We start from the raw sequence: 258276 nt of genomic DNA, 5'->3' as shown, positions 1-258276 counted from the left end.
GAAGACTCCTCTCTCGCAATTTTTCCACGATCGGTGCAACCCTATATCGATCGCAAATATTCTTATTTTGAATGTGATCAAAACGTGTCACACCACTAGTCCAACGCAACATCTTCGTCTCCATTACCGCAAGGCGCCGTTCATTGTCTCTTATAGTCGGCCAACACTCAGAACCATAGAGAGCGACAGGACGAACGACATTGCGGTAAATTTTAGATTGGAGACATTCGTTGATACGTCGATCACAAAGAACACCAGTTGTGGAACGCCACTTAATCCAGGTTGCATTAATGTGTGACGCAATTTCATAATGCAGTTCTCCATTGGCTGATAGTGTTGAGCGGAGGTATTTAAATCGCTCGGTTTTGGGCAGATCACTGTCGCTAACAGTGATTGTGTCTGTTTCATGGGGATCGGTCGTCAAAAATGCAGTTTTATTTTAGATTCAATCTGAGACCGTTTCACCCCTACTTCTAACAACAAATTTAAAATTTGAATCAACTCACTACTACCTACCAAAAAGTCGATGGTCCTAAAAAGGGTAGTTGACACGCTTGACATACATAACTTCAATTCATCCACGAACCCAATAAGAAAACAATTGATTCCCTCGAACACTGTGAAACCCAGCCAAAAGACAGACGCATTTCAAAGCCTAATTTTGATCAGTATGTAATCCTCATCCTGTATAGAAATGTATTATCCTATTGCGTGATTATAAGAGGTTTTAATGAGTCCGAAACGGCAAACTCGCGCTTTTCTACGAAGATTCGATTTGTATAAGCCATAGTAGGTCATATCTTAGGGAATAGTAGATTGGAATGAAATTAACAAATTTGACTTTAGTTAATAATGGTTAGACTCTCTTCAAAATTTCCAGTCTTGTGCTTTATGAATTTGCAAAATTTTGTAATTGAAGAATAAGATTAAAGGGGGCTTCATTAAAATTAAAAATATTTGAATAAAGACCATATCTTGAGACCTAGATTTTCTAACCTCTTGATTTTTCCTAGAGTTTCTAATTGTTTTTTAAAATGAGCCCTGTCTCATTTCATATTTGTCCATTTTAACCCCTCATTTCCCCACTTTTTGACCTACTTCAAATGCGAGACCTAAGTCATAAATTATTTTTCGAGACCTTTAATTTGATACCCCAGTCGACTATATTCGGTGAAAAATATTTTGAACCCCTTTGCGCTCATACTTGAACAAAAATGGCTTGGAAGGGTCATGTAGAACAATAAACCAGTATGAATGAAGAGATAAGGCATGCGTTTATGGTACAGCAGCTCGGAATCGCAGTACAATCAGCCTTTGGAAGTGGGCAGGCTATTTAAAACCATCACATTGTTTCCTAGAACACCCATAAGAAAGCGCAGAAACTTGCATCCAGAGAAAAGCAATAAGCGTCGTAAGCCGTAGTGACGCAATCCGCACCCGAGCGTAGTGGGTGGCAAGAGGCTTCCCAGGATCGACAACCGGATCTATTTGGGAGAAGCAAATGAAACGATGAAATCTACTTCAATTTCTAGAGCGGTAAATATATGGGCCAAACCATCCCGAAATATTGGGAAACAGGAGTGGAGGTGATTCTGTCGCAGAAAAGTACTATTGAGCAGAACTTTGAGCTAGAAGAGTCATCCTTCATCTTGCTTTGGACTAACATTTTTGAGCCGCGAAATTTGTTAAAGATAAGCACAGCGTGCATCAAGCAACTAAAAAATTGGGGAGAGCCATGAGGACCCTGTAGGATAAATCGCGGGAGGAAAAAAAAAGAATTGGATGAAAGCCTTAAAATTACTCATTTGACGGTAACGCAATCAACTCTGGTAATACCCACAGATCAAAATGACTACACACAGGAGAAGCAAATCAAGTTTCTAAGGAGCATGTAAAGTAGCTAACTGGCCCGTGGCCCTTGTGGTTCATGTATTGGTGTATCGATTTCTCGATGACATCCGGCGCAGCTCTGAATGCACTACTCAATTTGCAGCCTCTGAATATATTTATTCAAAGCACCGCAATGAGAGCAACTCATAGACTAATTCGATTAGATCTATGAGGAAACAACGGATGTGGGGGCACAGAGCATTAAAAGAGTTACTGGAAGGACTAAATCCAGTTCTTACAATGCCTTCCGATTCTCGTGTCCCCATCCAACTTGGTTTGGTAGAAGATATGAAGTTACCCTGAAGTGTAGAGAGGACTGGATGAGACCCAGAGGAATGCGTGGCGGGATATACGGAAGTCTTCTACACCGATGGCTCCGAAACAGAAGAGCGTTCTGGACGCGGAGTCTACCTCTCGAATAAAAACGAGAAGTGGGCTTTTCCTTTGGAACAATATGCAACGTTTTTTCAAGCCGAAGTGTTTGCGATCCTAACGGTGGCAAACTGGGTGATTGACGAACGGTTGAAGGGCAGGCGCATCGTAATCTGCAGTGATAGCCAAGCTGCATTGAGAGCTTTGAGTAGTCCTTTGATCACCTCGAAAATCGTTCAGGAATGCAGAAACCGTTTGAACTCTATCTCTAGATTCAATACGGTGAAACTACTCTGGGTACCTGGTCACTGTGGCGTAGAGGAAAATGAAATCTCGGATGCTTTAGCCAAAAAAGGGTGCCGTGACCGGAATCAGCAATTGGAGTATCAGTAGCATTGGCTAAGTCTGCTTTGAAAAACTGAGAACAAGCTTCCCACAATGACAGTTGGCAGAGCCTAAATGCTGCTAGACACACCAAACTTTTCCTGCCAGAACCGAACATGCGCACCGCAAAGTTTATCCTATCGAAAAGCAGGATGACTTGTCGGTGTATTGTGGGCATTCTGACAGGCCATAATTCACTAGCTGGGCATATATTCAGAATAGGAATTACTCAAGATGTTGCGTGTCCCTCCTGTAATGAGGAATCGAAATCCACGGAGCATTTTCTATGTGAATGCCCCACCTATGGACGCATCAGGCATCAGATCTTTGGTGCCGATGTTCTACAGTTGCGACGGGGAGCATCATGTCCACATGTCATGTCCTGCGATACGTTAACGAATCAGGAATATTCCGTTAGACGGGGGTGACGAGTACAATGGGCCAACGCGGCCTGTGTGCTCAGAAGCTGTAGCTTCTCCCCCACCACACACACACATTGCTCTCGCCCGATATTATTACTCTGATTTGACTGAGGTACACATTCACAGCTAAGTCGACTGGTATACGACGTCAAATCATGATGCAAATCCCGCTGCCACCAATGAGATTTGAATCACGACCTTCCGTTCGACAGCCTTATGCTCTAACCACTCAACTATCCGGTTTACCGACTTGTTATACTTTAATGTCTTTTCACTAAGAGGATATAGTCAACATGCGTCTCTCTAAACTCCATATAAATTTATGCCACTCATAAGTAGGATATTATAGTTGCCATAGCTTTTATCTGGCCTCGCACATTGGTCAGGGAAAGCCTAGTCAGTCTTATCAATTCTCGCTATTATTAGTTTTTACCAGGATTTCTTCTCGGTATAATCCTTGCGTATGGTGTTATTATATAGTTTTACATCTAACTATCGGATCAAATGTTATTATATGCGGAAGGATGTAAAAATTTCATAATTTCTAGTTTCTGGTGTTATTTTTGATGCATCAGTGCAAACTTCTATTTAACATGAAAATGTTAACTTGATTAACGCATATCTTTTCTTGCCTTCATCCTTTTATCGGCATAGGTCTACATACTACATAAATAATAAGCTACCCTGAAATTTTTTCTTTTTTTTTTAAGATTTTTCACGAGGAAGAATTATGGCTGCAGATGAAAAATGATAGTTTTAATCTTTTATAACAAAAACACAATGAATGAATGAAGCTGAAATAATATATAACAAGTCGGGAAACCGGAAGCTGGACGCTTCAGGTACGAAAGGTTTTGTGTATTTCTTAATACGTAGCACGTAATATATGCATATGTCCAGTTTCGGGTGATATTGACATTGATAGTCTTCAATTTTCAAAGAAGCAACAACTTCGACGTATTATAAATTTGTTAGTAATAGTGCGATTGCCATCAAACTTGGTATGATCATGCTCTACATTATAGCCTACATCACTGCAGAATTTCGTGCTGCTAGGATGAATTTAAGGGGGGTTTCCGGCCAATTACAAAAAATTATAGTAATATACTATTATTAACTTTGTTTGAACAGATATCGGTATGAAAGGAGCCAAGGCACCATATACTGGCAGCCTCCTGATTTTTTTCAGATTTTTCGGTTGGGTAGTTTCTGAGAATGGCCCCCTTAAAGAAATGATCACTTTCAACCCCCCGCACACCCCACGTTTCCAAGAGATGTCAAAACTAAGACCGGCTTCGAAAAGTACTAATCGAGACCTTTAATTTGATACCCCACATGACTACATTTGATGAAAAAAAAGTTTACATCCCCCTTTTGCATGTATGGGGACCCCCCCTTAAATTCAACGTAAAAGGATGTAACTCACTGTATGTGTGAGCGTTCACAGTTCCCACCTTTCCACCAAATTTGGTGTCAATCGCTATAACCGTCTCCGAGAAAAATGCGTGTGACGGACAGACAGACAGACCACCAGCAGCGAATTCGACGGAAAAACGCATGTTGGGCCCTAAGAGTAGCAGCAGTGTAGTTACTGCTGAAGCCGAGGGTGACGCATTTACGAAGCTGGGATCGATGATTAATAATCTAATGGAGTACGTTAACCAACGCAATAATGTACACCACGCGATAAAGGATCAGGTGCGTTCTATTAGGGCAACATACTTCAAGGCCAAAGAGGACGTGAAAGCACGGGCAGAAGCAACAGTGCCGATAAGCCAACAAAAAGCGATGGTTGCCGTAGCAACCCAAACCACGCAGAAGACATCTCTTCCCAAAAAGCTCTTTGGCAAAGAACTCTTCCAAAGTGAAAAGGATATCTCGGAAATTCGGAACAAACGATTAAGAGACCCAAATGAAGAAGTGCTATCTCCCCAACGAACAGCAAAAAGAAAAAAGGAGAAACAGATGCCGGTGCAACCTGGGAATGACGGAAGATTATCTGGGCATACGGAAAAGGCCACTAACAGCGCCGAAGACACGTGGACTAAGGTAGGACCTAAGAAGAAGCTGCAAAAAAGAGCCAGGCCGGACGCGCTGATAATAACAAAAACCAGCGAGTTGACGTACGCGGAAATCCTACGCAAGGTTAAAGCAGATGCCTCCTTGACGGACCTGAGTGCAAATGTCACGCGGATAAGACGAACACAGAAAGGCGACCTGTTGTTCGAACTTAAAACCGGTGATGACGGAGGCGAAAACCTACGGAAGAAAATTGAAGCATCACTAGGTGAGACTGCGGCGGTCAAAATGAGTAAGGATTCGGTGGTGATCGAATGCAAGGATTTGGATGAAGTCACCACAAAATCTGAGATCGGCGAGGCCTTGCAAACCCAATTGGGATTACAATCAGTGAGCGAGTCTAATGTGCTACGACTTAGAAAAGCGTACGGTGACACGCAGATAGCGTCGATAAGTCTTCCTATTGAAGCAGCGAAAAAGGCGATTGCAGTGGGCAAAGTACGTATTGGATGGGTGGTCTGTCGGTTACGGGAACAGAGTCCAGTACATAAATGCTATAAGTGCTGGCAGGTTGGTCATATAGCGAAAGCTTGCACTAGCTCCCAAGACAGATCAAATCTGTGCCGCAAATGTGGAGAACAAGGCCATTTGGCAAAGGACTGCAACGGAATGCCCAAGTGCGTATTCTGTGTGGAAGCAAAAAGTAATGACAGCGCCCACATTGCAGGAAGCAGTAAATGCCCAGTGTTCAGAAAGGCGTTCATAAATAAAGCCAAATGAAGTTTATGCAACTCAATCTGAATCACTGTCGAGCGGCCCAAGACCTACTTTCCCAAAGCGTATTCGAGAACAACGTCGACGTTGCGATTGTATCTGAACAATACGAAAATCTGCATAGCGGAGTATGGATAGCAGACAAAACCAGTAAGGCGGCGATATGGAGCTACGGAAGCCAAGCTATAGTACATGCGAAAAGACATCCAGAAGACGGGTTCACCCGTGCCAAGATTGGAGGGATATATATCTATAGCTGCTACGCAGCACCGAGCGTCACATTAGAGGAATTCACGTCATTGCTGGAGAAACTATCCTTCAATGCAAGTCGCTACAACCCCAAAGTAATAGCCGGCGACTTCAACGCATGGGCAGAAGAATGGGGTAGCAGAGAAACCAACGCAAGAGGACGAATATTGCTGGAGACATTCTCGCGCTTGAACGTGGTACTTGCCAACTCTGGGGGAGCCAACACATTCCGGAGGGGAGAATTGCAATCGGTGGTAGACCTCACCTTCGTCAGTGATACCTTAATCAGACACTTGGAGTGGCGTGTCAGCGAGGAGTACACACACAACGATCATCAGGCTATCATCTTTCAAACCTCGCAAAGGAATAATTTGAAGCCATTAACACGAATAACGATGAGCTGGGTAACTAAGAAATTCGACGCAGAAATGTTCAAGGAGGTACTTCTGGAAGATACATTGCTATCGGGAAGCGCACAAAACAAAGTTTCACAGGTCGTGGAAAAATTGCAGCGGACATGCGATGCCGCTATGCCTCGACGTAGCACTTTCCGACGACGAAATCCTAATTTTTGGTGGAATTCCGAAATTGAGGAATGCCGGAAAAAGTGTCTCAAAGCTAGGAGACGCTCCCAGTGCAGAAGAAACCGACCTGAGTTCGACGAGCTACACGTGCAATATAAAAATGCGAGGAAAAAATTGCAAGTAGCTATCGCAAGGAGCAAATCCGAACATTTCAAGCGGATGTGTACTGAAGCTAAAAGGCGAGCGCTCCCCACCGATTACTTGCCCAGAGTTGTTGCAGAATATAGTGAACACTCTATTCCCAGTGGATCTGAATGGTACAAGTCTGCCTGCAGTACAGTTAAATCCCGACGAAGTTCCGATAGTGGAAAATGAGGAGGTTCTAGACGCCGCAAAAAGATTGATTGAAAAAAAGACTCCAGGACCGGATGGAATCCCTAACATTGCCCTGAAGGTAGCCGCCTGGACAGCACCAGGTATGTTTGCCCAAGTTTTCACGGCATGCCTTAGGGAAGGTGAATTCCCCGAGCAATGGAAGGTACAAAAGCTAATACTCATTCCGAAGGCAGGTAAACCATTGGGTGACCCCTCCTCATATAGGCCGATATGTCTGGTCAATACGATTGGCAAACTATTTGAACGAGTAATATATAACAGACTGCTCGCTGTTGCGGAAAAGGAAGGAGGCCTTTCCGACAAACAATTCGGATTTCGTAAGGCAAAATCAACTGTCGACGCAATCAGCATGCTGACTGGCTTGGCTCAGGCTACAATAGAAGAAGGAAAATGCTGTGCGGTAATAACCCTCGACGTAAAAAATGCGTTCAATAGTGCAAAATGGAAAAAAATCATCGAGGCACTCGAAAAGATATAAGCCCCGAAGTACATTGTACGCATTGTGGTCGAGTTTCTCCTTGGGAGAAGACTTTACGGCGACTCGGACGATGGGCTAAAAATATTCCCGACAACTTGCGGAGTGCCACAGGGTTCTGTCCTGGGTCCCTTGCTGTGGCTAGTTATGTACGATGGAGTGTTGACGCTACGCCTACCGGACAACGTGACAACTATTGGCTTCGCCGATGATATCGGAATAACGGTGGTCGCAAAGCACCAAGATGAGATCGAGATCTATGCAAATGAAGCGATATGGGAGATCAATTCCTGGTTGAGAAATTCTGGCCTTTCACTTGCCGAGCATAAAATAGAAGTAGTTCTCATTAGCAAGAGAAGAAGGAACACAACTGGGAAAATCAAAGTTGGCGGAAAAACAATTTACTCCCAACCATCGCTCAAATACTTGGGAGTAATTATTGACAGAAGACTCAACTTCAAAAGACACATTGAGTACGCCGCAACTAAAGCGTCTTCCATCGCTACAACGATCTCGAGGATACTACCGAACATTGGTGGGCCAAGACAAAGTCGACGTCTTCTGCTCTCCAGGGTAGTCAGCTCAGTGCTACTCTACGCAGCTCCAGTTTGGGCAACTGCTCTGAATAACAAAGTGAACTGCCGAAAATTGGGAATGGCGTATCGGTTAAGTGCACTCCGGGTATGCAGTGCATATCGGACAACATCAGGAGAAGCGGCATATGTACTAGCAGGGATGCTCCCCATAGAAATCTTGGCGAAGGAAAGTCGGCGACTCTACGACAACATATGCAGCTGGAGAGTCTAGCGCATTTCGACGGCAGCTGGCACGGTGGGAATCTATCGAACGGTGGCAACAGCGATGGGACGAGTCCCAAACTGGTCGTTGGACATACCGCATCATTCCGGATATTCGGAGATGGTTTGAACGAAACCATGGGGAATTAAGCTACGAGTTAACACAATTCTTGAGTGGACATGGAGGTTATCGTGCTTATTTACATCGATTTGGTCACGACGAATCACCATGCTGTCCAAGATGTGGTAACGTGGCTGAAAATGCGGAGCATGTCATATTTGATTGCCCCAGGTTCACCGCGCACCGAACAAGAATGGAAGCGGTCGCAGACAGGCGTTTAACACCCGAAAACATTGTGGAGTTTATGCTGGAGTCAACGGATGCCTGGAACCAGGTTGTAAGGGAACTGCAAGCTATTCACCAACCGCTTAGGCAGGAAGAACTACGACGAAAACAAGGAAGGGAGAGAACCATAATGAGCCGCAGTTAAAAGCTGATCCAGCCACGCGATGCAATACTTGATAGGAGTTCCGTGGGGAGAGTGGAATAAGAAGGAGGTGGTTTTAATGAGTAGAAGTCTCACATAACTGCGTGGCAGGAGCCAGCAGTAGGTTTTAAACCTTTCCACCTTCCAACGCCGAAAAAAAAAAAAAAAGACAGACAGACGGTAAACCGATTTTAATAAGGTTTTGTGTTTACACAAAACCTTAAAAACATACTAAGAAGGTGGAAACAGGAGGAATTCCGTTCGAGATTTTAGCTGCAAATGTCCTACTGAAAAGTTAATATTATGTAAATTGTAATTGATGTCCAGCAACCACTTTTCTACCAAACAATTCGATTATCAATGCAACTGTACTTCAGTTCCACTACCATCACACTTGATACTGTTCAAATAATAAACCTACAGCAGAGAGACAGCACAAAGATGAACATAAACATCCATGACCAACTAAGGTGCGAAACGGTGGTGACGAAATGAGGAGACTGACGCTTAACCACTCTGCCTAGCCTATTTTACTGAAGAGTACACATGTTAGGCTTTAATTTGAAGAAGAAGATATATGTATTCGATATGAGGTAAAATAATTAGTGAAAAAAATATCTATGAAGGTGTCACATAGTTGCGGGTTGATTAAGCCAGACCTTAAAATGACATTTAAAATCATAACCAAAACTAACATTGTACTAACAAGATGAGGACCATATTAGCTTAAATAAATTGTGACTCCTTTTAGTTCTTTGGTACAAACAGGTACAAATTCTACTATCATGAACACCACTCAAGGGTGTCCACAGGGTGAAGTACTATCGCCGCTGATGTGGAGTATGGTAGTGGATGAACTCCTGGACGTGTTAACTAATACTGGAATACAAGTCCAGGGCTACGCGGACGACATTGTTCTAATCTGTAGGGGCAAATATGAAGATATCCTATGTGATAGAATCCAAACTGGACTAAAGGTTACTAGTGCCTGGTGCAGGAAGGTGGGACTGCGGATCAACCCAACCAAAACCACCATAGTACCATTCACTAGGAGACGTAAACTTGATCACCTGAGAGCCATAACATTACATGATATGGAGGTGAAACGAGAAACAGAGGTCAAATATTTGGGAATCACGCTAGACCAAAAATTACTCTGGAAGACACATGTTGGAAATACTTGTCGAAAAGCCACGAGCGCTCTGATGACTTGCAGATCCATAGCAGGAAAAAAATAGGGTTGCAGCCCGAAGATACTACTTTGGATATATACTGCAATAGTAAGGCCAATGATTACCTATGGAGCGGTAATCTGGGCAGAAAGAACCGAACTCAGCACACAAGCCAGGGAATTACATAAGCTCCAAAGGCTGGCTTGCGTGTGTATCAGTGGGGCAATGAGGACATGTCCAACGGCATCCCTGGAGGTCCTTCTGGGATTAACCCCTCTCCATCTGCACATACAGATGCAGCCAAGGAGATCAATTTTCAGGATGGCCGGGAGTATGAGTGAGGCGGGGAGCTGCCTAAATCGAAAGAAGATTGATATCCTTTCTAGGCGGTATCGCGAATTACTGATACCGAGGGACAACATGACAACGAGGTTTCACTTCAATAAGAAGTTTGAAACACGTTGGAGTAACAAGGCAAACTGGGAGAACGTGGCTGCGACATACGGCTTAAACCAGCAACTGATTACTTGGTACACTGACGGATCCCTCACAGCAGAGGGAGCGGGTGCCGGTGTCATTGGTCCAAGGAAAATGTACTTTGAGCCAATGGGCAGGTACACTAGCATATTCCAGGCGGAAATTTACGCCATAGATAAATGTGCCTCCTTTAATCTGCAAAGGAACTACAGGGGGCAGAACATAGCTATTCTCACCGATAGCCAAGCAGCGATCAAGGCACTTAGGTCCAACCAGGTGAACTCTAAACTGATATGGGAATGCCTTGAGAGACTGAATACACTCGGCTCGTCCAACAAGGTCTGGATACTTTGGGTTCCAGGTCATGCTGGGTTGGAAGGCAATGAGGCAGCGGATGAACTAGCCAAGAAGGGAGCAGGGATGCCTTTACATGGGCTAGAACCCTTCTGTGGAATCGGAAACGGTTTCATGGCTATGAATCTATGGAACGAAGAGAAACGGTTGAGGGAACTATATTGGGCGGGCCTACCAGGGATGGAGCAGTCCAGGGTGCTTATTGGGGGATACGAACCCATGCGTACAAAGGATTGCTTAAACCTCACCAAAAAGAACGTCCGAATCATAGTGGGAATTCTCACTGGTCATTGTCGGCTGAACTATCACCTAGGGAAGCTAGGGATATCTACGGATACTGCCTGCAGGTTCTGTGAGGAGGAGGACAAAACCTCTATGCACGTCCTGGGACAGTGTCCGGCACTTGTGCAAAGTAGGTCGATGCATCTGGGAGAACACTTAATACCAGATGCAAAGCTGAAACTTCTGGAAGTGGGGAACATACTAAAGTTCCTAACGGTTACAGGCCTGCTTGAGATACTATGATCAACAGGTACACTATAACCAGTAAAAGGGGCACAATAGTTCTTCAAGGACGCGGTGCGACTTTCCCTTAACAGAATAAGAATAAGAATAATAATAGTTCTTTGGCAGTGTGTACTACTCATACACAAAATCTCGTTCATTTTTTCATTATAACGCAGGAATTCAAGCAGACGCAAATTACTTACTGCCATTAAAACTTGTCCATTATTCTTTAAAAGGAATTATAATATATTACACGTTATAGATCCAAACTGGTATGCTTGCTTCTAAGGCCTTGTATATAAATTAAATCCAATTGCACCGATCATCATCATTAATCAAGCTTCTAGCCAAAGCATTGGAAAATAGTTAGTTATACTGTATCAAGTTGGGATTGTTCAAAATAAAAAGCCAATTCACGAGGCATCTTACAGTCTTTTGCTAATATTAATGCGTCCCTTATTCGGCAAATTGAGGTTGCTGAGAAAGTCAATTCTGATCTATAAAGTTATTCTGATTAACTAATGGCAAAACCTAACCTTACCTTGGGGTATCGCCATCAGTACCTGAAGACGCACTGAAAACTACAAATCTCGGCTAATGACTGTTGGGCATTAGTTCAAGCTTTAAATGGCCACTTGTCGGCAGATAATGTCTAGTAAAATTGTAAACAATTCTAGGTCGCATTTTTTCCACGGAGTTATTGCAAATGTTTGTATGCTCAAGTGCTAATTGGATATCCTTCATATAACGACATTGTGCAGTGATTAATTTTTCGCTAAATACAGGGGAACGAGTGCATTAGCATCTTATTCCGGTAGTGTGACCTTCACTTCACTTCGAATTACATTCATACATTGGAAGAAAGTAATTCAAATGTTTTTGATAAAAGTTATTATGTATTCAAGAATATACGGAAATATGTTGCATTACTTTTCGTTTCAGATGCGTAGGCATGGAAAGAGAAAAACTTACACACCATGAAACTAGTCGTAATACAAGTGTAAGAACCTAGCAATTTACTATCTTCAAGTAAATTTACCCACACAATTTTAGGAGGCCTTCTTAGTGATGAAAATCCAGTTATAAAGTTTTTTTGTAATAAATATCCTTGAATCACCAAGGATGAAATTTACACCATCGTATCTGAGGTCTTACCAACAATTTCTAGACTTTGAAACCAACTTCTTCCTTTTCCCCTATATTATTATAAGGATGACCAAAGGCAAAAAGTTTCAATTGAAGTAAAACGTACATATCTAACATATTAACCCTGTAGTACTCCTGCAAATATTGGGAGTCTATTTTCGTACAATGCCCGAATAATTTAGTCGTGGGAGCAACAATCTTTCGCAACGGAAGGACTCCGTTCAAATTTCACTAGTTGCAAAGGGGTTCATGTCACATGCTAAATATCAAAGTCCAGTCCACTTAGCTGTGAATGAACACCTGAGTCAAATCGGGATGATAATCAATACTAGTAAACAGGGCTTCCATAGAGAGGACGATTGTAGGCTAAAAAAGACCGCACAATGATTGAGGGAGTAGAGCGTTAGCCTCTCGATCTCCTTGCTCTGGGATCGAATCTCAATCGTCATGGATGTGTTGTGTTCGACTTTGTGCTTGTCTTCGCTGCATTGAATGTGATGATAATGAAACTAAAGCGAAGTCTCATTGAAAACACAAAATTAATACACTTCAAAGTCAAATTTCAAACTATTATAGACTATTGAGCCGTCGATTATTTTCATCTTCTTGCCATGAAGTGAAGTGAAGGTGTTATTCAGAGAAACAGAAAGGCACACGAATACGAATTGCGAACTCTTGGCCCCGTTCGAGAGAAGAATCATCCGAAGAATTTTTCGCCCCCTACATGAGGATGGAGGATTCCCTAGCCTACATAACGACGAAATCTATGAGCGATGCCATGACCATCAGGTTGTGGATAAAATCCGGCTGAATAGGTTACGGTGGGCAGGTCACTTAATCCGTATGGATGAGGATGATCCAGCCCGGAAAGTCTATAAGGGTGTGGCGCGGCAGGAATTTATTTCAAATGTCGCGAATACCAGCAGACAGGCGCTCCACTCAGTTCAGACCTCGCTACAAGACTGAAGAACAGAGTAGGTGACGAGAAACGTCAGATGAAAAAAATAATAATAATAATAAGAACTCCGCCGAAGCCGGTCCCAAGCCCGGTTGTGAAACGAGGAGGGATGGATAGCTTCAGTCTGAATGGCTGTACGCCACCGCAGCGTCTCAGGGGGTAGGTGAGGAAAGTGCAGGAACTTTGCAGTCTTGCAGATTACTCACTAAGGAAGCTATCTACACACCTGGCAGCTAGGGATAAAATGCACCAAAAAAAATTGGAAGAAGGAGAAATTTAAGGTCCGGTACGGATAACCGGCGGGAGTCGTCTGACTTGGTGACTGGGTCGGGCTCTCGTAATTGACAGCACGGCGTCGAAACCGCTAGTCGTGGGGCGGTTCGACATCTAGGCGCCACGACGACCAGGAGCACAGCTCCGCCTGCTGCAGCTGTTTCGCCACAATCTGTGGCGACCACTTCAGCAGGTTCGCGTAGGAAGCGGATGAAATGGACTGAAGAAATCAACCTCTTCATCATCCGCTCCTACTACGAAATAACGGCGGGGGCGGGTACAACATCTTACCGCCCCTTGTTGCACCAGAGATTCGTCGAGCGTTTCCCGCAATTCGCGCACGTGACTGTGCAGCGAGTCGCAGACCAGTACCGCTTCATTACTCGCAGCGACACAATCCCGGCCACCATCAGGGAACGTGTTCGACTTGAAGTCATCGGGGAAACTGGTAACCGAGAGTCGATGGTGGCAGAGGCGGCGGCATCAACAACACCACGCCGCACTGCAGGCAACAGGTCCAGTACTCGCCGAAGCACTCTTCTCCACCGTCCAGCTGAGGTTTCCGCTGAGGTTCGGGACGAATTCCAAAGAGCGTGTATAAAATTCTCGGATATGGATCCTTTGCATAGACCAGGTATTCCCAGGCTCTATACATCTCCAGCAACTCCGGGAATTCTATCTCAAATCAATGATGAGATTGCGTCTCGACTGTGTGCTGATATGTCGCTGCTGCAACTACAATCACTTGTGTATTGTGGTGCAGTTGCGGCTATCAGATTGCACGGTCAGAAGATTCGCTTTCGCGTTATTGGTTTGAGTGACAAAAGAGATGGATGGAAAATTCGTCTGGAACATCGGCGGGACTCACTAAGGCAGGACATTGCTAGACTGATTCAAATCAGCACTGGCAATGCCAGCCGACAGGTGAGAAATAAAGTGCAGAGGGTTTACCGGAACTATGCCATCCCCTGTGAGACACCCGTAGTTGAAATTCTGGACACACTAAAACAGAAACTTTCTGTCATATGCAGTCGGTTACGACGGTATGGCGAAAGTTATTCCAGACGTGTCCAGAATGCAACATACACGAGGAACCAGCGGAGCTTTTTCAGATCTTTCAACGAATCCCAACAGAGCGCCCAGACAACACAGTTCTCGGTGACGGAAGCGAAAGAGTATTGGGGTGGACTTTGGGGGTTCCCTGCCCAGCATGCTGAGTGGATCACCGCCGAAGGCACCCGCTATGCCAATACACCTGACATGAATTTCCCGGATGTTACCGAAGAGGAAGTTCGACGAGCCATAAACATCTCGAAGAAATGGAGGGGCCCAGGTCTGGATCGGGTGCAGAATTTCTGGTATAAGAAATTTACCAGCGTACACAGTTGGTTGGCACGCAGTATAAATGAGATCATGAGTCGGCCGGAGGAATTTCCATCTTTCCTCACTGCGGGGATTACCTACCTTATCCCTAAGATGGACACGGTGCAGGACCCCGCAGACACAAGACCAATCACTTGCTTACCAACCCTCTACAAATTCATCACGTCCATTATTAGTGGAAGGATCAATGCGCACCTCGAGACCAACAACATTCTGTCCGAGGAGCAGAAGGGTCAAAGAAACCTCTTCAGTTGCTATATCGATTATGCCAAGACTTTTGATAGTGTTCCGCATACCTGGCTAATCGGCATCCTACGTCTGTATCGCATTGATCCGAAACTAATAAAGTTTTTGGCGACAGTCATGGAAGGGTGGCATACCACCTTATCGGTGCGTACATCTGAGGGTGCTAATACCTCAGAGCTCATCCGTATACGGAGGGGCATCTTCCAGGTGGATTCATTGAGTCCTCTTTGGTTTTGTATGGCACTGAACCCCCTTTCATGGCTACTAAATGATGCTAGAGGGCATGGTTTTGCAATAAAATATGGCCTACGTGCTAAGTGCGAACTGACACACTTGATATACCTAGATGACATCAAGTTGTATGCTGGTACTGACAACCATCTTAGAAGTCTGTTACGAATAATAGACATGTGATGGATGTTCGGATGGAGTTTGGATTAGACAAATGTCGAATCCAAGCCATCCGCAAAGGTCATCACGAGCCGCATGCCGGACATAGCATTGGTGGCCTCCACATCGAAGCTATGACCGAGATAGACTTCTACAAGTACCTAGGAATTCTGCAAGGAACCCATGCTCGAGTTGGTGATCTGAAGGAAGCTCTGCTGTCCGAATTCCTGCGACATGTAAAGCTGGTGCTGAAATCGCATCTCTCGGGGAAAAATAAAATAAGCGCGTTGAATGTATTCGCTATCCCTTCACTGGCTTATGCATTCGGAATATTGCCGTGGACGAAGACCGACCTGGAAAACGTCCAGCGGCGGATACGGACAACTATGTCCAAATTCCAAATGCATCACCCAAAGTCTGCCGTGGAGCGGATGAGCCTGCCTCGTGACATCGGAGGTAGGGACGTGGTTGACGTGGCGGCACAACATCATCGCCAAGTCGACTCGCTGCGCGCTTATTTTTACAGTAAAGAATAGGCGAGCCCCTTGCATGCGGCTGTCTGTAAGGCAGACTGTGGACTGACTCCACTTAACTTGAAGGATCGATCTTTCAATCCTCTGAGTGGGGTGAAGCCGGACCAGGAGCGGATCGAGGAATGGAAGTCGAAGGCAATGCACGGTAAACACGTGAATTGTCTTTGGCAGCCATTTGTCGATTTGCATCTGTTGAACAGATGGCTGTGTGCTGGGGAGCTCTTTGCTGAGACGGAGGGGTTCATGTGTGCCATTCAGGATGGCGTGGCCGCCACCCGAGCTTATAAAAAGCTCATCATGAAAGAACGGGTGGAGAGCGACCAGTGCAGAATGTGTGGTTCGGCGTTAGAGACGTTGGACCATCTTATTTCTGGCTGTACTGTTATGGCACCGGTGCAATACATCACCAGGCATAATGCTGTATGTAAGGTTATCCATCAAAACCTTGCATACAAGCATGGGCTGATTACGGGGACATGTCCGGTTTACCGATATGAGCCGCAAGCAGTACTTGATAGTTCTGCTTACAGCATGTATTGGGACCGGCAAGTTCTGACTGATCGCCATACCGCACAGAACAAGCCTGACGTACTGTTAGTTGACAAGACGGGTCGCTCCGCGTATATTATTGATGTTGCTATCCCCCATAATAGCAACATTGAACGGAAATACGTGGAGAAGAAGGTGAACTATGAGCCATTGGCTCGGGAAAAGAAAGAAATTGGGCGTCTCGAGCGGGTGGTTGTAGTTCCCATAATATTGTCAGCTACAGGTATTGTACCTAAATCCCTCACGGCTTCCCTTGATGTCCTGGGACTTTCGCACAGTCTGGTTCAAACCATGCAGAAGTACACCATTCTGCATACGTGCTCGATGTTGCGGGAAGTACTCGACGGATTCTCCCACTGACCTACCACCGGCCACCACCACCAGTGCCCCTTTAGTTTTTAAGTAGGTAGGATCGTCTGAGCCTAAATGCTTGGCACTTAGTACTAGTATTAGGTAAAATCCGGCATCTGCTGAGATTGTGATAACTCAGAAAAAAGACAGTTGGCAGTCATTGTGAAAAGAACGAGTTTTGTGCAGAAAGAAAATAGAAAATCAGTATAATTTCTAATATCCCGGATTTATAATAGGAGTACTTTATTTGAAATTGTGTACTGAACTGTGTTAAATATGAGAACTTTGTAAAATACAAAAAACATGCCAGAAAACTATTTCAAACGTACCTGGTTTGTTAATTTTACCTGGAATTCCGGACGAATTGTCTAGATATTAGTAAGTTTTCATTAAAGTGAAGGGATAAACATCGGTTCAACTTGGAAAAGAATACAAGCTCCTAAAAGGGCAATGTCCATGGTAGAAAAAGAAGACGAGGCAGATCCTGCTTGAGATGGACCGATGGCGTAGGTCAGGACGCCAGACAACTTTTAGGGATATCGAATTGGTGGACCTCGGCGCAAAACCGGGATGTCTGGAGTTCCTTATTAAGGCAGGCCTAGACCGGATACCGGTTGTTGCGCCGTTGATGATGATGATGACACTACGAAACTTTACTTTCACGGCTTTTACTACCCAAGGGTATCAAACCTAGGCAAGAGTATATCATCGCGGTGGTTCTGGCCTCCTGCCCTTATCATGATAAATTTGAGAGGTAGAGCTGGATTTCGGTGTGTTTCTCCGTAAGAGCCTATCTCTCAACGCTCAAAACGCTACATACGTTGACCATGCCCGATTATTCACTTAAATGTAATACTGACATTTTATCTCTTAAGATGCAGTAATTTCACGCGGAATACGCAATCTTGATATTTTACAACTTTGCTAATTATAGTAAGATTTCCTCCAAACTTTCCAGTACAGTGCGTATGATTTTAGGGCGGTTGCAGTAAATTTATAAACCATAGTAATCTACTGTTATTAACTCCACGTGAAAAGATATCGGGATGAAGAGTATTTTGAAGCCTATATGTCGTCTCGTCTACAATCATCACCATAAGTCATTTCCGTTTTGTTGATTGAGTAGTTTCTGAGAATAGGTCCTTGAAATGAGTCCATACATGAGGTCCATACTCCCTAATTGTCTTATTCAGAGAGCAACTGAAACTCTCAATCCTATATAATATCCCTTGGACAAATTTCATTTTTGAGATCGCTAGAAGCTTTTTAAGTTGGCTCCGGAATTTTACTAAGGCGCTCAATATAAAAACAACAAAACTAGACTAATTACACGATTTTATAAAAAGCGTGCATGATTTTCTCTCATTTTTTCCTCCCTACGGAATATATGGATGGATATGGATATATTTTTCCTATTTTTATAAAAGTAAACTTAGAAGAAAATTTTGTCAAAAAAGATTGGGAAATCAAACAAATATTTTTTTGAAAAATTTTTTGTCTAAACTCTAAATGACAAATTTCGTGAACATGATCCTTTTTGAGGTATTTTACATATAGTCTTTAATACAAACACATAATTTTCTTCCTCTAAAATTTTTATTCTCTGTAGATACGTAATTCGGGAGCCACTTCGACCCTTTGACCTTTCTATACATTTTTAAAGAATAACCAGATAGTTTTTAATTGAGGGCAGACTCGGTATATTTTTTATATATGTGGATATTTCCGGAGTATTTATCTCTTCTTCCGTGTTCTGCCCCTTACCTTAGCCTAGACCATTGCTCAAAACTGACAATTCTTTGCGACTGAGATCGGATATTTTGTTCACCACATAATTCGGTACTTTTGCTGTGCCAAACGAGCCTATTTTCTTCAACCACTTCGCATATGAATCCTCTACGTATGTTGTTTAACATTTATTCTGACGTTGGACGTTACCTGTTGCATCTTTCGCCAGTTTTGGGTACGTGTACCAACATAATCAGTGGAGCAACAGCCGGTATCCGGTTTGGGACTGCCTTAGAACTGCAGACATCCCATTCCCATTCGATATCCTTGAATGTAGTCTGACATCCTGGCCTACTCCATCACTCCATTTCACAGCAACTTATTGAGAAAGATTTTATCCACAACCAGGCGGTTGGATATCACTCATAAATTTTGCCGTTATGTAGACTACGGAATCGCTCATACCCCTGTAGGGGGTCCAAAAGTGCTTCGCAGGATTCTTCTCTTGAACGCAGCTAAAACATCGTAATTTTTCTTGCTAAGAACGCAAGTTTCAGAAAAAATAAGGCAAAATCGTTGTCTTGTACAATAAGAGCTTTGACTCTTTGGTAGCGAAACAGTTTGTGTAAGCTGAAATAAACCCTGTTCGCAACAGTGAGTCGATTTCATCGTTATATTGTTATCGTTACCGCTGAGCAGGATAGTGTCCCTCGCATTTACATCAACATTGAGGATCACTATTTCCAAGGCAAGGTTAAAAAGGATATATGAAAGCGCACTCCCTCGTCTTTCCATTGCTTGCCGGTGAAAGAAATAACTATCTCTTGCTGATACGGCTGAGTGGTATCTCCTTTTTATGTATACGACTGATAATTCCCCGTTGTCAGTCATCAACCAATGATTCGCAGTCCCATGCCTTAAACATCAGTTAATAGTTGTTGTTGTATTGTTGGCTGTCTTCATATTGAAAAGAGTAGGCTGACATTTGTAGAAAACGGATGTTTCTACAATACAAATTAATATTATTAATAAAAAAAACTTAAAATTTAAATTAAATTAAATTTTATCAATAATATAAATAATAATATAATATATTTAAAGTCTAATTTAAAACTCCGCCATGCTATTAACATAGTATGCTGGTCCCAAGCCCAGGTAAAGGAGGAGGGTTTGAGGCAACGTACTCTGTACTATCCTCAGTAAAACAAAAATAAAAATGCTGAGATCAGGGAAAGAGATAAATAGAGTATAGTTGGAGTTATTCTACTATGCTAAATCCTACCTGATCTCTCTTGGTGACAGGCCCCGCGACAGGTCGACCAAGAAAATGCATAGAATGTCGTTACAAACATGATGATCGGATTAAGTCACAGGCCTCGGAGAAATGCTAGGGCGTCCACCTCAGTCGACGCGGCAGGACGGGCCCCGGTCCTGTCGAGAAATGGGCAAGGGTTCTTGACGCATGGACGACGTCAGGACGTAAGCAAGTTAGTCCGCACACAACGAACAAAACAAATACGTGTCTGCACGCTAAATGTTGGTACCCTAACTGGAAAGACCGAGGAACTCGCAAGAGCCCTTCGGAAAAGGTGCATTGACATCTGCGCTCTGCAAGAAACCCGATGGTCTGGTTCCAAAAGCTGCGACATTGAACGCGAACGCGGTAAAAATGGCTACAAACTTCTCTATTTTGGTAACCCACACACTCTATATGGTGTTGGCATTGCCATCTCAGAGGGTTTCCGTGATGCCATTAAAGAAGTCGAACGATTTGATGATCGGCTGATGAAGCTCACCATTATATCAGCTGATCGCACTATTCACTTCTTCACCGCGTATGCACCACAGACAGGCCGACCTGATGCCGAGAAAGATGCCTTCTGGCAACTTCTCGATGAAAAGACTTGTCATGTGCCTGCTGACGATTACATAATCATTGCCGGCGACCTTAATGGTCATGTGGGTGAAAAGGCAGACGGTAACAGGTGCCATGGGGGAAAGGGGTTCGGAGCGCGCAACGAAGGTGGCGAGCGTATAATCGATTTTGCGGACACCCATGACCTTGTACTTATGAATACATGGTTCATCAAACGATTGTCTCATCTTCCCACATTTTATAGTGGGAACAATAAAACGCAAATCGACTATATTCTCATAAGACGTCAACATTTTACCACTGTCATTGATTGCAAAGTCGTTCCCTATGAGACCATCGCACCTCAACATCGGCCGTTGATTGCTGTCCTGCGAATTAAGCCACCGATAAAACGGCGTGAGGAACGCACTGGCCCGCCGCGCATTAAATGGTGGCGATTTGGTGAGAAGAACGAAGAAACGGTCTCACTCATACGATTGCCAACCATTACGAATGTGGAAGAATCATGGAACCAAATGAAAGACACGATCCACAAAGCGGCCTCTGCAACCCTCGGGGTCACCAAGCCGGGTAAGCGGTACATCAACCGAGATACTTGGCTTTGGAATGATGATGTTGAAATGAAGGTCCGTGAAAAGAAACGCCTCTACCACAAATTTCTCGACGATAAAACGCCTGCTAATTGGCAAATTTATAAGAATGCCAACCGGGAAGCAAAGAAAGCGGTCGCTGTCACCCGAGCGAACCATTTCAAAAATCTTTACGATAAACTGGACACTCGGGATGGCGAGAGAGATCTATACCGACTTGCTAAAAGCCGTGATGAACGCACACAGGATATCGAACACTTCTGTTGTGTTAATGACAAGAACGGTACTTTGCTTACTGATCGTCGAGCCGCGACGGATAGATGGCGAGAATACTTCGAGCAGATTTCAACTGAAGAATTTGCTCATCCTCCACTTCCACAATCATTGCCGACGTTTGGAGCAGTTCCACCAGTCAGCGCAACTGAAGTCGAGGAGGCAATAAAACAAATGAAATCGGGGAAAGCAACAGGACCTGACGACATCGCATCTGAGCTCTGGAAAGCAAAGAGCTGGGACCCAACACCGTGGCTGAGTGAATTCTTTAACCGGGTTATTCAGGAAGGAAGAACACCATCTGACTGGCAAGAAAGTACCACTGTTCCAATATGGAAAAAGAAAGGTAGTCCAGCAGAATGTTCAAATTACCGTCCGATCCGGTTACTTTCCCATACCATGAAGATTTTTGAACGCATTCTTGACAACCGTGTTCGCGAAATCGTTGAAATAACCGTGAATCAAGCCGGATTTGTCAAGAACTGCGGAACTACTGACGCAATACACGCTGCGCGGTTACTCATGGAGAAACACCGTGAGAAGTATCGCCCTCTTTACATTGCCTTTGTGGATCTAGAGAAAGCGTTTGACCGTGTACCACACGAACTCATCTGGTATGCTTTACGACAACACTTCGTGCCAGAAGAACTCGTGCGCTGGGTTCAATTGCTCTACCACGATCCAAAAAGTAAAGTTCGAAGTATGGCGGGTGTATCAAAACCGCTTCGCGTCTCTGTTGGAGTTCATCAAGGAAGCGCCCTCTCACCACTCCTCTTTGTCCTTGTTATGGACACCGTCACACGGGATATCCAACGTCCAGCGCCCTACACACTGCTTTATGCAGATGATGTTTTCCTAGCATCTGATAGCAAAAATGATCTCGAGCAACTTGTTCAAAAATGGAATGATCGCCTCATGCAACACGGTCTCAGATTGAATTTAAACAAAACTGAATTTTTGACGACCGATCCCCATGAAACAGGCACAATCACTGTCAGCGGCAGTGATCTGCCCAGATCTGAGCGATTTAAATACCTCGGGTCAACGCTATCAGCCAATGGAGAGCTGCGTTATGAAATTGCTTCACGCATTAACGCAACCTGGATGAAGTGGCGTTCCACAACTGGTGTCCTTTGTGATCGACGTATCAACGAACGTCTCAAATCTAAAATTTATCGCAATGTTGTCCGTCCAGTCGCTCTCTATGGTTCTGAGTGTTGGCCGACCATAAAAGACAATGAACGGCGTCTCGCGGTAATGGAGACGAAGATGCTACGTTGGACTAGTGGCGTCACACGTTTAGATCACATCCGAAATGAGGATATCCGCGATCGTTATGGCGTTGCACCGATCGTGGAAAAGTTGCGAGAGAGGCGTCTTCGATGGTATGGTCACGCAATTCGTGCAAACGAGAATTCACTTGCAAAGATTGGTCTGAACATCGAAGTCGATGGTAAACGACCAAAAGGCAGACCTAAGCAACGGTGGCTTGATACGCTGGATGGGGATTTGAAAGCCTCGAGATTGCACCCAGATCAGGCATTCGATAGAGCCAAATGGCGAAGCCGATCACGACGAGCCGACCCCGCTTGTGAACGGGACAAAGGCTGAAGAAAAAGAAAGATATTTAAAGTCTAATTTAAACTAGCTTACTTTTGATTGTTATTTAGGTTACTTTTTCTCGGATCGGACGTGGAATCCGCAACGAGGAGGATCCAGACCGCAAAAGAGCGAAAGTAAAAATAGCCAACCTTGAACAAAGAAATGGCGAGCTGGCGAAGACACTCGAAGATTTTAAAAATTAAATGTCAATATTGACAGAGAAAAAGAAAATTTACGGAACAGCAAACAACTGGGGATCTATCCATACTATCCGTATGGAGAACCTGGAAAACCATTATGCTGACGATACGAAAGACAGTGACAACAGGGGCGGTGGAAGAGGGTGGTAACCAGGCTGGTTTCAGTAGTGACAAGTTCGGCAATGGTAGCCTTGAAGAGAAAAAACTGGGGTATGTATCAAAAAAATTAAAAAGAAAAACAAAAATGACTACCGATGGAAAAAATAACGCAAGTAGGATTGAAAATTTAAACAAGTCGGGAAACCGGAAGCTAAACGCTTCAGGTACGAAAGGTTTTGTGTATTTCTTAGTACGTAGCACGTAATATATCCATATATGATATTATGTGAGAGTATCCACTTTCGGGTGATATTGACATTCATAGTCTTCAATTTTCAAAGAAGCAACAAATTTGAGGTATTATAACTTTGTTAGTAATAGTGCGATTTCCACCAAACTTGGTAAGATCATGCTCTATATTATAGCCTATATCACTGCAAAAGTTCATGGTACTACGATGAACTTAAGGGGGGTTTCTAACCAATTACAAAAAATTGTAGTAATATACTATTATTAACTTTATTTAAACAGATATCGGCATAGAAGGTATTTCGGAGCCCAGGCACCATATAGTGGCAGCCTCCTGATTTTTTTCAGATTTTTCGGTTTGGTAGTTTCTGAGAATGGCCCCCTTAAAGAAGTGATCACTTTCAACCTCCCGCGCTCCCCACCCTTCCAACGAATATCAAAGCTAAGATCGGCTTTGAAAAGTACTAATCCAGGCCTTTAATTTGATACCCCACATGACTATATTTGATGAAAAAAAATTTGCATGTATGGGGACCCCCCCTTAAATTCGACGTAAAAGGATGTAATTCACTGTATGCATGAGCGTTCACAGTTCCCAACTTTCTACCAAATTTGGTGTCAATCGCCATAACCGTCTCCGAGAAAAATGCGTGTGACGGACAGACAGACAGACAGACAGACAGACAGTAAACCGATTTTAATAAGGTTTTGTGTTTACACAAAACCTTAAATATGGTCCGACGGGGAGGGGGACCGAGATAAAGAAAAGGGGAAAGGGTGCCCCCTCCCCTCCAGGGGCCGAGAGAGTCCAAATCAAATGTAAAACAAGTCGGGAAACCGGAAGCTAGACGCTTCAGGTATGAAAGGTTTTGTGTATTTGTTTTATAAAATATGCATATATTATGTGAAAATAGCCACTTTCAAGTGATATTGACATTCATAGTCTTGAATTTGCAGAGGAGCGCAGATTTGACCTAGTATAACTTTGTTAGTAATAGTGCGATTCTCTCCAAATTTGGCAAGATCATGATCTATACTGTAGTCTACATTGCTGCAAAATTTTGTGATTCTAGGGTGAACTTAAGGGGGGTTTTCCTGTCAATTACTAAAAATTATAGTAATATACAATTATTAACTTTATTTGAACAGGTATCAATATGGAGGGTATTTCGGAGCCTAGGCACCATATAGTGGCAGCCCCCCGATTTTTTCCAGATTTTTCGGTTAGGTAGTTCCTGAGAACGGGTTCGTTAAAAAAATAAAAATAAAGAAGTCGGGAAACCGGAAGCTGGATGCTTCAGGTACGAAAGGTTTTGTGTATTTCTTAGTACGTAGCACGTAATATACCCATATATTATGTGAGAGTATCCACTTTTGAGGTGATATTGACGTTCATAGTCTTCAATTTTCAAAGAAGCAACAACTTCGACGTATTGTAAATTTGTTAGTAATAGTGCGATTTCCATCAAACTTGGTATGATCATGCTCTACATTATAGCCTATATCACTGCAGAATTTCGTGCCGCTAGAATGAATTTAAGGGGGGTTTCCAGCCAATTACAAAAAATTATAGTAATATACTATTATTAACTTTCTTTGAACAGATATCGGTATGAAAGGTATTTCGGAGCCAAGGCACCATACAGTGGCAGCCTCCTGATTTTTTTCAGATTTTTCGATTTGGTAGTTTCTGAGAATGGCCCCCTTAAAGAAATGATCACTTTCAACCCCCCGCACTCCCCACGTTTCCAAGAAATGTCAAAACTAAGACCGGCTTCGAAAAGTACCAATCGAGACCTTTAATTTGATACCCCACATGACTATATTTGATGAAAAAAATTTTACACCCCTCTTTTGCATGTATGGGGACCCCCCCTTAAATTCAACGTAAAAGGATGTAACTCACTGTATGTGTGGGCGTTCACGGTTCCCACCTTTCTACCAAATTTGGTGTCAATCGCTATAACCGTCTCCGAGAAAAATGCGTGTGACGGACAGACAGACAGACAGACAGACAGACGGACAGACAGACAGACAGACATCAACAGTCGACTGAGCTGGGCGAGCTTTAAAACGCTCCGCGTCTATTTGGTGTTTAATAACAATTTTGGAAGCAGTGAGCAAAACAAAAAACAAAAACAGTGAAAGTTGGTGAATAAGGTGAAAGTGACAAACAAAAGTGTATAATTATCTGAGTACTTTGCAAGAAATTCTTCTTCATTGACTCTTTAGTGATAATTTTTTCTCTTTGTTCATTTCATTTCCTTTGTTTGCCCTCTGTATTGAGCTAGATATTAATTAGCCGTTTACTAGAAGCTAGACGCTTCAGGTATGAAAGGTTTTGTGTATTTCTTTTATAAAGAGATTTGGGTGCGCATTTGTCCCAGTGGCATGTAGCATGTAAAATATGCATATATTATATGAAAATAGCCACTTTCAAGTGATATTGACATTCATAGTCTTGAATTTGCAGAGAAGCACAGATTTGACCTAGTATAACTTTGTTAGTAATAGTGCGATTTTCACCAAATTTGGCATGGTCTATACTGTAACCTACATTGCTGCAAAATTTTGTGATTCTAGGGTGAACTTAAGGGGGGTTTTCCTGTCAATTACTAAAAATTATAGTAATATACTATTATTAACTTTATTTGAGCAGGTATCGATATGGGGGGTATTTCGGAGCCTAGGCACCATATAGTGGCAGCCCCCTGATTTTTTCCAGATTTTTCGGTTTGGTAGTTCCTGAGAATGGGTTCGTTAAAAAAATGACCACTTTCAACCCCCCGCACTCCCCACCTTTTCAGCAAAAGTCAAAACTAATACCGGTTTCGAAAAGTACTAACCGAGACCTTTAATTTGATATCCCACATGACTATATTTGATGAAAAAAAAATTTACACCCCCCTTTTGCATGTATGGAGACCCCCCTTAAATTCCTCGTAAGTGAATGTAACTCACTATATGCGTGAGCGTTCACAGTTCCCACCTTTCTACCAAACTTTGTGTGAATCGCTATAACCGTCTCCGAGAAAAATGAGTGTGACGGACAGACAGACAGACAGACAGACAGACAGACAGACAGACAGACGGACAGACAGACAGACAGTAAACCGATTTTAATAAGGTTTTGTTTTACAAATAAAACCTTAAAAAGGAAACTGACGATAGTGATATACGTGGTGCGGTGCGAGCTTGTCTGCCCGTCGATCACGAGGACTCGGGTTCAAGCCCGCGTAAGGACGGCGCATTTTTTATCAACATTTTAAACCTGGAATTCTGTTCGTATAGCGTTGCGTATAACTTATTGGTACTCATTCACCAGAATTCCATTTCCACCCTGGGTTTGAATCCCACTAAAAACGAAATTTGAATTTTCTATTCGTCAAGAATTACAGCTTATTATCTTCACAAACACTATGGAATGCAGTGCTACGGTAGGTAACTTGCTTGATTTGTTTTGATTAGTAGATTATTTAAAAAAAATGGAAGGTGAACATAATCAACCCGGAGAAGAGACATCCGCCCGGACGTTGGATGTTAACACAACATCCAGCCTGGTCCCCACTAGTAAGGGCGTCGGCGAGAAGACGCCACTGGTAAATATTGGAGGTGACCCATTTAAGAGGAGCAGTAGAGTCATGCGATCCCCGGCAGCAAAGCCCGATAATGCTGACAAAATTAGCCAACGCGCCTCGATTAAGGATGCGGGTAGTCAGCCGGAGGCGATAACTAAGCTAGGGGCAATGATAAAAAACCTCATGGAGTATGTAAACGCTCGGCATAATGTCCATCACGCGATTAAAGACCAAGTGCGTGCTATTAGAGCTGCGTATCTTGAAGTACGAGAAGAACTAAAACAAAGTAGTGAAGGGAAGAAACAGGGAGAAACTGCAGCACTGCAGTCAACGCCTAGAGTGCTGCTTCCATCTAAGGGCAGCCCCTTCACTATTAAGGAAACTCCGGAGCTCCGTAAAAGACCGAGAGAGTCTAATGGGGAACCAGAATCTCCTCGACGTAGCCAAAAACGCAAAATGGAGAAAACGCCTCCACGGCAACTTCGAGAAAGACTACCAGAACCTACGGCGAAAGACGGTAACTCCAATCAAGGTTCCACTTGGACTAAGGTGGAAAAGAAGAAAAAGCTGCAGAAGAGAAGCAGGCCTGATGCGCTAATAATAACAAAAACAAGTGAGCTTACGTACGCTGATATTTTGCGCAAGGTCAAAACAGACGCCTCGTTAATGGAGCTAGGTGAAAGTGTGAACCGCATAAGGCGAACACAGAAGGGCGACCTATTGCTGGAATTCAAACCAGGCGAAAACAAGTCAGAAGACTTGCAGAAAAAAATCGAGTCGTCACTGGGTGAGGCAGCAGAAGTGAAGCTCAGTCAAAATCATGTGGTCATTGAGTGTAAAGACTTGGACGAGATCACAACGAAGGACGAAATTTGTCAAGCGCTACGATCCCAGTTGGGAATACAGTCGGTCCAGGAGCGAGATATTTTACGGCTGAGGAAGGCATATGGCGGCACACAAACTGCGTCCATAAGCCTAACACTTGAAGCGGCCAAAAGGGCTATCACAGCCAGTAAAGTTCGGATTGGCTGGGTCGTCTGCCGACTACGAGAGCAGATAACTCTAAAAAGATGCTTCAGGGGTTTGGAATTTGGGCACGTGGCGAAGAAATGTACTAGCGTTCACGATAGGTCCGACCTGTGTCGTAAATGCGGAAATAAAGGCCACATTGCAAAAGCCTGCGAAGAAAAACCCAATTGTCTGTTCTGCAGGCAAATAAACGACATTGACAGCGCCCATGTCACAGGCAGCAGCACATGTCCGGTGTATAGGAAGGCGATCAACACTATGCGCAAATGAGGTTCCTACAGCTAAACCTGAACCATTGCCAAGCGGCTCAGGACCTGCTCTCCCAGACGATATTCGAAAACAAAATCGACGTTGCTATTATCTGCAAGCAGTACAAAAACCTAGACAGTGGAGTATGGGTCGCGGATAAGAGCGGAAAGGCAGCGATATGGACATGGGGAAATCGGGCCATAGAAGGAACCACCAAGATCCTCGAGAATGGCTTCACTAGAGCAAAAATAGGCGGAATATCTATTTACAGCTGTTATGCGGCTCCAAGCCTTACGACAGAGGAGTTCCATTCTTTGGTGGAGAGGTTAGCAACAGACGCACAAAACCATAGTCCTAAGATAGTGGCTGGAGATTTCAACGCATGGGCTGAAGAATGGGGCAGCCGAGAAACGAACGCAAGAGGACGAATATTACTCGAAGCTCTTTCTCGTCTGAATCTTGTAGTGGCTAACACTGGATGCGTGAACACTTTCCGTAAGAGAGAAATGGGGTCCGTGATAGATGTGACTTTTGTTAGCGATGTTTTAGCTAAGGATCTGCAGTGGTATGTCAGTGACGAATATACACATAGCGACCACCAGGCCATCATTTTTGAAATCAGACATGGACAACGAATGAAACGGTCTCGGACAAGAGCTGAAAGATGGGCAGCTAATAGGTTTGACGAGGAGATTTTCGGAGAGGTTTTGCAGCAAAATACAGCGCTTGAAGGAAGCGCAGAAAATAAAGCTCTGCAGATTGGCGAGAAGTTGCGACGAGCATGTGACGCATCCATGCCAAGGTATGTTGTATCACAGAAGCGAGTTCCGAACTTTTGGTGGAATTCTGAAATCGGAGAATGCCGCAAGGCCTGCCTCAAGGCCAGAAGGCGCAGTCAGCGAAATAGAAACCGATCTGGATACGAGCAGTTACATGAAGAATATAAAAACGCTCGGAAGAAACTACATGTGGCCATCATGAAAAGTAAATGCGAACACTTTAAGCGACTGTGTAATGAAGCTGACACGAACCCCTGGGGTGGCGCTTATAAAACCGTAATATCGAAAGTTAAAGGCAAACGCTCCCCATCGATCTCTTCCCCTACTCTGCTTGATGAAATAGTAACGGATCTTTTCCCACAGAATGTGAGTACCGCTAACCTTCCCACTGTCGAGATAGACACCGCGGAAGTTCCCATGGTAAGCGAAAAGGAGGTCCTCGAAGCTGCGGATAAAATTGTTGGAAATAAATCACCTGGCTTGGATAGCATCCCCAATAAAGCTCTGAAGGCAGCAGTAAAAATAGCTCCAAATATGTTTGCCGAGGCGTTCACCACATGCCTTAAAGAAGGAGTATTTCCTACACAATGGAAGAAGCAGAAATTAATTCTAGTCCCCAAGCCAAACAAACCTTTGGGTGAAGCTTCGTCCTACAGGCCGATATGCCTTCTAAACAATACTGGCAAACTATTCGAACGAGTAATCTATAACAGATTAATTCGAATTGCCGAAAAGGATGGCGGTCTCTCCGAAAATCAGTTCGGTTTTCGAAAGGGGAGGTCTACAACGGATGCACTTGTCCTAGTAGCAAACACAGCTAAGACCGCACTTGACGAGGGCAAATGTTGTGCAGTGATTACACTTGATGTGAAGAATGCCTTCAATTCCGCTAGATGGAGCAAGATACTTGAGTCCCTAATTAACTTAGGCGTGGCGAAGTACCTGGTGCGTATTGTTGCCGACTTCCTAATCGATAGGACTCTATGCTGCGAATCAGATGAAGGAATGAAATCCTACCAAACGACATGCGGAGTTCCGCAAGGGTCTGTCCTAGGGCCACTCTTGTGGATTATTATGTATAACGGGGTACTGACCCTAGACCTTCCTACTGGTGTGGCCTCCATTGGTTTCGCGGACGATATTGGTGTGACGGTTGTTGCACGCCTTCTCGAGGAAGCCGAGCTCTATGCAAATGAAGCAGTCTATGAGATTAAATCCTGGTTAGAGAATGCTGGTCTACAGCTCGCAGAGCATAAGACGGAAGTAGTACTTATTACCAAGCGAAGAAAGTGCACTTCCATGAAGATCAAAGTTGGAATGCAAACAATTTATTCCAAGCCTGCACTTAAGTACTTAGGTGTAATGATTGACCAGAGGTTGAATTTCAGATTGCATGTGGAGGGTGCAGCAGCCAAGGCATACAACATCGGAGCGCTGGTTGCGAGAATGCTACCAAATATAGGTGGCCCAAGGCCGAGCCGTCGACTCCTTATTTCAAGGGTGGTCAGTTCGATCCTACTGTATGCAGCCCCAGTATGGGCAGATGCACTGGAAAATATAATAAATAAAAAAAAGATTGGAGCTGCGTATCGCATAAGTGTACTCCGAACATGTTGCGCTTACAGAACAATTTCTAATGAAGCAGCTTGCGTGATAGCAGGAATGATCCCGATTGAGATTCTGGCAAAAGAAATACAACGACTTTACGATCGAACGTACCTCACCGGAGAATCTCCTGCCCGACAGTTCGCACGAGCTGAAACTGTCGCGGAATGGCAAGAGAAGTGGGACGAGTCAGAAAAAGGCCGTTGGACTCACAAAATCATATGGGATATCCGGAAATGGATCGAGCGACCTCACGGCGAAGTAGGTTTCGACCTAACTCAATTCTTGAGCGGACACGGAGGCTATCGAGCATATCTGTACCGATTTGGGCGCGATGATTCGCCATATTGCCCACAGTGTGTAAACATTCCAGAGGACGCTGAACACGTCTTTTTTCACTGCCCCAGATTCGAAACCCAAAGGGCTACATTAGAAGCTACAACCGGGGAGCACTTTACACCCGAAAATATCATGGAGTTTATGGTGAAAGCCAAGGGGATATGGACCGAAGTTGAAAAAGTGATTACAGCCATCGGAAAGAAGCTTAGGCAGGAGGAAGTCATCCGAAAGAATGAACGCGAGAGGAACACGAATGTTGACATGAGCGCAGAATAAATTCTGATCCAGCCCCGCGACGTAATACCAAATGGGAGTCCCGCGGGGAGAGTGGAAGGAGAAGGAGGTGGTTTTAGTGGGTAAGAGTCTCACATAACCGTGTGGCAGGAGCCTGCGGTAGCTTTTGAAGCTTTCCACCTTCCATCTGAAAAAAAAAAAAAAAGACAGACAGACAGACAGACGGTAAACCGATTTTAATAAGGTTTTGTGTTTACACAAAACCTTAAAAATAGCGGATTTCAAGAAAGCACGGGTGGTCCTCGAGCGAGTGAAAGCTCCTCACTTCACCACACACCTCAAAGGAAGAGAATGTGCAAACCTTCCTTCTGAAAGGCGTGGATGAGGTGCTCAAAATGCTCCGGGAGACGGGAACTGAGGTCAAGTTCCTCTCAATGTCGCATTTTAGTACGAGGAGATCCGATTTGGAAAAACGAATTCTGCCGCACTTTCTCGTGCAGATAAGCCCGGAGAGCCGGGAAAGCGATCTGATCGGCATTAGGTCGCTTAAATACCAGGCAATTCGTTTTGAGCACCTGGTGAGTGGCGAAATAGCCCAGTGCCGAAGATGCCAATGCTATGGTCACTCGGCAGCGAACTGTCAAATAACCTTGCGATGTGTAAAATGCGGGAAAGGCCACGCCATGCCATATATATTTAGGAAGCCTGGTTTACCCGACGCTTTAACTGCGCTAGATCCGCTTTCGCTGATCAGTCTAAAATCTAGAAATGCAGTTATCTCAACAGTAAGATCAAGTTGGGATTGTTCTGTGCTAATATTCTTTCTGTGTTGCTATATGCGAGTAGCAAATGGAAAGTGAACTCCATTGTTGCTCAAAAGCGCCAAAATTTAGTCAATACCTATCTACGTCGTATCATTGCTGCGCTTGCTAATTATCTGGATAGAGAACTTTCTTCAAAGCATACCAGGTATTCATCATTTGAAACAAAATTGAATTGTCTTTTTTCCTTCATAAAAGTTATATTCACCCAAAATCATAGCATGGCATGCAATAAACCATTGCGATTTCCTAAACCACTTCCTCAAATATGATAAGCTCTAAAAATGCTCACCGGAAAATAGCAAAAAGTACCTTTCACAACTAACAATAAACTAGAAAATGATTGTTAAGTTACTTCAGCTAAATCACAAATTTTTTCATGAATACATCACGAAATTTTACGAGACCATGAATATCTGGAAATATATCTGGTTATCCAGCAAGCTCACATGAGATGATAAAACACATAAATTAAGACTTGCATGCGGAAGAACAAATTTAGACGCTTTTTAAGTTAACATTTGTTAATTCCATTCAAAAAAAGATTCTCCAGTCATTCTAGACAATACTCTTGTGAATTCCGGGTTACAGTTTTTGGTACGAAATAAATTTTGCAAATCACGTTTAAGTCCATAATTAGAAACTTTTGCTGCAAAATTCCTAAGTTAGCAACTTAAAAGAGATAAACGGGTTCTGAAGTAATTTTAACTGGCTTTAGTAAATTAAATTGAAGGAAACCAAAGTTCACAACTTGACGATCAATCCATCTTCTAATTATAAACACAAACAATTATGTTTGAAATGTTACATAAGCAAAATTGCATTTGAAGAGGTAATGGTTTTTGTACAAACTCTTTTTTGACTGGCGATTTAGTCTTTTTCAACTAACATAAAAATAACAGAAATCTTAAATGGTTCACCTCAACACTAGGCTGAATAAACTGTTTTTTTTCTAGTTCAAACCAAGTTGACGAATCTCAAGTGGCCTCAATGAAATCAATCTGGATACGAGAATGGACTCATGGATAGACGAAGCTGAGGACCCAAATGATCGTGCCACCGTGATACGCGAAAATCTAATTTTGCTTGACCTTGGCAATGGAACGATTGTCGGTTTGTTTTCCTCGGAGGCAGTCTTCAAGATCAACTAATTAAACCTTTTAATGTAAACTAATGTAGTGTAATGATACGAGTATGAATTGCTACATCATGTGTATATGTGTTTGGAACTTTTAACAACGGTAAATAAATGAACTTCACTTAAGCCGGATTCTAGAGTGATTGTCCAGCAGTTCACAGCTGGAAAAAATACTCTTGTCTTATATACGAGCCTTTAGTACAGTTTATTTTAGACCATTCGCTTTGATTTGACACTGACATTATGTAATGGTTTGGAAAGCAGCAAGTTCACACGAGAAAGAACTTTGACCTACTACAACTTTGTTAATAATAGTAGGATTTCTACAAATCTTTCTTGTATCGCGTTATATTGTACATAAATTTATTTAACAATTGAATTAAAAATTGTATTAAATAAAAAAGAAGAAAATGCGAAAATAAAATCTTCACCTATTCCCCCATTTAAGTATTCGTGATCGAACAAAGGGTAGTATAGGTCCCAGGGCGAAACGTGGATTGGTATCCACGATGGAGCATAAAACCTGGGAAATGCCTGCTGAACCAACACCAACAGCTCTACTACCAAACCCTATCTCCACCTCCACTTGGTTACCGCTGGGAGCTCTTTCTTAACGAAAAGCTGCAGACGGAGAAGGATGAAGGCGAGTCTCCCGCACCTAAAAACGGGACAAATTGTACCAACTGGTCCTCCAGGTTGGGGGTTGGGTAGGGCTGACAACCCTACGCGGAAAACAACTCGTTACGAAGCCACAACAGGAGCCTCGGACAGGACGGATTTTAAAACGACGGACCCGGCAACGAACACGGAATAAAGATTTGCGCATTTTCTCATGGAACGTGCGCTCCCTGTACAGAGATGAAGCTGACCAACAGCTAGCCGATACCCTGTCCCAATATAGGGCTGATATAACAGCGTTGCAAGAGATGCAATGGACAGGGACCGGTTTCCTGGAGAAGAGCCACTACACCATATATTATAGCGGTCATCCAGTAAACCATGTGCTCGGAGTAGGTTTCTTAGTCAGCCAAAAAATGAAACCTGCTGTTATCGGCTTTGAAAACATAAGCGAACGGCTATGCACTCTGCGCTTGCGAGGCAAGTTTAGAAATATAAGCCTCATTAACGTTCACGCCCCTACAGAGGAGACTGCAGAGTCGGAGAAGGATACCTTCTACGAGGCAGTAGAACGAACCCTCGAAGCCTGTCCCAGATATGATACCAAAATCATACTTGGGGATTTTAACAGCCTAGTAGGGAAGGAGCCCGTATTCAGGCGATACGTTGGCTTCCATAGCTTACACGAAAAAAACAAATGATAACGGACTGCGGACTATTCAATTAGCACGGTCACACGAAATGGTTGTTGGAAGTACCTGGTTTGCGCGGAAAGCGGTCCACAAACATACGTGGGCCTCTCCAGACGGGACCACTTTCAACCAAATTGACCACGTGTTGATCGAACGCCGCCACCTCTCAGACTTGATGAATGTCAGAACATATAGGGGGGCCAATATAGACTCGGATCACTATCTCGTTGGCATGGTGCTCCGAGCTCGAATAACAATACCACCTAGAATCCCCTCTGACAATCAGGTGAGAGTGAACACTGAAGCCATCCACAACACAACCCTCCGCGACACCTATAAGAGGGAAATGGATGCCGCAATAACCGCAGTCAACAGAGGACCTGGAGATGAAGCATCAACAAATGATCTTCACAATAACCTGAAGAACGTTATCATGGATACGGCCACAAACATACTTGGCGCCAGCCGCAAAAGGAGTCGGAAAGGCTGGTTTGACGATAAATGTAAGCTAGCTACGGAACGGAAGAATGTTGCATACCGAGTAATGTTGCATTCTCAAAGAACGCGGGCACGCGCAGAGACTTATCACGAACTCCGACGAGTGGAGAAGCGACTTCACAGACGGAAAAAGGAAGCCTGGGAGAACCAACAAGTCTATGAACTAGAAAAGTACAGGGAGCAACCGCACCAGGCGCGGAAGTTTTACCAACAAGTCAGCAGGATGAAGCCTTATACACCTCGATGCTCATCCTGCCGAGACAAAGAGGGAAATCTGATTTCCGACAGAATGGGCATATTAGAGCGATGGGTTGAGTACTTTGATAAGCTACTGAACAACCAGAACATCGGCGAGTTGGAGGTCCCGCCAGCTGAAGACGACGGACAAATACTGCCACCACCAAGTTTAGGAGAAACAGTCCGTGCAATTCATCGGCTAAAAAATCGTAAGTCGCCAAGAGCCGATGGAATTACAGCCGAATTGGTTAAATTTGGAGGCGACCAGTTACACCAAGTGGTTCATCAACTTGTGCTCAAGGTATGGGACAGCGAATCAATGCCTGACGATTGGCAACGAGGCATTATCTGTCTCATACATAAAAAAGGGAGATATCACACAGTACAGCAATTATAGAGGTATCACGTTACCGAGTACGATCTATAAGATATTCTCCGCTATCTTACTAGGCCGGATAGCCCTATACGCCCAGAACATCATTGGCCCATACCAAAGAGGCTTCACTATAGGCAAATCAGCAATAGATCAAATTTTCTCTCTGCGGCAGGCGATGGAAAAACTGTTGGAATATGGACAACAGTTGCACCATCTGTTCATCGACTTTAAAGCCGCCTATGATAGCATAGCCAGGGTAAAACTGTACACGACCATGAGAGAATTCGGTATCCCGACGAAATTAATAAGACTGACTAGGCTGACCCTGACCAATGTGCGAGGCCAGATAAAGGCAGCAGGATCACTCTCAAGACCATTCGACATCAACAACGGTCTACGACAAGGGGATGCGCTATCACGCGTCCTCTTTAACCTGGCCCTAGAGAAAGTGATCCGTGATGCTGAGGTAAATGCAAGAGGTACGATCCTCTTCAAGTCCACCCAACTACTGGCCTATGCTGACGATATCAACATCATGGGAAGAACCACCCGAGATGTACAAACTGCCTTCATCCAGAGCGATACCATGACCGTCCGGTTGTGGATAAAATCCGGCTCAATAGGTTACGGTGGGCGGGTCACTTAATCCGTATGGATGAGGATGATCCCACCCGGAAAGTCTATAAGGACAATATCTATGGTAGAAAAAGAAGACGAGGCAGACCCTGCCTAAGATGGAGCGATGGCGTGGGTCAGGACACCAGACAGCTTTTAGAGATATCGAATTGGTGGACCTCGGCGCAAAACCGGGATGTCTGGAGTTCCTTATTAAGGCAGGCCTAGACCGGATACCGGTTGTTGCGCCGTTGATGATGATAATGATGATCGAACAACCACCGTGTTATTCATCCACCCAATTTCCAGTAAGCAAAATTATTTCAGTAATTGGTAATGCAATTAAAATTAAACGACATAATATAATCCGGGCCTCAGAAAGAAATTCCAAATCCAGGGAGAACAAGTCGGGAACCGAAAACTGGGGACTGATAGGTTTTGTTAATTTTTTAGATAAGAATACTTGAGTACACGATGATTCCATTTATCATCCTTATTCTTCGGTGCTGATGTTGCCACCATATATTTTGTCTTGCCTTCATTAATGTGCAGCCCGAGATCTCGCGCCAATCGCCGCCTGCTCGATCTGGATGAAGGCAGTTTGTACGTCTCGGGTGGTTCTTCCCATGATGTCGATATCGTCAGCATAGGCCAGTAGTTGGGTGGACTTAAACAGGATTGTACCTCTTGCATTTACATCAGCATCACGGATCACTTTCTCTAGGGCCAGGTTAAAGAGGACGCATGATGTCGTAGACCGTTGTTGATGTCGAATGGTCTTGAGAGTGATCTTGCTGCTTTTATCTGGCCTCGCACATTGGTCAGGGTCAGCCTAGTCAGTCTTATTAATTTCGTCGGGATACCGAATTCTCTCATGGTCGTGTACAGTTTTACCCTGGCTATGCTATCATAGGCGGCTTTAAAGTCGATGAACAGATGGTGCAACTGTTGTCCATATTCCAACAGTTTTTCCATCGCTTGCCGCAGAGAGAAAATCTGATCTGTTGCTAATTTGCCTGGAGTGAAGCCTCTTTGGTATGGGCCAATGATGTTCTGGGCGTATAGGGCTATCCGGCCTAGTAAGATAGCGGAGAATATCTTATAGATCGTACTCGGTAACGTGATATCTCTATAATTACTGTACTGTGTGATATCTCCCTTTTTTATGTATGAGACAGATAATGCCTCGTTGCCAATCGTCAGGCATTGATTCGCTGTCCCATACCTTGGGCACAAGTTGATGAACCACTTGGTGTAACTGGTCGCCTCCAAATTTAACCAATTCGGCTGTAATTCCATCGGCTCTTGGCGACTTACGATTTTTTAGCCGATGAATTGCACGGACTGTTTCTCCTAAACTTGGTGGTGGCAGTATTTGTCCGTCGTCTTCAGTTGGCGGGACCTCCAACTCGCCGATGTCCTGGTTGTTCAGTAGCTCATCAAAGTACTCAACCCATCGCTCTAATATGCCCATTCTGTCGGAAATCAGATTATCGACTTTATTTGAAAGGATATCGGTATGGAGGGTATTTCGGAGCCTAGGCAACATATAGTGGCAGCTTCTTGGTTTTTGTTCAGATTTTTCGGTTAGGTAGTTTCTGAGAATGGGCCCGTTAAAGAAATGATTACTTTCGATCACCCGCACTCCCCAGCTTTCCAAACAATGTGAAAAATTAAGATCGGTTTCGGAAAGCACTAACCGAGAACTTTGATACTCTACATGACTATACTTTGTGAAAAAAATATACACCCCCTTTTGCATGTATAGGGACCTCCCCTTCGACGTTAAAGGATGTAACCCAGTCTATGCGTGAGAGTTTTCAGTTCCCACCTCTTCACCAAATTTCGTGTCAATCGCTATAATCATCTCCGAGAAAAATGTGTGTGACGGACGGACAGACAGGCAGATAGACAAAAAACCAATTTTAATAAGGTTTTAGTTTACACAAAACCTTAAAAATGAATGAAAGCGTCAGAGTCATTGGATTTTTTACTTTTTAGATTCTCAAATAATATTTAAAATCGCGGTTTGTATCCAACTTAAACCGGAACCAAAGTTGCTTGTCAAAGTGTGGCACTACTGAGCTAGCACAAGTATGTCACAATTAAAGAACTAAACCGCCAAGTTGTATGAATAATTAACACTGGTCAGAGAACAAAACCAAAATATACAAAAATAAAGCAGCTTGCTTACTCATCACCGTCAGTACCACAATTAATTGATTTTGGCATATTAAACCCATTGCACTACCCTTTGGTGAGGAGGTTCAGACGGTTTCATGACTGCTCCTCGTACGAGCTTTTGCAAATCTAAGGCTATCTCCAGGGACCATGCAGATTTTTAGAAAAAAATTTCCAGATATTTCTTCGTTTTAAAGGGCAAAACCAATATAAAATTTTCAAAAAAAAAAGTTTTGTTATTTATTGGCTTAAAAAATACTTTGAACTCTGAAGAATACGCCGCAGTAAGTGAAATTTCGAAAATAATTTTTCAATTAAATTTCGAGTTCCTCCTATAACGCCCCGAGGGGTTTCTCGATAACTATGGCACGCAACATAACTGCGACAATTTTTAGTGTTTTTACTTGAAAATTTAACCACATCTTCACAATAAAATTTCGAACAGAATGACGTAGGGAATTTTTAATAAGTTCTTTTCAACTATTTTTATTGAGCAACTTGTAGATGTTGATGCAGATTAAAACAATTTTTTTCTAGCTTTAAATTGAGACTTGTTATACTGCATGTTGCAGAGCACCTCAAATTCGACAATCTTCAGGAGAATTGCTGCAATGGTCTCAACTTTACATACATTTTTACAGCAATTTACTGCAATATGCTTAAATATTACCCAATAATCACTGTCATTTGTACTCCTCTACGGTCTTTTCCTCCTCGAAAAAAAAAAATATCAAAATATCCCCTTTTTCAGACCTTTACCTTTGAAAATTTAAATGTGATTATCAACAGTAAAAATTTAACTCACCATTAATCTGCTATACCTGGTCCATAGAGAGCACCCTCCGTTTCTTCAAAAAAGTCTTGTAAGGCCGATTGTTGCTCACTGGTTTCAATTCTGGCTCTTTTAGCGAGGTCAGTCGATCGTCGTTCGGACCGCCAATTTCGCGCGTCATTACGGCGGTCGACATAAACCTGACATATGTGACCAACTTGACATCTCATTGTCACTAGGATTGTGAGAATGCCATTGAATCCTTCATTTAAAATAATTACAGCCAAAAAAGTGGCATGCATTTAACGACTCATTGTTATTCCGGGTCCCTGCTCCTAAACATCTATTCAAGAGATCATCTCGTGACAAATCTTCGTAGATTGGTTTGATGACTGTTTGAACTTCTTCAGTCAAAGGTGCCTTCTCGTGGTGAAAACTATCCAGTTCTCCTTTAACTTCCGCTTTGCGCCATTTGCACCAACTGTCCTCGCCTGCTGGACAATTTTGATGCTGAGGATTTTCGTCTGTAGAACATTTATGGAATAAAGTTGTCCAAATTTCTTGCTTCATTCCTCCTATCGAATTTTTCCAGCCCCTTTTCCAACAATACCTTTGTGATTCTTCTTTGCATTTCTAAGCCGCATTCCCATTCTTTTCTCGACATATCCTACGCATTCATTTTTTACTACTACGTATATTTTATTATTTGTAGAAATTTGCAGAAATCCAATATACAATATACAACACTTGTCGCAATTGGAAAATCCATATTCATGCTTGCTAAAAGTTTCTTTGCTGATGTTGATGCGAAGACCTTTTTCTTCTCTGATAAGTATCGATTCCCATGAAATACTCGTTTTTTAGTGCGAGCATGACGTTAAACGTTAAAGCGATCTCCCTTCGTACGATCCATTTAAAAAAATCACTGAACACACAAACAGCACAATACTTACAACAAAATATAACTGAGTATAGCTTGAAAGCCTTTCAGTGCTTACTCTAGACTGGATTATCCTTTTTATTTCAAACAGCAAATAAGTTTAGACAATTGATTGGTTTTCCATCTTTTTATATTTATACCTGTGTTCGAATTTATAAGGCTCAGGTAAAAAACTAACAGGTAAAAAAAGATTCGATACTTTTTCTCGTCGAGTACTCTAGCCGCGGCTGCAAACTCCTTACCTGTTCAACCCTGTAATTTCTGAACGACTCGGAATATCGGAAAATCCCTTTGCCCACATATTCTCCACTATATATAGATACAATTCATGCAAAAAAAATCGATTTCTCCAACCCGACACACGGGATGACCCCCTTAATCCGTATGGATGAGGATGATCCCACCCGGAAAGTCTATAAGGGTAATATCTATGGTAGAAAAAGAAGACGAGGCAGACCCTGCCTAAGATGGAGCGATGGCGTAGGCCAGGACGCCAAACGGCTTTTAGGGATATCGAATTGGTGGACCTCGGCGCAAAACCGGGTTGTCTGGAGTTCCTTATTAAAGCAAGCCTAGACCGGATACCGGTTATTGCGCGTTAATGATGATGATGATGATAGCCTATAGACCTAGACCACAATCAATATGTATAGCTATGCAAAGCTATCGACAATGTTCAATTTTTGAATTTGGCTACCTTTTTGACGCGTGTGCACTGTGTGCGGGGATATTCATTAGTATGTTTAAATTTTGTAAATATGTACAGTTGGCTCAACATCAAGTTGAAGCTTCGGTGATGTAAATCATACTACAATGTAGAAGCTTTTAGCAGTTCTTGTAGCAAAGCACACGAGTTGTAGTAGTAGTATTCCAACTTTACGCGGTGCCCAATGCAATAGGAAACCTGGATAAATTAATCAGAAGGCGGTAGTGGCAGTGAATAGGTCACACATTAAGAAAAAAAACAATGTTTCTTTTACTAGACATGTTGGTCAGTAGGATTCGCTTTCCCAGAAAATCTAAACAATGACCAGATTTTTTTCTAGAAGAAAAATTGGAGAAAGTTGGAGCATTGAACCAGAAATGGCCAGCGACGGAAACGGACACTTACATGGTAAAGTAACTTAATATATATCTCCATTTTGCATGCACTACCAACTCACCACAACAATCAGACAAGATTGTCCAAATCAATAAAGTTATATCACATTTCTCAATATCCAATCAACATTTTCCGCCTTTATAAATTTTGGAGAGATAATATTAGCTGCCTTGGTGAAAAAGGAAACTGATCAATTATATGTAGTAACAGCGTTTGAATTCTAGAAATAAATTAGATGTAAAGAAAAGTTTCTGCACGTGGGACTAGATAACTTTCATTTCTATCTTGGTTATGATTGCCTTGGTCACATCAATCGTCCGACAAATTTCCGAGGTTTTAGCTTCAATTATAATCTTAATTCAATAGTAATTATCTTCAGAATGACATTTTTCAATTTGAATGCGAAAGGACTATGCAAATTATCATTAGCGCAAGCAAATGCTCTAGTTGATCGAACGTATCAACGGTTTTTAAGTTGCCAAGAAACCTTGTAATAAAGTTGAGTTTTAATTGCAACTTTACTCATTACTCTAAACGTATGCATGGTTCTGTTATTAAACTACAACCTATCTGATCCACTCCAATAGCATTTTCTGCGAATGAACCAGTCGAACGCCAAAGACCCCAAACAGGTTTTATGAATAATGAAAATTACGTTGCGAGGAAAAAGCGATTGAACCGTTTGAAAGATTCGCTTTTTATACCGTTCGTTCATTCATCATTGCTATAACCATAACTATAATATAGGCAGAGGTAAAGTAAAATATCTATTTTCCTTGCTTGTCAGAATGTTTAGATTGTAAATAGATACAACATTTGGCCTCCAAAGCTTCAACAAGTAAAAAGATTCGCAAACTTCCACTATTATCGATGCAAAATACTCATATAATTTCATTAAACAGTATTTGTTGATTCAATTACACAATAGTACGTACTTCACATCAAACCAATCCTAATTAATAGCAAATATCAAACAAAATAAATTAGTCACGTCCAAAAGTATAATCCAACTTCTAACTACAAATGGGACCAAAATTATTATCTCTGAAACAAGGAAAAAGGGGGTGGGTCGTTAAAATTCTCATTGCTACACAGGACCATTGTCCAGTAGTTAAATGTGAAAAACTGAGTTTTCCAGCTTTTTCAGGCAAATTTTTACTTTTCCCCAAGCAGTGTCATATTATCTCGAACATTCGAATGTAAGCTCTTCACATCTTACTGTCAAAAATTCATTGGTCTTGGAGCCATCTGCATCGGAACTTTAGCCGGAATAAGCCTTACAGACCTGAGTAAAACCAAAACCGAGAATAAACGTTGATAGCTTGATCAACAAGATAAATGAGGGCAAAAATAAACGGCACGATCTTATCGCCCCTCCTTGCACGAAATCCGCTTCTTCATCGGCAGGCTTTCATCCCCCACAGATAGCTGGGAAAAAACAGTTGAATGCTATGATTCCTCCTATTGATATTGTTGGGCACGGAGGGAATCCCAGTATTTGGGAGACTACCATCTCCAAGGACTTCCTGATAAGGAACTCAGGAAACTCCGATCACCAAGTTGTTCGTCAAACTCTTTGTCACATTAGAAACGAAGCAAGAGGGCTGAAGACTCTAGCCCGTGACTTGTCACTTTTGGCGCCTCCTTCGACAAACAACTCTTTGACCCAAACGACTTTCCACCATCAGATCCTTTTGCGCCTAACGAACAAACCATGCAACGCTGGCATATACTCCTGTTTAGACGAGCTGAAGGCTCATAAATCAAGCTCTCGTAGCCAGACTGTTTCAGCTCAAACGCCTACAAAACCAAAAAAATTCTTACGATACAATTAATCAAGACACTGTGGCAATCCAAGAGGTATGTGACGAATTCTCTCCCGGACGATATCCTGCAAGACATTTACTACAAAAACAACCCTGCGCAGGAGACTATTTAAAAATAGTACTACTTCCAAAAGAATGAGACCAATGATCTCGATTCTGTGAAGGGATCTTGACTCTGCATACTAATCACCTCCATAACCACCTCTCTCATATAGAGTTAAACTCAAACATTTCAGCAAAGCTCCCTCTTCCACTCTCCGCATGTTTGACCAAAAACCTTAAAGCTGAAGTCAATATGTCAATATGTCAATTAACTCTGTTGGATCTTCACTGTTCTACACTCAACCAACTTGCCAGAGAAGACCTTTCAGGAACCTTCTCTTTACAAACAGACTCACTGATTCAATAGCGCAAATCAACTTTATCAAACCCAATGGTTGCAATTTTCATCAAAATCCTGACCATCATCCTGAAAAAAAGTTCTACAACCATTAGTCCTTTTCTTCTCTCACTGATTGTTCACACCTACTCCTCCATGAGATAAAAATGTACACAACTCACACCGCTCTCTAAAAAACGAAAACCCTCAATGAGGCATTGATGGGTTGTGTGATAGCAACAATTTTATCCCAAATTTCCAGTTTGCCAACCAAACTAGTGTGATTCTCGCCCGATACACCGGCATATTTGAAAATAATTATGATATGAAGTACATTGCCAACCAGATCCATTATGATTCTTTCAAAACACCGCACATCGGCGTTGTTAGACAGGGGTCCTTCACATCCCAACTCCTTAATCGCCAAGTATAAGGGGATTGAAATCGAACACGAAACCCCACGCAAGAACCGATTCCTCCTCATTTCGCACAGCAGTGATAAGCGTAAAGGGTTCAAATGTTACGTAAGGGCATAAAATGACTCCCTCCTGGGCATTCGAGCCTGATCCTGTACCCGATAATCACTTGGTTTTATGCTTATAAACTCTAAAGAAAGACGAGTTTTGCGTTGAAATTTTTGCAGCGAATTCTTAAATAGCTAAATTAACGATTTATGCAATAAGGAAAATTCGACTCTAAAACCCTCCTAATGTCGTTCCCCCCTTAAGAGACAAGAAAAATGTTGCTGGGACAACAAAAATGCTGCTCTAGCGGTTCGGGGTTCTTTCATAAAAAAATTCGCTTACCAGGAATTCAAATTTCTCCATTCGGCTACGTGAATCCTTGTAATCCCACCCTTCAGAATAGATTTGACGCTACTGGCCCCTTAGCCACTATTATGAATCCAATCCTTGGCGTACGGATTTTGAGGAACTATCTGAGGAACCGCTCCCTGTTCTATGAAACGCTTGAGGGTCAAAGGTGGATGGAAGTCACGTCGGGGTAGCACAGGGATCCATCCTAGGGCCAGACCTCTGGAACGCTACCTATGACAGTCTGCTTAAACTCAACATGCCAGAAGAGTCGCGCCTGGTCGGCTACGCAGATGATGTCGCAGCGCTTGTTGCTGGACGCACTGTCGAACAGGCGCAAAGCAGACTCGGCATATTGATGCGACGGGTAAGCGGATGGATGACTACTCATGCTACTCATTCAACCTTGCACTGGAAAAAACCGAAGTAATCATCCTGACTAAAAAGAGAATTCCGACCCTGCGTCCCATATCGTTCGGCGAGTCGATCATCGAGTCAAAATCAATGGTGAAATACCTCGGGTTGACTCTTGACTCAAAGATGAGCTTTTCTGAGCAAATCCAAGCAGCAGCGAACAAGGCTGCGGCTGGAGTTTCGACGTTAAGTAGGCTAATGGCACACATTGGGGGTCCTACGTCTAGTAGACGACGTCTCCTGATGAGCTCAACGCAGTCTGTCCTGCTCTACGGCGCAGAGGTATGGGCTGGCGCTCTTAAAAAGGAAGTATATCGTAAACGCCACGCGCAAGTACAGAGACGGGGAGCTTTACGGGTGGCGTTTGGGTACCGCACAGTCTCTGAACCGGCCGTGACGGTGATCGCGGGGGTGATCCCCGTTGCCCTTCTTGCTAGGGAGCGTCAGGCCCTATACAAGCGCAAGGGAGATGAGCCAAGGGAGGTGGTTGCTCGCGAAGAACGGCAATACACTCTAGACGAGTGGCAGCTCTCTTGGCAAAATGAAACTAGAGGCAGATGGACTGCGCGGCTCATCGGCAACTTAGGTGCGCGGCTGAATCGGAAGCATGGTGAGACTGACTATTTCCTTACTCAATTTTTAAGTGAGCATGGAGGTTTTCAGTCTTACCTGCACAAGATTGGAAAGGCGCGTTCTCCGGATTGTGTGTTTTGCAATGGAGTTGTGGACGACGCCCACCACACTTTTTATTAAAATCGGTTTACCGTCTGTCTGTCTGTCCGTCACACGCATTTTTCTCGGAAACGGTTACAGCGATTGACACCAAATTTAGTAGAAAGATGGGAACTATGAACGCTCACGCATACAGTGAGTTACATCCTTTTACGTCGAATTTAAGGGGGGGTCCCCATCCATGTAAAAGGGGGGTGTACATTTTTTTTGCATCAAATATACTCATGTGGGGTATCAAATTAAAGGTCTCGGTTAGTACTTTTCGAAGCCGGTCTTAGTTTTGACATTTGTTGGAAAGGTTGGGAGTGCGGGGGGTTGAAAGTGACCATTCCTTTAAGGGGGCCATTCTCAGAAACTACCAAACCGAAAAATCTGAAAAAAATCAGGAGGCTACCACTATATGGTGCCTGGGCTCCGAAATACCTTCCATACTGATATCTGTACAAATAAAGTTAATAATAGTATATTACCATAATTTTTAGTAATTGGCTGCAAAACCCCCCTTAAGTTCATGTTAGCACCATGAAATTTCGCAATAATATAGGGTATAACATAGAGCATGATCTCACCAAGTTTGGTCGAAATAGCACTATTACTAACAAAGTTATAATACGTCAAAGTTGTCGCTTCCTTGCAAATTCAAGACTATGAATGTCAATATCATCCGAAAGTGAATATTCTCACATAATATATGCATTTATTACGTGCTACGTACTAAGAAATACACAAAACCTTTCGTACCTGAAGCGCCCACCTTCCGGTTTCCCGATTTGTTTTTCTTGTGGAAGGTGGGATGGGGTTCGTCAGCAGCTCTATTTAAACACAGGGGATCTCTCTCCAGACAACATTGTCGAAGAGATGCTGAGGACTGCTGACAGGTGGAACCGTGTTGCCCATTACGTTCGGGCCCTTCTCGTTGCTAAGAAGATAGAACTCGACCGATGGAGAAGCCGGATGGCAGGGGGTTCCTTGAACTGACAGTTCCCTTCTTCCTCTCCCCTCCCGTTGGTGAAAGGAATTCCCTGATTTGAAGGCTCCGTAAGGCGGGAGAGTTCGGGGACTAGCCCGAAGTAGTGTGACAAGCGGTTCCAGGCTAGCTCTCTGACGATGGGGAGGTGTTTAGTTGATAGTCCGATGTCGTACCGAATCGGGAGTCCAACACTCCAGCACTGTGTGTAAATGCTACCACCTACCATACCCCAAAAAAAAATCCTTGGCGTATACATCATCATAATTATCATCAACGGCGCAACAACCGATATCCGAACAAGGCCTGCCTCCAGACATCCCAGTTTTGCGCCAAGGTCCACCAATTCGATATCCGTACGCCATCGCTCCATCTTAGGCAGGGTCTGCCTCGTGTTCTTTTTCTACCGTAAATATTGCTCTTATAGACTTTCCGGGTGGGATCATCCTCATCCATACGGATTAAGTGACCCGCCCACAACCGGACGGTCATGGTATCGCTCATAGATTTCCTCATTATGTAGGCTACGGAATCGTCCATCCTCATGTAGGGGGCCAAAAATTCTTCGGAGGATTCTTCTCTCGAACGCGGTTAAGAGTTCGCAATTCTTCTTGCTAAGAACTCAAGGCTCCGAGGAATACATAAAGACTGGCAAGATCATTGCCTTGTACAGTAAGAGCGTTGACCCTATGGTGAGACGTTTCGAGCGGAACAGTTTTTGTAAGTTGAAACAGGCTCTGTTGGCTGACAACAACCGTGCGCGGATTTCATCATCGTAGCTGTTATCGGTTGTGATTTTCGACCCTAGATAGGAGAAATTATCAACGGTCGCAAAGTTGTAGTCTCCTATCCTTATTCTTTCCGTTTGACCAGTGCGGTTTGACGTTGTTGATTGGTTGGTTTTCGGTACTGACGTTGCCACCATATACTTTGTCTTGCCTTCATTGATGTGCAGCCCAAGATCTCGCGCCGCCTGCTCGATCTGGATGAAGGCAGGTAAGTCTAAAGGTCCATAAATAAATGTGATACAATAAAAAGAACCGATTTTTTAAAGATTACTACCTAAAGAAAGAGAATAAAGAGGAAAAACATGATCTGAACGTAAAGGGTCAAATACCAACAAACTTCAGATATCTCAAGTGATTTAAAACAAAAGGTTTCAATTTTTTACAATAATATATTTTTCTCACAAACATTTATATCATCGGCTGTTATTATTTGTTAATATAACTCTGTTTTAAAATTTGCTCCAAACTAGTCAAATTTCACTCGTGTTATTTTTTTTTTTTTGTCAAAAGGGGAAACCGTAGGTCCAGCACCCTAGCCTTCAACAGGCCCATTTTGCTACACATCCCCTTCAGACAATCGTTAACATCCATAGCATGGCCGGCATTTGAACCCGGGGCCTTTGCACCGCCTCACTCTTGCTTATTTAACACCGTGTCTTCTTCAGGGTTTTGATTTTTTTCTTTAATATCACAACAATTATCATATAGAATGGATTTTCATTTTTATCAATGTTTGGAATAGATGAAGGACTTGCTTTATCCACAGAATATAAATACAGTTAACCACATTTAGGACAATGTGTATAAGAGAGAAAAGTTATGGTATGTTGATTAACTATTTGAACTTGTTTTATGTTTGCAACGGAAATTTGATTAAATATAACATGCAGAAAGTATTTATTTCCACATATTTCTTCTTGTTTTGTTTGTTTGTTATCTATTATCTAGTAATTATTATCCATGAAACAGTCAGAATACATTTAAAAGGTCTGTTAGCATTATTGTTGTATTTAAATTTGAATTTACTGGTAAATTAGATGACACATTTGGAGATTAAGCAGGAAATGTTCTTTTAATTCAAAATTCGAAGTCTTATATAATATGTTCAAATTCACTTATAAAGTAAAATACATGAATTTTGTACAAAAGAGTAGCTTTGCACACCACTACTGCGAGGATGGTAAAATCATGCTTGTTAAACTTTATATTTCAGCACACTTATGACTCTTCATAATGCGAATGTGATTTTTGCGATCAAATTAAATGTTAGTAAATCCTGTCCCAATATGAAAACTATAGATGTTCACGCAGAAGTAAATTCTATTGCTTTTAGTCAACAATTCAGTTAGTCTATGAAGGAATTTACAGAATACTTTGAAATCTAGTCAATTGCAACGGAGCTAAAGTAAAAATTCAGACAAAAGAAGCCATTGACAATTCCAATACGTTTAAATTGCATAGGCGAGATTTCAAGATTCAGATTGACTTTAAGGAGGGACGATGGCTGTTCAAAAGATAATGATAAAAACGCTGTACCGAAAAAAGTATTTATTTAATCTTCTAAAACAACATGTTCTTTTGCTAAGTAACCCCCCTCAGTTGATATACACTTTCGCTGTCGTTCTTGCCACTTTTAAAATACAAGTTTCCGGTCGTCTTCTGCAAGCTCCTTTGATTGCGCCTCCACAGATTTTATCACTTCCTTCCTCCTTATTTGTTTCAAATTTTCCGAAATTTTACTTAAAATCCAGAGATAACGGAATGGGCTAGGTTCAGACTATTGTGTGCACGGGGTACACTCTTACAGATTTGTAGCGCCTCGACTGTTTAAGGTCGAAGGACTTCAAATTGATGCAAACATTTCTGGGATGGAAGGATATTATCATCATTACCTTATCGGGACTGCGGCCGTTTTAACTACCGGGAGCAAGTACTAAACAGGCGTTAGGAAGAAGGTCACATACGTTCAATCTATGAAGCGATTGTCTTGAAACTGCAGCAATAAATGACTAAAAGAATGCTGAACTGGCATGTACTGTTACCATCTCACCTAACTCAATGTCCCTCCTTGTGACCATTATCATTACTTTTTGAGCAGCCCTTGAAAATGGTGAGAAAAGATGTTGGCTGGAGGGGAAATACTGGAATTTCAGTGACCAGGAAAGTGGATGATCCGCCAAGGGATAATTCTGAAAACGGCAGATAAGGAACTTCAAGGTTCCTGAAAATTCAGAACTTCAATCTAGAAGAGGTAAAGGGACAAGCATGAAACAAGCTCAAACTTTCAAAGACGAAGAAAAGGAAGTACGCTTGGAAAGTACCAACGAAATAGTTAAAAACATTTAGGAAAGTACAAACAAGAAAAAATAAAGAATTGACTCAAAATCTTGTCAAATAATAAGAATATTCTAAATGTAGTTATAGAAATGAGAAGAAAAAAATTTATTTTGAATTGCCGAACAACATCACCACGAAGTCGGCTCGATACGGGCTTATTTTTATAGCAAGTGGCAGAGGAATCCCTTACGTGCCGCTGTTCGTAAGGCAGATTGCGGTCTATTTCCACTTGATCTGAAAAATTGATTTTTCAATCCTTTGAATGTTATGGAGTCGGACCAAAAACGGATCGATGATTAAAAGTCGAAGAGGATGCATGGTAAAAACGTGAATTGTTTCTGGCATCAAGGTTCATTTGTCAAATGGTGAATGGGTTCAGTTACACAAGGTAAAATTCCTAATTGCCTTTAACTCGGCAAAGGCCCCTGATCATCCTTGTCCATGTCTGGATCAAGTCGACTCACACCTCCCAATGGTAGCCCTGGATAACCATTAGACAACCCTCGTGTGGTGAGCAAACGTGAGTGGCGTCCCAGCGCACACTCTAATACAGAAACCGCTGAACCTGGCAAGAGGTATAAATTGCACCCACCCATATATAATGGAACAAAACAATGTAATATATACCCCAGGTGGCAGACCAGTTGTACTGGAAAATCCACCCTCTCTGGAGGTTGGTCCTAGGGATTCTGAGGAGGACATTTTATTGCATTTGTTCGACCCTTTTAGTAGGAGTTCGAGGGTTACAAGATAACTACCATCGATCAAAAACGCAACCCAAGTACCAAAAATATTATCACTAACATCAAAGAAGGAAATCCTAAAAATATAAAACCAGCTCGTAATGTAGCAAAAATACCTCACGAAATGAAAAATGAGAAACTGCGCGAAAAACTCAACAAGCTTACATTACAGCTTAGTTCGCAAATTGAAGAACTACAGCAAGAAAACGAAATCCGAAAAATTTCAATAATCAGGAAGCAAGGACTCGCACTGTTCATGCTTACGTTCGAAAATCGTGAAGATCCAAACAAAATTCACTACCTAGGAACTATCCTTAATATGAAGGACAAAATAGAAGCACTGAGAAAATTCAACGACCTAATACCACAGTACAGAAGATACCATGGTTTCAATCACACTCAAAGGTATTATAATCGAAATCCAAGCTGTGTGAAATGTGCTGGTGACCATGAATCTTCAAAATGTCCCAACAACAGACCTTCCCCGGCAAAATGTGTAAATTGTAAGGCCCAGCACCTAGCCAATTACAGAGGCTGTGAAGCAGTGAAAGAATTACAGAAGCTAAGACGTAAAGGACCATTGCCGTCAAAGTTGGCTGCTTCCGAAGAACAACAAACTGAGCCACGCAAAACCAACTGAACGCCTGTCGTTAGATCCGAGAAAAAAAGAAAAAGAGAATATTGCGAGCATTCTATTTTCTCGATGGTAAGGCAAGGTGCACTAACCAATGAAAATGACGATGATAATCAAATACTGAAAACTTGCTCATATTATGCAACACATCCCAGTCAACAAGGCAGAGGGGGAACTATAATCAGAAGCAGAAAATTGAAGATGAAAAAATGCAGGTTGCGACAATTGGTGTACAACTATTTAACAAAGTTTTGAAAATCTCCTCAATATACTGTCCGCCCCGTTCCGGTGTTAAAAAAGGTGATTTCGCTCGGCCCTTTCAGTTCATCATTGTGTTGATTTAAACGATGGAAAAACCCGAAGTTCGCGTCTTAATCAAACAGTTTTTTTAAAAAGAAAAAATACCATTCAAGCTGATAACTGGTTGAAGAAGTGTTAGCCAGAAAAGTGCCCGTCGAGAAAACCATTTGCCGATCGTATGCGAACTTTAAACATGGTCGAACATCTATCGAAGAGGCAGATCGCCCAATTGAGATAACTGCGCTTGAAAACATCCAAAAAGTCCTAAAAATCGTTATGTCCGATCGTAAAAATAGATTGGAGCACATCGGTCAGATCCTGAAGATATCAAAGGGCACTGTGTCCAAATTTGTACATGACAATTTGGATATGAAAAAGTTGGTTGCTCACGGTGGAGCAAAAACAACAGCGAGCAGAGCGCTGGTTAAGCGAGGTAGAAAGTTTTTTTTGCGTTGGTACATAACAATGGGTAAAACGTGGATTCATCATTACTCTCCGAAGTCAAAAAGAGACAGAAGTGCAAAAGGCGGCCAAAGCAGTCAGCAGTCAGCAGGCAAGATCATGTGGTCTGTCAAGGATGACATCCACGGAATTTTGCTTTTGGGCCTTCTTCCGAAGGGCCAGACGATCAACAATGACTACAGTATTGAATTATTGGATCGATTGGTTAACCCAATTAAACAGAAAAGGCCTCACATGGCAAAGAAGAAAAAGCTGTTTCACCAGCATAATGCCCCATCATCACAAGCCGATGAAAACTATGGGGAAATTGCTCCCAAGGTCCCAAATTTCATGATCTGGCCTCATTTGGCTTCTACTTTTACGCAGATCTTAAAAGGAAGCTCCAGGGAAAGAGATTCGGCTCCGATGGTGAAGTTATAGCCGCAACTGAGGCTAAATACACAATGTTTTAGAAGAAAGGCATCGCAAATTTAAAGAAACGCTGAAATGATTGCATGGTTATGGAAGGCAAGTATCTTGATGAATAAAGTCGAATATTACAAAAAGATGCGTTTTCATTGTTTAGTCTCGGAACTTAACGACCCATTATATTAATTATTAGAAAATATTTTAGAAGGCTCAGTAGCGGTGGTTTACAATTACATCAGGACAAATATCATCGGTAGCATCCCTTAGCAATGCAAAAAACTTTACAGGAGTTCATTCTTCATAGGAAAATATCCAGACAATTAATAAAACCCCTACCACAAACAATAAAAAATTCCAAAAGTTTTTCAGGCTTCTAAATGTTTGTCATTCAGTGGAACCCCTCCACAGATTTCTCGATAAAAATGCTATTTGGCAGTGCTTCAATGCATCAATGGGTATTTAATAACCTTAAGGGACTAATTACTACAAAAGTGTTTTAATTCATTTTGGCAATGTATTATTTGTATTATTTCTAGTGCGCTTCTTCCTATGGATTAGGCGATGTCCTTTCGCACCGTATGCCAGATAGTAGGTAGCGTCTAATTCATTCCAGAACCTCAACATCTAGATCAGAATCAAGAAACTACGCTCAGACAGATAAAAACGCCCCAACAACTATTAGAGGGGTTAATAAATTTCATGGTTTTCTTTATGGACGGAAATTTACGATAATGACTGATCATCACTACTCATAGAACAAACAATAATGAACCAACTACCAGGATCCTTTCTCCCAGAATGCTACGATGAACTGTATTCTGAAATGGTTACAACTTACAAATTCAACACTTCACTGTACTCTCCCAGCTGCAATAAAGTCGAAGAACCCGGAGTGCGTATTCTACCACTGTCCAAGATTGGTGGAAGAAAGGAAAAACCGAGATTAAACTCCAGGTAACTTGGTTGTACCAGAAAATCTGGCGCGGTGAATGCTTGTCAACCAGAATTAGCATACAATCAACTTCATGATCCGACTCACCCAATATTAATTAAGAAAAACGGAAGAGACAAGAAAAGGCCCATTACGAGCGGCGCAAATGGGGAAGAGAAGACCTAGCTAAAGTAAGCTAACTAACCATAACGGAGAGCGGTGGCTTTCTGGTTAAAAATAACATATAATGGCGATCTAGGCGTGTCTCCTGAAACACACCTTTAAAAAACACACACTCCTCTGCAGACCTGACGAGAGGAGGCCGGAAAGGAACGGAGAAGAGGGCGGAAAGGAACGGAGAGGAGAGATTACGCCAGGGCCCGGACTTTTATCGGGGGCCTGCAATACAAATTTCAATGAAAAAAGGGATAATATGTATCCCAGCATAATTTTAACCCGAGGCATATATAATTTCTGTGATTATTGGACCTCTGGCATCGTACATATTATAATAGAACAAATCGGAAAACCGGATGCTGGACGCTTCAGGAATGAAAGGTTTTGTGTGTTTCTTATCATATATAAAGACATTTGAGTGTACATTTGCGCCATTAGTACGTAGCACATAATATGTGCATATATTATGTGAGAGTAGCCACTTTCGTGTGATATTGACGTTTACAGCCTTGAAATTGCAAGGAAATGACAACCTTGACCTATTATAACTTTGTTAGTAATAGTGCGATTTCCACCAAACTTGGTAGGTATGTTATAACCTACATTACTGTTATACGTAGTAATAGGATGAACTTAAGGGGGCTTTTGCAACCAATTACAAAAAATTATAGTAGTATACAATTATTAACTTTATTTGAGAGGGTATCGGTATATTTCAAATTTTTTGGGTTGGGTAGTTTCAGAGAATAGGCCCGTTAAAGAAATGATCACTTTCAACCCCCCTCCCCCCCCCCCTGGTATCGGTATATTTCAAATTTTTTGGGTTGGGTAGTTTCAGAGAATAGGCCCGTTAAAGAAATGATCACTTTCAACCCCCGCACTCCCCACCTTTCCAACGAATATCAAAACTAAGACCGGCTTCAGAAAGCACTAACGGAAACCTTTCATTTGACACCCCACATGACTATATTTGGTGAAAAAAAATACACACCCCTTTTGCATGCATAGGGACCCCCCCCCCTAAATTCAACGTAAAAGGATGTAACTCACTGTGTGAGCGTTCACAGTTCTCACCTTTTCACAAAATGTTGTGCCAACCGCTATAACCGTCTCCGAGAAAAATGCGTGTGACGGACAGACAGGCAGACAATAAACCGATTTTAATAAGGTTTTGTTGGGGCAAAAGTTACATACATTTGGATGAAATCTTCCGTACATTGTGGTAAACCGTGCGTGTTTCGGTACCATTCGATATTTCTCCATTTATAACAATGAAATCAATATTTCTTATATCTTCAACCGAGTTTCTCTTAAAATATTTTCCATTTACTTCAGTTCTCAATCATCTCAATTTTAAGCTTCTTAGGACGTGTTTAGTATTTGTATCTCCATACAATAACCGTTCAGTTTTTTTATTGTATGAAAAATGTCAATTTGTCATGCAAAAAGCACCCAACATTATAACCAAATGTGTTTCCAATTTCTGATCGAGCGCTATAATACAGGAAACGTTTTCTAGTTCAATGCACGCTTTGTTTTCTGATTTCGTGGACTTTCCGAGACCAAGAAGATGGTACAAAAGTCGCTGCGATTTTTTTTTGTAAAAAAATTACTACACAAATACAACCTCATAATTTTGAAACATTCAATGCAATAATTCACTTTTAATGAATCATCAAAAATCACCTTTTTTGGCAATGACACCAATTGTGCCCTTAAAGTAAAAGCCAAGCTTTTCAACTTTTTAGAATAATGTATTCATCTCATAACTAATATTTATAATATTTATAACTACATATATCATTGGCTGTTATTATTAATATAATCCTGTCTACGATATAGCGAAATTTCACTCGTGCTTTTTCTGTTTTTAAGGCAGGCCCATTGTACTATCTATCCTCTTTACACAATCACAGTGGCCGGGATCGAACGAGCTCGAGATCGCCAAGCTAACGCCCCAACCACCTTAGCCTTCAGACCGTCTCATTTCTGCTTACTTTACATCATTTCTGCTTTTTGTTTTGTTTCTTCCGTTTTTAATATCACGACAGTTATCATATACATTTTCATTTTGATCAATGTTCACAGTAGATTTTATTAAGAACTTGCTTTTTTCCACAGAATATACATACAATTAACCACATTTAGGACAATCTTTGTAAGAGAGAAAATCTATGCTGATTAACTATTTTAATTTGTTTTGTTTGTATTGAAAGTTCCATTGAATATAACATGCACAAAATATGTAGTATGTAGCTCCATTTATTTCTTCTTGTTTTGTTTGTTTGTCATCTATTATCTAGTTATGTAGACATGTGAATTATTATCCATGAAACAGAATGGAATATATTTGAAAGATATTTGTTTGCGTTATTTTTATAAATGTATTTTGTATTTCCTAGTAAAGTAGATGACGCAGTCCGAGATTAGAACAGGAAATGTCCTTTACATTCAAACTTTGAGGTATTATTGAATTGAAATTCACTTATAAAATAAAATACATAAATTTTGTGCAAAAGTGAAATTTTGCACGCTGCAAGTGCAAGCATGGTAAAAACGACCCTTGTTCAAACTTTTTATTTTAGAACAGTTATAACCCTTCAAATAAAATAAATCAGGATCTAGCTGTAGAAGTGATGTTTGGGATAGAATTAAGTCCTTTTGACAGGAAAAGATGGGCTACACTTCCCATAATGAGCAGGACCATCATCAGACAACTTCTGCAACACTTTTTTATTTACAAAATATTATATTACATGTTCGGAGTTACTAAATCTCTTTGCCACCAATACTAATTACTCTCATTCAGATTGGAAAGGACCCCATCCAAATTACAACTTATTGACCCTCAGAGTGGATGAGCGTCCGGACCTTTTCTGATACCATAACATATGGGATAGATTTCAATCCTTAGTGCAGGAATAATGAAAAAGAAAAAAATGTGTTTTCCCTTCCTTAAATGATCACAAAAGGGAAATCATAACCTCGAATGAACCAAATGCGCTTTCCGCAAAATAAGAATTGCAAACAATGAAAAAAGAAAAAAACAATATGCACATCTTCTCATGGAACGTGAGCTCCCTGCATAAATTTCGTACGCAACAGCTAGTCGGTGCCCTGTCCTGACATTACCACAATGCAGGAAATACAATGGACAAAGAGAGGAATTTTAGAGGAGAGAAACTTCAATATCTATTACAGTTGCCATTCGAAACACCAAGAGCAGGTTTCTCAGTCAGCAGAAATATAATACCTTTCGTTATTGACTATGCACTCTGCATGTACGAGGCAAATTCCGTTATATCTTTCCCATCAACATTCATACCCCTATGGAAGAGTCTACTTTTGATGAAAAAAATGACTTGTTGAAAAAGGTAAATTAGCCCTCGACGCCTGTTCTTCATTTATGACATTAATTTGCACCTGGAGACTTTAACAGTAGCATAGGGAAGAGGCCGCATCCAGGTAATACGTTGACAACCAGGGCTTGCATGACACAACCAATGATAATAGATTGCAAACTGTCTGATTAGCAGCGTCACGAGAAATGATCGTTGAAATACCTGGTTTCCGAGGAAGAATATCCACAAAACGGCCTAACCGTGTGTTATTCGAACACCACCGCCTTCCGGACATAATGAATGTATATTGTGCCGAATCGTCATCTTGTTGACAGGATATGAGATTCCGAGTGAATAACTCTGAAATAAACAGCCCTGGGCTAAAAGAAAAAGAAAGCCTGTGAGAGGTTGCATCTGTCCTTCTCAGATGGCTGTATGGGCTGAAGGAACATTTCCTCTGCTATCATTATAAGGTTACGGAGTCTTACTTATGATAAATGGCAACAAGTTCTGGGGACATCAGCTCTGTGCCACAGTTGCGTGCTGAATCTGGTCCTTTTCAATTCTTACACGCTGTTCCTATACGTCGAAACCTTGAACAACACCAAGGAAAACACCCAGAATTGGTTTATTCGTCAGCAGCTCAAGATGTACATTCTTCTTCTTTTTCTTTAGCCTTTATTCCGTTCACAAGCGGGGTCGGCTCGTCGTGATCGGTTTCGCCACTTGGCTCTATCGAATGCCTGATCTGAGTGCAATCTCGAGGCTTTTAAATCCCCATCCAGCCTATCAAGCCACCGTTGTTTAGGCCTGCCTTTTGGTCGTTTATCATCGACTTCGATGTTCAGACCAATACCATCGAAGACGCCTCTCTCGCAACTTTTCCACGATCGATTGCGAGAGAGGCAATTGTGCTGCCTTGTAGTATTTCCCCAACCCTGAAACAAAAATAATTTCGCTTCGGCCTAGTTTGGGTTTGAATATACGGCGGATTTCACTTGGATATAATTCGCCTTCTAGTCGTGTTTGCGATTATACATAAAGGAGCGTTTACCACCTGTATCCTCTTTCAGTCACACTGCACCAGGGCAGAGGCAAGGCACCGTCTGATGGCTTGCCTCTGCCCTGTACGAAACCGTCACGAACTCTTTTCAAACACCACTGTCTTCTCGAGAAGACAGTCGGATTATTTAAAAGAAGTCAATCACTATCATGGACAAAGAAAATAACGACAAACTGGCGGTTTAACGAACAGGTCAAGTCTATTACGAATCAAGTCAAGAAGGCTGCGGGAGTTAACAATTTTGCGACTGAACTCAATTGGAGTCGGTATGAAGAATCTTTAAGACTCCACTATGTTTTTAATTAATTATGGCGAAATACCTTGAAAAAAAGATGGAATCAACATCATCAAAATCAATTCTATCGGCAGAACTGTTCGCCATCTGTCGGACCATCCAACTAACCAGAGAAAGAATATTAAGAATCGTCATCATCATAATTCACTTCCTACTATTAGAGCCCTTATCAACAAGACCCCTGCAAATTATCTACCTCTTCGGGCACACAATGAAATGAGAAAGGCCAAAGAGGTAGCCATACCGGCTTCGGTATGCGCCAGGTTCATTCGTCTTCCGGTTCAAGCCCTGGTTCTACAACCTCGTTTTAAGCTCAGCGGATGCAAAGACTGAACAGATTAGCTACAAATTACTGCAATAGCAAATCATATTTAAACAGGCCAGATATTGGACTACGACTGCTATGGGGTGAGGGAAACAAGTGACTACTTTATCTTCTTGTGCAAAAATTACACAAAACACAGGCCTAAGTATAACTGGTTGAAGAATGTGAATTCCTTGATGAACCACTTTTCCGAAAGTGACTGGAGGCTAAGATCAGACTCTAGCTTTTGGTCTTTCCTTTTCTGTTTTTCTTCTTGTATCGGAATAAACCTCATTTGTTTTCTCTTTGTCCGCTTTCTTTCAATCACCTACACATCATATTTACACAACAGCACGGTTTTTTGTTAGAACTCTCAATATTTTAGCACAAAAATATGCAAGAGGAGGCATCACCTTTCCTTGTTTGAATTCTACAAGCTTTTTATCGATACCGCTTGCATCATAGACAACAGCCTGCCCCTCGCTTTGACGGGAGCTATCGTAAGCCGTATCCGTGGACCATCGTTAGCTTGTCGGGATCCCGTAGTACAAGCTCCACACATTACACGCCTTTGCTTCATTTTTTCTTGGGCAATTTAGGACAATAGTTTGAACAAAACATTGAAAAGCTGCAAAGAGAGTGATATGCAAGTCGTGCGGAACGGCTGATTTCGAACTTAACTAAGAGACTGTTTCTGAACCCATAATTGATTCGTCAATGGTAACGGGGCACACTGTCACTTGGATGGGAGATCCTGCACGGACCACGGTCCACTGCTTTAGAATCCCCTAAAACCTTTGTGGCCGTGAATCACTGACAAAGATGACCTTCACTGTGACAATTAGATCCCTATTAACTTGGCAAATGGAGAAACTGTAACAAAATTCATTTGATTATGCAATGGGGGGAGCACACATAACCCTCATGGCCTTTTCTCCCTACGACCCTGATCACAGTAGGGTGAAGGATAAAGTTGTTACCAAATATTGTATCTAACTACTGTGAGAAACGTTCAAATACTTTAAAATGACCTTTTTAAACAAAAATTTTGATATCTGGTTATGATATCACCTGCAGTAGTTCATTTACTTCAAATATTTGATTTTTTAATCGTTTGTAAATGATAGAACCACAGCAAAGTCTTAGGTGTTTCCGATCATTTGCGTAGTTTTAGTGCATTTATGGTACATTTTGGGACGAAAAAGCGCGTGAAGCGGGACTAATTATGAAGTTGAAAGCCATGGTATTATCGCGAGACTTTTGACTAAATCAAAGTTTTGTGCACGCAAAAAGTTTCTTGAGACCCGCAAATCTTTAGCGACCACGAAAATCAGATAATTTTTAATTGTAGGCGAAATCCAACAAAGAGATGACGCAGAGGCATGTGACCGTTTTGAATTCTATCCAAGAGTCACCGAAATTGCGCCATTTTATTGAGCACCAATGTTGCGAAATGCCAACCAGTATTGCGGATTACCATAGGACGTAGATGCACAAATGGAATAAGGCAAAACGACTCCTCAAATTTACCATTCGAATTTTAACTTCTAATACCTAGACAGTCTGATCCGATGAAAGGAAAAGTTTTACTTTGATCGTTGACATAATTTTTCCAGTTATTGGCTCAAGGAGAGTTCCATCCTTTTTGCGGCGGAGGATCGCGCAATTTGGCAAGTCAACACTGGCGCATATTGATACCCGACTCAATTCCTAATGGCTATCTGGAAATTTGGCGCGTAAATTTTTCGTACGTAATTTCAAGCGATTAAACAAATTTTCACACGTGATAACATGGCAGTTCATACTCCTATGTCTACAAAAAATCGACTTCCCGGAAATAAAGCATTAGCCTTCAGGTTCCCCTGACAAAAATCCAATAGAAAATTTATTAGGCGTCATGATTTGGGAGATTTATGACGATTATTCCAATTTCAGTAGCGTTGAAAAGGTGAAAATGAGTGTCAAGGATAGAGACAAAATTGGATGAGGAAGAATGAAGAATCTTGTTTTCAGTATCCCATCAACTACGTTATCAAAAGCGGCGGAAAGCCAATTTAATATTGAAATGGTTTCCGTTGCTCTTTTCTATGTTAAAAGTAGATAGATAAATTTAATAACAGGCTTGCATTGTGTGTACGACCAACCAATTTCAATATCTCTACAAATGAAAGTGCAATTTTGCATAAAAATAATAGCGGTTCTATCATTTATTTACGCGATTTGTCCATTTGCAACATGACGATCGGTCCTGTGTACCTCTAGTCGAAACAATTTGCTGATATGCGAGTTAACCGTTCTTTTAACAGTACTTGCACTAGTGTCCGCTTTGCAGTTGAGTGCTTTTGTACCACATACCATATCAGAAGAGAACAAACACAAATTTTCTACCAAAAAACTTTGCAAAATCTTTCCAGACCCAACAAAAAATTCTCAAAAGTCCGAACTCTACACATCTTCAACGATTTCACGGTCAGGCGTTTGCTAAATTATCACATCGCGTTTGGGAAAGCGTTCCGAAGTAAACTGTAAATGCATTCATTTGATCCAAACCTATTGACAAACAGCACTTTCATCATTTCATTGATTGCAACACAAATCTGTACAAATACTTATCGAGTTTCAAAAGTTTTTATGAAGTGACAAAAGAGTGTTCAGCTGAAGAATCGTATTAAAACTAGCAAAAGCATCTTCGTTTGCTATGACTTATGGTTCAAAATTTAGCATATACTCTTTAAGAGGACCCGGCAAATCGAGTTTGTTAACGTTCTCTGCTAATTTCCTATTTAAATTTTCAAATATTGCAACACGACACAACTGCTTGAGACTTCTTGGCCTTTTATATAGCGCCGTGATAATTGAGATTAGTCCTTCAGTTTGTCTATTTGGTACTCGAGCTACGTAGAAATTGTGTAATGATTTTAAGCAATTGTACAATTGTTCGTGTTGCATCGAAAAATAGAAAAGGCAAATAATCCGCATATATGTGCGCTCTGGATCGGTAAGCAGAGATTCTTTCTTAGTTAATAATATAATATAGTAAAAAAGTATATATCTTGAATTCGTCCGAAATGAATTTCTAAATCCTCCAGGTCGTGCTGGACCAGGCCCAGCCATATTTTCACCGAAATTTGCTATTTCATTGGAAAATATTGCAGTACCTTGTGTTGTCTTACAGCTTAAAGCAATATTCGGATCGGCACCGTATTGTATGAGAGTCAGAGCCAATTCGTAAATGCATTGCACATCAGGAAATGTACGAACAGTCTGAACCATTTCAACGACCGCCTGCAGTATATGCAGATTTGATTGATTGCAATCTAATCCGTGTTGAAGGAGAAGCAGCAAAATATTTTTAATAAAGTCGAAATTTACACGTTTCACGCTTTCGCAATTCAACGTGAAGTTCTCGCTAACTGTGAAAACTAAAACATGCAGCGGTGTCAAAGTAGAGCGATATGCACAGTTCGGGTTCGCGCCATGTTGCAGCAAAATTCGTATGCAATTCAAATAGCAGACCTGAAACGTGCGTAATGAGAATGTATATTTAATTCAAATAGGACGATTTGACAAACCTACCTTCATTGAATGTGTGAAATGATGTAGTTGGTCTTTATTTATGAGAGGGACCAGACAAACCATTATTGGCACAGACCCGTCACGGCCAACTATGTTAGGATCACCTAAACAATGTAATATTATATCTTGAATCTTTTGAATAATTATTCAAACCTTACAGAACTCACCCTCCTCTTTGATCAGCATATTCAACATTTCGAAAGAAACCTCCCAATCGCGTACATGACGAAATATACATGCCAGAGCGCTATTTCCCGACTGATTTATAGAAGATTTTGCGCCGTTTTGTAGTAAAAAGCGAACCAGATGCAACGCATCCCATTTGGTCCATTTATCGTATCCAAACCTAATAACAGAAAAGAACGCTTCATGCTGTCTTTCCAAATTGCTTCAACATAAAAACCGAAAAACTCTTACAGCATGGAAGGCAAATCTTCCTCACCGTTTACTCTCTATATAGTAGCATTACGTAGAACAAATAAATCACAAAAATATTTGATCATACCTAGCCTCTTCCAGGGTGTACCGTACAATTAAAGCGTGCAGCGGTGTATTCCCTAAAGTGTCTGGTTCATTTATTAATTCCTTACAACCTTTATCTAATAAAACTCGTAAAGTATTTAATGTATCCTCCGCAGATTTCCTCGCTGCGATTATTACTGTGAAATAGTTGACCCATTAGCGATCAATACAATTCTTAATTTTCATTACAAACGAAACCAAGTATAAACGTCCACACACAAGCGAGCAAAGTAGACATATCTGCTCGCTTCAAAGCCAAACAAAAACAGAGAGTGAACTAAATTTTGCATTTCCTGTTTGAAGCAACTTATCCTTTTGGAAAAAAACAGTCATCATAGAATACAGAGGATTTTTACACATGCTCTTATTAGGAAACTCAACTGACTTTATGAAGAACTCAACCAACTCAAAGATTAAATAATCAAATAACAATCTCAGGATATTGAACCCATAACGAAACAACACTTTGAATCGAACATGCAAACCAACAACATCCATGTTGGACAATTATAACATACCAACATGTAACAGCGTCATCTGTTGAGTGCACGTTCGAACCGTTGTACTAGCACCATGCTGTATCAACAGATCTAGAAACCGACCATCATGCAAAACCGCCTGATGTATTGGATAATATTCGTCTTTAATTGTATTAATTTCATCTGAACGCGTTATAACTAATTGCTGAACACATTTCCAAGCACCACGTTCGCACGCTAAGTGTAGCAAAGGCTTCTTAGCACGAAAAGGAACCTATAAATACGCCCAATAAATACATTAATAACAACAGTAGAAAAACATTGAACTTACATTAAATAATCTTACCCACGGATCCTCCATTTTTTGTGATAATATGTTCAGGACATTTATCTGATCGCCATCGATCGCGTAGCAAACTGCATTTTGTAATTTCGTATAAAGTCGTTCATATACACCTACATCTTCCTGTGATCCGCGATATTTGCCACTCTCCTCGCAATTTGGACAATGTGGTCCTGGAAAGCACATTCGTGCTTCGGAATCGATACGGGCTCCATGCTTAAGAAGCAACTCAACACATTCCTCGTAGCCTTTAAGACATGCTATGTGAAGGGGCAGGGAGCAAGCACTACGATTCACATCAGGACGATGTCGCTGCAGTAACCAACGGGCCAAGTCCACATGATTTAGACCTACACTTTTTTGTAATATGTTGTAGCCAGATTCGTCATGTACTGCGAGAATATTTTCATTCTGAAAAAAAAACAAGTAGATTAGTCTAAGGACAATATACATAGGCAAACTATAATACAAAAGCTGAACCAAAAGGTAGGAAGGCGATACAACATTATAAGGCCTTGCTCTCTTCGCTCTGCAAAAAAACAGGCGCACAACTATGCAAATTGCACGTAGTTAGAAATATGATTAGACTTAACGAGAAAGGCAAAGGAGTGATTCTCTCGAACCGGGGGTTTCGTCGCGGACCCGCAAAAGAGACTAGCAAAGCCAGATAGAAATTTTGGTAATATTTCTGACCCAGATTTAGTCTGTGGTCTTGATCATGTATTTAAACTTCATGAAAGCATGCAAAAAGCTATTAATCAATTCATTCAATGCAGAAGTCGTGGGGATAAAGGGCTCATTACCAAGGAGGCTTTCAATTCATGATGTGTGAATACATAATAGCCACATTTCCGCTAATGCCAAAAATCTAAAACTGAGGTCGATAATAATTAGAAGGTAACAACTTAATTCGACCTCATTCTTTGATGAGTCGTTCAGGATTTGCACTATCAAACCACCTAAGAAACGATCATGTTAGCTGTAGTAGGTGTATGTATTATATATGCAGCTTTTCAGGTCTTATTTCAGTAGAGCTCAAGAACATGATTAGTAAAAACCCAGAATGCAATTCGCACAATTATACAAAATCATTGCCAATGAAAGTAATATAAATAATATTAATAATAATCATTGGCGCAACAATCTATATTGGATCAGAGCAGTTCATTCAAGACCGTAACGGTACACTATAGTACACTGTAGGAGGCATTGTGGTCAGCATTGCACTCGCCCGGGATTATTACCCTGATTTGACTCAGTTTCTCATTCACAACTGAATCGACTGGTATCCGACATCGAGTCACAATAACAAATCCCTCTGCCACCAGTGAGATTTAAACCGCGCCCTTCCGCTACGACACCCCAGCTTAGAGCTAAGCCCTCTAACCATTATGCTAGACACAAAACGGCTTAAGAAAAACCATAGGACTACGGTGCAGTGTAGAAGACAATGTGAGCAGCATTGCCTCTCCCGCCTTTGGTCACTGTCCTTGCACAGACCCAAATCGAGTTGAACTGCGCTTTACTCTAAATCCCTCGCTCAATCCCGACCACCAGTGCCTAAGAACCCCCCTGATGTCAAACATCCAATTACGATACAAATCCTTCTAGCACCAGCGAGATTTGAACTGCGACAATTCGCTACGACAGCCTAGCGCTCTAATCACTAAACCGCCCGGACATCGTAACGATAATTCATCATAAACCAGGCATTTTGTGTCTTAGTACCCTCTAACTTGTCATAATCTAGACACAACTTTGTTATATATCATTCAACATTTGGTGCCCATTCTCAGTAAATCTCAATCTGACCTATCTGCTATCTATCTAACCATGAAAGTATTCATACTGAATTCCCTCATAGTAAATGAGAGAGGGCGTTACCCGACTACTATTAGTTGGAAATACAGGAGATAATTCAAAATAAACAACCAGCTCCCACTGCGGTTGTCATAATCCTCTTTGCGGGGTATAACACATCAACCACACCTGCTGCCATTGTTGTCGGATTCTGGGAATCTACTTCAGTTCCCCCTAAACTCTCGGAAAAGCTTGCACTTTTCCCCCTTTTCCGCAGCTCGGTTTGGTTTCCTTTTTAAACTTACAATTAATCGTTAATTTTGTGTTTTTTATTTTGTACTTTGCCCACTGCTACTTTACACTCCATTTTTAGGGCTCTGTGTAAAACAAACCATCTGGGGTATCAAATGCAAGATTTTCGTTTCTCGAATCCCCAATAGTAACTTCCGCGGCAAATGCCAACATTTAACTTGTTTTCAAGATGTTTGAACACTTCACATTTTTGATTTGTTGTACTGAATTACTAGCTAGATCAAGCAGCGTATGATCCCAAGATCTACACAAAAATGTGAAGAAGGTATTCAAAAGCCTCGCTGGCATTGCATTCATCCATTTACTTTTTATTTTTGAAAGAACATTAATTTTTGCTTCAGCTCCTTTGCTTATTAATCCTCTAACAAAAAAAAATAACTCGTTTATACGAGTGTGTCGCAAATGTAAAAATATATATATATTTTTACATTTGCGACACACTTCGAAACGTTGTCTACGGGACATACTGACCTCAGGTGCTGAAATGAGCCGTATATAGACATTAGTGATATTAGAAGTTTCCTTTTTAATATGTGAATCGGGATATTATTTTATAAAGTAAAGTTTGTGGTAGTTTTTAGTAATTACATTTACACTAGAACCAAAAATTAACATCTTTGAAAAATAATTGAGAACGCTAGGTTAAGCGGAACTAAATGAAAAAATCATATCGTCGACAATAACTCGCTAATACCAAATTTTTGAATTGAATGTTTGCATGGCATGAGCTTCAAGCTACTATTTTTTTTGGCTTATCAAAGTAACTGTCTCTGCTGGGCCCGTACAATTTTAGGTTTTTTGCCTTGTATTTTTTCCCACGTAGATTGACCAATATAATGATTTGCCAGATGTTTGTACAACGGAGAAAGTTTGGATCCTTCGAGTAACAATAGTGCATGTGTAGTTCCCTAGCAACACAGAGAAAACATTAACTTGGAACAGCTTAAAGTTAAACTGAACTCCATTTTCTTCCCTAAAAACTGGCTTCTTGCTTTCCTTGACTTGGCTTAACTTATTTTCTACACTGACTAGGAAAAACAATTTTCGATGTCAAAAATTGTTTTTCGAAGTTATGATCAACACGATTCGCGATGGCGCGCATTCAACACGCAAGTGGTTCGCACCATTCACTACGTAGATATTCAAACTGTTCGACGCCCTCAACATTTCGCTCATTAATACAAATAGGAAGGGTGCGATGATCCGTCAGATTAGCAACTTTAATTGTTAGTATTTATCTTTAGTCAGATTCTCCTCGACTTCTTTCCCCAGAACCATTTGACCAAAGTCAGTGGCTCGGAGGAAGAGCAGACAAATGTCTTAAGCATAACGAAAGTATGGGCCCTTCCAAATCGCCTCACAAAAAAAGGCTAATAGCATCGATCTAAGATACATAATCGCTTTCTCGACATATCGCTTTAGCTAACATTGGCCTGTTTCATTGAAGTCGGTTGTCAAAAATTCTGTTTTCAGATTCAGTCGTAGACCACGGTGCTGAACAATCACCTCACTTGTGGACGAGTTACTTGAGATCAGCTGCGTAAAGCATTCCCGATAAAATCCCTACTGACCTTGTTGAACGTCTTCTTAAAATTGATGGAAAAAAGGTGGAGTGGAAATTTAAACCCCGCACACTGTGTCACAATGATTCGAAGCGTACTGGATATATCAAAAAGTTGGCGGAATGGAGATGAGAAAGCTGATTTATAGTTGTAAAAGTTGCTTTAGCTTCTACACACTTATTCCAACGCTTCTCTAATTCAAGGATTCCATCCCTGTAGTGATTTTCTGTAAAATACCCGTCTATAGCAGCTTCTACCTCTTCATTTGATCTTCTTTTTCTTCAGCCTTTGTCCCGTCCACAAGCGGGGTCGGCTCGTCGTGATCGGCTTCGCCATTTGGCTCTATCGAATGCCTGATCTGGGTGCAATCTCAAGGCTTTCAAATCCCCATCCAGCGTATCAAGCCACCGTTGCTTAGGTCTGCCTTTTGGTCGTTTACCATCGACTTCGATGTTCAGACCAATCTTTACAAGTGAATTCTCGTTTGCACGAATTGCGTGACCATACCATCGAAGACGCCTCTCTCGCAACTTTTTCACGATCGGTGCAACCCCATAACGATCGCGGATATCCTCATTTCGGATGTGATCTAAACGTGTGACGCCACTAGTCCAACGTAGCATCTTCGTCTCCATTACCGCAAGACGCCGTTCATTGTCTTTTATGGTCGGCCAACACTCAGAACCATAGAGAGCGACTGGACGGACGACATTGCGGTAAATTTTAGATTTGAGACGTTCGTTTATACGTCGATCACAAAGGATACCAGTTGTGGAACGCCACTTCATCCAGGTTGCGTTAATGCGTGAAGCAATTTCATAACGCAGTTCTCCATTGGCTGATAGCGTTGACCCGAGGTATTTAAATCGCTCAGTTCTGGGCAGATCACTGCCGTTGACAGTGATTGTGCCTGTTTCATGGGGATCGGTCGTCAAAAATTCAGTTTTGTTTAAATTCAATCTGAGACCGTGTTGCATGAGGCGATCATTCCATTTTTGAACAAGTTGCTCGAGATCATTTTTGCTATCAGATGCTAGGAAAACATCATCTGCATAAAGAAGTGTGTAGGGCGCTGGACGTTGGATATCCCGTGTGACGGTGTCCATAACAAGGACAAAGAGGAGAGGTGAGAGGGCACTTCCTTGATGAACTCCAACAGAGACACGAAGCGGTTTTGATACACCCGCCATACTTCGAACTTTACTTTTCGGATCGTGGTAGAGCAATTGAACCCAGCGCACGAGTTCTTCTGGCGCGAACTCATTTGATGAAAATCGATATCCACTTAAATTTTTTTTAAAATGTGGGATCTGGGAAAATTCTGCAGTTCGAAGCAGCTAAATATGTGGAATAGGGTAGGTGTTGCAACAATTCTAACTTTAATTCCGTGCTTTAGCTATGGTCTTGTGAGCTTTGTGAGGAGGTGCATTGTGTTAATGCGAAATTATTTTATTACTACTCTTCTGCAATTGAGGCTTTTTCTCATGAATTTTCATGTCCAACTGGTGCAAAAAGTTACGATAAATAATCTTAATTTATTTCTTTCTAGCCTCACAATACACTGTCGCTAACACTTTTTAGCTGACTACTGCTCACGAACTCGCTCGCTAATTATTAATATCATCTGCATTGTTGTTTCATTCAAATTAATTACAATCAAAAGTAATTGTCGAAAACGAATAGCACTGCCAAATTACAAATGGCGTAACCTGTCATTAGATGAACCTTGCCAAAGTGGAGCGAACTTCAATAATAATAATCGCATATTGGATCAGGGCCTTGAAGTGTGTTAGAGCACTTCATTCAAGACCGTAACGGTACACTACAGTAGGAGGCAATGTGGTCAGCATTGGGCTCGCCCGAGATTATTACCCTGACTTTACACAGGTACTCATTTACAGCTGAGTCGACTGGTATCCGGCATCTAGTCACGATAACAAATCCCTCTGCCACCAGTGAGATTTGAACCGCGACCTTCCGCTACGGCAGCACAACCCTCTAACCACTTGAGCCACCCGGAGCGAACTTTATCGACCTGAAATCTTCATTGTACACTGAAGCCACAGTAGATCTACTATAGGCAGTACCCTTACAAAAATGACCCCACTTGCAAATGTGCTTGGCGAAGCTTATCTGTACACATCAGAGACGCTAAACAAGGAAAAGGCATAATCTTCGTCAAATCGTATTGGTAAGAGGGAGATCGGTGAGCTTTTGCTATTCTGGTACTACGGCGTGCTCACCCATATAGCAAAAAATTGTTTCACGTATTCACTTATACATAAGCAAAAACTTGCCAATCTCACCAATACATTGGCAAGTCCGGGCGGTATGTCAAACACAGCGGATCGGGTTTTCGGTACATCTCGCTCATGCTCAAGGGCAAAACAATTTGAAATCGTGTGTACTCGCACTGATTTCCCCCCTTGAGGTGCAAGGGGGAGTGAGGTAGCTGTCTAGTATCTAACTGTGCTGAAGCTGCGTGCGAATCGAAGCTTGTCTCGTGCGCATTACACACACATCTTAATTGTATTTTCCGCAATAGGATGTTAAAATACGATCTAAACCCTAGTTCTAATATCGACGGTTAGATAGACTTCCGCGAACTTTTTGATATACCTAGTATTAACGCGGTCGATGGTAAACGACCAAAAGACAGGCCGAAACAACGGTGGCTTGATATGTGGAAGAGAATTTAAAAGTCTCGAGATTGCACCCAGATCAGGCATTCGATAGAGCTAAATGGCGAAGCCGATCACGACGAACCAACCCCGCTTGTAAACGGGACAAAGGCTGAAGGAAAAAGGAGAATGCGGTCGATATGGAAGATCTAGAGAGGAAATAAGCCATAAGCCGTAGGAAAGTTGTCGAACTGGTCTACTTCACTTGAGACGATTGATGGTAGCGATTTTTTTTGGAGGAGCAGTCCATATCCACATTTACCATAACTTGTCATTTCATTCACGAAAAATGAAACTTCCTCACATGTGGTGAGACCATCTCCACCTCTCCAACTCCACTCTTAGATAAGACGCCTATCATTAAAGTCCTTAACAAGACTACCGAAAGGCTCGTAGTTACCTGGAATGCGATACCGAAATCGTACTTAGTCCAGCTTCTGCTGCTTTGACCACTGGGTTGCGCCTCTCATACTTTGTTATGACATCAGGACTCTGGTATATTGCTTTTACTGCCACTTGCAGTGACCAAGAGAACTCTCAGCTCCCTATGTTTATTAATCCATCCCCACGTAGAACAAATCTTATGTGAGGAACGATCCCTATATAATTCCTTCTTTCATTGAAATTTCTATTGAGGGCCCCCGAAAACACTTCAAGTTCGGGAGGACCTACACCGTTGTGGTCACCAATATTCTACCGGGGATATTCAAGATTCCTTTGTCATTCAAGATTCATTGTGTCATGACAGATGGACGAGAGTTCATTCACGGAAATGGCTCGCGTCGAGTTTGGGTGATCGAAGCTATACCACCAGCAAATAAACACTGAGGAATCATACGAGCGAGAGTGAGTGAACATCCTCAGACCATAGCTTCTGTATTATTTACATTCGAAAACTTCATAGACTACTGCTGACTTCAATGTGCTCGAACTGGTTGGATGTTCATTGCAGATCAGTTGTAACCTAGCTGACTTAATGGCAGGTCAACTGCTCGGAAATCCACAGCTCACTTTGGTATTCAGATCACCAATCAGGATCAATCCTATCCTGAAATACTTACAATTGCTTATAGGAAGCTTCATTTGCATCTATATCGAAAACTCCTATTTGAATTTTTTTAACTGCCCCTACGATAACAAAATACATAACAACTTTGAAACAGAGTGTTCAATACAAACGAGACATTTCATTACTAGCACTTAACAACTCCTAACGCTTCACTGAGCTTCCTATGACTATACTTGATAGAAAGAACATGCTTCCTCGAAGTTACCTACCTTCGGTATTTGCAGGAGCAATCCCTCCAATGTGTGAATAGAGATTTTCGGATTGGCTCTTAAAATTTCAAATATAGTCTGTATATTGTCCTCGGTGGCCTTGGACACTCTATGCCCGTCCCGATTTGATAAGAGAGCACTGCCGGACCGAAATACTTGACTCACTGATGCCCCCATCTCGCCGTGCGTCCAATTTCACTCTCTCACTAATTTTTATCGCATATTTGTCCACACAAACTTTTCAGATAGGCAAACAACTCTATTGTGTTCCCGAATGTTCGCTCTGTAAACCACGAATTGCTAAGTTCCTTGCACTGACCACGAATATCCTTTTATGTTTACTGCGCTCGCTGTTGCGTTGCGGAAATTGCGAATTGAGTGCCTGCGTTATATCACTAGTTGACGCGTTCGCCTCCTCCGCCTGGCGAGATGGATACTTCTGTCTTCTAATCTGCAGCTGAGTGGCAAAAGAAGCAAATCGCATTACTCCCCTAAGCTCTGCATTTCACGGCCTTCTATCGATATTTTCTTATGTGCGCAATTGCATAAAGGCATATCATGCACGGGGTGAACGGTTCTATTCAATTCGCGACAGATCTACGGTCGTGCTAACAAAACACATTACTCCACAAATGCAATTGCTGAAGGCTGAAATATCACGAATTCTGGCTGCTTTGGGAGCCAATGATACCGAGACGCTTTCAGGCGATAATGACGTTATCGGAGCTGATGACGACGCGTATATTCCATGTCTTATTGCCAATTGCTGCTCATTGCAATTCTTATCGCCCCTTGTTGATATTCTGGACAAACAAAGCCACCTAAATCTTTTCGCGGTCTCGCAAACTGATGCCGTGATTGCAAAACGCCACAACTGCAACCGTATCAACGATTTAACATTGTCCACATCTATGCACTCCTCGCTCGATGCACACAGTTCCGCAATGAAAAATTTCCAATGCCAAACAAATCAATAAAAAATTGTTTACAATCTGGAAACTACTGTGCGCAAGTTTCCCCCACTGCCTGGTGCGATAGGACGTGCGGATTTATCGAGGATGGACGCCTGCCCCGAATCTAAATGCTGAGAAACCCTACACGAACGTATTTCGTTTCTCAGTAATTGTCGCGTACTTTAAATACTGCCCGCAATTTCTATTAATTACAAGATTAGGAGAAAATGACGACAAGAACTAGCCTCCTCCGTCTCACTTCTCCAAGCAGATCTATCCAAAACACTCGCAAGTCTCGAACAAAAACGTCAATTGACAGGGATAATGGTCAATTGGAATAAAAAGCCACTACTCCTCAAAGAGAACTACAGAAACTCAATTCGTAAAAAACTATTCGTTTCTTCACTTTAAATTCGGGTTTAGATGTATTTCTGGATCCGATAGCGCATCGTCACAAATGCAAAACAGTCAACACAAACTCCTAAAAATATTAACCGCTGTTTTCAATACCAGCTCCTCCAAATATTAACCGCTGTATTATAAATGCATTCGCCCGACGTCAAAATATTTCAATTATTTAAGCTGGCAAGATTTGGCTGCCAACTAACAGTCTTTTTTGACATTAAGGTGGATCTGCGTGTAGTCGCTGCGGCAAAGTTTTACATATCCACAGCGAAAACTAATTCAACAAAATGGTTAGTAAATGCATATGCACATTCTCCTATTTTCACTGCTCCCAAACTATAGTCCTTTTGGTTCTTTGCGGTCGGGTTACTCCTTATTTTCTACAAAAACTTTTCTAACCTTAAATATTTTCCATTTTGCAGAAACCGCTGATGCTTCAGGGACACGAGCGTTCTATAACGCAAATCAAATATAATCGCGACGGTGACCTGCTCTTTTCGGCCTCGAAGGATCAAAAGCCCAATGTGTGGTACTCGTTGAACGGCGAACGCCTGGGCACATACAATGGCCACAATGGAGCAGTTTGGTGTGTGGATGTTGACTGGACCTCGACCAAATTGATCACGGGCAGCGGTGACATGACAACCAAACTATGGGACGTGCAGCACGGAGTTCCACTTGCTTCTATCAAAACGGCCTCGTCGGTGCGTACCTGCAACTTCAGTTACTCGGGCAATCAGGCCGCGTACAGTACAGACAGGGCTATGGGGCAGAACTGTGAGATTTTCATCATTGACGTGCGAACAGTTGATGCTAGTTTGTCGCACCAAGACTCTACCCTGAGGATACCTGTTCTGCAATCGAAGGTGACTGCCATGCAATGGGGGACACTAGATGAAACTATCATCACAGGTTGGTAGCTCATAGAATTTACCGAGGAATTTAGCTTTACTGAAATACTAATTTCCCTTCTAGGACACGAAAACGGACAAATCACCCTCTGGGATTTGCGCACTGGCAAAGAAATCAATGCCGTCAACGATCACACCTCTCAAATAAATGACATGCAGCTTTCCAAGGATGGCACCATGTTCGTCACTGCATCAAAGGACACCACGGCCAAGCTCTTCGATTCCGATTCGCTAATGTGCTTGAAAACATACAAGACCGAACGACCAGTGAACTCCGCCTCGGTTAGTCCGATCCTGGATCATGTAGTGCTCGGTGGTGGACAGGACGCTATGGAAGTAACCACCACGTCGGCTCGTGCTGGAAAATTCGATTCGCTGTTCTTCCATTTGATCTACGAGGAAGAGTTCGCTCGTCTTAAGGGACATTTTGGCCCAATCAACAGTTTGTGTTTCCACCCCGACGGAAGAAGTTATGCAACGGGAGGTGAAGATGGTTTTGTTCGAGTTCAAGCTTTCGATAACTCATATTTTGAATACGTTTTCGAGTAAGGAGAAGGAGGACGTTGCGAATAAAGTATTTTGTAAAATAACTGGTGGACATTAAGTAAATTTTCTATTTAAAAATTGTTTATCCGAAACAGAAACAAGATCACTTGTGAACGCTTTCCCAAAAATGGGGAAGTGTAAATATTTTCCAAATTTGGAAATCAATAAATTCACCTTTCGGATACAATATGCATTTTTCCTATCTAGAAATTCACAGATTTTTTGGAAAAACGGTGTCTCGAGTCAAATATGGGCGGATCTTGGGATCAAAGAATAACTTTGAAATGGGCATTAAATGCCCAGGATACCCTATTTCAGGTTGTACAAGGTGGCGGTCTGGATGTCGAATGCAGGCATCTTGGATGCTAGCTGTCCAGAGAAACTGCTTGTTAAAATGAAGGCTCAGAATATGGGTTGTAATATCGCCAATTTTATTACATGCCAGTCATGTTTCTCTATTTTCTAATGCCGGCATTCTTCCCTTTTCCGTTACATATCGTGTATCAACTCCCTTCCCTCCTTTATAAATAAGATGACGAAACTGCCTAATGTGTGCCGCACTACTTGCAATGAAGCCTTCTTTTTTTTGTTGGCGCATGTAGCAATACTAAGCGGCTAAATTTGCGGCTGCTGTGTGGGCTACTTACCTTTGTTGCATTATCTAAGACATGGATTAGCAGATTTTGGCTTTTTATTTTGGACAATTAACTGGTCATTTGAGGGGGAGGGGGGACACGTTTCAGGCTTGATGCGGACAGGTTGGAAAAGTGAAGAGTGAGCGTGTGAATGCTCACCAGTGGTCAGAAAGCATATTGGGAGTTTTAAAAGCTACCTTGAATTGAATGCGTAACCCGCTGTTCCCCTTATCCCGGTCATCGTCGACAGGGAACTGCCGAGAGTCACAACATTTCATTCAGAGGCCGCTCCTACATGACTCGGCTAGTTTTTCATATTACCAAGAAAGTCCACGAGAAAGTGTTCTTCGTTTTTTTCTGTGTAAATGCCGTGCGTTGAGTGAATCAGCGGGTCTTAGGCTTGTTGTTGTCGAGCGTCTGGAGAGTGGATCTGTTGTATTGCATCCAGGAAACTTCAAAATTGATGGGCGGCAGCATAGTTAAACCTCCAAAGCAGTAACCCTAATCCACATCCTCATCCGGAAGTTAAGCAGTAAACAAATTAGCCATCATCATCAACGATACAACGAACGGTATCTGGTCTAGACTTGCCTTAGTAGTTGCTCGTTCACTGCAACCTATTTAGCCGAATAGTTTTGGAATAAATTATTATTCTGCGCAGCCTTATCCGTTGGTAGGATCTAAACATCTGGTATAGTCGGGGTACCTTGAGTTTTGGTTGAACTAAATATAAATATAAAGAGATTGTACCTAATAAAAATGCGGATCCTCTTTCGATATAATAGACACGCCGACTTTTGGGGAAGACTATAGAGCTCCGCAAGAAGCTAGCGCATGTCCCCACTTCTCCTTCAAGCTGATTACTTGTACCTTACATACTTTAAAATCTTCTTTCGGTTTCTGTAAGATAAGAAATTAGCCAGTTAATTTGATTTTCCTTTTTATTTTTTTGCTATTATTCTTCAATTTTTTTACACTATTTTATATTTTTTTCTTTCCTTTTGGCTCTAGATAGCATGATTGTCATATTTCCCGTAGCATTTAATATGAATTTAAACAAAAGCTGCCAGTCTGTTTAGGCTGATGATAAGTTGAGTTTAGTGCAGATGTAATTGTGTTGATAATTGAAACATGACCTCCGAATGGCTCGGATCTTTAAATACATGCAACAGAAATGGTCGTCTTGTTTATACTAAACACGTTAGTTCATCATTTTTTTATTTCAGATTCTGACGCGGTCTGGGATAACTCTGTCCTCGTAGTTAACCATGGTCAACTCGGAGGGTAATTTGGCCATCCCTAAATTCGCCAATTCATGGGACAGTCTCAAAAGAGGAATGCTGCTTATGCTACGAATCGATAGTGGAAGTTCTAAAGCGCCAGAAGTCAGGGACTGAAAAAGTTATCTTGTCTCGTCTCAGCTTCTTCTTTTTCTTCAGCCTTTGTCCCGTTCACAAGCGGGGTCGGCTCGTCGTGATCGGCTTCGCCATTTGGCTCTATCGAATGCCTGATCTGGGTGCAATCTCGAGGCTTTCAAATCCCCGTCCAGCGTATCAAGCCACCGTTGCTTAGGTCTGCCTTTTGGTCGTTTACCATCGACTTCGATGTTCAGACCAATCTTGGCAAGTGAATTCTCGTTTGCACGAATTGCGTGACCATACCATCGAAGACGCCTCTCTCGCAACTTTTCCACGATCGGTGCAACCCCATAACGATCGCGGATATCCTCATTTCGGATGTGATCTAAACGTGTGACGCCACTAGTCCAACGTAGCATCTTCGTCTCCATTACCGCAAGACGTCGTTCATTGTCTTTTATGGTCGGCCAACACTCAGAACCATAGAGAGCGACTGGACGGACGACATTGCGGTAAATTTTAGATTTGAGACGTTCGTTGATACGTCGATCACAAAGGACACCAGTTGTGGAACGCCACTTCATCCAGGTTGCGTTAATGCGTGAAGCAATTTCATAACGCAGCTCTCCATTGGCTGATAGCGTTGACCCGAGGTATTTAAATCGCTCAGTTCTGGGCAGATCACTGCCGCTGACAGTGATTGTGCCTGTTTCATGGGGATCGGTCGTCAAAAATTCAGTTTTGTTTAAATTCAATCTGAGACCGTGTTGCATGAGGCGATCATTCCATTTTTGAACAAGTTGCTCGAGATCATTTTTGCTATCAGATGCTAGAAAAACATCATCTGCATAAAGCAGTGTGTAGGGCGCTGGACGTTGGATATCCCGTGTGACGGTGTCCATAACAAGGACAAAGAGGAGTGGTGAGAGGGCACTTCCTTGATGAACTCCAACAGAGACACGAAGCGGTTTTGATACACCCGCCATACTTCGAACTTTACTTTTCGGATCGTGGTAGAGCAATTGAACCCAGCGCACGAGTTCTTCTGGCACGAAGTGTTGTCGTAAAGCATACCAGATGAGTTCGTGTGGCACACGGTCAAACGCTTTCTCAAGATCCAGAAAGGCAATGTAAAGAGGGCGATGCTTCTCACGGTGTTTCTCCATGAGTAACCGCGCAGTGTGTATTGCGTCAGTAGTTCCGCAGTTCTTGACAAATCCGGCTTGATTCACGGTTATTTCAACGATTTCGCGAATACGGTTGTCAAGAATGCGTTCAAAAATCTTCATGGTATGGGAAAGTAACCGGATCGGACGGTAATTTGAACATTCTGCTGGGCTACCTTTCTTTTTCCATATTGGAACAGTGGTACTTTCTTGCCAGTCAGATGGTGTTCTTCCTTCCTGAATAACCCGGTTAAAGAATTCACTGAGCCACGGTGTTGGGTCCCAGCTCTTTGCTTTCCAGAGCTCAGATGCGATGTCGTCAGGTCCTGTTGCTTTCCCCGATTTCATTTGTTTTATTGCCTCCTCGACTTCAGTTACGCTGACTGGTGGAACTGCTCCAAATGTCGGCAATGATTGTGGAAGTGGAGGATGAGCAAATTCTTCAGTTGAAATCTGCTCGAAGTATTCTCGCCATCTATCCGTCGCGGCTCGACGATCAGTAAGCAAAGTACCGTTCTTGTCATTAACACAACAGAAGTGTTCGATATCCTGTGTGCGTTCATCACGGCTTTTAGCAAGTCGGTACAGATCTCTCTCGCCATCCCGAGTGTCCAGTTTATCGTAAAGATTTTTGAAATGGTTCGCTCGGGTGACAGCGACCGCTTTCTTTGCTTCCCGGTTGGCATTCTTATAAATTTGCCAATTAGCAGGCGTTTTATCGTCGAGAAATTTGTGGTAGAGGCGTTTCTTTTCACGGACCTTCATTTCAACATCATCATTCCAAAGCCAAGTATCTCGGTTGATGTACCGCTTACCCGGCTTGGTGACCCCGAGGGTTGCAGAGGCCGCTTTGTGGATCGTGTCTTTCATTTGGTTCCATGATTCTTCCACATTCGTAATGGTTGGCAATCGTATGAGTGAGACCGTTTCTTCGTTCTTCTCACCAAATCGCCACCATTTAATGCGCGGCGGGCCAGTGCGTTCCTCACGCCGTTCTATCGGTGGCTTAATTCGCAGGACAGCAATCAACGGCCGATGTTGAGGTGCGATGGTCTCATAGGGAACGACTTTGCAATCAGTGACAGTGGTAAAATGTTGGCGTCTTATGAGAATATAGTCGATTTGCGTTTTATTGTTCCCACTATAAAATGTGGGAAGATGAGACAATCGTTTGATGAACCATGTATTCATAAGTACAAGGTCATGGGTGTCCGCAAAATCGATTATACGTTCGCCACCTTCATTGCGCGCTCCGAACCCCTTTCCCCCATGGCACCTGCTACCGTCTGCCTTTTCACCCACATGACCATTAAGGTCGCCGGCAATGATTATGTAATCATCAGCAGGCACGTGACAAGTCTTTTCATCGAGAAGTTGCCAGAAGGCATCTTTCTCGGCATCAGGTCGACCTGTTTGTGGTGCATACGCGGTGAAGAAGTGAATAGTGCGATCAGCTGATATAATGGTGAGCTTCATCAGCCGATCATCAAATCGTTCGACTTCTTTAATGGCATCACGGAAACCCTCTGAGATGGCAATGCCAACACCATATTGAGTGTGTGGGTTACCAAAATAGAGAAGTTTGTAGCCATTTTTACCGCGTTCGCGTTCAATGTCGCAGCTTTTGGCACCAGACCATCGGGTTTCTTGCAGAGCGCAGATGTCAATGCACCTTTTCCGAAGGGCTCTTGCGAGTTCCTCGGTCTTTCCAGTTAGGGTACCAACATTTAGCGTGCAGACACGTATTTGTTTTGTTCGTTGTGTGCGGACTAACTTGCTTACGTCCTGACGCCGTCCATGCGTCCAGAACCCTTGCCCATTTCTCGACAGGACCGGGGCCCGTCCTGCCGCGTCGACTGAGGTGGACGCCCTAGCATTTCTCCGAGGCCTCTGACTTAATCCGATCATCATGTTTGTAACGACATTCTATGCATTTTCTTGGTCGACCTGTCGCGGGGCCTGTCACCAAGAGAGATCAGGTAGGATTTTGCATAGTAGAATAAATCCAACTATACTCTATTTATCTCTTTCCCTGATCTCAGCATTTTATTTTTGTTTTACTGAGGATAGTACAGAGTACGTTGCCTCAAACCCTCCTCCTTTACCTGGGCTTGGGACCAGCATACTATGTTAATAGCATGGCGGAGTTGTGTCTCGTCTCAGCTGACATTTCAAAACTCATTTAATCAGCCAACAAATACTGGCGATTATTCAGGTAAGCAAACCTTCAGAATAGCAACGCCGCACGGCAGCAATCGGCTGGGCAATCCAAATAAAGGGTCCAGATATAGTGCTCACCTAGGGATCTTGACTAATGAACGACAGAATAGGTAGACTTAGCGAGATAGGATAGAAGATAGGAGGTAAATTAATATATAACATGTCCTCTGGCACACAAGACAATAAGAGGGATGAGAACGTTCTCGAATATATTATTTAACAAGATTAAATAATCGACAGCGGGGGCACGAAACGACCTTCTTTACAAGGACGCTGGGGGAGATAATTGATATTAACTACTCTATTGCTCATGCTTCAACTGTGCTACGATGGAATTTATCTCCACAGCCCTCGCTTTCAGATCACAGATACCAATAATCTAGAGAGACATCACAATCTGGAAGCACTACAAGGGAAACTAATCAACTAAGATGGGGGACGCAAGGATGGTGCCCAAAACCATGTACAACATCGAAGTGGTTATGGATGAATTAAACAGTGCAATTGTATGAGAATAGCTATAAGCTGACAAAGAATCGCCAGGATACAAAGTGTAACCGGTGGAATTAAAATTTTGTGGGGGAAGACACGATGACTATTCGATATGGAAAGAAGACAGGATGGCGGAGGAATATAACAGAAAACTTACCCAGTACAATAAGCAGAAAGGCAAGAGGAACTAGTAAAGGAGGCTCTTTAAGGAAATGGAAACATTTCCAGAAGGGATCCGGCCCTAAGGATGCAACTAATCTCCTTGGGACACTGAAAAGATCCGACGAAGCACACGCTAACACCGGAAAGGAAACCCTATAAGTCCTCCTAGGAATTCACTTTTCAAATTCACTAAATAAGTATAATTGGCTGGACCCAGTCGGATGAAACATTTCCGAACAATTGGATGAATAGAAGAAGTAAAGCTCGCGAGCTCAATCATGACATTGAATAAGGCAAAATGTACGATATATGCATTTGAACCGAATAAATAACCTGATCCAAATGGAGTATACCCCATTCTCATGCTGGAAGTTATTCCGCTTCTATAGCAATATCCAGATAAAATCTATAGTCAGTATCGCGCCAGGCAGGCGGCGGTTTTGGAAGTAGTTTAGTGTTGCCTTTCTAGGGAATCGAACTCAGATTCAGGCTGAAATCTATAGATCAGTAACTCGCAATTCATTCTTTGTCAAAACACTAAAAAAACTAATTGAAAGACACATGAGGGAAAGGGGAATATCCTTCCCCTGCATCAAAACCTCAAAACCAGCACGCTTATCAATCGAGTAAACCTTTTGAGACACATCAGGTGATATTAAAAATTGATATCGCAATAATTACCAAAAAACGACTGCTATTATAATTCTAAACGGATATAGCTGGCGTATTTGATAACATCTCCTTTGGATCAATGATGTCAGCCACCAGGAGACACGGCATATAAGCTTCTACAGTCGTTACTGAGATGCAGGCTCGCTCAAGCAATCTGCGTTGGGAGACTTTGTATGCCATCATACACAGAACCTGTCACCAGCGGGGAGCTCTGTCACCTTTACTGTGAAACCTTATCTAATGAACAAGCTGCTAGTCTTACTAAACGAAGCAAAGTATCTTGCCCATGCTGACAATGCAACGCACTCATTTCAGGAGAGTTCTTGCAAACAATTTTAAAGCTGGTAGAATAATCTCTGAGGTAAAGTATTCAAAGAATTCTGGATACGACGCTATCTCGAGCATATTATTAACAAGCCCACCAAGCACCTTTCGTCAGAAAAAGGGCCGCTGGTAAGATACCCGAGTCGAAACCACACACACTGGACTTTCTAAGTTGTGTTGAAGCCCTTACTCGCCTATGGAGGGCTAGTATGGTGACCAAAGACGAAACGGAGGGAAGCTGTCTAGAAACCGTCCTTGCTTCAAAGACTTGCCTGTCTCTGCATTATGCCCTGGATATGCTGCTACGATTGCCACACTTGTGGTAAAGGAAGAAATGAGGCTGACGCGGTGTCCAGGAAAGGTATGTGGGCGTCTCTGGCATACCCTCCCCCGTCCCACAAATCCCAGAGATGAGTAATGATTTTACGCCGTTCAAATACTACTTTGGTTCCAAACTCGATACCATAATAGGAATCATTAAAATGAACTACGGTTCCTTTCCCTACATTGCGTAACTAGATTTAAAGAAAAGGGTTAACCATGATTTCCATTCAAATAAACCAAAGAATCAATAAACAAATTACGACAGATTGCGAAGCCGCAACGACCAAAAAATACCCTTAAATATGTGTCTACGATCAACTACAATCCCAAGAAAGCGAAACTTTTATTCGTATAATTCGAATCTCTTTCTATTTTCTTTTCTCTGTCAGATAAATTTTTAATATCTTAGACTACGTTCTTTACGGCAAACGTAACGATAACGCTCTTTTAAAAGTCCACATACTAGGAAAGCATTAAAGGAAACAAAAGAATGCAACTAAATTTAATATCTTCTTCCCCAATGAATTATAATTTTCCACATAATTCTGAAAACTTATTCCTCAAAAGTAAATAAAGGTTTATGTTATGATTATAGTATTGAACTGGGGGGCACTATACAACGATTTTCTGATATGTACCGTTCAGGTATTAGTTTATAGAAAACAAAACCTTATTAAAGTAGGTCGTGTCTGTCCATCACACACATTTTCCTGAGAAACGGTTATGCTTATTGAAAGAAAACGTACCCCAATGCATTACATTCGACATCATTCTACGTTAAGTGTTAAGGAGAGGGGTTCCCTAGACTAAGGCGGGTTATACATTTTTTCGCCAAATATAGTCATGCGGATTATCAAATGAAAGGTCTCGACTGGTGGTCTTCAAAACATGCCTTAGCCTAGTTAGAAAACCGTTACCAAATGAAGGACTCATTCTCCAAAATCACCAAGCACTAACAAGGTTATGTCCTCATATCATGTCTGGGTCCCAAAATATTTTTTACTCTGACTCTACTACTAAAATAAAATTAACAATAGTATTATATATAACTAAATTCCGTCGTGCATCAATATATTTTTACATAGAAAATCGACAAAACCTTTCATACCTGATGCGCCGATCTTCCGATTTGTGTCCTGTTTTCATCTGCTTCTGCGGAAATGTAATCGAACCTTTATGCGGGTCCCGCCCAGAGTGCATTTATCAGAAACAACAACCAACTACTTGCCACCATTCGAAAGCAACATTAACAATCTAATGCATATTTGACATTGCGCAGAGTCTTGGACTGGTCCGAAGCACGTAAACAGCCTGGTCGTGACTCAACTGGAAGTGTTGACTTGGGGGAGAAAATGTCAGAAAAGAAAGGTAAGTTCCTATTTCACATGGCACAGATGATTATATTCAAATTCGACCACTATTGCAGTTCCGCCCGTGAATTACCCGCAGGTTCCGTCTGCACCCATGGAGTTCTCGAATTATGGATTTCCAGGCAATGTAAGCAATGACACGATTCCAGACTTGTTTTCATTGGCTCTATTGCATGCAGGGAGAAAAACAAAAAGTTGGTTTTGATAGAAATGATGATGTTGCAATGAGTCAATGGAAATCACGTTAATGCAAGATTCATTTTTTTCTTCACTATTTTCCACTAATCTTCTTCAATATCTTCTCAGAGAGGTCCACCACCATCTTACGAAGAAAGTCAAAAGAATATGTACCCTCAACATCCGCCCCCAGCGTATCCGCAGGGATCCCAATTCGGGGGCTACCCTTCAGCTCCAAGTTACGCCCCGGGACCATCCGCGGGCGGGGCTCCGTACATGCCATACTACAATCAAGCGCAAGGCTTCCCCGTAAACAATGCCCATATGCATAACTTCCAGCAAACGCCTCAACAGCGCCAATTCGGTGTTGTGTATAGTAACATGCAGCCCCAGAATAGTGGTCAACCAGTACGTATCCACCATTTCGATTTTCACATTATTCAAGCGTTTTTTTATCAATTACAGTCAGTAGAGTTCGATTCTGGTGCCAGATTTAAGGGGAAAGGTGCTGGGTCGATATCAGTGCCTCCTCCCCCTCCAGGTTACTTGCCGACACCTGCACAACTCGCCGCGATGCAAGGACAGCCGGTCAGTAATCTCAAAATTTTAAAAAGTGGTGAAATCATTTTGTTAACTTTTCAGGTGATGCTGAAAAAGAAGAAAAATTCCTTCTTTTAATCAGCGACATAGACCACAGGCTCGCGGGCTTGCGATATCTTCAATGTTAAAAACGATATAATTCATAATAAATGTTGATCATTAAACGCTTTTTGGCGTGCATGGTTTATCGTCAGGAAACACGAACCATGAGTAGCGCAAGGTTTTCATGATGTTAGATGGCCAATAGGTTGGAGCCGTTATTTCTACCCATGTTGAATTTTGTTAAGACGTTTAGATAAGGTAATATAAATAGGAAGCTGTTAAGAAATTATACTGGTTTCGAGAGATTAATATACTTTTTCCAATTCGATGATTTTGATTTTATCCTGTGAGAAAGACAATCACAAGGACTGCCCTAAACTTTATGGTCCAGGTAAATTACGTTTCAGTGGAAAGAGTGATTTGATTGCCGGGTAAACCGAAGCAATGCGAGCGAGACGTCTTCTGCCTAAAGTGATGAACGGATCCCAACCAAAAAGGGTGCTCCAAAACATCATGGCTCACTGAAAGTATAACCATCAAATATTGGACGTATCTAATTATAAACGATCAGTAATTTTCAAATTGCAAAAAATTTTATTCATTGAACTTTTGTTTTTTGATCAAAAATATAACCACTTTTATTTATCTACAATGGATATGGTGTGCAAATTTTCTACTCCAATCGTATCGAACTCTGGCAGCCATCATCATTAATAGCACAACCACCAGTTCCCGGTTTTACGCCGAGGTCTATCAATTCGATATCCCTAAAAGCTGTCTGGCGTCCTGGCCTACGCCGTCGCTTCAACTCAGACAAGGTCTGCCTCGTTTATTTTTTCTACCATAGATATTGCCCTTATAGACTTTCCGGGCTGGATCATCCTCATCTATACGGATTAAGTGATCCGCCCACCACAACCTATTGAGCCGGATTTTATCCACATGTAGGAGGCCAAAAATTCTTCGGAGGATTTTCCTGTCGAACGCGGCCAATAGTTCACAATTTTTCTTGCTAAGAACCCAAGTATCCGAGGAATACATAAGGGCTGGCAAGATGATTGTTATGTACAGTAAGAGCTTTGACCCTATGGTGAGACTTTTCCAGTGCGATTTGATGTTGTTGTTTGGTTTTTGGTGCTGACGTTGCTACCTATATCTCGTGCCGCCTGTTCGATGTGGATGGAGGCAGTTTTTACGTCTCGGGTCGTTTTTCAGCTAGCCAATTGCTATATTATTGTCGACATTGGTGTAAGAATTGAAAATCTTATTAGGCAAACGATGCTTTAGAGATTTATTGTCCTCTTATGACACGGATTGATTTGGGACCACAATCAATGCCGTTACTAGCGAAGCGACACTGATTGATACTGAGTGCAGGCTCCCTTAGGAATTCTTTTGGAGCATATGCTATCCAAGAACCCGGTTCTCATGGGATCAGATAACGTTCGGTACGGTTTCGTGACACTTTAGGCGAATCCCTTCCAGACTCAGGTCTGGCGTGGGGCACACTGCCCATTGCATGCATTTCTGATTGACCGATTATATAAGCAAACGAAATCACCCAGAGATTAAGGAAAAGTGTGGGTCGCGAAAATATCGTCACTAAGACCGTTTATTTTCATATCATTGGATTATTATTTACTTTAAATTTTTAAACATACACGAAGTGGTATGTTTCATAGCATTGCCCGCGAATTCATGGTGGATTGTTGGATTATTAAAAGACTTCGTCGACTTCATTTCAAAGCTCAGCTATTACACTGATATTCCCCTGCAGCTACCGCATAAGCTGAATCTGCCCATCATAATTTCCCCAGTGTTTTTAGGCATCCACAAGGGGCTTAGCTGCAACATAGTTACCACTCAGCTGCTATGCCAAAATCGTGGCATTTGAATTGTGAACGAACTTAAGTATGCTGGAAGTCCATTGGAGACGGCATCCTGTAATTCCTCCCATGAAATCTTGAATACAAACAACTTTACTTACACAAGATGAAACCGGCACCAGGGGAAATTTTACACGGTACACAATACAAGAACCGTTATGGACATTGGCACATGGAAATCCAACGTCCGGAGTCCTACACACTGCTCTAGGCAACGTGTTCAAAAATGGAATGATCGTCTCATACAATACAGCCTCAGACTGAGTCTAAATAAAACATAATTTTTGGCAACCGATCCCAACGATCCTGTCAGTGACAGGAGCAGAGCAGTTGAAATATCTGGAATCAATGCTATTATTCAATGGTATGCATCAACGCAACCTAGATCAAGTAGCATTCCACACCTGGCGTTTTTTGTGATCAACGAACGCCCCAAATCCAAAATTTACAACAGTTTCCTTCGCTTTGTCGCCCCTTATGCTTCTGAATACTGGCCGACTACAAAAAGCAATGAACGTCGCCTCGTGGTAATGGGGACGAAGATGTTACGTTGAACCAGTGATGTAACATGCCATGATCACATCTGAAACTAGGGCATTCCTTATCGATATGAAATTGTGTAGAAATTGCACTGGCGAGAACTGGCTTGAAAAGATTGGTCCGACAATCAAAGTCGATAAGATAGGAGATTGAGAGCGTCGCAAATCCATTCAATTTAGGTCTTTTAGTAAACAAAATGGCGCAATCGATTAAAACGAGCTGATCCCGTTCTGATCGGGTTGAAAAGAAAAAATTGCTTGCAATCAATCAGAACAAATTACTTATAACAGGCAACTCAAATGAACATATACTTACGTTTCTTCTGTTAATAATGAGTTCCTTACGTTAGAACTTAAGTATGAAATAACTTAATATCAGACTTACAGAAAGAAGGGAAAAGTGCTTCTCGCTCAAAAAAATTTTCACTTTGGGCAAACCATTTCAATACTTCAGGCCTAGGGGCCCATGGAGCTGCGTCGAGCAAGTTGTATTTTATTCTCACTGTTAATATCAGCGGCTGTGTTGGTTCCTCATCGATCGTTGCCGAAACTCACACTTGCAATCACTTTATTACCTATATTAACACAATACTATAGAATATATATCCCCTGGAGAGTTACCTATTCCCCATAACCAGTACATTAGAAATGACCTCATGTGTTCATTGTTCATTGCTGGATGTTGTTTTTGGTGTTCGACGTTGCCATCATATACATATATCGTCTTACCAAATCCCGCGCTGCGCTGTAGTTTGTCCAAATTAGGTTGTTCCTCCAATTAGGTCGTTATTATCTTTATAGGCCAGCAGTTGGGTGAATTTGAAAAGCCTCTCGAACCACTTTTTTAATGCCTAGTTAAAGAGAATGAATTGAAGAGCTATTTCTTTATCTTAAAGGAAATAAAGGGTGTCGACAGCAATCCTTTTGCTCCTGTCAACGTGAGACCTCTAAAACTGTTGCCCTGAGTAATGAATTTTATCTTATGTACACATATGAAAAATAGTACTTCGTTGCCAATTATCAGGCTTTGATTCGTTGAGTATTAGGTGATGGACTTATGTTACCTAAACGATGAAATTGTACTGGTCATTTTTCCGGTGTCCGGATAGCTGAGTGGTTCAAATCTCACGGGTGCAGTGGAATTCGTACCGTGATTTAACGTCGGATACCAGTCGGCTCAGCTGTGAATGAGTACCTGATCAGGGTAATAATCTCGGGCAAGCGCAATGCTGACTACATTGTCTCTTACAGGGCTCGGTAATCCTGTAGTGTACCCTTAAGGTCTTGAATGAAGTGCTGTAACACACTTCAAGGGTCTGATCCTATTGGATTGTTGCGCCAACGATTATTATTATTTTTCCACGCTAAAGCGAGTTTTGCGTAATGATGACCTTAACTGTTTGTGTGCAAGTTTACACTTTTCATCGTTGTGCATCCTAGCTTATGTTGTCCGTCACTCTTTCGGTTTACAGTGTTGACCGATGCTTCCACCCAGATAGAAGCGGTATATCCAAATTCCAATTCAGCCATCTAAATACTAAGGGCAGCATTAAAATAATTAAAAACATTTTTGACGTGTAGCGATGCCTTCATACAGCGCGTGCCAACCATTTTTCCGATCATAATATATACCCCCAGCTTCAATTTCTAGCCATAGTGTCTAAAGCACAGATATGGTAATATGAAGAGGGTTTTTGGACTCTTCGACAACTATTCTTCCAGTGCCCTTCTCACTCGTTCAAAAGCATCCTTTCAATTTAACAGCATTAAATCCATTGGGCCTGATTTTACCAGCCTGCTGTATCTTCTTAGTATTTATCAGTAATAACCTTCCAGTCTTGCACACTGCAGGTATGATAAGACATAAACAATACGGCAGATGGTAATCAGAGGTCTTTCATCGTTTTCGATGCATTCGATAACAAAACGGTTAATGAGCTTTATGACATGCTAACCAACACTAACAGGACGAGCAAATAGTGCCAATCATTCTGAAATAACCCACCGATTCCTAAAAAAACTGCACAATGTACTTACTGATCTTAAAATAAATTTGTAACTCTACCGAAAAAGTCTCGCGAGTTAAAGAATCCTGGATGAAATGTTGCTACTTGAATGGAATCTCTACTTCTAGCTATCAATCATCAATCGGGAGACCTCCAGCAGCACAAGGCAATCAAAAGTGATCTTTTTTCAACATTGGTTTTTTTTGAAGTTATATAGAAAAATGATTTTCAATTGCTTGTAGCTAAGAACGCCAACCGGGATTTTCTTAGGTTGGCCACCACAACGGAGTCATGAACTACTACAGACTTTGTACTCCAGACACCACCAACCTAGAAGTCCTACTCCACCTACTCAAGGAAACCAGACTGAAGAAGCTACACCGCAGAATACCTAGTGTCATGAGGCTATTTTCTCTCAAAAGCTTACCGACACGCATAAGTGCTACAGCTACTGCGATTTACGCGACAATAAGATTTTGCTCGCCTTCGGGGGTCACTAATCACTGATCTTTATGCCAAACCAGCGATCGGATAAAGCACCGCCGCATCAAGTCAGCCACCTTGAATTTGTACTGGATTTTAATGCTAAATTACTTGACGACCCAGCCCCAAATTACAGGAAGGATACAGCATTGCGTCGTCTGACTAATCTCTTATCGACATGAGCATGTTAACAGCAGTGCCATCAAGGCGTTATATATCTCAATACCATTGCCCCTCAAACTGTATGGGATTCTACAGATGAAAAAACTGGCAATCGACGAATAGAACATCTCTGCACCGTCATCGTCGGCGTTTTCAAATCGTACCCTTCCTTACTTTTTTCTAGGGCTCACCAAGCTCATTGGCATATAATAATTATACACATCTTCCCACCCTTAAACTAATAATAGAATTAAGGAGCGACCCCATTGAAGAAGACCCCGAAGCCTCTCCTCCGGTGGAGGAATTGTTTGTATCAAAGTCTGTCTACAAAATAATTTTCATCGGCGACTGTTTAGAGTCATCAGTTTCATGCGCGCTGCCTGGGAGACGACTTACAAAGCTGTTCTCACGTTACAAGCGAGTAGACAGCATTCGAACACGCTCAAAACGCCTTACGCAGGCATTCACCTGACGCTCGAAATAATTACACAAGTTCACTACACAAATCATTCCTTTTTTTAGTTGATATTAAAATATAATTTTTGAAACCTTTGAGAAGATGAGGACTCTGATCATTTCTGTATCTGCAACAAGCCCCAAAAACGTTGGTATAAAGATGATTTTCGTACATTCCCGCATATAGCGTGTTCACTCCTTTGTGGAGTGGAAGTCACAATCGATTTTTATTTCCTACTTCACCTTCAATGAGTTGTGCTCCACTCTCATTATCAAAACACTTAATGATGTGCAAGGGATTAGCCTACAGCACCGAGACAGTGCAAAAACGAACACAAACAACTATGAAGAAATTTCTAACCGGGGTAACGAGATGAAGAAACTGACTCCACTATAGTTCGCCGATTTTTGCTTCATCTCCGCCTCCAGATTTGCCGTTGCACCCTTCAAGAAATCTTCGACGAACTTGTAAGTGCACTCTCCAATGTAATGCCATTTCTGGGTTCGGCAATTGCTGTTTCCTGACAAACACTGGAACACACTGGAAAATTATATTCTGTCGCACCACAAGGCATTCCTTAAAGATATTCACAACATCAATCCAATGCAAGATTTGCAACATTTCTTGAATGTTTATCGAAATACGAACATCTAGTAACGTATGAAGCGAGTGTTTTGTTTTAAGGCCAATGTAATCATTCCAAAAACTAGTCACCCTATGTGATTGTCCAGGTTAATCGAAAATATGGTCGATATCTGGATTCCAGAAAACATTTCATTAACAATTCGGTTTCATAATTTCAATATCGTGTTACCAAATTCTCCAGTAAACAATGAAGAAGGAGGTTCGGCAATTTAATTTCAACATTATAGCATGTGCACCCCTGCATACCTATTTCTTTGCCACATTTTGCTGAGATCCTAATTTTTCTCGGTCAATTAGGTTGTAATAAATTATTTATTCTCATTTTCCTTGGATCAGAGCCAACTTTAACGCAGTAGAAAGTTGCTACAGCATATTACCACTCCACTCGTTCCTAACAGCATTTATTTACCAAAATGTTAAACAAGTGAAGCGATTGGGATTCCGTAAATTAGGCTAGGCGTAAATTGAGACGCGTATAGCGTGTGTAAGGTCCTACGGCACAGCGTAAACAACCCTCCTGTTTGCTGTCTATGAATCAGTGTTGCGCGAGTTTCACAGAATTGTCTCCTCGTTTTTTCTCTTCCGCTTTTTTAGTTCGTTTCGTACCTTCCTACCTATATCGAAACAAACAATCGGATCCGGAAAGCCATCGCAAATGAACTGAATTTGAAGAACAAAAAAATATTCACAAAATTTATCCATTCAAGGTAAAATCTAGTCAAGGGTGTTATATTGCTAATAGTTTTCAATGATAACGGGCTGATGTTACGTGGATTTGTTAAAACAGTAAAATTTTGCCTCACCATGAGAAAAGCTGATGAATTTCTCGCCATGTTCCTTTGGGCAAAAGTAACTAGCTTCCTGGCAACCGTTCTACAACGTTTGCATCTTCGAATACAAATATTACTATTGCTTTTACATGCCAAATCCCTTACCATTTCCAATTTGTTACCAACAATTTTTCATATGGTTTGATTAGAATAAAGATAAAGAAAAAGTCTGATTCCCAACAAAAAAAGCGGTATTGGTTCAGACATTGGTCGTATTCTTTCAGAAAATGGGAGCAATAAAATAAATCAGATCACACGCATTTCAAATTGTGCCCAGCTACCCCACCCGAGTGACACTTGCGGGTTGTTTGGCTCGTGCCATGCCACCTCACACGCACTCTATGCGTCTCAATTTACGCCTAGTCTTAAAGATGCACTACTTTGTTGCTGTTACTTCTTTGGAAAAATGCAACTAAATGTAAAAGAAACAATAAAAGCAACACAAATATCATATCCAACAAAACTTTTATTTACGCTCCATATCATTCAATAAAATAAAAATAAAACAACTTGTGAAGCCAACCTTTGGCAGTTTTCAATCTTCTTTTGTGACTTCTGGTGACATTGTGTCATCATCTGCTTCGATATCTTCTGGTTTCGGTGAATCAGTGACTTCCAACTTCTCCATATCAACGTCAGAGTTTGTCCCAGCATCAATGATGGCATCATTTGTTGGCTCTTTTCCTTTCTCCTTTGCTGTAGATGTACTGCTTTGTTGTTCATGTGAAATTGTTACATTTTGATCGTTGTCTTCCACAGGAACCATATCAACATCTTGTGATTTTTCACCAACAATTTCCGGCGTTTTTTCTCTGGACGATGTTGACAGGGCGGTAGAGTTCGTCGTTTCTGAAGAGGCTGTCCCCACCAATTGGGCTGCCGTTATATCTGTCGCTGACGATATATTTTCTTCAGTTTCTAGTTTTATATCATCGTCGGCTTTCTTTATGATTGTGTCACTAGCTTCCTCCTCTTCTTCTGTTTCTGATTCAAATTTCTGAAAATTTGTTCAGACGGATAATTCTTTGAGTGTTGCATTCCACTGTATCTCGGACATGTTATTTGTTTTTAATATTGTTTGTTATTTTTGCTTGAATACTTTTATTTCTATTTAGACTTCATCTTGAATTCACATATTTCATGACTGTGAGACTTGTTTTGGGGTAAAATTTGCGACCAAAATGTTATTTAACATGTGAAGAAATGCTGTATTCGTAGTTGAAAAACTAAATTTAATAGATATAAAAGACAGAGGTAATTGACTTCTCAACAGAATATCACAGAAAACAAAGCACCGTGAAAAAAATATCGAGTCGGTGGCTAACAAATATCTTCAAAATGATGCTAAAATAATTAGAAGAAATAAAATCATTCCCACTGCTGAAACCGACTTGATATTTTGCTCACAGTTCAACAAACATCATTTGTTTAATTACCTCGGGTTAGAAAGGAGTAAATGAATGAACAAACAAATTCAATAAAGCATTTCTGAACAACAGACAAGTTAGTTCATTTTTCTATATTCTCATAGTCTGTGATTGTGTTATTGTCCGTATTTTTCGTTTCTTGCACTTTTCTAAACTAATTTTTATTCAGATTATTATACTGCAATAAATTATAATTGCGTCAACGATACATTATCGATTTGTTAGATAACGTCATTTGTCACTTTTTGTGATTTTCAAGCATAATAATGTAAAGAAATAACTAACAAATCTACAATGTGTCTATGACGTCTCATTCTCAGCATCAGTTACAGTAATGACCGATTATTTACCTTCTGGGTATATGCTTTTGCCGGCGGCAGATCCAAGTGCAATACACAAGTTGCATCCTCGAAAATATTGGGCACTGGTTCTTGGCAAACTATCCCACTCTTTTCGACACCGCAAGCCCTGAACAGGACTTGTTTCTTGTCTTCCAGGATGTGTTTTTTACAATATTTACAACTCGGAATAGCGCGATCACCGCACTTCACTCCACCTTCTGAAAATATGCACTTTTGGTATGATGGCGGCTTGTAACTCAAGCCTTCTGTGGCACGATCACGTTTTTCTTTGTACTTTCTATAGAGAACTGCTTCCATTCCATATCGTTTGTGGTAACGATTTAGAGCTTTGAGTTTGCGGTACAGTTTCCTTTCTTGAGGTGTGTCTTTGGGTTGGTCATGGATACTGCCTAATAATAAAAAAAATTGTAACGATGCAAATCGCATTAACTAGAATATATACTTACATAGCGTTTCGCGCTCCTTTTTGATGGCCTGTAAATATTTCCTTCGTTTTTCTTTCAATAAATGCTGCAAACGTAGAATCTGCTCCATGTAGAGAACTTGCAAGCGCATCATTTTTTGTTTGGTTATCATTGTAGCTTCCTCGGTAGTGTAAATACCAGCGTGCCTGAGCCAAGTATAAATGTTAGGAAAATATGCATAACTTTACAAAAATTCTGGCTTACTTGAGTAAATCCTCGTTTTGGGAATCGACGCTTTCATTATCGGAATTGTCCCATTCATGTGATCGCCACGTATTGCTTGTTGTGGGCATGTCTTCATCTGACGAAGAATCTGAGGCATAGTCCAAAAGTCTGCGTTTCGGGGGCTCGTCCTTCCCAATATTTTCAAAATCTGCCGAATGAACATAATGTACTGAAAAAAAAAAAGTCTCCCATTAGTATAGGCGCGACTCTTATCAAACTTCATAACATACTGAAAGGATCAGCATTAGCAGACACAACATCAATCTCCTCATCTGTCTCAGTAAAATTTGTCGACGAACCATCAATTTTAATATGATGTGTAAGCTCATTCATAAAAGCTTCATTTGTTTCAACTTGTTTGTACTTTCCCACTGTATTCCGTGTTTTTGTCAATTGTATCAAACGACTATGTTCAAAACAATAGTTTGTGAGTCCAGGTTCTTTTTTCCCGTCGTATTTTGGAGCTGGTTGCAAACATTTCTTGCCATTACTCGGATATGTGTAGGCACACTGTTTGTATGGGGCACGGGGATCCTGAAGGATATGTCGGATGCAAAATTCAAAACCTTCTACTCGTGGTATCGAACAGTCGTAAGTGGGGTTGGAGCAAGCTTTAGATTTGTTCTCGATCTCAATGTGAAGCTGATCCCGTAGAGCCTTTTCTTGTTCGGCTGTTGTCTTTACAGGCTTTCGGACTATAAAACCACGGTTTTGTGGCTTCGTTATGATCTTGTTGAGATTTGCCGCCATATTACTAAAATAGGAAAGAAAATACATATCTAGATTTGTACATACAACTGATTAAGAATTCTCCTTTCAATTATAAAAATTAACAATAAATCAACGTGATGTCCTTCTTCCTACAAGGAATGGCATTTTCGACAAGAAACTAATCACTTGCCTTGCTTGTCAGTCAGTTAGCTATGAAGTGGGCGTAACGCTTTTCCCACGCTGCATTCAAAGTGCCATTGTTAAAGACTAAAAATTAAATGTTTGTTTTTGAGATTTGAGACCAGCGATGAAATACGTGAAAGTGTGCCATACCGGATGCGAATTGGAAGCAATCAGTGCAATGGTTTGAAAACCTGCTTGGCAAACACAAGCCACCCCGCTCTCCCCATGCCCTGGCCTGGCGATTTTCTATTATTTATTCTGCACTTATTTATTAAGCAAGTTTTCTTATTTTTGGTGTTAAACGAAAGCACTTCAGAGTTGCAAATTATAATGGAACAACCCGGGAACATCAAACAGGAGAAAAGGAGATATGGTAATGCTATAGCACTGTCAATGCCCACTGCACGGAGTCGTAAACGCTGTCTGGGTTTCTCAGTCCAATATCCGAAATATTAAGAAAAAGATGGAAAGCCGAGAGTGTGGGAGAGCAGGCCATAACAGCTCGCACTAAAAGAGAAATTCATCATGTCATAGGAAATCATTGAATGCCTCGAGAGAAAATACTTTAGAGACCTTAAATGAATCTCGATTAAACACTTTTGATAGAAGGACATGGTTGCCGACCTTTAAATTAGCCTGAGCTGCCTGCTGCGATGCCGGGAAATCGTCTCGCATGGGTCAAATAACATCAGCAATGAACGCAGGGAAATTGGGATAAGGCTAGAATAGTTTATTTTCAAAAATAATTTCAGCCGCTCTTAAAATTACACAATTACACAAAAGCATCAAAACAGTTTGTTTCGGTTCACTTTTCTGATTGATAGATTCAGATTATGGATGATAGGATGAATGTTGCCGATTCAGTGATGATATGACGCGCCATAAGCTCTAAGAAAACTGGCAAGGTTATGTCGGAATGGGGGAAACATGCGCCAGCACCAATAGAAGAAAATTTTGGTGTAATGCATAGCCGTACAAGCACTAAAATGATTTTCAGATGAAGATTTTTAATTCATGCATGACTGTCACACGCATTTATAACAAAGTTTTATCTTGAAAACAATAACGCTAAAACTGACCCAGGAGCTGCCCCGGTCTTAATCCTATTTCAAATGTTTAGGAATCCTTAAGTCTGAAATTTCGAAAAAAAAAGTAATCAATAAAAGAAAACTATTTGATAATAACTGCCAAAATTGCAAGAAATAGTTAAAATATGCATTGAAAGTATGCCACGTTGCATTACATACGAAGGGTGGTTGATAAGTTCGCGACCTAAGGTAGTTATTAGCAATAACACTCATACATGACTGAACCAAATAAAGGAAAGTTATTGTTGTGTTATTTCTCCCTCTCCCTTTGAAGTTATTCCTGATACAAATAAAGACACGCCAACGAAAACTCATAGTTCTCGCAATTCGGAGCATCGCGCTGTGATCTAATTTGTTGTTAAAAAGGAAAATACACTGAAGCAAATTTTGGAAGAAATGGAATTGTTCTTGAGGATTCTGGACCTTCATATACAATGATAAACAAGTCGGAATACCGGAAGCTGGCGCTTCGAATATAGAGTTTTTGTGTTCATCTTATGTAGGAAACTTTCTACCCAAATTTTTCCATTCGTATATGACTAAAAACCCAAAATATTCCTTCATATTTTTTTTTCAAACTGCAAGATATACGTACATATTAGAGACATAGATGTTATGCTCACGCTAAACAAACAAACATTGCCATTGCCGAATACTGTATTTTATGCGCATGTATATAAATTGATTTACTTCGTGCATGTAAGTACGTATATTGAATACCGCTTGTTCAATGTACAAATATATCTATCTGAATTATTAACTTTATTTGTGCAGAATTTGGAACGGGATGTATTTCGAGGACTAGATTTCGATTAGATGCACTATGATAAAATTGTATTTAAGAATCGATCGATTGCTAAATCCGTCATTCACTTAATGGCGGAAAGTTGGAAAGCAACATGCTTTCACGGTCGTGGTCCACGGAACCTACATCCTTGGACAAGCCCCAAGTTGCAAAATCTATGACTTGCGTTTTCGTCCAGGGCAGAGGCAACTCATAAGACGCTGCCTCGCCTCTGCCCTGGGAGCAGTGTGACCGAAGTAGTTACAAGATAGTATTTGCTCCCTTTTATTCATTGAAATACACGTCATGTGTATGAATTATAACGAACACAAATCCGCCTTCGAAAAGTACTAATTGAGCCCTTTCATTTGATACTCCACATGGCCACATTCTGTGAAAAAAATTGTTGTACCCTTTATTCACATGTATGGGGTTTTACACAAAACCTTAAATATTGGCTCGGCCATTTCAACAAAGAAGAGTGCACTATGAAGGCAACGACCCCCGCTAGTGTTATGATATGGTGTTGCTTCAGCAAACATGGAGCCGGGCTTATTGTCAAGACCAAGGGGTTTAAGTTTCCTCTACCGAAATTTACTGTCAGAGCACCTTCTACTATTCCTGGAAAACCTCCCGTTGTCAGTTTATCATAAGTTGCATTTTGTACAGCAAGGATTCATGTATGAGGCAATTTCAACAATGGCCTGCATAAGGCCCGGGTTTAAATCTAACAGAAAGTTTATGGGCAATAATTAAGCCGTGAGTTATGACACTGAAATCAACCACTGTGCAACAATTTTGAGCCGTCATCAAGTAGGGGTGGAAGCAGATCAGGTACGTTGATAGCTTGGTGCAGCTTTTTCTACCCTTATTTTTATAAAGAATATTTCCAAGTGTATCTTCACTGAATTAAAAGCAATTTTATTTTCCAAAATGTCGAGTCTATATGTACGTTTTCCATTCGTACATAGCTAAGAACGCAAAATATTCCGCCATATATTGGCAAACAAAATATGCGTGTGTACATATAAATTAAAGACATAAATATTATGCGGAAAATTGATCTAACGCATTTTCATTTCACGAAAGCATACATACGTACACGTCCATCTTATTGAACATTACCCGCAAATTTCAACCTACACACACATGCCTCAACCCAGTAATTAATATTGATATTCAAATAACTAAAAACAGCTAAAAAAGAAAAGCGAAAATGTCTCCACCGTTCATATAAGTTCATTTTATGCATATGATGATGACGTCATACACGTCCCAGAGGGCAATAAATTTACTTGAAATGCAATACTTCGACTTCCAATAACTTTGTTAATAATAGATTGCGTTCAAACTTCCCAGAGTTATATCCTATATTATCGCCTATGCTGGCACCAATTTTGCATTTCTAGGACAAACTTAAGGGAGTTTCGAGTAAATTTCCAAAATATGGTAGTAATCAACTTTATTTGTTTTACACAAAACCTTAAAAGATGTGCAAATTCTCAACAAAATCAATAAATATTTGTTATATGCATTAATTCTGGTTTGTAAGTCTTTAGGCGCACTGTACCATATCGCCAGGGCATGCTACTGCGAAACAATCTGAAACATCAGAGAAGGTAACAACTCCATTGCCGACAATATCATGGATCAACTATCCCAAGATGATTAACGAATGAGTCGTTCTAGGATTATATGATGCAGAACAGTGGAGAAGTGCAGGCTACTCGGACAGTCCTGGAGGGAACCGAGACATATTTTAAGTAACTATCTGGGCTTTCGGTCATAGGAACATAGAAGGAAATGAATAGATCGTCAGGCTCGCCAATCGGGGCATCGCTCTTATTTATTTATTCTTAACAAACAATAAACAGAATAAACCCCAGCTACTTCTTGCAAGCAAGGACCTTAACCTTTGCTTATAACTACTGAAAGAAGTTTAAAGGATGAAGCCGTTGTACTTTATAACTTCGACAAAGTCTAGGAATCGGGGAATGTGAATAGATTTCGAGTTCTGCAAAGGGCACATTGAAAATGGCTGCGTTACAAGTATTATAACACAGGACGTCAGATGTCATTAGATGCGGAACTGTCCATCAGACCCAAGGAACGTTTGAAAAATATGCATAAATCCAGATAGGGAAGAAGAAAAGAAGTGGCAGGCACCAAAAAAGAGACGCGTCAGGATCGGTTGGAAAGCTAAGAGGCAAACCATGAAATAAGTAATATAGGAACACTGAGAGAAGAGAGGTTGAACAGAAATACTTGTGGTTTACAGTGCCGGAACCCTTAGCAAAGTCAGTGTAGATAGTATGCACTTCCTGCCATGAATTTCTATGGGTGACCGAAGTGGCCGGACAACCAGTCGCTGATATACCTTTCCGAGATTTTGAAACAAGAGAAGAAGAGCGAAATAGGGCGGCAATTCTCAGCATGATGTGATCGCGAATTTTGTGAAAGAGGATGCTAAGAGCCTCTTTATAGGCCAGAATTCTCTTCAAGACTCTTGTTGAAAATAACGGAGGAGAAAGGAAATGGATTGACCAGTTTTAAGCAAAAAAAGATTTGGAAGACTGTCGCATCCAGGGCCGACATTGATGTCAAGCTTACCAATGAGGTACTCGATAAGGAGAGAGGCAAGAAGGGGAATGGTAGGAGATATGGAGTTCCCTTAGTTTTAAGCGTAAGTTAACCCACTTACTCGCTCCTTTTGATGAATATACGTAGTTAGAATTTTAATTTTCTGTGTATTGTTGGGGGGAGGGTCCACAGGAGGGAGTCTTCTCAATTTTATTGTGGGGGCTTGTAGTATCGATGTTTGGATGTTCGACGTTTTATCGAAAATCTGGATACACAACACTCTGCGACATATACGGAGCAGCATATTCGAAAGTAACCGTCTCGGTTACACGAAAGGTCAAGTCTTTCCCAACACTTGTCTTCCTAAAGCCATTGGGGAGTACTCTAGCACGAAGCTATTTGAAACGGAGAACTACATCAGAAAATGTAACAATTTCATCGCTGACTATATCATGAATCAACCAAGATGATCAACGAATAAGTCTAGGATTATACTGTGCAGAATACTGGAGAAGTGCTTCCTACTCGGAGAGTCCTGTAGGGAACTGAAGCATATTTTGGGGAATCACCTGGGCTTCCGATCATAGAAGCATAAAGGGAAATGAACCGTCCGTCAGGTTAGCTAACCGGGGCACCGCTCTTGATAAACACTCGGTGGACGTCCCGTTGGCGACAGTAAGGAGTCCAATCTACTAACACTACACTAACTTCAAATAGCTAAATCAAATATGAGTTGGCTTGGCCTTCCTACAACAAAATTTTATCACAAGACCCTTTGAGGCAGTCGCATGCAGGCACGTACAGAAGACCCTGCTGCCAGACTCAACGAAAATAGGAATTTGTAAAAGTTGTAGAGATCTCTAGGCACTTCCTTTCCGAATAAGCAGATCTATCTATAGCCAGATTGCATACTCAAGGCAAACTATTTTTTGGTGCTTGTAGTGTGGATCTTAGTATTATGTGGCATCAAAACGGTGCAACACAGCGACTAATTGTGCTCACTTACCTTCCTACCGACACTCCAGCTCATCTAGAAAAATCTACCTCTCCTCATATATCGTGAGCCAAATGTTTCATCGCAAAATACAGTCAACTGCAGTTAATGCCACTTATTACTGTACATCTATTCCCTCCTAATGCTGCTTAATAGTCAACAAGGAAATTTCGTCAGTCTGAAGTACCCAAATGACAAGGCTCAGGTAGATGAAAAATTGAAACCTATATTTGAGGCAAAAAGCGGCGAAAGCTATTAGCAAACGCAAAGCAAGGGAGTAAGTTGATGGGTTGCTAGTGGAATCACAATGGAGAGACTTAAAATTGAATAACACTGACTGATATCTTCAAACGGAAGTGGCACGACAATATCGCCTATTATTTCGCTTTTATATAAGGCAACAGATAAATTAAACTATAATCGGGCGCACAATATCCTATCGAATGCTAGTTAACAAATTGCACAAATTATGCTAAGCACACGTAAAACATTTGGAGAAATTCACTTTTAATGCATAATCAATAATTCAGATGCCAGAACTTGTAGTGTCCAGACGTTGCAAACCGTCTAAATATAAAAACTCCACAAAATAAATTCTAGTGACCCCACTTGATATCACTGTAAATTCTCTACTTCTGAAAACTAATGAGCGCAAAACTACAGATTTATGGATAATAATAATCGCGACAATACAGTTCAGTACACCGTAAACAAACTAAAGCAGTTATGCCTTTTTCCGTGGCACTCACATGGTAATCTTGACTCAATTTTAAAATGCGGGCGCCAATCCCGTCAAACACTTTCCGAGTCAAAATAAATCACAACATTATCCAAAAATTTATCAGAAAAATAATTGCTAGATTTTTTCCACTAACAATTAATCACTGGCACTGCATGGCTATACGAAACCAATTGAACATTTCAATAAATATTTTCATTGACCAACGACATGACACTCATTTGTTTTGCGTTGTGGGTCAGCCATTTTCCGGGATTAGACATCGAATTCTGTGAAGTGCTACGAAAAATCGTAAAATTCCATGTTAAACTCACATCAATTGCTGTAATTTTTACACGAAAGAGAAGTTCTTACGCACTGACATAAAACTGGCAGTTTTTGGTAAATACAAAACACTTTAAATCCGCTTATTTCGTGAAAATACGGCACGCGTGAACTACCTCGTTGACCGACGTTGAGCAATGTAGCACATCGAGTATTAAATGGCGTCTGACATTTTTTATTCGTCTCTTGGATGTTTTTCAAAGTTGAAGCCAAAATTACTTCCCCCTCGAAATGGATGTGCTGACGAATAGTTTGAAGGATATTAACCTGAAATGATGGTTTTGTAATGGGACGGCATGAAACATTCCGTCGGCGACTTGATCCTATTGATTTAATTCAGTGCCCAATGCGGATTTCCCCTAAGTTGATTTCTCGTAATTTTTTATATGTGGAATTTCATCAGAAATGTGACGTCCGAATACATTCGCACGTTGCACCGTGTGTCAAGGCGCGCGGCCATGCGTTTGTGTGTGAAGGACAGAAGTGGACAGAGGATGGAAACGTTTACACGCAACGAGATGTCGACACGAAATTCCCTGGCGTGATTTTTCTGATATAGGGCGAATTGTTTTTATGGAATTGGCGCAGTGAGTGTAGAAATTATTTGATGGCTGAGGGGTTTTGGAAGGAAAAACTCAATAATTTTCAATTAGAATTTCATTTAAATAAAAGCAGACAAAATCGTATAAAATTTCCATCAAACTTAAACGCCAGGGACCTTTTTCTGAATATGGAAATGACTAAGTTAATTGGTTAAGAATGCCGCAATCTTCCATTGTTGAGGGAGATTTGTGGGGGGTGTTAGGGCACATTAATCTCACCAAAATTACCCGCTTATGATTTTAATGCGGATTTATATTTATCTGCTTTTATGACGATGGTCTATTTCCATATGTTTTAATATTTAAATGGAAATCGCGCGGCCAATCCACTCAATTCAACATTTAATTTCTACACCTACCGCTTCTAAATAAGTTGCCATAAAATTCCGCCACACGCCAAATGGGCAGCACAGTCGTACGACATTCTGAAAACGCGTGCGGGCAGTGAAATGTTTTGTTTACGTGTGACTGTCAAATGTGGAGAAAATTAATTTTTTTCGATTTTAATATCAGAAAACGGCAAAGAGTTTAGCATAAATTGAACGTTCACGTTTTATGTCGTTCCCCTGTCTAGCGCGATACGACTTAAATTAATGGCTAGCAACAGTAACGCCGCACCAAGCACAAGCAGCGATTCAAAGGACAGCAGATGGTACTTCACAGCCGAGCAATTAGCAAATTCGCCAAGTCGAAGGCAAGGCATCGATGCAAACCAGGAGCTTTCCTACCGACAGCAGACTGCATATCTCATACAGGAAATGGGGCAGCGCCTGTCAGTGTAAGGATTCAATGACATTTTCTATCGGTTCACATTTCTTTCGCGAGTTTGCAAAGTTCACTTTCACTCGTTCATTGACGATTCGATCTGTCAAATAGAAATCTACAACGCTAATTTCCTGCTTTTTCTCTGTTGCGTGGACTCTTGCAGGTCGCAGTTATGCATCAATACAGCAATTGTCTACATGCATCGATTTTATGCATTCCATTCCTTCACCCACTTCCATAGAAATGGAATCGCGGCGGCGAGTCTCTTTCTCGCGGCCAAAGTTGAGGAACAGCCCCGCAAGCTAGAACATGTAATTAAAGTGGCACATTTGTGCCTCAGTACAGAATTTCCACATGCAGCGTCGGATGTTTACAATGAACAGGCACAGGATCTAGTTTTCAACGAGAACGTTCTTCTCCAGACGCTTGGATTTGATGTTGCCATTGATCACCCGCACACACATGTCGTCAAAACATGTCACCTGGTTAAAGGTAAGTCCTTACGGGTGAAAATTGCGAACATGCAAATAATAGTTTTCTTTTTTCCTTTCAGCCTGCAAAGATTTGGCTCAAACTTCGTATTTCCTCGCTTCCAACAGGTTTGTATCGTAACCGCCCTTGTTTGTTGCTTCCAGGGAACGTATGTACAGTCACAATTATTTACTTTTTATATTTAAAGGTTGCGCAACCTTCTCTTTTAGATTTAAATTTTTACGCAAATAAGCTCCTATTTTATCTCATCAATAGTGAAGTTTTTTAAGATGACAATTGTTGATTATTTTTTACAGACCTTGAGGACCACTAACTTGTTTGAATGAGATTCCGGAATGCTATGAGGTTACAGAAAATTAAACTTGATCTTTCTCTGTGAAGACGTTTGTGGTTAGCAAAGTGTGAAAAAATTCATAACACAATCGTGCCTTTGGTCATGTTTGAGGTTCCACAGACAAAACGCGTCCTGTTAGCATCACCCCAATGTCAATCAGTGAAATATTAGATGAAATAGTCCCAATCCTGGATTTCATCGACTCACGCTCCCACATATTTTTTAATAAACCAAATTATCGATGTTAATGCAAAGAACTGAAGGTAATCGCTAGAATTCTGTGAATTCCTGTGCGGTAACGGAGATTGCCTGAGTTCTATAAACTTACGGTTGTTGTTTATGGCTTGAAAAGTTGTATGGGATGCCTTTTTGGGAACTATTATCTTTATTGATGTGCTTGCAAAGACGTATCTCGACGTATCTAAGTCAAAGATTAGAGAATATCGTGGATGGTTTGAACTAGAATTGTTTACACTTGATATTTATTTCATCAATTTTTTCTTGCCGATGGAAAATTAGTAGATCTCTCTTTTAGTTTATGTTTTTACTTTTTTGAGAACCTCAAGTTTATGCCGAAATATTCTTCAAAATTTTGAAACCCAAGTCACCCAGTATAGAAATGCGTACTACGTAAATTAGTTCATTAAAATTTAATGCTTTTTTTATCAAAGGATCTGTTGGTTCAATATATGCACACATATTGCAAGTTCCAAAACTTATCTGGAATCGATTTGATCAACATTGTTTCTTGGCATTGTTGTGAGTTACGACTTCTTGCATTTGGAGTGCACAGCTTAACAGGGGATCCTACTTTCTCTGCAGCTGCAGTGAGGTTAGGTGTTAAGCCCTCGTTCCTCCTTTTCCATACTTAGCTACGATTGGGGTTCTTCTCATCCAACAGCTTCCTCTTCATATTCAGGTTCACATTTATGACCTTGTCCATTAGTTGTCTTGTAGAGTTGATTGTTGCTTATAAGCTTTCGGCTTAACTGTTTTTAGTCGTGTGAACAAAGTTTTGATATCACTCAATTTCTGGACCCCGTTATTCACATGGAAACGTAATCGTTGTTTGTACTTAATTGTATGCTCTTTGATAACCTCTAACCATCAGTATTCGTAGGTCCCTATGCGGACGCTCGCCTCCAATGTATGAAGGCTTTGCTTCATAACATTTTGTTTTGACAAATTTGAATTTTTTTTAAATTTCAAATTATTTTCCTTGGCACAGCTTTAAAATCTGTATACCGTATGTCCATAAGGACTTAAGAATCTCCTTATTTTTAAGTTTTTACCCCGTTCAGGAGCGGGGAAGGCCATTTTTCTCGGCAAATGCCTAATATTGATAGAGTCGCAAAGCTCTCAAATCACTATCGAACGTGTCAAGCCATCATAGTTCCGGCTGACCACTTCGATGTCCAGATTAATCTTTGCAAACGAGTTCTCGTTAGCACGAATTACACGTCCATACCATCGAAGACGCTTCTTTCGCGATTTTTCCACGATCGACGCAACACCACATCGATCGCGGATGTCCTCATTTTGGGTGTGGTCATGACGTGGCCACTGACCTAACACGACATCTTCGTCTCCATTACCGTAAGGCGCCGTTCATCGTATTTTATAGTCGGTCAGCACTCATAGAAGGCGCAAATTTTAGATTTGCGGTAAATTTTAGATTTGAGACGTTCATTAGACTTCAGAATACATTTAAACATTAATAATTTTATGTCGACGGTGAGCTGTTAATGCTTTCTTAATAATCAGTACATCTGCCCGGATCTGGGATTTAACTCCATTTTCTATTTTATACTGTGCCTTTTCGAACTAAGCTTAGCATCGAATGGCATAAATATTTAATTTCATTCGCCTGGCCTATATCCATTAATGACTACTTTCGCTGGATGGTCTTTTTCGGTAGCAAAGTTAACGTGAATAGATTTGGCTTCATTTAATTTGACTTCGCAAGTGCTAGTCCATTTTATAATGAAACCAATAGCTTTCTATAGCTGTTGTTTCTTCCGTGGAAAGAATAGCAGTATCAACCGCAGGTCGCTATTTTGGTTTCGACACTGGAAAGTATATCATTCGTACACGAAGGAAAGTCACCATAATCAGCGGCGAAACACCCGGTATCCCGTTTAGCCCTGCCTTAGTAAGGAACTCCAGATATCTCGTGGTTCACCAACTCAATATCTTTAAAAGTTCACTTCATCACTTCATCTGAGGCATAGTATGCCACGTCTCTCTTTCTTAGGATAGATTTATCGATTTTCCAGGCTGAACCACGGATTAGATGGCGTGTCCAGCCTTTTTTCGCGGACGGTGCGAAGAATTCGCATTACTTTAAGCTAGCACTTCCGCTCTCACGACTTAGGGAACCTTAAAGACAAGGAATTCCCTCCACCAACGGGAGGGGAAAGGAGGAAGGGAGCTGTTAATTTAAGGAACCCCTTGCCATCTGGTAACGCCACCGGTGTAATTCAATCTACTTCAGAGCAAGGAGAACTCGAACACAATGTCTGGATCTCCTCTTTGTATACATAAAGTTTTTGGCAAATTCCATTCCATCTTTCACAAGAGGACAAGATGTCATCTTCCACCACTCCATTGCAGAACACACAGTCAGGGCTTTGCACCTTCCCAATCTTCTGCAGGTTAGACTGCAAACCTCCATGCCTGCTTAGAAGTATGGTAAGGAAATAATCAGCCTCATCATGCTTAGGATTAAATTGCGTTGCCTTTCTTAACGAGCAACCACCTCTCTTGAGTCCTCTTCCTTGCGCTCCTTAGGACATCGGGAATCACTCCCGTGATATGAAGACGGCACCGGCAAAGTTCCCGTCTCTGCACTTGGTCAAAATGCTTACGAGACACCTCTTTGCTAAGGGTATCAGCCCGTATCTCTGAGTTGCAAAGCAGAATGGACTGCGTTGTATCCATAAGAAGACGTCTCCTGGTAGATATAGGGCCTCCAACATTCGTCATTAGCTGACTTAAGGACGAGACCTTAGCTGTAGTCTTGTCCGCTGCTACCTTGATTTACTCGTAGAAGCTTATCTTAGAGACGAGCGTTAATCCAAAGTACTTTACCGTTTGTTTTAACTCTACAGTGAACTTGGCGATCGGTACTCGTATGGCACGCAAAGTCAGGATTCTCTTTCTGGCCAAGATAACTACTTTGGTTTTTTCCAGCGCAAGGTAGACTATTGAAGGAAGTGCTCTATATGTCCAGCCCTCGGATAGGTATCGGTGCTACTCCTGACATGAATTACATCCTTCTCTGGTCCCTCTAGTGTTTCATAGAGCAGGGACCTATCTCTCAGATAATCCCTCAATATCCGCAAGAGATAGCTCGGCGCGTAGAATTAATTTTCTAATGTGCCTAGCATAACTGTCCGTCAACGGAATTGAATACATTTCTTACACCAAGCATTACGATGAGCACTACCCGTCGAGACGGCGGTTGTGTGCCTCAGTTCGATGAATCGCATTCACGACCTCCATAACAGCGTCCATCGTGGATCTCCCTGCTCTAAAACCAAACTGCCTCGGGGATAAGTCCCCGGTGGCCCGATGAGTTTTTCGATCATTTTCCTGAACATGTCAAGCATACACGGTGGTCGGTATGCACGCGGCAGCTGAGGGTTTCCTTTCCCTTTGCTGACCACTGTGAGCTTCGCCACCTTCCAGCGGGAAGGAAATATGTCGTTCTTTAGGCAATCGTCGAGCAGTATGTCTGGCCGATATTGGAACACCAGTTTATATATTTTTGGCGGGATACTATTAAAAGCTAGCGCCTTCTTATTTTTCATAGTGAAGACTGCCTCTTCAAGCTCGTTCGATTTTCATGATGACAAGATCCTGGCAGCAGTGAGCTTTGCTTTTGTTTATTGCGCTGCGAAGTCTCCTTTTAGCTGATCTATACTCTATCATTGTAGTACATGCCTCCTCCCGGGCATATAAACGTTATACCGGTCGGCGGAGTCTGTGCCACTCCTTCCACTAGCTGGCAATTTGCACCGCCATCACGTTGAAATCTTGTTACGGCTGGGAGCCCTCTGGGCTATGGAAGATTCATAGGCTCTTGTTATCGGGTTCATCACTATATTTATGACAGTGTCAGCTGTAGCGTCAACACCCCACGAAGCGCTCTCTAGTTCGACTCTGCCCGTTTCAAGAGCTTCGACGAACCTCCCGATGTTCCACGCGTAGTGAAAGCACCAGGATGAGGCACACCGTCAAAAAGCGTCAACCACTTGCAGAACCACCTTCCATCTGTCCACCGACGGTGCCAATGATTCTGACATAAGGGCTACATCGGGGATGCTTCTTTTGCAGCGGTGTTTAAAACTGCGAGCCCGGTTCTCAAAGCCATTCCCAGGATCCGTTTCTTGTGGAATGGGTGAGGCATGCCCACATCAAGCCTGCGTCGAAAATCCGGCATTGTCTCATTAGATAAACGCTATAAAACGTTATCCCTAAACTCCACAGCATTAAGTGTGACGTACAATCTCATTAAAATTTCTCTTGGAGTGTGTTTTTTTTTGTATATGGAACACACTCCAAAAAGCCCACTATCGATGATGATGATTTTTAAGCAGGAAAGTTGCTCTTGCTTCTTTAGTACACGTTATTTTTCGTGTACTAAGTTTAATTCTTCCAGAGTACCTTTTAGGCATCATTTGTTCACAATAGTAAAAATGTCATCTAAATATCGTATCCAGGACCTCGACAAATATCTACTTTCCTTTAGGCACCTTTTAATCCGTTTTGCAAATATTTCACACGTGCGAGATGAGGAAGGTTTTCCTATGGGTGCTGTCTATGAAGGTAAATTAGGCAAACATTTGCTAGAGTAATGTATTACCCTACCTCTCCCCTCCACTGCCATGAACATTCGTTTCCTTTAATTAACTTACCACAAAGTCTCTTCGATTAGAACACTACGACCTTGATATCAAAAGAAACCATGAATTCATTTTCTGAAAAAGTTCTGAGTAGGGTGAATGCCATACGATGAAGCTCCGTTACCGTGGAAAGTACGAGAAGTTCAGCGTAGCGTACGATTCGGAGAAATTTAAGTTTAAAATGAAGTCTGTCGAGTTTCATTTGGTCATCAATACTTTTTTCCTTATTATCGGTGACGTTCTTCATACTCACTTGGAGATAATGGTTACCAATATTATTCGAAAGCTTCAGGGCTTGGTCAATCGTTGCCTTCCTTACGCCATCGGGGAACACTGGCCCGATAGGATATGAAACGAAGCAATAGATCGACGTACGAGGCACATGGTCTAACGCGTTGATTGGAAAAAGGAAATGGGAGTATATGGGTACTTTTTTAACGTATAATGCATCTACTCGCACTTCGGCCTTCTAATATACACGTCTATGGCTAATACGTCAAGGAAGGGTAACTATTTTGCTCTAGAATCTAGTTTAAGTTTTTATGGAAGACCTAGAGAAAGTTGAAACACATTTCAATGATCCGAGAACGGTTGAGATGTCATGCCCCATATAGGGGAAACGTAGCTATTTAAGATGTTATATGCTTGCGTAGAGACCTGAAATGAGAATCATGTAAATGGTGGGGAGATAATTAGTTGATCTTTTGAAGAGCATCAATCAATCAACAAATTCATAAATTCACTGCTGGTTCTGATCCATCAATTTGATTTAACGAACCTAACATGGGTTGAATTGCATCAAACATCTCTACACGTCATCGTTGACTGTTTGCTGAAATCAATTTCAGCCCGCTCCGAGGAGCCTGTTCTCCGCCATGTATTCCTGGGGCCACCCATCTTGGGATAGTGTGCTCCACTGCATGGTGTAGCGCAATAGAATTTTCACTCTTAAAGAATGTGCGACTACTACGATTATCTGGCCCGTGCGCCGACGAAGTTCGATTAGGACTTCGATTTTCTCTGAGATTTCACCTCGCCTTTGCGACATATGTCGCTTAATAATAACTATTAGTTATTCCGGAGCGTTCCTCCTGCATAGAGCATCACACTAGACTCCTTGCTGATATTTTCTAAAGCTATCCCGAATTCAGTGAAGAACAAATGAAACAATGTAAACTCCAATGCGGATCTAGTAGTGCAACAGGATGAGAAACCAGTCTGTTCTCTGTCGATCAACCCTTTAAATGTTCCCAAATTATGTTAACCAATATCTCGGCGATGGCAGGAACCACATGTATACCGCTGCTGTTGCCGCAATCATGACGAGCGCAATTTTTTTTCATTAATTAAGAAAAATCTTAGATTCCGAGGACTTACAAATGAGTGAAATTGCCAACTCTGCAAAGACGAGAAAGCAGTTCCTAAATTTCCTACTGATTACAATCTAGTCAATCTGAGTGCCCGTTTGAAAGCTAACTGATCTTATAATAGGCTCTATGCTCGAATAATGTAACACCAATGCCGAGGCGGTTGAAGTTCCTTATATCAACAAAATCCTCACCATTATCGTTTTGGTCGTCAAGACCGTGTTTCTGTATCACGTGTTCGAGAAAGGTTTTGTCAGACCAAAGTTTAGCATTCGAATCGCCCACCACGGTTACAATGTCACCTTTAGGAAGCCTCTAAACTCACTTAACCCTCGAATATCCAGTTTGAAACATTGAAACGCTCGCTCAGATTAGAAAAGGATGAACATTTTGAGGGCCCTCGATACGGTGTCTGAGGAACGTAAGCACATTCCAAAAAACAACTCGTGTTCTAGTAAATCCGTCCTTATTCAGGCCGTGGATAATATTTTACTAGGATGAAAATTTCGAAATTTTCAGGTTTAATAACCTAATGCCTGGCTAATGCTCACAAGTTTCTATCCCTTTTAGTCGCCCTTTACGACAAGTCAATTGTTCATCCTTAACTCAAAGGGGAGTCACTATCTCAGTGAGGAAAATATCCGATAGATTACTAGTGAACATTATTAATAAGACTCCATCTACTTTCTGAAACGTGCGGGTGTTACATAACTATTAAAACTAAAGTGACTCGTCCTTCCCCTTCCTTCAAATGCTTATTCAGATGCTATTCTCATTTGCGCTCAAGTTGCTTCTTTCTACATTTACTTGCATTGAATTGAATTATTTCAAAGAATAGTCATTTTAAAAACAATGAAACCTACCTCATGGTATCTAGAAGATAATCGACAATTATCACTTGATCATTTTTCGCGTTTAAATATTTGCACAAAAGTGACTTATAAACGATCGCCCACACTATTTTAAAGAAAAATTGGAAACCAGTTATTCATTTAAATTCTTCCTTCACAGCTTACATTTGACTTCCATGTGTCTACAGTACAGGCCTACAGTAGTTGCATGCTTCTGTATTTACTTAGCGTGTAAATGGTCGCGATGGGAAGTAAGTGTGAATCAAATGTTTTTCAAGTCAAACAACATGAAATCGACATGCCATTTTTAGATTCCACAATCGACAGAAGGAAAACATTGGTTTCACTATGTCGATACAAGCGTAACGCTGGATTTATTGAAACAACTCACAGATGAATTCCTAGCAATCTATGAAAAGAGTCCAGCTCGATTGAAGTCGAAACTGAATTCAATAAAGGCTTTAGCTCAGAGTGCACGAATGGTACATAACTCTCACTTGTCCTATTTATATTGTATCTCACGAGAAAAATATGTGATATGAATTTTAGAACGAACCGCAAAGACCTATCGCAGATGCAAATGGTTCGAATTCTCAAGTACCACCAGAATCAGCACGGAGACCTGAATCGTATTCTAGTCATCATAGACATCATTCATCTGCTAGCTCACATCATACTCATCATTCTAAGCCGCAGTTACCACCAACTGAATCAGGGGGTACGTTATATTTTATCCTTTATACAATAATTTGGATTTTCATTTAGTTTCAAATAAAAAAAAAACATTTTGCTAGCATATCTATGTTCTATAAGATAAATTTTCTTTACAGATCATGGGAAACCTACCCTATCACACAAACAACAGCAGCCGTACACAAGCGCATCGTCCGGTAGTGGTCATTCTTCGAGCCGACCACCTCGTCCCGACCGGCCACAATTGGTACCCGATGGACAAATGCATCCATCGCACGGTGGAAGCAACAAACAACCAGTTCTACCTAACGTTCCGCGACCAAGTAGCAGCAGACCCCCACACGGTATGCCAATACCATCCGGAACAAGCAACACTTCACAACGCCTTCCACATGGGCCGCATGATCCAAACTATCATAAAAATAGAAGTTCAATACAACCTCCAAACAATCCCTCTATAGTTAGCGGGCACAAGTCCATGTCGAAATCCAACGACCCTCAAAGGAGCTTGTTGAAAGATCCTTCCGGTCGTCCTATAGATCCAAACAAAATACCAGCCAAACATAGCAGTGGGAGTAACATGGGTAGTTCCAATAACAATAGCAATTCAAATATGTTTACAGGACCAAATGTAGGTGCAACTGGAATAGATTTGACAAGGAATGTTCAACAGATATCACAGCCGCAGCTACAGAGACCTTTCGTACCGACTAATGTACAGCCTCCAACCTATAATCAAACTATATCAAGCCGTAGCAACAGCAATAGTTCTTTAAAATATGATCAATCCGTCCAGCAACAGCAGCAACAAATGCATTTGCAGTCAGGTCAGAAGCAATCTTTAGAGTCTTCCTTCAATCAACAACAACAAGCTAGTTCGCGTCAAATCGATGAAAGTAGTAATAATAAAACAGAACAAATGGAGATATGTTCGCCAACGAAATATTATCCGCAACCGCCGTCAGTTCAATCACTCCCAGTTCAGCCTCCACAAGCAAATTTACCCCAGCCCGTAACATCTCAAAGCAAAACTTCGTCAATATTCAGTCCTGAATGGAATGACAAAGTAGCAACGCATCCTAATTTACCTTTAAATACTAATAGCAAAACAAGTTCTGATAGTAATTTGGATAGACCATCAGTATTAGGATTAGGCATGAAACAAAACAGGGAAAGTCCAAAGAGGTCAGATCGGGAACGGCGTTCAGAGACGCCGAAAAAGGACAAAACCCGGCCAGATCAACAACCTGCCGATCCCAGCAAATTTTCGATGCAGAGTGATAAGAGAAATAGCAACAAAAAGGTAATAGATATACCTAACCAGCCAATGATTCAGAATACTGCCTCAGGTGTACCCCCATACGACACCAAAAATCAACAAGCTCTAAACTTGAGTGGCGTAAAGCGACCGAGCGAAGGAGTCGCTCGATTAGATGAAGAACGAGATGTGAAAATTCGGAAGGTGGAACCTCAATTATCACCGAAAAGCAGTAGCGATCAAAAACAGATGTATCCTTTCGATCAAGGTGGATCTGTAGATTCCTCGCGATCAGCCAAACCTTCGTACTCATCAACTGTTAACGGCATAGAAACTGATCCGGATTTAGTTCGAAATTTATTAAAAGAGAGCCTGTGTACAGATAACAAATTTTTAATTAAACCAGAACCTATTTTGAACTATGTCGATATTAAGCCCATAGAACCCTTAAGTGACATGGAAACTCTACCCGCGCAACTACTACAAAATGAGTCTCCAATAAAAGAGACAATCAAAGAAGAGCCTAGTGTCCTTGTTCCGAGTTTAAGTACTAGTGGGAACACAAGTGGTGATGCTTACTCTAAGTCGAAAGCAGAGAAAAAGAAGAAAAAAGACAAGCACAAGCATAAAGAGAAGGATAAGTCGAAAGATAAGGAAGAGCGTAAGAAGCATAAGAAAGATAAGAACAAGGAGCGTTCGTCTGGTAACGAACAGGAGCAGAATCACGTGAAACTGACCATACCGAAGGAGAAACTTAATCTTACGTCACTAGGACCACCACCTTCTCTACCAACCTCGGAGTTGAAAATAAAAATTCCAAAAGATCGAATACGTGCCGAATTAACCCAATATCAAGTGGATGATAATGTTCATACAGCACAACCAGCACTAGCACCCCCGCCGCAGCCTAGTTCCTTAAAAATAAAAATATCTAAAGATAAAATAGAAAGTTATAGTCATCATTCGCAACATCATTCATCGTCGTCTTATAGCAGTAGTGGTAGCCATCATAGTCATCATAGTAGCAAGAAAAAGGATCGTGATCGCGATAAGGATCGTGAGAAGGATAAAAAGCGCAGTAGCAGCAGCAGCAATAACGACCATAATAAACAAAATGGTAGTGGGAGCGGCGGTGGAAGTGGTAGCGGTTTATCAGAATCCACATCTGCGTCAACGAAAAATCAATCATCGAATTCAAATAAGGTAAGTGAGAATTGATAGCTTCGATAAGTTTTATTCTTTTACAAGAAACCACATTTGCTTGAAAGTTTTTCTTGTTTTGTTTTCTAAATGTTGTGTAAATGTCTCAATTGCTTGTTGCTTTCGACGATGAAAATATTAGCTCGTTTGTAGCTACTCAAATGTTCTTTGTAAATTTGTACACTTTACAAAAAATCTCATTTAATACTTAATATGCTCATTATTTTCTTACTAACGTCTATATCATGATTGTAATACCATAAAACAAACATCTGAAGGTGATGGTGGTGATGTGAAAAAATAAAAATGTCAACAGTTTCAAAGTTAAATGGCAACAGAAAACTTATTTCGTTTTGTTTTTATGACTTTCCCACGGGACAAAGCTCTCTAGTGTCTTGTTCGCTCCACTGTTTTCTGGCTATCAGCTCAAAACGCCTTCAAATCTATCGTTGCACAAGAGATAAGTTTTCTTGAATTATTCACTCCAATGAATTAATTTTTGTCAATCAAATTTATCTGCTTGACCAGAGACTACAATGTTCTTCAGCGACTCTAATCTATCATAAAACAAGTCGAAAACTGAAATGAAAACTTTATGTATTTCTTATATAAGAATATTTCAGTGCCGGACGATTCCGTTTCACACATTTATTTTTGTTTGCGGATCTGAAAACACCTTCTTACGTTCGTAATGTATGGTAGCATGGTCGTATGGAAAAAAATATCGACCCTATGGTGAAAAATATATGGCCTCCCTTCCCAGAAAAATGCGTGACTCACAAAGTTTCGTTAAATTTTCTCTAATTCGGCACTCAAAATTCGCTTGTCATGTTGAAGTTGACCGATTGGAGGAAGAGGTGAATACAACCATATACTTCAAATGTAACTGCCCGGTAAATCGATGTAATATATGGGACGTGACTGCTTGGAGCTGCAAGTTTCACGCAAAATTTGCTGAGAGTTTTGGGCGAAGTTCGTTTAAGAGCGAAAGAGCACCTAGGACAGAAAGGGGCGTAAAAAAGGTCTTCGTCGCACGTTCAGAAGTGGGATAGAAATCCAGTCCATAGTCACCAGGGTTGAGTTCAGACTTTAGAAATCGGTCTTTCGAGTGTTAAACTTAGAGCACAACAAGGAGGACAAGGAAATATGCTCTCCTTCAGGCAAGTGTTGAACGCCGATGGTGGAACCCCAGTTTATATACTTCTGTCGGATACTATCAGAGTTCCTATTTTCGGGTTGATAATTTTATAGCCGAGTCCTCACGGGTCCCCATTTACACGGTCGACTTGGTCCTGCCAGCAGTGACCTATGCTTTTGCTTATTAAGCTGCGGAGTCTGCTTTTAGCTGATATGTACTCTGCCATTGTGGAGAATATCGGGCGAAAGCTATGCCAAACGGCGGAACCTATGACACTCGTTCCAAAGGTCGTCAATTTCCGACGTTCATCAGTACATGAAAACTTCGTTTCATCTTCAATGCACTACCTCGGAAATGCCCTTTAGCATGACTCCACCTGTTCTAATAGCTTCGACGATCTCCTGATCTTGCAGGCTGATGCCCGCTGTCAAATAGTGCCAACCACTTTGAGCGGGATATATTGGTGCTCACTTACCGAAAAGTCTTCATGAACTCGCCACCTGTTCATCGACGCGCCCGCGATACCGACACAAAAGTTACGGGGGTTATGTTGACTTAGATCCGATGTTTAAAACTACGACTCTCTTTCAGGCCGCCATTTCCAGGATCCGTTTTCCTTTGGGAGTCTGGGTGGGGAATAACCCATTCAAGGGTGCTAGCATTGAAGGAAAAGGATTCTCCCCTCCGTACTTAAAACGGTGTCGTCCAGAATATCAAGCATGCGTCGAAAGTTCGGCGTCGTTTCACCAAATGCAGACAAAGCCATCTCCTCGGTCTTGGGCAAGAATTCGAAATCGTGTCGAGATGCAATGAAGGTGTGTCCTTGTCCGGTATTGCTCGCTGATTAGTACTTATTCAGGGTTCACCTCCGCAGCGAACTGCACTAGAAACTCGCGAATGGTTGCACATCGGTGCATCTTATTTTGTAGGATGCGGATCATGTTAACCACTTCCTAGTCCTTTGCACCGTGAAAATTGGACACTACCGCTCTCATCAGACGCGCCAGATCTCTGGAGAGTTCACAATTCACCTAGCCTATGCTGTCCTACTGTCGATTCTCTGGCCCGTTGTAAACATGTGTTCATAGTCTAAACACTTGTAACAGAATAGAATAGGAATAAGGTGATATCTAGACTAGAACTAAAGCCTTCTCTTTTTTTTGCCTCGCACAACGTACTCTTGTTAGTTGTCTTCGGGCCTAATTCAACGGACTCTGATAGGATGCTCCTGCTCCACTGTCTTTGGGATTGATATATAAACTTCCGCAAATATCCTGTCTTCAGTTAAGTTTAATGAGCAGGGCCGACGATCTAATCCTTCTTCTTTTCCTCGTCTTTTCCGTTAGTGATTTACCATTTGTAACCTCCGTAACTTTGGACAGACGGTTTTCTGCCGGGCTGACGTGTTGTTTCCTTTTGTCTTTCTTTACCTTTTTTTTTTTGGGCCTTTTAAACTACTCGGATGAAGTGTCCTTCAGGCGCCTCTTTCCCTTTCCGGTGCTTCCTCAGTTCGCTTTGCGGAGGACTGTCTGCCACCTTTGCTAACGTTCCTCTGGAGGAACAATGCCGACTGCATACACTTTATGATTGCCACTCATTTGCTGATAAGCCTTTCCTCTGTTCCCTTGCACGAACAGTCAACTGTGCTTCCATTCGACTTATTTCGGATTCCCCCACTCAATTCTAGAAAGATTTTTGGGCTCTTTCCCGGAACAATAACACTGCAGAGTACTAGAGTTGCCGTCCTCGCACACCCAATTTATGAACTCAAAACGGCTGCAATCTTTTCGTCGATCGTAAAAACCATCGTATCAACTTGAAAAACATTTCGAAAAATTGAAGGAATTGGAAAAAAAATATTTCCGTTCTCTTGTGGGCTCCATCATCTTTATCCATACCGATTCTGAGGCGTGTCCACCGCAGTCCTCTGCTTATCTCCAATCAAACCAGCGAGCGTAAATAGATTTCTTTGTTATATAGGCTATTGGGTCTTTCATCCGCTCGAGGGGCCAAAAATTCTCCTCTGGGCCGCGCCTAAGGGTTCGAAATTTTCCTTGCTAAGAATCCCAAGTCTCCGAGGAACACATGATAGCAGGCAAGGTTACTGTCTTATACAGTAAGAACTTTGACCTTATGATAAGACGCTCCGAAACAGTTGTTTAAAGCTGAAATAGGATTTGTTGGCTGTGCGCGAGTTTCATCGTAAATGTGCAATATCCTGTAAATCCTGTATCCCACAGACAAGCGATCTTCTTGGGTTATGCAGATGTTAACATATGGTTGATGTGTTTATTTTTTAGATAACATGTATATAATTTACTCTATGCCTAATGTTGACAAAGTATCGACGCTCGCATGGGGGCAGGAACAGGGGATCGATGAGTGAAAGATCTACTCCAATGCCTCGAAAAGGGTATAGACGTTTATGAGGCTGATGTTTCGGAATTTGCCTCGCAGCCACACGATGCATAATTGTTCGATTATGTTTTGAAATCGCAAATCTTATTTTTTGACTGACTAGAATGGCCGCTAGAACATATGGTGTTCCCGTTTCTCTTTAGGAAACTAGCCCTTGCCCTGTGATAATATTCTTATATTAGGATGCCGACTAGTTGCTTAATAGCTCCTAATCTGCATATAGAGCGTTCCATGGGAAAATATACAATTATTTTACCCTTGTTCTTTGCCATATTGATCGTTGTGTATTCAATACAGTCCGAGGGTCCTTCCGTAGAGATAGTTTTTCTGGGAAGTCTTGTCCGCCCTACACCAATCTGGATTCTGCCTGGCTTAGTTTGTTCCACTCCTAGGCGCGGGAGATTGACCTTCATTATTTTTTCAGTGCAGTTTTTCACTAAGAAAGAACGTCAAGCGATCACCATTGTAGTGACTAAGTTAGGATTGGCAATGATCAAAAAACCAACCTGATTGACCGGAATTTGGCGAAATCGATTGTGAAGTTTCACTCACAAATATTGAATTCCTACTGAAGTGTATCGTCGACACGCATTTTTTGGTAGCCAGGCTTGGGAATGTGGGAAGAATCCTTTTGAATCCTTTTGAATACTACAATATGTCAATGTACAAAACTCTAAGTGTCCTTAAAGGGATACATGGGTCCGTACCGGAACCTGAAAAACAAACAAAGGGCATTTCACGCGAATCTATCGTAGAAACGATGCAAGCTACAAAAAACGTGCGCGTAAAGCCATAAAATTCTAGACCCGAGTGCGCGATCGAGAAGGACGATGCACAGTCGATGCCTCTCCTGCTTCAGATCTTTAAGAGGCATAACTTGGCACCCTCAGGCCGTAAAATGTAGGTTGCCTCTTTGTATGTTTTTCAGGTTCCGATGCGGACTTAAGCATCCCTTTAATGGTACGCGGAGTTTTGTATAATGACTGAAGGACTGAAGTGTTCAAAAGGACATTTTCTAATCGTCCACCTAAGCAGATCGTGACTCACAATGTTTGAGGTTGATTAATGTCAACCTCTTTCTTTGTTTGAATCATGCAGCTCACACTATCATTTAGCTCATGATCGGCCTGTGCTTTTCGAAGGAAATCAGGGTAGGCCATATATATCCTTGTTTTAAAAATAAATATTATGTTGGGACATATGTTCCTGATGCCAACATCCCTGCTGTAATCAAAGACCTAGCGGCCGAAAGAGTACTTCCTTGGCGTGTTAACGGGAAACGCTTATCCGCATGATATGCTGACCCGGGTAAGTAGCTGGAAGTTCTGAGGCACAGTTGATTCTGCATTATGCTAAGCTGCACTCCATACGCACGCTAGTTGCCTAGCTACTGAGCATATGAGAAGTGGTATGAAATCATATGCAGAGTAGTATGCGCTGGATGAACAGATGTCAGATTTGAGGCTTGGTTCGGTTACGTAGGGAATGCCAGCCGCACGTTTCTTTAACCAATGCGCCGGACACGAGTTAGCAGGTGAATTCTATCCAGCGGAAATACCACCATATGAGGGGTAAATATATGGTACTGTGTCTAAGATGAACAACATATCTGTAAACGAGTCTATCATGATTTCGAAAAATAATTATTTGAAATTGTTTTTCGAAGTCGGTTAGATAAGGAAGAGTGAAGATGGCTTAACACAGGAGGCACGATGAAGAGGGTCTCCCTTGCCCGGTTAAAGACTTTCTTCCTGTAATAAAACGTACTCAACCAGAGAGGTATTCGATGCATCGATTTTGACTTGCAGCAGGCGAACTGAGGAAACTATTCATCAGGTTCCTGGCTGAAATTTACCTTTGAGCAAGTCGGCCATGACTTCAAGCAATATTTTTTTTTTTACAAGCAGAAAAAAAAATGTTTTTCAAGAGGAAGTGAAGACAGCTCCGTTCCTGTATATAAATAGCAATTTTTCGTGAATGAAAGCATTGTGTATAATAATAGGATATTTTGAGTTGCGCTTTCTTCATTTATTTTATTGTGAAAAAGTATGTACGACTATAACAGTACCGTGGGCGGCCTGATAGCCTCTACGTTCTACATATGGGCCGGCAACTCAGATTGAACTCCTTGGGGATATAGTTAACGTCCAAGGAGACAAATGTGTACTGCACGATTTCCCAACAGAATTGCCATGTACTTGATATGGTAGAGATTCAGAAAATCCTGTAGATTGTCCCTTTTGAGACTGCGCACCAGTCTTTTGAGGGAGAAGAAAATATTCACGACCATTATCCTGTTTGTTTGGATTTTCTATTTCCGAATTTTTTGTATTCCTGAGAATGTTAAGGGTGCCATGGATACGTTCAACGATAAGGGGATTGTATTTTCGCCTGCTCAATTTTCTTTGTTGGTGATCCTTTTTTCTTTTCACGATATATTGGTAAAGATTCGCCCGTTCCATTTAACCACTTTTAACTAGGATTTTTTCGTTTCCTATTGCCATTTTCATTACCCGTTCCTACTTGTTGCCTGGCGTTGTGCTACTTCAATGCTTTAATGTAGAACACAACTCTTGCCAAGGTCAGAATATTGTGATGGATATTCTGTCCTCCCATCATGAAGCCGCAAAGTTTAATAAACTGTTTACTATGAGGAAGAAACGATGCGGTAGTTCCAACCATCTTCTCGTCTCGTCTTGCCTCGGACTCAATAGATCAGTGTCAACTTAGAGGCTATTGAGTTTACGTTTTCGGACGCGGTCAAGTTGAAAAGTAAATGTTAATCGATATTCACGTTGAAGATCTCAGAGTAGTGGAGATTTCAAGATAAATGTTCGGTAAGCGAACATTACGTTATCGGTTATTTATATAAAGAACGGGGTAATGGGCAAATTTTAGTTTATATAAATTCATCCATTTTTTTTAAAGCAACTAATTTTGTAATTTACTGTACTAACTCCTCATATCTACTTTTTATGTTAGTTGCAGCTGTTATTTGTGCATGTTTCGTTCGTGTTGGTACTTGTTCTATTTTCCTTTTTTTACCTTCCGATTTTCATATCTATTTAATTATTCATAGAATTAAGAACATTTATTTTTTCATGGTTTCAGGAAATTTGGGTTAATTCGTGATAGTAATTTTTGAGTAATAAATTAAGTAATGATCTGCAGCCTACTAGCAAGAAAATGTAATGGAGATTTGTTGAAATATGAAGACGAAATGATAGTAAGGTGCAAGACAAAAATAAAGTATCTACAGATTAAGAGAATTTCCAAAATGTCGATGACGAGCACGCTTACACTGTTTGATTTGTTATATCAAAGTAATTTTAAGCAGTTCTACTTATTAAGTGGAAGTTCAATGGTCGTTTATATTATAATACTAACATGTTTTTATTATCACGTAAATATCGAGCTGATGTCATCATCAAACACATTTTATAGTTTGCTTGGAAATGGCCTATTGCTTGTACATCTCCTACATAATACATGATCCATTAAAGCATAATTATCCAATGAACATTTAGAAAATTGAAACAACACCCTCTATTTCTGTTCTTTATAGTATTAAATGTATAAGTATGCAGAACTACCAAAGACAGCAAGATTCTAATAAACAAAAAAAATTAAACAGTAACTTATAAGCCAATAATGTTTGACCATATAACAAAAAGTAGGAAAATATCTTGCAGATCCAACAATATACCACCAATATGAGCCAACTATTTGGTGATTTGAATGATGACGACGATTCACCATCGCCACCGTCACCGTCAATGTATCTACATCAACAACAGCAGCCACAAACACAACAAAGATATTCGTATTCAGATAAATACGGTACCCAATATCAACAGCAAATGGGTGGGAATTACTATAACAATCCCAATAAACAATAGTTCGCATCCGTTCAGAAATCGTGTTAGAAAAATTGCAAGCATAGCAAAAAAATATATGGAACGTAAGCATAGACATTCTCCAGCTGTATCCGTTCATATGTGATTGCACCTTCATTATGTGTAAAAAAAAACAAAAAAACAAAATATTCAACATCGTTTAGGAAATCATTAAAGCATGTCCTACTTCATGTTATGTATAACTGTGGCAGAATATCTTAAGTTTCAACTGTTTAACATTGAAGTGTAAATAAGTGTAACTCACATTTCCGTAAATGTATGTATGTACATCTAATAAAGTCGAATGTAACGTGGGTGGAACCAGGAAATTTTTCAAAACAGCCATTCCAAGACCAACTATGTGTTGTAAGTGAGTAGCAGCGCTTCATACACTTTGTTAAGAAGAAATAATTCAACCGATTCTACTTAAGCTAATACTTTTCATTGCGGAAATCATTCTTTTGTGGAGGTGATTTCTCTTTTTCCACTACTTTTTGTAAATATATCGTAACGCGAGATACAAAACAGCTAAATGAAAACTCATTCATTAAACATAAGTCGATCCACTTAAACAATTCATAGTATCATAAGTGTTGCTGGATTCAACAACATATAGACGGGAAGTTTGCTTTGAACTGTGAAATAATGTATAGAAACTGCAGACTGCTTTGTGGAGATCGTAAAGTTGGCAACAACTATATCTTATAAATAATATGAAAACTCGAATATTTACTTGATAATTGCCTGCTTCTTTAGTTGCTTTCAAATGGAGTTTGTTTTCATATTTAAACACTCATGTAATTTCAACATTATTGTAGGAAATTATTTGTCAGTTTCACCTCTCTCAACTGATCAATTAACTTGTAAAGAAACACTCTATATTAAGAGGCAGGAGATCCTTCAAATCGCTACATCATGTTTATTATGTGGTTTCCATTAACCCCAATGTGGGGCGCTCTCTGTCCCTTCCTGGCAATGCGCTTCAGCTCCCCCGTGACTTTTCGAGAAGCTTACACACTTCTTCAATCGTTCTGCGCCATGTAGCGTAAGGACAACCCACTCGTTGTTTACTCAGGGGGTGGTGCTTTCTACTGGCAAGACATAATCAAATTTCGGGGAGATTTTTCAGTTTCATCTTGAGTTGTTCCAGAGATTTTTTTCTTTTTGTCGTAACCAGCATGGAATCGATATTGTCTTCTATTTGTAGTTAAGTCTAAAATTGATTTACCAGTAGCTTATTCCTAACTACAATTTTATTTTATAGTGTATAGTGTACAGCAAGGTCCTCCCGAAATATATATATACACTATAAAATAAAATTTTAGTTTGGAGTAAGCTACTGGTCTATCAATTTCAGCATGGAATCGTTAGTATTCCTAAGTACCGTGGATGACTCTGATAAGTAATTTTCAAGTGAATCAGTCACCAAAGGAGCTTGTGAGGTTGCAACCTTTAGGCAGGAGCACATTTTTTAGTTTATATATGATAATCACTATGAAACGTGAACATATAGGTTGGATTATTAACATATCAAAAACGATATTCATCAATTGACGCAACACTTTAAATTCCACATTTCATTGTTTCGATTTCGATGATTTTTTAAAAAAACGGAAGAGTAATGAGCAACTATACATCGAAAAAAGTTTCTTAATTATTCCCACTATGCTGCGTATATTCGAAACTATGGATCCGCCACGCACATCATTAACTATATTCCTAAGAATGAAAACAAAAAAATGAGATATCGCCTGAATCAATTCTGATATTAGCCCATGTAATGGTTCAAACCATAATATTAAATTTAAAAAGTACCTTACAGAACAATAAATGGTAAAAATGAGGAGAAACGTAAGCAAACCTATAGGTAAATTTAATTAGTCTATGTAAATAGTTAGGATTTTCAATTATTCATTTTTCTATTACTGAATATATTTTAAGTTATTTTTAATGTTTGCAACAACAAATACAAAACCCTTTGTTTCATAGATTTTGTTATTTATAAGTGTATATTGTAATACACATATTAAAGTACATATATAGCGACTATGGACTTTCTTAAAGGAAAAGAAATGAATTTGTATTATTATAACAAACTTGCTGAATTTCACATATGAACAAAACAGACTCAATATTCGTAACTCGCCAAGAGTAATAATAATGTCTACATCTAGTATGTAATTCCTGCTAATTTAACAACCTATGTCCACCTATTCATTATTTTTCATGGAATATATTGCCTATCTGTTAGATAACTCTAGATAATTACACGAGAAGAAAGAAAAGGAAAACAAAAACAAAACAAATTGAATTTAAGTAGCAATTATATTCAAACAATTTCAATGTAGTTGGTTATTGAACTTACATCTCTTGAAAAGAGTACGCAGTTGAATTCTAAGCAAAGGATAATCGTTCAATAACAAGCATCGCCAAGAAACAGAAACTTGCGATTATTTATTTAAGATGTATAAAAAAAATGAAATATAAAAATGTATCTATGAATTAGAAAAGGAAAACGCGTAGACTTTCATGGTCACATATTAGTGCGCAATTTTATTGAATCAAAAAAGTTGTGTTGTCATTTAAGGATAGTAATGAGGTACGATTTGAGAAATTACCAATTGTTTTTTATTAAACATTTTTATCCTTATTTATCTTTCAAACAAAAGAATTCGCAACACGTGAAAGAAAGAAAACTTAATAAAACAGAAAAACAAACAAACGAAAATTTGTTTCATTTCATTCATTTAAGTTTATTCAAATCAATCTTACTTGATCATAAACAGTTTATTAAAAAAAGCAATATCCAAAAAACGGCCAAGTTATATATGGTCCTGAGGCAGAGTACTCCGTTTACGCTTTAATTAAAACTAAAAAGGAAGAGAAGTTCAGAGGAGACGATATGGCTTATTTGGAATAAGTGAGTAAAAAGTCTAGCTCGGCATTGGAAATCTCGCAAGCATTTGCGCCATGTATATTTTATGATATACCGTACTTCGCCAAGCCTGCAGATAAGGACTGTTCCTCCAAGTAGAAGAGAAACCATTACGACCATCAATGCACTCAAATGATGTAAAGCCGCTGAGCTTGACGGTCTCCCCGCAGAGTTATTTATCACTGCACCTGCAGTTAATGCAGATCTACATTATGGAAAAACTAATAGCCATTATCAGAGCAACATATGATGGTGCAAAATGCCACGTGCTACACTGAGGTAAAATCTTGGAGGATTTTGAAGTCCAAAGCGGAGTCCAGGGTGGCATCCTGTCACCGATATTATTTCTTTCTGTTACCGGTGACGTTCTCCATGTTGCCTTGTCCAGAAGACGTGGAGGAATATAATGGACGATGCCATCTCTTTGCGTCCTGATAGCTTAAGTGGTTTGAGCGCTGTGCTGCCATAGCGGAAGGTCGCGGTTCAAATCTCACTGGTGGCAGAGGGATTTGTTATCGTGACTAAGTGTCGGATACCAGTTGACTCAACTGTACTCAGTACCTGAGTCAAATCAGGGTAATAATCTCGGGCGACCACATTGCCTCCTATAGTGAATGAAGTACTCTAACACACTCCAAGGCCCTGGTTCAATTGAACTGTTGGGCCAACGATTATTATTACGACATCTTTTCTCAAACATCTTGACTACGATGATAATATCTGTTTGCTCTCACACCGGGACATGAACTTTCGCTAAATGACTCTGAACTCCAATGTTACTCAAAGGCCCAAAGTCTTCGTCAAAATCTCTCTGCGTCATATCATCGGAGTACGCTTCCCCGGTATTATCGCAAAGAAGACCTCGCACTCGTATGCGTTGTGATCGGAAGGCGGAAGTGGCAGTGGATAGGTCACACATTATGGAGAGCCGACAATTACATTGTGGGCTACACCATGCAGTGGAATTCACTGTCTCAAGGTAGCCGACTTGACGCAGAATAGTAGAAAAAGATTGTAGGGATCTCAGGAAAACCTGGTGGTAGCTGAAAGACATTTTAGGTAACCGGGAACGATAGCACCTAGGTGTGATTGACGCGCTATACCTCATCAAGTTGTAGGTGCAACCATATATATATATTAAGCTTATGTGGGCGAAGGCACCAGAATCTGAAAAACGTGACATTTTGTAAGCACTGCGAGCGTGAAGCGGAAAATAAAGAAAAAAAGGGCTCCATCGCACGCGTGGGGTCGTAAAATTCGTTACCCCAAAGTCGTATCCTCAATCGATGTATCTATCCTCTGCCTTAGATTTTAATGAAATGCATCATTTAGGGTCCTCACCCTACTTTGACATCTTCCGACAATAATAATTGACGATGCCCTACTCCAGTGTCGAGTATATAGGGAGTTAAGAAGTAAAAGGATTCCTCAAATTGAAGCTTAATGAATGTGGTCGAGAGTTGTCGTCAAAAGAATGGAAACCGATGTATCGAACTATTATTTAACTGTAAGATTCCCTATAATTTCCTATAGTCACTTGCAGTAGATATATATGGACCTGTAATCGATGACACCAAAACTAGACAACCAAACAGATACCATCAGCTTCTCTTTGTGAATATCCCGCATCGCACTATATTTGGGTGTCATTTTTGTTCAATCACAAAGAAGAATGCTGCTCCGTATAAACGGAGAGTGTCTGGAGGCACTGGAAAAGGTCGACGCGTGCGGTTTGGAGTTAGGAACGCAAAGGTGGAAATGTTCGGCTCTGCAATATAGGACGACGACCTGGATCCAATCAACGCCGCCAACGAGCTGTTGGAGGAGATGAGGATCGACGGTCCGACGGGGACTGAAGAGCCCCTCACGCAAGCCGATTATGCTGAGGGTAACGTAGATAAATCTACAGCACTCGAAGTGCGCCTCGGCTAATCTGTTTGTTTTCCTTCTAGAGGAAAACATCGGCATCGCACTAATACAGGAGTCTTGGGTCGGAGGCGAACTATTAAAGGGCTCCAAAGCAAATATTTTAATTTATTCTACAGCACAGGAGACACTGACTAGGACAGACCTAGAGCATCTATCCTCGCGCGAATAAGAGTCTGCGCGCTTTCCTTTGTCCGGACCTGAGTTCCAGCGACCTAGTCGTGGTCAAAGTGGAGCAGGCGGGGGCAGAGAACGTGTATATTTCCTCGACTTACATGGCTCACGACCGGCCAGCTCCGCCAGAAGAACTACAACATTTTTCGTGCACCATAGCAACAGAGAAGGTCAACCTGTTGATAGACTGCGGAGCCAATGCAAGGCATACGCTTTGGGGCAGCGCGGAAATCAACGAGAGAGGTGAGTCACTCTTCGATTTTATTATTACTACAAACTTATCGGTGTGTAACAGGAGCAGTACATCAACCTTTCATTTCCCCAGGTCAGAAAGCTGTGATGGTTGCGAGGAGGTTCTCGATATTACCCTACTAACAGACAATGTGATTCTTACGGTGGAGAGCTGGAGAGTGTCTGACCAGAAATTCTTCTTAGATCACAGTTGAATACTTTTCAGTCTAGATCTCACTGCAGAGGTCTCCAAACCCTTCAGATCGGCCGGAGGATCGGCTGGAGAAAATTTGGTCAATTAATTAACAACAAACTCTCCAGTGCGCAAATTGGAAAGATCGACACTACAAACAAACTGGAGTCAACGGTCGGGGCTTTGGAAAAGGCATTCGATACCACTTTTTAAAGTCTCGTGAGCTGCTAAATACAGCAAGAAGATACTGTCACGTGGTGGAATGAAAGGCATAAATATTGGCAGCCATACAAGGACTGCCTGAAGAAAGGTCGGAAACCTTCTGGACGGAATCTTCTGGTGAAACCTTGGAACTGCTGGTTCAGACGCACTTTCCCGCCAGCGAGGAGGATTGTGAGTCAGAGCCTTGCTTGGAGGGTTTGTGGTTACCCCAGCCGTGTGATACTATCAAATCGGTAATTACCGAGGATAAAATCGGCTGAGCTATAAACAGCTTCTCCGCATATAAATCCCCGGGTCCAGATGGCATAATGCCAGTCATGCTACAGAAGCAGTAGGAAAGGGTTGTGTCGTGGCTTGTTGAGATTTAGCGGAGCTGTATCTCTTTGGGATGCGTACCACAGTCCTGGGGCCGCACACGAGTGGTTTTCATATCGAAAGCGGGCAGGCGCGACCATGAGTTCGCAAAAAATTTTCGACCTATCAGTCTCACCTCTTTCGTGTTGAAGACCCTAGAGTGCGTCCTGGATATCCACTTAAAGGCGATTATGGAGAGACCGCCTTTCTCTAAGTCCCATCATGTTTACCTCAAATCCACAGGAACCGCTCTCTACGGTATTGGATTGGAGAGGTTTCTTATGCATTGGATTATATCCATGCTAAGTACCAGGATAATCCAGTCTAATCTGGGAGGCAACCACTTGACCAGAACTGTGAACAGGGGCACGCCCCAAGGTGACGCCATCTTTCCAGTGCTCGGATTGATAATGATGGATGAAATTTTACGAATACTGGACAAGAGTGAGGTGAAGGTAGTGGCGACTTGGTGATATTAGTGTCAGGGATGTTTCCGTCCATTGTAAGCGACATCAGGCACTTCCTCTGCGATTGTCCAGCTCCAGCTAGAGTCAGACTACGGACACTGAGGGGCACACACAGAGAGATTTCTAGTTGCACGGTGGAAGGTGGAAAGAACATCATAACACTTTTAATACGGAAATGATCGAAACCTGCATATTTAACGCATTGGATCAAGCATGCGTCCTTTAATCTCCGACACTCTGACGGTATGTTTGTAATGACAAACAAGATTGGTGATGGCCAAATAACTACCCTGAGTGGCTGGAGACGACTAAGAGAGGGGAGCTATCCCAAAAACCATGATACATGAATTTTATACAATAAGACGAGAGGGATTGAAGTGCTCAAAGAGGTCTGCACATGAATTCATTGAAGGTCTAAGGATCCAGATTCAACTCCTTTTCTTTTTTTTTTTGAGGTGACATATGTATGTAAAAGATATGTGAGGCGTTTATTAACTCCTTTACTTTTACTAAATGATTTTTTGTTACGATATGTACGTATTACGCCGGATGAATTATAGCTTACAGCCAGACGCCAAACGTCCTTTGATAGAAGCAAGCATAAAAAACACTTTGATTGACTTTGGGAACGGTATATGAAGGTCGTTTGTTTATGTAAAACAAAATTTTATTAAAATCAATGTACCGTCTAACTGTTTATCAGTCTATCAGACACAATTTATTTCTTTATAGAGATACTCACTGAGAAGTAATTCCTGCGATTGTAGCAATTTGCATTTTAAACCTAGAAATTGTATTGATACGCTCCACTAACATCACAAAAAACTCAATCAGTGAAAATTATTGTTAATCGCTCTCGTCAGTTACATTTCAATTACTGCGTATTCACAATTGTAAGTGACCCGGTGTGTTCCGGTACCTTCTTGCTTTGCAGCTGACGCACCGGTTCGCGAATTAGTACAAAAATCACAAGAGATCTTAGTACCTAGTTTTGGCAGTGAAGTTTCTGTGGTATTTCGGTATTGGCGTATTTGGTTTTCTTGTCGAACTTTGTTTTTTATATTACTCACCTGCTTCATCGGACTTACAATGTCGGATGAGGTAGAAAAAGCCCAAACCGCAAGTGGTGGCGGAGACACCATCTTTGGGAAAATACTTCGGAAGGAGATCCCATGCAATCTGATTTATGAGGATGACAAGGTTAGGTCATTGCATATAATTCCAACCGGCTCCGAAACAGCTCCTTATTTTTCCAGTGCATCGCTTTTCATGACGTCAACCCTCAAGCTCCAACGCATTTCTTGGTAATTCCCCGGAAGCCTATTGCTCAGCTGTCTTTAGCCGAAGATAGTGATGAACAATTATTGGGTAAGAATTATCGGACTTCTCGTGGAATGCAAACTTAACAACTGTAACTCGTTCTTGTAGGACATCTTTTGATTGTTGGACGGAAAGTGGCCAAGGACTTAGGATTAGGAAATGGATATCGAGTAGTTATCAACGAAGGGAAGAATGGAGCCCAATCTGTGTATCATTTGCATCTTCACTTCCTTGGTGGACGCCAAATGAAGTGGCCACCAGGCTAAGCAGGTCTTAAAATATTGAAGCAGCGCATTTCTGAAATAAAGATGATGAGTTTAAATGCTGGAGACGTTTTATTCTTTTTTGTGGAATTGCGCTAAGTTGCAATCATCCGTCCACCAATTAACCGGGCAGGGCTTATATTGACCTCAGTTTTCCGGTTAATTTAATTCTCAAATCATGCTTGCCTTATGAGGAATATTCTTGATAGGTTTCTGGATCGGCAGGAATTTCACATTAATAATGCCCCCAAGATCTTAACTGGTAGATGACCTGTATGTGATGAAATGAAAAATTTTTAAAAAAAAAAACTGGATATCTGCATCTCTTATGCATCACGAAAAAGTTTTCAGGTCACCGCTAGGACTGAGAATCTCCCTGGAACTAATAGGTTTCACCTCGGCACTGGCTAGAAAAGATATCGTTTTAAGTGGCATCACCGAGAGAATAAATGGTACATATTTTCCTCAAAGGCAAATATAGCAACTGAAATAGTTCTTGAGTGCATGGAAAAATATCTCGACAATTCAATCAAAAAATTACTTCTAATTAGAAGACTTGCCATCCTTTATTGTTGGTGTTAATAATCCCAGAGATATGATGACTTAGATGAAGCAGAGTGGATGTTAAGATCAATATCTTTTATATGTTGTAGTTATTTTTCATTGATTCCCAGAATTCGCTTGTAGTGCACAGATGTCAAATTTTCTTCGAAGTCTGTAGTAGGCATTATTGACGACAATTAAAAACTATTGTTGGCTTGACGATAGTGTCCTGGATACAGATCTTTTCAAATGCTACATACGTTTCCGTAGTACGATAGTGGAATGAATGCCTTCTGCCGATAGGTACTTCGCCTGCATTTTGTATATAGTACTTCATAGAGGATAAAGAGAATTATAAACTTCTAGTATTATAGTTTATATTATTATTTATGTTGCCAAATATGCTGTTTTATGAAAGAATCCGATTAATAAATTACTATTACATATTAACTTTATTTGAAGAGATATTGCTATGTTTTTGACACCTTCTTTCATATTTATCTATCGAATAAATTTTGAGAGCAACATCACTTTTTTGTGTATTTCTCCTACCCTTGAACATTAGCAAACGCAATACTGCCATCAAACTGAGTGTGTGACATTTCATAAAATCCACAATTCCACCAAATTTCGTAACACTAGGTTCAACCGGGAAATTGCAAACCGATTTTAATAGGGTTATGTTTCATTTCTTTCCCTTTATAATACCATGATTAGGTATGGTAGTCCCACCGTATTGGATTTATATATAAAGTTCTATAACCCTGAGGTGATCAAGGGACTGTACAACGACTTCAAATCAGTGTCGCTATCGCTAAAACGGTCCGTCAAGCATCCAAGTTTTCGCTCTTAGGATCACGTATACTTCAGCCTGAAAGACCGTGTATATGGTTTCAAAGAAATAACCCACTTGCATTTTTATTTGAGAGGCAGACCAAGCATCCTGTTTTGTCTTCGAGCCATCAATACCCTATAGCGCATTCTTCTGGTCTGTCCAAGTTCTCTCTGCGTTTTAAGTAAAGTTTATATATCCTAGAAAACAGAGGAGTGCGAAGACATTACAAGAACTAGCTTCTGTTCTTTCAATGCTCTATGCCCATCATGCCCGCTGTCATACAAAGGCGCCTTAATTCCTAAACCAATTTGCTGTTGCGCTGCTTCTATTGCAGCTCTCTAAATATATACATATATGCAAGGCTTCCAAATTGAGTAGCGCATCTAGAGCTGCACGTGATGCTATGCTCATGACACAGGTAAAACCCGGAGATACAGTGCTTTGTAATGAGCTTACAATGAAAACATTGTACTGGCAAATGATGGGCAACCTGGCGAGATTCAAGGCATTGGGCAAATTGTAGCTGCTCGTTCAAGATGCAACAATAAAAATAAAAATCTTGATATTTGTGGGCGAAGCCTCAGGTTGGCATCCAAGTTGCATTGTCCTTGGTGTGGTTCGTAATATCAACAACAACAACAATGACTCCTGACACGATCTCTCTTATTTAGAACATCTCAAAAATGCGTTTTCTTCGATATTTTGAAAGGGAAAAAAGACTTAGCTTAGCAAACTTTTTTCTGTGTTTTAATATATATTTGAAAGGTTTAAACAAATTTATTTTCAGTTATATCTTATAAAATTTGATTTGGCATGGAAATTCGTAGAACGGCGTCTCGATTGAGTTTCCTAAAGGCGTGAAAAATGCAGTTCACAATTCCGCGGTGAAACGAAGAAATCGGGCGCACTTCTCATTATTACATTTTTAAGGTTTTGTGTAAACACAAAACCTTATTAAAATCGGTTTACCGTCTGTCTGTCCGTCACACGCATTTTTCTCGGAGAGTTACATCCTTTTACGTTAAATTTAAGGGGGGTCCCCATACATGCAAAAGGAGTTGTAAATTTTTTTTTCATCAAATATAGTCATGTGGGGTATCAAATTAAAGGTCTCGATTAGTACTTTTCGAAGCCGGTCTTAGTTTTGACATTTCTTGGAAACGTGGGGAGTGCGGGGGGTTGAAAATGATCATTTCTTTAAGAGGGCCATTCTCAAAAACTACCAAACCGAAAAATCTGAAAAAAATCAGGAGGCTGCCAGTATATGGTGCCTTGGCTCCGAAATACCTTTCATACCGATATCTGTTCAAAGAAAGTTAATAATAGTATATTACTATAATTTTTTGTAATTGGCTGGAAACCCCCCTTAAATGCATCCTAGCGGCACGAATGCGGTGATGTAGGCTATAATGTAGAGCATGATCATACCAAGTTTGATGGAAATCGCACTATTACTAACAAATTTATAATACGCCGGAGTTGTTGCTTCTTTGAAAATTGAAGACTATCAATGTCAATATCACCCGAAAGTGGACATATGCATATATTACGTGCTACATACTAAGAAATACACAGAACCTTTCGTACCTGAAGCGTCCAGCTTCCGGTTTCCCGACTTGTTTTCTTCTAGGTATACCAAAAAAGGACAAGAAGAAATCCAAACATTTTAACTTTGTGGAGATTTGAAAGGAATAATGGGTTTTTCAGAAAGAAAAGTATTTCCACTTAGTAAAAAAAAAAGTTTTTAACAATTTGTTTAAGTTCAATTAGAAAATAATTTAGAACTGAAGAGAACAAGCTATAATTCATTCCAAAGGGTTCACTGTTTTTTTCCAATTAGGCACGTCAACTTAGGGATATCATAAAAATGAGAAGTCTAAAAAACGGCCTCCAAAGTTTTCGATAAGAAAAATACAATTGTTCGCTTATTTTCAGTAGCTATCCGCTTATCAGCTATTCCTGATCTAGATAATAATCGAGATTTACCTACTGTGTTGAACTTTCGTTACCTTTTCAAGTAAAGAATCCCGGGTCGAGATCGAAAAAGAGGCGGGCGTGCCATACACTCGTGGCCAGATAAATGTTACATAGCAGCTTATACTATGTAATTGCCACTTTTTCGTTTTTTTCTCTCTATAGGCTTAACTGAATAACTATTTCTTTCCCAAAATGTGTTTGCATTGAAGTTATGTAAAATTTATGTTTTTTTTTCATATTTTATTAGAACACTTTTATCGAATATTTCTTGATATTGTATATATTAGAGCACGTTTACGTAATTATAAAACAGTAAATTTAATAATGAAGGGAACGTAACAAAATATATTTTAGATTGTTCATAAATATAAATATTAACATTACTTTGAAATAATAAAAACTTGTTGTTTCTTTTTCGTTGGTGTGAATATTTATTCTCGCAAATACCGATATTTCGGGAACCACTTGTTCCCTTCATAACATCATCGGTATTTGCAAGAATAAATATTCACACCAACGAAAAAAAAACAAGTTTTTATTATTTCAAATAATTAATCGTTGGAAACACCGCATAATTTCACTCAGATTAACATTACTATTTGCTGGGGCCACTCCCTGGCATCCATACCGCCTTGATTCTATTTGGCTTTAAATTAATCAATTTTCTGTAGTAATTAAGTGAAATATCGTTACTACACGTTTCTTTTATTGCTGAAATTGTCAGGTTTTGTTCTGGGGGTTTTTGCGCCCCCGATATTTCCGGGCCAATTTAAAGCCGTAAGCTACATTCCTTGCAAATATGTCTTTATCTAATAAAGAACGAAGGTAGAAATTTTAATATTAGTGTCTAATTTTCTTGCGATAATGATTACAAATGTAATGTTATTTTCTTTGCACAGCCTGCCAATAGATGGTTGCAAATAATTTCTTATTATGCCTAAGTAGCCATCTGCTTTGAGTGAACGTTCAATTAATGCCAAATTACTACCAACGAAATATTCCTTCCAGACCATGTAACTTTAAGAGAACTTGTTAGTAGAAACCTTGGGTGCGACTCTCCATTCAACATTTGACGGACGCGCGGCACTTTATCGGGATGATTGAGGTTTATTTTTCATTAACCCATAATTATTACTCTCCTCCACTCCGTCTGAATTCAAAATCGATATTATTTTGCAAATTTTAAGCGAACAGTACGCATTTTAACTATTTTTGGAGACGTATTTCTTGTAGGCGACTGCCTACACTTTTTGACCTAACATCTACTTTATGACACTACGAAAGATCACTGCTTATTTGATCGGATGTAAGAGATTGGGTTTTTTTACGGAAATTCCCCCTATAAAACGACCTTCCTACGCTGTCGTTATTCGATTCTACTTCCTATTTTCAGAAGCTCTCTCTAAAGGTTTACTATTCTTTTATCTGCGGAAAACCCTCAAAACAGCCACATGACTACATCCTACTTCCTTTCGAATGGCGCTCAGTAACAGATTTCCGTCTCTTAACTTCAAAATCGCAATTTCCTACTTCCTAGTCACTACTGAAAATCACTTCACGCGCATTTTCCTCCAAATTTTATTCAATTTCGATAACGGGTCTTCTAAACACAATCGGCTTCACAACAGTGACCTTAAAAATATTGTGAAAAAACAAAGCTGCAATGTTCGAATGTTTGGTCGATTGTAGCATTTACCTGGCCCCCACTGTAGTCTAGCCATTCGATCGCACTGCAATTATCTGTTACTCGTTTATTCTTAGCTTGTGTCTACTGTAACCTTAAATATATTAGGAACCGATTACCGCGAAAAATCCGATTTTTTCGACCTCCTAAAGCAGGTTCCCCTCCTAATGAAATCTAGTTACGTTGCATCGTCTGTGGCAAACGAATTGCAACTTTGTTAACTTTGTTAAAAACGAGATTGCCCATATGTTGCCGCTATTACAAAAGTCTAATTACCAAAATTATTGATTACAAGAAAATCATGACTTTATGTTTTCTTTTTATTGATTTCTAATTATATTGCCACCATTGAATGTATGTTAAATTCGTGTGATATTACGCGTTACATCCATCAGCTTAAAAGGTTGTCGTAGGTAAATAATTTTTTTTTGTAATATTCTTCGTGGAAGAAACGAAAAGTAGTTATATAAAATAGGAAACATTAAAGCACCATATACTCCATATAGCAATGCATATTACAGTCTTATACATTAGTAAATAAGAAATTATTGCATTAGTGAATTAGTACTATACCAGGAATAAACAACAAATGCATATAAGCAATTTTTAGAATTATATTCTTGATAAATACAATACTTCAATTATGCCTAGAAAATCTTCATAATAATTTTATATTAGATAGAACCATTAGTGATCACAATTGTGTGTTAAACTGTCGTTGTGGTAGCTCAGATGTTGTAGAGGCAACCGGAACATTGGGATAACTGTAAGCCAATTTTCTCTTTTCTGCTGCGAAAATTCCCGACTCTTTTGAATAATACTTCTTCTCAATTACTTTGTCAAAAAATCTGGCCAATTTTACTGCATCAGTAGTGCCTGCCGCTAAACTGCGAACATCGTGGCTATTCAAACAAATTTCTTCAGCCCCACATTGTTCAGCTAAAATGAAAGAATGTTGATATGAAAAATTTGATGTAAATGTCCGAGGTACAGCGCCGTGATCGCGTAACTGACACCTCGACTTCCTAGGCCATCATACAACACACATCTATTTTATAAATTTAGTTCTTACCGATTCCATCTGTTGTATGCAAATGCTTCTGTCGCCTCTTCTCATCCAACAAGTCCATCTTTGTCCCTATTACTAGAATTGGGATTTGTGTTGAACCAAAAAATTGCTCCGGATCAAAATCTATATCAATATTGTTCTTCATCGTATCCTTTCCATCTTTGTTTAAGATTTCAATTAGCCAATCTCGTAGATTTTCATTGCTTTTACGATTCGTAAGATCATGTACCAATATAATGCCATGTGTTGGATTGTAAAACACACCACGAGCATTTTTGTGGCTCAATGATCCTCCGATATCCCATAGTTCGATGAAATATGTTTTTTGTATAGGAGTTCCTTCTTTGAATTCATGTAATTTCACCTCCACCGAACAACCGACTGTCCATGATGGTCGTGTAAGAGATTCATTGTGCGCTATAAGATGGGTTAGAGATGACTTTCCGACACCTGCAGAAAAAATGAAATTCGAACGAAATATCATAAGAGGAACATATTTTTGAATTTAGTGGATATAGTCAAAATTATATAAGATTATTGCAAATCATTGGATGCTCAACGAGTCATTTAAAATATTTGCTTTTGTTCAGAGAAAGTCAATAATCAAAAAATCTTCAAAAGATTAGATAAATTACTTGTGGACAACGAAGCGAATGAAATTATCGCATGAGAAAAATATTATACAATTATGCGGTATCATTGGGTGGAACTGGTTTTGATGGAATATGATATTTGCACTGCGTCCACAATTATATCAAGCCGCCTGAAAATTTATGGAACGTAAATATATTATTTTTCGCTTATGCTTTTCAAATTCTATTATTAAATTCAAAATTTTTGCGACTTATCTAATATCTAAAAATGGATGTTAGTATATTCGTTTGAGATTTATAGACTTCGAAACCGTTCGGCCGATTGCCATGAAAGGTGGTGTATATATGTATTTTCTAATGGAGAACATTTTTATGCCATATAAGCTGATGTAACTCCCACTAAACAGCGCTGCAAAGGATAAACTGCTACACCGTTCAACCGATCACCATGAAAATTGGTATTTATATTTCTCAATCAAATGTTTGGTCCTATTCACATTTTCGTAGCTCACCACTAGATGCAATGAAACGGGCATACCCTTTCGGCTGTTTGTCATGACAAATGGTGACCGTGATTGGGATTAGTTATTAGTTTTATTGATGGCTTATTAAAACTTTGAAATTAATATCATTTCTGTTCTAATTTTGTCTTTTGCTGTTTTATAAATACAAATAGATAAATTAAAATGCTTACGGACGTTAAATTCTGACAATTATTTAAAATACCACTGAAAACTCGAACATTGGAAGATCAACCAAGCATGCACCAGTAAAGTTGATGAAGGAGGCTCACAACTCGAAATGTTCAAAGGTACGAAATCTAAAAAAGGTAGTTCAACTGCGCGGGTCGAGTCGAACATCTTGCAATACGAATGATCAAGGAAGGTAATACCCACGATGAATTACACCTTCACCAGGCAGCTCTTCTTTACTTCACTACGTGTCGATGTGTGCTTCATTTGAGGTTGCGAATATGCACAATCCAAATTCGCCACGTATTTATTGAATATCTCTGCCCTCGAAGGTGACAAAAGTAAAATCGTGTGACCACTTTTGTGATGGATGGTTTAGTTCAGGTCCATGAGTATGTAGTGAGAAGCCAAAGAATGGCAAATTTTTTCGTCATTTCTTTATAAGTGAATTTGTCATGAAGCATTGACGGTTTTTCTACCTTGCCTTTAGTTCAGCTTGATTTTCGTTTTGTTGTTGATCACTCAAGGAGAACGGCATGTCTTTGATAACAACAAAGTGTTAGAGCACTACGTCCGTGTAGGCAAGGATTTTACCTTTCTCTTTCTATGCCAATGAAGAAAATGTCTCAACGAAACTAGTCCTAGCCCTAGAAACTAGATGGTGGGTGAAATTACTTCACATACCAGCGCAATTTGAATTAATTAGTTTCTCAACATCATACAAATCGTCGAGAAGTTACGAAAAAAGTACTGTTGATGGCACGCTTATTCTATCAGCGTGGATGATAACTCACTAAGACTGATCTGATTGGCCCAAATGCCTATTAAAACAGATGTCGTTTGGTACGTTAGACTGATGATGATTTGAAAACATTTCGACCCGATACGGACCAAGCTTATAGGTGTAGTTGTAAAAAATCTCGACACACCACCGTTGCTTATTCTTGGCAATGTGCGTCCATCACATTTCGAGATGCTTACACCAAACCTCCAGTCTTTACGCTATGCAGCTTTTGAGAAGACCCACTCCTCGGCCATTGCGAGATTGTTGTTTCCGTTGAATGACATAGCCCACAATGGAGCTATCATCCTTTCTTAATGTGTAACTTACTCAGTGTCACTTTAACCTTCTGATCAACACTTCCACGAGAATCTAACCTGAAGTTCTTTATGACATGAGACATGAGTTGAAGCAAGTTTGGTGCTTTCGTTCAATTGGGGCGATAACTTTCCATTCCTCAATTTAATGTTGATTTTGAGGTATCTGCACTCGATTTTAGAAACGACACTAAAGGCGTTTACACGTTAAGTGATGTCTGTCTGCAGTGCCACCTTCGGCAAAAGCAACGCTTCAAAGACATAGAAACCATTAATGTAAATAAGGGAAGTGGAAAGCCTGGTCAGATTGAAAACCTTGGTTTTATTGGTATTTTTCTTCAATCCGAAGCTGTTACCATCCAAAGCCATTGGCATGGCAGCATAGAGAATCTCATCGATAACGAGAAAAATACTGTCGATGACAGAGTGCAACCTTGACGGGCTCCGCTTTGTACTTTAAGTTCATCTCAGATTTTCCCTAGATGCAACATGTAACATTTTGCTCCAACATATCTTAGTTTCGCCGAGATATCGCTCCTACATAGAGTATTCCAAATACGCTCTCTGCTGACACTGTCGAAAACCCTCTCGAAATCGATAAAGAGCAAGTAGGGCCCTAAACCCCGCACACTGCTCCACTATGAGTAGCAGGAGGTCCACAGTGGAAACTAGCCTGCTTTCTGTCAATCAGAAAAAGCTTTCGAAATGACGATGTAATGTGCTCCCCTGTTTATATAGACCGTAACCGTAAGTAGGACAATAGTATTTTCTTTTACATCAGTAGTGGAAATATTACGTGCAAAATATCACCTGACAACTTTGCTGTTTGTGAAAAATGTCTAAAAAGAGGTCGCAAATATTTGCCGATGAACAATGAATCAGTGTTGGAAGGGTATAAACAATGCTTCGGGTTTGCATCTGAACAAAACGTGGATACCAAATAGTTTTTGTACCATATCTCAAAAGGCGAAGAGAAATTGGAAGACCGATGCTGCTGAGAGCCGATAAGTCATGAGACTAACTGTTATTTCTGTTTGACTCTCAACCTCACGTCAACGTTCAAAAGTGATCCAGATGTGCAGTCATTGATATAGCCCTTTCGCTGCCAAAACCAAAATTAGTAGTGGCATTCTTTTTTTGGAATGAAACGGCAAAGAACATCGTAAAGTGAGAGCCAATGGAACAGAGAATCCGAAGCGGGGAAACTGCACTTGGGGAGTCAAGCCGAACTAAATGATTTGACCCGCGATCAATAAAAAGGCCTCATTCACCTTTTTATAGATGGAGGCAAAAATAGCTACTAGATGAAGACACACCTCCTGGGTTTAACATCCTGCACATTAAGCTCGGCCTTTGGACGAATTTTGCTGAAAGGTTGCCAGCTGACGAGCAATGTTGTATCGGTTTTCAGGTACGAATATGCTCCGCCTGCTGTAGCTGTTTCGCCAATCTGTGGCGACCACTTCAGTAGGTTCGTGTAGGCAGCTGAACCTGTTCATCATCCGCTCCTACTACCAAATAACGGCGGGGCGGGTACAACATCTTACCGCCCCTTGCTGCACCAGAGATTCGTCGAGCGTTTCCCGCAATTCGCGCAAGTGACTGTGCAGCCAGTCGCAGACCAGTACCGCTTTATAACTCGCAACGACACAATCGCCGCCATAATCAGGTAGCGCGTTCGACTTGTGGTCATCGCAAAAACTGGTTACCGAGAGTCGATGGGGGCAGAGGCGACGGCATTAACAACACCACGCTGCACTGCAAGCAACACTCGCCGAAGCACTCTTCTCCACCGTCCAGCTGAAGTTTCCGTTGAGGTTCGGGACGAATTCCAAAGATCTCGGAAATGGATCCTTTGCGTAGACCAGGTATTCCAAGGCTCTATGCTTCTCCAGCCACTCGGAGAATTCTATCTCAAATCAATGATAAGATTGCATCTCGACTGTGTGCTGATATGTCGCTGCTGCAACGCGTTATTGGTTTGAGTGACCAAAGAGATCCACCATGGAAAATTCGTCTGGAACGTCGGCGGGACTCACTAAGGCAGGATTCAATAGCAAACCATAGCTTTGGTCTTTCAAGTTAGTTGAATATTAATATAATAATAATCTCTCAACGAATCCCAACAGAGCGTCCAGACAGTACAGTTTTCGGTGACGGAAGCGAAAGAACAATACTGGACTTTGTTGGTCACCCACTCAGCATGCTGAGTGGATCACCGCCATAGGCACCCGCCATGGCAATACGCCTGGCATGAATTTTGTGGATGTTACCGAAGAAGAAGACCGACGAACCATAAACAGCCCGAAGAACTGGAAGGGCCAGGTCTGGATTGGATGCAGAATTTCTGGTATAAGAAATTTACCAACGTAGACAGTCGGTTGGCACACAGCATAAATCAGGCCATGAGTTGGCTGGAGGAATTTCCACCCTTCCTCACTGCGTCCCTAAGAAGAACACGGTGCAGGACCCCGCAGACACAAGACCGATTACTTGCTTACCAACTTTCTCCAAATTCATAACGTCCATTATTGGCGGAAGGGTCAATGCGCACCTCGAGACCAACAACATTCTATCCGGAGCAGAAGGGCTGCGGAGGTGGGTCAAGGGGTTTGCTAAGAGCATCTTCCAGGGTGATTTTTTGAGTCCCCTTTGGTTTTGCATGGCACTGAACCCCCTTTCATGGCTACTGAATGATGCTAGAGGGCATGGTTTTGCAATAAAGTATGGCCTAGGTGCTAAGTGCAAACTTATACACTTGATGTACTTAGATGACATCAAGTCGCATGCTGGTACTGACGACCATCTTAGAAGTCTGTTGCGAATAATAGACATGTTCAGCTGTGATATTCGGATGGAGTTTGGATTAGACAAGTGTCGACTCCAAGCCATCCGCAAAGGTCATCACGAGCCACATGCCGGACATGGCAGCATTGGTGACCTCCACATCCAAACTGTGATCGAGACAGACAGAGAAGAATATGTGGTTCGGCGTTAGAGACGTTGTAACTCCTCATTTCTGGCTGTGCTGTTACAGCACCGGTGCAATACTTTACCAGGCATAATGCTGTATGTAAGGTGATCCATCAAAACCTTGCATACAAGCATGGGCTGACCACGGGAACATGTCCGGTTTACCGATATGAGCCGCAACCAGTAATTGACGGCAAGTTCTAACTGATTGATGCATTCCACACAAGCCCGACGTACTGTTAGTTGACAAGACGGGTCGCTCCGCGTATATAAATGATGCTGCTATCTCCCATAACAACAACATCGATCGGAAATACGTGGAGAAGAAGGTGAACTGTGGCCACTGGCTCGGGAAATCAAAGAAATTTGGCGTCTCGAGCGGGTGGTTGTAGTTCCCATAATATTGTCAGCTACAGGTATTGTACCTAAATCCCTCACGGCTTGCTATGATGTCCTGGGACTCTCACACAGTCTGGTTCAAAGCATGCAGAAATACACCATTCTGCATACGTGCTCTATGTTGCGGGGAGCTTTCGACGAATTCTTCCATTGACAACCGGCCACTACTCGGATCGGATCGTCCGAGCCTAAATGCTTGGCACTTCGTACTAGTAATAGGTAAAATCAGGGATCTGTCGAGGTTGTGACAACTCGGAAAAATATTGAACTTGAATAAATATTTATTATGATTTAAAATATTAAAAAAAAATCAAGTTTGATTTAAATTTAGACTTTTACCACCTGAAATCAATCAACCCTGCCACCTTGACAATTTGCTCTGCGATGAAGCTTTAAGCGTTTAAAATTTCAATGCTTCCAGGCCTTTAAAATATTACGTAACTAAAGTAAATTTGTTTTCCCTTAGTAGAAGGGTACTCTATCGTTGCCGGTAAAGGGAGGTTGCAGTTCAAACCTCAGTGATGCCAAATGGAATTGTATCATGCCAGTTGACTCAGCTGTGAATGAGTACCTCAGTCAAATTAGGGCAATAGTCCCAGGCGAGGATAATGCTAACCGCATTGCCGCGTAGTGTAACGCTATGATCTTGAAGTGGTCTAACACGCTTCAAGAATCCAAATTGGATTGCTGTACAGTCGGACATTAGTATTATAAAAGATATCTCTTGATGATATTGGAATTTAATCGACTTTGTTAACAGTCTGATAGATCGCCTCAGCCTGTGCAATGGAGATACAATTTTCTGTTTAATAGTTTTTCGTTTGTGAAATTTAAGAACTATTTCGTGCCGGATTCAAAAATATTTTGTTCTTTTCTTATTCTACAGCTCTGCCAAAAATTCACTACAATTGCGTGAAAGAGATTTTCTCGGACTACATTGGATATGAGATATAAAAACGATTCTACGTTGTAGGAAAGCAAGATTTGCTTATGCAAACAGCAACGAAAACCAAAGATATCGATCCTAGAAGTTGATCTGGCAGTCTTGCAACTGAAAGTTATTTCCTCAAATGGCAATTTTTAATATGCCTACGTGGATCTTATATATTATCAATTGCCCTCCAATAATAATAATTAATAGAATTCACATCCTTAAACGTTGAAAATATTAAAAAAGCTCCATTAAAGAGAAGAACGAGTCCTCATATTAACAACTTTATCTTGAGAGAAAAAGTGGATATTTGAAATTTCCCGCCATCATCCGTATAACCAATACACTACTGACGGCACATCAAATTAACCACCCTGTAACGAACATGGCGCATATTGTCTGCGTCTAGCGTTTCGGGTTCGATCTGTTTTCGCTAAAATCCGTGTAACTGCCCGACTTTTTTGCCACCAAATTACCAACAATCGATCGAGTATGATCACACATACCAGAATCACCAACTAATATCACACGGACTTTATCAATTTCTGCCATTTCACGCCATCCAAGGAAAATCTAAGAAGCAGGTAAGTGCAATCACATCTTCATATGACAGTTTGACAATTGCTCGTCCTCTCCGCAACGCATAAAATCCGAAACTGACTTGTCGTTTTTCAACTCGTGAGTGAGGTGAATTGATGGCGCGACGAGCGGTTGGGGAACTTCTCATCGCTTGTCCAGAGGCGTAGACGTGATTTTCTTCCAAACATTTGAAAGGAAAATGCTAATTGGTTCGAGTCTGCATTTCAGCTTTTATAATGTCGACTAACGAGCAAAGATACGTGACTGAAGTTCCGAGCAGCTTGAAACAGCTAGCTAGACTGGTAGTTAGGGGATTTTATACAATAGAGGATGCCCTGATCATCGACATGCTTGTTAGGAACCCATGTGAGTAGATCTTATGAAGATTGGATGAGTAAATATTACTAGAAAATCCTACGTAGGCATGAAAGAAGACGATATCTGTGAACTTCTTCGATTTGAAAAGAAACAGCTACGTGCTCGAATATCCACCCTCAGAAATGACAAATTTATTCAAATACGTCTAAAAATGGAGACTGGTCCAGATGGGAAAGCTCAAAAAGTCAACTATTATTTCATAAACTATAAAACATTTGTAAACGTAGTAAAATACAAATTGGATTTAATGCGAAAACGAATGGAGACGGAAGAGCGTGATGCAACGAGTCGCGCAAGTTTTAAGTGTCCAGGCTGTAACAAAACATTTACTGATCTCGAGGTAAAAATTGATGTTTTTTTAATAAATATAGTCGCACTAACTTTGTAACATCTCTTACCAGGCGGATCAACTATTCGATTTTTCCACCGAGGAATTTCGTTGTACTTTCTGTGGAAGTGCTGTAGAAGAGGACATGTCAGCGTTACCAAAAAAAGATTCTCGCTTGCTGTTGGCCAAATTTAACGAGCAACTCCAACCATTATACGACTTATTGCGTGAAGTAGAAGGCATTAAATTAGCACCAGAAATATTAGAACCAGAACCAGTAGACATCGATACAATTCGAGGGTATTTTCACTCGGAATTCTCATTTGGCCAGTGGATTATTTTTCTGCATTGTTTTTCAGAATCAACAAACCTGTTCAACGGCTCGATACGCAAATGTGGTCTGGCGAGGCAACTCGCAATCAAGGCTTTGCCGTCGAAGAAACTCGAGTGGATGTTAGTATCGGTGATAATGATACAACTGAAGTAGCAACCTCTCGAAAGGATCGTCCAGTTTGGATGACGGAGAGTACAATTATTACCAACGAGGAATCAGTTAGTAATGCCGACTCGATTCTGGAGCAAGCAGCTCAAACTTCAACCCAACCGGCTGCTGCAACGACTGTTTCGAATAATACACGTGGCAGGAAAGAGAATGAAGATATTATGTCTGTGTTATTGCAACATGAGAAGCAACCGGGCAAAAGTGATAATGTATACAAAGGCCTTAAATTGGGATCAAAGAGTGGAAATTCAAGCGATTCAAGTGACGATGAAAAGGATATTGATAATACAGAAATACGTAAGAATTCTAATCTGTTGATTTCACTTTAATTCTTCTAATTGCTTACATTTACCTTCCAGCGAGCGTTGATTTCATGAATTCTGAATCAGAAGAAGACGTCCCAACGGTGCATGTTGGTGGCCGCCCTTATCCATTAGACGAAATAAATGACAAATTAATAGAGCAAATGACACAACAGGAGAAAGATAATTACATTCAAGTATATCAGGAATATTATAGCCATATGTATGATTAATTTTGTTTATGTAATTTTTAAGTGTAATATATTGCAACAAAATGAACTTCTGTTGAACGAATATTGTTTGTAATGAAATAAATGAATTTCTACTTAGTGACAATATATTGAGTGTACGGACACCCTGTGGGTGATTTCTCCATGGTGAGTTTTGAACTGCGCCAGCTGATGGCCTTGTCAATGAAAATAAGTAAACAAACCTTTCTTCTTGTTCAGTAATTTTTTATTTACGATTTCACAAAAATGGTAGACAAATTAACGTAAGTACGTTTTGATTCCGGGGTTTTACTACTTCCCCAATTCGGAGATTATACATGAACAGTAAAATTAAGGAAATCCCACTTGACTCGGATTTCGGAAGAACAAAAAAATGGGGTCATAAATCTATTTAATGAATGTGAAATCTAAAACATGAGAATGAAGTTTATTTGCGTATCCGAAGTATATTACCGCGACACGAATGATTTTGGCTGCAACGATGTGACTTTCCAGCCAAATGATTTTCCTTAGGGTCATCATGTAGCCAATGACTTTTAATGGGGTTTACAAAGAATTTGAATTCATGCTTATTTTTGGATTTAATCTGTTCTTCTGAGCTTTCCTCGAAAGAAGCATTTTCTTTCACCCTTCTGGGGACATTAGAGGAAAGCAAATTTGGTGCTGTAGTGTTCACTACTTCGGGCTAAAATCGTCCACACATGGTTAGTCTTGCTCAGGTTAGTCATGCAGGAAAATCATACGGGTCGAAGTAAACCACGTGCTTCTTCAAGATACATCGTGAAAGATTCGCAGTTTTATAGTATTTTTAGCTCAAATATAATGAAAAATATTGTTGGTCTGAGTGAAGTGGAAGAAGAGTAGCTAAACCGCCCAATTGATAAATGTGACCGCTTACACTGTATTTTCGTTATGTATGGTGCAAACGTGTCAATCTTTCCACCAGTGCAATCTGGCTTATTATCCTAATACAATCAGCAACGAATCAGCTCCATTTTTGGCTTACTTTAATCTAAATAGTTCCCAAAGGAATGATACTATAGAATTTTGATCTGCTGATTGCATTGATACTATTTCCATTGCTGACCTTGTGTCCTGTTTTAACGAGGGGATCTGCACCTGGGCTCATATCATTCCCGCTACTCAGTGGTGGAATCATTTCTTACAGAACCAAATTTCCTCACTTGTTATGGTTTCGTTGAAAAAGCAAAATGTTTCCAAACCTGGTGGTAGCCAACATGTTCATGTTGTTGTTGAAAGAGAATGACAGAGTTGACGGGATTCAATAGCAAACCATAGCTTTGGTCTTTCAAGTTAGTTGAATATTAATACAATACATTAATAATCTCTCAGCGAATCCCAACAGAGCGTCCAGACAGTACAGTTTTCGGTGACGGAAGCGAAAGAGCAATACTGGATTTGCGGGGGGCCCAGCATGCTGAGTGGATCACCGCCGAAGGCACCTGCCATGCCAATACGCCTGGCATGAATTTTGCGGATGTTACCGAAGAAGTTCGACGAGCCATAAACAGCTCGAAGAACTGGACGCGCCCAGGTCTGGATCGAGTGCAGAATTTCTAGTATAAGAAACTTACCAGCGTACACAGTGGGTTGGCAAGCATTATAAATGAGATCATGAGTCGGCCGGAGGAATTTCAATTCTTCCTCACTGCTGGGATTACCTACCTTATCCCTAAGAAGGACACGGTGTAGGACCCCGAAAACACAAGACCGATTACTTGCTTACCAACCCTCTACAAAAGGGTCAATGCGCACCTCGAGACCCATAGCATTCTATCCGAGGAGCAAAAAGGCTGCCGGGTTGGGTCAAGGGGTTGCAAAGAGCAACTCATTATCGACTCGGTAGTTGCAAAACAAGCAATTTGAGGCCAAAGAAACCCCTTTAATTGCTATATTGATTATGCCAAGGCTTTTGATAGCATTCCGCATACCTGGCTAATCGATATCATATATGTGTATCACATTGATCCGAAACTAATAAAGTTTTTGACGACAATCATGGAGGGGTGCATGCCACCTTATCAGTGCGTACATCTGAGGGCGCTAATACCTCAGAGCCCATCCGAATACGGAGTGGCATCTTCCAGAGGGATTCATTGAGTCCCCTTTGGTTTCGTATGACACTGAATACCCCCTTTCATGGCTACTGAATGAAGCTAGAGGGCATGGTTTTGCAATAAAGTATGGCCTACGTGCTAAATGCGAACTGACACACTTGATGTACTTAGATGACATCAAGCTGTATGCTGGCACTGACGACCATCTTAGAAGTCTGTTGCGAATAAAAGACATGTTCAGCTGTGATATTCGGATGGAGTTTGAATTAGAAATGTGTCGAATCCAAGCCATCCGCAAATGTCATCACGACCCGCATGCCGGACATAGCATTGGTGGCCTCCACATCGAAGCTATGACCGAGGCAGACTTCTACAAGTACCTAGGAATTCTGCAAGGAACCCATGCTCGAGTTGGTGATCTGAAGGATGCTCTGTTGTCTGAATTCCTGCGACGTGTAAAGCTGGTCCTGGAATCGCATCTCTCGAGGAAGAATAAAATAACCGCATTGAATATATTTGCTATCCCTTCACTGGTTTATGCATTCGGAATATTTCCGTAGGCGAAAACCGACCTGGAAAACGTTCAGCGGCGGATACGGACTACTATGTCCAAATTCCGAATGCACTATCCAAACCCTGCCGTAGAGCGGATGAACCTGCCTCGCGGCGTCGAGTCACTGCGTGCTTATTTTTACAGTAAAGAGCAGGCGAGTCCCTTGCATGCGGCTGTCTGTAATGCAGACTGTGAGCTGACTCCATTTAACTTGAAGGATCTGTCTTTCAATCCTCTGAGTGGAGTAAAGTCGGACCAAGAACGGATCGATGAATGGAAGTCGAAGGCAATGCACGGTAAACACGTGAATTGTCTTCGGCAGCCATTTGTCGATTTGCATCTGTCGAATAGATGGCTGTGTGCTGGGGAGCTCTTTGCTGAGACAGAGGGGTTCATGTGTGCCATTCAGGACGGCGTGAATGCTACCCGATATATAAAACGCTCATCATGAAAGAACGGGTGGAGAACGACCAGTGCAGAATGTGTGATTCGGCGTTAGAGACGTTGTACCATCTCATTTCTGGCTGTACTGTTATGGCACCGGTGCAATACATCACTAGGCATAATGCTGTATGTAAGGTTATCCATCAAAATCTTGCATACAAGCATGCGCTGATCACGGGAACATGTCCGGTTTACCGATATGAGCCGCAAGCAGTACATGATAGTTCTGCTTACAGCATGTATTGGGACCGGCAAGTTCTGACTGATCGCCATACTCTACATAACAAGTCTGACGTACTGTTAGCTGACAAGATGGGTCGCTCCGCGTATATAATTGATGTTGCTATCCCCCATAACAGCAAAACGAACGGAAATACGTGAGGAAAAAGGTGAACTATGAGCCACTGGCTCGGGAAATTATAGAAATTTGGCGTCTCGAGCGGTTGGTTGTAGTTCCCATAATATTGTCAGCTACAGGTATTGTACCCATCCAATTGGATAAGGGCCTTGAAGTGTGTTAAAGCACCTAATCAAGATCGTAACGGTACACTACAGGATTACAGTACCCTATAGGATGCAACGTGGTCAGAATTGCGCTTACCCGAGATTATTACCCTGATTTGAGTCAGGCACCCCCTTTAGAGAAATGATCACTTTCAACCTCCCGCAATCCCTACCTTTCGAACAAATGTCAAAACCAAGTTCGGCTTCGAAAAGTACTAATCGAGACCTTTTAATTGATACCCCGCATGACTATTCGAAAAAAAATTACACCCCCCTTTTGCATGTGTGGGGACCCCCCTTAAATTCAGTGTAGAATTAGGTGACTTACTGTATTCGTGAGCGTTCACAGTTCCACGTTTCCACCAAATTTGGTGTGAATCGCTACAACCATCTCCGAGAAAAGTGCGTGTGACATACAGACAGACAGTAAACCGATTTTAATAAGGTTTTGTTTTACACAAATCCTTAAAAAGATAGTTCTGTTGCTGATTGTGGGCAGAAATTAGAACTGAAATAATGGGGCACACATTCTCGATTGCATTTTAGTGTGCGGAATGTGACCGTAAAAGGTAATTCAGTTTGCGCAACCCAGTTCCCCATTGACTGAGAAATATGAATGGTTGAACTATCTTTTTTTAATCTTGTCATTTAACACTAAATGGGGCGTAGCGCGTCAATCGCACCTACGTGCCATCGTTGACAGTTTGCTGAAATGTGATTTAGCTTCCTCTAGGATTTCCCAATAATCCTGAACTTCTTCTCCATTGTTCTGTGCAATGTATTTCTGGGACGATAAAATCATTGCCCACCTTGGGGAAGGGCGGGGCTAGCAATGGAGTTCTTCTATACACGGCCACTTTCGTTCTGTCCCATCCGCCGGAGAAGTCCTTCATCTGAGGTTGTATCAAATCATCATTAAATCATTTGTTGGTATCATCAGCAACACAGAAAGATCATTAGCATGGAACAGCCTCAACTTGATATTTGTGTTGAATTAGTTGCATTTCAATATTTTGGACAAAAGCAACGAAAAGAGATTTAGTGCAATTGATGCGTCGAACGACATCAAGTTCAATGCTGCCGTCGTAGGGAACAACGCTTCCTAAATATGCAAATTTTCCGACGCCTTAGGTGATCTATCCATTAATATAAATAAGGAAAATACGATTATCAGTCAGACTGACAACCTCGCTTAGGCAATAATGAATGCTCCTGAGAAATTTCATCAGGAAAGAATTTCTTGTTTCTTGTTGTAAAAAAAAGCCTCTTCATAGGCTTTAAAATTTCTAGGGACACCTTTCTTTGTTCCGAGAAAAATTCTGGTCAGATACTAAACCTTAAGGGCTGTTATTGGGAGATTCACCGTTAGAGAAAATGTAATAATTCTAATTGTATATTTCAAATTCATAAAATCTCATAAATAGAAACATTAATTTGAGAACTAACTGGAAATTTTTTTGACTGTAGGAATGATGAGACGACTCAAACCGCAGAAAAACTATCGCGGGGATTACTTCAAATCTATGAACCACACCTCTCCAAAGTGAAAATGGATTTACGGGAGTTATTGTAAGTGTAATAAATATCTGGCACACCATAATCATTTTCTTTCTTTTCATTAGAGCAAAACAAAATAAAATATATATCGATTTTCAATCAGAGAAGTTCAACTTTGTCGATAGTAATATTAATGACTTTGAGAATATGGTAATGTTGCATTAAGTTGAGTCGTACAATACAGTTAATAAAACCGAATTTACAGATGATGAAATACAAACTATACAAAGATAAACTCATAAGTATAAAAAAAGAAATGGTGAATATACATCACAGATCTACAGCACTAAAAGTAAGTATAGTTTTGAACTTTAATACTTTTCGTTGAATCACTTTCTCTGGATGCAGAAATCAGTATTTATCCTAGGAAACTTCAGATTGCATAGTCATCATCATTTTCGAACTTTTTATTTTGTTTAATCTCTTGATTTGATGTGACAACATACCAGAACATAGCGTGCACCCTTATTTTTCGCTCTTGATGCCCTCATTTTTTTTCTGCAAATATACTCCTCGTCATTTGGTTTTCATTTGAGACACTTGAGGGAAGACGTTATACTCCTTTAAAATGCTCCACTTCCTTTCAACAAGCTAGAATGAAGTTTTATCACGCAATACAATGCTGACTTTTGCAGTCTCACATATTTCCTTTGTGCAATGTATGGTCTTCTGCGATATTATTACTAGCGCTAACAGTAAATATGAAATTTATTGAAATGTTCTCCTGTTCAAATTTTCCACTGCACTTTACGTTAATTTATGTTAGAGAAAAGCAAATGGCAAGTGATTTTATATAAATTAATGTCATTGTCTTTTGAGCAACTCCATAGCTTCCCAACAGAAAGTGAACCACAATGTAAGTATGTACATATTGATTAGGACTTGCTGTTATATATCATCTCATTATAATAACCTGTATAGCTTCACGATAAGATATGCATTAGCCACGTCTATTGCAAATTTTTGAATATACATGGAAGAAACCTAAACTATAGAATTCACTACATATTTTGAGGGAGAGAAAATTACAAATCATTTGTTACTAAGCACTTTCAGAGTTTATCAGGTTTCGCCTTCTTTCCCTTCCCGAATGGAGGTCATGAACCTTGTAGTGATGCGTGAGCTTAAGAGGGACCCCAAGTAGTCGGCAGATTTTGTTTAAGGAATGAGTGAGTCCTAAGCCCACATCCACTTGATGGCAGTTAAACATATCCATCACCTGTTCATCATTCTCAGGATGCGGCGGGGAAGGTATAAAGTTGAACTGATTTCAAAATGATGTGACTTATAAATCTTTCATTTAAAACAAAGATTGAACGTAGCGTATAATTTAGTGTTTGGAGCTTCAATGGTGAGTTACGCTAATTTTTATGGGAAAGAAAGGGGAAATAAAGTGCATGATATTGGATGCCAATACTTTCCAGTAGACATTACAAGGAATATAAACTAAAGGCTCTCATATTTACATCACCAACAACATAGTTAGAAAAAAAACCCGATGCACAGGGCATGTATGATACTTTTTCGAGGATTTCAGATGTCTTATGTTTATCTAAGTGTAATCTCGCGGTGTTTCTAGCGATTAAACTTGTAGCACTGATGAAGGGAACAAGTCGTTCCCGAAATATCGGTATTTACGAGATTAATAAATATTACTAGCAAAAAGAAAAGGCAAGTCTTTATTATTTCAAGTGTTTTATGTTGTACGGGGGAGGTACAGACGAAAACCTACGTTTGTTGAAGATTTATTGTTTGCTAGTAGAACATAAATTACATACATATAAAAACAACGATTTATTTAAAAACATTTTTATTGCATTTGTGTCATTGTGTCATAAAAGCATGAATATATTTTTTGATATTTGCTTTACATTAAATTTGGTGATTCCGATTATCGCTTTAACCATAGCTATAACTAGTTTGGATATCGATTTATATAAATTTCGATAAAATCGTATGGAATTTGGTTAAGGCGTCTGCTTGTTAATTTTTTGAATAAACGAGGTGTATGGGGTTTGGTCCTGAACAATTTCCAAACCATGGCAATGACTATACATAAATTTCCTTACTACGTATGGACAGGTATTAACAGGAAAGCCTTTTCCGCATCACTACTTACAAAAGATGGCCTGCATCCTTTCCCTCGTCGAACCGAGGATGGATTATCAATTAAATTTGGACTCATCAGATAGCATCCGTCCACCGTCCAAAGACGTAATTTCAGTGCGCAATTCAGCTTGTCTTTCTCGTAAAGGTGGAACTGTAATGCCCTGTTTTTTCCGGTTCCTTTTTCTTGTTGCGGATTGCCTTCTGTAGCATACATATTTCCTTTTTAAGGTGTAATTCCAATTTCTCTTTGTCCATTACAATGCTTCTCATCTCGAAACCTTCCGTTCGATGATTCTTTTTTTTCACAAGTGCTATTATCTAAGTATTAGTTTGCATAAATATACCAATGACAATGGATTACATATCATTCAAATAACAGTGCTACACGGAATGGTAGTTGGAACCCGGTTTGCGCGGGAACCAACCAAATTTACCACGTTTTATTCGAGTGCCTCTGCCTTTAAGTCCTAATGAATATCGGCACATCTTGTTCGCATGATGGCCCAGGCTTGAATAACGACATCATCTCTATTTCCTTCTGACTGTCAGGTGAAAGGAAACACTAAACCGATCCGTGATAAAATCCTCCGAAAAACTCTCATAGTCAGTTAAGGTTTTATGGCTAGAAATCGCATTTTATTTTTAAATGCGTTTTTCTCAAAACCGCATGTTGAAAATCGGCTGCCACCATAGCCCAAAATCTATCAAACGATATTCTTTGAAATTTTCAGGACTTATTCAGAACATATTTCTACGGTCCGCAAACTAGGATAATTGCGATTCATTCAGTAGTTTTTTTTATTCATTAAAGAAGCCTTAAAAAACACCAAAATTCAGAAAAAAAAGTTTAACACGGCACTAAAAATTTACCTTTTAATATTTTTTAATAATCCTAGTTTGCGGACTGTAGTTAATTCTTTACGTTAAAATGTCGTTTACTTTTTTTTTCTTTAAGATGATCGTAGCGCCCTCTAGCGTGGCAGCAGAAAAACACCTTTTTTGGAGATGGGTGTATAAATTGCTCTGTATTTTAATAACGAACTATGCAATTGGACTGGAAAAATTACTGCGTATGCTCAAAATATTAATTAATATATGGTGAAAAATTCGTATTTGTATCTTCATCCAGTACTTCACAAAAAAATTTCTAAAAAAAGCCAAAACAAACGGCCTTCACACGGGATGACCCCCTTAAACCATGACCTTCCACGCGACAGACTGGCAGTCTAACTGTTAAGCGATCCATCCGGAGCCTCATCGGGGATATTATTTTTTTTTTTTTTTATTCAACTAGATTGGGGGTAATCAGATTGACGGCAAATAGATAAAAGGGCCAAAACCTTTGGATGAGGAGCTGCTTTGCTGGGCAAATTGGAGCGGTCAGAAACACCAAACATGTGATATGGCTTTAATACCCCAAAAAGAAGCTTCAACGTAAAAAAATTCGTTACTCTAATCGCGATCAATGCTTTCCTGTGCACAAGCGAGTCGTTTGGCAACGTGCTTTTCAGACAACAGTTGTTCCATTACTATACTTCGAAATCTAAACTGTTTGCAATTATGCATTCAAATAATTTCATGCTTTCAGTTCTTTATGCTTTAATTTTGCTTGTCCTTGACCCAACGGCAAGCCAATATTTGGTGAAAAGAAGGTCAGGGCAATTTTTCGTTCCTCTTGGTCACCTTTCCTACTGAACCTGTTTACACCGCTGTACCTACTCCTTTAATATACCTGGTCGCCGCGGAATACAACATATGGGCCCTTTTTGTATGTCTTCATAGGAACATTGTCTCAAAGCGCTTCGCGTCAATCATAGCAGTTACCATGCTTTTTTGTCAAACACCCGATACCGACCGAAATTTACCATCAGAACCCCAAAGACATAGACGCTATCTACATACCTACTATTTTAGTTGTAGGTTTGTACCATTTGCTGACTGTGACTTTTGTACAAGTAAGATAACTTGACTACCTGAAAGTCTGATTTCCAGCCGTACAAACTGGTTAAATTTTGAGTGCATCAGCTTATGCTCAAGGTAACAGCGGATCGATGTTTGATGATTGTCAATGAAGTATTGTATGGGTAGGATACATATTACTTAGTGCAGCAATTATAGAGGTATCGCATTACTGAGTACCGTCTATAAGATATTCTCCACTATCTTTCTAGGTCGGGTAGCCCAGAAATCACCCTCTTGTAAAAAAGAGGTTAACATCTGATTTTTTCTCTGTGCCAATCGGTGGGAAACTTGCATCATCTTTTCATCGAGTTTGAAGCGGTCTATGATAGCATAGGCAGGGTACAAGGTACCCAACTAAATTAATAAGACTAAGTTGACTCCAGAGATCTTCCACCCTCAATGGCATGGCATGGGTATTCTTTTTGTTCTAGCCCTAGAAAGCAACTGCTGGTCTATGTTTACGATATCAACATAATGGGAAAACAACTCGAGATACCTTCGCCCCGATCGAAAATACGGTGTAAAATTTCAGTTTGCGTATTATTCAAGGCCAGAGAAAGTACATTACGGCAATGTCAACACCTAAAACTAAAACGACGTTAACATCCACTAGCGCTGGTCAATCGAAGACAACAACTTTTAAAGCTTTTAGAATGTCTCCTATCTCGTGTCGAAAGTCACAACAGGTAACAGATATGATCTGACTGGCTGTTATACCGTTGCGTAGCATTAATAATGGTATTATTCAGACTTACGAAGTCTTTCCTTTGAAGCGGTCAAATTTACATATTGATACTAAATCAAATATAAGTATGGCAAATCTTTATTCTACTTAAGAAGGAAAGTAGCAATTATGTCATTTATTGGACATTTTAGATTTTACCAATGAATCCAAAAAAGTTTCGCATCCTCTTATTCGAGCTTCTCTTTTTTTCTGTAAATGATGGACGTTTTGTCCCGACAGTGTCCCTTCAACTGTTTCTTTTACATCTTTTGACTTCTTGTTTTTATTATTGCAGTTTAAATTGCCAATATCATTTGAGCTAATTTTGTTCCGATTAATCAGAAGCCATCTGTGAGTTAGGACGCTTGGAAAAATATGCCATCGTCCTACAAACTCCTCTATGTTCTCTAAGTCAAGTAAAATAAAGTTTTCGATCAGAAAAAAAGTAACGGTCACGAAATGCAGTCTTGACATTCTCAGAGTCTGATTTCCACCCGCTGAAGTATCTTTATGTGCAGTACGCATGCTTCTGTGATATGAAATTCATGGGAAGTCGTCCCTGCACAAAGTTTTCTACTAGCACTTTCTCGAGAACAGCAGATGGAAGGAGATATGACATTAATGAATTTGCGCTCAAATATCTGTAGTCATCTATGAGGAAATCTGAGGAAATTGCTTGCGAAGCTGACACACATCAGCGTTAAAAAATAAATTGCAAATATTGGTTTGCAGTAATTTTTCTTCAATTCTCGCGAAGCATTTTACTTACCTAAAAGATTATTCTATGCTTTTCCTTCAATAATGCAACTCTCTAATTCTTGCAGAAACGAGCTCAACACATTCAATCATGCAAAGAAAAAGAATTGGCGACGAAACTCCAGAAGCAACAGCAAGAAGAGGCGCTAATAGGAAAACAAAAAAATCCAAGTCATGATTAGCACAGCGAAAACGATACGAAGTTTCAAACACTACCTTTTTCAAATACTTTTGGGTAAATTTTATTCAAACTAACAATGCTACATTTAGTTTTACATAAACATACTCCAGGCAACACTTTGTTAATAATAATTGTTATAGATAAATATGAAAATATACAAAAAAAGTTAAATAAAAAATATTTAAATAGAGATCTACCTGTTTTATGTGACCCTTAGCTTTTCCTTAAATATGCAGCATAATGCAAACATTTGAATATTATTGCTCTTGATAACCGCAATGGCCTTCTATAAATAAGGCACAATTATATATTTGTGAATCTCGTGTTTGGTATACTGTGGCATGCTTCAGATTGAAACATGGAATACGGGAATAAATAGAAACTATCATCTAATAGGCTACTGTGTATATCTCGAAAGGAATGCATTTTTCTAACTTCTAAAATTCATATCTTCGTCATCAAGCATATGTATTGCATCGGTTGGTGGCAAGTAGTTTGGTCGGAGACCTAAAAAGAATATGAGTATTGAGGAAATATTTTTGGCTTCAATGTACACATGGAATTGATTTATTTTAAACGTGGACTAAAGATAAATATACAGTTAAGTCTTGGCTCTAAATGTTAGAATGCGATGATCACCTAGACAAATGATTATGTGTCGCCCTGCTAGGATTTCGGGGTTATTTCCGTTCCATGATTAAATGCACGTAAAACGAAAACATGAAAATGAAAGTAATCTATTTTGATTTGAATAGCTTGGTACTTAGTAATACTTCTTATCTTCTTTCTGATTGCAATATGCATGCAGCTTCAGCGGCAACAATTGTGCTTAACAGATTTGGAAATTTTAAAATGAGTGTGTTGCATTCTGACCGATTTACAATGCGTGATAAGGAAATAACATTCAAATCAAATATTAGAAAATAAATTCAAGCAAAACTAAACAATGGAAAGCAAGCAAGCAACTATCTGGATGATTTGTACAATGGCTTTAGCGGTTCAATTGTCAATGAAAATTTCCATAACTATCAGATGAATTATTTCGTTTTATTTATCAATGAAATTGAATTGATAAATACAAAAAAAAATTATCATAGACATACCTCGCACAATTACCGTGTTTAATTAACGTCGATTATAACATTGAATAGCCGGTCATTAATTTATTAGTCTTTATCTCGCTTAACAATGTTGCTAAGATAGATGAGAGTTGTATATCGTGAGGCTTGTGTTCTTAGACAAAACGTTACACGCATGTAAAGAATGAGTGAGAGCATCAGTTGCTGTTCTGAATTCAAAGAGGATAGATTATTGTTGCAGCTTTTAGATTAGAAAAAAGTGGTCAGGGATTTACGTACTGTTTAAAGGTTCAATCCAAAGGGAAGTAAACGCGAAGAAAAGTAAATGTGATAGATTAACTTTAGATGCATTTTTTTTCATAGTTCAGATCAGCTAATTCCAGTTTCAAAGTGAATGGGAGTGTTAACGTACAACGTAATCAAACTGGTATTTCTTCATGGTGCACCCTGAAGCGACATTTGTGTGTAAACCTATAGTTAACCTATTCTGCTTTTTAGATGACTTGCTAGTACGTTTCGGCTTGCATAAATATGAGCTGAGAACAGAACTTTTTCACGTCACTTCGCGTTGGAAAATCGCGGATTATGGTGTAGTTTGGATATAAAATAATCGGAAATGGATATGCCAATAGTACCCACTGTCATGCCTGACAAATTTCCTGTGCTAGTCAAGATCCTCAAGGTCGTAAGCAGCCCTGAAGATATGCGACTCCATTTCATTTTTTTGTTTAGGGATTGAGGAATCCTAAGTCCGTATCCGCTTGATGTCGGACCGGACCAAATGAAAAGCAACTTGCTCCCACTCTTTATGGACCACGGACTCCTCTTTTTGAGTTAACACCCAAAGTTCAAAAATGAAAAGAGGGACCAAGACGGCTACGGTAGGACAGCATAATTCAGCACAATCTCATAACGCAAGGAAGACGTAGGCTTGGATTCACAGCAATGTGTCCCCAGATTTGTAGCCAGGATGTAGTCCAGATTGCAATTATCCTAATTATTGGCAACGTCAATGCGAAATCCTCATAAACCAAGAATTGTTTAAAGGCCTAAAGTAGTAACAATTTTGATAGGGAAGAGTATGTGGTCGGTTCCGGTCCAGGCGTGAGCTTCGAAGCTGAAGGCGGTGATATTAGAGTAATTTCATAACTAACATTTACTACAATTGTATCAACTTTGGTGCAAATAAGCTGTTTTGATAGTTTTTGTATTTCAACTCGGGTTTCTGGGTTTACCTCGTACTTGGTAATATGTAAAAGCAATGTCGGCACCCTGGAATGTAATTGATCCGTACTTTAGAAGTTGAACAAATTTAAAAATAGCGACAAAATTCTACTTCAAGTGTTTATTCTTAGAGCATTTCTGCAGAAATTTTTTCTTTTCTTGTTTTTAAGCCTATAGATCAAAAATAATCTCTTTGGACGGATTGACAATACCAGGGAGCAAGCATATGCCCTTGTTTTGTAGTGAAAGAGAGGTCTCTGAAGAGGCTTATCTTATTTCTTGAGGCAAACATCATCAAACGATACCCCGGTGGAATCGAGAACTGCAAAAACTCATGAAATCAACCAGATAACTTCTGAATAGTGCTTGGAAAAACAATTGGAAGGAAGGCTGGTTGAACTTGAGAATCTTACAGCGAATATAAAAGGCTCACAATATGTTCAAGGCGAGACACCTTTAGAGCATACTGTGAGGATTTGGAAAGCGAAACTTTCATGCTGTGCTCCTGTGTCGAGAGACTCTCTTGAAAGTACACCTCCCGGGGTGACAGAAATGCGAAGGAGAAAATTAGCGGTTTGAGGGGTCAATCCTTCAACTCTCTGAAAAAGTGAAATGTCTGTGAGTTACTCTAGAGAAGAAGCTGCTTTGAAACAAACAGGTAGAGGTAAAGATGAAACGAATTTACTTTGATATGGGAACTTAGGTCTCAGCTAGTAATGTATATTATATACATATGTATGTTGCTATTATTAGGCCACTCGCTTATGCATTCATAGTGTGGTAAGTTAAGATGAAATAAAAGAGTTTTCACTATAAGCTTCACTGCAAAGTACTTTATATCTGCGTATTAACGGTGACAGGAACACGATATCGGGCGCAGTTCTAAAACCATTACCCAATTTGCAACCCTTGGATTTATTTATTCATAGCACTGCAATGAGCAGGATTGGTAGAGTAATTGAGAGAACAGCATTCAGTTTTTGCTATGCGTTCCGATGTTCCAATCTCTATAAAATTGTTTGGTAGAAGATATGAAGTTATTCTCAAACATAGAGAAAGCTAGGAGGAACCAAAGAAAGTATGGCAGGATATACGGACGCTTTCTACACCTAGTACAAACTTCTACAAAGAGGGTCAAAATTAATAAGACTCGTCGCGGGAATTAACAGGTAATTAAGTTAATAATTTAATGTTGTTTTTTTTTGTTAAAAAATAATTTAGGTAATTAGTGTTTAAGTATAAATAGAACCGTATAATCGCTCCCGAAATATATATATACACTATAAAATCAAATTGTAGTTTGCAGTAAGCTACTGGTCTATCAATTTTAGGGTTAAATTTCCCCCATGGTCGGATCGGAACCAGCAATGGCAGTGTTAATAGCATTGTCTAATGTTGCTATTGACAACAGAGCACAAGCTTCTCATAATTGCAGGTGGCATAGCCTTAATGCACCGTAAACTTTTCCTATCAGCGTCTAGCAAACATACTGCAACGTTTATCCTGTACAAAAGCAGGGCTATAATTCTCTAGCTGCGCATATGTTCAGAATAGCGCTTCTCCAAGATGATACGTGTCCATCCTGTAATGAAGAAGCAGGATCCACGGAACATTTTCTATGTACACAACAGAAATTAGTTTTTTGGTGCTTATGTGGTCCAGTCGCAGTGGGTAGCATACATATATACAAACGAATCTGAGATATGCCGTTAAGCCCGCCACCCACGTTCATAACGGCCTGTCAATTACACCAGAAGAGCTCGCAATGCACCCGGCCGCCAGTTGCACTTAGCACCCATACCGGCAAGCTGCAACATCATCAACTCTGAACGTGGAAGGGAATTTTTTTTGGGTGTGAGCATTTATCAAAAATGATCATTAGCGATAAAGATGCCCATACAATTCTCGCTAACAAAACACAAAACTGACAGACCAACTGCATCCCACCAACGTTACGGCCGCCGGTCAAATATGGACCCTCCAGTCGTAACTGACAGGCCCAACTGAACGTGGATGGTAGGCTTTAGACGATGGGATCGAGTACAAAGTGCCAGTAGGGTCGGCTCACTGGCTTTGTCTTTACCCCACCTCATATGTGCACATAAACAGACGAGGAGACCTTTCAAAATGCACATTCAGAAAGAAGAAATAAAATGAGTAGGGGTTCAAAATTTAAAGCAAAACCTAAGGCACCCACAAGTTGAAGGCAAACCCGCAATCAATGATGCTACTTCCATACCCTATATAGCGACGAAATTTATGAGCAATATCACGACCAGGTCACTTAATTGATAGTGAGAATGATACAGCCCCAAAAATCTAAGAGCAATATGTATGGTTAAAAAGAAGACGTGAGACCTAAGATGGAGCAATAGCATAAGGCCAGGATGCCAAAAATCTTCTAGTGATATTGAATTGATGGAATTGGTAGACCTTGACGCAAAATCGGGATGTTTAGAGATTCTTACTAAGGCAGGCCTAGACCAGATACCGGTTGCTGCGCCGTTGAAGAAAATACACTGCAAATTCTTGGAGTCGCTCAGAAAAACACGATTTTTCCTTAGACTGACCCTTTTTTGACCTGACAAAATCGAAAAGAATCCTTAACACAAAAAATATCAGTTTAAACTGTAAATAAATCTGTGAAAACGATGATGAACTGGTTTTATTCGTAAAAGGCACAGTGAATTAGCATTGAAATAGAAAATACGGATGTACAACGTTCTATAAGTTTTTCTTGGTATAAAAGATATACACTATATCCATAAGTTTGGAAGCACATCTTCATTCTTTTTCTAAAAATGGCAAAATGGAAGCAAATTACCGTTGAACAGTGAAGTGCTATTCGTACTCTTCGTGACGAAGGGTACAGTGAATATCTAATCGCAGTAAGGCTCGGAAATTCCTGTAAAGGTGCTTGCCACACCCTTACTACAAAACAAGAAACCCGAATAAGAAGCCCGGAAAAAATTAGGCAGGTCTATGACTACAAAAAAGCAAGAGGATAACTACATCAAAGTACTCTCTAAACGGAATCGACGCTCAACGGCCCCACAAATTACCGCAGCTCTGTATAATGCGCGAGAAACACGCGTCTTAATAACCACTGTTAAAAGTGTGTTGCAGGCAAAAAACCAAACCTAACAATTCGACACTAGAAAACCGGACGCATAAAAACTGAACTACAGATTAATGGGATTTTGTCTGATCTATAGATGTTAGCAGAAGAGAGGGAATTAAGTTTATATTTAGCATTCATCATTCAGCCGTGCCCGGATAGCTGAGTGGTTAGAGCACAAGGCTGTTATACGGAAGGTCGCGGTTCAAATCTTACTGGAAACAGTGGAATTTGTATCGGCTACAAGTCAACTCAGCTGTGAATAAGTTAGTTATCGTTCCGATGCTTGTAGTTCTTCTAAATAAAAATAAAACTAGGTATGATAGCTTGCTCCTACTACAATATATTTTAATATAATAGTTAGTAAATACGTATTTCGAAAGCTACTTACTCTCTTCCTCAGAGCTTAAGTATTGAGGAAGAGAGTAAGTAGCTTTCGAAATACGTATTTACTAACTATTATATTAAAATATATTGTAGTAGGAGCAAGCTACCTAGTTTTATTTTTATGAATAAGTACCTGAGTCAAATCAAGGTAATAATCTCGGGCGAGCGTAATGCTGACCACATTGCCTCCAACAGGGTACTCTAACCCTGTAGTGTACCGTTACGGTCTTGCATGAGGTGCTCTAACACACTTCAAGGCCCTGATCCAATTGGATTGGAACGATTACTATTATTCATCTTTTTGTGCATATAATATAGGTGATTTTTTTAAAATGCATATTTTGATGGCTTGAAACTTGGTAAATGTTTCGAAAAATTTAAGAATAATTGCTTATGGGGGTTTGATGGTTTCGTTGGAAGTGTAAAGTAAAGGATTATTGACTTGATTTTTCATTGTGTATACATATGTATTTCGGGAGTGAGTTAGCCCTTTCCTGAGGACATTTGCTTGGTAGTAAATTGGAGACCCTTTTTTTCCCACAAAACGCTAAATACTTTTTGAAGAGCTTGGATCATTTGCATATATGCAGAATCACATAGTCCGTTCATAAATTACATAAGCGATTAGGTGGTTTGCCAGGTTTTTGTTAGATGGGAGATATGGTTAATGATAAAGGGCCAAAGCGTGAAAATAGTCGTGCCATGTGAATAGCACGCTACCTCAAGCCCAGGTACAGGATGAGGGTTTGAGACAATGTACTTGGTACTATCGTCAGTAAAAACCCTTGATCGCGAAAAGTCCGAAAAAAAGTAGAGATGGACGCCCAGCTTACTTGCAATAACTCCACCATACTATATCCTACCTAATCACATCCCTTCGTGAAGAGGGTCTTAAGCAATTGGCCCGGTCCTCCAGGTTGAAAGTTCGGAGCAGGATGAACAGCCTCGGACAGGATTGGTACCAGGGAAGTGACCGCGCAAATGTATTCATGAATCCGTTCTTGAATCCTGGAATCTTAGATCACTAAAAGAATGTGGTGCTGTCAAAGACCTGCTCCAACAGGCCACCAAGTACAAAGTCAGGATTCTAACCATCCAAGAAACGGAATGGTTTACGAGATAACCGACATGTGGTTGCACACAGTTTAAAAAGATAGTCAATAGATTGCTCGGTGATTTCAACGACAAGTTTGGGAACGCTCGGGAGTTACAGTCAGTCTAGCAAATTAAAAACCAACACACTTTGAAAATTTGGGATTTTAAAATGAGTCAATAGAGGAAGAGTACAAGGCAAAACTGGAAGAAGGATTAGGTACTATTCTCCAAAATTCCACAGAGAAGCCCATAGATGATACCTGCTATGACTTAAAATGCGCTATCAATACAACAGCGGAAGAAGTGGTTGGATATGAATCCCGGCGACGGAGAAATGAGTGGTTTGATGATGAATGCCAGGAAACATTTGACAAGAAAAGGCACATAAATAACATATAGAGAAAAACACAAGGCTCTTTGTCCTCTGTCATCAGTAACTGAACTGCCGCCTTCTGCTATGAAAGCCTAGTGCTCTAACCGCTGAGCTATCCGGACAGACCAGGTGTGTATAAATCCATTAAAGCAGTTTTGAAAAGTAATAAATTTCAACTGATAATGGAGTCTCGTTGTCCCTTTTATAGTGCGTATGCCACACACCTATTTAGTATACTGTGGAAGAGGGAACAAGCATTAACAATTTTATAATAATCAATTTGAAACTGACTATCTCTTCCGTTAAAAATGGGTGCTTTTAAACGATGAATTAAAGGAGATGCACCGACTGAACCGTAGTCGCAGCGGAAAGTGCAGCTATTTACTAATGCTCCTTCCGCTGTGCTGATATATACACCTAAAGATCTCCAAGCTCAAATTTAAAACCGATATTATATCTTATAGAAAGTGTGATAATAGCGTCTAATATCTATCTAATCTAATACCTAAACTTTGGAGTGAAATATCCAAGAATATACAAGTACCCCTTTTACGAACATTTTTCAAAATATTTTCCGAAAATCACCATTGAACCAGAAAGAAATAGAAAGGTAGTACCACTACGCAAAGGAAAGCTCCATAGTTTTCAGTATTTTGGGAACCATTTTTAGTTTGTAACAATAAAAATCTACATTTTTTCTCATAATTATAAGGATATCGTAAAAACGAAAATATAAAAAATACAAACTTACAACAACCATAACAAGAGTACGATAACTTTTACCAGGGATCATTATAGAGCAAACTGGAAGTGTATTAGACTTTTCAAAACAAAAAAACAAATTGTGTGTGTTCTATATCTAGTCAGATATAGAGATTCCTTCTCGATGTCTCTATATCTGACTAAATATAGAAATAATAGCCGAAGGTTTGATATGTAACGCATCAGAGGAAAATTATATACATGCATACATAAATCTATGAATTCGATCATTGAGTGAATGAGTTTTAAGCGTCAAAGTAAACAAAATTTTTGCATTCCAAAAAGAAACTCTTAGCAAACGACCGCCGATAGTTTATATGTTAATCTATTTAAATAAAGCAAGAAGGTAGCGTAGTAGCAAGTGTTGATAAAATTAATTCAATGTATCTTTTTATCTGAAAAAGTGTTCATACCTGTGGTGCAAATAACGACATTTAATATGTATCTACTGATTAGAAATACAAAGCAATAGAAATATTAACGTATAAACGAGTAATTTTACGGATAATTTCATGCATAGACTGAAACCCCCAACATTAAACTTAATTTTTGATTTAATATAAAAATTTAAATATGTAGATACATATCAAGCAAACAGAATAAACAAAGTTTATTCATCACTAAGTGCCAAGTCGCACCACCACCAGTTTTATTTCATACATTCTATGTGCTCTTTTGTTTTTGTTTTTTTATTCCAATGCCTTTGCATCGTTCTTACCCTTATTTTTACCACATCTCTCCAAAATAATATAGAAAGATGCATGAATTAAGGCTGCGCACAAGGCGCATATTCCGAACATTCGGAATGTTTTGCTGCCGCCAATATCACGGAACAATAAGCCTCCAATAAAGCTACCAGTAGAGACGCCAATTCCTTCAAATATAGCACCAACAAGTCCCTGTAAAAAAGTGCAAGTTTATGTTTACCAACCCAGTCCCCATTATTCGAATATTGCGTTCGAAATTCTTAAAGATCTTACCTGAAGAGTTGCTTCCGTTCCTGGTGGGGCAACAATGCTAGCATATGAGGTCATAGTGGCGTAAAATATTCCAAAAGTGAGTCCATTGAATAGTTCAATTGGTAGAACAAACCAAGGATTTGCCAAAAGTGAGTATAATATGAAACGTACTCCAAATGCAGCTAATACTAAGGTCATAGCGTTGATATGACCAATTTTCTTCAGAATCCAACCAGATAGGAAGAAGAAAGGTATTTCACCACCGAAGCATTGAATCGCCATAGCGATACCTTGAAGGGTCTTCATCCAGTTTTGACTGTCACAATTGCCTTCCATATCGCTCAAATCCTCCAGATGCCAGAACAAGAAATTCCAAATTAACGCTGTGCATAGTCCAACAAGAATACACCATACGAAAAACACCACTACACGTATGGAAAGGAAGATTTTTCCAAGATCCTTTGCAATGTTTGTTGAGAATTTTGTTTGATTGTGCTGATTGAGAAGTGAGAAATAAATGTTTTAGACTTTACATATACTTCCAAATAATAGAACAGGTCCACTCCAATTTCAATTTTAGAACTGTATACAGTAACGGATTTAGTCCTTTTGGTTTACATGATCCAAAACTCAACTCCAAAGTGTAAACAAACCACATAATAGGTCGGCGCGATGGTTGAGGAAATAAAGCATCAGCCTCTCATTCTCTTGCTCTGAATTCGAATCCCAGTAGTCATGGATGTCTGTGTTCGTCGTGTGTTTACCTCGCTGCCATGAGCTTACTAATTTCTCAGCATTAGGTGTGATGATAATGAAATTTAAGCATAGTCTCACTGAGATATTGTGCGAATGCCCTATACTCCATTAAGGAGTGAACGGGAAATACTATTAGATAATCGGATATTTATCCTTATTTAAATCAGCAACCGTTAAAGCTCAACAGTATGCAAGTTAGCCTAACTTTATCAATTTTTAGCAAACTTTTTAATATCTTCTACGGCATGTGGCCGAGGTCTTTGGGCGTCAGTTCAAATTCTGGTTCCAGTGGTGAATAATCAATACATACAATAACGAAAATGATTGAGGTACTGAAATTGCAGGAGCACCTAATATTTAGAACTGTTGTATTGCGTGTTGTGCTCCGCTCGTTTGCATTGACTGCATTCAATCGTTGTATTGTATTTTGAGGACCAACATTTATTTAGAAATATCAAAGTAATTTTACTGCTTTATTGTGGATTAAATGCTTTCTGAAAACGATCCTTTACTGGCGTTATCACCTTTCCTCTGGGAGAGAAAACATCGACATCGAACTAATGCAGGAGCTTTGGATCGAAGGAGGCCGAATTATCATACGGCGCCAAAGCAAACATTACAATTTATTTCACAGCACAAGAGCAGGTGGAAGTGAGGAACGTGTATATATTCCCGGCTTACGACCAACTAGCACTACCAGAAAGCCTACTTGTTGATAAGCTTGCATCGTGCGCCCCGCACGCTTTGCGCAGCTCGAAAATCAACGAAAGAGGCGGGATTCTCTTCGATTTTAATATTAACGCGAACTAACAGGGGCAATATACCAATTTTCTACTTTCCCAGTTCGGGGAGTGAAGCCCATAGTGTTTTACGTAGGCACCTGTCGTGAGACTTAATCCTACTGTCCTCTTAAGACACGGATTGATTTTGTGACCACAATCAGAGCCTCGCTGAGACAAGCAACAACGGTACCAGTCTATACCAAGTGCATGGCTTAGCATTCATACTGGTGGATGCAAGAATTACCTAAATCTCTACCGAACTATGGAGTACGGCACCCGTGTTGATACGCAAAACCACGTCGAGGCCCGAAGGTCTCTTCTCGCTTGAGCATAACCACAACCACCATGAAACTCCCACTAGGGGGGCCAACCGCAAATAACCGAGCTGTCCTCACATACAACAGGAGTTCACCCGAAGTATGTGAGTCCAGGGGCCAGGAAGCGGTTCTGACTGGAGTATGGTCAAAACATAGATATTTTCAATTCTGCGAGACTTAGTAAGATTCTAGCCAAGAAACATAGGAGCTCATTCTTTCTTAGAAAGTCGGAGTGTTTCTGGTGAGACCCTAGAGTTGTTAGTTCAGACGCATTTCCCCGCTAGGTGGGTGGACTTGGAGACAGAATCCTACTTGGAGATTATGCCCTAGTAAGAAAGATATTTGCCGTAGCTTGAAGAGATTCATCAAGACTGTATTTTGTTAAAACATTGCCTACTACCTTACCCCTTTTGTGTTGAATAAATAAATAAACATAAATACAAGCAGCTGCTTTCCTAGACATAGAAGGATACCATCCATGTTAAGAACCAGGATAATTCAATCTGATGTAGGATGCAGTCACTTGAGCAGAGCTGTGAGTGGAGGGACGCCCAGCCGAAGCTGATGCTATTCATCCGAATTTCACCTACTGCGGCTAAATAGAAAAAAAATTGGCACTTTATTCCAATGCTATAATAATTATCTGGGTATGATCCTGGATTAAATTGGGGCCTAAACATAAAACTGAGGGCTAAGAAAGCCTATATACACTCATACGCCTGCAAGAAGTCATTTTTGAGGAAATGGGGTCTCTAGCCGAGGATGATTCTTTGGGCATATGCAGCCGCGATCCGTCTTATTCTGAGGTACTGTCTAATTGTGTGTTAACCAACGTTGAGCAGAAAGTGCAAGTTCTAATGGGCCCCTGCAATCCAGCGCGACGGATGGTCTCAATGTATTTTTACAGCTTCCCTTTGATCATCGTATTAGATACGCTGTATCCTGCAATGCTGCTAGACTCCGAAGTATGCATACAAAGCAGCGAAGCCCACAGCCATTGTGACATCTCAGACGGAGTGCCACGGTAACTATGAACACTTCCAACGGACTATGCCACATGCAAGTTGAGCTTCAAGAAAAATTTTACAGTGGCGATTTGTTGTGGGGTTATGACACAATATTCTTTACTGAAGTATTAAAGACGGTGAGTAAAGTCGGAGCGGGAGTATTCTGGGGAGCATACAGTGTAGTCGAATCGAAAAGATACGAAAGTGTATTTCAAGGTGAGGTGCATAATTCGAACCCCAATCGTAACATAGTCACTTTGATCGACAGCCAAGTTGCCATTAAAGCCTGGTACTAAGTGGTGACATCCTCCAGGCGGGCAGTGCAGATATGCGCTGAACAGTCTGGACGAAACGTTCAAAAATCACCTTTGTCTAAGTTCCCGGCCATAGGAACATGGCGGAGAATGAGCACCGACCGTTCTATGGAGTTAGTACCGTGCCTCTCAGGATCTTAAATCATGAACAATTTAATACTGTTTGAATCTAGAATGTTTTTCTCGAAGCTGCCATTTCTTAAAATCGATAGAAAATTATCAACCAAATCGGAAAATAAAAGGAGTAAATTCGATACTGTGTTGCAAAGTGGACCTCTTCTATTGCATTAATTGTGAATTTCTGAGACTTTTTATGATTATGATTTATTTAGTCTTCACGTACAATGTACTTACCTCTAATCTTAGGGAAACAAAAACGTCCATCGCAATCATTATCAGCGTCATATAAAATACAACCGTATAATCTTTAAAATATGATTCACCGGAAAATAAATCCACTAAGTAACCAGAAAATAATGATATCACACCCCAACCAGCAGCTCCCCAAAGCCTCTGATTTCCGTACAGATGAGGTCTATCGCCGAGCATTTCAAAACAAATTGCATCTCCAACACTAACAACCACTGCCATTGCAGCCCAACTAATAATCAGAAACATGAAGAACAGCCAAAACTGATATAATCCGACAGCATCATTATTTTGTATCTTGCTCTCGGTCAGGACATCCATAATATATTGGTCGTTGCACTTAATATCACAGTCGGTTTTAAAGTACGGAGTTGTATTATTCAAATGCGGGCAGTACATCGTTGTATTGCGGCCATTCATTATACCATTTTTAATGATAAAATATATTCCATTCTTTTTGATTTCCATGTGATCCGGTCGAAGTTCAATCGAAAATTGGAATTTCGTCTTATCCTTCACATCATTACAATTGTCGTAAACTCCCCAGTTATCACATATCGTTTGCCACATCCATGATTTAGCACCGCAATTTAAGTTGCATGAAACTGTTTGATTTTTGTATCGAGATTCTAGACTACTTTCTATACATGTATCCAAATCCGAGTTTTCAGGAATATATCGCAAATCTGTGATACCATTGTTACAATGAAATGCCATCGATGTACTCTTTGGTATAGATGGAATGAAAAGAATGGCGAAGAAGGCAATGGCTGTTAAAATTTGAAATATAAGGAACAATCGTTTCTGCTGACGAAATCTGTTTAAAAAATAGATAGAAATATCAAAGAAATTTATAGAAGACCTCACTATAAATAATATTTGAACAGATAATGTCAATTGAATTGGAAAAATAAAGCGAACAGGAGTTATGTAAGTGGATAGCAGGAATAACATTGCTCATTTAGGTTTATAACACTGACCAATATGTTATCTATTAATGGATACTAGCAGAACAGCTAATATTGCAATTTAAGAACTATAAAACTTAATTGTGAAAAGTAGATGTCTCTAGTACTTGAATGTTCATCATAGAATAAGAGCTGATGCTAAAAAAGCCGCTAGAAAACGTAAAATAGACTTTATCGTGAGTAACTCCTGTTTCTCCCCATTGAATTGATTTCATTGTTAGGAAATTAATAACAAACATGGTTCAGCAATACAAAATATAGTATCTAAGTAAAAATAAAACTAGGTAGCTTGCTCCTACTACAATATATTTTAATAGTTAGTAAATACGTATTTCGAAAGCTACTTACTTTCTTCCTCAGTACTTACTAACTATTAAAATATATTGTAGTAGGAGCAAGCTACCTAGTTTTATTTTTATTTAGAAGAACTACAAGCATCGGAACGATAACTATTTATAGTATCTAAGGCATTAAAACGGTCTTGGTTTTCCGCACCGCATATGGTCTCCAAGCCAAAAGGCGAATGGCGCCCCTGTGGGGATTTTAGAAAGCTAAACGCACAGACTGTTCCTGACCGATATCCCATTCCACTCATCCATGACTTTGAGCATCATCTCGCAAACTGCCGCATTTTTTCGACCTTGGATTTAACCAAGGCATATCACCAAATCCCTGTAGCTCCAGAAGACATTCCAAAGACGGCAATATGCACATCCTTTGGACTCTTCGAGTTCACGCGGGTAACTTTTGGGTTGTGCGGCGCAAACCTTTCAAAGGTTCATTCACTCGATCCTGCGAAACCTCAAATTCTGTTTTGTATATTTGGATGATGGTCACTTCTTCGTCAGAGTCTGAGCATCTGCCCATCTCGAGTGCATTTTTCAACATCTCCTTGAGGCCGGTTTAGTCCTAAACATTGATAAATGCGAGTTTCTCCAGACACAGGTGAGATTTCTCGGCCACTTTTTTCCCCTGAAGGAATACAGCCCGACCCAGACAAGGTGCAAGCGATCGCAGGCTTCCCGCGTCCGAAAACTGTGAAGGAATTGCGAAGGTTCTTGGGCATGCTAAACTTCTATCGTCGTTTCCTGCCCAAGGCCGCCCAACACCAGTCCATTTTGAACGCGTATTTGTCTGGCCCCAAAGCAAAAGACCCACGAGAGATTGTGTGGTCTGAAGAGGCTGTCCGCGCGTTTGTCAAATCCCGACAACAACTGGCTGATGCTACACTCTTGGCTTTTCCTCGACAAGATGCACCCCTAGCCGTTTTTGTTGATGCCTCTGTCATGGCAGTAGGTGCTGCTCTCTTCTCTTCTCTTGAGCTGCTTCTCTAAACAGTTGAACCCCACTCAACGGAAGTAAAGCACCTGCGATCGAGAACTGCTCGCTGCGTACTTGACCATTAAATACTTCCGTTTCTCCCTAGAAGGCAGACCGTTCACAGTATTCACGGACCATAAGCCTCTCATGTATGCTTTAAAACAAAAGCCCGACAAAGCGTCCTCTCATCAGCTTCGACACATAGTTGCTGACACTTTGTCACGTGTCTCCGAGGTAAACATCCCCGCCTCACTCGACTTCTCGGCTATCGCAAAGGCGCAGGAGGATGACGCATTACAAAAAAAATAGTTAGCTTCAGAGCCTCAAATCCAACCCCAAATACAAATTTCGGGAGTTGCCCATCTTCGGCTCGAGCCTCTCCCTTTGCTGCAAGTACTCAGAAAAGGGACTCCAGCCATAAATTCCGGCCACCTTTCGCAAGGAAGTGTTCCACGCGGTTCACGACTTAGCGCATCCAGGCATCAGGACGACAAATCGGCTAGTCACCGAAAAATACTTCTGGCCCTCCATGAATAAGGACGTCAACTCCTGGGTCAGAGAGTGCATCGCATACCAGAAGTGTAAGATCACCAGGCATGTAAGCAAAGAAGTGGGCTCATTTCCCCGCACTACCAAGCGATTCCACACCATACACCTCGATATCGTAGACCCTTTGCGAGACTCGCCGGGTAACAAGTATTGCCTTACAATCATCGACAGGTTTACGCGGTGGCCTGAAGTAATACCTCTGAAGGACATTACGGCCCAATCTTGTGCTAAAGCCCTCTGTCGAGAGTGGATCCCTCGCTTTGGCATCCCTGCAGTGGTCATCACTGACCAGGGAATGCAATTTGAGTCCACCCTTTTCTCGGAGTTAGGCAAACTCCAGGGAACTACGGCATACCACCCACAATCCAATGGGATGCTAGAGCGTTGGCACCGGACGCTGAAAGCCGCCATTATGGCTCGCGATGATCCGTCCTGGACTCAAGTCTTGCCCTCTTCCTACTTGGCCTCCGAACAACCGGGATTAGCAACATTCGACACAAAAGAATCGATGCACTTGCAATTTGCAGTCTATCACTGTAAAAGAGATAAAAAGGCTTTCCCAAAACTCTTTTAATCTATGTAAACGCATGGTTGCGCTCACTTCCTATATTTGTAAAATGGAGCAACTGGCATACAGCCCCATACATTTACAGGACAACAGCATTAAGTCACTGTCGGTTTCTAGATTTTCCGTATTACTTTTCAAGGTTTCATTAAACTCCTCTCTGCTTTGTGGATGCATCTAAAATTTCATCATTATAAATGAATAGTCTAGCAGGACTTAGCAGAGCAAGACAAAAATAGAAATGAATTTCCAAATCGATTTTTATACCACTCTGAGTTGTCCTTGTTAACATAAATTATTTGGATTATAAATGGGAAATACATATCCATATCTAGGCATCGTTTAGCGCAGTAAAATTAAATTGCTTTGACGGGTTTATATTAAATAATTGTTTAACTGATTGAATAAATTAATAAATTTAGTCGAAATTGAAATATTAGCTCCAGTAAATTGTTCGCCAATCAATTAGTTCTAGAGCGATCTAAGAACATTAACTCAATCGACCTAACTTTTCAGCATTGAGGACCAGCCCGCAAACCTCCTCGGAAACAAATTGTGTAAAACTAATCAATTGAACCGAAAATAAGTTTGGCAACTTCCAATTAACGCCGCATTTTTAAACGCCAATTGGAAATTCAGGATAGTGGAGAAGGATATATGTAATTTCGCCTGAGAAGTAATATTATGAAAGATATTTACGAATCAAAACAGGAACTTATCCGAGATCAAAAGTAACTGGTACATACTCAATTTCAGTTAATAGAACATTGTGGACACAAGTGAATCAGTCGAGATTTATATTTGGCCTTCATGCGGTTCTGGCACTTGCCTATTGCTTTTTCAAATTAATTAGTTTCTTCGAGAATTGTGTTTCAATGGTGCTAATGTGCGACCTAATATTTGTAATCTAAATGATTATTGTTGTTACTCAAAAAAGTTCTTATCGCAAGCAGATTGTAAGCAGTGGCAACTATATCTCTGCCAATAGACATCACACACATTCATGAATGGAGATAACAATTTCACAAAGAGGATGACACGGGGGTCCATCTACAAATCGTTTGGCAAAATCTAATAACATAGATAGTCTATGAAAGGAAGCAAAACATATACAAATTACCTATCAGCTATCAGTCCAAATAGCGGTTTAGCCAATAAGCCGACAACTGGCAAAATTGTGTAGATAGTCCCAACGACTACCGATGAGAAGCCGAGTTGTCGCGCATATACAGGCATGTAAGGTACAACTGGTGCCGTTCCTGTTCAATAAAATGCAAACGTTTCGTCACATGGCTTCCGTGCAGTCAGCACATTGTGCTGTTACGTTATTCTCACCTGCATTGTAGAGGAAATAATGCGCCTTCATAGGCAGCAGTCTTTTATCAATTTTCGGTTTCATTGTCGCCGCTCTCTTGATCCTGGCGACCCGGCAATTGATCTACGTAGGTAAGAATTCAAGACACAATTTAGAAACAGTTCACAATTGACTGCATATTTTGAAACAAAACTCTTCAGCACGAGAGTTTCACATAACACACTTCCACCGAATTGCACTTTGAACTGAAGGCTCCGTTGACACTTGTATGATGGTACAATCGTACCGAGAAAATGCGCTGCCGAAAGTTTTTCACCTCGAAGCCGGTGGCGAATATGAGAATTCCGAAGTTTAAATGAGGCGAATTTATTAATGCAAGTGCACTGTTAAGAGTACACCATGGGAATAGCAATTTGAAAAAAGAGAGAATTCCAACGAAACAAACAAAACAAGCCTGAATGGCGAAACTGAAAGAGATTTTCGCGGCAAATAAGTGGGAATTGTCATTAATAGTAGTCATTTCGCTACCTATACCGCATCATGAAAAAGCTTGCAGGTGGTCGTATGCCTTTCAATGGCTCTGTAAGACATGTTAAAAGTTACCCTTTACTTTATGATAACGATCAGCTAAAAAGCCGGAAGGAGTACTTCATGACGATTCTGAATTGTGTCATATCCGCTGAAGCTGCACCTTTTGGGGATGATATGGCAAATCAACGTACAATATATGTTTCAGTGCAGAACTTTTTCGCGGAGCTCCTGCAGTCTCTGCAGAGTAGCTACATTAACTTATTCGTAAGTCCTACTAATCCCAAATCTTTCCCAGTGGACAGAGGAAAGAGATGATCATTAAGATTTGGAGGAAGGACACCCATCCTGAGTGTGATCACTGGATGGGTATTTGAGTGCTTCTTGCTGTTGAGAAATTACTAGCTAAAATCACCCTGGAGTATTTCAAAGAATCTCAAAGGTTTAGTCGACAGAAAGCAGGCTGGATGCCTCTGTACTGACCATATTAAAGGGTTGAATTCAGTTGTGATGGCTCGGAAAATCGAAAAATTTTCTGTTGTATATTCTTTAAAAACATTCTCACCAAAATTTATGATTATCGGAATATAAGTTCCGAAGTTGCTACTTATAATGCGTAACCACGGTGCGCCAGCGTAATAGTTTATAGATGTGACGGCACAAAATGTCACCACCATTTAAATGCCGGATCGGAGTTCTCCACCAGAAATCCTGTGACGACATCTTCTTGCTCTTTCATTGCATCATGAAAGGGGAAAAGGATACAAGAAGGATCAGGCCGAAGATAAATGCCAACAAAACTAACATCCTTGGTCTGACTGCTTAACTCATTCTTCCTATTTGAACTAATGTGCAGAGCATCGGGGTTGGCGAACAATTTCTACATCTGGGAAGTGATATTTCTGACGGCACCAAACTTGATGTCGCTTGACGTATTAACAATACTAAATCCACCTCCTTTGTTTTGTCCAAAATCTAAAAATGCAACTATTTTAACATAAAACTGAGGCTGTTCCGCGCCAATGTTTTCTCTTTGCTTCTATATGGAAAGCACATAGTTATTCGGGAGCTGGAAGCTTTCATCCACTCATGTTTGCATGGTGTCATTAGGGTACTCTGTCCTAAAGAATTAATAATGGAAAAACTGTAACTGAAGACGGGAGTAGCAGCATAGGTCACATATTGAGAAAGAGTGATAACTGCATTACAAAAAAAATAGTTAGCGTTCCGGTGCTTGTAGTTCTTCTAAATAAAAATAAAGCTAGGCAGCTTCTCCTACCACAATATATTTCAATAGTTTGCATATACGTATTTCGAGAACTACTTACTCTCTTCCTCAGTACTTAAGCTACAGCTTTATTTTTAACTGCATTATGATTATGAAAATTATTATATGGGAATTTTGGTTGTTTTCATTTAATGCGTGCGGAACTTATGCACCCAATTTTTAAATTTTCCCCTCCACACTATTATGGATTATAAGACATCCGTCTATTCTCTTTTTAGTATTATTTTTTCCCATTCGATTTTCAATGAGACTCTACTTCATCATAATTAATTTTTTGCAAGTCATAAGCCCACAGCAACGGGACAACACAAAGATGAATGCAAACATCTATGGCCGACTGGGATTCCAAATCGGAGCAATAATGTCGAGGTGCTGATGCACAACCAGCTCGACCTTCGCACCGGGGGTTTAAGTTTGCATATTTTATAAACTAAAAAAAAGTTTAAAAAAAGCCATTAAAATTGTTCTAAGTACAGAAAAAAAGTCTTAACAATGAACATTTTTAAGTAGGTTGACGAATACGTATAGTATGGGCCTTTAGTATGTTAAAATAATTTATCTAAATACAATACGTACATTTTATTGTCTAAGAGTCCAGTAAATTCCCAAAAGGGCAACAAATACTATTACTTCGTTAATAACACTATATGCATATATATACTAAACTTCCCTGTACGCTTTCTATCATATATTATGATTCATGTGGCTACAGATTTTTGAACTCCTGGGATGCAATAAAAGACGTTTTTCATCAAATTTATAAAATATGGTGTCATATCATCATTAGCTTTATTTGACTCTATTTGGACAATCAAGTTCTTTTTACATGATTTTTGGATGCGTGGACCCCACATTAGACTAAACATAAAATTATGCAATAAATATATTGTTTGAGGTTGTGAATTGGTTCTGAGTTTACTAATGGGGGACTGGGCTAATTTTATGATGCAACTGACCACCATATACTGCACTGTGCACCCGAAAAATGGCTGCTTGCTCAAAACATTTTCTATCAAACTCCGGATCCGCAGAACATCGTTGTAAGCTTGGCTGTTATTAAAAGGAAGATTCATGTACAACCTAAAATTGGGAAAAAAATATTAAGTGGTCATTAACCATAATCAGGCAAAGCGAAAATCCTTTGTTTTTCAAATGAGTATGATGAGAAAAGTGGTCGAAGGATAGTATAGGTCCCAGAGCGAAACGTGGATTGGTATCCACGATGGAGTAGAAAATCTGGAAAGCGCCTGCTAAACCAACACTAACAGCTCTACTACCAAACCTTATCTCCACTTTCACATGGTGACCGCTGGAAGTTCGTGCTTAACGAAAGACGGGGGAGGATGAAGGCGAGCTTCCCGCGCCCAAACACGGGACAAATTGCACCAACTGGTCCTCCAGGTTGGGGGTTGGGACGAACCCGGCAATGAAAACGGAATAACGAATTTTCTCATGGAATATGCGCTCCCTACACATATCGAATGTTGCCCAGCAGCTAGCCAGTCCAATATAGGGCTGATGTAACCGCATTACAAGAAATGCGCTAAACAGGGACCATTATAGTGGCCATCCAGTAAACCATGTACTCTTAGCCAATCAAAAAATGAAACCTGCTGTGTATCGGCTTTGAAAATATAAGCGAAAGGCTATGCACTCTGCGCTTACGAGGCAATTTAGAAATATAAGTCTCATTGACGTTCACGCCTCTAGAGACGAGACTACAGAGTCGGAGATGGATACCTTTTACGAGGTAGTAGAAAGAACCCTCGAAATCTATCCCAGGTATGATATTAAAATCAGACTTGGAGATTTTAACAGCCAAGTAGGGACAGAGCCTGTATTCAGACGATACGTTGGCTCCCATAGCTTACATAAGAATACGAATGATAACGGATTGCGGATTATTCAATTAGCAATGTTACACGAAATAGTTGTTGGAAGTACCTAGTTTTCGACGAAAGCGGTCGACAAACATACGTAAGCCTCTCCAGACGGGACGATTTTCAATCAAATTGACAAAGTGTTGATTGAACGACGCCACCTTGCAGCTTTGATTCCAGAACATATAGGGGGCCAATATAGACTCGGATCTCTATCTAGTTGGCGTGATGCTCCGTGCTGGAAAAATGCCACCACCTATATCCCCTCTGATAATCAGAGCCCGCAACAGAGCCCTCCTTTTTCTCTGCAGCAAGCGATGGAAAAGCTTTTGAAATATTGCCATCAGTTGCACCACCTTTTCATCAACTTCAAGGCGGCCTATAATATAGCCAGGGTAAAAATGTTTACGACCATGAGAGAATTCGGTATCCCGACAAAATTGGTAAAACTGTCTAGGCTGACCCTGATCAATGTACGAGGTCAGATAAAAGCAGCAAGATCACCCTCGAAACCATTCGACATCAACAACAGCCTAAGATAAGGAGCCTGGCACTAGAAAAAGTGATCCGTGATGCTGAGGTGCATGCGAGAGGCACCATCCTCTTTAAGGCCACCAGACCACTACCCTACGCTGACGCATGGGAAGAACAACCCGAGACGTACAAGCTGCCTTCATCAAAATCAAGCAGGCGGCGCGAGATCTTGTGTTGCACATCAATGATGGCAGACGAAATATATGGTGGCAATGTTAGACCAAAAACTAAACAACCAACAATATCATATAGCAGTGGTTAAACGAGAATAAAGATAGGAGACTACGACTTTGAGACCGTTGATAATTTCTCCTATTTAGCGTCGAAAATCACAACCGACAACAGTACGACGATGAGATCCGCGCACGGTTGTTGGTTGGCAACGGAGCCTATTTCAGGTGACAAAAACGGTTCCTCTCGAAAAATCTCACTATTGCGTCAAAGCTTTTACTGTGCTAGACAATGATGTTACCTCCGAAGAATTTTTAGCCCCCTACATGAGGATGGACGATTTCGTAACCTACAGAATGACGACTATGAGCAATATCATGACAGTCTGGTAGTACGAGGTACGGCATTTAGATTTCATCCTGCATTTGCGTTTCAAGCAAAACTATCTCAGAAAACTGTGTGTCTCTACTTAAAGTAGTTTTCTATTTCTGAAGATTAGATCGCCATTCGTGCCATACCTAGTTGAAGATTTGTGCTGCATCCAAAAACACCACTGAGCAATATTCTCTGGTCTTTAGTGCGTTTTAGGGAACCAGTAATTTTACAGTTTTTTTAAAGAATAGAGAACATAATAAATATCAGAAAACCTATAATAAATAATTCCAAAAATTTGGTGTATATAATCATATATATTTATTTTTCCTCTTTGTCTATTACATCAAAAGTGCGCTATACACAAAAATGTATACGTTTTATTGTAAAATATCTGCACTGATTCATATATTTTGTTTCAATCTACTTGCATTAATTTATTTTTTTTTTCTTTAATAGTCTATATATTTTTCTAATTACTTTTTTTTGTATGTTTTCCTGGTTTTCAATTTTACTTTCAATTACATATGAATATAATTTTTAAATATGTAGTATAAACTTCCTAGCATTCTTCTATTAAATAAAACAATCTACTTACAATCAAATTGTTATATTATTCTTGCTTATTTAGTGGTGTGTTGTGTCATCCGTTAATTTTCTTTAGATATTCACCTACAAATGTGTTACTGTTAAACTCCTGTCTGAAGATTTCTGTACAAAAGAAAATAATTGGTATTATCATTTCTTGAAGTTTCGTTTTATTATGGTTTACATTTGCGTTAAAAATGAAATAATTTATTCACAGATTCCACCTTAACCTTGTATAATCTGTAACTATATGAAATCTAATTCTTTTACATCAATACGCTACTACTACCATACCTTAACATTAAGTTAAAGCTTATTGACTACACCAGATTAGTCTTATTTAAATCTAATCTAAATTATATCTTATTTTCTACATCCTAAATATTTACAAATTGATTTGTTTTCAACCATGAAAACGTCTTTAACTTTACATATTTTTTTTTTTGCTTCCCATTCGATAGAGGTTTGTTCTTCGTATGAATAGCGATGTCTTGAACGAGGTATATCATTTTTATGAAATAATATATTTTAGTGATCAATGCGATCTTTTGATCTTCTTTATATACAGGAATGTACAAACGTGTAGTGGTTTTGATGTTGAGTTTCTATCTCCGAATAATTTTTATCCATGAGAACGATCGAAATATAATATGATAAAATGAATATATATAATATAAAAACATGAATTTTCTTGCTATCGACTACTTCATGTTGCGATCAGTAGATTTCAGATTCGATGAAAACTTTGTACAGAATGAGGTTTCAACAGTCCCGGAGGGAGGATGAGGAAGGCAAAGGAAAATGAAACGAAGACGAATTTGGAGAACAGTAGAAAAACTTAAAGTGTTCAAGTCTTTCGAACTTTTGAACTCGAAATATCATCGAATCTTCGTTGCAAACTAACTCGCTTTAGAAGCACTCATCGTTAAATTCTATGCTTAGCTTTTGGGCAACGAAAAATATAACATTTCTGATAACAATTAATAAGTTTGCTTTTCTCTTAAACTATATACTATAAAAAATAACGTAATAAATATATAAATGTTTCCAACTATTATCTTGATTTGTACACTTGAATATATGTACTTAAAATCTAAATGCAGAAGACATTAAAGACACATTAAATTTTCAATGAATGTAAATACAATATTGATATCTCGATGAAACTGAAATATCCGTAATTGCGCGTATATTTCATATAATTTTGCTTCATTTTTTTCTTGTAACTAATTCTTTACAATATATGTAGTGCCGAAATAATTCGAAACTTATTTACATTTAGCCGGTAAAATAGACAATAGTCAAGACATACGCATTTCAACATTTCACAAGAATTTAATTCGACTTGAAAATCAATATTCCCCGAATAGGAACGAACAAATGATTTCTTCAATTGAATTGTAACAGTATTTAAGTCTCGATAGTCTTTCTGAAGAGTATTGGTAGAATCTTATATCAAAAACTCAATTATTTGATACCTATCTTTGAAATAATACACCCCTTTAGACAAACTATAGCCCATGACATACATATTGATAATATCAAGAAAAAAAAAACAGATTTTATTTGAGAGAATGATAGAAATACTTCAGCGATACTGTGCAATATGATGCACAGACGGTAGTTATTATATTTTGTTGATTTCAAGGAATAATGGAAGGTTCAACTGTAGATAGAAAAATTGCAGATCAAAAGTCTTTTTAAGGTTTTCTATATCCCACAAGTCTTTGTTACTTTTCCCCTGCCATATGAAATATGGTAGAGACAAAAGTAAATAAAGAGCAATTTCACATATTTCGGTTACCACAATTCCGTGAATTCTCTGGGATCCATTCTAGAAATTTAATCTCCTGCACCAATATGCATGGAGTTAATACCAGCAAGATGATTTACTGTACCTCAAGAACTGTCGTAATGATTGAGGTGAAAATTTAAAAGAATTTAATACGTAAGATCGAAAGTTTCTAATTTCACTTGCGCTTATTGACTTCTGCGAGGGCTTTTCAATAATTAAAGAGACAAATTGGCGATGGGCCCTGCTGTGTTGTGATGGAAACTCAGTGACTGAAAAACACGATCCTGGCCGGAAAGCTTCAACTTTCTGACTTGAAAATCGAATTGAAAACATTCATGCCGATCGCCGTGTCATAGTGAAAATGATTGCAAAAAAAGTTTAAGGGGGGAAATATCAGGAAGTTTTCAAAGGGATTTCTTTACTGCAAAAATTTCAAAGCGAAATTCGTGCTCCTTGTAATTTTATGAGAATATCACCGAACGCTTATCGTGTACAGACTTAGGTTCGAGTGCCCAGGAATTAATCGATTGTCCTTATATAGTCTTATAGCGCTATGTAAATAGTGTGCCAATAAATACTTGGCGAGCGCATGTGTATTTGTTGTAACTTATTTAAGTCTTCAGATCAGGATGGCGACTTTTCAAAATGACATTTCGGATTTTTCGGGAATTCTAACTTAAAAAGTAATAAACCGATCAATATGAAATTTGGTGGTAAGATTCTTGATCAAATTATGTTGGACATGAACTTTTGGGATGATATCGTGTTTCTAAAGGCATTTTTTCGACATAATTAATGAAAAAAATTGCAAAAATTGAAATATTTTCTTTTCAACAGACTCTAAACTTTTAATTTTCCCCATTTTCACCCGCATTGAGGTTCATATTTTTAGAAAATATTAGCAATGTACAATTAAAACCTTTTTGGTTTCAGAAAAAAATTAGAGATTGAGAGGCTCGCAGTTAGGAGAACTCTAGTTATGAACTTCGGCTGACTATTTTCATATAACTTTGTTATTTTTGACTTAAATTACTCCAAAAATTGTCAAAAGTAGTTCGAAATGTGACTTATATGATGATAATTAATTCTTCTCACTAAAAAAATCCTAAACAAATATGTAAAACAAGCCTCCTAATCTGCTCTCCTGTCCCCCCTTAAGTTAATATTGGTACAGTTGATAACATTGTCCGTAACAAGCTTAAGTATCAAAAAATATGTGCAAGATGGGTCCCGAAGAAATTGACGTGAATACACAAGGATGCAAGCTAAAGAAGCGACATGAATGAGGCAAGTCCTTCCTGAACAAAACAAAACAAAAACTTGTGATGAAACGTGACTTTACTATTGTGGGCCAGAATCTAAAAGGCAAAGCATAGAGTGGAAGCACACCGACTCACTTGCTAAAAAAAAATCCAAAACCCAAGCATTAGCAGGAAACTATATTGACGATTTTTCGGGACCCTAACGATATATTTTTTGGGATTACATTGATGAACATCATACAATAAATAGCCAACACTACTCAGATATTCTTTTTACCAAATTGAAACCAGCTACTAGAGAAAAACTTTGTGGACCTCACAGGAGAGGTGTGATTTTCACACTGCTCAACTAACCCCTGAAATCATCAACAAAATGGAGTAGCATTCCCCTTGTAGTCCCAATTTAGTATCACGTAACTTTCAAGCAAAGATTCCTTTGCAGCTGGTATAATAAAGCTAATAACCCTTTGAGACAAGCGTAAAAATATTGGCGAGGACTACCTTGAAAAGTAGTATTTTATAAAAATGAACAAATTTTTCTCCAAACGAATCAGATTAATTACAAAATGATCCTAGAAAGTTTCAACCATTCCATTGAGATATAGTACTGCCACTCCAGAAGTGGCGGTTCGTTTAAATATTACAAATTCGTGCCCAAAATCCTCTTGCGCTACGTCCACAATTATAGATGGAGATGCGTCCGGAAAGCAGAGGCTGATACTTTCTATATGAATTCAGAAATAACCAGTTCATTGAAAAGGGGTTATCAGCTTCAAAAGAGAGTGGCGATTTACTATCGCTTAGTTTGGCGTCACCCGAAGGAGAAGTAAACGAATAAAATAAAATTTTCGACCAATATCAGGCTTGAAATATGGAGAAAGAGTGCCAGTCATTATAATTGGGCTATGGAGAACGTCTGAATTTTATAACTTACCTCAACAAGAATAAATCCCACCTCACTCAAGGCACTAGACAATAGTCAAACTGATATGATTTGCGCAATTTACAGTCATTCCTTTTCGACATGAAATTACGTCGGGATTTGAGTAATATTTTCATTAGATCGAAAGATCTGATATATTAGGAACATTTTTCAATAAATGAATTGACTTAGGAGTTTATACAAAAATCTGATGTGTAAGCTTTCACCATAATTTTCCACGATTTCTATGTGGTTGTGAAATTTTCAATCATCACACCATATGTCGTGCCAACATAAAAAAGTGACTTATTGGCGGCAATATCCTTCAAATTGCTAATGTGGGTAACGATAATCGCATAACACCGCATCTACACAAAGGATGCTATATGCGAGTTCTGAGGACCATACGTAAATATACATCAGAAGCGGACCAATCGCCCATAATGGACCACTAGGGGGTCTTAGTACTCAGGGACTATGCTCCTCCCCCACCTTTTAATGGTCATGGGAAAGTGACAGTTGACAGCTTATTATCATTGTCGTAATCTAATTACCATTTGAATTGAATTTGGACTTGTAAATGTGTAGTTTTACGATATTATTGTAAGAAAAATTCCACAAAAACAAACAAACGCCAAGTGAAAGGCGATGATATTTTCTCTAATGCGGTAGTGCAATATTGTTACCGAAAATTCAAGTGGGACCAAAATTGGCTCAAAGACCAGCAACGTTCAGCTCGACCAACTACCGTAAATACTGAGCCTGTGCGCTTCATTGCTGAGACCAAACCCATCGACCAGCCCTCGCAGACCTTTCACAGAACTTAGTATTTTTAAAATGTCAACTACCTGAAATCTGCATGTTTTTGCGGAATTTGAAAAACGGTGTGCCTCATAAAGTGGAAGAAAAATAAGCGCACAATCATGTCGCACATATCATGCTGGAGGCTCCATTTGACAACCACTTCATTGGCCGAATTGTGGCCTATGTCATCTAACTGGATTCTATCCCAGGTAGGCGTGAGCGATTTTCAGGAAAGACATTGCATGCCTGGGGGAATTTTGAAAATATATTTCACTTCGAGTTGCTCTCAAATGGTTGAGTATGTCATGAAAACTTCTACTGGGTACAATTTGATCGCAAGTTTCGAGACCAATACAGAAAAATCCTGCTTTGATCAATGGAAAACAGCTGCTTTTGTACAAAACCGTGCACTACTAGACGAACCAAGGAAAAGTTCAAAAGTCTTAATGCGAATGAACTTCTTTGCCACCGAACACCGATCTTGCAACATTCGATTATCACTTACCCTGCATAGCGCGCTTTTTCGTGGATGCAACTTCAATAATCTGGGCGAGGTCGAAAATAGATGCCACGGGCTTTTCGCTTTTAAGGAGAGGGAGAGCTAACGCCACAGGACAAAGAAATCTGCTTATAAACAGGTTACCAATGATATTTACTGCGATACCTAAGATTTATTGTTTGTTATTTTATTTTCACCTTCAATGATAAATCCAAGTGAAACTTTATAAAAACTATTTTAATGCTCTTTTGACCACTTTTTATTTAAGTTGTAGTGAAAATTAGTTGAATCAGATTATCTCCTGATAAATCCCAGCAATTAGGCAAAATGTCGGAAGGAGAAATCAAACAAGAAACAGATATCAGCTCGCACCTTCATGTCACCCTATCACACTATCAATTACTACATAACTCAAGAGTTTTCCTTGGTTCCGTCGAACTCCCTGGCTAGCTTTAGTTTGTTTTCCGTAATAAGAAGTCGTCAATATCAAATGTTTGGATAACTTGAAGTGGACATTTTGAAGAGCAGTCTTTAATTAGTTACCATAAATGGGCGAAAGCAAGTGAGGCGATATTTCAGCTTTTGCGCTTGCAGCGGCAGCCTTTTATCGCCGATTCTTCCAGCCAAACCGTTCCCACTTACATTTAGAAATGTACACTTCACCTTCAGTTGCTGTGCGAATTCAATTGAAAAAATCATTCATTAAAATCCGTGAAATTATTACTTCAATGTTAGCGACAAACGCATTTGGCCCCTGAACGCACACTTTCTGCGTTTATTACAAATTATATATTCGAATTTTGAGTGAAACAGAAAGTGAATGAATCAACATTTTCGCGTAGGATCATTACAAAACGAAATATGTACATACACATCATATTCTCTTTGGTTTCATCAATCAAAGGCGATATCATTGACAAATTCACTGCTACAGTTTGTCTCGATATCGCCATTACTATTCCTACTAAAACCACGTCTGTCGACTCATGTCGTAATGTTTAGGCATTCCTAAAGTTGGTGGCCGATAGCCAGGCTGGGCATAACTTCCCGCCGCACTTGCCGCTGAACCCAACAAACCTTGATTTATCATCATACGAGCACGTAGTTCCTGCTCTTGCCTGAATTGCTGATAGATAGGTGAATTGGGATCCAGTTGTGAATTCATGAATGGATATGTTGGTCGAACAGGATTATGAGCCAAAAATTGATATGGAGTGGCCGAGGCCGTTGCAGTTGCTGCATTGCCCGATTTGTCGTTGGTTGTTTCGGCCGTTGTACGATGACTTGATGATAGATAGTACGGATCTAAGTAGCCGGAATTGTCACCATACATACCTGTAGGAAGACCTAGTCCTGTTGGTGAAGGGCCGAAATTGAAAGCACTACCGGGCACCATACTGGAAGCTGTCTTCAACGAAATTGCCGAAGTATCTGTGGCCGCAGTGCTTGAGGAAGCTGTTTTCAGATCTGAGTAAAGTTGGAAACCTTGCGATGATTGAGGATTTTGTGGTTGCAGTGACTGTTGTTGCTGAGTGGGTAGCATTGCAGCTGCATTCGAAACAATTTCAGTTGAATTGGGCGTTGCCGTCTTTTTCTTCTTACGCTTGGTTTGCTTCGTTTCGAAGTTTTCCATGTTTTGCGTGGTGCCAACGTTGCCTGGTGCTGAGGTTCCATAGTTGTTTGGAATATTTTGTTGATCCCGCGTCGGAACACCATACGGAGATGGATTCTGATACATTTGTTGGCTTAGGTTTTTACTAAACATGTGAGCAGCTGGCGGAATATTCTTTTCGTAATATCCCGCCGGAGCTGAAGAGCCGGAAAGCCCAAGAAGACTTTCGTCCATCATAGAGAGCGGGTGGTTAAGGTTACGCAAGGGATCTAGCATCGCTGCAGGATTATTATAAGTCTTGTAGCCTGAAAGGTCCATGTTTAATTGTTGGCTTCTGGTTAATTGACCCATTTGATGATCCTGTCTGGTGTTGGGTGGAACAATTCCCTCATTCGAAACTTTATCCGAATTTGAATAATTTGTTGCTGTCAGTTGCTGTGCATGCTTGTTGGTTTCAGCAAACACATTCGATGCGGCGTGTTGTTGGAGTTTGTTAATATCGTTCGCAGGATTGGACATGGGGTTGGGAAATGTTGACATCTTACTAGCAACAGATTCGTTCAAATGTTGTTGCATTTGCTGTTGATAATTATTACTTGCCATATTCAAAGGCTTTATCGAATTCGGGACGATATTTCCCGCTGAGGAAGAATCCATGCTCTTCGCCCCCGAAGAAGCAAGATGATATGATTGTTGAGAGATCTGTGGTGGTTGGGGATTGGCAACTGATTGGGCGTTAGTTGATTTCTGTTGTGCCGCCGCTAGAGGGTTTGAAAAGTCTTTGGAGAAACCCATCGTAGCTGCTCGATTGAACATTTCAATTGCTTTGCTAGACGGAATGTCCAGCGATTTACCAAATCCTAAATTTTTGTTGCCCGTCATCGAGCCCAAAAATGAATCAAACATTTGTTGATGCTTCTGCAACGAATCGTATTGGTGCTGCTTTTCAGGCATCTGATTCGTATTCTGCACTGGATCATGTTTCTGTTGCCTAGTCGTTGAGTCGGAGAAACCTCCAAGATTCAAAATATCAGCCTCTTCATTTTGTTGTGATTTCAGGGTTGCTTGTTGTTGTTGAGCACTTTTATTCAGTTCTTGCTGATGCCGGGACATACCCATGCTCATATCCATAGTCATGTCACTTCCAAACATATTCTGTGTCTTCGAAGTGTCCTGTTTCTGAGAACTGCCTGCAAATTGCGAGTAATTGGGATATTGGACAGGAGCGATGTTCTTGTCGTTCTGCAATTGGTTCATTTGATTGTTCTGAAGAGGAGGCGTATTCAGCTGGTTTGGTACGTGGGATATTGAGGTCAATTCGGACATAGGAACCGATGCTCGCTCTGATTGATGAGTCTGTGAAACAGAGAGATCCATTTGTGTATTCCAATCTGGTTCCTGTTGCAGCTTATTAAGTAGATTTGGAGTAGATGTGTTTTGCTTTGAAATATCGGTGTCGTAACTTGATATAGGAGTTCGGCTTGGGGGTTGATATTGAGCCGAAGCAACGTTTTCATGAAGAGAGTATGTAGGTGGTTCAGGACGATACGGTGACGAATCAGCAGAGGTCTGCCTTTGAGTGTTTTCCGCTGGGGATTGGTTACTCTGTGCTTGTTGCTGCTGTTGTTGCACGAAAGCCAAATTCGGTTGCTGAGATGACTGCTGAGCTTGCGGCGGAGGTGGTTGATATGGAGACGAGGGGTTCTGATGGTAAGGAGAGCTAGTTGGTTGCTGGTAGGGTGAGTTTGTCTGTTGATGATATGGAGAATTTGGCTGACTTCTTGGCGATTCACCCTGCGATTGTTGTGGTGTTTGGGGCATATTTGGTGAATTTGGAGATGACCCCATCATGTTCGATGTGTTGCTCTGGCTTTGGAAAGGAGAATTTTGTGATTGTTGATAAGGAGAATTTTGCTGTTGGTAGGGAGAGTTCTGATGCTGCTGATAAGGTGAATTTTGTGGTTGCTGATAAGGAGAGTTGGAATTTGTATTAGGACTCATTGAGTTGTAATCTGATTCTTGCGATCTAGGCTGTTTGTACTGATCGAAAAGAGTTGTAGCCGGAGTTGAAGAATACACAGGATTCTTGGTTGCCTCTGAGCTTGTATTATAACAACTGGCATATGTGTTGGTGACATCTGTATTAACAGTCGGTGAAGATGCCGAAGAATAAATATGCTGTGAATATTGTGGGTATGATGATGGAAGTTCGCGAGGACTGCAACTCTTTTCAGGGCTACTTTTGGTCGTTGTATCTTGATAGAAACCCACTTTAATGGCGCCGTTCAAAGGATATGGTGAGGTAGGCTTTCCAATTTCATCTGGTTTTGGCGAGACCATAATTGGAGATGCTCCAATGGGTGAAGGATAAGGACCAGCGTAAGCCCCAAAGCGATCGTCAATACCGACTCTTGGACTATCTGGATCTTGGCTAAATGAGGATCGTTCTGACACCGTGCTACCCGTACTGGCTTTCCGTTGTCGGGGTGCAGGCAGTGAAAATGTATCCGCAGCTGTAGGCGGACTCTTCATTGCATTCAACGAGTTCGTACTATTTGTTTGATCATTCATTGAGCGATCAGCTCCATTCAAAGATGTATCGGAGGAAGCAGCTGCCTCTGCAGCTTTCTTCTCTTCTTCCTCTGCCTTTTTAGCCTTCTTTGGTGCACCAAAAGCTTTGAACCATGCACTCAAGTTGGGCGTCGCAGTAAGTTTCTCACTTTTTTGCGGTGATTTATTGATCTCCACTTCTTTCGGTTTCTCTGATTCATCTTTTTTTACCAAGACACTTTCGGGAGATGTTGGTTTCTTATCACTCTCTTCAACATTTGGTAAAATATTATCACTTGGTTTCTTTTCATTTTCGCTGTCCGTAAAATTGTGAAGTTGACCCAAACCAAAGCCTTCGGTGTGAAGTACACTGCCCATACTCAATTTTGGACCAGATTCATCTGTCTTTACAACGAGTGAGTTTTTAACTTCCTTGATCTTGTTGGTGGCTGCCGGTGGGAATAATTCTTCTGTTTTGGGGGTACTGTGAACACCGCCAAGAAGATTTCCTTTCGATTTGCCGGGCTGCAGCCGGTCAATAGTCCGTAGGAGGTCCTTTCGCCTGTTTACTCCCGTCAGTTTCTCCTTTAACGTTTTTCGTTTAGATTCTTTTTGTTGTTGATTTTTCACGTGAGGTGGAGGCGGTGGATTTGCTAGAAATTGTGTTGTCCCCGAAGGTTCTTTTGATTTTGTAGTTGTGGTTGATGAGTTGTTTGCAGTTGTACTTATTATGTTAGCATTAGCCGTCGGGGTATTAGGCCCAGGACCGCCGGGGGGAGGTGGTGGAATTAAATCCTCTATAACATCTTGTTTATTGTCTGCAATTTCGTCAATACCCACTACTGCCTCTAATTTTGCAGCGGAAATGGAAACAGGCCTTCTAAAATCATTAGGGTCAATTTTAGATGTAACTGCATCGAAATCATCAAGCAAATTGTATCGAGATGGCGAATTACTTGCAGAACTGAACTCAGGAAAACGTGGAGTGTGCTCAAGCCAGCGGTTTATATCTTTCAACGTTTGTTCTGTTTCTAATTCAAGAGCTTCTAAATTTGTTTTGTTCGAAGAACCTGCAGACTTTTTCGGAGTAGCATTATTGGATGAATTTTTTTTCGATGCACCCTTTTTGCCAACTGAATTTGGTTTTTCGCTAGGAGGTGTTAGCTTCTTTGTTGCAGGTGGCTTTGCTGGAACTAAATCATCAACAAAATCGTATGCATCATGAGCCGGCGGCGGTTTAACTGGCTCTGCAGGAACTGCAGCAATCGCCGCTGTGACAGCGTGTGTTTTCTTTGCAGCAGTTGGAGATTTCGCATCGAAACAAGATTCACGAAGCTTTTCAAAAATCGTTTTCTCATCTCTCGGTTGTTGGGCAGGTTTTACACCAAATATCTCATCGATAAGCACTGACCGTTCCTTACTTTTCGCATTTTTCACCTTCAGCTTTTCAATTGTTTCTTTTAGCTTCTGATTTTTCTCTTTCGATAGCGATGAACTGGAACTTTTATTAGTTGTAGCCTTTTTAGTATCCTTCATTTTCTCGGCTTCTTTGACAATTTGATTCCATTTCTCTTCCGTGTTTCGATTTCTTCTTTGCTTTATGAGATCATATTTATCTAAATAAAAGTATGACGTCGATGAAGCGGACGATGGTGGTTGATCGATGTCCATTTGTGTTGATTTTTCCGTATCATCCGCAGCATCCGTTTTATCCATTTGGCTATTTGCTTTGGAAGGCTTGACATTTTCACTTTCGTCAACATCCGATTCGCACGAGTTAAATGGGCTGGCACTGCGTGATAAGCTTTGACTCGTTATTGATAGAAGGTCGTCATCATGATTATTCTCTTTCGGAGACTCCTTGATTGCGTCGATAGCGGGAGATGGCGACGGTGATTTACATTTCATTTCATCGCTTGATGAGGCATCATCTTTTATTGAGGCACTTTTGGCATATTTTTCATGTAAATCAACTTTGAATAGAGGCGATGAGGAACGTGATAGTGTTTCGCATTCATCGCCGTCTTTATCACTTTCTATCTTCATTGCTTCCTCCACTACTTCTTCTGTATTGGGTGTCATTTCTTCTGACTTCTTTCTGCGTCCTTTGCGTTTCTTATTAGCTCCGTTAGAACTTTTCTTATTGTCTTTAGTTTGCCGATTTTTTGATGTTTTTGTATTATTAGGTTTTGCTTCTGGCTCTGCCTCTTCGGAGATCAGAACAGGTGCAGGTTTGGCACCTTTTGATTTGGAATTTTGATTGTTTTTTTCTGTTGTTTTATTGTTTATTGGATTTCCTTTCTCCGCAGGTACAGATTTCTTTTTAGAGTTCTTTATGGGTTCGTGAGATACTGAGTGTTTTCTTTTCGAGCTGCTTCTTGATTTCATTGATTCTTTTTCAAAGTGTCCGGAATCAGAAACACTTTCTGCATCACTCACAGGCTTTTCATCTTTAATTTCTTCTTCTTCGGAAGCATCAACCTCAACTGACTTCGATGAATGTTTTGACTTTGAAGATTTTTTACTCTTTTTATCAGCCACCTTTTTACTAGATTGCTTAGGCGCATCCTTTTCAAGTTGCTCCTTCTCCTTCTGACTTAATTTTGTTTTTGTTTTCTTTGCTGGTGGTTCTGAACTTTTCAACTTTGACTTGTCATTGGATCTCTTCTTACCTCTGCTGCCCACAGCTGATACGGTGTCACTTTCGCCCTCTTCCTCGGAATTATCTTCCGAAATTGATTTCTTCTCGTCGGTAACGTTATCCTCTTCATTTGACTCAGCAGTTGCAGAATGTGATTTAGTCTTGGTCTTTTTCTTTCTCCGTTTATCTTTGTCCTTGCGCTTCTTTTTGTTCAATCTGTTTTCTGCAGATTTTTCATCATTTTCCTCATTTTGATCCTCGCTTTCATTGCCGCTTGCATCTTGCACTTTTTCTTTGCCTTTCTTCTGAATATCATTTTCAATGTCTTTTTGGGCGGCCTTAGAAGAACCTGCCTTGGTGTAAGACTTCTCTCTGAAAACATTCGTCCTGGGATCTGGATATTCTAAAGATTCATCCTCGTCCGATGACTGTTGATCTAAATATTTTTTCGTTGCCTTATCGAAAGCTTCCTGAAGGTTATTAACCATTTCCGTGTACTCTGCAACATAAAAAATCAAATATTCATAAAAACCTAAACTATTGATGAAATCTATCCCCCTTACCATTATTTTGCCCATTGTATAGTCTGCAGTTATTCACGATCAGCTTGAAGTCATTCCGGAACTCGCTATACTTTTTGTATTCTTCATTGTCTAACTTCTCCTCCATTTTTAGAAGATCCATTGGTCTGGAAGCCGAAATGCAATCTCTTCAATATTTTAGTCTACAATGGAAATACTAATTTACCTTCGAATTATTGAGTAATATCTGGGCGCGATTTCCTCATCAACGGGATCCATGAAAGGCCATGCGTCTCTGTGGTTTTTAACATACAGAAGCACTTTGTGCATTCCGATCTGCAGTATTTCGTCTTTCTCCGTGTAACTAATAAATGGGAGGATTGATGATGAATTTGGTGCATTTGTTTTAACGTTACTGGTGGGGTTTCTGGATATTTTTTACAATGATTGATGTAGTGTGAGCAAATTTATGGTTTGAAAATGTGGTGATGACAAAATTTTTAGTTCGCAGCATGGAAGAAATATATACAAAAATTGTCAATTAATGACTTTTCCGACCTCTTTTATTAATTTTATCAGATAAATATCTTGAATACGCCTTGTAGATTTTCCAGGGTCTTGATTGAAAGCACAAGTTTTCGTTTTTACAAAAATGCAAACTAGTGATAACTTATCATAGAAACATCAGTTCTCTGTAGGTTGAGGGCTTCCATAATGAGAAAACTGTTCGTAGCACATGAAAACACAAGGCGTAAACAAGAAATGATCTGAAAATTTCTAGCTAAGCAGTGGAATAACTGTTGAGACTCTAGAGGTTCTATTTCGTAAGTAAATACTTTATATTCCAATACTTTACTTTTTTGGGGCCACGAAAGGCCTATTTTCATCCATTGAGTTCAGAAAAGTCGCCTCCAAATCTTTAAGACAAATACACCCGTTTGTAACGCTGTTACGTAACTAGTTTGGACAATTGATAAAGATAGTCTTCATAAGACGTAAGAAGTAATGACGATTGCTTGCTCTTGGATATCACATATTCCTGTTTCGCAGCTATCTAACTTATGATAGTAACTCGTGGTGAACTCTTACGAATTGCAAAGAAAAATAGGGTGGCTAACACGCACGCGGAACAAAATGCTTATTCTGATATTGTTTCCTCTGTTAAACCTCATTTCAAATATACCTAAAAGGTTAAACGCATTTACCTAGTCCTTTTTAAAGTTTTGTTAATCGATTTATTGACAGTCTGCCACATGTGCTTTTGTAGGAAACATTTGCAACTATTGGCATGCTTTTTTTCGCAAATATGCAACTCCAACATATGCTGACATGTATTTTTGAGACAGAACTCGTTCTCAGAAATTAGAAGAAGGACGTGAACTCTAACAGATAAGTCAAACCTCTATGGCCTCATTTTGTTCCAGTTATTTTTTCTAACCCTGTGAGTTGGGGCTTAGGAATACACTCAAAATTTTCCCGCTTTATCGTAAAGGGCGTCCAAAAGCGATAGAATTTTGTGGGCTAGCAATCTTTAGTGAAATTGAAACGTCAACAATGCCTCGGATAGAAACTGACCTCACGCCGAAGGCACTTGGCTATCGAAAACGGACTATGATTAGTTTATGGAATGTGTGGACGCTCGACAATTCGAGCGAGAATTCCAGCGATATAAACTGGACATTCTGAGCCTAAAGGAAGTCAGATAGTGAATCTCTGGAGAGTACTTCTCTCTCTCTTGCAGCGATGTGCTTTTGTACCATGGAAAATCAGGTGGTAGCAGACGCGAATCCGGTGTCGGGTTGTTTCTGATGGTTATCACAAGGCGCGCTCTCTTGACCTGAGAGCCGGTTCCTGACAGGATTCTGACTGCATGATTACGATCCAGGTTAAGGAGCATCAGAATTGTACAGTACTGGGCACCAACGGAAACTAACTTAGTGGAGAAGCAATTGCACGAAATTCAGAAGAGGCTTCCTAAAGGTGACATTGTGATCGGGATAGTTGATCTGAATGCCAAGTTAGGTACGTAGCAATAATTGTGGTAGGTTTGTGGATTTCCGGAGCTTTCCCCGCCTCGCCATTGGTGGCATACTGTTCGAGTAAAGAGCTTGCCATAAGATCAGTTAGGTATTAACTGTCGGTCGTACGATCAATCAAATTGACTTCTCTGCGATCAGCAATATATTTGAGAGTTCTCTTGGATGTACGTACCGACATCGAGCATCGGGCGACGATTAAAAATGCTCTTTTCTCATGTGCTGCGCGTGGTCGTCGGGTACGTCCCGAAAGGCAGTCATGAAATCTGGCTGACTGTGGAATCGTGGAAGCGGATCAATGAACGAAAGGGGTTGAAGGCTGTATTGACCGCTTTGATGGCGGACGGGGCGCACTCGAACTCCGATACTACATGCTGTAACAAAAGGAAATTTGTTATTGCGCTAGTGGGCGAAGCGGAAGAGCCGCAGAAACCATTGAATTCGCATCACGAAGAATTTGCGTATGGCTACAAATCTTTCGATAGTCCTGTGAATAACGTTAACAGTCGATTTCGCGTTTACGGTGACGAGCAGTTGGAAAGATGGAAAAAACAATTCAACACGTTTCTTCACCGTATTACATGCGGTGATGCTCCTCCTATTGTGAGTTAAATGGCTAGTTACCATTATATGAACTTTTCCTGAAGAGAAATAATCCGGCCATTAATACACTCAAACGGAGTAAAGTCGCTGGGCTTGACGATCTTCCCGTAGAATTATTCATTGCTGCACCTGCATTAATGCAGATCTGCTACTTCCACTCGTATGTGAACCTCGGGAATCCGACACCTTTCTCAGAAATGGAAGAAGGACATGCTCATTAAGATTCTGAAGAAGGGCACCCGTTTTGAGTGTGAAAATTGTAGATTTCTGCGTGCTTCCTGCGAGAAGACAAACACCAACAAAATCAAGGTTCTCAGTCTGACTGGTCATCACACTCCTCCTATCTGCATTACTGCACAGAGCATCGAAGGCGTCGATCAATTTGTGTATTTTGAAAGTAGTGGTTTTTGTCAACGGTGGCACTGGAAATTCAGTTATTTTAACACCAAGATCAAGTTGAGACTTTTCTGTGCCAGTGTTCTGGGGGGATTAGCGCATAGAAAGTGACCACCACTGTCACTCGAAAGCTCCAAGACGTCGTTATCATCGGAGTACGCTGACTTTGAAATAATCAAACGAAGAACTTGGCATGTCACCCGTACACGATGTGATCGAAAGGTGGAAGTGGCCGTAGAAAGACCACACATCAGGGACGGGTATCAGTTGCATAGATGTCTACGTCATGTAGTGGAACCCACTCTCTCATGTTGGCTGACGAGTAAGTCGCCCCAAGAGCACTTGTTTCGGAACAGTAGCGTGCGCTCACCTCGGAAAATCACGAGGGGAGCTGATGCACATTTAAGTAAACCGCGAACTATGGCGCGTAGACGTTGATGTGTTATATCCTACCAAGGAGTAAATGGCAACTATACATCTGTATTGTCTTGTACATGCCAATTTGACGTCCATGTTCCCATGCGGATTTTCGGAATACAACTTTTCTGTTTTTCCGAAACGATTGAACCGCGTCCCAGATGAGGTAGCATGCGTTAAACTAGACGAAATGCTCAACTCAGAAAATATTCAGAGGGAAATATCTCCGAAAGTCAACAGAATTTTCGGCAGCAGTTTGCTGTTTTGTAGGCAAGCAATTCAAAAAAGGTTGCATGGTGGGAGGAATAGTATTTCTATTGGGGCATAGAAGCCTTGGGAGGTGATTATTTGGCGATTCCCGAACGGATGAAAAACAGAAAATAGCGTCTGAGAATGCTGCCTTGATGAATTTACTTGATTTCCAGAGTAGATAAGGAAAAGAACAAAATACGTTGTCCATACAAACGGACATACTGGAAACAGTAGCGCACATCAACGATAAGAGCATTTACTTATTGGTAGCGAAAGTACTGCCTAAAGAAGATGGTTGATACCCTGAACATGCTTTACGAGTTCGTTAACCCGAAACACATTGTCCACCAATATGTCCAGGTAACAATTTAAAACCTTAAGGACTCCTGTGAAAAGGGTCCATTGTCATTAAAAGTATGTAGAGTCACTTAAACAAGCCCAAAGTGGGAAGCGGCAGAAAGCATGAAGATAACATTGGAATAAGAATTTCAAATTATTATGTAAAAAAAAACAAAGAGGTTGAAAAATTGCTATCGATAGATAGGATTTCCAATCCGAAATTCTTCGCAAAGTCTAGATGCTAAGCTCATTGGGTGGCAATGTCAATAACATTAGTAGAACTTGGACGCAGGATGAAAGGTATTAAGAAACTAGGTAATAGTGAGGCAACTAATCCACGAGAGAGCTGTAGAGTGCAGGGTACTCTATAAGATTACGACAAGGGGATATATTGAAAGAACTGGTGTGGCAGTATTGATTTCCCGCCAGGAGGGTTAATCTTATAAAGTATGCGGCAATCACTGTGTACTGAAATTGGGTCAAATTTAAATCTCACTAGTGGCAGAGGGATTTGTATCGTGAGAGGATGTCGGATACCAATCGACTTAGGTGAGTACTTGAGTCAAATCATTGTAATAATTGCGGACGGGCATAATACTGACCACATTGCCTCCTACAGTGGGCTGTAGTTCTGTAGTGTATCGCTACGGTCTTCAATTTGCTTCAAGTCCGAATTATTGGAATTGTGACGCCAACAATTGTTATTATTATGAATAAAATTGATTTGATCGTTTTTAGAACTCAATAAAAGGTGCCTTCCGCTATTTACTTTAGATGCCTGAAGTATGGTCACATATGATCTTGCATAAGCAAGTTCGATTGATCCGGCCAATGCAGGGAAAGCGACAAGGAATTGCACGAAAGATGCAGGCTTTAATGACGATGATTCTATTTCTAAGAAAGACCTAGAAACAACGAAATCCCAACCGGGATCGAAGCCATAAGATCAACGAAAAACACGTCGTAACAAAAACACTCTTAGGGAGTAGTAATTTGAGTGGAAAGAGGCAAGTTTCGCCTGCTATAACTTTGCTAATAATAGTAGGATCTCCACCAAACTTTCCAGTATGATGCTTCATATTAAAGTCAATTTCGCGGATCTAGAATGAACTTAAGAGGGATTCGTAGTAAATTTTCAAAATATAATAAGACTGTTATTAACTTTATTTGAGCAGATATCGTGATGGAGGCTATTTCGGAGCATAGATACCATGTGCGTGAAACACCATTATTTTTTGATTGGAAGATTTCTGAGAACGAGTCTATGAAATAATCGACCCCTTTCGGGCCCTCACACATCAATACCGTTTTGCTTTCAACAAAAAGGAGAATTTCGAATGATATATAATAATCTCAGTTGGACAGTCGCTAGAAGCAATTCTACATGGAAAGCAGATTATTTTAAGCCTTCGTGGTGTTGTTTATCAATAGAAACATTGAATACGCAATCAATGGAGAGGGATCAAATCGAATATTTTGATTTTGCTGGTTTTTAAAAAATAACGTCACTAGATTCAATCTGTGATTCAATGAACGAGCAAGCAATTTTCTTTTACCTTACGAGATGCTGTAGAAACAATTTCATTACCTTTCAAATCTTTTCCAGTGCTTCACACGGGGCACAATAGAATACGTTAACGATTCTAGTTTGTAATGGAGTTAAAAACTTATTCCTGATAAAAGCAATATTTCATCATAGTTTTGCGTGCAAGAATCACGAGTGAGTTTCAGAAAGTTTTTAGTTAGGTAAGTGTACACAGTAAATGGAAGCGATTGGGAAAATTAATTATAGGCTGTATCTAGGGTAAGGCAATTTTGACGAACTTTGTTTTAGAATTTATTTTCAATTAGTTTCCCTAACTATCGTCTAATTCAAAGTATAACAAGTTATTCCACCGTTGAAGATACTTTTTATCAAATTAAAAGTAAGGATCAAAAAGATGTTAAAAACATGGGAAATATTGAATTTGCTTACGCTTCTGCTGTTTTGTTTTTCTTCTTTTTCTGATTGCCGCCACCACCCCCAGTCGTTTCCGTGTTCGGAGGAGGCGCCTTCTCCTTCTCTTTCTCTTTTTCCTTTTCTTTTTCTTTCTCTTTCGTCTTGGAATTTTCACTAGCCGATTTACTTGATTTCGATCTACTGCTTTTCGATTGATTTGTATTGGAGAAAACCGACGATAAGAAGACATTTTCTGGTATAGACGATAACGAATTGTTTGTTTGACGACCAGGTAACTTTATATTTGTAGTGGGGGCCATTTCTTGCTTTCGCCGAGCCAGTGTGGATTCGGTGTCGCTATCGAAGCTACTGCTAATACTTCGACGATGATCCTGTTGATGACTTTTCGAAACTTTTGTTTTATGGTATTTTTTCTTATTCCGTTTACTGATTATTGAATGATTTGATTTTTTTCCGGATTGGGCATCAACATCACTCTCGTAACAATCAACCACTTGGTTTGATTTGCGATGTTTGCGTAGTTGACCCTTCTCTTCTCGCTCGTTTTCCGATAATCGGCGTTCCTTTACTATAGGCAATGATTGATCTTCGTCACTGTTGTCGCTATTGACTTCTTTTGTACTCGCGTTGTCGTTGCTGTGGTTAGTAGAGCTATGTTTTGGCGAATTGCTCTCCCCGTCACCGTCCCCCAGACCAGGCGACAGACAAAATGTTTCGTGTTGAGTAAGAAATTCACTCGATGGTATTGATGCTCTTATCGAACTGGCATACGTTGAGATCCCGCTCGCTGTTGAACTTGATTGAGATCTAGAAAAATTTGAAAACAATTAATGTTAATAAGTTTAACATCATATTACTGAGTGGATATCAAAATAACGTTAATTGCAATGCAGAATATGTCAACTAGTATAAGCGAATTTACAATAAATTTTTGCTTTGTATTTTATTGATGGCTTGCCTTTAATGGAAAATAGTCTAGTTGATTAAGCCTGCGTTACTAATTTTGTTGAGCCTTATATAATAGTATGAAGGGTAGATTTCGTAAATTTTATGTTCAACAAGAAAGAATTCAAAGAAATTCTACTCATGTGTATGGATAGTCATGAAATGATGGCAACATAAGAAGCTTGTCAAGACCCGTAAGCATAAATTATCCGAAAAATATTAAAATGCAGCAAATTATACTGAAATGCTTGAATACTCAAGACCGGTCAAATCTTTGTCCAGTTTCCAATTTCATCTAAAGTTCGATAATGAGTGAATTAGATGAAAATTACTTGGGTGAATGCAACAAAAAACAAATTACTTTCAAATGTCTAGTCTACTTTGTATTTTCTGTTGAATGGACACTGAGGCGTTGTTATAAGAGTTTATACATCGAATTCACACCGTTTTTCAATTTGGCCATTTGATCGACACAGTTTTCTCCTCGATTCCAGATAATTATCAAAATAATTGTTGCTCATATAGTAGCATATTCTGCATCCAGATTGGAGCAGTTTTTTGAAGACAACTCCAAAAAGAGAAGTGCAAAGAGATCTCATTTAATTCTTTGATTTGCTTGTTGTATCTTGTTTTGAGTAAGCGTTTTAAAAAATAAAGATGCATGGGTTCAGGTGGTTCTGGGTCAGAAATTGGTGTAGTTATTCCAATCAAAATTGATTAATGAGAAATAATTTCCGATCTTATTGTAATATACGTGCTCCTGTTTACAAAAGTGGGGCATAATCCTTTAAATTAAGTAGTATTTTCCTGTAACTGTTGAAAATGCAAAATATTTGATTGTAATTTCTGCACAAGAATATCCGGTCTTAGATATATTTCTCCATTTGATAACAAAGCTTCAATTCGTAACTGCTTCATGATAACGTTTCCCTGATTAAAAACCATCTTTACTACATACAAAGCGTTAATGATTTATTCCAGGGCATGATAAAATCTGCATTGGTTACATTAGTTTACTGCAAAGCCACCAAAGTATAAATTTTCTTTTACGAAAATATACATAAAAGGTTAAAACATGCACATAATTTTACGAAATAGCGGTAAATATAGAACTATTTTCTGTTAAGCGTTAGGGATGCAAGCACGAGATTGGATAAAATAATAATTTAAGGAAGATATTAATTTTGATATAGTATAAAGCATGCATACATACATGTCGAACCAAAGAGTACAATTTCTTGTTTGTATTTTTTTTCTATTTTATTGTGAAAGCAATTCGATTGCAACTAATTTACGAAAAATGAAGAATTTTGAATTAACAATCACACATAAAAAGCAGGTCCCATTCTCATGTTCTGTGCATTTTTAGCTTTTTTGTCATTTGCTCTTGTTCTTAGACTTTTTACTTTGTCTTTTAAATCGAAATTTTGATCAGTTTTCTTGATTAATCTTATCACAATAAAATGTTTTAACGATGTGTGAAATCATGTTTTTTTTTGCTTGTTTGATTTTGTTTTATGGATCTAACCGTCTTCTTGTACGGGTCCGATATTTTTGAGCCGCTTGCAATTTTTGTTCTTCCTCGAGCTTTCGGCGTTCGTTCGCTTCAGCTTCTTGTTTTTGTGCAAGGATTCTTTGCTTCTCTTCGAGCAGGCTATGTATTCGGGGAGAATTTCGCACTTGCAAGAGTCTAAAGAAAATTATAAATGAATAAATCAAGTTTTGGGAATGTTATTCACGAACTTCCATTGCAAAGATGAAATTTGAACCATTTATCACGTCAGAGCTAAAAAAACTTCTTCATGCCAAAAAGGACTCCAAACTATTGTTTTGCTTTACAAGACGTATCTCGTCATTCACCAATGCAATGGCTTTCAAGATCATTCTCCAACTTACTTTCTTCTCCTTAAGCGTTCACGTTCACGGAACAATTGTGGTAATTTCGGTATGAAATTTTTTGTTAAAATTCTATACAAGGCACGTTGTTTTGGATTTGTGGAATTTTGAAACTTTGCTGCCAAATTTTGCCAATCTTCCTCGGTGAAACAGATAACTTGCCAAACTGAACTTTTGCCGCCCGGTTTTATGTCCTCCCGATACAATCGTGTTCCGTAAAAGTACCAATATCCAGAATTTTTGGAATCATAACCGAGTGGTTCGACACGTAGACTATCGGCTTCTAGATTAGCAAGAATTGTTTGTACATTGTCCGATTCAAGTCGAAAGTGACACAACGAATACAGAATCAAAAGTTTATTTCGCAATGGTAGCGACTGGAAGTCAATATCGGTATCAAAGTAATTTTCTGTATTATAGCGACGACATTGACGACGTAGGAATCGCCTCAAGAACATCTGATAGTTACTCGTGGTAATTTCGTTGCGGTTCTTCAATACATCGCAACCCCTTAGAAGGCAAACTATTAGTTCTGGTAGTAAGCCGACTGTATCATCTGTTCCATCATTTAAGAGGGCCGATTCCAAGTCCTACAATATTTTAAAAACATCAATTCATGTCAACTACTACAATCAAATTAATCAAATTCTACAGAATACACACCTCGATGTCTATGTCCGGAAGATTAAATGCTGAACTAAACAAAGAACAAAAGTGTGCTATGCAAGGAATCTCCCACCATGATTGAATATCTACAAAGAGAAAAGGAAATATTTTTGCAATCAATTCGCCAATTCAGTAATTGATGTTGCTGAAATAGAGTGCAAAACTCGTGGGCAATGTTCGCGAGTAATGTGTGTTAATAAAAGAAAGAAATTAATGGTTGCCAGTGGAATCAAGTGTAGTTCAAAATTAATTCTGCTAACTTTAAATAGGTTCAGGGTTCGTTTTTTCTCACCAGTATTATATCATTTGCATGCATCCCGAAATGACGTTAAAAAGGAAAAAGGACATGACGACTGTAAGCAAGGGAATTTAGGTGAAGTTTAGGAAAATTTCTACTATTTTTTGTGGCGTTCGAGCGACTGTTGCAGTCCCAGGGCCTCGGTCCCATTCCCAAGTTCTAATTCTAATTCTATAGAAATCTCCATATGAAGGCCCATACCGCGTTCTCGAGCGGGGAGAACATCTCTTCCAGCTCGAGATCGGAGGACACAAAAAGGCGGTCTCCCTATCCAGGCTGAAGCCCGTGTGCGCCCTAAAACAACGTCGCGTTCGCTTCGCTGGGGAACGCAATTCCGGGTTCGGTCGCTGAAACCCATAGGTTTCATCTGGGGGCGGAGTGATGTGGCGCAGCAGGATTGGCGAGTGCGAGCAGATAGATGACGCCACCGGCGCTCTCCACGCGTTTTAGAACTCGCCACAGGAGTAGAGAGCCAACGCTGAAGAAGTGCCGTTAGTTGGAGACAGAGGGAGCGCGTGGAAACCCGATCTCTTCGTCTCCAACCTTCACCGAGTACACACGCCTAGTGACCATTTTTTGTAATTGAAATAATTTAAAATAAAAGTAGAATAGAAAACGTTTTAAATAGTGCTAGATTGGAGTGGATACTAAGTGTGGTAGCGGCAAACTGTTCATAAGACCGGCTGGTGTTAGCAAAAAAGACGTGGAGGCCAGTTGTATGCCGTTGGGGCCTACCTTACAGTTAAGTGTAAGTTAATGCATTGTAGTATATTGAGCATTTATCTCGCAGTATAAAATACTAAAGACTTTTCATCGAATCATATAAGGGCTTTATGTAAATGTTGGCGGATTTACACAAGTTGCGTTGTCGAAACTGCATATGGCTAGTTTAAGATAGTAACGGATCTATAACGAAGTAAGCTCGAGGTTGAATCTATGATATAGTTCCGAGTTAAAACATATTTCTGGTGCTAAACTTCCCCCTACACCCGGTGTCTACGGCGCGGTCAGCCAAAAAGGATAGTACAGCAACTCCCTTAATGAGAAGAACTGGAAATCTGACTACGGCCGGTCAGTCGGTGACACTGTTACCTAACTCTTCTAAAATACGGGGGAGGAAGGCTCGGCGAAGGAAACTTCAGCCGCAAAGGAGAAGGGATTACAGGCTCGCCTGCCAGAACCTTCTCCTCCGCCTGTACCCGGAAAAGGAAGAAAGGAAGCTGGTAATGTGGACGCGACTTGTCTAACGCCGATATGTGAAAATAGATCCATGCAGCCCGGACTCCGTGAACCTGGGAGGGGTTCTAGCCGATAACAACAGAAGGCACTGCAAAAGAATGCAGTTTCTTGGGAATAAGGACATGGACGTTGCTACACCACCAAGTGCGGCGATATCCAGAGAAATCGGACGCAAGACAGGGGAACTTTCGGTAGAAGGTGAGGACAAGCTGGTAACCTCGGTGGGATCCACACTGAACGCAGCAGACTTTTCAGTTAGCGGAGGTTTTCGTATTAGACTGCACTTATGGCTACAAAGATGTCAAAATAGAGAGAGGCAACCATGCTGAGACAATTCTGTTCCCAGGACCTTGTTGCGGTCAACTTACAATACCAGGTTAATGGTAAGAAGAGAAACGTTATAGTTGCCTCTGCCTACTTACCCTATGATTCTTTGTGCCCTCCGCCGACGCAAGAACTAAGGGATCTGGTAGTGTATGCAGAATCAAGTGGCCTTGAACTTTTAATAGGTTGTGATGCGAACGCTCAGCATATTTGTTGGGGCAGTAGGCAATCCCAGAGGAGAGAAGCTGTTTGATTTTATTACTTCAGCTAGTCTGATGACCGCGAACGTAGGGTGCGCCACTACGTTTGTGGGGTCAAGAAGAAGTGAAGTAATTGACCTAACAATCTGCACTTCAAAGTTGTTAGAGTTGATTAGAAACTGGCGAGTACTAGATGAAGTCTCACTCTCAGATCACCGTTACTTAGAATTTAGTCTAACTATTACAGGCGAATAGCCAGTAATACAAAGACGGAATGCTATGAAAACGGATTGGACAAAATTCGATGAATTTCTTGGCGACAAAGTTGAGCTTCCTAGGCGACTAAGAACTCTTTTAGAGTGCTTTTAAGAGGCTTGTCCTATTTCCCGAGGTCAAAGTGGTAAAACGGTTCCATGGTGGAACCGAGAACTGCAGGGACTCAGAAAATCAACCAAACGACTTCTAAATCGTGCTTGCAAAAGCAATAAAGATGAAGACTGGCTAAATTTGCGGAACTCACATCGTGGATATAAGAGACTAGTAAAACGTTCGAAACGAGACTCTTTTAGAGCATACTACGAGGAACTGGAAGGTGAAAAAGAGACTTCCAGGTTGTTTAGAGTCCTTAATAAGGATGAGTCGGCCAAATTGGACTCTCTAAGAAAACCGGATGGTACTTTCATGAACTCCAGAGTTGAGTTTATACAGACTCTATTGGAAGTACACCACCCGGCAGAACCGGTCTCAGAAGTAGGAAGAAGAGAATTGGCGATTTTGGCAACCATTTCAACATGAAGGTGTTGCAAGGGGAATTGGGGCACTGCGGGAGCGGTTGTTACCAATGAAAAAGCAAGAGCTGCTATACTATCATTTGAACACTTCAAAACACCTGGTCTGAATGGCATCTACTCAGCGATACTAAAGGAGGGTATAGAGCATTTAGAGCAAGTTCTAAGAAATATTTTTCGAGGATGTCTTCCTCTGGGCTACATGCTTCCTCCTGGCAGAAGGTGAAGGTAGTCTTCATACCAAAGCCTGAGAAAGATGACTATTCTAATCCAAAGAACTTCAGGCAAATTAGCCTAACATCACTTTCGCTGAAATGTCTGGAGACTGGTTGAGCGTTACATTCGCGAGAAGGCGCTAAAGTCGCACCCTCAAATGAAAACCAACATGTTTACCAACGTGGAAACTCCTGTGAGTCATTCTTTGGTTTCAAAGACAGAGGATGCAACTCAGAAGGGTGAGTACGCGATGGGGGTGTTCGTGGATATTGAAGGGGCTTTTGAGGCGACCTTCCAAAAGCTCTGTGATGCTGCCAGAGAGCATGGTGTTGACGAAACTCTAATAAAGTGGATCTACGCTATGCTAACGCGGAGATTGTTGTGTGCTGAAGTGGGTTTTGACCGTTACCTAACAACGGAGGCGACGAAAGGCTACCCTCAGGGAGGTGTGCTATCGCTACCTCTGTGGGGTATGCTGTTCAACTCACTACTATGCGAACTGCAAAATCTGCCAATACACGTTCAATCTTATGTGGATGACGTGACTGTACTGACTGTTGGTCGAGATCTCGGAATGGTGTGTAGAAATACACTGGCTGGCTACGGAAAATGAATACATTATAACTCTAACTGTAGGGGATCATGGGAAAACGTGGCCAGACATTCCGTGCATGGGAAGAAGAATGGAACCTTATTCGATGGAATGTATCATGTTGAAGGAGATGTGGAAAAATAGAGGCGAACAAATAACCCGTTTTTTTTTACCTTTTTTTGTGTAAAGTCCGCTAAAAAATAGCCACAATTTATTCAAGGTCCTAAAGCATTTAGAGAGGGATTAAAAGCACAACAAACTTTCGATTTTAGAAGGATCTAAAGATTCCCAGGAGATTTAATCAGTTGAGATCAAAAATTGGGCATGGATGAAGAGTATACATCTCGGATAAGTAAAATAATATTAAAATGTCGTCTATAATTTCTGATACTTTGTGCTATTCAAATACGACCCGCAGAGAGGCAAGACATATCATTGCGGCTGGTGGATGTTTTATGGTTTTCGCGACCCAATTTTCACTATATTGCTCCGGTAGCCCCCCTACGAAGGAACTAATGGGTGTCGATTACCATTTCAATTGGCCACCAGCCACAAAAACCAAATCAAACGTATTAAATACTCATTGACTTTTCCCCAATTTTCTACGGTGAAGTACTGATGATTTTTTTTTTCCTTTTTGACGTTTTTTAATTGGATTAAACTTTTTCATCGGACGCCTCCGAATGATGCTGATTTTATTCATCTATCCCCTTAGGGTAATTTGGGATATTTTTACCCAGAATTTGATGCAAACTTTTTCAATACCAAAGACAATTCTAGCAGGTATTTAGGATAATATTGCGTCCTGTTTGAGGGGTACTTTCATTGATTTTTATCTACAGTTTCATTCATTATCTACTCCCTTTAACACGATACCTTCTATTTCCTTATGAGACTCCTCACAAGGAAACATTTTCTTGCTTTTCATAGAGCAATTATTCCCACCCTTTTTTAACACCAATATTTGATTCTCTGTATAAAACTACTACAATGTTTTCATTATTATTTCCAAAAAACATACTAAAAAAGTTTCCTCAACTGACTGGCAAGTTAAAAATTTTCAAAAGAATAACGAAATTTGCTGTTTTTAATTAATTTTTATTCACATTCATCACAGAACAAGTCGGGAAACCGGAAGCTGGACGCTTCAGGTACGAAAGGTTTTGTGTATTTCTTAGTACGTAGCACGTAATATATCCATATATTATGTGAGAGTATCCACTTTCGGGTGATATTGACATTCATAGTCTTCAATTTTCAAAGAAGCAACAAATTTGAGGTATTACAACTTTGTTAGTAATAGTGCGATTTCCCCCAAACTTGGTAAGATCATGCTCTATATTATAGCCTATATCACTGCAAAATTGCATGGTACTAGGATGAATTTAAGGGGGGGTTTCTAACCAATTACAAAAAATTGTAGTAATATACTATTATTAACTTTATTTAAACAGATATCGGCATGGAAGGTATTTCGGAGCCCAGGCACCATATAGTGGCAGCCTCCTAATTTTTTTTCAGATTTTTCGATTTGGTAGTTTCTGAGAATGGCCCCCTTAAAGAAGTGATCACTTTCAACTCCCCGCGTTCCCCACCCTTCCAACGAATATGGGGGGACCCCCCTTAAATTCGACGTAAAAGGATGTATAATAATTCACTGTATGCGTGAGCGTTCACAGTTCCCACCTTTCTACCAAATTTGGTGTCAATCGCTATAACCGTCTCCGAGAAAAATGCGTGTGACGGACAGACAGACAAACAGACAGACAGACAGTAAACCGATTTTAATAAGGTTTTGTGTTTGCACAAAACCTTAAAAAGGGACAGATAAGAAAACCCTTCTCAAAAGAGGGATAAAGGAGGAGAATTTTTCACTTGGTTCATAATCTATTCACAATTCTTACAGCCATAAAGTGAAGAGATTTCAGTTGAGGAAACTACATATTTCAGAAGCTACAGGCCAAAATTTCTGAAAAAGGTGATTCTATTGGGTTAAATAAAAAGGTTGACATTGAATTTTCATTTTGGTTATTACAATGCTCCTCAAGTGTACAAAGATCTTCGTGTTTAAATCAATGAGCAAGTTGCCATCATCTCGACTTCGTGCCCCTGGTTCAAATCCCAGCTGCGCTATGGATATTTGTGTTTGTCTTTGCTTGCTTCGGTGTTGTAATCTTATCTTTCGCACACCTTTCAGCGTAATATGGAAAATAACAACAACGAAAAGTTGCTTTCACAGCTTATATTACGAGGATCAATCAAATACAAACGGGAGCAACTAAGGTTGGCGAATTCCATTTGTTACCACTTTGGTCCCGCTTCTCCCATGATAGAAGTGAGGTGGCATCCGACGAGTTACTTTTGCCCTGGTTTAAACCATTAGACGTCCTTTTTTGAGGTTGGCAGTACAGAGTCCGCGCATATAGTCAAACCGGACGGGGTCATCGGAAGTGGGGAAGGCCGGCCACTTCGTGCTTTCAGGCAATACCTCAACGCGACGTTCAATCATACAATTTTTTCCTCGTGAGAGAAGCAATGGACAGAAATATCCCCTAGATTAACTCCGCAGTTTGGTGAGCAAACACTGTGAAGGATTCGTGTGACTGCCTGACATAGAGTTCGAGGAAGGTCGAATATAAGTGGGAAATCAGAAATATGTCTCGTAAATGCTGTTTTTCTGGCACTAATTTTTCCGTTCCATTCCAAAATACCTCATAGATATTATAATAGTTGCTGTTGTAGATTTTAGCTATCCCACGTCGCGCCGGCAAGCTGACAGAGAGAGCTAAGTTCTCTGGTCCGGCCCAAGAAGGTCGTTCTTAGGGACGAGAATTGACCAGGCTTTCGGCCTATGTATGCCAGCTGTCATTAGGTTTTTCGGGCGCTGGGCCCTGTGTTTCTAGACTCGTTGTAGGTTAGAAAACCTACTAATTTTTCAATACGTTTTATGACGACACTTGCAAGCACAATTGTATCGAAGCCTGACCGAACAGGCAGGACACGTGTTGCAAGCTGAGCCAGAGAGGTTAGGCTCTGTTGTCTATTTTGCGTTGCTCATCCGTCACCCAGATATGAGAAGACCCCAAGTGAGTGGGACTTTAACGGTATTTCAGGCCAGAGGACGTTATTTTTGAAAAAAATGTTACGGTATTTAAGGCTAGAGGCCGTTACATTTTTAAAGGTTAAAACGTGTATTTAAAGTATGTGCTTACCAACTACCCTTGTTACTGAAATTTCTTTTAGCTGTTTGTTAAACATAACATATTGCTCTAAGAAAAGAGTCGATAGTATATGCACTGATGTCCCACTGATGGCTATGTCCGAAGGGCCTACAGGACAGCGAATCAGTCTAATTTCAGTGAGAGTTGCATCGCAACAATTATACATATTAGACAAATGTCAACTACTGCTTTTGGAAGCCTGTCAAAAATATTAGATATGTGAACAGGCATTGCCGATAGATGGCAATAGCTTTGTAACCGGTTCGAACCTTACATATGGCAATACTGTATCCGAAAGGCCTATGTTCGGCTATCGAACTCAACTTTAATTATTAATCGTGTCAACAAGTCTATTTGTATCGTGTTGAAAATGTCAAGTTTTGTACTTATAAAACGTCATTTGCGGGAACTGTTGCTGCATTTTTTTTTATACCTCTACTATGGGACCAGGAGATGCTCAGGTGGATAGGCTACTATAAAAACAGGTTTACCTTTTTGTGAAAAAATGTACCACCCTGAAACTCTCAGTAAACAGAGATAAGTCTAGCGTCATTGCTTTTAGGAGAAATAATGGCAAGCCATGTAAAATTTTGGTACATCAGTCCCCTCTAAAACAGGTACCACAGATAACATTTCTGGGCAAAGACAATAGCGAAATCACTATCTCTGAAAGATCACATCAACAATACAATCACAAACTTTACCAGAGGTTTCTCAGGGGGATTAAAAGCTGAGGGAGTCGTAAAACTGTTTAGGATCATTGGCAGACCAGTGTTTGATTATGCTGTTTTCTCTACGATCTTGATGACCAAATACCTGGATAACAGAATAGCCACAATTGTGGCGTCTCAGTTGAAAAGATGCTTAGGTTTAACGACCCATGTGGCCCATGGTCTGGCGGACGAATCCCCCTCCTTCATAAGTTCAGAAAGGCGCTATTGGTCTTTAAGGAGCTGATAAGGCTCAAAAGATCTGCTCCCTCCTCCTACAGTTTGGTCATAGACAATCCCATAGCTAAAAATGGTCTATCGGTAACTTATAAGAATTTTCAGCAAACCTTCAATAACTTCAGGATCGATGAGTAGGAAAAAAGAGTGGGAAACCTGCTGGTCTGGAGTGTGTCAGGACAGGGAAGGGATGGGAACAGAAACGGTTGGGTAGTTAAAATCCAAAGTGAAATAATTAAACTCAGGAGCAAGGGGTTTTTACTCTATATAGAACTAATGCAGCACCATCGACTGTGGCTTCCAGCTGTGCGGTAGTCTCTGACCACCCTCGAGTCAAAACTGCCTACAGGATGCAAGCAGTGACGGTCCTCTCTGCTGAATTGAATGGGATAAAGATGGTCACGCAAATGGCAAAGGAAAGATAAAACAAAAAGATAGCAATAATGACAGACTCCCAGAAAGCCTGCACTCTTCTGGAAAAGCAAGACATCATACATCCCCCCATTCTAACTTCGAGAAGATAAAAATACTGTGTTGCCCAGTTAAAGGTGAAATTATGTTGAACAAGATGGCGCATTCAGCAGCAAAGTCAGCGAAAGCACAATGGTTTCATCTTTTGAAGCTGAAGATGTACTGTGGATGGTGCAGAACAAAATTAAGAAGGATTGGCAGGATGAATACTAGGCAACGTGGGTTCAAGTAGAAATTACTCAACTCTGCGTCTCATGATCACAAAAGCTAATATAAGCTGACATAACAACACAACACGAAGTGGTAAATAATACAAAATATTTAACAAGTAATATACAACATAACCTAATCACAATCTTACACAAGTCGGGAAACCGGAAGCTAGACGCTTCAGGTATGAAAGGTTTTGTGTATTTCTTTCATATAGAGACTTGAGTGCGCATTTGTTCCGTTAGTACGTAGCACATAATATATGCATATATTATGTGAAAATATCCACTTTCAAGTGATATTGCCATTCAAAGTCTTGAATTTGCACAGAAGCGACAGCTTTGACCTATTGTAACTTTTCTAGTAATATTGCGATTTCCATCAAATTTGGTAGGATCATGCTCTATTACTACATTGCTGCAAAATTTCGTGATTCGAGGATGAACTTAAGGTGGTTTTCCTGCCAATTACTAGAAATTATAGTAATGTGCTATCATTAACTTTATTTGAAGGGATATCGGTATGGAGGGTATTTCGGAGCCTAGCCATCATACAGTGTCAACCTCTTGATTTTTTTCAGATTTTTCAGTTGTGTATTTTCTGAAAATGGGTCCGTTAAAGAAATGATCGCTTTTAACCCCCCGCACTCCCCACCTAACCAACAAATGTCAAAACTAAGACCGGCTTCGAAAAGTACTAACCGAGAACTTCCATTTGATACTCCACATGACTATATTTGATGAAAAAAAATGTTACACCCCCCTTTTGCATGTATGGGGACCCCCCTCCATATATTCGACGTAAAAGGATGTAACTCACTATATACGTGAGGGTTCACAGTTCACACCTTTCTACCAAATTTGGTGCCAATTGCTGTAACCGTCTTCGAGAAAAATGCGTGTGATGGACAGATAGTAAATCGATTTTAATGTCTTGTGTTTACACAAATTCTTAAAAAACGATTGCTGTGTCTAAACTTGTAACACGTGTTCTGCCTGTTCGGATAGGCTCCGACACAATTGTGCTTGCAAGTGTTGTCACACAACGTATTGAAACATGCATGGGTTGTCTAACCTATAAAAAGTCTGGCAACACAGGGCCTAGTACCCAAAAACCGAGTGACAGCTGGCACACAAAGTCCGAAGGCCTGGCCAATTCTCGTCCCTACTACGATCATCGTCGGCTGGGCCATAGAACTTAGCTCTCTCTGTTAGCCTGCCGGGACGTCGTGGGACAACTAAAACCTCAGCAACATGTTTTCTCGAAGAAAAGTACATTAGGATCGCATCGGCTGCTTGTAAAATCAAACGGCGATCATGCTCCAACCGTCCGCATATGTCAAAAGCGATTTCAGCAGTTCAAAGATGGAGACTGCAGGGTGAAAGACAAAGACCATGAATGACCGAAGAAGCAAATTGCTGAAGCATTAGGGATCGATCGATCATCTACTGTATACTACCTAAAAACCATGGGAAAGATTCAAACGGGAAGGGAAATGAGTGACACATGTATTGTTTGAGAGAGCCATTGGAAAGACGTCTGCTAGTCTGCGAATTGCTTCTTGAAAGGCATGAAAGAAAGCCACTCCTGTATCGGATTGTAACGGGTGACGAAAAGTGAATCTACCACGACACTCTGAAGCGCAAAAAATCATGGGTTTCATGAGGTCAGCTATCAAAATCCCAGGACCAGAAAGGATTATCCACTACGAGGTCTTGAAACCTAGTCAAACGGTGACGGCAGATCTTTACCGACAACAAGTATTGCACCTAAACCAGGCGTTGCAAGAGAAACAGCCATAATGGAAATATAGCACGATAATGCAAGGCTGCATGCCGCAAAAGCGTTCCAGGAAAGACAGCGAATATTCTGCAGGGAGGTGTTACTCCACTCGTCGTATTCACCTGACATTGTCCCATCAGACTACTATTTGTTTCGATGGATTTCCCACAGATTAGCTAGCTAGCGTTTCGAGTTTGCAGCAAGCGCCGAAAAATGGGTATCTCATTGGAACGTCAACCAAGATGAGGGAGTTTTGCCGACGCGGAATCCGTATGCTGCCAGAAAGATGGACCTAGGTTGTAACCATCGATGGAATTATGAATAATAAAAAATTAAGTCATTTTCACACACCTAATACTTTCAAACACAAGTACTGCTAGTTTTCCAATAAAACCAGTACTAGTTATGACAGGAAGTGGAAAACGGGTAGAATTAATTCACACACTTATAGCGAAAAGTGCTAAACGCTGTGGTTCTGTGGATTGGATTACATTTGAGGAGATTTCATCGAACAATTTTCGACAAAGAAATTATTCCTTTCAAATAATTTAAGCATCTACAAATGTTTTGACATTTTTCAGTGAAATCATTTCAACAATTCAATTCAAAGTGAAATAGTGAATGAAAACCTTCCATAAATCGTAATCTTTGGTATTCGGTTGAAAGATTGTAGAGCGAAAAGATATGGCTGCATTTGCAAATTTTGTTCATAGATGTTTTTGTAGGTTACGAATACATGCACAACAAGATGTAAGTGGCATCATCTATTATGAAAATTCAGTTAAAATAGCTCATTCCTTATATGATAATTTGTGACACTGGGAGTTTAATAGTATGTACGAGAATTTACTTAAAATAACAAAAGTTAGACTAACACACACCCTCAGATAATGAGGTAGTTTCTAATTTTTTCTAGCAGAAACTTCGTTCAAAATTTAGACCCTCTATTTAAATTGCAGTTTAAACTACATAACGATCTCAATCGAACTCGACAAAATTATGTTTCTTTAACCTAGAGATAACGTCTTTTTCAGGCAACCCATCTCGCTTCCCGATAAAGCTTCCATATCAAACTCGATTATCCACTTATTAATTTGCATAGTTTCCACTGTTGAAGTGAATAATTTCGAGTTTGTCGACACCACACTTCGTTGAGCCCTCGTCTCAGCATTTAACTGGTAGTAATCCCACAGCTACTGCTGTTTCGTTAACATTCATTTAATGGGTTTTATCCACTTTTCCGTGAATCTGTAATCCAATTTTATTCATCAAGGTACTCTAAAAATCTGCCTCTGTAAAATACTCTTTCGGCTGAAATGTTATATTGGAATCTGGTACACATGTGACTGGAGCAAATTCAAATTCTCCATTTCTTCTTTTTTCATGAAACCGGGCATAAGAAAAAGCTCGTTTCCGAAAGATGTGTATTTACTTTTTACGAAATTGTATGAATCGCAATTTTCAACGGAAACTAGTTCATTATACCATTTTTCTCTTGAATTAGGGAGTTATATTTTCATAGACCACTTGCTTACTGCTAATCTCGATACTCCAGTTGAATGCGGCGTTCACCCCAATTAATAAAATGGACTAAATTCATAAGTTCTGTCCCGCCTTGCAATCCGTGAGGTATCATGGTTTAGTGTGTCCAATTGTGGCTCATTTCTCGTTCTTTGAATTGGATGCTCTCTATGATAGCTTCCAGGTAAAATTGAAGTGTTGCTAAACTGCAGGGTACTGGGACGTCTATACGTTTATTGATTCCATTTCGCTATATTTGGAAAATAGGAACTATGAATTAACGGCGAACCCAGCCTGCCAAAATTGGCTCTGAAGAATTTTGCTTGGCAACTTAAAATATTTATTGGTATTTTAGTCAAAGTATGTTCCATCAAAATCTACAACACTCGCTTATTTTCTAGACAATAAGTGGTTCCTATGTTGTTAGACTAGTTTTTTTTTGAAGCGGTTTAGTAACTGAAATCTAATTCTGACTTCTTCAGGAAACGAGACCAGTTCGGGAAATTATCAGCTTTATGTTAAAATTATCAGTGAATAGATTTCTTTGATAGATTGCATCCAATTCTGTTTTTCGTTTTGCATTTATTTAATAAATTGAAGCTTACACTTTTATAAAATACTCATTTTTGAAGCTTTTAACAGCGACTTTCATTAAGACAACTGCACGATGTCGGCCTGCCTTGAAAATGGATTTTTAGATCGAACACACAAAGGAGGGCAGAGGGAGCAGGGCAAATGGTGTTGAAGTGATGTTTCAAATGCCTTAAATTCGATCAGGGTAAGTGCAAAGAATTTATCACCACGGCATTCATGTCATATTGCTAAGTATTCTGATATGCAATTAGTGCAGTCATTAAAGCCGAAAATCGGATACGAACTCCAAATTCTCTCAGTCAAGACCGATTGACTGAAAATTTGGAGTGGTGGTAGAGGGTGGCATAAGAAACAAAAGTTATATAGCGCCGATATGCACCTTGCCCCCGAAGTAGTGTGGTACCCCCCCCCCCCCCCACCAAGGTGGAATTTTTTTTCGAAATAATCACAGAGATCGATTAAATGGTCGATTCGATTAGCAAAGAAATGTCTAGTGAAAATTTTTCATACAAGTAGTAGTTTTCGAATTATTCATGTTCAAATATGTTGTTTTTTCATCGAGAAAATGCACGTTTTTCAACGGTTTTCCGCAAATAACACGGAAACCATGCATTTCATGTAAAAATGATATTAAGACAGAGTTATGGCTCGTCAAACGTAAATTCTTAATGTCTAACAAAAAAATAATACTTTCAAGATCGAATAACACGAAATCAGTAAAATTTTAGGGGAAATTGATCTAAAGCTTTTTTAAGGGGGTCATCCCGTGTTAAGGTCGTTTTTACAAACACAAAACCTTATTCAAATCGGTCTACTGTCTGCCTGTCTATCTGTCCGTCACACGCATTTTTCTCGGAGACGGTTATACTGATTGACACCAAATTTGGTAGAAAGATGGGAACGCTACCGCATACAGTGAATTACATCCTTTTACAGCGAGTTTAAGGGGGGGTCCCCATACATACAAAAGGGAGTGTAAAATTTTTTTTCATCAAATATAGTCATGTGGGGTATCAAATTAAAGGCCTCGATTAGTATTTTTCAAAGCCGGTCTTAGTTTTGACATTCGTTGGAAGGGTGGGGAGCGCGGGGGGTTGAAAGTGATCACTTCTTCAAGGAGGCCATTCTCAGAAACTACCAAATCGAAAAATCTGAAAAAAATCAGGAGGCTGCCACTATATGGTGACTGGGCTCCGAAATACCTTCCATGTCGATATCTGTTTAAATAAAGTTAATAATAGTATATTACTACAATTTTTTGTAATTGGTTAGAAACCCCCCCTAAGTTCATCCTAGTACAATGAAATTTTGCAGTGATATAAGCTATAATGTAGAGCATGATCTTACCAAGTTTGGTGGAAATTGCACTATTACTAACAAAGTTATAATACCTCAAATTTGTTGCTTCTTTGAAAATTGAAGACTATGAATGTCAATATCACCCGAAAGTCGATACTCTCACATAATATATCGATATATTACGTGCTACGTACTAAGAAATACACAAAACCTTTCGTACCTGAAGCGTCCAGCTTCCGGTTTCTCGACTTGTTTTTCATTTTTTGTGAAGAACTGGATGAAGGTACAAATAAGAATTTTTCACCATATATTTATTAATATCTTGAGCATGCGTAGTAATTTTTCCAGCCCGACAGCACAGCTCATTATTGACATACAGAGCAACATATACACCCATTTACTTGACCACACCCCCCACAAACTAGGATTATTAATAAATATTTAAAGCTAAATTTTTGGGGCTTTGTTAAACTTTTTTTTTTGTGAATTTTGGTGTTTTTTCAAGGCTTCTTTAATACATAAAAAAACTACCGAATGAACCGCAATTATCCTAGTTTGCGGACCGTAGAAATATGTTCTTAACAGGTCCAGAAAATTTCAACGAATTTCGTTGGACAGATTTTGGGCTATGGTGGTAAACAGATTTTCAACATACAGTTTCGAGAAAAACGCATTTAAAAAGTAGAATGCGATTTTTAAGAATAGAATCTTAACTGACCATTAATTTGTTATATATAGTCCATAAACCTTAAGTTTCTTGAAGAAACACATGTAAAGCCTTGGCTTGAATTGTTATGATTTAGCGAAGTTATTATTACGACGATCGACATAAACCTGGCCATGTGACATTTTACCTCTTTAACACATGCCACATGCCAAAAAATCGATTCCTCGGATCCGACACACAGGATGACCCCCTGATAGAAGTCAGTGGGATAAATAATAATTCATACTTTCAAATAAGATTATTAATCTTCGTTTTCCGTTTTATAATGTAAATGTTATATAATTCGTTTATGGCCAATCGATCAAGTTTTTTTGCAAAATTTTCTTTGACCCTAGTTAACATTATCGCTAATTCACCACCCTTTTTTTGCTAAATGATCGACATTGTAGGTATAAAGGTGAAAAAACTAATCATTCAACAAATCTTCTGCGTTGCAAACTCGTATATATTATGAAAGTGATTTACGCCAATTTTTAAGGTTTTGTGTTTAAAATCGGTTCAATGTCTGTCTCACAGTTAGATACTAGACAGCTACCACACTCCCCCTTGCCCCCCAAGGGGGGAAATCAGTGCGAGTACACACGATTTCAAATTGTTTTGCCCTTGAGCATGAGCGAGATGTAACGTAAATCCGATCAGCTGTGTTTGACATACCGCCGGGACTTGCCAATGTATTGGTGAGATTGGCAAGTTTTTGCTTATGCATAAGTGAATACGTGAAACAACTTTTTGCTATATGGGTGAACAAGCCCTTGTACCAGAATAGCAAAAGCTCACCGATCTCTCTCTTACCAATACGATTTGACGAAGATTATGCCATTTCCTTGTTTAGCGTCTCTGATGTGTACAGATAAGCTTTTGCAAGCCAATTCGCAAGTGGGGTCATTTTGGTAAGGGTACTGCCTATAGTAGATCTATTGGCTGGCGATTTACTCAGAAACGGCTAAATCGATTGTGACGGAATTTTGTGAGAACATGTGGTCTGTGTTCCCTTTACACGCAGCGAGTGGTGCTATTTTGTGTTGAATTTTAAAGGGGGCTCATGTGGGATATCAAATGAAATGGTTCAATTAGTACTTTTCAAAACTGATTCTGATATTGGGTGAAACCCAGGGGAGGTAGGACACACAATGTGTGTCCCAAAAAATGAAACAGGTCTCGATCTCAGAACCTACCGAACCGAAAAATCGGATGCAACTATATGCAATCTAGCTCTCAAAATACATCAACTTCCGATATCTGCACAAATAAAGTTAATAATGGTATATTGCCATGTTTTGAAAATTTCATGTCAGGAGTACAATTTGACATCAGGATAGACGATAATATAGGACATTGTGGCGCAGCAGGATTCGCGGCATTCGAAATTCATTTCGAATGTTGTGAATACAAGGGGTAGAAAGTTTAGACACGGAGGGACCGCATGGTGAAGAACCGGTCTCTCATGCTCCAGCCGTCGTGCGACGTGCACGTAGTTTTTTCAAAACCGATCCAACGGGACACATTTCACTTTATCTCCGAAATAATTTTCTATAAATATAATTAAAAACTATAATCAGTATTAATAAAAACAAAGCCGTTTAAAGTGTGCATTTTCATCAGAATTTGATATTGACTTATTCGCTTTTGGACAAACATCTACGACGTTTGTCCGGTTGGACAGAAAAACATAATCCTGAAAAGTTTGAAGGCAATCTGACTATTATTAACAAAGTTATATTGGGTGAAAGTTTCGCATTTCATGTAAATTGATGGCACCCAAGGCATGTATGACGTCTGACTTTTTTTTAGCCATTCGCATTTACACATGGGTATGTATATGTATATGCTAATAAAGCTTGCCGGTAGTAACCAATATAATAGACATTGTGTTCTGGTTACCAGCGGTTTTTAATTTATGTACCTTACGTATATATGTATGCTTTTGTGCCCAGAGGAAAGTGAAAGATGCGTTATATCAATTTAGATGCGCACATATATACGCATGCATTTTCATGCGATAATAGACAATGTTTGTTTATTTAGAGTGAACACAGTATTTATGTCGTTGATTTGTATGTGCATATGTGAGTCTTGAGGTTTGGCAAAATACGACGGAATATTTTGTATTCTTAGCTATCGAATCGAAAATCGTGCACATAAGATGTACACAAAACCTTTCTACCCGAAGCGACCGGCTTTTTTTTCAAAAGTATGTCAAAAAAGAAAAATAATAGTGAAAAATCAGTGTCTTAATATTTAAGCGAGAGTTATACTTTACTATTTTCTTACTATCTTTTTTATTTTTTGAGATATTTAAAAAAAAATAACTTTTTCGTTTAAAAATAAACAAAAAATTCTTGGGATAAAACACACTTTATATCGACAGTAGATTCTCAAAGGGATGCACCTTACGGACTTCTATTATACCTCATTTTAAAGGTCTTTTCAAGTATATAAAGAGCTTTAGATCAATTTCCACCAAAAAGTACTGATTTTGCGTTATTTGACCTTGAAAGTGTTAATTTTTTTAATGTCTAAATTACAACAAATTTATGTTTGACGAACCATAGCTCTGTTCATAGGCGCACATCGGCGCTATATAACTTTTGTTTTTTATAGCACCTACCCTCACCCCAAATTTCCAGTCAATCGGGCTTGATTGAAAGAATTCAGAGGTTGAAAGCTTTAATGACTTCACTAAAAATACGTAAGGCAAGGCACTTACGCTATCCGCTTCAGAAAAATCCACAACCGAACTGTTCTAAGGTTGTTTTACCCACCATGACATAAAAACTTTTCGGTATTTCTATTAGGGACACGACACAAAAAATAGATATATTGCCAATGACACGAGTCGATAACGATAATTTTTAATCTAATTTCAAAATATCGGGAGGGCACAATTATTGTAATATCTTTATCGTAAATAAAGAGGCATTAAAAACCGATAGTTGCCTTCATCGCGGTTTTCAACTTCTTCAAATGAACAGTGGTGGCAAGTGTTTATTATTATACTTTTATTCGTTTGCTTGTTTTCTAGTTGGCGTGAAAGTTAGCTAACATTTTTGAAACTAATTCGAAATACTTTTGTGAAATATAGTGGAGAACAATTACACCCAGTTCAGGAGAGGCTTTCTAAAGGTAATATTGCGAAGGTGACGGACATATGATGAGGAAGTACGGTTTTTTTTACCGTCGTTGATGATCCATAGTTCGAACACAGAGTTTGCTATAAGGTCAGTTGGGTTTCAACTGACGAACACTGTACCAACAATTAGATTGATCACTTCGGCCACAGCAGGAGATGCCATCTGGATGTGCGTAACAAGAAAGGCGCTGGCATCGGCCTCGAAAGGTACCACCATCTAATGGTCGCGTACCTGCGTTCGACCGCTTGTAAAATCCAGCTATCGCTCGACAGTCGTAGAGATATCTTGCTCATCGGATGACGAAGAGTACCCCTGAGTAAGCTGCCTGAGAATATCGATGAACATTAGGCCGCCATCAAGTATGTTCTTTTCTTGGGTGCTACGCAGGTTGTGAGCCAAGTCCAAAGGGGCCTCACATCTGGTTGCTTGCAGGATCGTGGAAGCGGATCGATTGGAGGCTCTACTAACCGCTGCGAATGATGGCGAGCATGACCTCGAATTCAGATACCGTGCGAAATCCCCGGGAATTCAACTTAGTGTGCACGGTGACAAAAGGAAATTTGTTATTGTGCTGGTCAGAGATGCGGAAGATGCCGCAGAATACAATGATTTCAGAATAATATACCGCGTCGCGAAAGAACTTGCATGTGGTCACCAATGTTTCGATAGTCCTGTGAGAGACGTTAACGGTCGACTCCTCATCCACGATGACAAGCAGTTGGAGAGGCGCAAGAAATAATTCACTACAGTTCTTAACAGTATTATATCCTCTTGTGGATGAAATAGCCAGTTACCGTAACATGCGGATATGAACTGCTCCTTCAAGCAGAAGTGAAATCATTTTGGCCATTAAAGCACTCGGACGAATTAAAACCGCTGGGCTCAACGGTCTCACGGCAGAGATATTCATCGCTGCACCCATAGTTTCTGCAGATTTGCCCTTCTACTTGCTTGGATTCTCAGAGAGTGAAAAAAAGGAGATGACCATTAAGGTTCTTCTGTATTTGGAAAGAGAAGCAAGTAGAGTTGGACTGAAGATAAACACAAACAAAACACAGATTGTCAATCTGACGAATCATCGCACTCTCAATACCTGCATTAATGGGCAAAGCATAGAAGGCGTCGATAAATTTGTATATCTAGGAAGCTTGACGATTTTTGTTGACGATGACATTGAACTGGATGTCACTCGACGAATTAGGAGTTTTGTCTAAAGTCAGGAAGTGAATTATCCCAACACCGAGATCAAGTTGGGTTCGTTCCGTGCTAGTGTTCTTTCTGAATTGCTAGTAGCATATGAAAAGTCACCTGCACTGTTACTCAAAAATTTCAAGTCTTCGTAAATACTTGCCTCCGGCGTATCATCGGAATACGCTGGCTTGATACTATTTTTAACAAAGAACTTAGTTGACGCATACCGTGCGCAATGTGATTAGAAGACAAAATACAGACAGATGGATAGATCACATATTAAGGAGGGGCGACAATTACATTACCATCTCAAGATGGCCGACGAATGGGTCGCCTCCAAAGTCACTTAATGCAGAGCAGTAGAGGAGGAATGCGGGCATTTCGGGCAGACGTTTTCCGTACACCTCAGTTGCAACATTGAAATCGCGACATTTAAAATGCAGAAACCATCGTTATCGTAGTAATCGGTATTATTTAGTAGTAGCTTCCTTCATATTTCTAGATCTGCAATATTGAAGCCGACACGACAACTTTTTTAAGGTTTTGTGTAAACACAAAACCTTATTAAAATCGGTTTACTGTCTGTCCGTCACACGCAGTTTTCTCGGAGACGATTACAGCGATTGACACCAAATTTGGTGAAAAGCTGGAAACTGTGAACGCTCACGCATACAGTGAGTTACGTCCTTTAATGATGAATTTAAGGGGGGGTCCCCATACATGCAAAAGGGGGGTGCAAATTTTTTTGTCATCAAATATAGTCATGTGGGGTATCAAATTAAAGGTCTCGGTTAGTACTTTTCGAAGACGGTCTTAGTTTTGACATTTGTTGAAAAGGTGGGGAGGGCGGGGGGTTGAAAGTGACCATTCCTTTACGGGGGCCATTCTCAGAAACTACCCAACCGAAAAATCTGAAAAAAATCAAGAGGCTGCCACTATATGGTGTCTGGGCTCCGAAATACCTTCCACACTGATATCTGCACAAATAAAGTTAATAATAGTATATTACTATAATTTTTAGTAATTCGCTGCAAGACCCCCCTTAAGTTCATGCTAGGACTACGAAATTTCGCAACAATATAGGATATAACATAGAGCATGATCCTACCAAGTTTGGTGGAAATCGCACTATTACTAACAAAGTTATAATACGTCAAAGTTGTCGCTTCTTTGCAAATTCAAGACTATGTCAATATCATCCGAAAGTGGATATTCTCACATAATATATGCATATATTACGTGCTACGTACTAAGAAATCCACAAAACCTTTCGTACCTGAAGCGTCCAGCTTCCGGTTTCCCGACTTGTTTATATTTATGTATATCATCAATGCGACAACTTCGGCCATTTTCGCTTTCCGTTATGTCTGGCTGTCCGTCATATGCATTTTTCTCGAAGACTGTTATAGCGATTGACATCAAATTTGGTGGAAAAGTGGGGACTATTAATGCTCACGCATTCAGTGAGTTACATCCTTTCACGTCGAATTTATGGAGGAGTCCCAATAAATGCAAAAGGGGGGTGTACATTTTTTTTCCACCAAATATAGTCATATGGGGTTTCAAATGAAAGGTCTTGATTGGTACTTTTCGAAGCTGGTTTTGCTGCACTTGGTGAAAGGAATTGGCGGGACTCATTCTGCTGTACGCGTTGCCTGTGTGAGCGAAAATTTGGGTGAATACATAGCATTGAAATAAACTAAATTCATTGTACTGACAATCGGTCTAATGTGATCTATGAGTCACGAAAATATGTAGCCTACATAACGACGAAATTTAGCGAGCGATACCACGACTGTCTGGTTGTGAATAAAATCCGACTGAATGATGAGGACGATCCAACCCGGGAGGTCCATACCGGCAATATCTATGTTACAAAAAAAAGAGGAGGCAGACACTGCCTGAGATGGGCCGAGACAGCTTTCAGGGATATCGAATTGGTGAACGTCGACGCAAAACCGGGGTGTCTGGAGTTCCTTATTAAGGGAGGCCTAGACCGGATACCGGTTGTTGCGTCGTTGATGATGATGATGAATTTTTCGAATTGTTTTGTGGTAAGATTCCGGAAAGTCCGAAAACATATTAGGTCTTACAACGTCAAATCTAAGGAATTAAATGGCAGCGGGTTGCCTAGAACCGAGTAATTTACCAAAGTTAATGAACTTCGCTCCTGGTAATGAGTATGAAGACGACAAGAAGACGTGATCGATATAGGGTTGCATCCTTTGTGGATAGAGGCGTCTTCGATGCTATGGTCATACAATCCAAACAGGAAAGTTATTGGTAAAACAAGCTTATAGTTGTCCCGTAATGGTGAAATTGAAGGACAGGTTGTTCAGGAAGATGAGTGCGGAGAAAGTTCAAATAGTTCCGGTTTTAAGAGGCCACTGTAAACTCACCTTCTTGTTTCTTTTTTATGAAGCACAAATCATGCACATATAATTGTGTTTTATATTGTATATTTTTATTATTTCTCATTTCATCACTGACGAAACTAAGCAAGAGACTCATTACCAAAGCAAATGATGCTGTGAGCGTGATAAATCTACAGCAGCGGAACGATCACAAACTCTGGTGACTAAACAAGAATTTGAATCCAAAATACGCTTTGAGCGTCAATGGTTTGAAATTTTTCGCAAACCGGAGATTACCAATAGAATGTAGTCAATTAAAATTCCATTAAAAATAGACTTTGATTCAGGGCTACTAAAAATTGAAATGAATTGAGATATTCCTTAAATTTAAATGTAAAGTTTGGGGTTAGTAATATAAAATATATTAACTGTACTACGAACAAATTTCATCAAGGATGGATTCTAATGTCTAATGCCTAAATGTTTAAAAAAAGATCAAAGCTCATACGTAGATGCTGCATTATTCGGTGAGTGCTTAAAGGGTAGCTCCCCCAGTTGGACAGAAATTCAAAGGCCAGGATATGGAGGAATCATGAATCGGCAAGGATCTGAATAAAGTTATGAAAAAATACGACAGAAAAGCAACTTCACTTGGTAGTAACTACGAAGGACGAATATATGGTTGGCGTTTAAGGAAATCGTTTTCACTATTTGATTACCTGAGAATATACCATAACTAGTAATAATTCTGAGATTAAAAGAAACCACAGCTACTCGCCGAAATGATACAAATTTACCTAAAATAACATCATCCACTGGCATAATCTCTATCCGGATAAGAATTGAATAACGCAAAACAGGAGCTATGAGAATGTGGAGCTGGGCCAGGATTGACTCAATCACAGGTCCTTAAAGGAGCGTTAAGGCGGATTATCTCACCTAGAATCTATTTGGAATGAGTAAGTGCTAATTTAATCATAAAATGGAAGTGCTAATTCTAGTTTCCACTATTTTTCTGTACAATTAAATATGTGGGATTCAACAAAAATAACTTGAGAAGCTCCTCTCATTAAGACAGTGTTTCTCTTTGCAAACAAGTGAGTATGACGTCTGCATTTCATAATTATAACAAATTCCTCCAACTGCCTTCTGGCCCAACAATAAAGGACTGTGCGTATACATCTCCGGAAAGTTTCATCTGATTTCATCCCTAACTTCGCAAACTAAATAGTTCGCACAAAAGGAAGAGCAACAAATGTTTACAAATATGTCTTTCACTGGCGACGTTGAAAGCGTATTCATTGTACTGTGCTTGTGATGGTGTCGATAGTGAAAGTTTTCATGAAAATATATTACAGGGTGGAACTTAAACAAAAGAAAATACATGCAATGACTTACCTAGGAGACTAATAAAATTAGAAACCATTTATAAATTAAGCTTGGCCGTTCCAATGAGATGGTCCTCCTCGCTTCTCCAATGTTCTGTGTTATTCCTTTTATCCTGGCTGGTTGTCTTCAAATTAACTTCTCTTCACAAATTTAAAGGATGCTCGGCTTATGTCTAATTCGTGGGGTGAAACTACGTTGAACACGCATCAGAATCGTTGCAGTGTCCCGACGCGAGTAGACGATGCCCAAGGCATTCACAAACTTCACTGAAAACAATGGATTTGCACAGAAATACGGAATAATTAGATTGTGTGTACAAAACATGGTTGGGAGTGGAGAAATATACTGAACGAGAAAAATTGGGTGAAAAGAGAGCGAACGAGGAAAATCAAGTGCGAAGGAGTTTGTTGTCAAAATATACTTCCTTCCCAATACACTTGCACGAAACCGAACGCATGCGTTTTAAGGATGACCGTGAGGGGCAAAGACAAATGAATGTTATACAGTTGAAGTTGAAAGTTGATGAGCATTGGCATTTCGATTTTTCGATAAGGACCTTCATACTTTATTTATGTACTATACAGTTTTCAAATCAAATATATATAAATATAAAAATTAAGTGTACTCGGATGTAGTAACCATCAGTGCTAAATGACAAGTTTATCCTTTTTCTACAACTTTAAGGCGTAGTTGTTTCTCAGATTATTACCGATGGGCAAACGATAGCACTTTGCCGGTAAAAAGGAAGCATTAATGCGACCAAAATTGTTCCAAGCCACACGAAGGCACTTTTCGTTGCACATATCATTGTAAAGCTATCATTTAACGAGCAGCGTAACATAAATCGAGTTTTAAAAAGTTCATCTTACATCTCGCAATTCCTTAATTCTTACATTTGAAAAAAGTAAAGAAACACGGAGATACCATAATGTCTGGTGTAAGCATTTCCCAGGTGTTTAGGTGGGAAAATTGAAGCGACTGTAAGCTTCAGATTAGCATCTATAAATTAGGGTTAGGTTTAAGCACTGGAGATGCACAAGTCCCCTCGTCTAGGCATCTCGAGATAGATCGAAGATTGGCTAAATGGAGTAAATAAGCTACCAAAACTCAATTTTTACAAAATTGAATGCCCTAATCTGTGACCCATATTTGACTTCCGAGCATAAGTTATTTTCTGTACGAACATTGAACTTAGCTGCCTTTTTTAGCTAAAAAGTTATTTTACGAAGTTAGACAAATAAGTAATGAGAATGATTTTATTGCCGCGCTTGTGGTAAACCTGCAACCTTCAAATTCCCTTCCCCTTCCCCTCTCCATTGATATATTCAACATCACTTTGGCGTTTAGCAGTTCGAATGTTGGCCTCGGAGCTGGGTATGAACCGTGAAACAGTCAGACAAATTTTAACAGGCGATTTCGAGATGAAAAAGTTGTGCGCGAAGATGGTTCCAAAGAACTTTTCTGAGAATTTGAAATAATAAAACTTGTTTCTCCTATTCGCTAGTGTTAACTTTCATTTTGCAAATACCGATATTTCACTTTTATTTTGTAAATACCGATATTTCGGGAACCACTTGTCCCCTTCACTAGTGCTGACACTTGTTAGCACTGATGACGGGAACAAGTGATTAATACCTTTTTTGATAGCCGTGGAATTGTCCACAAAGAATTTGTTCCACCGGGGCAAACCGTAATTCAAGTCTACTATCGCCAAGTACTCGAAAGACTGCGAAAACGAGTCGACAGGGTGCGCCTAGACATCGTTCGTAACTGGATCCTTCATCACGACAACGCGCCGTGCCACACCGCCCTCAGCGTGTCCCAGTATTTAGCCTCTAAAGGAATCGCTGTATTCCAACAGCCGCCTTATTCCCTCGATATGTCACCCTGTGACGTTTTTTTGTTCTCTACAACAAAATCGGTGATCAAAAGAACCCATTTTGAGTCAATTGCAGACATCCAAGCGACCGTGACGAGGGTAATCGCGGACATCCCAGTCGAAGCGTTCCAGAAATGTTACGAAGAGTGGAAAACGCGCTGGAATCGCTGTATTGCAGCCCAAGGGGACTACTTTGAAGGGGATGACAGAATTGTAGAATAATTTTTAAATATACGGAATCAGTCTCATCACTTTTCTAATCTCGAATTAAAACAAGTGACGTGTTTCGGCAATCAGTTGCTTTTCTCTTCAACGTTTTTCTTTCGGACACCTTTTATTTCTTGAATAAAATCATTTTGTAGCTAAAAAGGAAGGACATCTTCCATTTCCATCACTTGAAACACAGGCCCACCCGAAAGTAGCAAATATGATGAGCCCAAAAAGTTCAATTTTATCACATGGTATTTTGGCATGCACACGCGCATCAATGCTAAAATCAGAATATTAATAATTTAAATCTTTTTTGGAAGTGAGCATTGAAAGGCATTGAAGTATGAGAGACAAGCCCGTGGAACCAAATTACAATATGACGTTTAAGTACCACATTTTTTATAAGTGCGAATAGCATAGCTACAAGTCCAGGGATTTAATTTTCGGTATTTCTAGGTAAAAAATGTTCTGTACTGGTTAACTACAGAAAAAGTCGACTTGCGAAATAATCGATCAAATATATTTAAATTACTGTAATGATATATTTGATATATATGATATATTTTTTTTGAGAATGTAATACTATAATGAGTTAGGAGAAGCACACATTCTACAGAAAAAGAAGCGGGGCAGACTCCGCATCAAATTGAACGATGGCATAGACCAGGACGCCAGGCAGCCGTTAGATAGACCTGCCCAGAATACCGCAATTCGGAGACAGCGATTTTAAGTTCCAGAGATAGTCTCAAAACCAGGATTGACGAGCACGATTATTGTTAGTTGGATTGTAAGAGAATTTTCCTTTATGAACTGCTTCAGCCTGGCCAAATATTTTTAGTTGCCATGTCAGTTAGGTTTCAACGCCGCTAGCGACAGCAAATTTAGAAGTTATCTTCTGAATGTGCTAACCGCGACCTCGAAACGGATCATTATTTTGTGGTCGCTTACTACCGCTTCTGTGTCGGTAGTGCGTCTACTGAGAGGAGAACCAAGCGTGGCGTTGTTGCTCACTGCGAGCGGAGGTGAACATGATTCGTTTGAGCTCTGCTTTTGTAAAAACTTGCGAAAAGTTCATCATAGCGAACGCTCTGCTAAAAGCAACTTAATCTTTGTGTCGGTCAAGGAAGTAGAAGCTGCCACAAATAGCAACAATTTCGCTACATTACTCAAGGAAATAGCTTGCAGGCGATCGCAGATCTTTCAATGACAGTGAGAGGGACGTTAACCGTCAGTTTCTCACCCACGATGCTGAGCGGCCAAGTTCCACCACTTTGACATAATATGGTAAGCTACCGCAACATGTGGATACGGACTGCACTTCCAAATAGAAGCGAAATTATCTTTGCCATCAACGCGTTCATGTAAAGTAAATACGCCAACGCTATAGCAACCTTGAGATTAGATCAACACCCCACTTGCTTTTCTTGAAGGTCGAGAAAGCTTCCCACAGCGTGAACGGGGAGTGTATCTGGAACGCTCTGCGCAGGACAGGATAAATGTAATGACGGAAAGTATCACGTGCTGCATTTAGATAAAATCGGTGATCTTCTGTTTACCCCACTGAACCATGGACTTTGATCAAATGGCTATTGATTTGGAGAGGAAGCAACCAGAGTCATCTGAAAATAAACACCAGAACCTCAAGATCCCCAGTCTGACCGGTCATAGCATTCTTCCTATTTGAATTCATTGGGCAAAATACTGAGAACGTCGAAGAGTTTGTATTTTTTGGAAGCGATGTTTCCGCCGTTGACAATACCACTGTAGCTCGGAAGTTCCTAGCTTCCATCAGCTTATGCCTGAATTGTATCACCTGAATATTTAACTTCATCGGTGTATAGTATGTGGATCAGAACCCAAAAGTGGTAGTAAATAGGTCGCACTTTTAGAAAGGGTAACAATCTCATTGAAGATTGTGTCATGGAATGGATGTCACGTACAATCTGCGAATGGGTTGCCCTAGAACTAAATGCCGCAAAACACTATAGGAAGAATGCATTCTTCTCGGGAAGTCGTGGAAGCAAATTGTCAGGGACCGGTCTCTTTAAAACTCCCTACAGGTTAAAAACTGAATTAAAAGAAGTAACGAAGAAAGACAATTCTTGAAGATTTTTAGCCGAAAACCATAAATATTTCTCAGAGTGAAATTATGCGGTGTTTCCAACGATTAATTAATTGAAGTAATAAAAACTTGTTGTTTCTTTTTCGTTAGTGTGGGTATTTATTCTTGCAAATACCGATATTTCGGGAACCACTTGTTCCCTTCATCAGTGCAAACAAATTGCAAGAATAAATACCCACACCAACGAAAAAGAAACAACAAGTTTTTATTACTTCCATAAATATTTTTTGGAGATGGAATCATGACGCTATCCATATGGTTATTGGTCAAAATGAACAGTATTTTGATTAACCTTCAAACATCGATAAGGAAAAATAAGTTATGTTGATCATGGATAAAAATTGGAATTTAAAAAATTTTAAAAATATTTTTTTCTTTGAACCAATTGGACCTTCTGACATTAAAAACCAAATTGAAAAGGGAAAGGTTTTACATGAAATGCTAAAGTAGATGACGGACTCATAACCAATCGGTCCCTAAACAAAAATAGAGTTGTCTTGGCTCGGTTCAGACCAGCCAAGGTTTCAAACCGACCGTTTTTGGTTGTTATAATCCATATAGGGTCGCGATAGCTCAATGGTTAGAGTATAAGGCTGTCATACGGAAGGTCGCGGTTCAAATCTCACTGGTAACAGTGGAATTTGTATCGTGATTTGACGTCGGACACCAGTCGATTCAGCTGTGAATGACTACCTGAGTCAAATCAAGGTAATAATCTCGGGCGAGCGCAATGCTGATCGCATTGCCTCCTACAGGGTACTGTAGTCCTGTAGTCTAAAGTTACGGTCTTGGCTAACGTGCTATAACACACTTCAAGGCCTTGATCCAATATAGATTGTTGCGCCAACGATTATTATTATTATAATCCATATATATGTCTGGTTTTTGAATTAATATATTCGGAACCAACAACACCTGGAGCCGCTTTCGATCACGCTACTCCGCAGAGATTACCTCTGCTCTGGCGAATGAAACTCTCAGCAAAAATTTTTTCATGTGACTCTTTCATTTGTGAGCAATTTTGTTCAAAATCTTCTTAAACGAGAAAAAGTGCCCGGGCAGAACACTTGCAGTAGTGCTGGGTGTTTTCAAGTCGTCCCTCCCCAAAGAGTTATTCACTCACAAGGCTTAACTTCATCGATGCGTCTATGACAGATTTACAATCATACTCAAACGAATTGTCCAGTCAACGGATTATAGCTACAAGAGCAGAGTATGCGACGACCAGTAAAGCAAAATATTCGCTGTATATGATTCTAAAAATCAGCGATACGACAAGGTACAGTAAATTCTTTCGAAAAATCTGACTTTGGTTTACTAAAAATTTAATTAATTCGAGTAGGAAACACACCAAATTGATCAATTGACTTATGTGAAGGTACTATGTATGTCGGGAACCATTTCTCTCTTTAGATTGTCCATAATAAGGGAGATAATTGGTCCTCAAAATCTAGCACTTCTGAGTTCAAATAAAAAATATTGACTAATAATTTAAATTCTTTCCGAATTTTTTTCCTATGCTTAGTCAGTATCGTGGTATACGTCATAATTAGTATTTCTTTAAAATTTTGCCATAGGACGAATTTAGGCATATTTTGAAATTATTTCCAGATTTTCCGAGTTGATACCTTCTAAGAATGAATCTTGTCTCCCCCAAAGACAGTATATTTTAATCCATTATTGTATGTTTCTATCAAAACTGACTTGTTTCAGGAAATATTAATATTCCATTTAATTAAACTGGTGGTTTCGTCTGTCAACTCATCAGACGCTACCGCATCTCTGCCTTGGGAGCAGCGTGACTCAAATGGCTGCAAGATGGTATTTGCTTCTTAATTCAATTCAAAAACACGAGATGTGTGAATTATATTCAGGATAAAACCGCCAAATAAAAATTCAGGCGTAAAGCCGGCCGAGGCTAAACTAAACTTTTGCGTAAGAATTGAGGGAGTTCTAAGTCCGCCATCAACTTGATGGTAGAACGGACCATTTGGGAAGCAATTTACTTCCACCGTTGTGGTTCACAGACCTCTCAGTCAGTCAGCATGATTATAATTCATACATATGTCGTGTTTTTGAATTTATATAAGGGAGCAAATACCACCTTGTAGTCATTTCCATCACGCTAGGGCAGAGGTGAGGCAGAGTCTGATGAGTTGCCTCTGCTCTGGACGAAACCGCAAGTTTTTGCATCTTGGGTGCTTGTCGGTGGACTACAACCGTGGAAGTAAGTTGCTTCCCAACTGGTCCGGTCCATCATCAAATGGGTGGTGGTTTTAGAATTCCTTCAATTCATTCATTCATTTATTCAAGAGGAATATGGGCATTAGCAGGTATCCTATTCGCCGCAAACAGCTATAATTGTGATATAGCGAAAAATTTCGCAAGTTTATTTGAAGATAAATGCTAATGAAGAGAAGACTTGAATAAATAGAAATAAAAAAAAATTGGCAGCAGTCTATCCAGAGAATGAGTTGAGCTAGATAGCTTCTCATTGTTGAATTTTCCCAAAGTGTTTCACTATGACCCCCAAGGTGTTAATGTGGTACGGGCAAGAAAATTTAGGACGGGAATTGGTCTGCTTTTGTCGATTAAGCTTTTGCATTCGACCATCGAAAGATGAAATATTCCGATTTCGGTGGTCACGAGAGTCCTTGGGGTTTAACGTGAGTACTTGTCTTGTAGACTTAATCCCACGGTCTTAAGACACGGATTGATTTTGTGACCACAATCAGAGCCCCGCCGCAGCAAGCTACGACGGTACCAGTCTATACCGAGTGCATGGCTTAGCATTCATACTGGCGGATGCAAGACCTACCAAAATCTCTACCGAACTAAGGAGTACGGCACCCGTGTTGAAACGCAACACCATGCTGAGACCTGAAGGTCTCTGTTCGCTTGAACGCAACCACAACCCCTATGAAGCTCCCACAAGGAGGTCAACCGCAAACAACCGAGCTGAACGCACATACAACAGGAATTCTCGAGTCCAGGGACTATCCCGATTCCCATGGTACCAGTATGACCCTGGTAAGGCATCGTGACTATTGCCACTTCAAGTGAGTCCCCGTGCAGACTCGGGTCTGATCGCCCTAATTAGGCCTTTGGAACATTTGCCTACTGCATAACGGCAAAAATAAGATCATTTCGTTTTTTATGTGCAAATTTTGATACTTTAAGAAAAATTTATTTACATTCATCAGCACTGGCTGCTTGCGTTTAAGCACACACAATCACTTGTAAGTTTTCCGTGAGCCAGTATCCAGAACCGAAATCATTTTTATTTACATCAATCATTGCTCTGCTGACCAGCACATTCGAACTTGCAATTCATAATTAGGCGTGTGGGCGTTTAAACGAAATCGCAGTTATTGTGATCAATTTCGCACATTTTCACACAACGCATATTTTCGAAGCCATGAACTTTTCGCATTTATTATCTGGAGTTTTGAGAGTAAATTTTTATAATGAAAGAGTCGGATCAGCCTACATTGTCAACACTTTTTTGGCTTAAATTCAATATTTGCGGATAAGACTTACTTTTCTAAATATTATTAACTTTCTTATCTATAATACATTCATAGATAGCGTTATGCAGTGATTCAACTCAAGGGTGAACTTGGAGAAAAAATTAAGATAACAGTTTGAGTGCAAGATTGAGTGCCCCGACCTTGACAAATTAGTGGAATTTATTTGCAAAAGCCATTGTGGAATCCCAGTCAATTAATAGGGATCAGAGCTCAAAACAGGCATCTCAAAAATTGGATCCAAACAGTGCATTCTTGCTGCTTCATTGGTAAAAATTCATTAGTTGCATGGAACTTGGTTCATGTTTTCATTTTCATTATTTATTTATTTCAACAATTGCAATTCTTCACCCGAAAACTGTTTGCATCAAGATAAGGAAGCGTCTTGACACTCAAAAAAGTATTGACAGAAAAAATTTAGTACTTCTAAGACGTTAGTTTGTCATGATTTGAGAGACCCTTCATTGAAGGTTTCACCTAGTTCATTGAAAATATCCAATTGCTAGTGGTGAGGAAGAAGCGAAGATTCATTATGGGATGGACATTTTATGGACCCGTGGATTGTATGCAAACCAGCTCATCTATCTCAAATATGGCACGCTATTAGTAATAGTAGCGTGGTGGCGTCAGATCTTTCGTTGCTAAGACTCTTCTGAAGGGCGAGTTCACGAAAATTCACGCAGTTCCTGAATGAACCCGCGGCAACTAGAGCGCCATTGACGTGATTCCATTGGGTAACACTCAATACCCGTTTCATTCAGGATATACAATATATTGGACATTGGTCTTCCTTGATTTCTCTCAACTAGTGCTTCTTGAAAAAAAAATGATTAAGCATTTTTCAAGTGAGTTTTTAGAAAGCAAATGTCCAATCTGCTTTTGGTCTTTCGTATTTTGGTTGCATGTTTACTTTATCTAATAAAGTGAAAAAAATTGAATAAAATATCATCTTTTTGACAGGTCATAAACTAAGCCAGAAACGGAGATCGGTAAGTTGATATCATTTATAATATTATTCGTGATAGGTCTGCTTTAGCGGTGAAAGCACAGTTTGTATGCCGTCGTCCTGGAGAAAAATTCAATCCTGACTGCATTGTTAAAACTGTGAAGCACCCTACAAAGGTTATGCTCTGGTCAATAAACCAAGGCAAAGATACTGGACGTTTGTACGTGGTAAAAGGCATAATGAGACAAGATTAGTATAAAGAAATCTTGCAAAATCGATTGTTTCCCCAGCTCAGAGAATGGTTTCCGAATGGGGAGCGATTCATTTTCATGCTCCCTGTTACACGGCGCGATCTGTGAAAACTTATTTGCGGGAGCAGAATATTCCTCTATTGAATTGGCCGGGTAAGAGCCCCGATTTGAACCCAATTGAGAATGTGTGGGAGCTGATGAAGAGTGGCTAAGTGGCTAAAGAGATGATCGCAACCAAAACTCAGCTCCTAGAAAAAATAAACCATGTGTGGAACCATCATCCTGGATTGCAGGATACAGTACAGTCTTGCATTGACACCATGCCGCGCAGAATTTTCAGTTGGATAATTTTTGAAACTCTGTACTCTTTTTCACTGTCCGTTGCGTTATTGGTTTTAGTGACCGGGGAAATGCACCATGGAAAATTCGTCTGGAGCGTCAGTTGGGCTCACCAAAGCAGAACATTGCTAGACTGGCTAGGGTCCCTGAAAGAAATGACCATTTTATAGCCCCCGCGCTCCTCACCTTTCCGTCAAATGTCACATGACTATACTCGGTGAAAAAACAATTTACACCCCCTTCTTAAACTCAACATAGAATGATGTTACTCAATGCATGTGCGTTGTTCACAGTTCCCACCTTCCCACTAAATTTCCTTCTAATCGGTACAACCGTTTCTGATAAAAGTGCGTTTGACAGACGACAGCCAGATGGTGAACCGATTTTAATAACGTTTCGTTTTACACAAAACCTTTCATATCTGAAGGACTAGCTTCTGATTTCTCTACTTATTTTCAATCAAACTAGGTCAACTTTAGCGAAGAAGAAATCCTTTCTGAGATCGCTCAGCTGCCTTTTAGTGACAGTTAATGCTATCAAGCAGGCGATGAGCAGGAACCTAACGTGGGAGACATTCTTGCTCCCGAACAATTGGGCTGAGCGGGTGATGGATGCTGCTCACGAATTATATTACAAAATAGCTCACTGTACCAACTTGGTATGCTGTTGCACTAAAGTAGTCTGAATTTTTTTCGGTCTGATGATAAGTGCATCCAAATTCCCGATAAACAAGATTATTTAATTGTCTATATAACGTAGACTTTCTATGTTTTACAAAAACATGACAACGCTCGCCCAATGTCGATAATATTTGGGCTGGGACGTGGAAGGATATTTTTTTTTTAAATTTGGACCAAATTCGGATTGAGTTAACGAATCTCTCTCTTGATTCAAAAGAAGTTCATGGTCCAGCAACACATTAAAAGGAAGCCTTGCTCCTAGGGAATTAAGAAGTATTTCATTTGCCAAAAGAGTGAGGCTCAAGAGCACGAATGAACAAAATGTTAGTGAAAATGATCAGCAACCGCTCAGCGAAATGAATTCCGAACGAAAAAGCGGGGTAGAAGTTGTTTTGCAATAACTAATTTCTATTGTACTAGTTGTTTAAAATTTTGAGAAATCAACACAGCTGAAGCAGTTTGTGACCATGGATTTGTCAACCCACTTCTTCCAGATGATAAAGCAATGACTTTTCGCGCGCGTAGTTTGAGCGAACAATGCTTAGCTTTAACCGTCAACTTGGCTTCTAATGTCGCTAGAATCCTTTGAAGACAAATCAGGTTGGGCGGCAATCGATTTACTCGAGCAAGTGATTCAGTGCTAGCAAATCAACGTATGAAGTAGTAAATGGACGGTGGCAGTGGAATCATTGCCGCTTGGGTGGAGTACACAAATAGTTATCTGAAAGCTTTTCCCAACAAGCATATTTTAGTTTTGGGGTACGGCATGGAAATGACCAATGTTTTTATCGAGTGAAAATTGGCACATCCAACGGAGGTGAGCTTCATAAGCGTCGACGCGGCCGTTCAACTTTTTTGGCGAACACGTCGATAAACACAAGGACCAACGTCACGTGGTGAGGGCAAGACGACTATACACAGGAAATTTAACTCCCAACACCTTCTTTGAAGTCTTATGGAGACAGAAAGGTGTTCTACGCGTTCAACCGCGACGGGAGTTGCTCGAGCAAAATATCGCGTATAAGAGCTGGCGTTAGTGTGGTGTATGTGATGCAATGCATTGGTGTGTGCCAAGTAGTTGCGAGCACATGGTTGCGACTTGCTGCGATCACGTGGCAGCATCTGTCACAACTATAGACATTGCCCAGTTGTTTATAGTTTCTCACATCACAACCAAGGCAGAGCTTCCTTAAAGATTCGTTTTGGATAAATGATAATAGACCTCAATGGAATCAATGAGCAAATGATACTTCAAAATTCCTCTATGGTAAGTTTGGTCGAAGCAAACACGTCCAATATTCTCGGCAATAGGTGCATGTTTACTCTTCTAGGATAGATAAATCCTAGAACAATATAACCTCGTCCCTACCCGAAACGTGCACACAAAGATTCCGTGAAACCAGACTAGGAGGTTTGCAGAATCGACTTTTTTTTATTACATAAATCCTTAGCTGATCTATGCCTCAATATCCTGCAGAAATTTAAAGCAATTTTCGCAGAGCATGCTCAGGATAGAGCGCCCAGGAGGTAGTCGCTTTACGTCCTTACGAAATTTTGTAGCGCTATGTAAATATCATAGCATATTTATAAATACTTGACTTCTGTCAAGTGCATTTGTATTTGTTGTAATTGCGTGTCGTTTGTAATTAATAGTGATAATCATGTCTGAAAGGGACTTTCAAATCCGTTTTTTTTGTGATGATATTATATTTTTAAGGGTGCTTTTGCGAAAAAATATGCCGAAAATGGAAATATTTTTCTTTTTAATTCTTGCAAAATTTTTGATTTGCAATTTACTTTTTTCAACTGGATTGAGATTCATATTCCTTGAAAATAGGCTAGCGATGTAATATTAAAATCTTGTCGGTTTCAGATAAAAATTGGAGTCGTTACATTTCCAGCAATTGGAGAGCTCTAGTAACGAACTTCGGCGAACTAATGCCGCGTAACTTTTCTGATTTTTGGCTTAAATTATTTTATTATTTCGATTGAATTCCAGTTAATTCTTCCCCTTAAAAAGATCCCAAAAAGTACCTGAGAATGAGCCTTTTAATGTGGTTTCCCCCCTTAAGTGACAAAGGTGAACCATCATCATTGAGTACCAAACATTAGATGCCACGAATCCGTTGATTGGAAGACCTCCACGGGTCCATATAAAGCTAGTTATATATCGAAACTGCGAACTCTTGGCCGCGTTCGAGAGAAGAACCCTCCGAAGAATTTTTAGCCCCCCACATGAGGATGGACGATTCCGTAGCCTACACAATGACGAAATCTATGCGCGATATCATAACCGTCCGGTTGTGGGTAAAATCCGGCTCAATAGGTTACGGTGGGCGGGTCACTTAATCCGTATGGATGAGGATGATCCAGCCCGGATAGTCTATAAGGGCAATATCTATGGTAGAAAAAGAAGACGAGGCAGACCCTGCCTAAGATGGAGCGATGGCGTAGGCCAGGACGCCAGACAGCTTTTGGGGGTATCGAATTGGTGGACCTCGGCGCAAAACCGGGATGTCTGGAGTTCCTTATTAAGGCAGGCCTAGACCGGATACCGGTTGTTGTGCCGTTGATGATGATGATATACCGAAAGAAATTCTTTCACAACTGGAAAGGGTTAAATAACTGTTAGGATGACGGAGCCATAATATTTAAAGAATTCGTTGCAATGATATTCGTTTATGATGAAACTGCAGTTCTAGTGAGCTCTGCTTTAGTAGGCTCACTTCCCTATTCTATCCTTTTGAGGTAGACAAATATTCATGGCCGTGGTTGGGATTCGATCTAGGAACATAAAGCCGGGGTCGCGGAGCTGACGCCTCAACCACTTCGATTAGACCATAATGCCAAAAGCTCATTTTCTTTACTTGTTGTAATGAAAATCGATAGGAAGAGAGGCGTACCAGCATGTGATGAGCTATGTCTGTCCCGGACCAAACAATGTTAAATTTCTTGACAGCTAAAAGTTGTTGTCGCCACATCCAATTCCCTGTTTCTAAAACGATTTAATTTTTTGTTTTTGGTGCGAAAACTTAAGTGCCTTATAATCACGTGAATTGATAACGCAGTAATACATTCAGAACTCACAGATAAAGAAATATCCCCTTGCGAGTATCACGGTGTGCTTTTAACATTAAAAACGTGTTTATCAGCTGTGAAAAACTCAAAATCTAGAGCTGATCAGATCACTTCGCAGACACTATAAATATAATCTGCTTGTAATACTATTGAATGTCATGTGGGGCTAGAATGTTACCCTCTCCTTATCAACGCTCAAATACAAATAATCGTTTCATTAATTCACATTCATAAATATTGTTCTAATTACCATTGTCATTAATTTCATCAATTCAGGTTAATCGATTCCTCAAGTATTTCTTAGGTGTAAATATCAATTAGTAATATAAATCCTTATCTCCATTCATAAGTCTAATTCGTATATGTCACTGTGAACGATGCTAGGATTACTGTTTACACCATTTCCTAACCCAACTTTCCTAGCTCACATTCCATTTGAATAACACATTTTCTTCACGTTTTTCCCCAACATTCTTCAAAGTTTTTCGAGAGTTGCCAGCTAGTTCTTGTTGTTCAAAATCATTGGATCGAAAGTTATGGAACGCTCATAGCGTTCTAGGACTTCACGAATCTTAGCTATTCAAGTAATATTCAAATGAATATATGATTTTTTCGGAAGTGAAGTGATGGCTTCTGTGAAATGATTGCTACGAACACGTTGATAACAGCTTCCATAGAATTTTAAACTCTGGAAGAAAAACCAAACCACATGCAACAACGAGCTAATGCTGCTCATTATCTGATGGTTTTGGGAAATAGTACATATCGACTTCAACTTATAGTAATGTTTCTACTAATATCAACGTTTGAAGCCGACTTTCCACTTTTGTTCCATACATTGTACTTTCTAAGCGTTAGAACCAACTCAGAAGATTGTCCAGTCAAGTTCTAAGCATGGTGGACCATTACAAAGCATTTTCTGCCTAAACCGCCCGTATTTCGAAACACAAATTTTAATAGAAAAATCTTGATTTTCTGTAGTTCTCCCAATTGGATGGTGGCTTACAACATAGCTTGTAACACTTTGAAGTCTATATCCTTCGAAATATTTGCCCCAAATGACTTCATATTCCCCTACTATCTGTAAATAAGATGCCCATCTTAAAATCATGGTATCTATCTCAATCAGTGAGATAGGATGCTTTCATCGAACAATGAAACAAATGCCGAGCAAAATGGTTTCAGATTGAATCAACTTTTTCGTTGCTAATTAAGCGAGTTTCTTGCTGGTAGAATCAATGCCCAAAATAGCATTGGGCTATTCAAAATAGAAAAACGTAGAGGACTGGCATTTCAGGATGCAATATTCATATACTAGCGACTTAGGAAAGAAGAAAGAGAAGAGTAGTTTGGTGGCAAAGTAAAGAAAGTATGAAAGGCAGTTCTTCAGAAATATGACTAGTTCTCTTTTGCTATTAAATTGATCGTTCCAATATCAGTTCAAACGAAGTTAATCATAGAATTCTCTTAAGCTGGAAATGAATTCAGAATTACAAAATCTCCTTGACTTTGTTTTTCAGCATTTCTGGATCCAAAGAAAGCATTTCGCCGTGTGCCACATAAACTACTTTGGTATGCTCTGCGGCAACACCTAGTGCCAGAGGAGCTCGTGCGGTCCCAAGAGTAAAGTTCGAAGTGCGGTGCGTATATCAAAACCGCTTCGTGTTTCTGTCGGTGTGCATCAAGAAAGCACCCTCTCACAACTCCTATCTGTTTTTTTATGGACATTGTCACACGGGACATCCAACTCCAGCGCCCTACACACTGCTCTTGACTCCAATGAAATGAAAGGCATTATCACTGTCAGTGACCTGCACAAAACTGAGCGATTTAAATATTTCAGACCAATGTTATCAACCAATGGTGATATGCGTTACGAAATGGTGGAAATGGAGGTGTTCTTTGTGATGGATGCATCAACAAAGGTCTCCAATCTAAAATTTACCGCAATGTCGTTCCCCTTGCGGTAATGGAGACAAAGATATTTGCGGTAGACCAGTGATGTAACACGCCATGTTCACATCAGAAATGAGAACATCCGCGATCGTTGTAGGGTTGCACCGATAGGACATATAAATCTCGCTGATTAAAACTCAATAGCAAAGATTGGTTTAAGATTCGAAATCAATGGATGACTAAAAAGACGTCCGAAGCAACGTTAACTTGATACGTTAGATGGTGATTTGAGAGCCTTTCGACTCCATCTTTGACTGGGAAAAATGATGCAACCAATTAAATTGAGCAAGGAAGGCTGGAAAAGAGGATATGGAACATGATACCGGCAGTTTGGTGGCAATCCTACTATTATTGACAAATTTACAATAGGTTAACGTTGCCCCTTACCCGTTAACTTAGAGTATCCGGATAAAGAAGGCAATATCACATTATAGTGAATAGTCGTGTACCCAAACATTTTGTGGACCAAAGTAGATTTCTGCAAATATGGTTTTTGGGAAACCCCTGCCGGACCACATGTATTTGCAATATGCTACCTTGTGGATTTTCGTGTTTGTTGGGAATAGTTCCTCTGATGGAGTTACATTCTTTTTCATATGGCTCTGACATTTTTATGTAATTCTGACAAGGAAGAATAATGGGCTAAGCAAAGAAAACAACTTCAATGGGCCGCTAACACAGAGATGAAAAGGAATGGCTTAGTGGTTCGAGCTACCCTGTCGCAGCGAAAGGTTCAGATCTCGTTGGTGGTAGAGGGATTTGTATCGTGACCAGAATGTCGAATACCAGCCGACTCGGCTGTGAATGATTACCTGAGTGAAATCAAGGTAATAATTACGGGCGAGTGCAAACTGCGTTCTGCAGTACACTCTTATGAAATGATTTAACATGTTTAAAGTCTCAGATCCAATTGTCGCGCCAATGACTATTATTAAGCGTTTTGTGCAATTTTCAATTCATGCTGTATTTTGAAAAGATTCCACATGACAGAACAGTTGATGACAAACTCTACAGAATCCCATTGAAATCTGTTTATGAACGCTTTCGTTATCATCGACTGGCCGACAGAAACTGGATATTGTATCAGCACGACGAAGCTGCTGTACACCGATCTCGATTAAAGCAGGAAAAGTTGAAGGAATTCGATGAAATTGATGTTTCACCACATAGTCCTGATAGCGCATCATCAAATTAGGCTTTATTTCAGCCAATAGCAAACTGTTAAATGGAGTGGATCTCTCTCCTCGCAAGCAAAGGAATGGTATTTTCGACAAATCATTATCAGAGTGTTGAATAACCTATCTAATTTTAAGGTACAAGGGAATTGGTGGATGTTTGCCTTTGTTTCAGTGTAATTTATAATCACTTATCATCAACAAATCATGTTTTGTTAGTTCCATAAAAAAGGAATTCCATCTATCCTACTATTCCCAGATAAGGTCAGGGGGAATCAACTAGAAGTGAGTGAAAATACAGGAATTTGGGGACAAAATCGAACCAAATCCATAAGCTTTTCTGTTCCAACAAATGATCACCACATTTCTATATCATCGAGATCGATGACTCTGATAGAGTAATAAACAATCTAGTCAATGTGTGTCGCCGGTGTTTCTAGTGAAAAGGTTAAGGGATTTAATCGCAACACCGTTTCCGTCGGTAGTAGTGGTTTTTATTTGACAAATTTCCATATTTTGGGAACTTGTTCCTTTTTTCAGTGCCGGGTGTCACTACACTACTAGCGGCGAAGACCGTGTTGCGTTTTAATCCCTTAACAGCCAGGAGACTCTCTGCCAGAAAATCACTAAGCCACCGACGTTTATATTGTCAGTTCTCACTTTGGCTTATCTCTCGTGTCAGGAAATTTTGAGATCCATTTATCATAAGACTTATTTTAAATTATAATTTTTATGCTCACAACAGACAATATTTCGAAGACAAATGGAAACTAGAAAAGCTCTCCAATTTGGACGAAAAAGTGCTGAAAAATAATAGAAAAATTAAGGGTTTAAGATATCCATTATTCATAAAAATTTGCGGTAATCGACCAAATTTTTGATAACCTATTTTCGACAGAAAAAAGACAATGCAGATTGAAACACAAGGAAAAAAAAACTTGGTAAAGGATGAAAAAAGAAAAATTGAAATGCCGAAACCTGTTATTACGTAGAATTTGGGAAGCTAGTTAAATTTAAGGTTGACAATTAGGGTCCAAAATAGACTTCCAACATCGTACACAGATTGGGAGGATGGAAAAAGGGGAAGAAAAAGAAAATTTTATTTCCTTAGAAATTATTCCAAATTTTTAGGAACAAGCTTCTCAAATAATCGAAAGTCTGATGTCTCTAATAGGCCAAATGTGAATGGAAATATTTTAAACTCATTAAAATGTTTAAAGGAACTAAAAATTATTATCTAGTTCTTTTAGAACGCCATGTTTGCATGGCAATAACCAAACTTCTATCAAATTGGCATCTGTAATCCATTGTTTCTCAATAAACGTACCAAACACATTGACGTAAGACTTCATTTTGTAAAAGAATGTGTTTCAAATAAAAAGATACAAACTAAATATATATCAGCAAAAAGTTTAAGTGCTAATAAGCTTTGCAGATTTTGGGGAGCGATGGGTATCTGAAGTGCGAATCTTAGTTTCTGTGAATTTAAAAAATTTACATTATTTTGTTAGGTGAAGAGACCAGCAGGTATAACAAAGTCACTATAGAAACAACTAGCGTCACTAGTCATACTTCTGAAATGACAGTTGCCAGCAAAGTGCCATAGCTTTTTATTATATATTTCCAATAATTAAGTTTTGCTAATCCATCTTCCAAATGATTTGATAGAATAACGAACTATTATATGGTTGAAATAAAACCAGGACATAGTGCATCAGTCACATCTACGCCCCATCGTTGACGGTTCTTGTTCTACACTATACAATTCCAAGTCGAACCACTTGTAGGCTACCCTAGGTAGTGGGTTCCATTGCATGGCATTACCAATAATGGTGTTTTTGTCCTTTCTCAATGTATGATCTATCTATTGGAGTGGCAGTGGAACTTCGGGCCAACGGTTTTGCGTATCTGGCCGTCCACTGGCTCGAATAGACGATCCAAGTGGAAGAAAAATCTAGTCAAGAAAACCTAAAATATTTACCGATCCGGATTAATAAGTCAAAGGATTACGGCAGCTAAGTGAACATTGAACTGGATAATCTGATATAAGCGATCTTTTATCAGCTGAGAAAGCGATGAGTTTTTTCATTTAGTTTCGCACCACCTTGTACCCCTAATTATTTTGCTGGGATGGAAGGTCAGTATATACGAATGGAAGAGCAGTATACACTGCTTTATGCAGATGATGTTTCCTAGCGTCTAATAGAAAAAATGTAGATCTCTATGATTTTGAATGTCGCTCAACTGTAAAAGACAATGGACGTCTTCCGATAATACAGACAAAGATGTTGTGTTGGACTAGTGGCGTGACAGGTTTTGATCACATTCGAAATCAGGATATCTGCGTTGATACGGAGTTGCACCGATCGTGGAAAAATTGCGAGAGGAATCTTCGATAGTATGATCACGTCATTCGCACTAATGAGAATTCACTCGCCTAAGTTGGTTTGAACATCAAAGTCGATGTTAAGTGACCAAAAGGTTCACCGAAACAACGGTGGCTTGAAACGCTGGATGGAAATTTTAAAGCATCGCGAATGAATCAAGATTAGGCATTTGATAGAATCAAATGGTAAAACCGATCATGAAGTGCCGATCCCACTTGTGAACGGGACAAAGGCTGAAGAAAAAGAAGAAATTGTTGCACAATTGTAGGATATGAGTTCGATTCTGTTGCATCTATCGGAACGATTCCCAAACGTGGAAAACCTGTTAGATGATTCAGCAAAATAGCTGGTTAAAATTAGCGATGAAAAAAATATACAATCCAAAAAATTGTATATCTAAAGATTCAAATATATTGGAAAGGAAACATAAGAGTCGTTAATTAGTTATCCAAAGAAATTCCGAGGAGCTTGTACTCCACTCCAACTGTTATAAGCGATGTAGCCCTAGGACACTCGTTAGCCATACTGGGATGTTGGGTATCATTGCATGGCATAACCCGGGATGGGGATCCATTGACTCTTCCGCCTTCTGATTAACACGTCCACGGGTATTTGGCTCGTAGTCCGATGGAGTTTGTCATTTAAAATTGTGCCAGGACAGAGTGCCCCAATGATATGATGCAGTCGGGTGTTAACCAAGAAGTTTCCACTTTCCATGTGCTGCTGTCACATAGAAGCGCAGAAAGAACATTGACACGGAACGACGTGAACTTGGATGTTAGTGTTGAGATGGTTGTTTTTGCAAATTATGGACAAAATAGCGAAGGCGAATTTAGTACTATTAAGGGATTTTTTTACAATCAGTTTTTTTTTCTAATTCGATAGGATATAGTCTCAAGAATCATCCTTCGGAATCTCGTCGAAACTCGTAGTAGTTTTTTTTTTGGGATATGAGAGATCCTAAGTCTACACCTACTTGATGTTTGACCGAACCAGATGAAGAGCAACTTATTCTCACTTTTCTGTCTACGGACCCCTCGTTTTGGGCATAGCACCCAAGTATTCAAAACGTAGGAAGAAAGATGACTAACAATTTCGTCCAAGGCAGAGGTAACTAATCAGACTCCCCTTCAGATATAATTCGCACCCTCGTCGGGTGCGATTAGAAGAAGCTTGATCAAGTCTTAAACAAGACGGGAAACCGGAAACTGGGCGTTTCAGATAAAAAGGTTTTGTTTGTTTCTTCTGTGAATTTGTACGTAGTCCGCTATATATATGCATTTAGAATGTTAGACTACTCAGTTTAGCGTGATATTTAGTTGTAAATTTACAAGGTAAAGTCAACTTTGAACTACCGTAACTTTGTTAGTAATTGTATGATTTTGATAAAACTTGAGGACAATATATTTCATATTCATTCTAGGATAAACTTAAAGAGGGTTTCTACCCAATTTCCCCAAAAATATTGTAATATACTATTATTAAATTAATTTTAGCAAATATCGATATGGGAAGTATTTTGAAGCTTGGACACCGTGAAGAGGCAGCTTCATGATTTTTTTCAAATTTTTCGGTTGGGTTTTGAGAATGTCCGTTAAAGAAATCAACACTTTCGACTTCTCCCATTACCCGACTTTCTAGCAAATGTCTTAGGTCGACATCGAAAAGTACTAATCAAGACCTTTCATTTGATACCCAACATGACTATTCGGTGAAAAAAAATTTGACACCCCCCTTTTGCATGTCACCAACATAATGCCCCCGCCCCCATATGCCCGAGCAAGTTGTTGTAAGAACATTGGCATTCAGGTCCCACATCACCATCACAAATTTACCGTAGGGACGACTCTCCTGAACTGCATATAACTGCTCACAGTAAACATCCTTCTTCACTAAATCGGAAATGTGCATTGGTGCATAGCAATGCCCAATCGTGATTCTCCTTAACTTGGACCAGAATCTCGCAGCCAAGATCCTGTTAAGAGTCCGGCTCCCAGGTCATATTTTATGCTGTTTACGTCTTCTACCACAAGGATTTCTAGAGTACAAAATAACAGTGCCGCGAGAGGAAAAGAGTACTTCCCGCAGTCTCATAATCTCACTTGCTTAGAATGTCCCATTTATATCGCTACAATTTTAGTTCAAGTTGGAGAAAGCTGACATTCTAGCTGCCCTTAATACCTTTGGCGCCAGGTGTGCGTACATTTTAGGAACCAATCATAAGTCACTTTCCATAACCAAAGGCCGTAGGCGTAAAGTGCAGTCTATTCTATGACACGTTCTTGACATTTGGACGTATTAGGCAAAATGAAAATCTGGAGAGAAGTAAAAAATCATAATAACATTAAAAATTCAATAAAATGACTACTTAGTACTCCGTATGGAGACTTTTAGCTTCATCAATACATAATTCACTAGCCAGTTGAATGGATTCTATCAAACCTTGGACATATTCGGCTAGAATTGTTCTCCATTACTCAAGAAGACGCCCCTTAAGTTATTTTTTGAAATAGAACCATCGCGAAGTCTACCGTCGACATAATTCACAGGTTCTCAGTAACATAGCAGTCCGAGGATTGTGGAAAGGTTTGAAGCAGCTCCCGAAAATACCATTTGGATTATGCCGACGATAGGATTTGCGAAGGTCCCATTTCGAGCAAAGAATATTTGATGGAACGTCTTCTCGAATAATGGAGAAAAATCCGAGCCGAATACGTCCAATGTTTGGTCGAATCTATGACCAGTGGAGAATGCATATAATGCTAAGTCTCCACATAAGTAGTCATTTTATCGATTTTTTAATGTCATGGTAATAGTTTTTAAGGTGTCTGGATTTCAATTTATCTCATTATATAATAGTCGAGGTCCAATTTACTATAAAACAGGCTTATAAAATATTTAGTATTGACAATGTGTCGTACATACTCTGTGCGGATGAAGTCCTTTATTTGTTATTGTCTCAGGCTACAGTGCCTTGACTACACGAGGCAGACATGAGTTGATGAAAGCTTGGAGCGTTCGATATAAGGCCGCCTGTACCAGAAACGGGGTTTTCTGAGGCAATAACTGCACACATTCTGACTAAAGGGGTCTCCTACCGGCGTGGTTTGAAAAATCAATTATTTTTTTCGCTTATTTCGAAAATAGATGATGTTGAGAATACGTCATAAAAAAGATTTCGTGAAAAGCGCATTCCTTTATGGGTATTTTGGAGGATGAATATGAACACCTGCGGTCTTTTCTAGGGCTTAGTGGCGTGCAACCGCTCCGCTCATCAAGTGACGTCAGACTGAGGATCAAAGCACTTTCACAAGTTTTCAGCATGACACGATTCCCATCGATCCCAGATTGTACAGTTGATGAAACCGATATACAATAATCAGTCTTCTGATAATTTACTAGAAAGATGCTTGGGTGAACATACTCAAACCAGCAATGAATTCATGAAAAATTAAATATGGATTTTGGCTCCAAAATATTTGCGCTCGGGCAAACGGGCATTTGAAATTGCTACCCACTTAGCATGAGTGTGTTGGGGATTACTTTAGGAGAGGAGAAATTTACCGATCCGAATGACCTTGGAATAACTTTGCTATAAGTGGGAGAATTGAACCCAAGATAAATAACCACAGAAATCGATTAAATGGCCGATTTTAAGTAAACAATTTTTCAATTATCTTCAGTGGTTGCTTTGAAATAAATTCTTAAAAATAGGCCTGAAATTTACGCTTGACGATAAAAGACCGTCTTAAGCTCTATTCATACGATCCAGCGGCAGGCGTTCCGGATCCGCACAAACACATGACAGCAGAGATCAGAATTCTTGCAAATAATATTTCTCCCTTAGCTAGGTGTTTCAGTAGGAAACCCTCGCCAAAAAAAATGGGACAAATTGTACCAACTGGTCCTCCAGGTTGGGGGTTGGGTAGGGCTGACAACCTTTCACGGAAAACAGCTTGTTACGAAGCCACAACAGGAGCCTCGGACTGGAAGGATAGCACAACGACGAACCCGGCAACGACAAAAGAATATCGATTTGAGCATTTCCTCATAGAATGGTGCTCCCTGCACAGAGATGAAGCTGCTGAGCAGCTAGCCGATACCCTATCCCAATATAGGGCTGATGTAATAGCGTTACAGGAGATGCCTTGAACAGGCACCGGTTTCCTGGAGCAGAGTCGCTACACCATGTATTATCGTCACCATCCAGTAAACCATGTGCTCGGAGTAGGTTTCTTAGTCAGCCAGAAAATTAAACTTGCTGCTATCGGCTTTGAAAATATAGGCGAACGGTTATGCACGTTTGCGAAGCAAATTTAGAAATAAAAGCATCATTAACGTTCGGGCCCTTACGAGGCAGTAGAACGAATTATCGGAGCCTGTCCCAGATATGATATCAAAATCATACTTGGGGATCTTAACAGCCAATTAGGGGCGGAGCTGATAACGGACTGCGGCCATGGCTCTCACCTTAGGGTCAAAACTCTTTCTGTAGAAGACAATGATATTGCCAGTCCTTATGTATTCCTCGGAGACTTAGCAAAAAAAAAAAAACTGCGAACTTTTGGCCGCGTTCGAGAGAAGAAACCTCCGAAGAATTTTTGGCCCCTACTTGTGGATAAAATCCGACTCAATAGGTTACGGTGGGCGAGTCCCACCAACCCGGAAAGTCTATAGGGGCAATATCTATGTTAGGAAAAGAAGACGAGGCAGACCCTGCTTAAGATGGAGCGATGGCGTAGGTCAGGACGCCAGACAGCTTTTAGGGATATCGAATTGGTGGACCTCGGCGCAAAACCGGGATGTCTGCAGTTACTTATTAGGACAGGCCTAGACCGAATACCGGTTGTTGCGCCGCTGATGATGATCAATGCGATTTATATTCGTGATCGTTGTCAAATTTACTATAGAAGAGGCTCATAAAACATTTAATGTCGGCTCCACACTGATGGCCGCAAACTTCCAACCGCCACAAAATTCTAGCCAAACCAAACATCGTCATCCACACGTTTGCAAGTGCGTAAATGTTTCCTGAGGATGCTGGTAAAATCGCCTTTTTTTGTAGACAAAGTAACCTAATTGCAAACCAAGCTGCAATATTTTTGAAATAAACAACGCAACTTCATTCAGTTCTAAGGTTTTGAAGTGTAGAGATCGTTTGATGGGTTGTTGTTTTTATTGTTTTGCCATAGTGAAGTTGCAAACAATGCTACAAGCAGTGCAAATTGGTTGCCAACCTGAGACTTCGCCCACAAATACTAGATTTTTTTGGTATTCTTGCAACCGTTGTTACAGCTTGTGTTAGCATGCAAGACTTGTTCACAGACCATCTGAGCTCCTCTGTGCCCCCTATAACAATGTGGAACAGATTCAACGTGGTATTGAGGTAGTTGCATTTCCAGCCATCGTCGGAAGCAGCGACAAAAAGAAACCAGACCACTCAAGATATCGTTAGAACTCATGGAAAATCCTCAATTAGATGTTTAGTACGCAGCCCTGTGGGCAGGAGTCCTGAAGCTGATTAGAGATAGCAAACCAATAGCGTGATATTGAGTGGTGGAATTTGAAAGAGGCAGCCAGGGTGAGCAGGGAGACACTTGATTTTTTCTATCATCCTTCTTAAACGATTGAATTTAAATTAGCTTAGATTGTAGCGAAAATGAGATGAAAATCCAATATTTCTGTAAAAAGATGGAAATAAATTCAATTTAGCATGAAATCGAAAGATGATAACTGCAAACTTGTTCAAGATGCGAGACTATTCCCATTGGCCACTGACGCCGAAAGATCATGGGACATTCTTTGCAGGAGACATCATTACTTGGGAGAATTCAACAGATCAGTTATGGCGAAAACGAAGATTCGAATATCACTCTTAGTGAGGAGAACTGAAATATAATTTCCCACATGAGGTTCAAACTTGATTAACAATTCTAAGTCAAGCTCACTTCCATCATCGGAATGAAATATTCACGCAGGAATGGCTACAAATAGAAGTCAATGCGGGTAAGCTGTGTGGAAATATTGCTCCGAATATCGCCACGAGAAGTGCATATTTCGTGCTTTTTATCCGATTTGAATGTGAAATATTCGCACACACGTCGCCCCACAAAAACAAACAACACTAAACACTTCCACAGGTCCTCAGGCCGCACATCGCGGCCGTCCACTTCCGCAGCAGCGCCGTCACATGCTGTCGTAATCAGTCAATACCCCACACAGAGATCCTGCAACAAACTTTCAACTCCAACTGTAAAACGAACGCAAATAAACTCCGCGGCCGTGCAGCGCTCAACTGTCATTTCAGTTTCCATTTACGCGACCTTCTTGCCTTTGCTTCCCACGGACGAGCGAGACTAAGACGACGCTATGCAGCGCCCCGCTTCGCTGCATCCACTCTCTTTCGACACGCGTCTTCGTGCAGCGGGTCCGACTGTGTGTTTGTGTGCGGCCGCTCGGCACAGAAGCCACAGTCGACCCGCCCCGGCCCCGCCGCGTTCACATCTGATCAGTACCGACAGCGAGTGAGAGCCGCAAGCAGCCCAGTGGCGGACCCACTTGGCGATCAGCGGATCCGACACTTGTCAAGAGGCCGCGGGCTCTTGGAAAACAAACGGTACCGCACTCGGTCGACAGACCCAGTCGCTCGTCTCGCAGCCGCGTGAATCGCGCAACGGCGGAAACTGGACACGTCGAGCAGAATTTCAGATGGAATTCGAACGAGAAAGGATGAGCGACGGCCAGAGGAAGCTAACCGAGACCCTGGGGTCGGGAGTGGACCCCGCGGGGCGAGCACGCAAGAGGGCTCGAACGACATTTGCTGTTATCTCGCTGGCGGACTGTCGCCTAATCGCGCGCGCGGTCAACACTTGCAGACACGAACCAATGGCGCGACGGCACCAAAGTCAGATCCGAGACGAAGTCAACAAAAACCCGCCCGTCCCCGCGGCCCCAGCGCCTTGGCACAACCAATCACTGCAAATCGAACTCGCTTCCGACCGCGTTCACGACTCCGCACGCATTTTCCACTTTTCATAGAAAGCCGAGCGGCCGACGGCGACCTCAAGTGCAAGCCCGCCGCCAGCCATTGTCGGCCACAAGAAACTCTCGCACTCGCACAAACTCCGTTCGCCATCGACACGCTCGCTCCAGCACTTTTCCGCCCAGAAAGCAGCCAATTTACCATTTTCCCAGCTCCGCGGGACGCCGTCGAGACCATTTCACTCCTGCGACGCGGCCGTTCGACGATCTCGCCGCACCAGATCTTGGGGTTTTTGTTTTCGCGCGAAATATCAATTTTCGCCACACCGCACTTTGGAAATTTCGGTCGTGCGCCAACAACACTTTCGTGCACGTCGGGTGCTGCTGCTGCTCCGCCGCCGCCGCGAATCCACGGATTTCTGCTTTCCACCGACCAAACGTTCTCGGGTCGAATTTTTCGCAAAACGCCACTCGGGCTCCGGGCCTTTGCACGTACCTCGCGCGAGTGCAGACAAAGGGACTTTCGCAATTTCCGCTTGTCGGGATAATCGGGGGAGCCGCCGCGCGTAGTGCTTCACTTCAAAACTGGCACATATCGGAAGAAAATTTTTCCCTCAGTGACGACGGAGATGGAGACGAAAACTGGCACTCAATACTTGCACACATCCGAACGGTTTCAATACGACGAGAAAACTGATGGAATTGAAAAAGGAGAGAAATGGAGATATGCGATAAAAAGAGGCAGTGGCGTGCGCTGCGAATGGTGTGGAAATGGGTAACGTTCTAGCGGCCGATAGATGGCAGAGACGCGTTTCTAAATTGATTTATTTCAATCAAAATTGAAACTGCTTGGTCGCCATTTCAAACGTTGCGAAATCATAATTCGTACCTTTATAACATATGCATGACTACCGAACTCGGTAGCTTTGTTCTAAATTTTAAGAATAATATCAATGTTTACTTGAAAGTAGTGTCATCTGCTGACGTATAGCAGAAGTAGAATTAATCAAAGTAGGAAAGGCGCACAAAATCGTGCACATGCTCTGTATTATTTATTAGTAATTTATTTATCATGCAGTGACTGAACTGAAACTGCTTTGTATCAGCTGACAGAGGTAATACGGGATGCCCACACATTGCCCTATACAAGGCTACCCACAGTATGGGGTACTATCGCCGCTGATGGAGTAACTAATACTTTAATAGAAGTCCAGGGTTACGCGGACGACATTGTTTTAATCTGTAGGGGCAAATATGAAGATACCCTATGCGGTAGAATCCAAACTGGACTAAGGGTTACTAGTGCCTGGTGCAGGAAGGTGGGACTGCGGATCAACCCAGCCAAAACCACCATAGTACCATTCACCAGGAGGCGTAAACTTGACCACCTAAGAGCCATAACATTACATGAGATGGAAGTGAAACGAGAAACAGAAGTCAAATATTTGGGAATCACGCTAGACCAAAAATTACTCTGGAAGACACATGTCGAAAAGCCACGCGGGCTCTGATGACTTGCAGATCCATAGCAGGAAAAAAAAAATCCTCCGGGGTTAACCCCTCTCCATCTGCACATACAGATGCAGGTAAGAAGGGCAATATTCAGGATGGCCGGTAGTATGAATGAGGCGGGGAGCTGTCGAAATCGAAGGAAAATTGCTATTCTTTCTAGTTGGTATCCCGAATTACTGATACTAAGGGATAACATGACAACGAGGTTTCACTTCGAAAAGAAGTTTGAAACACGTTGGAGTAACAAGGCAAACTGGGAGAGCTTGGCTGCGACATGTGGCTTAAATCAGCAACTGATTACTTGATACACTGACGGATCCCTCACAGCAGAGGGAGCGGGTGCCGGTGTCATTGGTCCAAGGAAAATGTATGATACTTTGAGCCAATGGGCAGGTACACTATCATATCCAGGTGGAAATATACGCCATAGACAGATGTGCCTCCTTTAATCTGCAAAGGAACTACAGGGGGCAGAACATAGCTATTCTCACCGATAGCCAAGCAGCGATCAAGGCACTTAGGTTCAACCAGGTGAACTCTAAACTAGTATGGGAATGCCTTGAGAGACTGAATACACTCGGCTCGTCCAACAAGGTGTGGATACTTTGGGTTCCAGGCCATGCTGGGTTGGAAGGCAACGAGGCAGCGGACGAACTAGTCAAGAAGGTCAGCAGGGACGCCTTTCACGGGCCAGAACCCTTCTGTGGAATCGGAAACGGTTTCATGGCTATGAATCTAAGAAATGAAGAGGAACGGTTGAGGGAACTATACTGGGCGGGCCTATCAGGGATGGAGCAGCCCAGGGTGCTTATTGGGGGATACGAACCCGTACGCGCAAGGATTGCTTAAACCTCACCAGAAAGATTATTGTCGGCTGAACTATCACCTAGGGAAACTAGGGATATCTACGGACACTGCCTGCAGGTTTTGTGAGGAGGAGGACGAAACCTGTATGCACGTCCTGGGACAGTGTCCGGCACTTGTGCAAAGTTGGTCGAGGCATCTGGGAGAACACTTAATACCAGATGCAAAGCTGAAAGTTCTGGAAGTAGGGAACATACTAAAGTTCCTAACGGTTATAGGCCTGCTTGAGATACTATGATCAATAGCTACACTACAACCAGTAAAAGGGGCACAATAGTTCTTCAAGGACACCGCGCGATTTTCCCTTAACAGAATAATAATAATAATAATCATGCAGTGAGAGGAAAATACAGTGAAATCTGGTTAAGTGGAACCTCGATAAGTGAAACCCGAAACTTTTGCACTGAAATACCTGTGTTACTGGGAATTTCTGAACCTTTTCAATTGAGATTTTATTTCACAAATATTTTCGACGTTTACCTTTATAATTGGGACTTTGTAACTGAATGCGTATGTAAAACAATTTATCAAGTTTAAACTTGTCACGACACGTTTGCTTATCAACCTTATCAACCCTGTACGGGTTGATGTAAATAGCGCGGAAAGCGTCGTGGATTGTACCCTTTTCGCAATGATAGAGCTAGAAGAAGCGGTTCTTACTATGAAAATCCCGACGAAGTTTACAAACTGGTGTTCCCCCAACGGCCAGAACTGCTGCTTGAAGCGTTCAACGCGTGCTTGAAGGAGGGCATTTTTCCTTGTCGCTGGAAAGTGGCCAGACTCGCGTTGATCAGTAAGGGTAAAGGAGACCCGGAGCTCCCGTCTGCATACCGATCGCTGTGTATGCTTGACACGGCCGGAAAAGTGCTCGAGAAGCTCATCAGGGGTAGACTCGCTGAAGCGGTCCGTGCTGCCGGGGACTTATCCGCAAGGCAGTTCGGGTTCAGAAAAGGGGGAACTACAGTGGATAATGTTATGGTAGGTGCGGTTCATCGAGCCGAGGCACACAGCCGCCGATCTCGACGGATAGTGCTTCTCATAACGCTTGATGTCAGAAATGCCTTCAATTCTGTAAGATGGACAGATATGCTAGGCATACTAGAATACTCATTTCACGTGCCAAGGAGGTTGGAAATCACGTCGGGAGTAGCACAGGGATCCATCCTAGGGCCGGACCTCTGGAACACTTCTTACGATAGTCTGCTGAGACTCGATATGCCCGAAGAGTCGCGCCTGGTCGGTTATGCAGACGACGTTGCGGCACTTGTTGCCGGACGCACTGTTGAAGACATATTGATGCGACGGGTAAGCGAATGGATAACTGCTCACGGTTTCAACCTTGCACTGGAAAAAACCGAAGTAGTCATCCTGACCAGAAGGAGAATCCCGACCCTGTGCCCCATATAGCGGCAAGTTGACTATAGAGTCAGACCCACCGGCTAAATACCTTGGTTTAATGCTCGACTTCGAGCAAATCAAAGCAGCAGCGGACAGGCTGCAGCGGCTAATGGCGAATGTTGGGGCCCTATTGCAACTAGGAGGCGTCTCCTCATGGGAGCAACGCAGTCGGTTCTTCTCTATGGTGCGGAGGTATGGGCCGATGCCCTTGCCAAGGAGGTGCATCGTAAACGCCTCGCTCAAGTGCAGAGGCGGGGAGCTTTGCGAGTGGCGTCTGCTTATCGCACCGTCTCCGAACCGGCTGTGATGGTGATCGCGGGAGTGATCCCCGTTGCCCTCCTCGCCAAGGGGGGCAAAGCTATCTACCGCCGTAAGGGCGAAAACTTAAGAGAGGTGGTTGCCCGTGAAGAACGTTAACGCACCTTTACCGAGTGGCAACTTTCTTGGTAAAATGAGAATTAGACCCGTGGTTGAACAGAACGCACGGTGAGATTGATTACTTCCTTACCCAACTTCTAAGTGGGCATGGAGGTTTTCAGTCTTACCTACAGAGGATTGGGAAGGCATGATCTCCTGATTGTATGTTCTGTAATGGAGTGACGGACGACGCTGAACACACTTTTTTTTCTTGGGAGAAGGGAGGCGGCCTTCGCTAGCAGCTTTATGCAGACACACGGGAGCTCTCTTCAGACAACATTGTCAGAGAGATGCTGAAGACCGCTGGCAGCTGGAATCTTATTGCGCATTATGTTCGGGCTCTTCTTATTGCCAAGAAGATTGAAGTCGACCGGCGGAGGGATCAGACGGTAAGGGGTTTCCTAAACTAACAACAACTTCCTTCCTCCTGGTGAAAGGAATTTCCTAACTTGAAGGCTCCCAAAGCCGGAAGAGCGGGAGGGCTAGCCCGATGTAATGTGTCAAACGGTTCCAGGCTAGTTCTCTGATGACAGGGAGGTGTTTAGTTGGTAGTCCGCCAGCGTGCTGTTGCGGGAGCCCAGCATTCACCTACCGTACTCCCAACAAAAAAAAGTGCGGGGGAATGAGCCTACCTCTTTCCTTACATGCCTGCTGACTTTACACTTCTGGCATGCGATGCACTCTCTGGCCCAGGAGTTGTAATCCTTGTTCATGGAGGGCCAGAAGTATTTCTCGGTGACTAGCCGATTTGTTGTCCTGATGCCTGGATACGCTAAGTCGTGAACCGCGTGGAACACTTCCTTGGGAAAGGTGACCGGAATGTATGGCCGGGGTCCCTTTTCCGAGTCTTCGCAGCAGAGAAAAAGGTTCGAGCCGAAGATGAACAACTCCCGAAATTTGTATTTGGGGTTGGATTTGAGGCTCTGTAGTACTGCGTCATCCTTCTGCGCCTTGGCGGCAGCCGAGAAGTCGAGTGCGGTGGGGATGTTAACCTCGGAGACACGTGCCAAAGCGTCAGCAATTATATTGTTCTTGCTGGACACGTGCTGGATGTCTGACGTAAACTGGCTTATAAAGCCCTGGTGTCGAAGCTGACGGGGGGACGCTTTGTCGGGCTTTTGTTTTAAAGCATATATGAGATACTTATGGTCCGTGAACACTGGTGAAGAGCAGCACCTACTGCAATGTCAGAGGCATCAACAAAAACGGCTAGGGGTGCATCTTGTCCGGGAAATGCCAAGAATGTAGCATCAGCCAGTTGCTGTCGAGATTTATCGAAAGCGCGGACAGCCTCTTCAGATCACACAATCTCTCGTGTGTTCTTTGTTTTGGGGCCAGTACACGTTGAAAACGGATTGGTGTTGGGCGGCCTTGGGCAGGAAACGACGATAGAAGTTTAGCATGCCCAAGGATCCTTCACAGTTTCCGACGGGGGAGGCTTGAGATCGCTTGCACCTAGTCTGGGTCGGGCTGTATTCTGTCCGGGGAAATGAAGTGGCCGAGGAATCTTCCCTGTGCCTGGAGGAACTTGCATTTCCCAACGTTTAGGACTAACCCGGCCTCAAAGAGACGTTGAAAAATGCACACGAGATAGGCTAAGTACTCAGACTCAGTGGAAGAAGCGACCAAAACATCATCCAAGTACACGAAACAGAAATCGAGGTTTCGCAGGACCGAGTGAATGAACCTTTGAAAGGTTTGCGCTGCATTGCACAACCCGAAAGTCATCCGTGTGAACTCGAAGAGTCGAAAGGGTGTGCATATTGCATTGCATATTGGTTAAATCCAAGGTCGAAAAGATGCGGCAGTTTGCGGGATGATGCGCAAAGTCGTGGATGAGTGGGATAGGATATCGATCTGGAACAGTCTGCGCGTTTAGCCTTTTGTAATCCCCACAGGGGCGCCATTCGTCCGTTTGGCTTAGGGACCATATGGAGTGGGGAAGACCAACAGCTGTTCGAAGGTCTGCAGATACCCTGTTGCATAAGTAGCTCGAATTCTTTCCGTGCAATAGCCAGCTTCTGGGGTGGTAGGGGACGCACCTTCGAGAAAATCAGGGAACCAGTAGTGTTAATGTGGTGCTGCACATTGAGCTTCACTGGCTTAGAGAGACTACATTCGGTAGTAATCTAGCTGAACTTTTGGAGGAACAAGGAACAAGAGAGTCGGTAATGTCCTCTAAAAGTACGGAAGGATTGTTACTTGGGTGAGATGCCATTTGGGCCGACGAATTAAGGTTGGTCGTGGGATCTATAAGAGACTTGTTTTGCAAGTCCACTAGCAATCCATAGTGACACAAGAAGTCTGCGCCTAGTATGGGGAAGCTGACATCCGCCAGGATGGAGCTTAACTTTACCTAGAGACTAACATTTTGTGCTTAATACTAGACTTAATTTAAAGTAATGCTAACTTATTTGAGGACTTATGCTATTGAGGGGAAAGCCAGGAAGAACCTCTCTTATTTTGTCGGTTATACGGAGCAATAATTAAAATACATGAACGAATGGCGGAAGGATACCTACAGGGAAAGGTGGTGTTATTGGGCGATGGAGTAAACGAGGCCAGGGCGGTTGAAATAATCATCTTACCGTCGCGATAGCTGCTATTCTGAGTGGAAAGGATTAGGAGATCTCTAGGGAGGGAATGGTGGCGGCATGAGGGGCTCGTGTTGTAGCTGTGTATGTGGGAGTAAAACTGCATGAGGTCATTGTCGTGGGATTGGCATTTAATGCGGAATTTGGTTAGTGAGGTAAGGAGGATCTGGTTTATGCGGCAACAGTTTATCTCGTCATAGCCGGCTTGGTTGGAGTGAGGACTGGATTGGGGAAGGGACAGGCAGAAGAACCTCCTTTCACGTACCCGTGGACGCTCCATTTGGGCTGAGGAGACGTCGCACCATGCGGCGAATCCATATGTGATTAGAAGACGGATAAGCTGTTTATAGCAGAAGAGTTTGACTTTGGGAAGGATAGCGGAGTCTTTCTTGAGGGTAGGTCATAGGGTTTTCAGCCCAGTTAAGGTTTTGGAAAAGATGGAATTTATTTGAGGTACAGGTGATAGGCGGGTATTGAGGGTTATTCCAAGGTATTTAGTGGATTGGACAGAGGGAATGGTGGAAGTCCCGGTTTTAATCGTGAGGTTGCGGGTGTCGGCTAGCATCTTGTAGGTAAAAGTGGCTCTACCGCGGAAGACGATGGCACATTTGCTGGGACTGAGGAGAAGTTTCCAGGAAAGGAGGAATTTGTTGAGGGTGAGGATCATGGTATTGATGCGGTTTTGGGCGGATTGTATGCTTCGGGAAGAGGTGCATAGGATCAAGTCGTCAGCGTATTGTATGGTTTTGGCAGCTTCGAGGGAATTGGTAGAGTGCTGGAGTGGGATATCAGCGGTATTTAAGGAAAAAAGGGTTGCTGATAGAACTGAACCTTGGGGGATGCCTGCAGGAGGACTGTATGGGTCGGATAGGGTATAATGGATGGACTAGGGATTGGCGATCGGAAAGGTAATTCAGAATAAGTCTGATTAGTTGCGGGTGGAATTTGAATATGTGGGAGAGCTTATAGGTGAGGCCTTCGTGCCAGACAGCGTGAAGCATGTGAGATACTCACTTCACGGCGTAGTGGTCAGCGTATAGTGTCTGGATATGGGATTGGATGAGGTGTTTTAGGGAGTAAATTCGTGCTTTAAGAAAATTGAACTGGGGAGCGCATCTCTGTCGGTGGAGTTTGCGTCGTAGGTTGGTTTTTTACTTGTTATTTGGCATTTAGGTCGCTCCCTAGTATGAGGGAGAAGCGTTTGTGTTGGCTAATTGAGAGCAATTTGAGGTGTTGTGTTAGGTTGGAGATGTCAGCAGGATTAAGGGTTTGGTCGGGGCAGTAGAGGCTACCTAGGAATATAATGGAGGAAGGTGTGGTGATGGAGACGACGTTTAATTCAATGGATGGGGCAATAGTGGGTGGGACGTAGACTCGTTGGGCGTCTAGGAATTAGCTACTAATATGGCTCTGCCACGCCTTAGCGGTTAACACGGTCGGAGCGGAAGGTGGTGTAGTCAGGGATGTACAGCTTATGTCTTGGGTTGAATTTGGATTCGGTGAGAAGGAGTAGATTGAGTTTGTGGACAGAAACGAAGTTGGTCAGTTTGTGCATTTTTGTCGACTGACAACTGAATTCATGCTCAGTAATACCACTTTAGTGGACATTACTGCCAGGCACTTGCGTAATTAATGCAGGATGGGTTTTCATACTGTTTCTTCTTGCATTGTCGTGGGCCATGTAGGAGGTTGCATTTAGCGCAACGGTAAGGTAAATTGCAGTTGAACGCTGCATGCCCAATACACTAGCAGTTCCGGCATTGGGTAATCTCGTGGAGTTGAACTGCCTCAACTTTAACGATGCAGTGGAACGTTGCTCTGGCTTTCGTGAGGGTGGGTTGTTGGAATTTCGGGAAAACGTGACTAGGAATAAGTGGAGGGGTTTTGCCTTTCGTTAAGACGAGCTGGTCTCATATTGACGGACGCTGATGACTTCGGAGATGCCGGGGCGATGGAGCTCTTTGAGGATTTCCTCATTGGAGAAAGTGACATCTAGTCCACGTAAGACTAGGTTGATGGGTTTGAGGTGGGATGCGGTGTAGGTAAAGAAGGGGTGGTTACCTTCTTTGAGGATGTTTTTGTCAGATTCATAATCCGCCTGGGATGTGGCGAGGAGGTGGGTGGAATGGACCGAGGTTTTTTTAAGAGCGATGTTATTGGGGGTTGTGGAGAGGATTTTGGCGGTTATGATTTTGGTGGTTGTGGGGACTGCCCGGATAATAAGGGGGGGGGGGATTTTTCCTGACTCATCTTTGGTAAACTTATGCTCGATGTTTGGGCGGCTTCTGATTTGTTTGTGGTGGTTGCCTTCGGGGTATGGGTGGCTGGCTGTTGGAGTTACCGGGCTGGATAAGTTGTGACTTTCGCTGCAGTTGTAGTTGGTGGGGTGAGGGTGTAGCTGCTGTGGTTGATATTATTTTCTGTTGCGTTTCTGAATTGGATATTGCCATGTTTTTGTTGAAGGGGAGCTCTTTGTTTAGTCGGAGGAATTTATTTGTGCCATTCAGAATGACGTGGTCGCCATCCGAGCTTATAAAAAGGTCATAATGAAAGAGCGACTACTAGTGCAGAATTTGTGGTTCGGTATTAGAGACGTTGACTATCTCATTTCTGGCTGCACTGTAATGGCACCGGTGCAGCACACCAACAGGCATAATGCTGTATGTAAGGCGATTCATCAAAACTTGCATAGAACCATGGGCTGATCACGGAAACATGTCCGGTTTACCGATATGAGCCGCAAGAAGTACTTGATAGTTCGGCTTACAGCATGTATTGGGACGACGAAATCTGCGCACGGTTGTTGCCAGCCAACAAAGCCGATTTCAGGTTACAAAAACTGTTCCGTTCGAAACGTCTCACCATAGGGTCAAAGTTCTTGTGTGTATGTGTGTGTGCCCATTGTACTCGACAGGCGGGGGGGGGGGGGGCGCTGTTGACTACTGTGGCGAAAGTTGAAGAGGAAAGGCTTACTAAGAAATGTGGGGAAGTTGTGAAGCGCATGCGATCTGCGACGTTCCTCCAAAAAACGTCATCAAAGGGGTGAAAAACGGGCTGATGAAGCTGAAGAAGCTCCTGGACAAAATTACGTATTACAGGCTGACATGGAGAGTAAGATAAAATGCGCGGCAAGCAGAAACAATCGCACCTCCCGATGAGAACAACGCGAGCGGTAAACGGATCGCAGACAGCCCCTTGCAGAGCGAACTGGGGAAAAAAATAAAAGAGGAAGGGAAATTCAGGCACTCTTCAGGGCTCAAAAGAAGAAGGCGAAGACGGACAAGAGATAACAATACGCCGTGTCATCAGAAAAACCTCTGCTTAAAGTTAAGGTAGACACAAAGGATAGAGTACGAAAAGAAAAGGGGGAGAGACGAAGGAGGGCTAGACCGCTCTGTTTATTAAGCCCGCGGAAGGAAGACCTTTGCAGAAGTCGTCAATGAACTCCGTTACAAGATAGCGAAGCAGCAGTGCCTTCCATTCGAAAAAACTTGAGTTTAAATTAAAAACATTTTATTTTTATTTACATCAATATTTACAACTCTTTCTTGAAAACCCAAAATGTCATTATTCACTTTTTACTTTCAATTATTTTTCGCCACAAATCAACACCTACTCCGCCACGGAGAACACCGGTGGTGGCAACTGTCAATCGAATTAACAACATTCGAAATTTATTTGGAACGTTGTTAAATAATAATAATTCGAAATAAATTTCGAATGTTGTTAACCGTGCCGCGCCACAAAACGAAGGGTGGTGGAGTCCTAGTTGAAATAGGCCCGTGTGCAACAAATAAAGGTACGTTCTGTGAGGCATTCAAAGAGCTTCTGGGAGAAAAAGTTTTGGTTTCTAGCCTGGAACCCATGTGCTTTCTGGAAGTATGATATCTTGACTGCCTCACAGAAAAAAACGAGGTAGAACAAGCTATCAAAAGTTTATGTCCGGAGGTAGCTAATACTCGGATTGGTATCATCTCTGCGAACTCCCGAGGTCAAAAACTCGCTGCGGAGCAATGTGCAAGGAAAGTTCTAAGCAGCGGGGAAATCAGAATTGGTTGGCTAGTGTGTAAGATACCAATCTGGACCGCCCAAAGCAAGTGTTGCAGATGGTTGGATTATGGCACACGTCTGCAACCTTTCAGGGACCTGGCAAGTGGGAAACATGCCGCAAATGCCGTTAGGCAGGCCATGAAGCGAACACCTGCAGCGAAAAGGAGAGTTGCGTTCTATGCAGTGACCGTGGCGGGTCTGATGAGAAAGCGCGCATCCAGGAGAAAGAGATTTGCATCCTACAAATCAATATGCAAGGGAGGGCATCCACTCACGAGCTAGCGTTCGCTGCGCAGACCAAAGCTGATTTAGTGCTCATCAGTGAACAGTACCGAAACAAGGACCCAGCTTCATGGCACCCTGATATATCAGGTACCGCTGCCGTCTGGGTGCGGGACGGCATCCACGTTAGGGTTTTGCCCAAGGCCGAGA

At 40.7% G+C, this 258276-nt stretch overlaps 10 protein-coding genes across 30 annotated transcripts; 5 read left to right on the top strand and 5 right to left on the bottom strand.

The window, feature by feature from the left end:
* Nucleotides 1–57585: 57585 nt before the first annotated feature.
* Nucleotides 57586–72411, bottom strand: LOC119649395 (ankyrin-3). 4 transcript variants are annotated; one of them, XM_038051517.1, is made up of 7 exons: nt 71016–72411; nt 63371–63793; nt 63079–63313; nt 62544–62697; nt 62197–62384; nt 62039–62142; nt 57586–61978 (listed from the first exon to the last, which is right to left on the bottom strand). In XM_038051517.1, the coding sequence occupies exons 1-7, from the start codon at nt 71190–71192 to the stop codon at nt 61166–61168; spliced, it is 2094 nt and encodes a 697-aa protein (XP_037907445.1). In that variant the 5' UTR covers nt 71193–72411; the 3' UTR covers nt 57586–61165. The 4 variants fall into 4 exon arrangements, with proteins under 4 accessions (XP_037907445.1, XP_037907446.1, XP_037907447.1 ...); XM_038051518.1 differs by having other exon boundaries at nt 62206–62384; XM_038051519.1 differs by having other exon boundaries at nt 63386–63793.
* Nucleotides 72412–72511: 100 nt separating this feature from the next.
* On the top strand, nt 72512–74014 carry LOC119649396 (eukaryotic translation initiation factor 3 subunit I). Its single transcript, XM_038051521.1, has 3 exons — nt 72512–72663; nt 72796–73285; nt 73349–74014. The coding sequence occupies exons 1-3, from the start codon at nt 72661–72663 to the stop codon at nt 73831–73833; spliced, it is 978 nt and encodes a 325-aa protein (XP_037907449.1). The 5' UTR covers nt 72512–72660; the 3' UTR covers nt 73834–74014.
* An 8380-nt stretch (nt 74015–82394) lies between these two features.
* LOC119648293 (DAZ-associated protein 2) lies at nt 82395–83700 on the top strand. Its single transcript, XM_038049953.1, has 5 exons — nt 82395–82551; nt 82610–82680; nt 82860–83138; nt 83196–83318; nt 83373–83700. Exons 1-5 carry the CDS (start codon nt 82536–82538, stop codon nt 83406–83408), a joined length of 525 nt encoding a protein of 174 aa, XP_037905881.1. The 5' UTR covers nt 82395–82535; the 3' UTR covers nt 83409–83700.
* Nucleotides 83701–90828: 7128 nt separating this feature from the next.
* Nucleotides 90829–100390, bottom strand: LOC119649888 (KAT8 regulatory NSL complex subunit 2). Of its 9 annotated transcripts, XR_005249213.1 has the most exons (7): nt 100252–100390; nt 93089–93612; nt 92838–93027; nt 92616–92779; nt 92158–92558; nt 91817–91961; nt 91239–91606 (listed from the first exon to the last, which is right to left on the bottom strand). XR_005249213.1 is itself a non-coding variant. In XM_038052270.1 (6 exons), the coding sequence occupies exons 2-6, from the start codon at nt 93606–93608 to the stop codon at nt 90916–90918; spliced, it is 1737 nt and encodes a 578-aa protein (XP_037908198.1). In that variant the 5' UTR covers nt 93609–93612; nt 100252–100390; the 3' UTR covers nt 90829–90915. The 9 variants fall into 9 exon arrangements, 8 of the variants coding, with proteins under 8 accessions (XP_037908198.1, XP_037908199.1, XP_037908201.1 ...); XM_038052270.1 differs by lacking the exon at nt 91817–91961 and having other exon boundaries at nt 90829–91377; XM_038052271.1 differs by lacking the exons at nt 91817–91961; nt 100252–100390 and adding an exon at nt 100074–100189 and having other exon boundaries at nt 90829–91377.
* Nucleotides 100180–122910, top strand: LOC119649887 (cyclin-T). 8 transcript variants are annotated; one of them, XR_005249211.1, is made up of 10 exons: nt 100180–100318; nt 101377–101641; nt 101792–102120; nt 102182–102227; nt 109740–109830; nt 109891–110061; nt 110129–110297; nt 110410–112733; nt 119398–119517; nt 119979–120115. XR_005249211.1 is itself a non-coding variant. In XM_038052265.1 (9 exons), the coding sequence occupies exons 2-9, from the start codon at nt 101457–101459 to the stop codon at nt 120183–120185; spliced, it is 3522 nt and encodes a 1173-aa protein (XP_037908193.1). In that variant the 5' UTR covers nt 100180–100318; nt 101438–101456; the 3' UTR covers nt 120186–122910. The 8 variants fall into 8 exon arrangements, 5 of the variants coding, with proteins under 5 accessions (XP_037908193.1, XP_037908192.1, XP_037908196.1 ...); XR_005249212.1 differs by lacking the exon at nt 119398–119517 and adding an exon at nt 119852–119919 and having other exon boundaries at nt 119979–120095; XR_005249210.1 differs by having other exon boundaries at nt 119398–119919; nt 119979–120095.
* A 4755-nt stretch (nt 122911–127665) lies between these two features.
* Nucleotides 127666–128327, top strand: LOC119648733 (histidine triad nucleotide-binding protein 1). Its single transcript, XM_038050550.1, has 3 exons — nt 127666–127884; nt 127941–128052; nt 128113–128327. Exons 1-3 carry the CDS (start codon nt 127774–127776, stop codon nt 128268–128270), a joined length of 381 nt encoding a protein of 126 aa, XP_037906478.1. The 5' UTR covers nt 127666–127773; the 3' UTR covers nt 128271–128327.
* Nucleotides 128328–133900: 5573 nt separating this feature from the next.
* LOC119650196 (rab-like protein 3) lies at nt 133901–141724 on the bottom strand. Its single transcript, XM_038052763.1, has 3 exons — nt 141568–141724; nt 134379–134825; nt 133901–134245 (listed from the first exon to the last, which is right to left on the bottom strand). The coding sequence occupies exons 1-3, from the start codon at nt 141611–141613 to the stop codon at nt 134001–134003; spliced, it is 738 nt and encodes a 245-aa protein (XP_037908691.1). The 5' UTR covers nt 141614–141724; the 3' UTR covers nt 133901–134000.
* LOC119650195 (general transcription factor IIE subunit 1) lies at nt 141237–154438 on the top strand. Its single transcript, XM_038052762.1, has 7 exons — nt 141237–141645; nt 141869–142006; nt 142063–142358; nt 142420–142646; nt 142706–143145; nt 143208–143643; nt 154136–154438. Exons 2-6 carry the CDS (start codon nt 141877–141879, stop codon nt 143381–143383), a joined length of 1269 nt encoding a protein of 422 aa, XP_037908690.1. The 5' UTR covers nt 141237–141645; nt 141869–141876; the 3' UTR covers nt 143384–143643; nt 154136–154438.
* On the bottom strand, nt 154285–171774 carry LOC119650194 (major facilitator superfamily domain-containing protein 6). Of its 2 annotated transcripts, none has more exons than XM_038052761.1 (6): nt 171528–171774; nt 171313–171451; nt 166776–167607; nt 163267–163740; nt 163011–163185; nt 154285–154755 (listed from the first exon to the last, which is right to left on the bottom strand). In XM_038052761.1, exons 1-6 carry the CDS (start codon nt 171589–171591, stop codon nt 154679–154681), a joined length of 1761 nt encoding a protein of 586 aa, XP_037908689.1. In that variant the 5' UTR covers nt 171592–171774; the 3' UTR covers nt 154285–154678. The 2 variants fall into 2 exon arrangements, with proteins under 2 accessions (XP_037908689.1, XP_037908688.1); XM_038052760.1 differs by having other exon boundaries at nt 163005–163185; nt 171528–171773.
* Nucleotides 171775–177018: 5244 nt separating this feature from the next.
* Nucleotides 177019–247763, bottom strand: LOC119649894 (protein split ends-like). 2 transcript variants are annotated; one of them, XM_038052285.1, is made up of 9 exons: nt 247212–247763; nt 221488–221744; nt 198982–199070; nt 198319–198908; nt 197951–198112; nt 195493–196284; nt 189701–189901; nt 189517–189641; nt 177019–189452 (listed from the first exon to the last, which is right to left on the bottom strand). In XM_038052285.1, exons 2-9 carry the CDS (start codon nt 221513–221515, stop codon nt 183115–183117), a joined length of 8325 nt encoding a protein of 2774 aa, XP_037908213.1. In that variant the 5' UTR covers nt 221516–221744; nt 247212–247763; the 3' UTR covers nt 177019–183114. The 2 variants fall into 2 exon arrangements, with proteins under 2 accessions (XP_037908213.1, XP_037908214.1); XM_038052286.1 differs by having other exon boundaries at nt 189701–189838; nt 247212–247762.
* Between the last annotated feature and the right edge of the window lie 10513 nt (nt 247764–258276).

Source organism: Hermetia illucens, chromosome 2 (genome assembly GCF_905115235.1).
Source record: "Hermetia illucens chromosome 2, iHerIll2.2.curated.20191125, whole genome shotgun sequence".
Taxonomy (NCBI): domain Eukaryota; kingdom Metazoa; phylum Arthropoda; class Insecta; order Diptera; family Stratiomyidae; genus Hermetia; species Hermetia illucens.
This window is presented reverse-complemented; position numbering and strand designations above follow the sequence as displayed.

Excerpts from the sequence above, each read along its gene's own strand:
- LOC119649395 (XM_038051517.1), bottom strand. The coding sequence starts at position 71,192 with ATGGGGGCATCAGTGAGTCAAGTATTTCGGTCCGGCAGTGCTCTCTTA. Across the intron at positions 63,794-71,015 it reads TGCTCCTGCAAATACCGAAG|AATGAAAATATTCTCGCAGT; the intron begins GTAGGTAACTTC and ends TTTTTTTTTCAG. Across the intron at positions 63,314-63,370 it reads CGTGGGTAAGATTATTTAAT|GTTCCTTTTCGTGCTAAGAA; the intron begins GTAAGTTCAATG and ends GCGTATTTATAG.
- LOC119649396 (XM_038051521.1), top strand. Across the intron at positions 73,286-73,348 it reads AGATGAAACTATCATCACAG|GACACGAAAACGGACAAATC; the intron begins GTTGGTAGCTCA and ends TTTCCCTTCTAG.
- LOC119648293 (XM_038049953.1), top strand. Across the intron at positions 83,139-83,195 it reads CCCAGAATAGTGGTCAACCA|TCAGTAGAGTTCGATTCTGG; the intron begins GTACGTATCCAC and ends TATCAATTACAG. Across the intron at positions 83,319-83,372 it reads CCGCGATGCAAGGACAGCCG|GTGATGCTGAAAAAGAAGAA; the intron begins GTCAGTAATCTC and ends TTAACTTTTCAG.
- LOC119649888 (XM_038052270.1), bottom strand. The coding sequence starts at position 93,608 with ATGGCGGCAAATCTCAACAAGATCATAACGAAGCCACAAAACCGTGGT. Across the intron at positions 93,028-93,088 it reads TGCTAATGCTGATCCTTTCA|TACATTATGTTCATTCGGCA; the intron begins GTATGTTATGAA and ends TTTTTTTTTCAG. Across the intron at positions 91,378-92,157 it reads CAAAAGCATATACCCAGAAG|AAATTTGAATCAGAAACAGA; the intron begins GTAAATAATCGG and ends ACAAATTTTCAG.
- LOC119649887 (XM_038052265.1), top strand. The coding sequence starts at position 101,457 with ATGGCTAGCAACAGTAACGCCGCACCAAGCACAAGCAGCGATTCAAAG. Across the intron at positions 109,831-109,890 it reads GTAAATGGTCGCGATGGGAA|ATTCCACAATCGACAGAAGG; the intron begins GTAAGTGTGAAT and ends TGCCATTTTTAG. Across the intron at positions 110,298-110,409 it reads ACCACCAACTGAATCAGGGG|ATCATGGGAAACCTACCCTA; the intron begins GTACGTTATATT and ends TTTTCTTTACAG.
- LOC119648733 (XM_038050550.1), top strand. The coding sequence starts at position 127,774 with ATGTCGGATGAGGTAGAAAAAGCCCAAACCGCAAGTGGTGGCGGAGAC. Across the intron at positions 127,885-127,940 it reads TGATTTATGAGGATGACAAG|TGCATCGCTTTTCATGACGT; the intron begins GTTAGGTCATTG and ends TTATTTTTCCAG. Across the intron at positions 128,053-128,112 it reads TAGTGATGAACAATTATTGG|GACATCTTTTGATTGTTGGA; the intron begins GTAAGAATTATC and ends TCGTTCTTGTAG.
- LOC119650196 (XM_038052763.1), bottom strand. The coding sequence starts at position 141,613 with ATGGCAGAAATTGATAAAGTCCGTGTGATATTAGTTGGTGATTCTG. Across the intron at positions 134,826-141,567 it reads GATATTAGTTGGTGATTCTG|GTGTCGGAAAGTCATCTCTA; the intron begins GTATGTGTGATC and ends TTTTTTCTGCAG. Across the intron at positions 134,246-134,378 it reads GCATACAACAGATGGAATCG|CTGAACAATGTGGGGCTGAA; the intron begins GTAAGAACTAAA and ends CTTTCATTTTAG.
- LOC119650195 (XM_038052762.1), top strand. The coding sequence starts at position 141,877 with ATGTCGACTAACGAGCAAAGATACGTGACTGAAGTTCCGAGCAGCTTG. Across the intron at positions 142,007-142,062 it reads CATGCTTGTTAGGAACCCAT|GCATGAAAGAAGACGATATC; the intron begins GTGAGTAGATCT and ends AATCCTACGTAG. Across the intron at positions 143,146-143,207 it reads TATTGATAATACAGAAATAC|CGAGCGTTGATTTCATGAAT; the intron begins GTAAGAATTCTA and ends TTTACCTTCCAG.
- LOC119650194 (XM_038052760.1), bottom strand. The coding sequence starts at position 171,591 with ATGAAACCGAAAATTGATAAAAGACTGCTGCCTATGAAGGCGCATTAT. Across the intron at positions 163,186-163,266 it reads GAACGGAAGCAACTCTTCAG|GGACTTGTTGGTGCTATATT; the intron begins GTAAGATCTTTA and ends ACTTTTTTACAG. Across the intron at positions 154,756-163,004 it reads GAGATGTGGTAAAAATAAGG|GTCTCCGACCAAACTACTTG; the intron begins GTAAGAACGATG and ends TATTCTTTTTAG.
- LOC119649894 (XM_038052285.1), bottom strand. The coding sequence starts at position 221,515 with ATGGTTTCTAATTTTATTAGTCTCCTAG. Across the intron at positions 198,909-198,981 it reads TTCCGGACATAGACATCGAG|GACTTGGAATCGGCCCTCTT; the intron begins GTGTGTATTCTG and ends AAAATATTGTAG. Across the intron at positions 196,285-197,950 it reads CGGACCCGTACAAGAAGACG|ATCTCAATCAAGTTCAACAG; the intron begins GTTAGATCCATA and ends AAATTTTTCTAG.